Source organism: Limanda limanda, chromosome 16, assembly GCF_963576545.1.
Source record: "Limanda limanda chromosome 16, fLimLim1.1, whole genome shotgun sequence".
NCBI classification, from domain to species: domain Eukaryota; kingdom Metazoa; phylum Chordata; class Actinopteri; order Pleuronectiformes; family Pleuronectidae; genus Limanda; species Limanda limanda.
In genome coordinates, this window is record NC_083651.1 from 13439708 (window position 1) to 13728065 (window position 288358).

At 42.0% G+C, this 288358-nt stretch overlaps 9 protein-coding genes across 12 annotated transcripts in view; 5 read left to right on the forward strand and 4 right to left on the reverse strand.

Annotated features, from left to right (window-relative positions):
* The first annotated feature begins 12999 nt into the window (after positions 1-12999).
* ankrd10b (ankyrin repeat domain 10b) lies at positions 13000-28223 on the forward strand. The gene is made up of 6 exons (XM_061088731.1): positions 13000-13340; positions 14173-14325; positions 15758-15849; positions 24796-25049; positions 25513-25614; positions 27611-28223. Exons 1-6 carry the CDS (start codon positions 13143-13145, stop codon positions 27826-27828), a joined length of 1017 nt encoding a protein of 338 aa, XP_060944714.1. The 5' UTR covers positions 13000-13142; the 3' UTR covers positions 27829-28223.
* A 1319-nt stretch (positions 28224-29542) lies between these two features.
* Positions 29543-34335, forward strand: ube2al (ubiquitin conjugating enzyme E2 A, like). Its single transcript, XM_061088257.1, has 6 exons — positions 29543-29855; positions 31272-31352; positions 31480-31505; positions 32404-32493; positions 32575-32663; positions 33549-34335. Exons 1-6 carry the CDS (start codon positions 29812-29814, stop codon positions 33675-33677), a joined length of 459 nt encoding a protein of 152 aa, XP_060944240.1. The 5' UTR covers positions 29543-29811; the 3' UTR covers positions 33678-34335.
* A 119-nt stretch (positions 34336-34454) lies between these two features.
* ing1 (inhibitor of growth family, member 1) lies at positions 34455-38408 on the reverse strand. The gene is made up of 4 exons (XM_061088668.1): positions 38322-38408; positions 36911-37081; positions 35817-35965; positions 34455-35381 (listed from the first exon to the last, which is right to left on the reverse strand). Exons 2-4 carry the CDS (start codon positions 37047-37049, stop codon positions 34746-34748), a joined length of 924 nt encoding a protein of 307 aa, XP_060944651.1. The 5' UTR covers positions 37050-37081; positions 38322-38408; the 3' UTR covers positions 34455-34745.
* Positions 38409-38808: 400 nt separating this feature from the next.
* naxd (NAD(P)HX dehydratase) lies at positions 38809-47611 on the reverse strand. Of its 3 annotated transcripts, none has more exons than XM_061088493.1 (11): positions 47195-47611; positions 45273-45406; positions 43109-43259; positions 42968-43013; positions 42778-42866; positions 41947-42055; positions 41067-41117; positions 40839-40943; positions 40617-40737; positions 40345-40468; positions 38809-39316 (listed from the first exon to the last, which is right to left on the reverse strand). In XM_061088493.1, exons 2-11 carry the CDS (start codon positions 45325-45327, stop codon positions 39166-39168), a joined length of 1002 nt encoding a protein of 333 aa, XP_060944476.1. In that variant the 5' UTR covers positions 45328-45406; positions 47195-47611; the 3' UTR covers positions 38809-39165. The 3 variants fall into 3 exon arrangements, with proteins under 3 accessions (XP_060944476.1, XP_060944474.1, XP_060944475.1); XM_061088491.1 differs by lacking the exons at positions 45273-45406; positions 47195-47611 and adding exons at positions 43477-43959; positions 44078-44970; XM_061088492.1 differs by lacking the exons at positions 45273-45406; positions 47195-47611 and adding an exon at positions 45140-45266.
* rab20 (RAB20, member RAS oncogene family) lies at positions 47193-51993 on the forward strand. Its single transcript, XM_061088494.1, has 2 exons — positions 47193-47597; positions 50835-51993. The coding sequence occupies exons 1-2, from the start codon at positions 47408-47410 to the stop codon at positions 51425-51427; spliced, it is 783 nt and encodes a 260-aa protein (XP_060944477.1). The 5' UTR covers positions 47193-47407; the 3' UTR covers positions 51428-51993.
* A 396-nt stretch (positions 51994-52389) lies between these two features.
* On the reverse strand, positions 52390-107912 carry col4a2 (collagen, type IV, alpha 2). Of its 2 annotated transcripts, XM_061088495.1 has the most exons (48): positions 107742-107912; positions 107408-107507; positions 107262-107313; positions 85900-85980; positions 68593-68727; positions 68455-68499; positions 68236-68352; positions 68082-68150; positions 67914-67949; positions 67779-67832; positions 67654-67689; positions 67476-67517; positions 66444-66521; positions 66258-66302; positions 66103-66144; positions 65973-66008; positions 65836-65880; positions 64758-64821; positions 63976-64089; positions 63740-63889; positions 63542-63613; positions 63309-63460; positions 63108-63180; positions 62843-62949; positions 62520-62703; positions 62067-62111; positions 61699-61773; positions 61508-61606; positions 61165-61386; positions 60868-61029; positions 60594-60764; positions 60332-60475; positions 60087-60212; positions 59811-59992; positions 59492-59555; positions 59308-59382; positions 59108-59215; positions 58870-58977; positions 58698-58769; positions 58099-58224; positions 57883-57999; positions 57470-57631; positions 56954-57052; positions 56708-56854; positions 56503-56619; positions 55903-56094; positions 54405-54691; positions 52390-53622 (listed from the first exon to the last, which is right to left on the reverse strand). In XM_061088495.1, exons 2-48 carry the CDS (start codon positions 107443-107445, stop codon positions 53368-53370), a joined length of 5022 nt encoding a protein of 1673 aa, XP_060944478.1. In that variant the 5' UTR covers positions 107446-107507; positions 107742-107912; the 3' UTR covers positions 52390-53367. The 2 variants fall into 2 exon arrangements, with proteins under 2 accessions (XP_060944478.1, XP_060944479.1); XM_061088496.1 differs by lacking the exon at positions 62067-62111.
* Positions 107913-108042: 130 nt separating this feature from the next.
* On the forward strand, positions 108043-145754 carry col4a1 (collagen, type IV, alpha 1). Its single transcript, XM_061088497.1, has 52 exons — positions 108043-108244; positions 125941-125994; positions 128388-128477; positions 128616-128660; positions 128782-128826; positions 129024-129086; positions 129187-129240; positions 129544-129570; positions 129676-129750; positions 129855-129917; positions 130092-130127; positions 130233-130271; positions 130389-130481; positions 130605-130640; positions 130754-130813; positions 131055-131090; positions 131198-131242; positions 131329-131361; positions 132330-132390; positions 132512-132547; positions 132637-132783; positions 132902-132985; positions 133133-133216; positions 133378-133448; positions 133585-133776; positions 134087-134255; positions 134403-134495; positions 134713-134817; positions 134954-135051; positions 135274-135424; positions 135532-135645; positions 135771-135938; positions 136634-136723; positions 136819-136971; positions 137375-137473; positions 137650-137739; positions 137896-138035; positions 139055-139181; positions 139301-139381; positions 140007-140105; positions 140549-140599; positions 140684-140869; positions 141032-141165; positions 141290-141362; positions 141480-141551; positions 141859-141987; positions 142117-142215; positions 142290-142502; positions 142637-142814; positions 142921-143035; positions 143671-143843; positions 144096-145754. Exons 1-52 carry the CDS (start codon positions 108173-108175, stop codon positions 144175-144177), a joined length of 4923 nt encoding a protein of 1640 aa, XP_060944480.1. The 5' UTR covers positions 108043-108172; the 3' UTR covers positions 144178-145754.
* Positions 145755-169477: 23723 nt separating this feature from the next.
* Positions 169478-184213, forward strand: irs2b (insulin receptor substrate 2b). The gene is made up of 2 exons (XM_061088623.1): positions 169478-173034; positions 181319-184213. The coding sequence occupies exons 1-2, from the start codon at positions 169674-169676 to the stop codon at positions 181321-181323; spliced, it is 3366 nt and encodes a 1121-aa protein (XP_060944606.1). The 5' UTR covers positions 169478-169673; the 3' UTR covers positions 181324-184213.
* Positions 184214-211700: 27487 nt separating this feature from the next.
* Positions 211701-288358, reverse strand: part of myo16 (myosin XVI) — a 77611-nt gene continuing 953 nt past the window's right edge. The window contains exons 2-35 of the mRNA XM_061088879.1: positions 284005-284274; positions 274381-274451; positions 273842-273985; positions 268054-268162; positions 265890-266014; positions 265583-265708; positions 262359-262434; positions 260268-260418; positions 259951-260101; positions 259671-259781; positions 257368-257433; positions 256024-256151; positions 254190-254295; positions 252831-252948; positions 251334-251481; positions 250589-250706; positions 248482-248599; positions 247757-247828; positions 246029-246170; positions 245400-245472; positions 240415-240567; positions 239627-239827; positions 238768-238843; positions 237645-237841; positions 236519-236599; positions 234282-234487; positions 227404-227506; positions 226484-226580; positions 226110-226383; positions 223738-224120; positions 222365-223621; positions 219892-220044; positions 218652-218737; positions 211701-211892 (exon numbers count right to left, since the gene is read on the reverse strand). Of these exons, the coding sequence (XP_060944862.1) occupies positions 211722-211892; positions 218652-218737; positions 219892-220044; positions 222365-223621; positions 223738-224120; positions 226110-226383; positions 226484-226580; positions 227404-227506; positions 234282-234487; positions 236519-236599; positions 237645-237841; positions 238768-238843; positions 239627-239827; positions 240415-240567; positions 245400-245472; positions 246029-246170; positions 247757-247828; positions 248482-248599; positions 250589-250706; positions 251334-251481; positions 252831-252948; positions 254190-254295; positions 256024-256151; positions 257368-257433; positions 259671-259781; positions 259951-260101; positions 260268-260418; positions 262359-262434; positions 265583-265708; positions 265890-266014; positions 268054-268162; positions 273842-273985; positions 274381-274451; positions 284005-284274 (5861 nt within the window). The 3' untranslated portion in view covers positions 211701-211721. The remainder of the gene's footprint in view (positions 211893-218651; positions 218738-219891; positions 220045-222364; positions 223622-223737; positions 224121-226109; positions 226384-226483; positions 226581-227403; positions 227507-234281; positions 234488-236518; positions 236600-237644; positions 237842-238767; positions 238844-239626; positions 239828-240414; positions 240568-245399; positions 245473-246028; positions 246171-247756; positions 247829-248481; positions 248600-250588; positions 250707-251333; positions 251482-252830; positions 252949-254189; positions 254296-256023; positions 256152-257367; positions 257434-259670; positions 259782-259950; positions 260102-260267; positions 260419-262358; positions 262435-265582; positions 265709-265889; positions 266015-268053; positions 268163-273841; positions 273986-274380; positions 274452-284004; positions 284275-288358) is intronic.

Genomic DNA, 288358 nt, shown 5'->3' on the forward strand with positions numbered 1-288358 from the left:
GCTCGACTCCAAATAAGCACAAAACTCTCTTCCATGCTCTTCATGATAAACACGTGATTAAAGGGGATGTGACTGATTTCATCCATAAATTATTCTCCTTTTGGCACCAGCTACGACAGACATATGACGTCAGCCTCATCGTCAGCAGTCTATGCTGCTCTCTAGGAAAGTTTCTCCTTTTCATGTTATCCATGCCTCCCACACTATGAGTCAAGTATCATTACCTCAGCGTGATACTGTGTATAATTAACATGAGGTGCATGGTGACATTGCTGCCGACCTTAATGATGTTCTGGATTTATAAAAGATGAAGGAGTGACAGTATAAATATCTTGGTCGTGCATGTTGGTGGGTGGATGAACACCTCATAGCATCAGTTTTTTTCCAGCTGGCGTCAGCAGGACATCTTCTTCTCTTCCCCCTCATCATCGTTTTTGGTTCGATCAAATCAGTTTCTTAATATTCCTCTGCCACAATATAATTAATTCAACCTATCGTCCATCACGTCAGGCCTCTTCTTTCATGGATATGAGAGTCACTGTCCCTGCTCTCCTCCTTTTCTCTCTCCCCCATCCCTCCACCCTCCTCCTCCTCCTCCGTGTGGCAGCGAGCAGCGAGCAGACTGCTTGGTCAAAGAGACGTATGGGCAATGATGTCAGCAGCCTGCGTCAAAGTCTCAGGGGCACGTTTACAATCTTCTTAACCGTACTGAGCCTTCCATCGAGATCACTGCACACTAATCAAATCTGAACTGCTCGCAGGGTCTTTGTGCATATCTACGTCAATTTCCTCCTCCAGCTCAACCCCTCAATTCATAGAGAGGCAGACTCTGCACATGTGTGGCGCCTTTGTGCTAAATAGACGCAAGCACACATATGCTCGAGACATGTGGGGAGAAAATAGCGTGTAACCTTGAAATGCCTCCTTTTCTTCTTGGTTGATCAGTGGAAGTGATTGAGGTGCATCAATCCATCATAGTTGACCCGGTGAGTGGTGGCTTTTGCTGAGAAAGAAAGAAAACCCTCCCAGTAACAGTTTTTATTTAACTGCAGAAGAGAGCAGGTCTTCAGCTCAATGTTTAGGATCCACTTTGTTGACTGCAGGCCACAGATAGTGTCCGGTTGTTGTGCTGCTCGTGTTGAGCTTCCAGCGACTGAGTCAGATGTTCTGTGGTTTGCATTTGTGCATGACTGTACCATAAATTGTCATAAACACGACATGTGCTCAGGTTTGTTTTCAGAGTTGGTAAAGACAAAGGGTGGAGTGGAACGAATCAACAAGGTCGTTAAACCAGAGGTCACTTTATGGTTCAGATGTAAAAAAGCCACATTTTCCTCATCAAGGATGTTTATAAGACAGGGTTTAATATGTATTTACCCAAATCACATCACTCTCAATCTATTACATCCAGCACATGGACTCTTTTTGTATTTACAGCACACAGGAATGTGTAGACGGGATTAAAGCAACAGGGAAGTCTGTTCCAGCTTTGTGATAATAAACCAAGAGGTGGTGGGTTTATACTAGATTTCCTTATTCATGTATCCTATATGTAGATCTATATGAACGGATTCAGGACGGAAGATGATGATTCTCACTTGTATTTAGGCTTTTGTGGCATCATAAATTCCATGTTCGTATGCAGATAGCTGTTATAGAGATTAACCAAGTTGTCTGGAGCCTAAACACCACGTGACTCCCAAATTCAACCCCATTTCCACTTCTCATGTCACTGGTGAGTCCTTGAACAATATACGGTGAACAGAAGATGGAGTCTTGGCCCAGATGTCCACTTTCTTCGCTCCAAAATATTGGTCATAGCCCCCAAGAAACTAGTGTGTCCGAAAATGGGCTCCGAAATTGAGTCAAGAATTTTAATTAAAATAAACTGTGTTTGTGTGCGCTAGTCTGACCTGCTGACGAGGAGCCTGTTGCTCAGGAGGTTATCCTCAAACGAACAGAAGGTCGGCGGTTCGTTCCCAGTCTCCCACATTCCGCATGCCGAAGTGATCTTGGGCAAGATACTAAACCCCAAGATTGCCCCTGGGATGACAGTGTGTGAGTGATGTTAGATAGAGTGCACATAGAGCCACTGTATGTACGTGTGTGTGATGGGTTAATGGCCAAACTGTACTGTAAAGTGCTTTGAGTGTTCATTAGGACTATATCAAAAACTATATAAACACAGAGCATTTACATGACAGGTCCAGAACAAAAGCTGAAGGATCAACACAATTATCCGTTTAGTAAAGTTGTCTGGAAAACACAACTGTCACAAATGTTTACATATTTCACCGGACGGATGCAAGATCTGACGAAATAGCTGGGAAATTCAAGTCTAACAAATTACATAGCAACCCATCCATTCATTGTCAGGATGGACCAAAATTAATGTCTGACTGAAACGGTCATCCCCTAGAGCCATAGATATTTAATGAGTCAGGATTATTCTGTGAAACTTTTGAACCCTCCTTTAAAAAAACAGAATATATTATAAAACTGCTTTCACAGGCAGAATATTGCTCCTCATGAGAAATAAACCGGACCAGTGAGTTCTGTCCCTAATTGAGCTGCTGCCATGTGTAGGTACAGCCGAGTGAATACAGTGACTCTTCACAAATTATCTCAAGCTTATGTGTCCCCAGTAGCCGCCACTGGCATCATTACAGACAGATGAGGGTCTATTACTGTTTTCCACTCAGGTCGTCAATGGGCTTTCAGCGGCTGCTCGGGCTCGACTGTGACATCCAGCAGGCTCAGCAACACTGCAGAAGTAGGTTGTTGGGGAGAGGCAGGCAGAGTGAGGTAACCCATTAACTGGTTAGCGCTGTCAGAGGGGCTGTGACCACACAAACAGAGCAATTGTGCTGCATTTGCGTCAGACAGCAGCTGTGGTTCATCCCTTCCCCCTGCATTACTACGACAGTCTGCCAGACGAGCATGCACGACTGGGAAAGAAAAACACTGCAAGGGACCATATGTTTGCGTTTGCGGACAAGCCGATACACTCCACATTAAACACACACACAACACACAGACACACTAATTAGACTAAAGTGGTTGCCCATGGTCTTTCCACTCAGGTGACAGAGAGAGATGCATACACATGCATACATAAAGCTTTCATAAGCCATGACATCGGCTATAATCTTCCTTGGCATTTAGTGCATGAGGGCTGTGCGATTATAACAGGTGTCATGTCTTGTTAAAGACTGGATTATTCTGGCTTTCACCAGCATGTGTATTACAGCGAACGCAAGTGTGCACGAGGGTGTGAAATCACTCGGCTGCTCATAAATGGCGTTTGTTGTTTTAATTGGGGGGTGTGAGGTGTGACGTCTGCTGTTTGACATTTCATCTCCCCTCTGCAGAAACTGGAGCAGAAAAAATTAAAAGGAGAACTGAAAGAAAACTGAGGGTACTGAAGCAGCACGGGGTTAAAGGTTTCAGTAGGAAAATAAATCACCAGGAGAAAGAAGAGAAAGAGAAAGAAGGAAGAAAAGTGGTCTGAACCAACTGTACTTCACACTTCTCTCATTACCATTGTTTTCTTTTCCTCTCATTGACATCAAAGTAGACTAATGTAATAGGAGACAATATATAGAACACGTTTTTTTCAGCTGTGCCAGTCATTGATGTGTGAAAGGGTGTGTGTGTGTGCGGTGTGTGTGTGTTTGTGTGGTGTGTGTGTGTGTGTGTGTGTGGTGTGTGTGTGTGCCCCAACTAACTGGGTCAAACACTGGATGTAGCTCTACAGTATGGTAACAGCATTGTGTACCGTTGTAGCTCAGTAAATGTGAGCACTCAATGTTACATAAAGTTTACACAGCACATTTTTAGTCACACAAAATTAAGAGGATTTGGACTGGAAAACGACATGAGGTGTTGGTGGTGCTTTATGAAGAAAGGTGGTGAAAAGAACAGAACAAATGCACTAGTCTGCCCCTCGGTAGTTTTCAACTTTCCCAACCCCTATATGTGTTTGTTCCTATTGAAGATGTAAATAATGAAAATTCTGAAACAAAGATTTTAAAGATTTTAAATTGAAATTGATTCGTGCATTACTTTCAGTTCTATATTATAATATATTTGATGCACAAGAAAGTATCTACAGCCAAATAAGTGGCTCATAATAAGTGACAGTGGCCATGTTTATTATAGTGAAGAAGCAATATCAGCAGATGAGGGTGATTATGTTGTTTAGCAGCTCTGGAAAACAGTTAAAGTCTATGGCACAGAGGGAGAAGACTTAAGACTAACACCATTCTTTTAATTTAATGAGATTTAATGACAGTGAGGAAGGTAGATGATATCTGAATTCAATACAACATTTTATTATTAGTTATTATTATTATAATTTGTTTATTTTTTTTTACAAAAAGAAAATTGTTTACCAATATAGAAATAATTCAGTTATCAACAGATAATTGATTAAGTTTGCTCAAATTAAATTAATCAAGTTATATTAGCACAACTGAAAAATGTATTTATTTCTACCTAATGTACCCAACTTAATTTTTTGTGGTAATAAAAGTTGGTTAACAATTCAAAAAGTTAATGTATAATAAAATTGACACAAAATGTTCTGCTCACATCAGTTTCTAGGTCAAATAAATCAACTAAATTTGACATTGCAGCAGAGGTTTTGCAACATAACATTTGCTGATGAGGATATTTCATATTATATAGAGTTGTGGAACACTAAATGATTTATTTGTATGGGTCACCTTGTATAATGTAGAGTGTAACAATATGACAGAAACACTTTTCAGGGACAGAAAATGTCACCTTTTGCAGATTGTTAAGCCCTATGAGGCAAATTGTGATTTGGGAATATGGGCTATAAAAATAAAAATGACTTGATGGATTTATTGATAAAGCGATCCATCCAGCACTTCCAAAGCAAAAGGGGTAACTGCAAACGGACTCCTGATAGACAAAGGAAGGAAGACAACAGGTGTTAATTCTAATCTCCGCGTAAGAGCCAGCTCCTGGCGTCAGAAGCAGCTGATGTCACCTCCAAAGCCGCCCCCCAACCAATGCATCACTGCTGAACCCGATGATCGCCTTACTTCTCCTGGGAGAACACCTCACTGAGTGCATAGTGACTAATGAACTCCTCCCAAAGGTACATCTCTGCAGTCCTGGTGTCTTTTTTTGTCACAGGCGGAGACAGGTGCAGGGCCTGATGTGTTGTAACCTGATGAACCAGAATGCTTCAGTGGCCCCAGGTGATCCACAGTCTATTGTAGACTCATGTTCTGACTAAACATTCATAGCTAAACATATAGAACACGGAACAATGCATTGCAGCTTGATGCAGCGTGATGAGTACTTTGAACAGATGGTGTTACAGTGGGTGTGTGTGTGTGTCCGTGCAACAATAGCATCAGAGAGAAGAAGAATTACTCAGATGCTTTCCGTACATTAGGTAAATTTGGCTCCAACACATGCAGCTCTGAGATAAGGCCGAAAATTAATCTGTCAGCCACAGTGATTGAGGAGGATCTCACATTCCTGCACTAGTATATGTGAAAATAAAAACAGTCGAATAATCATGTGGGAGATATAACATGATATTCTGTATAATGTCTATATAATCCTTAAGGGAAGATATGAGGCTCGTTCATTATATTTTATGATATAATCTTTTTTTATCATCTGAGTTGCGCCCGCTGGCTCGTAATAGGTTCACTGGAGTTGTGTTGACTGCACTGAATCAACAGTCACTATCAAGTTTAATCAACTAACCACCAACTATTCTCACTGACGTCAAATTTTAGTATATATTAATTCTAATGATATGTAATAAAACAGGCATGTACATTGAGTCCGCCAAGCAGCACTCTGGGGATGGAGCCAAAAAAAACTCCACTTGAACAAACATCAGTGTCATAAGAACTACATGAACTGACAGAAACCATCTTCGACAAGAATGTGTTTAATGTGACTTTTTAGTTCGGCCCATGTTCCATCCACTAACATGGAGGATGCAGTCCATTCTGTAGAAGACTGTTAGATTAAACAACAAGTACTAAAAGGTAAGTTAGGTTGAGGAAACTCTCTTGAGTCACTGTATTTTACGTCTTCCTTTGTCTTTAATGGTGAAGTTCTTTTGTTACGACTTTTCTAGAATTTCCTAATGTTAACAGTTGGCCATTCCCTCCCCGACAAATACGGGACTATCAATTCTCAATTTGACTAAAGCATTGAAACAGTATTTACACAAGCACATCCTCTTTGTAACATGATGCATAGTTATCAAGAGTGAATTGTGGGAACAGTTCAGTCAGGTACTGATAGAAAGTCCGGCCCTGATACTTTCAGTTCTTACAATAGAGACAAACAACTCTTGGTCATTTCACAAATTACACAAAAAAAGGTCAAATTCACATTAATGTTCTGATTTTTATATATGTGGTCTCTGAATATGTCCTTTATTGGATGTATTGTTGAAATAATAATAATAATAATAATAGTCATAATTTGTTGGTGTGCTTAAATGCTTATCTGACAGCATCAGTGTAAATAATGTTAGGACATGATGCAGTTGTTCAAATGTAGCCTCCCATTTAACCCAAAAGGTGGAACATTTAACTCTGAGCTTGTTCAGTGGAGTGTAAATGCTTTTAATGTTGACGTGTGAAACACTGGTCAGACTTAAGGCTTCTGGGAAAGGAATTACAACAGGAGCTGGCAGTGGTCTCCTAAGCAGGAGTTTTACCTTTGACCCAGATAAAGAAAGGCAGGAAGAAAGAAGGAAATTAAGCTGCTCTGGTACTTGTGTAGTGAGGAACTGAGTGAGAAGTCGCTTTCTTCCAGTGTGTGTTGGAAAAATAAACACATAAAGACTTACATGCTGAAATCACAATATCTTTAATAAGATAGTGACATTTTTTAATTTGTTGACAGAAGAGCTTTAATTTTGCCATCATGGTTGCATACAAGCACATACAAATGGATATAAGTTACTGACAAAAGGAGAACCACAGAAAAATGTATGGTAATTATTGTTTATTTCATTATAACTGTTTATAGAGATTTGCCAAAGATAAACCAAAGAATGGGTTGAAAAAGCAAAAATAAACAGAAAGCTGTAATACAATAATTCAAATTAGCTCAGGATTTTATCATGACTCAGACAAACAAAAAGCAATCACTTACAATTCTAATTAATACTTACAGTAAATGGGTGTGGAAAATGTCTTTGTTGATCTGTACAGTTTCCTACTGTGACCAAAAGGACATTAAATTAATTTCAGTACTTCTAATAGAATATTAGAAAAAAGGGGCTCAAAATAATCATTAATTTAATTCTCTAATATTTCTGCAGAATTGTAATTATATGTTTTAATGAGTTACAATTGACACCATCTTAAACTTTTTATGGTTTACCTAAGGGGCTTGTCGGCTCGTCTAATAGTATCATAAATGTCTTATCAATAACTTTACAGTGTCATAATCAGAGGAGTTGGAAATCAACATCTGACAATAACACCAACTTCAGGGTTACAGTGACACAGTTATCTTAAAGTCCTGGTCACATTAACAAGTGGCACAGTGGACTTAAATCATGCTTTACAAAATAATAAGTTCTTTCTGGCATAAAGACTGAACGTTGCACGTACTTGTTCATTCTGAACATATTTTAGCTAGAACACTAATTCATGATTTCCTATATATGACAGGTAGAGGCCCAGAAACAAATACATCAGCAAATTCTAATAAAGTGGCTGTTTTTAGGAAATTTTCATCAATTATAACTGAGACACTAAGCAACCTGCGTTTTTGTGTTACTAAATATTAATGTTGGTTTGACATGTCACTTGTGTTTTAAAGTAATTCAAGTTTATACAACAGTTAAAGTTTATTTTGTATCGTGTTTTTGCTAATATTTAATTATATTCTGCTTTAGTTGCTAATATTACAACAGTTGAAGATGCCGTAGTGCAGTTTAGTGCACATGCGAGGCTATATATTATTGACCACATGGATATCGCTGAGGAGCCAGTTTTTGACTGTGACACTGTGATACATGAAACATGCAAAGTGCAACAGGCAGAGTGAATGGAACAATTGGTTTGTACGGATAGTTTGGCTATGTGTGTCACCAAGTCGGTAATGGGCCGAGCTAAGGTGTCTTGATAAAAGTTTAGCTGGAACCTTTTCAAATAAACCCTCTCAAGTTTTTCGCCGACTCCTGTTGAAGTGTGTTTAACATTTGGTTTTCACAACAAGGCCAGAAGTATTTCTCTTGGACACGAGTCAAACTTAGTAATCACTCTGCAGGCTTACATTAAGTGGCCTATTGAAATGTGGAACAAGGTAAAAAGGCCACTACATCAATACCGCCAATATTTCCTATGATTCTAGAGATTAAATGTCTTATTTCTGTCTTAAGTCTGCTTGAAAATCTGATGCTGCCTTACAACGTCCTCCTTTGACCTTAAAAGGAGTGAGCGTAGGTCTCAAGTAGCGTGGTGGATGCTCAATTAAATGTCATAAACCAATTTAAGTAACTCGTAAACACACGAGTACAGCACATTACCATGAGGTTGAGAGCGTCGTAGAACTCTGTGTGCGGTTTTGTCCATGTTTGTGTGTGAGGGTGGGAGAGAGGGTTCAGCCAAATCATCTCACTCACTTCCATTTAAGTCTGACGTCCATAACCCACCAATCCCCCTTCTGTTTACCAAAGTGATACCTAACACCTTTGCGTCATTCCTCTTTCGTGTGTGTGGAGTTGAGTCAGTGCTGTGTTATCAGACAAAAGCAAACAATCCTTTGAAACGTGCAAACTGAAGACTGGGGAGACGGTTTCGACAAACGGGAGCCTGTCAATTAAATGACACAAAGGGGCAGGGATAAGTAACTGAGCTGAGCTTGAATGAAGAGTTTCAGGTCAGTGACGCCGAGCTGGGCAAACAGACTGCAGTCAAGTGGGGTATCGACCCAGGCTGATAAGGTATCAGCGGACATTCCTGTGCAGAGGTGTTTAGTCAGAGCCACCTACAGACATCAGGACACATGACTTGGCAACACTCAACAGAACCGAGTATGATTCACCCACTAAGAGGCTTCAATTCATTGTTTTTTCACACACACACACGTTTGTACTTCTTAAGGAAACTCATCTACATAAGACATTCGCTAGCCCCTTAACTCTAACCCTAACCCCTAACCCTAAACTTTAGCATCCAAACTAAATGCCTAATCCCAACCCTAATACCAGGTCTTAACCCTCAAACAGCCCATTGAAAAAAGTGAAGACCAGACAAAATGTCCTCAGTATGTAGGATCTTTGCTTAAAATGGTCCTCACAAAGATACAAGTACAGGAACTTATATGTGCTATTTCATTATACTATCAATAGGTTGTGCGTTTTCCGGAAAAAAATATTTCGTTCTCGAAACAATGTGAAATAGGCTGTGTCCCAATTCAGGGGCCACACAGTGCCGATAAAGCTCCTTTGTGCAGCTGCACTTATTGCAGCTCAGCCACATGCATGGCTAGCTTGTTAGCTTCATCACCAGAACACATTGAAACCTGGGATAGGTGAGCCCGAGAAGGATCCAGCTCTTGGATCTGTTGTTGTAGAGACATATTTGGAAGTATACAGCTCCTGAATTTGAAAACATTTATAGTGACTAGAAAATAGTTTTGGACTCTTTGGCTTTCCATCCCCTCAGAGGCAAACACCTTTTAGATCATAGACAAACAATAAACAATAAAAACCTGAACGCAATCACCATATTGGACTGGACAAGATAAGAATTGACTGTAAATTTAAAAAAGTACATAGGGGAGCTGCAGTTTTCCTGTATAAAAAGGTTTCCATAATGTTTACATTTCTGAGTCGATTTTAGTGACTTTTTGTCATATACAGAGTTTTCTGATCTTTGTGGAGCACAAAGAAAATATTATCTTCAGTTATTTAGAATCTGGATTGTTAAGATGTAATGGCTGCTCTGCATTAGGCTGCATGATATGAAATACTGACATGGTGGAAAACATTTCATTGTCATGGAAGGAATACCAGCATAACCACTTCCCCATTCTGAGCCTGATTTAGTCAGACGTGTCAAAAAATGGCTTCCTTGGCAGAGTATGATAACCTGAACATTTTCTATCATACCTTAGTCTCCAACTGAAATGATGCAATATAGTTGCATCATGGGTAATATATGCACCAGTAATGTATGACAACAAAGGAGAAAGCAGTAGGGGAAAAGTACATTTCTGATTCTTCTGCATCACTTTTGATTCTTTTCTTTTAAACGGTTCAACATTTGTCTGGTAAAAGGAGAGGTATAATAAAAACGGTGGAAAACGACATGGAGCATAATTTCCAACATTTTGGTGCCAAAGGAAAACCTGATAGAAGACTTAAGTCAACAGTAGATTTACACTGTGCACCCTTTCCTATTTTCCTTTATTTCCAGTGTTTCTTTATCTCTTTTAATATACTCCTTGTTAAATTGCAGGATTTTAACACAGTGTGACTTCTTCAGTGTGGCAATACATTCCATATTCTGTTCTATATTTGGAGCATCAGTTCACCCGCCCATGCTCATTTAAGTGTGTGTTTTAACTGTGTGTGTGAGTTACACACAGTATTTGTGCATAAGGAATAAGGACAGTCGGGAGAAGGGAGGGGTGCACTTGCTGTGAACTGGTTCCCTGCTGCTTAAAACATATCATGCTTGCATTGTGCTGCTTCATACTAATTAGTGTCCGAGTCCATTAATACTGACCCATGTCACTGATTGTGGGGAGGTGAAGGAGATGACTCGGGGGAAACTGGGTAATGGAGTGCCTCCCACAGAATGCTCAATGGTTTGCCGGTGAAGTGGAGCGTGATATCATCACAGTGATATCGGTATGACGCACCTCTCTGAGGTTCATTAACATTCTCTTCACTCCAGAGCTTTTCTCATAATAGAAACCGGCTCTGCAGTGCAGGCACAGGTTGACCTGGTTGCTGAAAATGGACGTGTGGTTCATTGGATGGAACAAACAGAGAAGGATGGAAAAAAACTTTCCAACACTGTTTCTGAATACATCAGATACTTCCACTCATTACGTACAACGACCCAAATTCTGTACTTAGGAGCAATTTCGAGAGTATTTCAATTTGCAATTCACCACTGCAATTCAGGGTGCAGTTCTAAAGATATACTATAATGAAAAAAAACAATAAAATGTTTCTCCAGTGCTGGATAATTACATCTTCTTTTTATGTTTGAAACCCGATTATGATGAAAACAGGTAAATTAAAACTAAATAAAACTGCAAACATAGCGTAAGATATGGATGTGAGACTGCACCTGGACTGACCCACAGACAGTGATATGAAATTAAATGACGTGATATCAACCCATAACCAGTTACTTCTGGCTCAGGAGGGAAATCACCGGCGACCCCCTGCGGTCAATATCTCCCCCTAGTGTACATAAATAACAATTTAACACAAAACAGGCACAGCTAGTAAATGCTTTGTAATTTTCAAATAGCATGTGCATTGTTATAGTAGGTTTTTTTCCTGCAAACCGTATGATGAATGATAGTTATACCATTAATATGAAAATAGTGGGTAAACGACAAGCAGATATTATTTGGTGTCACTGCTTGCGTCAATCTGTGTCAGAGCCTGTGTGCCAATATTTTTATTTACGTCTATGGTCAGAGCTTGTGTTTGACCAGTTCTTGTTGTATACTCCCATCCTGTGGTAAAAAGAAACATTACATTAGGAACCTACAAATTACGTGTTTCTCATCAATTAAAGAGGCTTATTTCCTTAAACATTCAAAGATTACTCACATTTTTATGACAAGCATTAATCAATACTCTGTGTGATTCAAACCGCTGATAAAAATTCTCTTTTCTGGTCACCGAGAGGAATCTGATTGTAGAAGGGAGACATGTCAATGGACTATGATGTTAAAGTTATGAGTTACTAGAGCTGTGATGTTTTATCAAATCTAAAATTACAGTGAGATGTTTTACAACAGGGAAAAGTTGATATTGAAAGAAAGAAATATAACATTCGGGGGTTATGGTTAGTACTCACAGGTGCATCTCTACTGTTAGTGAAGAAACATGGCAGAAATAATAATCCTATTGTGGCCAGAATACATATTAAACATAGGTGAGCAAAAATGGGATTTTTTAAAATACAACAAATATGGGTCATTCCTGGAACATGTGTTGTTAGGAGGAGGAGGAGGAGGAGGAGGAGAGCAAATCCAGTCCCGAGTTTCAAATCCAGTCCGGTGTGATGAATCCAGTACTGACTGTCAAACCCAGTCCGGAGTGTCAAATCCAGTCCTGACTGTTAAATCCAGTCCGGAGTGTGAAACCCCTTCCTGAGTGTTAAATCCAGTCCTGAGTGTTAAATCCAGTCCGGAGTGTGAAACCCAGTCCGGAGTGTCAAACCCAGTCCTGACTGTTAAATCCAGTCCTGACTGTCAAACCCAGTCCTGACTGTTAAATCCAGTCCGGAGTGTGAAACCCAGTCCTGACTGTCAAACCCAGTCCTGACTGTTAAATCCAGTCCGGAGTGTGAAACCCAGTCCTGAGTGTTAAATCCAGTCCTGACTGTTAAATCCAGTCCTGACTGTTAAATCCAGTCCGGAGTGTGAAACCCAGTCCTGACTGTTAAATCCAGTCCGGAGTGTGAAACCCAGTCCTGACTGTTAAATCCAGTCCTGACTGTCAAACCCAGTCCTGACTGTCAAACCCAGCCCTGACTGTTAAATCCAGTCCGAAGTGTGAAACCCAGTCCTGACTGTTAAATCCAGTCCTGACTGTTAAATCCAGCCCTGACTGTTAAATCCAGTCCTGACTGTTAAATCCAGTCCTGACTGTCAAACCCAGTCCCGAGTGTCAAATCCAGGCCGGAGTTTGTTGCTCTCTCTGGGTATCTCAAGTTTCACTCCGGCGTGTGCTCTGCCTCCTCTGCTTTGTGTTGTCAGGCAGAAAGTCTGCACACACACACACTCACATCACAGCCATACAGCAGGCAGGGTGGCCCTGATACATACACACACTCACACACACACACACCCACACTCACACTCCACCATCCACGGCAACAATCCTCTTCTCGTCCCGTCGTCTCTTCACCCCGCGGTCCTCCAACATGTCGGCGGCGGTGGAGTCCGGCTTCTCCAGCGAGGAGGTGCTGAACAGCCGCTTCCCTCTGCACCGGGCGTGCAGGGATGGAGACGTCGGCGCCTTGTGCTCCCTGCTCCAGTGCACCTCCAACCCGGCGGACCTCGGCGTGGAGGACAGCTTCTACGGCTGGACGCCCGTACACTGGGCCGCTCACTTCGGGAAGGTAGGTCGGGTTCTGCCCTTTGTTCTAATGGACGTCGCCGGGGAACGGTCCACTATGAGCGGGGGAGCTCTCTGCGACATGAGCCTGGTCTCGGCCATTTCCTGATGTTAAGTGTTTGCTGATGAGACCGAGCAGCAGCAGCAGCCATGGTTTTCTGGAGGAAGACAATGGACCATCAGCACGAGCACTTCGCTTTCACATTTAAAACAACACAAATCATCGTGTTTTAGGCTCCCAGGGTCAGCTAGGTCAAATACTATTATGAGCGGGAAAATCCTAAAGATCAACTTAATGGCCGTTAGATGAGACGATAACAATGAAATTACAACGTCACGGGAAAAATCTTAAATGTGCGAGTGAACTTAGAATTAACCTTAGGATAGTTAAAAAAAACTAGTGGGAACAAAGCTGGAGTAATTACTTTTATATGCGTGTGTGAGCTTTTTATAGAAAAACATGGCGGACAAAAAAAAGTCCCTTTGATCCTAACTTCAAACGGTAATAACACGTTTGTAACGAACTGTTTATGCACCTCAGCTCAACACGCTCGGAGACTTGTTGTAAGATTAGTTATTACACTGACTACTCTCTGGAAAAAGGGCAGGGCTGTACTCTGCAGGAATTGGATCGATGCCTAAAGCAATATAAGAGCGAGGCAGGCACACTGAGTGTAATGTTGCATTTGTGCGTGTTAGAAAGACACTTTGCTTGACTTGTCTCTACCCGCCCAGTGTCACGTCTCCTTCTATAACCATTTACTGGGATCCCTGCAAACATGCTGTAATGTGTCTGACTTCCTCATTCATTCATTCTTCCCCATGTCTCCCCACAGCTGGAGTGTGTGATGCGTCTGGTCCAGGTGGGATGTGGTGTGAACTCGATGACCTCCAGGTTTGCACAGACGCCCACTCACATTGCTGCATTTGGGGGCCACCCTAAGTGTGTGTTATGGCTTCTGCAAGCTGGTGCAGACATTAACAGACAGGTAAGACCTCAGGCGCAAACTCAACACATGTTCTGCACACTTAGGAGCAGGTTTCAGACACACATCGAACTCTTGGACTCTTTCCCAGTTGCTTCCCAGGGATGTTTTGCTAAACTTTTCCTCCCTGCCCCCGTAGTAAAAGGGTCCAGGAAATGTCAGGCTGTGGGAGAGAGCAGCAAGATGCAAAACTGGAAAAACAATGCAAATATCTCAGGATGAAAAAGATGTGTAATACACGTAAGACGCAGGCGAAGGCGTCAAGCTTCAAGGGTTTTTAATGATGCAGGCTGATGTTGATGTGTGAAGAAAAACATGGGATTTCTGCAGCAAAATGTATCCGTCATGTGTGCACCACCCTCGGCTGAACGTTTCAGACATTTTCCTGTTGTTGTGGGTGAGCTTCACCCAGAAAATATCTGAATTGCTGTAAGGAAAACCCTGGATAATGTCCTGACCCTATTATCTGGAGTTCATGTGTGAAAAGTTTCATACACCAGAGAATTTCATAGTTCAGGCTGGTGCTTTCAAAATTACTCAGCAAGTCAAGAAACTTCATAGGAATTTCCTTTGTTGACATTTCCCAGAGAGACTTGTGTAAACATGATCTTTTTCGTAGTTTTCTGACTAATCTGTGATGAAAACGGCAATAAACAGAACAAACTTTACCAATAAATCACTTTTACATCAAAAACGGAGCAAAATCTCGACTGTACCCTGGCAGTGGCCCAAATGCTGGAGGGAAAAGAGCAGAGCTGTGTGTGAGGCTGAGCTCACGCTGATCCCATCAAAGAGGATCATTCTAACTCGAGGTCATGATCCTTAGCATGTATTGTTAAAACTTGGTTCCCCACTTGACCTATATTACGATTGTGTGTGTCAGCTCGACTGCCCTTGCTTGTGACGTCATTGCCTCCTCATGTATTTTCATGCTCAGGCTCTGGGGTTGTTTTTTATGCTGCTCTGCACCGCTGAGAGAAATCAGATTAGTAGGTCACAATGACATAACATGTTGTCGTCACTGTGAAACACATTGCCAGGGATTTGGCTTTGAATTTGCTCAGCATATGTTGAAACACCTGGTGAAATTCTAGGATTTCCCTCTATTGGATTTATGATATTTCGACCTGGCTGTTGGGACAGAGATGTGTGTGGGAGCACAAAGCACAGGCCATATTGCTTTGTGGTTGGATACAGCCTTCTTAGTGTGTGCTTTGTTCTCTCCCTCCCTTCCATCCCTCCCCTTCATCTGCACTAATGTGTAACTGTAAAAGTGCGTGGGTGGTGGTGGAGTCTCTGAGAAGTTCCGCCTGTGTTACACCCTGTCATCGCTCATGGTGTTTATTTTTTAATGACTATGGAAACTGAAAAAACTTCTTCATACTCATAGTCTTAGTGTTGTTGTGTGTAACTGCAGTCTTTTGTCGCCACTCAGGACTATGTGGGCGAGACGCCCATCCACAAGGCTGCTCGTGCGGGCAGTCTGGAGTGCATCAACGCTCTCTTGACTCAGGGAGCGAAAGCTGAGTAAGTCCAGCGATGGGTCCTTTGCCCACATTTGTTTTTCTTCTGTACTGTCCAACTACTTAGTTAACACCTTTACAAGGGATCACCACCAAACTCAAATCACGCTAGTTACAAAAATTAAATGATGGATTTATATGCAGCTTCTAACTGTTGTTAATAAGTCTGTGAATTACCTTTTACAGGAGTGAGCTAACTTGTACACAAAGTGAAAAAGTTTAAATATATAAATAAACTTAACATTTTTTATGCCATGGCTGTCTCACTCACTCAGCCAGAAAGAAGCTGCTTTTATAAATGGTAAATTAACCTTAAGTACATTAAAGCTGTTTGCAATACATAATTGTAAGTGACACATTTTTTAGAACAAGCACACTGTTCTTTTCCGGTGGTAAAATTTGACACTGGAAAATGTCAACTAAAATCAACATTTATTTTGCATAGCATTGTGTGAAAGGCACAGTTACACAGATGAAATGTTAAATTACGTATAGGGTGTGATAGAAACCAGTAATGGCTTATATGAAAACCACACCCAAATACAACAAATAAATAAATACAAATTCTTCAGTATAGGTTGTAGATTGATATAAAAGAGTATATTGGACATGAAATAATATCCCATCAGTGCAAGTAATTAACTGATGGAAGTGCATTTCATTAAATAGTTGATTTTGTGACATTTTGTTGCAGAACGGTAAACTGTTGATAAAAGACTAAATAAACAGTGTTTATCGTTCAGCCCCTTCAGCTCAGAGCAGTCGAATCATAACATGTGTTTTTAAATAGTAAAATAATTGATGGTGCTCCCTTGAAAATGTGACAGATTCAGTTATTCCTTCAAATTGTTGTTTATCATTGCAACAATTCACATTAAGTTGCCCTCCGTGTGTAATAATGTTAACAATCAAACTGAGTTCATAGAGAATTACTAAGTTCCTTTTCATTTACACTCATTAAACGCCTTTTAAATGTCCTTTGTAATCTGAGGAAGGGCTGTGTTATGATAAAGTTTAATAATTAACTTGGCTCGGCGCCTTGGATCTTTACTGGCGCCTGTAAATTCAGCCCGATTATTACTAAGACATGAGGACAACTTAATGTTAAAGTTGATAAACTCTTTTTAGACTTGTAGATCATTTTGCATGATCTTTGTTAAATCAAGAGTGTGATTTCCTTTGTTAAAGTTTGTTTTGGTTATTGTCTTAAATAAAGAGCCTGACTAGATGACCAAATGCACATTGCCTCCTTTTTTTATATAACCTTCTACCACCAGAAAGAAAAAGTGATATTTCTGTTGCACAGAATGAAACTGTATTTATTTCACATTGGACATAGCTAGAGAACTGCAAGATCAGCTAATTCTTACCCTTTTCAACAAATAATGTGAGATAAATATAAGTAAATATGGACTTTCAGATAATAAGCAAAGATAACTAAGAAAAATTACTTTAACCGACCTAGACCATCTTGTTATCAGTGGTACTTTTAGTTTTTGGATGAATAGTTTGCCTCGGTAGTAATGCTCAGCCACACCTTTACAATTGGCAACTGCTTTTGTGCTTTGTCCGGATGGGAAAAGATTTTGATGCTGTCGGTGCAACTGAGGCATGAGCAAAGGCATTACAGACACGACTCGTCTTTCCTGTTTCCTAAATTTAGATCCAAGAACTGCAGGGATGTGAAACAAATATATAATTATTAATCCCCAAAGGCCACACAAGTCAGTCAAGTCAATGAACTAAGCACTTAATTTTTAACCTTTTCAGAATGAACTATTATATAAACATTACATCTTTACTGCTTTATACTAATACTCAAGCATTGTTTAATTAATACATTTTGGTTTTCGCCAGATTACAAAGTGTTTTTTAAATGCAGTAATGGTGAGATATTAAAAGATACAGCATATTTAAAGATATATATATATATATATAACAGCTCTGAAGGTTGATCAACCAGTTTTTCCTTCTCGCATTACTTGCAGTTTCATTTTTTACAACAAGCTTTATACCTTTTCTGTCTGATCTCATTCAAGTAGAGAAAGTCAAAACAAGCAGGGTGATTACAGATGCCAAGTTTATTGTGAGTAGCTTTTGTTAGTTTTTGTCATCATCAGCCAAATGGTCAATATGTTGTCAAATACATCAGTCTTCCAGATATTGTCATTGAAAAAAACAACATTAATGCCAGTGTGAAGTAATGGCTTCATGTCGGTATGAAGAGGAAAAAGCATTTGTATTTGATGATAATAAATCAAATCTCAGAATAGTATAGTTTACTGTTGGCCTATGGTTACCTCTGGCATTCAAGAAAGAATGCAGCCAAAGCTAACACACCTTTAAAAGGTTGTTGAGACGAGTATAATCTCTTCCTCATTGTTTCAGGGAACACATGTCCCACAGACGCTACATAGAAATCAAAGAATGCTAAATATATATGTAATGAACAAAGGATGAGCCTGAAGGCTGAGTCAGTCGAGTCAAACTTTAACAGGGTGATTTGCCTTGTACTTCTAGTATAAAAGTTTATTTTCCCCAGCATATGAACTCCCTGGTTGCTTTGACTTTCAAATTTACTGCAATGCTTTTTGCAGACATCTTTTTGTAATTACTTACAAAAAAAACGTTCATATGGACATCATGTAATGTGCATTTGGTTATCAGCTGATGAGTGATATTTATGATAAAAATGATATGTGATTTTCTTTCCCCTGCAGATTACAGATAATGTATTTAGTTTAGTTTATCATTAAGAAAGGTTTTTTTGTTGTTACACAGAAATAGTGGAGCTCAACTGGGAAGGAAACTATGAAACACAAGTTGAGGCTCATGACAGAACAAACTATCAACCTGGCTTAAAAATGCAATAGGTGTCAAAGGTCTGTTAATGATGTTGGATATATTAAAAACTACTCAAATTTTTTAAATCATCCAAAAGCCTATAGAAACACAATGTTCTTTGTGTTTTTTTGCCTAATAAAATAAAATTAATATAAAAAACAAGAAATTAATATAGATTCAATTTGGAGACTCAATATTATATTGATTGTGTGCAGATTCAGGTTTTCATGGTAAAAATACTGTATTCAATGAAAAAAGTTAAGATTTAAAAAAAAAAAATTCATACTAAATTTACATTTAAAATAATTATAAAAAAACTGTGAGGTTGATACAGCAATATTTTCACATAGGTCATAATCCTACGAACAGGACCATTACTTTCGTATATAACATTGCAATTTTTAGTAGTTACATACAAGACTAATGAGAAACCTTAGTTTGTAATTGATAACTACCTGAGACGAGTTTACCTTTCCACCTTTTACCACCCATTTTTAATTGCCGTAACATCTCAGCAGAGCAACAATAAGCATAATAATCTACTGTTTGTATTGGCTTCATTAATATTTTGCATTTTCCTGGCCAGTCAGTAAAACCTGGATCAGGTTGTGTCCTTTTTAAAGTTGACATTAACATTTTACTGGACACATAAGATCTTTGTCTCTGCCACTGCAAAAATCAATGACATGAAAAAACGATGAGCAATCTTTGGTGGAAACTGTTTACATTTCTAAAGCTATGAAAGAGCTAAGTCTCCTTCTGGCAAATTCTTAAGCTCTGCTTGTAATGTTAGTGAATGCATTCTGGCTCACACTGTGGCTGAGTCACAGACAAAAAAATACAATACTTATTCGGTATCCAAAATTTCTGAATAAATATGTCCATTTATAATTCTACAGCTATTAAATGTCAAATATTTGTTTTCTTTAATGAAACTCTAGTGTCAACATTATTAGTCATGTTTTCAAATTGAAATCATATAACCTATATAACTTATGTCTCCAAATAAAACAGTGGTGTTACAATTTATATTGCTGCACACAGATTGGAATGCAGTATCAAATGTAGCGATATAAACTTAGCACGAGTAATATTCAAGTCCTTGTTATCACTTGAATTCTTCTGCTCATGGTTCAGCTCGTTGATTCCCTTTGTGAGGATTCTTGAGTATAGAGCTATCTCCTATACTCTAATTGCCTTGTGCCACCACATGCCTGCTAGTATCTTCTGTTTCCTTGGAATTTGAGGATGCTTTGCCACCGGGACTCCTCCGGTTCTTCTACGAATCATCATAGCGGGTGGAAGAAAAAAAGAAGAAGCCAAGACGAAGGAGAAAATCTAACTATTTTGATTCATCTCTAATTTATTAGGCGGAACAACAAGTCGACCGTCTCTCACCATCTGCCTCTGCCACTGATTCAATGGACTCAGTTGGCCGAACATGTGTAGAAAAACTCACTGTGGATTCATTTGATTTTCCAAGGATCTGATACCTCATCTTTTAGGAACATTTGAATGTATTTCATCATCTAACGAAATTTCAGTGACAGAATTGTTGAACATCTTTCAAAATGAATAAGTGGTGTCGTGGTTGGAGACTTTTTTCTTGAGTGGACCATAATCCTCATTTCCTATGGCCCAACCATCTTCTTGCACTCTTCCACTGCAGAGACCTGGTTCTGGACTGAGAAATGAATCTTGTTCAGTGGCAATAATAGAATAGTCTCCTCATCCCCATGTGATGCTCATCCTTCTCCTATTAGATAGAGTCCAGCTTTCCATTGGGACAAGTATTTCACATCTGCATTATCTTTAGCTGGATGAGACTGGAACTCAACTTGTGGTCTTCCCCGGCCTTGTCTCATTTGCCCTCTTATCCTTTCTCCATTTAGTCTAAGTGACACAAAATCCTCATGCTGGAAAATCAACGAAAGTCAACGTTTCTGGTTCTTGTGTCTAAACTAAAATAAAATCTTTAACAGACCTTAAAGAAATCTTTCCCTCAAACAGAGAAATCTTAAAATCCATTTGAGACAATGGGACAAAAAAAAGCCTAACTTTATCGTGTGATTTGAAAATAATATCTAATAATATAATATAAATTTGAAAATTATATTTAAACAAAGCTCTTATAATTTAGTTTTCAACCATAGATCTCACTTCATAAGCCATCGCTTCCTAGATGGAATCAAACAATTGTGGATATTAGAATCATTACCTATTTCTTGAACTCCACCAAATATCCACATTTGGTCACAACAAAATGAAAAAATTCTACATATTTGTCATGAGCCTCGGAGTGTAAAGGTGGCGCTCTAGAGAGCCAGCAGCAGGTAGGACAGTGTTTAGAGGCTGCCGGTGATGAGAGTAGTGCAGACACAGAGGCTCAGGGCAGCTGAGTGAGATGGGTTAGATTTGCATAGCAGCATGAACTGAACTATTAACTGTTTAATGCTAACACTCATCCTGTTGCAATGGTTATTCACTGTCATTTCACTGTACCAAGTATTTTTTACTTTCTACTTAGAAATGTTTTGTTTTGTATGTCACAGTATTTATTAACCCTATACAGTATCATAGTTTGTTTTCACATCTAATCTTTGTCACCTTGACAATAAGTTACGAAAAAAGTTTTCTACACTGCTAACAGAAACAGAACCGTACGTCTTAATGTTTTGCAGCCATTGAATTGGAAATGACTTGGATTTTTCAAGTAATCCTAGAAAGGGGGAGAATAGACACTGCTGAGTCTGCCCCGTTCCCTGGGATAGCCGCACTGTTGTGGCATTGAGTGTTCTCACTATCGCTTCCTATCTACACACTGGCAAACTGTTGAGGTATTTCTTGCGGTGATTGGTTTTAATGCTAGGTTTTTTTATGAATCAAAACTGAAGTTTTAGACCTGCATGCTTTGCTTATTATTCATAATTGTTCCTGTATCTAGTGTTTTTTATTTTAGTTTTTACTTTATGATTTGTTTTTTATTTTGTGAACTAACCATAGGAGCCCTTTATATGGACAGGTTTAATCACGTGAGTCCCATATCAACATGTAGCATGATAATAGGCTGCCTCTGGAAGGTTAGACGATAGCTAGAGAAGATACATAATGTGTGCATAGGAAGGAAAAGCAAAGCATACCAGGCATTTACAAAGAATTAACGCTTCCTTTAAAAATAATTTAATCTGGATTAAATGGTGTTATTCACAGTTATCCATATTATTGGATCAATTTCTACCGTAGATGTCAGGTCTCACTAAAGGAATATATAATGTAATTTTTGCCATTGATTTTTTTTCTTTTGTAGTTATAATAAAGGGGATTGATGCATTTAAATAATGTAAAGGTCTTCAAGTTATTAAAGCTAAAGGACGGGGGAGAAAAAGTGAGTTGTGAAGAGGTAAATTAACAAAATATTATTGGAATTCAGTGTGCAGACTAAAATGGAGATTATGGAGAAATTTGGGGATTTACAGAAGAAATGTACTGAGCCAAAAGAGAGATTTACAACTGTGGGATCTGTAAGCATTATTTTCCCCACAGATAATGATTTGTCAGTGATTTAAGGTGGTTCAGACACTCATGGACATTTTTAAGTCTTAATTCAGATTGTCCAGTTTGACTCTTTTGGAGTCCAAAATGTTTGAAAACCATTATGACTGCAATAAGAGTCTGAGTTTCTACAATGGCTAACTTCAATTTAGGTGACATATTTTATTTACTAAAATGGAGGAAGGTGGTCTTTAATAGTCATTTTCAATATAAAATTCTCAAGTGTTGCAAAACGATGAGATTAAATATTAGTGACAGCAATGGGAAGGTTGTGGCTTTGTTCCAAGGTCAACCGACATGTTGATGCTGCTTGTTTTACCACTGTAATTGCTGTGGACAACATGCACAACAATCCTCATTTAATCAAAGAAATTATTTTAAGTAATGTATCCGCTCAAATAATGATAAAATACTGAAGCAAATCCTATTTCTATAATCCTATCCTATAATCCTATAAACTATTTTTTGCCTATGATAACGTTTTTATTTATTATTTCCTTTCTAGAGCGAGAAATTTGTGTTACTAAATTGTTGACCTGACCAAAGATTTAAAAGTAGCTGATGACATTTAAAAGGAGAATTTATATTCCTTGAAGTGAGACCAATTCATCTACCTTTTCACATACTGGTTCTCGGTATAAATGTTATTTCTTGGAAAAAACAATCCCTTGGAAGCGTTAATTTTGAAGGGGACGGGTAATGTGCAACAAGTTATTGTGTGATTATCTTTTTACTTTTGTTGCTTTTCATTTAAATCTTCAAATCTTTATGAAATGTTTTTCATGTGCACTAGTTTTTGAAATGTTTCCTTTTTGCACAATTGTTTAGAGAAAAAAATAAGAGAAAGAACTAAATCTCAGCAAAATGAATGATCAAACAGCAGCAGTGCATCTGAACAGAACTGTCTCATTGTGTGGACGTCAATGTACATGGCTTCAGCAACTTAAAAGAAAATATTTCAATAAAATACAACAGAATAAATCAGGACCCACCAAGTATGGCAATTTATTCACTGCAGGTTGGTATTACTTATCCACTAGTGTATTTTTATATTCAAACATTATTATGACGTAAGGACAAGTTTAAATAATTTTCTTCACATTTTTTTTTTTTTAAAGTAGAAGCTTGGACATGGGCCAAGAGTCCCACTTCGTCAACAAAGACCTGGCTGTTTGCTTTGAGAGCTCATTTTGCACTGTGATGACATCTAGGCTCAGAACAAGCAAAGCATTGTTTTGTAACTGACCAATTGAGAGAAGTCTCATCATTGAGCTTAACAGGAATCTATTGGTTGTGGGATATTTTCCCCTCAAACACTGACAAGCAGATTTCCCAACAGCAACAACAAAGTGTTTTTATCCAACACTTTATTTACTAAATAACTACAGTAATATATAAATTAATATGATTATTCTCATGTAGTTTTAGCTGCATTGATATGACTAATAATTGGTTTTATTATCCAGTGGAGTTCCTTCCATACTGTTGTAACATGTACAGGTCTGAACAATGAAAACCGATGACACTGCATTGTTCGCTCATTCATTATTGCACAAAATTCACCTATTCCTGCTGCAACTGGATACGATTAACACAACTGTGTCTGCTCAGCCTCTAATTAGAGTTATGGATGGTTGCACACCGTCTCTTATCATTTCATTGTCTTCTTCATTTATCTTGAATCAAGATGAAGACTGTGTCTTGGGAGTTGCATCTTCTTTCGAGACACATCTGGATTTCTGATGCTTGAAGTTGTCAGTCAGTTCTGTCTTCATGCTGTATAATAACCACCAACTCTGTGGTGCTTCTTCTGTAGACACAAGTGTGTTTCATGCTGGCTTCCTTCGGATCAAGAACATCTGGATCTTGTACTTGTTTGGAAGAGTTCAACAATCTTGCCGTGCTGTGTCACGTCACTCTTTCACAGATACATGTTATATTGGAGTGTAACCCTTTCATCCATTGTCTTTGTACACATCGTACAGTCATATGCACAAGTGATCTTGCTCTCTTTGTGCAGTACAAATTTGGTGAATGTCAAAACCATTACCTGGAACTTCGATGCAGAAATTCTTTGACAGTATCACTGTTGGAAATCTGAGAGGACCGTGAACTTCAACTCCAAATCCCCAATGTTCTTGTCTTTCTTGAGCTCTTTGCATCATCTAGAGACTCAATCTTCTTTGGATGAAATCATCCTCTCCGTGTTGTTGTGTCAGGTTAAAATTAACAGGTGCACCTACAGATGTCTTAGTCATGTCCTTTTGCAGCAGACGACTCCCCAATCCTTTGGAAAGAGTAGTTCTTTGGAAGATCCAAATGATCCAAAAGGGATCAGTCGTCATCTCTCTCACGAAGATGACGAAGAGGATGTGAGGTGGTAGAGCAGCACAGGCTATTTATATACATCTGTATGTCTGTTCATTTGTGAATGTTTGCTTTATGAGTCTGTATGTGTGTGTGTGATTGGATGTGTCTTGTTTTGTTTGTTTTTGATTTGTGTGAATCAACCGTACAGTGCGAGATTCTAACACTCCCTCTTCCCGTTGTGCAGTGTGAGGAATGCCAGTGGGCTGACCGCTGCCGACCTGGCCCACGCCCAGGGATTCCAGGAGTGTGCGGAGATTCTCTCCAATGCCCAGAACTTCCAACAAAACATGGTTCTGTCCCAAAACGGGACTATTCTGAACGGCATGAGCCAGAATGGTGGCCACGTCCAGGGCCGCAGCTTCTTGAATGGCGTCCCCAACCGAAAGAGGTCATTCGATGGCATGGAAGCAAACCCAGGGAAGAAGGCAAGACCTAACGGTGGGTCACTAAGCCAATCAAATGTCTGTTTATTTATTTTTCAAATTTTATGTCTTTGAAAGCAAAGTAATAGAAGTATGTTGATGCTTAATCATTCACCGGGGATGGTTTAAAATGTATTTTTATGCAGCCTTTATGTAGACTTAAAAGTAAATTAGAAGTATGAGAGTACGAAACTTTGCTTAACACAGTCCAGGTAGACCACGATTGTTCTATTATCGCTGTACTCTCTTTTCTCTCTAAATAAGTATTACTTATTTTAGGATTAGAAATTGAGTGTAAAGTGCAGTATTTTTATTTCTAACGTAAGCAAATGGATGCAGGAAGGTCAATAGTTGGATTTAAAGCCGTTGTGACCTACCTTTTCAGCAGACTTGCTGATTTTTTTTTTTGCATGTTTCAAGAAGTAAAGTTCTTTTCAAATATGTAACATATCTTTATTTTATACTTCTCTTTCTCTTAGGTATGAGCATGACACCAGAGATGCTGAATGGGAGCAGGCCACTAGGTGGGGCTGGAGAGACCCAGATGGAGAGCATGGAGCTGATGGCAACTGTAACCTCAGGTGGGCCGGGACCCTTTGCTTTTGGGCTGAATGGGTTTGCACCTCTAGGGCCGGGACCCATGGATCAGTGTGTGGGCCAGAGGGGACTGGACATGATGATCCCCGCAACTAAAGAGCTGGAGGTCATCACCGTGGCACCAATGCAGACCCCGTGTCGCTGCACCAACTCCTATGCCTACCTGTAGAGGGCATGTGTGTCCATTCACACATTTTAATGCTCCTGAGAGTTCAGGGTGTCTTTTTGATTTCGCTTAGCATTTCTTTTTATTATATATGAATAATGGAAAACCTTTGTTTTGATTTGGTGTTAAACTACATTTTAAAGATGTATAGCTGTCTGTGCTGTATTTTCTACTACTCTGTGTACCTGACTATACTTGGATCGTTGAAAGTATTAAGATTTTTTTGTTTCACGGTTCATACTTAATGCATCTATCCAGTTATACAGATAATTGTGTGATAATTTTTTTTTAGATTTAGAATAAAAAGACAAGTTTTGTTTTGCACAATAGCCTCCTAGATATTACAGAGAAATTTGCATTCCCTCGACACAGTTGAATCCTCTGTGAAAATGTAGGTCATATTGGATTTACAGAAAGAATAACTCTTTGTTGTTGCTTCTCAAATTGTGCATTGTTCCATTGCACTGTAGGAAAAGGGGCTAAATAGGAAAAAATAATTTTCCGTGCAGTTCTGTTAAAAGAGATGGCCTCAAAAGAGCTCCATTAATACATACATAAAATCTAATACCTACATGTTGAGTTGAAGGTTTTCTGTTCCTTTTCCCCCTGCTGAGTTCAATTGTTCTAATATTCTTGATTTGCAAATAACGTTTTGATTGAATACATCTACATGAACAACGATGTGTGCCTCTGCACTCTTTTAATGTACACTGGGGAATGTCTCCTGATGTAAACTGCCACCATGTATTAGCTGATGCCGTTTTATATTCCAGAATTACCTTATGCCAAAGCATATCCCAACATGAATGTAGCCTGTAAACTTTAAATTATTCACTGTGCAGCTTTTTTTTTGTAGTTTGTCGATGTCATGTACTAAGAGATTGTCGTCCATTCATCCTGGCTATGTGCTTTATCGATCCTAAAGAGTGATGTAAGTTTACTGTGTGCGTTTTAGCAACGTTTTTTTTAAGGAGCTAGCAGGGCTTGCACATGTGTTATATTATACATATGTTATATTATATTAATGATAATACCCAGTCTGATTTTGAAACAGATTTTTGGCCATTTTACAATCAGTAGTTGCGATTAAATAGTTCTGCTCAAGAAAAAAATTTGCATGGATTTCTAAACTTTGCAAAAAGCCTTATTTCTTGGGATGTATAGAATAGTTAGAACAGTAAACTACTGTATGTTATTTTCAACTTTTATAGCAAGGGAATTTCTTTCTGTATTTTGTAGTACTTCGCAACGTTCAAAGTGGTGTCTGATCATTTTTGTTTAACGTGCCAGGTTTGAGTGTATAGTTGAATTCGCTTGGAGCATTCAGTGCTTAGTGGTGCGCAGATTAAGCTTTGTACTTGATTGTATGAAATTATTAAATGTTGATCAATTTTATAAATGTGACTGTGGTCGGCCTTTTGTTTTCTTGATGTGTTCTCATGCATCTGTGATGTCATGAAAATAATGTGTTTTAATATAAATCCCCTTGCTTGGTTGTGGAAGATTTTCTTAACTTAAATATATTTGTGGATAAAGATCTAAGTCACTGTGTCATACAGTACTAACAATGCTGAAGCATACTCTAAAGATAAGAATGTGACCCATTTAGAACCAGTTCTCCAGTCAATACTTATATGACTTAACACTCTAGTGTGTTGAAATCTGGCCAATAATGGACCTTTATAGTTGTGCAAAACAAGATCAATCCACAAGTATCTTTTGGCTGCTCCTGCTCCAATATTGTCTTCACAGAAGCAGGAATATGGTCACAAGTTAATTCTTATGTGCCTTTTGACAATTTGTCTCATTTTCAGTGGCAGGTGAAGGACCCTGCGTGGATCTTTACTCAAACGGTCACAATGCACTGCAGCCTCCTCTGGGATTTGACGTGGCAGCAGCGATCCTCTACAGTGACTCGCCTGAGATCAACAGCTCCGCAGGCAGCCTGGTGGAGCACCTGAAGTCAGTTAAAGTACAGCAGCTGTATGACCAAGTCTTCTTCAGCACCATGCTCCTACACCCTGGATCATAAAGAACGAAGGAACTAGCTGGCTGTCCTTTTGTTGCTTGAATGTCATGTCAGCTTAAACAAGAATTAATTTGCCTTAAAAGCCAGAGTGGTCCGTTATTAATTGATGCATTTATTTTTTGTTGTTGTAAAGGGCAGGCCCGTTGTGCATGAATCTGAAATGTGTAAGTGATGAGGTTGATTAACAAGTGGATTGTTGTTTTTGTAGTTTTTTAAAGTTTAATTAAACTGTAAATAGCCATTTTCTGTTTTACACTTAAGTTGTTATCTGAAGTTTAAACCAATGCCAGGTCTCCTGATTCGGCCTCCACTAGAAGTGGGGTGATCCCTTTCTTTATTAACAGAAACAAATGCATCCCATGCTACTCATTGATAATAAAAAAACGGTTTACATTTTTTTTTTAAACTTCCTCATTCTTCATTTCATCTATGTCTCATATATCGTATCTCGCCAGTGATCCATTCTAGGGCAGAGTTGTTTGTCTCCTTCAGGTCTGTATTCAAATGGGACCCAGTGGTGGGATGTGGTGCAACAGTCCATCCACAGGGAAACTGAGCATCGGTGTTGAATCCCCCACTTTTGTAGATTGTCTCCGGTTTTGTCTACTTTCTCCCCTGCTCTGTGTAGTGTTGTCCAGTTCTTTCTGCTGAGGGTAGTCTACTGGAGTGACCATTCAATTTCATATGTGGACCAGTCAAAAATATTGTATGCTTGTTTTTTCAACCGCTCCACATTTACAGGTAACTTAAAGGGATAGTTACCCGGAAAATGAAAATTCACTCATTATCTACTCACCACTACGCCTATGGAGGAGTGAATGAAGTGTTTGAGTCCACAAAACATAAAATTTTGGAGTTTCAGGAGTAAACAGCGTTGCAGCCAAATCCAATAGATTGAAGTAAATGGTGATCACTTCTTAAAACGTAAAAAAAAAAACAGAAACAAACTACAGAAAACGCTCCGAGCCCAGACATTCATATTCAGTTCGAAACAGCGTCATTTAAACCATGTTTTTAGCCCAAATGTCATCTGGTGTGACTTAGATGACACCACAGGAACTGCATGGAGGCCTTTTATGTTTTGTTTGTTTTATTCTGTTTGAAAAGGGAAGACCAACTGGGGTGGGGGGTGGGATAATGTTATGTATGTTTTCTACTTGTTGGTTTGTTTGTTTGTATGTTTTGTTTATTTGGTAAAAAAAAAACAAAAAAAAACATGCATTTATTTGCAAAGGTCATGTAACATGATATGATATGTTTCAATAAACAGATTTATAAAAAAAAAAAAAAAAAAAGTGGTCACCACTTACTTTAATTGTATTGGATTTTACTGCAACGTTGTGCTCTGTTTCTATCTCTATCTATCTATAATATATCACCTCTATATATGTTATTGGCCCCATAGGGTAGAAAACAGGTATGTTCTCTCACTGGGCTCCACTGGTTTCCACACTGGTTTGTCTCGCAGCCTGTTTGTCTCCAGTGATCTGACTCCCCCTCTGCAGGGGCGCAGCTGCTGTGGCTGAACCCAGCTGTCAATCACCTGTCACCGGGTTCGACCTTCATCTCTGCGCTGCTGCACAAACACCACGTCACTGTGACCACGCCCCGCGACACACGACACCGTCAACCGGGAGGAGGGGAGAGGGATACCGGAAATTACAAAACAATATAATACATTCGTGTATCTAACTTGTGCGTGATTGAATACAATTTTTTAATAGTTTTTCTCATCTGAACAACGAGCTTGCGTGGTAGTCCTATACGTAATTTTTTTGTAAAACGTGGCACTTCTGGACCTCCCCCTTCCTTTCATGACATGGTATGGTCCGGTAAACCTAGCTGGGCTAACCAGAGATTCAGGATAATCCAGAGAAACAGTTTGGCCGCTGAGGAAGGAAAAGCAAACAAATAACACGTAATCCTTTAAAAAGACAAACGGCCGACGGACCGGTGTTGTCACCACATTTAGTCACAAGTTAGATCATGTCCACCCCGGCCAGGAGGAGACTTATGAGAGATTTTAAACGGTGAGTCGATGCTGAGAAATTACCCCGATGTTGTTTCTCTAGCTATGATTGGCCAAAAAAAAGAGCACAGCTAGCATTAGCTTAGCTCGGCACAGCTAGCCAGTATGTATGTTGATTTAACTTTGTGTTGGCCAACTCGCCGGACCGCACAACCAAACACACTCTGAGCGTGAACACTGCGTTGTTATCGTGTGTGTTTTCACGAACCTGAAACATTTAGGTGAAACAGCGTTAATCTGCGAGTAGCGCTTCGCCCGAAGCTAAAGGCTAAGGTTGCTAACAGGAAGCTAGTAGCCACTGTTTTCGACTGCTTCACACCAGCTTGGGTTTGAATGTCCGTGACAAGCGACCGATCGGCCACATTATCCCTGGTCAGGACACATTTAATGCTACTTGTCTGATGTTCATGTAACACAACATCACTTTTTGATGGTGAAAGATGCGAAAGAGCATCGAATTCAGCTAGAAATGAGAAATTAACACGGTCTTCACTCATGTTAGCAAGCCAAAGTTTGGTATTTATTATGAAACAAAGTTGCAATATCATTAAGTATTATCATCATATCTCGTATTACCAATTGTGTTGACTGTGAGAAATAAATTGCCACAATAGAAGCAGTAAATACTGTACCATATGGTGTTTTTGTGAGCAAATGTTTATTACCACATATTTTCTGAGTTCAGCCTTAAATACACCTTGTCCATTAAAAAGGAAGTTAGCTTTATACTAAAAATCAAACCACATGGTGTATCTCAATGAGGAAATACATTTCTCTTTATCTAAATGTAGATTAAGCTGAATACTTTTAGGTGTTTTCACTTCGTTAGTGTCAGATTCCACAGTAGTTTGGCTGGACTCTTACCTGCAGGAATTTGGAGAGCAGCCGTTTACTGTAGACAAGACCTCGGAATGTGGAAAATGATTGTTATTTAGAACAGAACTAAAAAAGAGACAAGTGACAGTCATGAGTACGCAGATAGGTTTTTACAGTATGTTGCAAAGGGTTTAAGTGATGCAACTGTTCAATATGATGAGAGCCTTGACTTCTCTCTTATTAATACCCAATATGTCAGTGTTTATTGTTGTAGAAGGTAGCTCATAAAAACAGTACTGTTCCTGTAATCGGATGATGGTCAGGTACAAGTTTATAATGACATAAATGTACAACACATCTCCAATCACAAAACTATAAAGATATTAAGTCAAAGATATTAAGAACATTTAATCTGAAAAAATGGCATAACCAAGGAGTGAAAGTAACCATAATTCTAATTCTGTCCTTATCATTTCATTAAGTCCACTGCCTCTGTGACCAGCCATGTAAGGGAGGTTGAGTTTATACAGGCTTAAGGAATATAGTTTATCATAATTAAACTTAGAGCTCCTGTTATAATGGTTTGTTTATTGTTACAAAGATTACAAGAGGATCCTCCAGCTGGTGTTAGTGGTACTCCATCTGAAAACAACATCATGGCGTGGAATGCAGTCATTTTTGGGTAAGACATTGAAACACAGCCTTCATAATCAGGTCATATTAATCATGTCTAATGACTAATGCAAATAAAACAAGTGTGTGTGTGTGACACATTGAATTAATGTGTTTATTTTCCCTCTACCCAACAGCCCTGAAGGAACTCCCTTTGAGGATGGTGAGTAGTTCAATGCAGTGAGACATAGCTGGCTAATTTAAAATGATGAAGTGTGTGACACAGTGGGAGAAAGTGAACGTATTTCCTGGAACTTAAATTCCAGAGGCACAACTGTGAGGTTGTAATTCATTTTTTTTATGTGTACTTGTTATAAGTGCCACTCAACCCAAATCTAATTTTGTTACATCGTAAAAATTACCATAAAATGTGAATGATAGGAACGACATTTCGATTCCTCCTTGTCGCAGTCAAAACTGGAGGCATATTGTTTTCGGGTTGTCCGTCCTTTAATCTCAATCTTGTGAAAGTAGATTTCATGAGTGTCTCAAAGGAAGAATTACTTTTAGATCAAATCTGGGATTTGATCTTCCTGCACGCAAAATGTTAGACTTTTTTCCTGATGTGTTTAAATACGTGTCTCATAAACTCTCAAGCGAATTAAACAAACAAAAAGTAAACTTCAAGCTCTGTACATGTTCTAATAGCTTCTGAATAGAGGTGTTGGTTATTGTTAGAGTCTAAAATGAGCGCGGGGGAGTGAGGAAGGAGGACATGCAGCCGAGTGATGCATAGTGGAATATAGTGGAAACGCGTCAGTTTGTGAATGCACGTATCAACAGAATAACCCACTTGAGCAAAATTAGGTTGGTTAAAAGCTATAAATGTCGGTTTTGATACATTTTTGGATTAATCTCCCAGCTCTACTTTGACTATATACATTCTTCTTCTTAATGAGACATGGACATAAATTGTAACTCAACAGAAACTGTCCATGGGTTTTACTCAGGTTCCGACAAGTCCCTCCTCCGACGCACCTTTTCTGCTTCGAAAGATTATTTTCTTTCTCCTGAACCAAATAAATAAGTTTAATTGTTCTTGTCTTTTGTCAATGTCTCAGGTACATTTAAACTAATTGTAGAGTTCACGGAAGAATACCCCAACAAACCCCCCACAGTACGATTTGTGTCAAAGATGTTTCATCCAAATGGTAAGAATCTTTACTCATGTACTGGCACATTAATGTTCTAGTGTTATTTTCTGGGTAGTTTCTAACAGTTTTTATCCTCAGTCTATGCAGATGGAAGTATATGTTTGGACATCCTACAGAATCGTTGGAGTCCCACCTATGATGTTTCTTCTATTCTTACATCTATCCAGGTAAGAAGTGTCATTATGCCTTATTTCTGTTTTATAAACAAAAGGAATACAAATATGTTTTATACTTTTAAATAATGTGAAACTGAGTATCTGTCATTAGTGTCGTTTTCAGGGTTCTTATTTTTCTACATATAGATGAATCAGTTGAGCTTTAAAAAGGATTCAAACCCTAATTGCTTGGGTGACAATTCCGAGCTTGACCCATTCAAGCACCGTGACCTGCTTAGTATGAAGACTCTGTGGTTCTTTATAATGCCTAAACAGATTTTTGTGAACGCTTTCATTGATAAAAATACATTTGTTGCCAAAGAAAGACATTGCAGTAAGATTTTACATTAGTTGCTAACACAAGATACATGTCCCTTGTGTTTCAAGTACAAGTAAATATAACATCACCTAGAAGAAACATGAAAGCTGTTAGTCATAAATAGACTGTGATTGATAGTGGTGCACTTCAGCCTCTAGTGGCCAGAATTTATACTACAGAAACACAATAATATATCTTGGCTCTTTTTCTCAAATCACTCAGAAAAACTCCACACCACACTTTCCTACACATTTTAAATCTATGAATTTGAGAGGCTGGCATTTTTCTTTTGTTGTAATAAAAAAAAGCAGCAATAAACAATCTTTGTGACTGTACTATGGTTGTAGTAATAATAGTGATATAGTAAGCATTTGTTGAACATTTTTGGAAAAAACCTTCAGAGTTGAACTTTGAACAGAAATTCGATAGTCACCGATATCTGGTGTAAAGCGTCACCACAGAGCTGTTATTGCTCAATGAACCTGAAGATATGACTTGTGTGACAAATATGTCGATGCAAGTTTGGATGTTTTCCCCTGAAAAGCTCTCACTTTCAGGGTTTATCTTCTCATCCTCAGTCTCTGCTTGATGAACCAAATCCCAACAGTCCGGCCAACAGCCAGGCAGCTCAGCTCTACCAGGAGAACAAGCGGGAGTACGAGAAGCGTGTGTCTGCCATTGTAGAACAAAGCTGGAGAGACAGTTGACCTGACAATCCTGATAGCTGCTCTCTCCATTGTAAAGCTGTGTGTGCTACAATTTTTAGTGGAGTACCTCTTAATTTCTGGTCCCCTCAATCTTTCTGATTTAAAGCTTTTATGCACTTTACCTTCAACCTCCCTTCATAGAATGTTTTTGCGTTTTCTTATCCACCAGGAGGGATTTCTTTTTTCTATTCTCTCCCCCTTTTCTAGTCCATCAGGGGAGATGTGCTGAATCTTGCCTTGATGTTTTGTCAATATGGACTTGTGAGCCTTTACCCAAAAATTCTGGTGTGTTCCAACATGCTGTAGTAACTTGTGACTAATTATGTGAAACATCTGAGGGTGTCATCGGTCTTTTGTTGTGCCCCTGATCTGTTTGTGTTCACAAGACTCCAGTGTGACCCCCCCCCCCCCCCTCCACACCTTTCCTCGGGAGAACGAGCAGCCTGAGTGTTACGGACTACGACGAAATCAGACATCTTAATACCGTGTATTTTGCTGTGTTGTGAACTCTGTTACATGCATGACAGTGAGTGTATTCACGTTCCTGTTCAGTACTCATGTATATAAGGAAACCTGCAATTATGTACAGATTTTGCACTGGTTGTCTCCCATGTCATTTTTTTCAGCACTTGTAAATAAAAAGGCAATTTCATCCTTATGTGCTAAGTTGTTTTTATTTTTTTGCAATTAAATGTGACCTAAAAGAGTCCAAGTGTAGGGAGTAGTGAGTTTATCAGATTCACTTTATCCTGAGAAATGTGGAAGAGCATGACATACTTATTTGTTTTGAAGTCTTTTATTGGTTAGTTGAGTATATATAATGGAGTGGGGTAAGTGGAAACAAGGGGTTGGTTACAAACATGCAGTTGTACTGTACTGTGGCAATTCTTTACAGAATTTAGAGAGAGCAATCATGTTTCTCAGCTATGCAGCAGCTACAAAAATAACTATGTACAAGACCCCCCCCCCCCTGTCAATGTTCAAACAGTGTTAACAGTAAATGGAAACCAAGACGAGACATAAAATAAAATTTAACGTGGCAGTGTTCGTAGGGCCGGGCAGAACGAGCTACCTGTTGTATGCCCTCTCCTTTTTGGCCCGTTCTAAGGCCTTGTCCATGGTCTTCTCATTCTCACCTCTACACTTAGGGCAGTACCACTTTCCCTTGGGCTTATGATGGAGCCCGACGCAGGAGAAGTGAAACCACTCAATGGGACATTCGTCGTTGTCACAACCGATCATTTCGCCGTAGGACACCTGCTCACACAGGCAGTACGTGGGCTCATCTGGATCAATGGGCAGGTCTGGAGGCGACACTTCTCTCTCAGACTTTCCTTTTGACCGTTTCTTCTTCTTGTTGGAGGATGTTTTGGCGCGTTTTTCCCGAGACGCCCCCGCTCCCGCCTCTTCGGCGTGCTCCACACCCCCGTAGCTTTCGCGAGTTTCTCCATTTTTCTGGCGCCTCGAGCGTTTCCCTCCAGATTTGTCCACACTACCAGAGCTCGGTGTCACTTCCTCGCGCTTCTTGTCGAGGTGGCCGGGTTTGCCCGGAGTGATGGCGGCTGATGAAGTGGGCGTCATGGCTGCTGCCGTGGTTGTCATGACTGTTGCTGTGGGAACGTGGCTCTCGGGGACTTCTTGAGAGGAGACGAGAAGCTCAGAGTGCCAGTCGATTTGTCGTGTGCGGTTTTCCACCAACTCCACCTGAAACAAAGCACGGTTAGGTTTTATTGCGAATGTCTATCTTTTGATTTTACACAACATAGCTTAATGCCTATTTGTGTAAAGTAGAATAAGGTTTATAGTAGGTCAAACCCAGTTTGAGGATATAACCATAACCACTTCTTTGGGAGATAAAAAGAAGTTGGAAGTCAAAATAAAATGAAAAATGTAACAATTTATTGCAAGCATTTCACATTTAATAGACAAATCTCATTTCAACTTCACAGAGGAGAAGGATGAATTACGGAATTTTATTTCTGATAAGTTTTAGTGTGTATCTGAAAGTGGATTCAGTGTTCAGTATTCCCTAATGATGATTTTCAGTTAAATACAAATGGGATAAATACAAAACAATACTATTCAAATAAAAACAAAAAATGTCTCTGCTGAAGAAGCTGCAGGAAATTGCTTACTCACCATCTGACCAGCAATCTGGATCTTTTCATCTCCGAGCTCCTGACTTCGGATCAGTGCCCTCTGAATCGATAACTGAAGCTTGCGCCTCTGAACCGAGTCGGATTCCCTGCGGTACCGTTCGTAAGCATCATCGAGCTCCTTCAGAACATCTGCCAGGAAAGATGGCGGGAGAAGAAATACTTGAGTTTAAGCATTAGCATAAAAGGTAAAAACACGAATACGGTCCTGTAGCCTATTCCTTGACATAATGGTTTCATTTGCTGATAACCTATTGTGATGAATGAATGGTGCTTTGATACAGCCTGATACCACAGCGCTGCAGTAAATACTACTTGATTGAAATTTTGCTTTCGATATATATTATTAATGTTGTTATGGTAAGCACGTGCGAATTTGCATTGTAGTACCGAGAGCAATTGTTTAGCATTAATAAACAATTCATGTAAAATTGTGATGCACATCTTCACAGGGAACAGATCCCATTGCATTACATTACATGTTGAACACCCACAAACATTCTCTAAGCTACTGTGGGATTCTTTGAAATCAGCAGGAAGTATTTTCTTCTATGATAAGTACCCAGTTAAAGGGATAGTTAACCCAAAAATAAAAATTGACTATCTACTCACCACTATGCCGATAGAGGGGTGGGTGAAGAGCTTGAGTCCAGAGAACACTTTCAGAGTCTCAGGATTAAACGGTGTTAGAGCCAAATCCAATATAATAAAAGTAAATGAAACAAAGTTCTTTCCATCATGTTTTTAGCCTAAATGTCCGCTGTGAGCCACAGATGAATGTGAAGGCAGATGAAATCCAAGGACATTTAGGCTAAAAAACATGATGTAAATGACTTTGTTTCGAGTGTAGTTGAATGTCAGGGTTTTTTTACATATTAGATTTGGCTGCAACACTGTTTACCCCTGAAACTCCAAAAATGTTTTGTGGACTCAAACACTTCACCAGCGCCTCCAGCTGCATACCGGTGAGTAGATACTGAGTGACTCCCTTAAAACACCTATGTTTGAGGCTGTTGCTACGTTACAGTTTAATATTTAGTATTTGGTGTACTGTGATCCTCTGTGTGACTTCTTTACCTTGATACCTGGCATCGATCTCCTTCATGAGCGACACACTCCTCTGCAGGTCAAAGGGAAGCGATTCCACCAGGTCCAGATACTCCTCAACATAATTCACAACAACGTGGCCTGGGTCACCATTGGTCGGATTCAACATTGCGGATCCCCAGGACTCTCGGACACATGCACCTGTTCAAACAGAAATGGTTATTAAAATGTGTGCTGTCCACGTAAAGGCACCCTGCAAACTTTTTCACAAATGTGTATTTTCTTTGCAACTTCAACTTAATACCCTTGTGTCTTCAAGACTTCATTTGTCATGTGTACATACAGCTGCTGCTGGAACAGGCTCCCTCCAAAAATTCCCAACAATATTTAGGGGGAAAAAAAGAATTAAAAAAACTAAAATAAATGAATGAACTAAAGTAATAAAATATGCAATTAAATATAAAATAGAAGGTAGGCAATTCATAAGATAGAATGTAAGTCATACTGCGGTGCATCTCCTGTTTGTGACAGGGCTCACACAGATGCTTTTGCAGTTATCTGAGATCAGTCTGGAACAAACTGTGTGTGGTGAAGCTGTGAAAGTCTGAGGGAGCAAGTGTTCTGCAGTCAGCCATCCTGTGCGTGTAATGATAATAATAATCTACCGATACAACAGAGTGCAAAGCTAGTTCGAGCAGAATTTAAATTAACAGCAAGTGATGAATGAGCTCGGAGAAGACAGCGGAGCTACTAGCTTCACAGTTAGCTAGCTACATTTCCCGGTTCGCTGTAGCGTTAAGGCGGATGCGGATGAAGCACAACCCGACATGCTAACGTGAAGAAACCACACAAACAGCCCCGGTGCTCAGCTTCATGTTCCCATCACTGAGAGCCTATAGCAGCGGGGAGCTCCATTACTCATTATCACCGATGCTAACTGAGGCTAACGCAGCCCGTAGAGTTTACGTGTACGTCAAGTCAACGCCAGCCAACTTTCTCCTCTGTGCGAGTTTGAGATTTAAACCTTGATTTACTATCTTAATCCAGTTGTGTTGTGTTGGCGGACAACGTTAGCGAAGAGTTAACACAAGCAACACACAGATTTGACAAAGATTTACGAACACTCACATTTGAAAACGACTCCACAACCGCTTCGTTCACACACACAACGTAAACAACCACACACAACTTAAATCCACCCGCTAATGTTACACACACACACACAACACAACACGCGAGCTGGAATCATTTTAAATACTGTAATGAGCTTTAAGACTCTTATCTCTGCCATGTTTACTACAAAGTGACTGCTAGCCAAATTAGCGTATGCTAGCCGTTGACATATAAAAAACGACCACACTATTAAAACGCGACAAAAACAAACACTCAAACACGCCACACTCGCGTAGTTGTTGAAAAAGCGACCCACGTAAGAACTCACCGGTTTGTCTTTAAGTGTTTTGTCCTGCAGCTTCTCCGTCGCTGACGTGATCACCGAACACTGCGTGATGCTCCTCTCGTTGCTAGCGCTAGCTCGTGTGTGTGTGTGTGTGTGTGTGTATGTGTGTGTGTGTGATGCTAGCCCCACAGCGGCTAATGTTAGCTGTTGGCTGAAGTGCCTGAACAAATATCCATCAGTGCTAATGTAGACGGCTACAATAGATCCACGCTGAATGAATTCACGAATTAATGAAACAACAAATGCTCCTCCTGATCTCTTTAAGTGAATTTCAAACTGTTATTTTTAGGATCATTGTTGTTACAGAATTATCTCCGCTTTACCCCTAACGAGACTTCCCTCTGGTTTCATAGTGACAAGTGCTTCTTTGAGTCAACATCGCCACCGTGAGGTAACAACAACGAACTGTTATACTGTAGATTGTGTTGAAAACATTTGTTAAAAAAAAAGAGCCACTCAAAACACACACTATAATTTATTATTTATTTCAAAGTTCAAACAGGTTTCTGGGTTTCTCTGTGTCTTTGATGGGCATGTTTGGTGAATGCATTAATAATTCTACGTGGCGGACGGAAGAGACGTTGTTGGTTTGTTTATTTCCTGTAATTAATGAACTTCTTTCAACAAGTGAGTGTGTTGTATTTCCAGCGCTGTGTTTTAAAGGAGACAGTCCACGCCTGTGTGATTCTCATTCAAATTCAACTAGATGAGAACATCCAGTCCACCCAAAGGCTCTACCACCAGTTTCTACTACCAAAGCAAAACTGTGAATGGATCTTCAGCGTTTTAACAAGTTTGACAGGATAAACATTGACATTGATTGTTTTCAGCTTTCAAATAACTTTTTAAAAGCCGGGCCAATCTCCGGGATCATGTCCGAGGTGGTGGTGGATCTGCCGTGGCGCTGGAATGCTTGACTGTTGCACTGCCTGGTGAGTGAACAGGCTCCGAATGCTGCAACCACTGAAGGATTCATACTGCAGGAAGACAAAAATGATGGTTTAACTTAACATAAAACAACACAAATATGGAAAATGTATTTAATTATACAATATGACAGAAAGCATGTTTGCATGTTTCGGCCGCCAACTCTCGATTTGCAACTCAACAAGATTCCTAAGTGACAATAGGTTGGGGCCGGACTGAACTGGAGATTTCAGTTGTTTTTTCCAGTGTTTTTGAGGAATCATTTTATCTATAAATGTCAGAAAATTCTGACAGAGTTTTCCACGGGGACTTCTTCAAATGTTTTGTATTTCTTTAAGAAAAAAATAATAAATAAGGACAAGCATCATCCTAATTGTTTGGGCTTGAAAAATGTCCTTTATCAAAGTGTTGAAGATAAACTATTTTTGGATGAACAAATAAATAATGTTCGCAGTTGCAAAATGTTCGCAGTTGCAAAATACACAAAATATTATAAAGGATGATCAATGAAGTTTAAAGACGTAACAATTTGAGTTTCTTAATATAGCGAGTTGAGTGGAAACTAATGGATGCTGTGAAGGTATGTAGGAAACATAACATTTGGAAGTAGTTACCATACGTTTTTAGTTTGTTCAGATACAAGGTCATGTGCTGAAACATGTACAGGCACTGGTATGGGTCTTTAAATGTATTATATGCTACCATCAAAGGTCCAGTTTGTGAGATTCAGGTGAAAGGGATCTATTAGCAGAAATTGAATTTAAAATAATCATTTATGTTTCCACTAGTGCGGTTCATCTTAATTGTAGAAATTGTTGTTTTCTTTATCGCACAACAAGCCTTTTATATTTCATTTTTTAAATTTATGTCCTCTCTAGGGAGGCTGCCATGTTTTTTTACAGTTGTCCAAGCTGGACCAACGCAAAACCTTTAGAATTTTTATGACAGTTGTGTTTGGAAGGAGAGGGTGAGGTGAGGGGTGTTCAGCAGCAACATGCAACTTCACCGCTAGATTTCACTAGATTCTACACACTGAACTTTTAAAACACAGAGCACACACAGCCAAACAGGTGTTCACCTTTTGACCCCTCCAGTTGCAGCGGCAGCATGAGCCCAGTGTGCCAGCACTCCCATAGATCCAGACAGGAGGTCGCCCTGTCCACCACATCTTCTCCCACTGCCCTCAGCACTGCACCAGATCACTGAAAACAACAAGAGTCAACTTGAGATGACAAAAACAACAGTGTCTCAACACACGTCTAAGTAGAGATGGAAAATCTTAAGATCTGCTTGAGCAGTTAAAAGCTTGTCTGATGCGGTTGTGTTTGTACTGATGGGCTTGATACTAACCTTTACTGCCATCTGTGATGAGATCCTGTTCTCCTTTTAGCACCAGAGTGAGGTTGCCCATGGCTACACTGAGCTGCAAGGCGCTGCGTTGATGGTCACTACTGTCCATGGGTTCATGGTGCTGAGACAGCGACACACAGAAAGCCACACACACACATTAACATACAGAATCATGTTTTGATTGTCTGCTAGTGACCGACTGCACTCTGCTGACAGACCTACCAGTGCCTCATATAGTCGGGTGAACTCCATGAAGTTAGGTGTGAGGATACCCTTGGCGTACCCTTGAATAACAGATGGTTGCTGTGTAACAAGCCATAATCCATCCTGGTAAAAAAAACAAACACGAGACACACACACACACAAACACACACACACTCAGTGACTGCCTCCCATGAATCCAGTAAATCCCATCTGCTCAACAGCTGAAACATGATTTGATCAACTTACCGCATCGATGACTATCGGAATATCTCTCGCTTTAGACTTCTCTATCACCTCCTAAAAGTGTGAGAAAAAAATGTTATATCAAGCCCACAAACTGTTTTCCTTAAGCTTAACAAAATACTTATGTACAGATATACCCGAGTCACATTCCACAACAGACTGATGTGTCAAAGCTAAAAATGTCAGCAGCAGAGTTTGCGTGCTTCTTCCTCAGACATATGGAATCGTCATCTTTCTCCCATCCCTCTGACAATCCCGCACATCTACATAGTTAGCAAACATGTGTCAGTTATAAGTCACACTGCGTCATAACATGTTATATTTTGGTGTGCAGGTTAAAGTGATCACTGATTTCTCTAACAATCCTTAAGCAGTTATGTTTTCACCCCAGTTAATTTGTCAGTTGGTCAGTAGGATGATGCAAAAACTACTGAACTGAAATCCATGAAACCTGAGGAAAGGACGGGACATGAGCCAAGTAAGGACCCATTGTATTTTGGCTTGTCTCTCAAAAACGGGGAGGATGCAACAATTTTTTCAAATGCATCAATTTTTTTGGAACTTTTTTACTTAATAAATAATACACAATACAACAACATCAGAAATGTTTTGGGGACTGTTATCTGTGAGTGTGTGCAATTTGGGGAAGATCAACAAAAATCCGGTTTTAGCAAATGTGGTTTCATCATCCGCTAAGATAATGATTTTGTGATCTGCATTGTTTTGTTGGCATAGCTACCAGGGTTGATTGAAGATAAGGCTGCTTGGTGGAGGAATGTGCTCTACTACACGGCATTCAAGTTGAAGATATGTCATGTTACATGCACAAGTAGCTAAAAGGCTGTTTTGAGTGAAAAAGAAAGACTGAATATTTCCCACGTGCCTTAACAGTTTTCAGTAAAAAGTCTTCTCTCCCTAGACCTGGTCCCACCACAAGGCCATGTAGCCTCGGGAGCCATTTTTCAATCTCCTCCACTGCATTAGGACTGTCCCTTGATAGACACACACAAACACACACATATTAGTGGTGGTTGAAAGAAGACATTATTTTGTATTAACCTGGTTATGTACTTATTTCCAAGTTATTCACTTTCTGTCTTTCCTTTGTGTATAAATAACCTGCTTTTGTAAAAACAAACACTGATGGGTCAACGTTACTATGACAACTATTGTACATAATGCATTTTGCTGACTTTTAACAACAGTCATGAGGAATAAAGCCACTCCTGTCACTTTGTGATGACAATGCATGTAAACTGCACCGAGTGAGGACTCAACAGTCATATTGATTTTCACTACAAGGCGTTGAGTCATTTGAAAATAGAACTCATATTGAGAGTGTGTGACAGAAATGCAAACACAGTTCATACAGTAGGCATTGAGACCAAATTTGCCACTTGTTATGAACTTATGGTGAGAAAACACCATTATAAATCAGCAAAAGCCGACCTTTTACAGTATAATGATCCTCCTTATTCCTTACAACTGTTGTTATGACAAGTAATTCTTAATAACGGTTTAGAAAAACTCTGATGTGTTCCTGAAAGTAACTTCATGAGGAAATAGGCATTAGAAAAATAGTTACCACACTTTTATTTTTAACCAAAGTTTTAATTTCCTAAGTAATGGGACAGCACTGATGTAAAAACAAACAACAACACACTATTCCTTTTACTTATGATCATATTGTTGTCAGAAGTGATCCTTTACTCACAGAACAGGATGAACTATGAGCTCAGGGCTGTATGACTTGATTACAGTCGCAGCATCTTTGGTGCAGAACACATGAGACAAGTCGGCCCCCTGGAGACGAGAAAAAAATATTCAGTCACAGCATCAGAACCACACGATAACTTTAGACTCTGTAAAATATTCATGTCAAATCTGTATTTAAGACTATTTACCACTTTCAATGCAGAGATCGCTGCAAAATATGGGGCTCCAGTATAGCTTCAGGGGGTGAAGAGAAACAGTGTTGGGACAAATGTTCTATAACAAATGAGGGATGTTTCTATTGAGGAGGATTTGGTCTTTGTGTCACATACTCTTGGCATCCTCCAATGATCCCGATTCGTCCGGCTTGTCCCTTGTGCTTTTTGGACGTCAGTGGAGGGACTATACTCTTTACTAGGGCAAGGAGTTCATCCTCCATGCCGCTGTGTGAGGTAGACCCCAAGCCGTAGTAGCGTTCAAACACTGAGGACATAAACAGATTAAGAGTCAGCAGATAAGCGATGACAAAAGTTTGACACCAAAGACAATGAAAACAGAATTAAAACCGAACTAATGTACTGTAGATAAAGGATAAATGAACACGTAGCGTGACTGCTCCATCACTGAGTGCGCCTGCGATTTCAATTTCCTCTTCACACATTCCACCTCCCTGCTGCACACATGACACCAAAACCAATACCTAAGGCCTGGGGATCTGGTTCCAATAGTTGACTCTGTTGGCTGTAACAGTCTGTCTGGGGTAAAGGACGTCTGAGGTGACCCGATGGGCCACGTGCACACGACGGGGGGGCACCGGAGAACACAGGCGCACGGGCAGGGACGGAAGCTTTCTTGGAGGGAGTGCTTGCAGAGCCGGGCCTGGCGGAGGAGGAGGCGGAGGAGGAGGAGGAAGACGAGGAGGAGATGCTGGAGAACATCTGGCCGAGCATCTGGAGCATGTGCAGCTCCCTGGCGTGCTCGGCCTCTCTGCGGCGGTCCTCTGCCTGCAGTCGCTGCTCCTCCATGCGGTAGAAGTTGTCCTCGGCCTGGGCGCTCTGCTCCAGGAACTGCTCCATCAGTTTCTCCATTGGGAAGTTTGCACGCCTCTTCCTCTGCCTCTTGGGGGCTCTGGGTGGCATGTTAGTGGTCGACTGGGCGCTGTTGTGGGGTCTCACTGAGGTGCCTTAAGTAGAGAATGAGGGAGGGTGATTAGGTGATGCATCAGATAGTCGAGGTATAAATGATTCAAAACACACTGTCTGCACCCATGTAACGGAGAAGCAGAAGGAGGGATCACTTACTGTTATTTCCCAGTGTCACTTTAACTGGGATCGGGATGGGAATAGTTGGGTATTCCAGCTTCACTTCAGCGTCCGCAGGGTAAGGACACTCCCCTGTGCACTCGGAGTAAACATCCTGGCCGTCCTCTCCATCCTCCTCCAGGCCATCAACGGCCTCCTCTCCTCCCATCCCGCCGTCCATGAACTCCCGGGGGTCCAGAGCGGCCCGGTTGCTCAGGATGCCGTCCATGGCGTCGTAGAACTTGCAGATCTTGTGGTACTGGCCGTTGTTGCGCAGGTTGCCCTCCTTCGCCAGCAGGTACTGCCTCTTCAGGCTCTTGATGCGCACCCGGCATTGCTCCGGCGTCCTGTCGAACCCCATGGCCCCGAGCCGCCGGGAGACGTCGCGGTACACGAAGCTGTTCCGGAAGTTCCCGTCCAGCGCCGCCTGGATGTCCTGCTCCCCCCAGATGTTCAGCAGGGTCCTCGTCTCCACGTCCGACCACAGGAAGCCCCGCGTCGTGTTGGCTAGCATGGCGGAGCCCGGGAGTGATCACCGCCCGGGGACGGAGGTGTTGACACTGCGGATTATGACGGACGTCTGGATGTCGGTGCTTCGCCGCATCCAAGCCGCGGGGCGCTTCCGTCCCGAGCCCGGTCAGCACCGAGCCACCGGCCCGCTGCTCTTCTCCCGGAGACCAGACCCAGCTGACAACTTGTGAAGCATCACATCAACCTGCACACGTCCACTCTTTGTACGCCAGCGACCTATTCCTCTGCGTGGGTCCTTTTTACGACGTTAGCTAAATACGTCCGCACGGCACTCGGGGATATAAACTGACCGGGGATGGGCTTCCTGATCGCTGCCCGCTGCCTTCACCTCGGCTGGGTCGGTTTAGAAACTGACCTCTGATCAGTCCTGAGAGAGAGGGGGGGGGAACTTCACCTTTCTCCCCCGCCCATGCCCGGTGTCTGCGAGGTCCTAGAGACCCGCACCGACCCTCCACCAACATGTAGCTAACAGACGCTAAGCTAACTAGCTGTGGCATAAAATGTAGGCTCGCCCCCCCCCCCTGTGTTTACCTCTCCTGTTCAAACAGATGTATGTGGCGATAATGGACAGTGTGAGTGTGAGGAGGGTATAGGTGAACATCTGGATGTGTTGTGGCATGTTGTCATCTCTAGCTCCTCTTGCTCCTCTTCCTCCTCTTCTTACCTAACGTGGATCTGAGCCTCCCCGCTGACAGCTGCAGACACACGGCTCGGATCATGAGGCTCCGTGGGAAAGGAGGGAACTTATGGTGCCTTCAAAGCCTCCTCGGACACTCCACGATCCCACACTGTTGAGATCTGTCAACAAACGAGGAGCCAAACGGAAGTCGGTTAAAGCTGCAGTTCCTCTACTGGCCTCCACGTGTGCTGACTGCAACACAATGCAACACTCTTCCTTTTTTTTAACCCATTTATATTAGTAACATGAGACATACTCATACAAGTTACAAACACTGCGTTCTGTGCAGTCATTTTTTAAGACGCTTTTTTAGACAGATTTTTCTACGGCAGCCCCTGAAGACACACAAGATCTATCAATTTTTCTAACTTGTGCTCACGAGATAATTACCTAGTGGAAATAAGATATTTATCTTGTCAAAAATGTTTTTTTTCTTTTTACCACAGGACATGAACGCAGCACATGAGTTAATGAAGCCGGAACAGGCTTTAAAGCTTAGATCTAAAATCGAAAAAAAAGGTGCATAGAAAAGGCAGAATAAAAAATATAACGCCCCACATTAGTAATACTACTAATAATAATAATAATAATAATGTTGTCTTATATTTACGGAAGAGGATTAGGGCCACTGTGGAAAAAACAAGTGAGTTCTGAGTTTAAACACAGAATTCTGCCTTTTCTCTCAGAAATCTGACTTTAATCTCAGAATTCTGAGATTAAAGTCAGAATTCTGAGTTTAAACTAAGAACTCACTTGTTTTTTCCACAGTGGCCCTAATCCTCTTCCGTATTAATTGACATCAAACTCTCTAATAGAAAATCTTGTTTGACTCATTTAATTCCCTGTCCTGTAGATTTCCAAAGTCACATGAACTTTGATCTGTCATCACTAACGGTAAAGCCTACAGTCTATGGGTAAAGCTCGTGTATAAAAACAACACAAGCCTGATGTGACGAATCAGGCTAACTTGTTGAGTAAATATTGCCCTGAGTTTTGCCTTGCAGGTGCAAATAAAGTACTACATGAACAACATGACTCTAAAACTTGGCTGTAGACAAATGTTTCCTCCTTTATTGCACTTGGGAGACCAGTAAATAAGTAAAAGCATAAATATAACCATCTAAAATGGGGCAAGGACAAGAAGATTATATTTGAAGATGTGTTATCTCCAAAGTAGTATTGTCGTTCTCCTTTAGATACAGTAATTTTCAAGAATACAAACACTCATTTTCTGATCATTAACTTGATAATATCACTGGATAAATATAATCTTCACGCTATGCAGGTGGACCTCTCCTTTGGCTTGTTAAAAAAAATATCACAGTTTGCTCTTTGAATGCTTATGCTAGGTTGAGTTTTATTTTTTTTTTCCCCTGATTGTTGTTTATTTCTTTAAATTTTGTCTAAGTGTTTAAAGAAAATAAAGTTAGGTTAAGTCTTCTACATAGCACCTTTGTAGATCAGATGTCACAAAATAATTTAGAATCCAAAAAAAAGAAATATAAAGCAAATAAAGACATCAGCCTACTAATTCAACTAATGTCTGTCTGTGAAACATAAAAGACCCGCGAACCCTTAATCTCATCTAATCTCCCCCAGTAGTATAAAAATTAGAATAACATATTGATTACAATAAAAATATGTTGAACCGGTCACAAATGAACCTGCCTGCAAGACAACATTTAGGGAGATTTTATAGGGTGATCCGCAATGAAAACAAATGAAAGAGAGGGCAAATGGGAAACATGATATAAAAATTTGAATAACATATTGTTATGAATAAAATATGGAAGTAACTGTGGTGATGACCCTGCCTTCCACACAACACGTAGAAACTCCTTTACTTCCGCCTACCAGACAACACACGGGGGAAACTCCGTCCCTCGCCTCCTCGCCTGTTCACTTACTTCCTGTTTCACCTCAGTAACTTTTTGAAGTCCAGACAGAAGCAGCGGATCCGAGGAGTCAACACTGGAAATGGCGTCTGTCAGCGAAACTTGTGCGAAACGAGGACTACTCTTTACGAACTAGATCCGGACTCATTTCCCGAAGAGTCCCAGGAAAGCAGGAGCTCTGTCCCCGGCCCCCTGTGCCCGGCGCCCCGCAGCATCACCCGCACCATGCCCGAGGTGTCGAAGATGAAGAAGCCCGACGTGAAGGTGGTCCTCCTGGGGGACATGAACGTGGGGAAGACGTCGCTTCTCCACAGGTACACGGAGAGGAAGTTTAAAGACACCGTGAGCACCGTCGGAGGGGCGTTCTTCCTCAAGCAGTGGGGGCCCTACAACATCTCCATATGGGACACCGCCGGTAACGACCTCCCCTCTTCGTCTTTTCTCTCCCACATTCTGTTTTTTAACTCTTATCTGATTTTCCTCACCTGAAAAACGCGTGATCCCTCCACTTGAGGCAATCACTGGCATGTGACCGCTGCTCGGCTGCGTCATGAGAACCTGGGGCTCTGCTGCTGTTCTGTGGGTTATTTACTTTTAGTGACAACAACATAAAGTCCTGCTCGATGACAACTGTTCAGGTTAAAACATCACGAACACAACACGTGGATCGAGCTCACTGATGTCCAACAACCTTTAAAAACAACTTTAGATCTAATCTCTGAATCTGTGCACAGCCACACAACTCTTACAGCAACACCAGGTCACGTTAACTGATTGATTTTTGTTTATTTGGGAACAGATTCAAGTTTTAAACTCGCTGAAATTCAGACTTTTCCAGTGTAAAGGGATATTTAACTGCTAATAAGATACTTAACACAGTCTGCATTAGGTTTTACTGTTTCATATTTAGATTATTTGGGTAGAATTAATAATGGGAAGAATGTTACTGAGACATAGCAACGCTAGGTCACGTTAACTGATAGATTTTTGTTTATTTGGGAACAGATTCAAGTTTTAAACTCTCTGAAATCCAGGCTTTTCCGGTGTAAAGGGATATTTAACTGCTAATAAGATACTTAACACAGTCTGTATTAGGTTTTACTGTTTCATATTTAGATTATTTGGGTAGAATTAATAATGGGGCGAATGTTACTGAGACATAGCAACACTAGGTCACGTTAACTGATAGATTTTTGTTTATTTGGGAACAGATTCAAGTTTTAAACTCTCTGAAATCCAGGCTTTTCCAGTGTAAAGGGATATTTAACTGCTAATAAGATACTTAACACAGTCTGCATTAGGTTTTACTGTTTCATATTTAGATTATTTGGGTAGAATTAATAATGGGAAGAATGTTACTGAGACATAGCAACACTAGGTCACGTTAACTGATTGATTTTCGTTTATTTGGGAACAGATTCAAGTTTTAAACTCGTTGAATTTAGGCTTTTCCCGTGTAAAGTGATATTTAACTGTTAATAAGATACTTAAAACAGTCTGTATTAGGTTTAACTGGTTCATATTTAGATTATTTGGGTAGAATTAATAATGGGGCGAATGTTACTGAGACATGGGGCACTTCTGGCTTCATGTCAAGCTAAGTATAAAATGAAATCATATGTTTATCAATCAAATCAGATATACTTTATTCTGCTACAGCAGCTGCAGAACAATACATTGTGTAACATATAACAAAGGGATCAAAGACCTGTTTGTCAGTTGATCCAACACACGTCACTCATCAAGTCAATTCGATGTTAGTTTTAGTTTCACGTCACATTTAAATTGACAATTTTTCATTATCAGACTATCTGAGAATCTTTCTTTATAAACACGCCAGCTCTTAGCTTTAGAAATCTGTGATCAAAGTTTTGTCACAAGCACGTGAACTTGTGCTTCTTGTGAACTTCTGTCCTACGAACAACCCCGAGGACCACGAGAGCGCAGATGTTTTATGTTTCGTGTCCCAAGTAAACCACTTTTTGTCAGCTGTTACTGGAATAACTGTACATTACCGCTGACGAATAAAGCTTCTGACCGCTCTACATTCCAGTATTGTGTAACTATAAATCACTGTTACTCTTCTTAGGCAAATACACACATCACTGAAATGGTTGGTGAGCCGTAGAGATAAGGGAAACGCCGCCCTTGTCACCAGTGATTCACTTCCTGTCTCTGTTCCCTAACTTCAACAAAAACGAAGCTGTGACACAGGGTCGTATTAGAATCAGTCAGATGTTTGGCTTGTCATGTTGAAACCTGGTCATATGGAGCACAGTTCACATACATTAAAGCGTTTCACAGACCTAAAAACTGACTACCCTGTTCCTCTTAATGGTCACATGACAGGGTGATGACAGGAAACTTGACTCCGCCTTGCTCTAACCTGGCCTTTCCAAATTTATGTGCAATACTATACTTTCCCAGAGGCAGGAGAATGACGGAGTTAGGGTTACACAAATATGCAAAACCAAGTATCCTTCCACTGACTCTTTTTGCTCGGATGCATCCCAGGAGTTATTTTTGTCATTGGACAGAACATGAGTTGAAACCCAACAATCAAATTCATATTGGTATTCGTACAACATCTTCTCAAATATCAACATTGGATGGTTTTCTTGTCCATCATATATCATAGTGAACTCAGTATCTTCCTTCTTCTATCAAGGATTTTAAAAGATAACTTCAGGCATCATTTACAATTCTTTACAAATCAAAATGACGAATTGATTAGTTTAACAAACTATCTGGAGAGGAAAATATATAAATCACTGGTTGCAGCCTTGGATACTGTTTAATCTGAGCTGCCAGTTTATCAAGTGTATTCAGCTTTAACTAATATAGACGGATAGTCAGATATAGCAGACCTGCAATATATCCTGTCTTCATGAGGTTCTGTTTTTTGTCCGTTGGTGTGTTTGTTTGCCAGCTAGATTATGCACAAACTACTGAATAGATTTCCATGAAACTTGCTGCAAAGAGGGGACATGTGCCAAGAAATAACTCATTAAATTTTGTGAGCAGATCCGGACCAGTAGGCAGATACAGGATTTTGTATGTTCATTTCTTTAACATTGTGAAATATAGTGTTTTTTTGTTGTTGCTTTTTTTAAGCATATCACAGCTTTCCCAGGAAATAATGCACGGATTGAATTAAACCTGGAATATTTAGGGGACTGAAACAATCAGATTTACTGCAGGACTGTTGTATTGGCCTTTGCCTCACATGACATTTTAAGATGTCTTATCAGAGAAACATGGGTGTTTACTGATAACATCAACAATGGCTTTGATCAGTTTAAGTCTTAGTGAAAAATACCTGAAACTGAAGCAGCTAAATGGAAATCAGCTGTTTTTCCACCTGTGCTTTTCCTGCTGTGACATGTTCAAGTATCTTCTGTGAGAAAGTCAGATTAGACTCCATTAGATTGAGTTAAGCGTGCCTAATAAGCCAGTAACCAACAGATGCCCCCGGTGGAAATGTTTTCACACAATGTGGCCTTTCAGGGATCCTAAATATTTCAACAACAAAGGTTGTTTCTGTGCTCAAACTGCTGACTGGTTGCACAATCTGTCTCTGTGTCTTTTCTCCACTGCTCCTCTTGCAGTTATTGCTGTAATAACTATTTGTTTATGTGATTTTGTCTCACAGGTCGTGAACAGTTCCACGGGTTGGGCTCCATGTACTGCAGAGGTGCGTCAGCTGTCATCCTCACCTACGATGTCACCAACTGGCAAAGCTTGGCTGAGCTGGAGGAGCGCTTCCTGTCCCTGACCGACACCGCTAACCAGGACTGCATTTACGCCATAGTGGGCAACAAGGCTGACCTCACAGACCCTAAAGCCCACGACTCAATCGGAGTGTCGGAGGATCAAACCCAGTGTGAGGAGGGAAGGACAGAACCACAGATTCTGTCCTCGTGCCCGACACCCCCGGCCTCTCCTGAGTCCCTCTCCGGGCTGATCCTACACAAACAGGTCGCCCACGAGGACGCGGTGGCTTTCTATGGGAGAATACTGCGCTACAAGGGCCTGGAGGACAAGAGCAGCCTGCCTCCGGAGAAGATGTGCTTCGAGACGAGTGCCAAGACAGGCTACAATGTGGACGCATTGTTCGAGACACTGTTTGATCTGGTGCTGCCCTCCATCCTGAGGAAGAGAAACGAGAACCAGGAGTCTCCCACAGTGGACCTGGAGGTGTGCAGGGGGGCAGGCGGCAGGCGGGCCAGATCCACCTGCTGCTAGAATCTGCCTGGAAGAGGCGGAGAGGCGGCCACAAGCAGAGACTTGTTTTTAGCAAAAGACAATCAACACGTTGGTCTAAGCACCAAATACTTACTGTGATGGTACCAATGATTTGCCTTGATTAAGACCCAAACACTTACACACACAAACACACACACTGTGGTGCTATGAAGATGGTCCGAAAAGTTCAGTGTCCTGAGACATTTCCTTATTAAATATTGGAAATTAAAGCGTTTCCTCATCACTCTGTGCTTTTTGAAACCTTCCACACTAACGACTGAAACTGCACTTGTATCCCAAAGATGTGCCTGTGGGCAAATAATGCACATGAGTCAATCACTGCTATTTTTGATTAAAATTGAAATTTAACAGCACTAATTGTTAGTTTGGTGGCACATTTCACTGTTTTTGTTAGAGTTGAGCTGAAGGGGTTTATTGATAAATCACAAAGTCTTTTATTTACTGATCTTTATATTTTATAGCCACTTTTGGAACTTTTTCAATGAGTGTAAAAATCCCAGTTGAATTTTTACCTATGCTGTCGTAATAAAGATTTTTATTTTGCAGGTTGCCTGGTCTGTCAGATTTGGAATTTAGTATTCAGACACAAACTCTGTAAAATATACAAAATCCGCTGCTGAAATTACGTGTTTATACAAATACCAGCTGCGGCCCTAATCCTTATCGCCAAAGGCTCTCAAATCCCATTTTTCTAGGTCTATAGTGGCGTCATCTCTTTTTTTGTCCTGAGATCTTTGTGTTCCTCCAACTTTGCATCAGCTGCAAATCTTCCTGCTGTGTTCACAAATGCATCACTCTGATATTTTTCTAGGGAGCTGTCAGCTAAAATGTGTGGAGCAACTGACTCGGACATTTGCACTCTCACATAAATCTCCCCCCGGAAAATTTCTGTAAGTTATCAGGACTGAAAAGAAGCTTCCGTGAGTTAAGTGACACAGAAATATAACAAACAATATTTATTTTGTACAGTCAAATGAAATGAAATTCACATAATTAAATTGCAGTTAAAGCAAATGTCAGTATTTTCCATTCACATCAAACTGTTTATTTCCAAGTGAATGTAGATGAAGTGGAACATTTGACCTACTTTTCTAAATTGGGTGAAATACTAACAACCCCGGATCAGTGACCAGACTGAGGATTTGCTGCAGTCAGACCTTTGATCGAGGCTGTTTGCGTTCTGTTGGCAGCGGTTAAATAATTAGTAGATTTGTAAAGGATAAGGGAGTGTGGCATGAGTCATGTTAGATAAGGTATACATTTAAAACTCTTAGGGACCTGGGTCAAGTTGGTTCAGCTGGTTTAAATACAAAGAGAATCAGTGCGTTGTATGAACATTCGGTGCAAGAAAAATAAAAGCTGCAGGCTACTTTTGCAGTAGTTGGATAAAGTAAATGCATAAAACAAGTGCCGTATTATAAAAATAGGTTTTGTAAGAGCATGGGAATAAAGGCGGTGTAGTGAGACCTCAGATGACACTCATCATATGGCTGAGAAGCAGGGTCAGTGGTTTTATGGCGGGCCGTAGACCCTATAAACAATAAAAAACATCTAGATAAACTGAAGCAGTGCATACACACAGGCCTCTTGGGTTCAGCTGTACGGTGTCTGATCTGTGTCATAGTAGCTGAGGTAATAAGTTAAAACAGTAAGCACCAATCCACATTTTATATAAAATACGTCTCTCATAATGTTGTTGGCTTTGTAATGTGGCTTCTGATTTATCTACAGGGGGACATTTCACTCAAAGCTCAAGGAATCACACAGTCATTGTATATGGGAGCTCTATGGGAGAGAGTTTGCATTGATCTCAATTCGGTATTTCAGATCCCTCACTTTGGTTTTTGAATATCGTGGATAGAGAGATAACACAACACCACCGACGACGGATCAATTTCTTTTCGTTTCTGCGGATTCTCTCACAAGTTCTTCATGCAGACCTGGCAGCGGCTGATGCGTGACAGGAGCTGGCCTGCTTTCAGAGTCTCTGATGCTGGGTTAGCGTGGAACGACTGATCGATGGAGGTCAGCCAGAAGCTCTGCTTGTTCGCGAAGTAGTGGCACGTCCCTTTGGCTCCGTTACACTCGATGAACGGTGTCGTGCGGAAGTCCTCCAGGCAGGAGCCGGGCGATGACAAGGACTGACCTCCGCCCTCGTTTCCTGCTGCTGTGTGCTGTGGAGATAAAGGCGAGAGGGGGAGAGAGGAGAAGCCAAACGTTCAATAAATAACATGGGAAATAACAGAGATAACAGTGAGCTGATCTTACAAACAAGTATTCCCTCTTGCAATGAAAAACTGGAAAAGAGATTGGAGCTAAAACCAAGTGATTCAGACAGAGGGTGAACACAGGAGCTGCAGCAATGGCCAGTTTGAGGAAAGCAACGTTTGTTCTGAATATTAACACATGTAATCAATAAAATCCTAAACCTGAATATGAGCAGAATATGTCTCCATTAAAGTCAGTTCCACGTAGACGGACCTGCTGCCAGAAATACTTACTGGTGCATAGTGTGCAGAAAATAGTCTAATAATTACATAACTTGCATGATGTTTGTTAGACAGTGGTCAGATGTTCTGGGAAATTATTAAGCCTATTTTACAGAAATGTTAGTGAACAATTTTGAAGCTCTGTGTTTTCAGCAGGAGTTACGAGGTAAGGGTTTAAATAGAATTTTAATTGGGAAAAAATTGTTGAAAGTTTACAATCCAAAATATTTTTATTGAAAAAATGCAGAATATTGCCTTATCCTTAAACACCAATGATGACTTACCAAGACTTTAATACCCACATTGTAATTGAACTAAATTAGCGCCAATGTGCAACTGCTTTTACTTTTCCTAAGGTTAGAGTATCATGTTCTAATAATTGACATAACAGGATGATGGATGAATATTAAACTGCTGCACAAAGCATCTGATTATTCTTCTAACTCCAGAAAGAAGGCAGGACTCACCATGAGGTAGGAGTAGCCGATCCACAGGCTGCGCCAGCCGGCCGGACACTGTGGGATGGTGATGTCCTGGCTGTGGACCGCGATGGCAACTGACGGAGCTTCACACACCGAGCAGCGGCTGATGTAGGGTTTAATTTCTCCCTCTTCCACGGGCATCATGGGAAGAGGAGCCGTTGTCGACAGCCAGTAGGACTTATCATTTCTGCTGGCGTAGTAACAGAGGTCTCCAGGATTGCAGTAGAGGAAAGGCATGGTGCTGAAGCGTGGGAGGCAGGAGCCGGCCAAACCTGAAAAGGACCAATGGGCCAAATTATAGAGGTATGACAGGTATACACAAACTCAATTAATTTCATTCTTTTAATTAGTATATAAATAACACTTAATTGTATTCCTCCGCAAACCATTGAGGTTGTAGGAAATATGTTCACAATCTCCCATTCTGCTCTTGAGTTATGGTGTTAAACAAAAGTTTTTGATCACACTTATAATGTAAAAGTTGACCGTTGACCTTCTGGATATAAAAATGAATTTCATGTCACGTCAATATTTTATGCAAATAGACATTTGTGTGAAAGTTTATGCATTATAGTGTATTAATTCTTGAGTTACTGCGACAAATGTGTTCTGATAATGTTTGAATGCCCTTTGACCTTTGTGCCAAGCTGAATGACATTCCTGCAAGATGTTCCTGGGATGTTGAGATCGTTAGAATGGGATGGACGTAAGTAAGTGCAGCATATGTATGCAAGGCTGATCATGACACTATTTCAAGCGTGGCAGCATAAGAATAAGAAATTTATAATTGAAAAAAAAAAAAAATTTAGCAGATTTTAATCCTGGGACTATTTGAACATATATTGGGAATTCAAAAGTTTAAATTTTGCTTCACAGTGGCTTGTGTAACTTCTGCTCAACAGTGGACAATGTGCCAGAACTGACCTGAATTATGGGGGAACAGTAAATCATAACCAGACCTGCAGAAATTCTCTGAATGTACTGAGCTGAGTATTAAAGCATTTTATAACTTAACTTTTTATAACTATGACTTGTTGATGTTTTATCTCTTCCATCAGAATTAACTGCATCGTATAAAAAGTTCTGAAAACTAAAGTAAGTATGACATCTGCTGCTGATATTTTCCAGAGACAGAATGAAGAGCAGGCTTGTACTGGCTGGCATGCAAACTGTAATTAGATTTTGAGTTGGCGCTACTTGTAATGTGAAACATTTTCATGCCCTGAAACTAACTAATTAAATAACCACCAGCAGGACGAACTGATGAGGCCGACCGGTCTGGTATCTCTTCTGGTTCAATGGATCACAATGTCAGGGTCGTTTAATGTGGGGTACGCTCGCCTAAACAGTTAATGCATTCTGACAGGACTGCACTATAACACACTCACTGTGAATGACAACACAGGGTTTTATCCTTCCAGAACCCTGTTTGTACCTTGACGAATTTTGAAATGAAATCATTTTATTGTTCATCCCAACTTACCGAGGTCCTGATTGTGGGCTTTTTCCTGGCCCTCCAGGTACAGCAGACTGTAGCCGTTCCACAGTTTGGACATACCCACTGGACACATGGGCGTCTGATCTGACTGACTGTGCTTCACCAGTAAGTAGCCAACACTGACACTGCGGCCCGCCATGCCAGGTAACCCGGAGATCCCAGGGCTGCCACGGCGACCTGTTGGGGAATGAGGAGTTCAGAGGTGTTTTTCGCTGAGTGAACTTATCACCCTTAATAATAATATCCAATCCAAAAACTATTAAAAAACATATTTTTTATCTCAGATATTTGAAAATTTGAACATATCGTCATTGTAAGCTTTTTCCTTATCTGAAAGTAGCATGTAGCATCTCCAAAAACGTTATATAATAAAACATCTTGGCCTGGAAAATTCAAGTCATTAGCTCACTGCGAATCATTTTCCCTTCAGTGCTCAATGGTTCATTCCCTGAAACAACTCTCACAAAAAAATAACAACACAGCTCCCGTGGTGACTGGTTCGCTGCTTAATTCTTCACCTACTTTAAATCCTTTAATCCAGGCTTATCAACCTAATCCTAAAATGCCCCACAGCGTCAGACGCACCTTCCATGCCCTGCAGACCGGGGTGGCCCATGTGTCCGACCTCTCCACGGAATCCAGATGTTCCTGGTGTTCCACTGATCCCAGGCATGCCCTTCTGCCCAATGGGTCCCATGAAACCTGTAGAGGAAGCAGTGATGTGGATGTTGAGCAGGACAGTTCTCACTCAGAGATGCTCAACAGCAGATGTTTTATGAGAATAACTGACCTGAATCACCGGGAGGACCCTGTGGCCCTATTTCCCCTCTCACCCCCACCGGTCCATTGAAACCCTGTGGTCCTGCAGGGCCCCTCTCTCCTGGGACTCTGACGGGAAGTGGAGCAGGACCCTGGCTTCCTGGGTACCCACGGTAACCTGCAGCAGGGATGGATTGTGTTAAGACAAAGACCAAAGGGCACATTTGCTGGAGATACATGAAATCCATTGAGCAGTATACAGTAGTGCCTAATTTACCTGGTTCCCCAGTGTTTCCTTTTGGACCAACTGGTCCTCTTTCTCCCTTCACTCCAATATGACCAGGAACTCCCATCATCCCTTGCTCCCCTTTCACACCTGCAAAAAAGAAAGCACATCAAGACTTTGCAGAAAATATTTTATATTTCAATATTTGCAGGCTACTTGACTCTTGAATTGTAAAACATTGACACTGCAACTTATTGTCTGTAACCGTATTATAATTCTAATATTGTATATTATTATGTTTTATTAATTGTGAAAAATGTATTAGTAGGTTGTGTTTAATGTTAGCAGCCCTGTCTGTCGTGTACAATGAACTCAACAAAAACAAGTTCTGAGGTCTTAAGGTTTGCTAGAATGGCAAGAAACTCATAGGTAAACTGCAAAAAAACACACACTATATATATATATATATATATTATTATACTGATTTTTGATTTCGTCATATCATATGACATCCAAATGGCAAAGACTATAATGTATTTCAGAAAATTTTTAATATTTCATCCATACCTTTCTTCCCAGAAACACCATTAGGCCCCCTGAATCCAACTGAACCTTGATATCCTTTGGATCCTTTTAAACCATTAACTCCAGGATACCCATTATTTCCTTGTATACCCTTTTCTCCAGGGGGAGCGTCCACGCCGGGTAATCCTCTTGGTCCAGGGAAACCTGAGAAACAATTAATTTAGTTTTGATAAATTCACATAAAATGACCAAGATCTATTATGCAGATTCAGCAAACAAATATTATATTATATATTGAATCACAATGATGAAACTAATTATGACCACATGCAGGAAAATATAAAAATTCTCTGCAGCAAAAACAGAAAAACGGATGTGCACCGATGTACCAAAGTCATCACTAGTCAGTTGGATTGACGTTTCCTTTGACAACAGATTCCTGTTCATCTTATTACCTGGGAATCCTTCACGTCCTATAAAACCAGGGTCCCCACTCTCTCCTGGCCCTTCTGGGATCCCATCTGGTCCAATGGGGCCCCGGAATCCTGGTGGCCCAGGATGACCCTGGTCCCCTGAACAAATGAAACAAGGGATGGTTCCAAGTCTCAAAGTGGTCCAAGCACATTGCAGCATACATTATGAAACTGGGGGGAAGCAGAGAAGGGGCTGACCTAGAGTTCCCTGGAAGCCTTTCAAACCCGCAGTTCCTGGAAAGCCCGGCTGGCTGTTAGGGTCACCGCTCTCTCCCTTTGCTCCTTTGATTCCGGGCTCACCAGCTGGTCCAACGATATCCAGACCTAATACAAGTATCAACAGAAGACTACAGATGAGGTGTACGATGGGCTTCTCCTTTACTGCGGACGTGGGGCTTTTTAATTCACAAAAAAACCTATATAAAACACTTAAGGAAAAGAAAATCAAAAAAAGCTCAACATGTTTCCTTTAAAGTATTTCGCGATAAAACGTAATACTCATAACAAAAAAATGCAACAGTCAAAGTTAAATAAATGTAGGTAATATCAGTTTACATCTCACAAATTCAGCTAATTTGTTACGTCAAGACTTCATAGGTGTATTTTGATCAGACTTGACTGACAGTGAAGAAATCTCTCACTGGAAATAACTAAAACAATTGTGTGTTCATATTGAACCTGGTTACAGAGCTTCTTTGTCCTTTCACTTGTAAGCAATCGATATGAAAGTAGTATTTTGAACTTAAAAGTTTATTCTAGTAATGATAAATACACAAAGAGCTTGTTTTGATAAATACCTGGTGTTCCTGGGATCCCCTTCTGTCCTTTCAGTCCATGTAATCCATACAGGCCCTTCAGGCCAACAAAACCTGCACACGTTTGCACAGATCAGATGGTGGAATATGGTGGAGCGACAGGTATTTAGTTTTAAGGAAAAAGAAAGACTGAGCACCCATCTGATGCTGTTACCTTTGTTGCCTGGAAACCCAGGAAAACCCGGGCCGCCATGTTCTCCAGGAATTCCAGGAAAGCCTTTTTGACCCTGGTTACCAGGAGTTCCCTTCTGCCCATCTGAGCCTGCAAGAAAACAAAATGCACATGGGTCAGAGTGATTACAGTGGAATTCTGCTTCAATGCATACCATATAATTACCACGATATATCTAAAAGGAAATGTGCATAATACAGGAGTGCATAAAATCTCTTACCTCCTTGTCCTGATATTCCTGGAACACCTGAATAGCCCTTTCTCCCTTCAATACCATCAAAACCAGGAACCCCTCTGTCCCCAGTGTATCCAATCAGTCCTTTTTGGCCTGTAAGGAGTGTATCAAATATTAAATATGAGAATGCAATCAGGTGCTGATCAACAACAGAGGAGAAGTAATTAAGCTGCATGAGAATGTACCGAGAACTCCTGGGAAGCCATCCTCTCCTCTCAGTCCGGTGGGTCCTGGAAGGTCTATATGAAGACCCTTAGCACCTGTAATAGTGTATAAACATTTACTAACACTTCAAATATTTTTGTCCCAGTGATTTTAAAATTGAAAGCTAAATCCCAGATGGAGTAGAGTTTAAAATTGAGGTTGTACCTTTGACCCCTTTCCTGCCTTCTTCTCCTGTTGCACCATAGGCACCAGGACTTCCTTTAATTCCCTGAAAAGGAATACACGAATATGGAATAAAACATCATGACAAACGTGTCAATACATCACTTTACCTGAGATGCGGTGGGGAAAGATTTTGAAACGAATGAGATATGCTGAAAGTTTTATTCTCTAGTATGGGTCCAAAAACACTGCATCATATATTTTTCACATTTAACTCATTCATTGATTTTACAACTCCCCCCAGAGCCACAGGAAATATTTAGTGAACTTGCATGCATTTTCTCAGCATTGTTCTGCTCACCCTGTTTCCCGACATTCCTTGAAAACCAGAAATTCCTCGATTCCCAGTCGGACCTGGCATTCCCTTTATCCCAGGGAGCCCCTGTGCACCTGGATCTCCGTAGTATCCTTTCTCATTGCTGGGATCTCCAGGTAAACCATGAGTTCCCCCGCTGCCAGGGAAACCGTGAAAACCCTTAAGACCTGGAGGACAGAGTAAGATGTAAGGAAGAGAACCCTGGGATGACAGAGATGCTGAGAAGGAAGGAGTTGCTGATGTCAGACTGTAGCTCCGCACCTCTTGGCCCGATGAAACCTTGATTTCCTCGATGTCCGCGGTCTCCCTTGACACCTTTCATGTCAACAATCATCTTGGCAGGGATCTGAGGCTTATCCCCTGATGGACCACTCACACCACGTTCACCTGGCACACGATGGTGAGGAAGACAGAGATACTAAGTTTATATGAGGGTCTCAACAGAACTCAGCAGACTAATACTTTTCTTCAATTACAAATATTATGAAATTAAATTTCAGTCTCACCCTTCAGTCCACTTTGACCTGACACTCCTTTTAGGCCGACTTGGCCTGGCACTCCAGGTTCTCCTTGAAGCCCCCCGAAGCCCTTCACCCCGGTATAACCCCTGCTCCCCTCGAAGCCTGCCATGCCGGTAGATCCTTTATAACCTGGGAAAGAAAAGGACAACAAGTAAAAACTAAGCATAAAAATCTTCATGATATTTGATTTTCAATATTACTCGACGTGGTAATGTCTAGATTATCAAATCAAATATGAGGAACAAACCCTTCATTCCTGGGACTCCTGGGCGTCCATCTGCACCTGGCTCTCCAGGATTACCAGATGGGCCATACTCTCCAAGGACACCGTCATCACCGTACCCCCCAGGCATTCCTTTTAATCCGATGGGACCTGTAGGGCCTGATTCTCCTTCACTTCCCCTCTCTCCAGTGAAACCTGAGCAGGATGATGAACCAAAAGGACACACGGAAAAGATGGTGAGAGGTGAACAGGAGCATTTCTGAGAGAGGGTACTGTGCAGTTGCCATCTTTGCCTCACCTGGCTGTCCAGTAGCACCACGAGGCCCAGGTAGACCTGCTTGCCCAGGGTCACCGGGGTAGCCATACTTTCCAGCAGGCCCAGGCCTCCCTTGCTCCCCCTGCAGTCCTCTAGGTCCACTCTCTCCTTTGAACCCAATCATTCCAGGCATGCCCCCCATTCCTGGTTTGAATGGAAGAACAAGAACATGACACAACAGCTCTCAAATCCTTAACTATCCCACAATTACTGAAGGTAAGGCAATAAGTCACTAATACAGGTAAGTGAAATAAACTGTTGAGTTTGAACATCACTAACCTGGATATCCGGGATCTCCTTGATTCCCAGTCTCGCCCTTTATTCCTTGAAGCCCAGGCAGCCCAGAATCACCCTGGCCTCCAGTTGAAGCCCCGAAGATCTCTCCATGAAAACCCTTCTCACCTTGTGCCCCGTGTCGCCCGGACATACCGGGGGAACCAGGGAAACCAGGTGAACCTTTGCTGCCAGGAAATCCCTGGTCACCACGTGGGCCGGCAAAACCTTTAATGGAAAACCATTAAAACGAAAGTAAACAATCAGGATGAAGGATAAAATTCAAGTCAAAGTTCAGATGTTATTCTCTCTATCCAATGATTGGCCAGTGTCTTCTGTCCTTCCGTACCTGGTGGTCCAGTACGGCCACCTACGCCTTGCTCTCCTGTTTCTCCTTTCTCTCCATGAACTCCAAGTATACCCCTTGGTCCTTTTTGGCCTTGTAGACCTGGTTCACAAAACATAAAAAATGGCATAAAAAAATGATTCATAGATATTCAAATGCAGAAAATACAGAACAATATTTTGTTGTTGAGTTACCTTGGTAACCTGGTAATCCAGTGGGCCCTGGAAGTCCAGGCTGCCCAGGAGGTCCTGGAAGTGCATTACAAGGACCTGAAAATAAAATAACAGAAACAGAGTCTTCAGGGCAACATCTTGGTAAAAGTGACTGATTATGTGTGACTGTTTTATATAAAACTATTATGATGGTTGTCTGCTGCCCAGCGTGGGTTGTTTTTCAGAACATGATATTATCATTACATTAGCTTGTATGTCAACACACTCAATCTCAAATTGTTAACAATTAAATCATCAGGCACACAAGTCAAATAATAAAAAGGCAAAGCTGTTATCAGAGAGCTGTTAAAAAGGAAGCAATAAGGTGAAAACCTTATTAGACCAGCTACCTGTTACATCCACCTGTCCTCCATCTTCTGTCGGACTACAGCTGCCTTTCAGTTGCAAAAGAGAGAGAATGAAAGAGAGAGGCATTCGGAACCAGAGTTAATCAAAAGCACAAGCATTATCTCAAACAAGCTCAGCTGCAGCTGGTTTGAAGGATGCAGCCCCTGCATCAGGAGACAACAGGGGGCGGAGAGAGAGAAGTCAATTAAATGGCAACATGTCCTCCTCATGCTTCCTCCTTTTTTTGATCACAAGCCATTAATGGTCATTGGCATTTCACTGCTTTGCATCGTATTACAAAAGAGAGAACTTGTAGACAGTCATCGTAAAATCAAATATTTAGATTGAAAACAGTTAAAAATTACTGTAAAGTGGTAAAAGCCTTGAAGGAGAAAATATGGAACATGTTTAAGACTTGATGAAAAGGAAGAAGGCAGCGGTCAGCTGACTCTTACCTGGGATGCCAGGTGTTCCAGGAACTCCAGGATAGCCTGCAAGACCGTCATCACCAGGTAAACCACGCTGGCCTTTGAGGGCCCCAAGGACGGCACCTGGCTCTCCCCTCGGTCCAGCTACACCTGGTTCACCAGGTTGACCCAGGAAACCTTTCTCTCCACGTTGTCCCCAGGGACCTTCTCCCTGTTCACATGAACCAGTTATACTTTGTCTATGACTGACTCTGACCCTATGCACATAATAAGGCAATTGATAATGATTTTAAATATGATGAGTATGCTTGATGTGACACTGTCATTACTATCATGACTGATGGACTCACCGTAGGACCTCGGCTACCTGGCAAACCAGGGAAACCATTTAGGCCTGGAACACCTTGTGCTCCCGGCTCACCGTCTCTTCCTGGGTCCCCCAGATCTCCAGGATATCCTGCGTAGATCAAACACAAATACACAAAGATATATATAATCCATACAATTCTGCATCAACACACGTACATACAGTAGACACACACATAACAGGTTACTTTATTCTGACCCACTAGAGCCTTGGTGCTGATCTGAAATGAAATAACATATAGGCTGCACCTTTCTGTGTGGCCACATTTGCTTTTCCTTTTTGGCCTTTTGGCCCTGGTTCCCCATTGAACCCACTAGCGCCCTGTAAGACATCATATTAAAGAGTGAGGGAACAAACAAGAATGTTAAATTAACAATGGAAAATAATTATGAGGATATGTGATTTTTATATTCTTTTTTAAAATATAGTTTTCATGATTTGTCTCTTACGTTGGACCCATCCTCGCCCTGCGGTCCTGGGTCTCCTGAATCCCCCTCCTGACCAAACTCTCCCGTCATCCCAGGATCCCCTCGAACCCCAGCAGGGCCAGGTGGTCCCGATGGAGAGTTTACAACACTGCACTCACATTCTCCATGCTCACCTACAGGGACCATCAGATATTATCAATATTTCATCATGATATGAACAATCATCATTAGTTAGGAGAGTATGGTTACAGCACCTTTCCCTCCTTTATAGCCTGCGTTGCCGGGCCTTCCTCTCCCGCCTGGAGCCCCCTTAAAGACCTCAGCCCCTGGAATCAAACAGAAATAAAGTTAAATCAATTTCAGGAAAAAAGGAGAAAACAGCAAGAGATCAAATATATATAAAATGTACTATGAGAGTATCAACACAAATGCATAGTAAACCACTCTCTCACATGTTTGTGTGGGTCCTGGAGAGCCCATGGACCCTGAGCGCCCCTTGGCCCCTGGGGGTCCTCCACTGACTGCCGGGCTCCCTGGTTCCCCATCTGGGCCCTTCTCTCCTTGTTCCCCCTTTATGCCAAATGGCCCGAAAAAGTCCCACACTGAGAGAAAAAAATGGAAGAAGGTTCAGTGGATTGTGTGGATCAAAGTGTGGAGGAATCTCTTTGTTTAGCTTTAGCTGACTGACCTTGTTGTTGTGTGTCAGAGGCAGGACGTCCTGGGGGTCCGGGGGAGCCTTGATCTCCTACTGGGCCCCTCTCTCCATGTGGACCCTGCTCACCTAGGGGACCCGGAGGTCCAGCTTTTTGAATCAAAGCAAATGGAATAAATATTTGTTAACTGCAACAAGTAACATCAACTGCATGAATCCATTCTTTAACACATAGGTCTCTATCAGATTATAGATGAAAGTTTATAAAGGGTTTCTAAACCAATGTAGCTTTATTTAAGGATACTGTAATAACAATACCAACAAAAATAATAATAACTGTTGTGGTTATTATAATATCAGATTTCTTCTCCTCATCTGTCACTAGATTTCTCTGAAAAAGACCCTTGATTTATACCAAAAGCAATAACTTTGAAGTCATACATTTCTTTTTTCACTTCATCCAGCTGCCCCCACTGCACCACCTGGTCTGCATGCTGTCAGGTGACGCCCCTGCAGGACAAGATGCTTTATTGTTCCTCAGGATCACTTAGTCTCTGCTATGAATTTGAATAACCTTCATCCGGTCCATATTTATCTTGAGCACCTGACTCGCTGTGGTCGGTCACAGCTGAACCTCAGTAATACCCCAAATTTCCCTCCCAGAGTTTCACTTCATGTCAGCAACAACTTTGTCAAAATAGCTTTTAACACTTTCAGACTGTGTGTGTGTGTGTGTGTGTGTGTGTGTGTGTGTGTGTGTGTTTCTGTCTGTTTCCTCTTTTCTGTTGGCTCATTGTTTTTTGTATTAATCCACGTACCTGCTGGAGACCAAGGCCATAAGGATCCAGATGAGATCAGTTCTCCTGGTTCACCTCGGACTCCCTGAGGCACAAAGTTAACGTCAGTGTCATTATACTGTGTGTGAGCACAAAGGTGAGATGTGGACACAGTGTTTGAAATTTACCAACAAACATATCCTGTTGCTGCAAAGTGTCGAATAACTATCCCGTTTTTCCTTTTTTAATCTCTGTGTATTGTTATTTCACTTCTTCAAGGTATGTTTTACTGGATTCACTGTAAACATTTTATTGGCTATTCTACAATTTAAAGCAAAGTATTATAGGTTTGATAAATATTTGATGACACAGCAGGAGCTGTTACTGACATCTAGTGGTGGATAAAAAACTTTATTTTTATTTAGACATAAATTATTGTGACAGAATCACATATATACTCAACAGGTGCTTCTTCCAAAACTTGTTGTGATAATAGTGAAATATTCAAACGGCACGCACGATGTTGCAACCTCATCTTTACATTGGAATATGTTTGGTATCTTGTACGTCATTAAACACAAACATTAGACATCTGTGAAAATTTAAAATTCTCAGATAGATCTTAAAATAAACGTATGTAGGTTTTAACAATGCAACCATGAATTTTTAATACCGTCCAGTTACTCAAGTAAAAATTACTCTACGAGTAACAGTCCTGCATTAAGCCTTAAGTATCAAGAGTTAATTACGTTTAATTCGGAAAAAATGGCCAGGTACAAAACTGGATTATTATCACTGATGCATTAATGTAGAAGTAGCATTTTACTGTTGTAGCTGGTTGAGGTGGAGGTAACTGTTACTTATTCATATCGTTTATAGGTAGTTTGATTTGTATTCACATGATTTATAATTGAATGGTAAACGAAGAGGAAAGTTACATGAAACTGTACAGTGGAAATATCTCAGATTTGTACAGTGAAGCACTTGTGTAAATGTACTTAGTTACATTGTCTTTCAATGATAATCCAAATACTATTTTAAATGCACTTATTTTTCTCATCAAGTTGGAAAAAGGTTTGAGACGTAATATCCAGGAATCACAATCAGTTGCTTTTCTCACCTTATATCCATCTCTGCCTCTTGGTCCTGCATCACCAGAATCCCCCTGTACCAGAGTTTTCATTCATCAGGTTATAAAATGAAATTTTATTCAAATTTGATGATAGAATAATAATAAAATCTTTCACGCAGACATACCCTTAGTCCAGGTCTGCCATCAGTGCCAGGTTGACCCTGGAGCAGCATTAAAAAACAGCATTAACAGAACGTAACATGTGGATGGAAGACTGAGTTTTGCTGAAATGTGAAGAAATTCAAGTTTGCTGACCCGTGATCCAGGGAATCCCAGTACACCCGTTTCTCCTTGGTTCTGAGATCAAACCAAAAAGCAACGTCAGTGCCATGGTGACGTGTGAATCTATTTGTGTACGTGAGTATGAATACATATAAATGGGTAAAATCGCCAATGAGCCGATGACATACCACATCTCCGCTTTCTCCTTTCAGACCTTTTTCTCCAGGATTTCCCTACAATAAAGACAGTTTAGTGTTTTTGTGGAACATCACTGTTTGCGTCACTTCAATCTATAATTGTTATTTCAGGGACGCATTTCAGTGTGGTTATAGCAGGGTAATGACTAAAGCAGCACATGTTGCTGATGGACAGACCTTGACTCCATAGTAGTCGGTGGGCTCAGAATAAGGATGAGTGGAGTTCCCTTGCTCACCCGGAGGTCCAATGTCCCCCTGTGGTGGGAAATAGGAATTGCCACAAAAGTCAGCCAACTCAGAGAGAAACAAATCATCATTGGCCAACAAGTATTAATCTCAAGTAAAAAAAACTCTTGTTAAAACCCTACTGGTAGAGTTACAGAACTATAGTAGGTAATCTGCAGAAAGATGTCTACTGTGAACGACTTATTATCATAAATCATATTACTAGATTGTAAATACTGAGGCAGCAGCCGCATTCGGGGAACTTAAGGGAACGTGACATGATGAGAAGGGCAGAAAAGACCTACAAAGTAATTTGGGATGTCTCCGATTGAAGATTTTTTTCGGATAGTATTGGATACTGACATTTTTAGAAGGGAAATATCTTTAGTGATACTCAACAGGGACATTACATTTTTGCGGGGGGCATACAGTTTGGTACAGATCCGGATATGGGGCAAGTCCAGGATTATATTTTTACCACTTTCTTTAACATTACAAGATATGGTGTTTTTCAACATTTAGGATAATTCATGGATCCCGATGAAACGAATCACACATGTTTAGGGGACTGATATTTATGAGTGTGTGCAATTTGGTGCAGATTCAAATCAATATAACTTTGGATCTAGTTAATTTAAATTAAAAAGACTTTTAAATGCCACTGTAGTTTAGTAATTTGTTTCAGTGGTGAAGATGGTTGGAAAACAACGACTTCATCTTTAACAGTGTGATGTATTTCATGAGCTTATGAGTTTTTGTAAAATTGATCATAATTAGTGTGGTTAAATGTAAAATGTATTAGAAGTTGCATTAAATGGAAGTAATGCATAAGATCATAGAAAATTGTACTTAAGTGCAGTATTGAGTAAAAGTACTTTCTTGCGATGAACTGCTGAAAGTCTTATGAATGACTTCATGTTGTTTTCATGTAACCAGTGACTGATCAGACATTAGTGCTGCATTTGTACAAACATGGCCACTCACATGGTCTCCTCTGATTCCTTTAAACACTTTGGTCATAGTGCCCTGCTCAGAAAAACAAAAACACAAGTGAGGTTGTCTTCTTACTTTTGCTACAGTTCACTCACTCCATGCAGTGTTTACCGAGTCATGCAACAAGTTGGAATTTTGTTGTATCATATTTACGTAGTTGTTACGTTACCTTTGGTCCACGTGGACCTGGAGACCCTGGGGGACCCTTTCAGAAGACAAACAACAGGATCCTAATAAGCACTTAATATCATAATAGATAAGGCTTCACAATCTAAACAAATGCACAAGTTTCACCTTTGGTCCTGGGAAGCCTCTGTTGCCCTCCCATCCTGGCTTTCCCGAAGGCCCCTGACAAAAACCACATGAAAGTCAAATGGGAGAAGTTGCAATGTACGTTTTAGATAATTCATTGGATTGAACTTGTCTTACAAATATTCCGTGCATCCCTGGTGTTCCGTGATCTCCCTGCGGATGGACGATTAAAGAGTTACGATGTAAGCAACATCTGTACGACTTTGCAGCCATGTAAAGGTATAAATGCAATTTTATGGAGCCAGGTGTCCTTCAGTAGTAGAGTAATATGTGGTGTGAACTCACCCTGAAACGCTGCATGTACACACTCAGCTCCAGAGAGTCTCCCTTCTCTCCCTTCCTGCCTGATTGTCCCTTGGAGATGAAGAGCAACGGTCAGGAAGTCAAACTCTATGTGTTATACACGTCACCATCTAGAAAGGGTTAGATTTGCACTTACAGGAAAACCAGGTGAGCCATCATAACCAGGTATTCCCGATAAACCTGAGTCTCCCTTTGTCCCGTTGCAACCGTCTGCTCCCGGCCTCCCTCTGGGCCCAGCTTGTCCTGGGTGTCCCTGCAGCGAACATCAAATCAAAACAGTCACATCCAGCCGGATAAATGAGAAAATACAACGAACATGACTCTGCTTTCATCCAGACTGGTTTGATGGACTTACAGGTATGCCATCGCTTCCAGAAAACCCAGGAACGCCGGTTTGTCCCTGTGGAGCAACACAAATCAAGCCTTTAAAACAAGTTTTCATTGTAGTATATTTTTAATTATTATTCTAAAAAAAGAGACAATGATATTTTACCACGCTTCCTTTAGGACCTATGATGCCACTACGGCCACTGTCGCCTTTGTGGCCCTTCTGTCCCTGGATGCCATATTCACCTGGTCTTCCATGAGGCCCTTGTGGACCCTGGGGACCAACAGGCCCAGGGTGACCCTGATGTTGGGAGGTTAACAAAAAGAGATGATTAACTTCATTTCAAAGAAATAATATTTTAATAAAGTATCACCCTCTTTACATTGACTAATATATTAATTTGATGTTAATCTGAATGAATAGTTTAATCAATTAATCAATTGCATTATAATTGTTTCTCTATCAACAATATCATGAGTGTTGTTTGACAAAAGCCAGAATGACAGTGTAGAGATCTCTGGAAAGAAAACAATGTTAACTTACCTTTTGATGAATTAGAAGATTTGAAAATAGGAATAGTGTTGATTGAGGGTTTAGAAGCAAAGCATCACAACAATGCAACAAAATAAATGCATTCATTCATTTTACACGTTTTCATGGATTGCGTTCCTGTGATTTTCTGTTTCCGTCACAAGGAGGAGACAAACCCTTTTCTTTTTCTCTACATCAGCGCTCCTCGCTCTCTACAGCCACCCAGTGGTCACTTGCTATACTTGCAAGTGCTACATGTGATAAAAGCTGCCACGAGCTTCAGAGGTAAAAGTCGAGAAGCATCTAAACTCCACAAAATACATTTTCATTGTCACTGGACTGACTTTGAACTTGTTTGTTTTAAACTTTTCAGAAAGAAAACCAGAAAAAATTAAAATTCTTGCAGACAATTATAATATTTATGTTTAAACCAAGACCCACACAGACCATTTACCAGATAGAACAGTAAGAATGTAGTAACAAGCAAAAAAGAGTGTGAGTGTGAAGAGCTTAGAAATGTCTGTTTGAGAGAAGGAAAACAGGTAATTTAAACCCACTGACGCACAGATTCTCAGTTTGTGTTGCTGTCATTCATGTGGCCGGGGGGGCGATACTCGAGGGGCAGAAAGCAGATAAGGGTTGGTGAGGAGGAAACAGAATATGGACAGAGCTGACAAGGGGTTGAAAAAAAAACGTGAGGATAAAGATACTATGGGAATTTGGTGTGTTTTCATGGTCTGAGGGTTGATGGGGTCAAATAGTGATGACCTTCGAGGTTTGGGGGCCTGACGATGTTCCTGTGAGAACCAACAAACACAGCAAGGTTATACGTCCCCAGACAGAGATGCTCTCTGGGCTCGAGCCAAAGGGTCCCAAAGGAATTAATAAAACTGCAGGGAGCCTAAACAATGTCAAATAACAATTCAAACAATCTCACAGACAAATTATGATGCAGATAGTGTGAGATAAATACAAATGATGAGTTTGCACTTAGGCAGCTGGTGCGTCCCGTGTGTGTGTGAATGTGCGTTTTGGGCCAATAAGCCACCCATATATCTTATTAACAGGAGGTGTGTGTTGTGTCTGTGCAGCTGCTGCCTATAGACCCGACAACAGACACACACCAGTCCTGTGAAAACACCTCAAACGCCACATTAACAACGTTGTATAGTCTGTGTGTGTTTTTGTACATTTAGAAATTTAAACAACTAGATAGGTGGATTAGATGCTCACACGTGCTGTGATAACATAAATATATTTGTATAGTGTCAAATCATAATATACATTATCTCAAGGCACTTAACATAGAAGGTCAAGACCTTAAAAATGACTGAGAAACACAACAGTTCCCACAATGAGCAGCACTTTGGTGACTGTTAAGAGAAAAAACTTATCAACTGGAAGAAACCTCTGACAGAACCAGACTTAGTGTGGGCCGCCATCTGTCTCGAGCAATATATCTTGCCCATAATGGAGATGGTATCACCACACTGGCTATAGTCATTTACCATTAATAAAAAGAAGAAAAAACACAACTTAATATGTTTACATAAGGCAGGAATAACATCACAATCTCGATTTATTCACAATATTTTCAAGGATTTCCAGTATGACAGAGCTTTAAAGCCACCTGAGATGAAACTGTAGTTGAGCTCTGAGCAGCTGCACTGAGCCGTTCTTCAGCTAAATGCTAATGATAACAAAAAGACACGTGAGGTAAGGTCAAGTATCTGCCCAAACAAATCGTTCTCATTGAAAGGATAATAATCAAGTGGACTCACTTTTTAAAAGACAAATGGTTCTGTCAAATGAATAGTTTTATAATAATTCACATGGAGAGAGAAGCTAAATATACAGTGATAGAGGAGAGGAGCGAGCTGGAGTGATGTTTTTTCAATAGAAAAAGCTGTGTGTGTGTGTGTGTGTGTGTGTGTGTGTGTGTGTGTGTGTGTGTGTGTTAACTCCATAAGAGATCCTTGTCTCGAGCACTTCATGGTTCAGTATGTACAACTGCTGACTTTCTGCATGGCTTGAACACGGGGTCTGACAAATACCAGGCTCCTTATCTAGCTGATAAATGGGGGACATGTTTCAAAGTGGATACTGGTCAAAGAAAACATGCTGGATCTGAACTGTAAACGCTGAAATCGTAAAGATAGATTCTTAAAGATAGACACCTTTGGATTCCATAAAGTTCATGCAGGCATACAGCTGTAATACTGTTGTTCCTTTACAACTCATCATTTCCTTTTTTCCTCTATTCTCCCCTGAGCCTGTCCTCCCCTCACTTTAATGAACAGTCCTCCGCAGCTTCACTTCCTACTTCCCTTCATACTCCCGTCTCTTATCTGCTCAAACTACTTCCACACAGCATTTCCTTGCCCTCCATAAACTCCTCCGAGAATATCCAGAGTTCAGTGCATGTCTGAAAGCAGATTTATTGTGACATAGCAGTGGGTGGACGAGAGCATAAACCATGAGATTCAGAACCTGACATCTAGATGATTGGAAGTTGAATGATCTTCAAACAAACACGATTCAGAGTCACTTAAAGGAAACTGCTTACACATACATGCACGTCTGTTCAGGTCTGAGTTCTTCTCTGGGAGTCTTCGAGACCGGTCATGACTTTACCAGGTTATGAAGCTCAGACATGTGCTTCCCTCTGGCTTAATTCTGTAACTGTATCTGTCTGGGCTCTTTATTTTTCTTCCCGTCCCAGTCGGCTCACGTCACAGCTTCAGCCTCATGTCTCGTGAGCTCGGTAATGGCGAGCGGTGAGCCGTCAATCAGCAGTCGCATCTACTAAAGTCACCGGGGCAGGAGGAGGAAGTGAGGGGGGCAGAGGCTAGAAGATCACAGCTGACCGGGCTTCTCCACAAGTTCAGCTTCTGGCTTCAGCCTTGGTTATGCAGGTCATGAAGTCAAGCCAATTTTAGACTCTGAATATACAAGAGAAAGTGGATTTTTAAAAATAGAAAAACCAGCACTCTGAAAACTGGTGTCTGCTTTTTAGCTGATCACTTCTCACCTCATCTAAGGTCTTTTAAACACTTCAAACACATGCATGCACACACACTCACAGACAGACACACACACACACACACAAGGTGTCGTATGATGAGAAGCTGACATGGCGAAAATGTTGCCTGTTTTTCACGGCAGGTGAATGTAAGATCTTAAAAACTATAGATACTGTCTTTCCTAAATATTCCTTCTATCATATATCTTACACGTCATCGACAACACGATCCAGCTGTAGGAATGTGTGCGGAGAATGTTGGACATTAATTTTGACATGGGAGATTCCAGTGTGGAGAAAGCTGGTGCCCATCAGCCGGCTGAGGTTCACAGTTTATTTCAACCAGAATCTTGAAAGTAAACAATATCCGGAGAGGTTGACATCTTACAACTGAATGTTAAAACCCAGAGGTTCAGGTTTTATATATTAGGTAATGTTGAACAAACAAGATTAACGGGTCAGTTCACCTGAATAGACCAGAAAATATATTTTTTCACACAATTTGCTCTTTTTGTGTGGCCTTTCAGCTATTTTCTTATAAAATGGGATTTAGTTTGTAGTGCTCACGGCAATGAAGGACATTTTCTAAATAAAAAATGAATTTTATCAATATGTTAAGCAGTTTGTTATATAAGTTTTCAGCATAGAACAGTTTCAATCAAAATCTAAATTAATCTAAAACAAACACATGCCAATGCAGTTTCCATTCAGCATTATCCTAACATTAACCTGACCAAGAGTCCTAGTGACATCTCACCCTTATCAAGACATCTCTGAGAAAATCCCAGCTTGTCACGACATAAAATGCAGAAAGCAAATTCCTCTCATTGTGTGAACGTGGGGGTGTGTTTGCATTTCTCATTCCTAAATAACAGATCTATTAAAAGTTCCCCCTGTCTGACGCCATAAATTTGATCAGACCGTCCCTTGGGTAAACGGATTTGGGAACGACCCACTAAGAACAGGATGGGAACACGCAGCCCAGCGCGCAAACCTCTGACCTCAGAGTGGAATAAAATAAATCAATAAACAACTGGCCGGAAGCCTCCTCCATTATTCCATCTCTCTGCCAAAAACAAAAAAATATAGATGACATGTTGACTCTTAAACGGAAACAGATACAGATTAAAACTTTGATTCAAAGGTGAGAGGTCAACGGAAGAAGGTTGAATGATGAATATTAGGAAAATATCAGTGTTGGCTGCAGCCATAACAGTGGAATCATAAATAAAAGAACAAAACCTAGTTGTGTTTTTCATGGATATTCAACCCTGTATTTACTCTGTTGCAAACAAAGCATATTCCTTCTGTTCCCCATGTCGTTCCCTTCCAGGAGTTGTATATACCGCATCTCCTCAGAAATAACACAGAATCTAAACACAAAGCGTTGCGATGATATAGGACCAATGCTATGTGGTGTGTACTTTAACCTTTGATGTCATCAGTTGGGGACAGGGAGCTGAGAGTGCCCCCCCCACAGAGACACCTGAGTGCTTTTAAACAACACTCATCATGTCATGTATACTCGTTCTAATAAACTTGTTCTTCTGGTGAGTGTCTGTGAGCTGCCTGCTGCAGGAATGACGACAGAGTGACGACTGTAACTGAAGAGTATTTACAGTAAAAATCAATCTTCATATACCAAAGCCCCTTTCAACTATAAAACACTACATAAAATAACTAGAATTAGCACCGTGTGGTTGTATACCTACAACAACCAGTGAAGTTCAGAGGTCACTGTAACCTTTCACCAACAAAATATAACCAGACTTGAGATATAATGCTCATGAAGCCAAAATCCGTTGACCCGTCACCGCCAAAATCGTATCAGTTAATCCGTGAGTCTAAATAGACATGTTTACCAAATATGAAAAGCCTCTCTCAAGGTGTTCTTAAGGAAACCTGTACACAAGGCAAACGAGATTTGCGAGAACACAGTGAACTTGACCTTTGAGCAGTTCTTCCTTGAGACACCTGAATGTTTTAAGTTTAAAGGAATTCCCTGGAGGAATTTCATGAGATATCACCTTCACAAGAATGGAAAAGACGGATGAACAGACAAGCCTCCAGCCACTTGCTGACGCAGACACTTAGGTGTGAAAATGTTTTCTAATAAAACTGTTGTAAAATGTTTTAAAAACTGATTTAAATTGGGCAATAAAAGAATTTACCAACCATAAAACTGTTTAATTTCTAAGACACTACATAAAAGCCAATTACTACTCTGAATTTCTCCATTGTAGTTGAATGGAGGGAAGGAAGCAAAGTAGAAAAGAACAAATGAAGGAAGGAAAAGTTGGTGTAGAAAGGGGATGTAAGAGAGGAAGTGTTACAGAATGATTTAAGAAAGGAGGAAAGGGATAAAACAAAGAGAATGAATGAACCCGAGGAAAGAAAGAAGAGAGGAAGGAACCTAGATAAGAAGGATATGAAGTAGGATATAAAGGAAACAAGGATTGGAAAAGAAGGGGCCAGGAAGGAGAATTGCAGCACATAAACACTAAATATCGCTTCCTAACTCCCACATCAGGCCTCAGACTCTTCGGTGGATTGGGTCCCACTGCTCTGCGACCCTGCTCAAATATTTTTCTTGGACACATTTCTCTTGGACTCATTTCCTGAGGATCTGCATCCGAAGCCCCGAGGGAGAAACAGAGAATCAGCTCCCCTGGATGGGTAGGGGCAATAAGGGGTTAGGGTAAAGCACTGAGAGGGTCCTCAACTGGAAGCCCCTGAGGAGGAATCAGGCAGACCAAATAAACATGTGCAGATGATGTTTAGATATCTATTAGAGTGTGTTTAGATCTCCTGGCTGTGGTCAGGGAGGTCAACTTTCTGGATGGAAGAAAATGTCCTGCTTCTAAAAATCCTAGATGGTGAGTCCGTACAGGCAACAGGTGGTACAGGAAGTTATGAAAAACTGTCTCTGTTGCCATGGAAACAAACCTCAAGGCCTTATTCTTTTGAAACATCACTTGAACTTATTCTCAGCTGCACAATGACAAAGTCCTCTGACTCATCTGCTTAAAATGGCTCACAGAGAAAGAAATGGAGATGAAGAACGGGGATAAAAGCAGATGACGTTCAGACAAAGTGATTTGTTTGTCCCCTCGCTTTGTTTCTCCTGGAGATCTTTGTTTAAACGCTCACCGCACAGTGGTTTGTCCCAGTTTACATCAGCATTAATGTGTTTAGGCTCTGAAGTCATTTCTGCATGCACGTGTTGTTTCCTACCGAGCACGTGCAGACGTATGTGCCAGAGATCCGATGGTATTTTGGACCAGAGCGTGGGGGCCTGATAATGACCAGTGGTTAGACTGATGTGTGTGTGAGAGAGAGAGAGAGAGTGTGTGTGTCTTGAGGGTGTGTGTTGAGGATCTGGACTCGAGGGGGGATCCCAGGCTGAGAACAGAACAGCTTGCACCTCCAGCTATCCCACAGGTCTCGGGGGTCCGACACCTGTGCTATTGCCTCATGGCGGAGGAACGAGGCGTCTCATGTCTGTGGTCCAAGCACATGTGTGTGTCTAAACAGGTCACAGCTGCAGCTTGCGTGTGTGTGTGTGTGTGTGTGTGTGTGTGATAAAGAGCAAGACGTGCCTCAAGATCCCAAACGAGGTGTCGCCCTCACCTCAGAGACCAGCCACCTGTGAGCTCGGGTCGGGTGTCGGCGTGAGTCTGAGCGTATGTCTGTGTGTAATGAGCTCCATCATGGGCGTGCGGCCTCTAATATAATCCCACTGTTACATTTATCACTGCGTTATAATGACATTACACTTTCCATACAGTGGATCGCCCAGAGCGCTGTGTGTCTTTGTGTTTATAAAGGCCCACAGAGGAAAACTCCATTTCCTAAACAAACTGTTCTCGGACATTGAACATCACACCCCAGGGCACAGAAATATGTGCAGTAAAAGATATATGGTGTGAAACTGTTTGAGCGGACGCAGCAATGGGCAGAGGTGAGAATGTTGTGTTTTTGTATTTTACATTAGGATTTGTTAGTTTGACCCAAAGATGGTTTCACTGATCAAAATGACCTTGAAAACATTATGATCACTAATTGTCAGCAAATAGAACAATAATAACTTTAGTGGTGAAATAGTTCATATCCCGAGTTTTTAGCAGGTAATCAATCTTGCAGCCCATTGGCTATATTGTCTGATGTAGAATAGCCTTTGAGGGCAACGTCCAGTATTTTGGGGCTTCTGGTGTTGACAGCAGATTTACACTCTCTAGAAACTGATACTTTTATCGCACAAGTCCCAAAACAGTAACTGTGATTTTAGGTCCAGAAAACCATTTGGCTAATCTGTATTAACAAATATCTGAAAAGGCAGATAAGTGATGCATTTCAGTTAATGTGGTCTGCCTCTTTTAGTCTCCACATAAACAGTTTATCAGTTGTTTCCAGGAGACTGGTAAAAAATACCCTGAACTCATCAGCTTGAAATGCTCCTGATCTCAACCAAATCCCATGGTCGCCCATTCATTTGTTGTTTCTATATTTATGTCTCGATCGACACTGTTAACCCTGCAGCGATGTAGTTTACATTCATGACTTAAATGACAAACTTGCCAACATTGCTCTTTACAACCTTTTCTTTTATAAATGGTTTTTAAAAATAATAAAACAACACACAGCAATGGGGAAAACCGATGTTTGGAAAGTGAGAGTGAAATACCCAGCTGTGACATTGGTGCTCCTTGCCATGGACTTCAGCCAGTCACATTAGTGTCAGGGATACCCATAATCCTCAAGGTCTGTTTCTGCACCCTCTAACCCATCCAGCTGGCCCCGGCCCATGGTCCAATTTTTGCCTATCTGGAAGACATTTTTCCACATGGCGATGCAGCACCCACTGTCCCTCCAGCTGCAATACACATTCCTTGATCGCTTGCAAGGGAGCAAATCAGGGCAAAGGTCCAAGCATGTGTATGGTTTACTGAGCAAATGAATGAGTTGATTATCTAGAGTACATAAATTACATCAAGTTGGTATTCCTAATTTGAGTAAGCAGCAGATGGTGTCAGTTGGGGATGGTGTTTTACCAAATTTCGTCTCTGCTCCTGAGAAAACACTTCTGCACTGGAAACATGTCTTCCATATAAGTGGAATAAAAATGGGAGGATTTAAAGGAGATCTAATTGTTTCCTCTGCAGCCGGCCCCCCCGATGTAGATTTCACAACGAGGCCTGATGGGGAACACATGCCGTTGCTGTGGTGACCCAAAGCTCTGGTCACATTTTTCCCACTCTAAGGATCGTCTTTGTGGAGCAGAACATTTCCTGAGAGCAGCTTACAAATCAAATCCGAACGTCCCAGAGGAGGAACAGCGTGAACACCTTATTTACCCAATTTTCCTATTGTGAGAATACAGATGAGACACATATGATGGATATGGAAAACATGGTGTTTGTGTTTGACCTGATGAAACGGTTCCAGCTTGTTTCTTTAAAGGGTGTTATCAGCCATATTTCTCTGTGACCAAAATGTGACAAAGTGTGGTTAAGTTCAGAGAGCCATGGGGCAACAATGTAACCAGCATGTGGCAGAGAGAAAATTTGCCCTCACGCCATGTTCTCTGCCTGACGTTAACAGTCAGGCTGCAGATGATAACAACAAGGCAAGTGTCTACGGCCAAAATACACACAAGGTCGACTGAAGAACTTGGTTGTCATCATCAGTTGTCCTGCTGTCAGATAGACAACATGATGATGACAGTGTCAAAGGGACCAAATGGCATTCTGGGATATCTAATGAAATAATCATAATCAAGATTTCCTCTTGTTTTCACTCTCATTGTCGAATAGATTCAATTCTCTTTAAGAGGACGACTTAAGATGTTTTTAAACAAATACCTAGTATAATTTCAAGTGTCAAGTATAAAATACACACCGTGTGGCGCAGGAGGAAGAGCGGTTTGAGGTTCGATGCCTGTCTCATTCCAAATGTCCATGGACAGGGTAATGAAGCCCAGAGCTTGGTTCCACAGCACATCAACACAGAGGCTGTATTACTCCTGAATGTTTTTTTTTATTTAATAAAACATGTAACCCCAACAAAAGCTTTTGTTGGCTAATAAAATGCCTCCCTGGCCTTTGAAATATCACATATAACTGGATTACATTACTACGTTAAGCTTATCAGCCAGACATGCTGACATTTGTAGATTATGTTTCAGCAGACGAAGAGGATGTAACCCAGTCGTCTTTGGTCTTGTGCCGACTGAATGAAAAGATGCAAACCCTCAAACTGTTGAGTAACACTTCTGTTACAGAGCCACACAATCCAAGAAATCCAAAACTTGACAGACCTGCTATTCCTAGCTAACTTTGCCAAGCTACGATTATTTGAGAAAATGATTAATATTCTGAAGCACTTTACAATTACTTCATCTTTAGTTAGAGCACATTACTTTTGTGTGCATGTTACCCAGTGTTTGTGTGTGTGTGTGTGTGTGTGTGTTCCAATCGTGTATTTTAAAAGAGATGCTCTTTTGTCCACACCAACAATAGTCCTCTTGTTCCCAAACCGCAACCATCGTCTTAAAATGTGAGAGCGAGCCATTTAAATAGGCTCTTAAAGTCAGACCACAGATGGGTGCCGGACGGAGGGTCAAACCACACTTTCACTGTTATGGAAAAAAAGAGTGAGGGATGGAGTAAAGAATTTCTTTCTAATCGAGGCAGATGAAAATGTCAGTGGAGAAATATGATGTGATCTTAGCATTCAGTTTTCTGAGTAAAGCGAAGCTGCACTGTAGAGTAAGTTTGATAGTTTGTTGACTTTTAAGCAAGGTTTCTTTCTCACATAAGAAACAGAAATTGTAAACTGAAATAATCAAAACCTTTATGCTGGTTGAAAATGTGGAAATGTTACTGCCTGTGATGAAATAACAGCAAATTATCACCTACTCTGCAGATCTATCCTCTGTGAATTGTGGTTTTTCATCATGTTTCTCTCCTCTCACTATTTTCACTCATGTTGTCTCCAGATGCAGTCGGCAGCTGTTTTCAGCAAAAACCAACTCGATAAACTCCAACACAGCCCCAATCGGCAGCCAGACAGATTCTGTGGCTGGTTGATGGAGCATTTAACAGCTGAAGAGCCAGATATTTTTCTCAGGAACTGGTGGATACCAAAGCAGAGCTAAAAGGAACGGGTTCAGAAACATGACTCAGAATAAATGTTAATGTTACTGTGTGTCAGCTGGATGTGTGAATACATATAACTGCTTGTGAACAGATTCTCCAAACAACTTTACGATACTTAAATGGTAGATATATTGATTATTTTTGCATGAGGTAACAGTTTATCAATCTTGTAAAAATCGTGAAATTGTTTAAAACCTAATTTTAAAGCGACACTATGCAACTTTACAGAGCAACAGTGCCCTATGCAGCCATTTGAAGTGGTTTTCATGTAAAAAGACAAGAGTCTATGAATGTGTTGAGACCTCTAAGTATTTTTAATCGATCTAGAGTTCAGCATCACTCTTGAACTTGCTGGACCTGATTCTGTCCATTCAAGCTGTTACTATTGGTCAGTTGAACACTTCTCACAGGAGATCGGACCTGCTCAGCAAAGTTACAGAGCGGAAATGAAAGTGGCACCATTCTCTCTTATCCAGGTCAGTGTGTAATTCAAGGGGAAAAAGTTGCATAGTGTTGCTTTTGCTTGCTGTTTTTAGAACAATTTTAACTCTTCAAAAGTTCTTTGCACCGTTGTCCAAAATTTATTTTTGGGATTATGGTGCTTATTATTTCTTTGCTCATTGATCTGTGTGTTCAGTAAGCAGATAGTTCTGAGAAGTGAAGCCAAACAAACCACATGAGGAATGTGTGAGGTGTGAACATTTAACAGGCTATTAAAGACTTTCACCCAAGCTTGACTTTTCTGTCTTTAACCATAACTTTTAACAGGTTCACACAGTGGCTGAGACCTCTTTAAAACCTCTGACCTGTAGCAACAGCCACCAATGATGCTTCTCTCCATCTTGTGTGTGTTACTGTATATCATCATCACTGGGCTGCGTTAACACACACAAACAGCTGCTGAGAGTCTGTTTGTCTAAGCTCCTCTCCAGACATATCCTACTGCTCCACAGCTTTAATTTTCACACAGGACAAAGCCAGCTCATGATCCCTGCTGAATTCCTCTTTCCAACAACCTAATGAAAGACAATCCTTCTGGCTGAGAGCTTTAGTGAAAGCAGCAGGGTTGTAACCTCCCACCCTCCCGTACACTCACACTCAGGTGCACCATCTTTTTTTATTCTAAAGTTTTACTCCACAGTTGGTAGTTGTTCCTTGACAGACCCAGTCAAGGTCGGGGTCAGGGTGGAGCTCAGGTTTGCATGTTTTGAGATGAGGGACTTATAGCTGTCATTATAAATCATTTATCACTGACATGTGAAGCTACAACAAGCCCCTAATGCAAACTGACATGCCATGATATGGAACAAATCAGATCAAAAACATATCAGTCCTCCTCTGCTGTCAGACTCAAACGCTCTATATGAGGAGATGAACCATGACTGGCCGCTGACGGAGAGGCCGCTTTAATCAGAGGAGCGCAACCTGATTTAAGGTCAAGAGTTATAGAGAGTTTATTTAATACACACAGTTGGGCACATTGAGACAGTTTCCAGAGGGTAAGGAGGGGCCATGATGTCGGTTTCACATGCATATCACTACTGTCAGTTGAGAAACTCACCAGGGACAAACGGAAAATTCCTGCTTTTCCACGGACTCTTGCAGTGGAACTTTCCTGTTTAAAATGGACTGTTTACTTGACCTGTGGTGATGCTGGTTGCAGCTTTCTTTTTGAAACTGTATAAGTGGCCTGCAGTAATTGAGCTGGGGCGAGTAATGACTGATTGCAGGACTCATCTGCTGAAACTGCACCACCACCGCACAAAGAGCTGTTAGCTACGTGTTTATTCAAAAGTTGAGTAAAGCTTCCGAGCACTGGTCACCTATTTATTCAAATTGTATTAATATTGAACGTATCGTGTGTACAAATCACACTTAACTCAACATTTCCTTGGGCACTTAACCATACACATTTTAAGTCTGAAGCCGATAAGATGATCTGTTTTTTAGCTATATGAGACACATACAAACAGATGGAGAGATTTATGGAAATATTCGATGGATGTCACATATTTGCGAGTTTTAGGATTTGCTTTGAAAAGGTTTAATACATGGAGGGGTTGTAAAATGTTCTCACTGGGAAGAGGTCAAGGTCGTGCAAGCACAGTAAAAACTAAAAAAAAACACAGATACAGAGTTTACATCCTTCAGTGCAAACACCATATATTCAACTCTTTGATCTCTTTGATGAACGTACGGCATTCCGCTCTGTGCCGCTATCCTGTCCTTGAGCAGACAGGAAAGTACATTACATTACAGTCATGGGTACTGGATTCAGAATGTAGGTATGTCTGGCTTGTTTTTCATGGAACAAGGAAATCTTTGCCATTTATGGCTTCGGCCAAACACAGACGATCTTGTTCCCACAAAAACAGGGACTGTCTATATTAAAAAAAGATCAGTGGAGCGTCATTGTGTTCGGCTTCCTGAGACGTGTGTCACTTCCTGCTCTTCATCAGCTGTCGCAGCTTTTCCCAGGGTGGAAAAGACCAGCATATCTCCATCTGCACAGTGTCTGCGATGGTGATTAAAATCGTCACTTTCGCACACACATCCACATTATCTTTCTCCCCCGAACACATCATCTGTCTCTCAATGCGTTGCTATCTCTGCATGTCCAATCTGTGGGACAGTGAGCTCATGCGGGTGGACGCTTCTGTTCGTTTATCCAAAAGTTTCTATTTCTCAGTACGACCCGGGCGCCACTCCCCGTTTCTGAGAACAGACGACAGAGAGACTCGCGGCAACAAAAGACAGCATTGATCTCCTAAACATGTTTTCTGGTGAGGACGTGGGGAAGCTTGTGTTCAGTTTCTCGTGCTCTCATTGATTTTTCATGCTTAAGTCGGCTATTTTTACAGCACCTGAGATCATCCTCTCTATATTTGACCGCTCTGCAGTTTCTTCGTAAAGGAGCCAACACTATTGTGCGATTGCAACTCTGCCCTTTCCCTTCAGCTATAAATGGCACTTTTGTGAAATATGCTTCAGATGCTTTGTATGCCTAATTGATTTAGTCGTTATTCAATTTCAACTTGATTGTTCTGCCTTTTTATTTCCAATCTGAGGAGTCCAGTCCACCAATAATGCAGGAGAACAATGAGGACTTTATGAAATATGCTGTTGGCTGCTTGATTTTTTTTCTGTGCGCCTTCTCTCTCAGGGGCAGTGGGTGGTAGGGCCAGCGAGTCGACTTGCCAAATCTCTGCCCTCCCTCCAAAGCAGAAAACCAGTGGAATTTACATATTTAGCCTCCGACAAACAATCCAATTCATTCTTCCTGTCTCTCTCACGCTCTCTCCGTCTGTCTCTGTCATTTGAATCCACTCTAAGTCTCTCTGTCTGTATCATGATGCCTGTTCTACCACATGAAGTCCAGCATTCATTCACAAAGTACCTTGTGTGACCCTCTGTCCACCGAGACATAATTCATGTTCCTTTCCATCATGTATTACATTTTCATCTTGCATGTAAAAAACCTCTTTGGCAATAAATTATTTTGTGGCCACTGGGCGGGCAACATGACGAGCCGTAAACACAACACTGACATCTTAGCCCCTTTTAAAGTTATAGAGAATAAGTCGTTTATTCACACATCCAGCAGACACAAAGCAACAGTAGCTCATGTTTATTACCCCTTAAATGAATGGAAGACCAATGTTCATGCAAATTTTTGCCGGTTTTTGGTCTCCATCAACCAAAGAGGGAGATATTTGGCCCTAGAAATGTCAAGTGTCCTTGATTCTCAATCCAATACAAGATGAACGTTCACTTGGAGTCATGTTTCTGGCCATATCATGAATGGAAGTCCGATGTTAACGCTCATTTCAAGCCTGTCGGTGTCCGCCACCCACCAAGGGAAATATCTGGCTCTATGTTCACCAGCGACCCACTAACTTTGTCTATTTGAGCTGTTTACCAAAAACCTGAATGAATTCCAAATGAAAAACGATGGCCCTGATTGTCTATTGGCTGTTTGGTACTAAACCGTCTGCGTACAGGAGATTTTCGGGGAAATACTGAGCTCATCACAACAGGAAACATCGTTCAAATAGTGGTTTGATTAATTTCAGCTTTTAAAAATACTGATTCCAACTGGACTTCTCCCATTTCCCACTGGTGGACATGCTGGTGATTTTGCGCCAACAACTGAATCCTACAACCTCACAGAGCAGCCAAACCAAGATGCTGACATGACCACAGCCACCCATTAACAACCATCACCTAATCTCCACAGCTGCAAGCCCCAGCAGATCCAGGCAGCTGCGAAGGATCAGTTTGATCCGTCCAGGGAGGAGTTTGTCGTCCTGACTCTCCTCTGGGGGGAAGAGATTTGGACGGACCGGAGACAGTCAAGAAGCAAGAGAGACGGAGGGATGACCACATCTGTGATAAAAGCCATCTTGGTTTCCATTGCATTAACAAACAAGCACATCTGTTGGGTAATGCATTTGAGGGGGGGGGGGGGGGGGGGGGGGGGGGTTGGATGCAATGCAATACATCATAAACCACAACTTATGCACATTACACAAAGACAAATGTATATTTTCTGGATTCTTGGAAAGTCTTATCTATTAGTTAGAAATATAGCAATGTGTAGTGGGAGAGAAATGTGTGTATAATTCATCTTTTCCACAACAGATATTTCCAAACCACTTTGGATTGCCTCGCTGTTGAACTGTGCTACATAAATAAACTTGCATTGGATGTGTAGCAAAGTTTTAACTATGACCAGAGTCATTTTGTAATTTTAGCTCTTTTTGTCATAGATAAACCACAAGTGATGTCGAGGTCTGACTGCCAAATAAAAAGCTCTTCACTCTCTCCTCACAGTCATTATCACTTCTTCACTGAACTATCAAAACTCTTTCCCTCACATCTGGTTAGTGCAGAGAAAGAGGAAGAGAGAGGTGGTTCGCTGCCCCTGTCGTCGGACCTTTGTGTCCTTCAGATGTGGAATGTGGAACTTCCTCTCTCCGTGCCTCATTGTGGGGTTTCCTGTGCCCATAGCAGGCGTGCAAGTCAAAGGTCAGACTACTGTAAAGATGATCGGGGGAATTCTTGTTGCGTGCCAAAAGTACAGTTGTTAGACCAATCCCGTATTCACCTCACTATTTTCTTTTAGAGAACGGTTCCCTCAGGAGCCGTTCTTCTGGTCGGCGAGACATTTCTGAGAGAACATTTCAGTCCTTTACCACACCCCACAGATTCAACTGAGATGTTAATAGTTCCTATGTGCAGTTTTTTAAAGTGTTAACAGAAACAGAGGAAATAGGTCAAATCTGCGGTGGAACATTTGTCTTTAAAACATACAATAGGTTAAACTAAATGTTCTGTATATATACACTACATATAAATATGTCACTGTGGTTTTATTCACAGAAGATTAAGTGACTAATGATGACTTTATAATGAAATTCAGTTCTCTTCTTCAGCATGTACGTATTTAATATTTATATTTACATAAACATAGTTTATTTGCATATGTTCTATATGCACACAAAGACAAAGGATGTGTATTTGCAACATTTACATGTAAATTACCAGGTGTTGTTTTTGAAAACGAACTGTTGGCAGATAAAATCAGCAAATATGAGCTTTTTACAGACATGTCGGCATTGGCATTTATTTTTGCTCATATGAAAAAAAAATTGCTGAATGAATGACACTGAAAAGATCTGCATTTATGTTTAAATTGTATGTATAAAATATATGGTATTTCTTTATTTGGAGTTATATATATTTGTTTGTAGTTATTTGTGGTTCTTTCTTTTTCTAATAAGGTTTATGGTTAAACTGTAAACTATCAAGCCTCAAGCTGTCTCCCGAAATCCAAATCAGTCTGTTTTTAATAAAAACACAAATATGATTAATAACAATTGCTGCCTGATTCTTAAAATAACAAAACTTTAAGTGTGAGGAACCTGAGTCCAGCTATTAGAACGCTATCACACGATCTCCACAGCACATGTGAGGCCAAAGCAGTTTTATTCATTCAGAACCTCAGTCCCTCACTCAACATTTGCTATCTCTATCGTGTTTAGTCTACGTCTCTGTCCAATATAAAAACCCTTCGGCATCACGTCCGTCTCTTTTTTCTGTCCGTCATTGCTCTGGCTGATGTGTCTCCCACACTCCACACACTCCCTCCACTGGGGCCTCCTCTTTCACTGAGGTTAATGGTTTGAACCTCATCACTTTAGCTGTAGCATTGTCTGATAAGGGTTTCAGAATAATGAGTCTCGGCAGCAGTCTTCCACGTGGCTGAATGCCCACTTCGGTGTCATAAATTCCCATTACCCAACATGTTTATAGTTCATTGTTGTGATGCTTTGGTTTTCCACGAAAGGGCCTTGATAAGATATGATGCTTCTATGAGTTGTGTTGGTAACAGAGACAATGCTCCCATGAGGCACAGATCATTACGTTCATTCTGATAAAGTGGATGTTAAACAACATCCACTTAGTATCAGCTTTAGCCAATCTGGAGTAATAAATGCTATAAATCAAAGCAGCTTGGCTGCTCTCATTGGGTTTAAAGGATGATCCTTTCAGAGAAATTTGGAAAAAATCTCCATGTTATTGATATTAATACAGTTTTCAGGCGGTTTTAGGAAGCATCATGTGTGATCATGGCCTTTTTTGGTATATTCCAGAGAGAAAACCAAGAGCTGGTTGACACAGAGGAAGAGAGAAGGAGAGAGAAATAGAGCGGCACGTTTACGATGCTTGTTAGATCAGTAGTTGGAGTTTAGGACTTACCCTGGCACCCTTCTCTGGGAAACATTTACAATCTCCGCTGCAGTCTCTTCCTCCGCAGGGGCCGCTGTGCTTCTTCCCACCCTGTCACACACAAAACACACAACACGGAGGTCAGGGATAGACTATGAGAGGTCAGAGTACAAAGGTCAAACATACTCAAAACTGTAAAGCAGCAAAACATTTTTCTGTCTGCTTCATTTGCATAAACACAAGGGCAGCTATGCATCCATATTGTGTTGCTTGCCTTCCTTTTGATGCATTACATGACTCACAGTGTGGATTAAATTGTTGTGTAGGTGTGACCGCCTGTGTTTGTTTACAATGTGGTTTGTGACACGTGCATGCAGTGCTGTTGCACAAGTGTTGATAGTTGTTGCTGTCCTGTCTGCGCACTTGAGTAAATTGGTCCAGTGTGCAGAGAGGATGTTAGGATGCTTCTCCAGTGACTCATGATGGACATCCAGACATAATGGACAGCCATGAAAGTCCTATTCATCAGAGAGGCTGTGTCCCGCCACTGGACGGCCACAATTTGTCTTTGGATGTCTGCATACCAACTCAAACCACCCACTATCACAGGCTGATCTGTGCTAGAAATGACACGAGCACACACACACACACACACACACACACACACACACACACACACACACACACACAAGCACCCGATGAGATCAGCGTGGACACGACTCGATAAAAGAGACCGGGGGGGCCAGCGGGATTTCCCAACCCACAGGTCAGAGGTGTCCTGAGCCCGCTGAGATATCTGGAGACGTTCATGACGACAGAATGGAGCCTTTGAGAACCTTTGCTTATATGTTGTGTTTTAGTGTAAAATACCTTGTAAAATTCAAAGTGAAAAGAATTCGCTTTACTTCCTTTGCATGAGCACATTTCTTACTCATCAGAGGCAAAGGCAAAATAGTTTGAAACCTTAGCAAAACTGTACGAACTCCTGAAAATGTCAGGAGTATTGTGTGTGGAGTTTGCCTTTCTAAGAATGTTCTTGAATCTCAATATTTTTCTAAGTTGACATCTTAGTCTGTATCTCCACCCAGAGATATTCTTCCACTTTGGCCTGTGAGAAACATCACCAACACGACCATCGGCTCGCTGGGAATTTTCCAGCTGTATTCACACATGGGCTCAGTCTGACATTTCCTGGAAAATGTCCGGAGTTCAGTGCATATGTGAAAGCAGTTTACATTGCATGCTGAGAGCCACATCTTCACCTCCACTGCTGCAAAACATCAAGACTTTAGCTCTAATGTGTTGCTGGAATCAATGAATCACTGATCCAAATGTTCTTTTAATGGATGTGTGGGTTAATCAGTGACTAACCCTGCAGCACTGTTCCCATTTAAATGCCTGGCTGGAAAACAAAGCTTAATGATAGTTGAATTATTCCACTGAACTTTTCCCTGCTGTGAATACAGACGTAACACTAACAAATTTAGCATTTGACTCCCAAGTTACGGTATAAAAGGCTTTTCAGTGGCTTTGACTTAGCTTATTAGTACAGTGTGAGTAAAACTGTCTATACAGACATGAGGAGACGCTCCGTGTTGCTGATGTCTCTGTGTCGGCCCACGTCATCCACCCACACAGCCATACCATAGCCTGCTTAGGCAGCACATGCCTCGATACCCTCCCTTCTCCCTTGTCAAGAAAATGGACACATTATGCCCACGATGGTAACAGAGTGGCTGATAAAGAATCAGAAGATTTTCTCCCTCCTCATTTTGACAGCAGATCCCAGCGCCCCCGAAGACAAAGGCCACATTGAGACCCTCCTCACACACAAAGACCGTCTTTTAATGTGCAGACGTCGTCCTTTAATGATCCCCTATCGCCTCAACAAAAAGACTCTCTTCGCCGCCATTATGGAATGCACAAGGCTGCATTTCTTTGCTAACTATCGGTGGATCTGTGGGGTTCCTTTCAAACTGCTGTTGGATCTAGTTAAGACAAGCTGTGATGAGTTCAGTTTTCAGCCTGAAATACGATGTCGACAGACTCACTCTGTCCACAAACAATATTCTTCTTTCATGTCCCTAATGTTCCCAGCCCAAGCACCGTCTCCGTGAACACCTTGGCAACGTTTTATCCTCTGGAGTGGATGAAAAATTCACGAGATGACCTTTCTCTACAGTGAGATGGAAATCCAGAACACGGACAATAGACGGCGTCATCTCCGAAAAGACCTACAAAGGAACAGCTCCCCATAAAGGCTTTGACACATCGTGGAGCAATGCACCATCAATTCAACTTTCAACCGTTTACAGGTTGGAAATAGCTGGTGGCTGTTTCAGCAGACAATAGGATTGTCCGGCAGCATCCTGTTTTCTCCACCCGACGACATAATAACACACTGGAAAGTCATTGGATGATAATGTGGGGGTGCATTTTCAATGAAGCACTGAACAATACAAAAATGTATGTTTTAATGGAAAAAGATGAAGTTCAAAAACGTTTTGCCCATAGTCCACCGACCATTTTCTATTCCCTGTCTTTCTCAGGGGGCTTTCTCATTGGTCCCTCTTCACTAATACACAAATGAGGGAACCACTAATTCACCATCCTGTATGATCGCAGACTTCAACTACACGTCTTATATCCGACAACTTCACCAAATTTCCATGCAGATTATCAGACTGACAAAAGAGGATAAAAAAATTATAAATAAAACTCCCATGTTGGTATCGCTAGGGCGCTATACCCATATGGATGACACAAAACAAAGCAGTACCATCAGAAACCATGGGGGCGCACCACTGTTCACAACAGTTCAAGCGAGACAATCATAGGACACAAGGAGGAAAAAGAAGAATAGGTTGATTTGCTGGTGCAGGTTATAAAGCAGATCCACAACAAGACAAACTAACTTTTGCTAAACTGCCTTGTTGGGTCTGAGAAAACCGAACAACAGAGACAGTTCAGATTAAAGAAAAAGGTCAGAGGGGCCTTTTTAACCAGGTTCTGTATCAGATCAAAACTACAGGCCCAGAAGCTGTAACATGTAGAAAGAATGACATGAATCCAGACCACCCAGCACCACAGCAGGGGGTCATAAATCCATTACCATAAATCTGACACCTATAAGCTGTAGTGAGAGAGGTCAGGCTCCCAGTCTCAGTAGAGAATTATCAGGCTATTGCTATTTGTCTTGTAGTAAATGGTGATTTCGTCTTGAAAGCCCTTGAGCTGCAATGTTTCCCATTTTTATAAAAAAAAACATTAATATCTCCTTTCTTTATTCTAGACAGAATTTGAGAGTGTAATAAGCAACCTCCTTTATCTTTGACATGAGGGCTGTCAAACAATACTTTGACATGAAACACTGCCCATACGCACAGAGCAGTTCCTGGGATCTGGTTTGTTGTGATCATTCATCCAGGGCCTCTCGTTTACAGAACAACCCTTCAGTGTTGATCATCTTTTATGTCCTATGAACCGCTGTCAGTGGCACAGATGTAAACACGCTTTCGGCACAGATTCATATCCATACATCAGCCTGTGCATCTGGGTACATCGCTCAGACCAAACACACGTGACAGCGCAATAAAACATTTTATAACGGTTGAGGAAAATAGGTTGAGTCTGTCAAAGTTACAACATGCTGTTTTCCTCTCAGAGCCAACAGGGCCATCCCCTGAGGGAAACTAATATAGTCCTCTGCCATATGTGTTTGGAATAAGAAATAAAGAAGGACGACATGACAGCACCCCAAAAGTGAAGCCAAAGTGACTAAATTGCCCCCTTGTGGCTGGCTGCAGTATAGGTCATTAATCTCACCACCTCCAGATAAATGAATGGGACAAGGAACAAATTAAAGTGATATATGTCCAAGTGTTAATTTGTCTGATAAGTTTAGTTTTTAGTGGGAGGAGGTGGAGACGCGTTGTCCATCTTTATTCACAGTCTATCTTCTACTTTTTCTGTTTTCTGTTGGGCAGCAATTTGCATTAAGGTGCATTACCACAATCAAATCAATTATACAGTCTATGTTCCGTGTGCAGGCTATATCACATCTTTAATATTCACCCATCTGTCATTACCTGTTTTTGAAAGTGCTTCCTTGAATAACTAATTAAACACTGACACACTGCTGTATGAAAATGAACTGTATATCCTTGCCATGCTACAGTGGTCAGATTAATGACTGCCTGACCGAGCAATGTTGTTTTTGTTTCCTCCCTGCTCCTTATGGATGAGATGGAGCTTCACTCTGAATGTGCACCGACTCCTTCAATGTAATGTACAGTGAATGAAATAAAAGCAGCTGGGTCAACAGCGACTCTTTCTCACGCTCAGCTTCTCACTCTCCCTCCTCCTTCCTGCCGACACACACATTAACAAATCATCGTGATCAATGCTATTAAAATGAAATACGGAGGGTTTATTTGGATTTGCGAAGCAGGTGATACAGTGAGCGTTGGATTTCAATTACATTTCTAATCTGTAAAGAAAGAGTGGCGACAGATGCTGTTACAAGCCATCAGTCAGCACTATGGAATGAGACATAATGGAGTTAAACACATAGCTTTCCCCTCATCTATTACTTTATTATTGTCTATGAATGTGAGGATTAGTTTGGACGAGAGTTTCAAGCTTCTACCAGGAGTCTTATAAAGGTTAAATGGAGGCAGTGGCACAGAGTCTCATATAATAAGTGATTTACTAATAAGTTTAACGACATATATACGTATTGTGTCAATAGGTTTACTGCAGTTTATCTGGTGTCATGTGAAAAGTGGTTTAACTGTTGACTTGTGTTATTTTTGACTTATGTTATGTTTGACCTACGCCATCATTTTATAGGATATGAGCCTCTCCCATAGATATAATGTAACACCTCTGCCAAGGCCCTTAAATCAAATCAAGCAGCACCAAATTGCGCAAACCCATAAATATCCGTCCCCTAAATGTGCCTGTTTTCCATCAAAATCCATGAATCATTCTCTGTGAAATCAGGGGAAATATCCATAAGATCACAATGCTAAAGAAGGTTATAAGAAAATGCTGGATCTGTCCCTGAGGCCAGATCCACATCAAACTTGAATTTGTTGATCCATGTGCCTTCATTCCACCAAGTTTCATGGAAACCAATTCAGTATATTAAGCATAATCCTGCTAAAAAACAAACAAAAAACATGGACAGGGGTGAAAACATAACCTCTTTAACTAGACGCAAAGCGAAAAGCTTTTGATAGGCGTCTTCCCCTCCCTTATAGATTCTTAAATTATAATTGCCCATTTTTATCTTCATCTTACTCCCCAGTCTTTTATAGTGTACCACCATCGTACCATAGTATATTCTCAGATGTGATGATCGTCGGTTTGTGTGATTTGTCTGTGGTCAGCTTGAGTCACCATAGTATTGTTTTTCTTTTTGTGAACACTTTACAGTTGTTTTACCATAGACATAACCACTTCCTGTCAATGTCAAGCAGCCAAAACCAACATCGACCAGACAAAAACACACGACAAACGCAGACCAAACAAACTGAAGGCAAATTATAAATACAGTTCCAGAGGAATAATTTCAGCTACGACTGAAAGAGGCACATTGGGCTCTGGCCTCCAGCTGGAGACATAAAAAACAGAGGCTTACAGGAGGATTATGGTAAATTAGAGGAATCAGGGAACCCACATAATGACGACTACAATGATAATCCCTGCATGCTCCAATAGTACAAATGTCACTTTAAGACAAATGGGGGGAGAGAAATTGATTTAGAAAAAATCTCAAAAATGTAGGTTAATGGAGTACTGCACAAACCACCCATTAATGGAATTCAGAAAATGCATTGTGAAGCCTCTCCCCTGTGAAATGAAACAGAAAACAAGGCAGAAAACATTCACGTGCGTGCACACTCACACACACACACACACACACACACACACACACACACACACACACACACACACACACACACACACACACACACACACACATGCAGAAGCAGGAGGAGACAGATGTGAGTCCTTGGTGTTGACACATATTTGTACATTCCACATCTCCCCCTGCAAATCATTCACCAAAAATCCAATGATACCAAAAAGATTCCTTACTTATTTCACTAAAAACAAAACTTTATATAATTGTATTATTTGGATTTGCTTCTCAAACATTCACAGATCCAACTTGTTGCCACAGACAGATCCACGTAACACAGATCCCTCTGAGGCTCAGGTGATGGAAATGACAAACTGCCACTTTGCGCCGGTTTCTCAGTTTTCACACATGAAACGGCAAAGTGGAGCGTAACCAGTGTTTGTGAGGGACCCCTCCTGTGTTTGAGGTATCACATGAGCCGAGATCACAGACTATCACAGGACAGCATGCGTTTGATCTGAGGCTGGTGGTGACACAGTTGTTTCCCTTCACTCACTCTCTCAATGAGGAGAGAGATGGCTGCTGTTATAACGGTAATGAAGACTCTTGAGACGATGAGACAGAAACTAAATCCCACTACAAGAAAACCTTAAGTGGTTAATCTATGGGCTGTTTGTCAGGGGCTGTTACTCATCCTGAATGAAAGATTTGACCTGCGGCCTTCGCACTGACCCAGAGGAATGTCTGATCCCACTATTCAATCTGAGGGGGACCGTCTCCCTTCTGCAGTTTCTAGTCAGGAATAGTGGATCCTCAGAGAAGTGCCACCAAACTAACCCTCACCCAACACTCTTATTATCCTGCCTAGTGAGTTATCATAGCTTGGACAGAAGGAAATGAACCATCTTTCCATCATTAACTTCTGCGTCTTTCAGCCACAATTTTCCTCCATCTCCGCTCCCAAGCAGCAATCAAACGATGTCCAGTCAACACTGGTGTAACTAGCTTCCCTCCTGCACTGGTTAGTGTTTATGTGTTTGAACATGACCCACCATGACAGGAGAAGCCTTTAAAGGGACTCTTACCTTTGTTGCATTTTTACACTTTTTTTGGATAAGGTTAAATTGGTATTAATAAGGTAATGACACTCTATAATGCAAGACAGACCCACCAGGAGTAAAAACAAACAATTATTTCACTCTCATAATATTTAGTGAAAACTTCAACCAATAAAATTCTTCGGACCAACGGACCTTATTGGCCGACAGACCTGTCTGTTTGCTGCATGGACATGCAGGTTTTCCGTCTGCTTCTTGTGGCGCATTCGGGCCCGCGTCATCAAGGCAATGTATATAACTTACCGGTGCTTCTGAATCCGAATCCATTGCTTTGGTAAACAAAAACTCACGTGCGTGCGCGGAGGCAGTAGGTTGTAAGTGTAAATAAAGTTTCTTCAAAAAAACACCGCGGATGGGAACGAGGGGGTGGGGCATTGGAGGAAGGCGGGATGATTTGAATGTGCTGTAATTCTCAAATGCAACAAAGGTAAGAGTCCCTTTAAGCAGGTTAACCCATGTTTGAAAAAACCTGCACAAAGGTTATTCAGAGCTACATTAAAAATTCTCACATGAATGCAATAAAGGAATTCAGTTACTTAAAACTAACTGTATACCTAACTACTAAGATAGTTATTCAAAAACAAAGCCACTTTCAAGCCCAAGTTTGGCATTTTTGTCCAAACCCATCTTGTCTGATTGCAGCCATTGGTCAGTACTATCTGTCAATCTGAAGGTATCAGCGCCCGTGGCTACATCATCAACTTTACTCTAAATGCGAATGAAGTTCACTGATGTTATAAATCAAGTGAGAAATACAACTATTTTCCCATTGGCTTAGATAGAAATTGATTTCTTTTGAGAGAACACAGGTTTGAGGTTGAACTGAAGTGAGAATACGATATGTAGTATTTTCTTCGGGAACATTACAAAAATGTAGTTAGAAATGTGTTGTAATAAATTATCCAGGAAGAGAAACTACCAAGGTTACAGCTGCTCTTGTTCACACTAATGATGTGCACGTCAAAAAGAATGTACAAAACTTGCTGAATGGGAAACACCTGGCCCCTTTCAACGAGATCTCTGAGAAGGGTTTCTCTACGTATGTGATGGAAATAGACGGAAATATAACTTGATGCACATCTGTGTTATGTCTCACTGACAGGTCAAGAGCAATTCAATACTGGGTGTGCGATACTCCCTTTGCCAGCTGAGAAGCATCCCTGGGAAGGACTCACTGTAACCTGGGAGCCAGAGTTCAGGTCTAAATCATGAGATAACTTCACAAGGAAGGTTTTTATCCATGCTAGCGGTGTGGCTCCATGCACGGGAACGTCCTCTGTTCAGTCAACCACTTTGTTCCTGACTATATATTTCAACATATTTAAAAGGATTGCCAAGAAATCTGATACAGACATTTAAGTTCCCTTCAAAAAGACCCCCCACATGTCATTACATAGATTTTTACCAAATACCTGCAAAGCCAACATGATCTTCATTAGCGTCACTTATATGCTTACTTTTTGTACTTTATTTTAAATATGAGGATGCTAACATGCAACACGAAGAAAGAGAACATGGTAATCACTGTACCTAATAGGGGTTGGCAGGTCTTGGGGATGTTGGATGGCTATGTGAGTGTGTAATGTGATCTAGTCCCGATCTGAAAGCTACTGTACCTTTCCCTCCAGTTCCACGCAATTCGGTTATAGTAATCGACAGTCTTAAGTGAACAATTTGGCACGGGACATACGTCATCACTGTAAGGGTTTCCACTGTACTAGAAGTTTGTTGGGAGGTGGAGGCGGATGTATTGCTTAGAAACCATGCCAACATAAAGGACTAGTGGAAGTAATGATTACACATCTCTTTTCATCAAAAGCATTAATGCATGTAGAAGACTTCAGCACACTGTTTGTTTTCTCAATAAATATGTTGTTGTTTATCGAAAATTCTATTACGTTGGTCATAAACCTCTACTTGTTTGCATTAAATCAGAATTTACAAAGACAAAGATCATGATTTTACAGACATTTCATTTCTTTTCACAAAAGTGCTCAAAACACTTGATGTTGTCTGACAGACTCTAAGCCCTGATGCTGCAGTTTGAGTCCTGTTCATTGTTTGTACTTTTTGTTTGAGAACATCTTGAATTATGTCACCACACTGTTGGCATCCTCCATGTAGCCTCTGTGAATTCAGGACAAAATGAGGGGGAATTTGGGTGAAACCTTTCTTGTTTTGTTGGATATAAAAGAGTAAAGTAGCTTGTCTAAATGACCCCAGTGACTTTGTGTGGGAAGTTACAAACATTAAATCATAGATGAAGATGAGGACTGAAAGGAGTTGGTGACCACATCATGCTGGTGCTTGTTGCTGTCTGGCTGCGTGACTTACATGTGGGTTATAGGAAATGTTATCCTCACAATGTAAGTCTGAAAATCTGCTGTTGCAAAGCATCTGGGAGCATTCCCTCATCGCCGAATACAAAAAAAAGCCTGATCTCCACTGAAGAGATTTCAATTCATATGTTAATTTGATGAATGCAAATTATGTCGGTACTAAATTTATCAGCGTAATAAGTACCTGTTATTCAAAAATTGTCTAGTTGCTTAAAAGGTAGGGCAGCATCCAAACAGGGGTTCGTACTTCTTGAGCAGCTTTGCCTTCCGGCAATAGTGCGACATAGTATTGCTGCAAATAATCAGTTTACAACTCTTTAACAAACAAAACGGTCAAACACAAACATACAGACACACACGCAGAAGAAAAACATCAAACAAATCCCTGGCATTGGTGCAGTTATTGAGCCATGTGTGAGTGTAGAAACAAATGTCCCAAAGGCCTCCATTAAGGTGATAAGGGAAATTCTCATGGCAGCCAAATGGATTCTACAGATTCTACGCGTGATAAACAGTAATTCTTGTCTGCACCATTGCTTCTTTACACCTCATTCTGCTTCCTGCCACACTACCATCAACTTCCTGTTCCAGAGTTAAAGGGCTGAGGTCATAGCGGCCATTCATTTAACACCCAGAGACGAATATGTTCATATAGCGTGAAAATCAAAAGAAAAACAGACAAAGAGGAGAGAGAAAGAAAAGAAGAGAAGGAGGAGTGAGTGAAAAAACTGCGAGACTAAACACATGACGTTGTGATTCTGTGCGTCGGTGTAGAGCAGCTGTAGAAACCAACTTAACACTGTAAGTAATATCTTGTAATTTACAGCAAAAAAAATTATTGACACAGGAATTAGAGAAGTCATGAGCTGATGAGGGACATTACAAGGTCAATCTGAACATATTAATGGATCATTATCAGTTAAATGAAACCAATGTAATCCTTTGCTTCATAAATATACCAATGTTGATTAGTGTGTATTGCATATCGCACTTTTCTAGTCTTCAGTTCAGTATCTTGGCCAAGGACACTTGGGAAACATGGGATGGGAGAGACTGGGATCAACCCTGTGGTTGGTGGACAATCCGCTCTACCTCCTGAGCCTGCTGGTGTTGTATATACATCATTATACACGCACATATTTTCAAAGGAAATCTTTTACTGCTCACACAACGACTCCAGTTCTTGGACTGAAAGGAGCAGCATAAAAACGTTGGTTGGATTTGTGAGGTGGTACCTTACAATTTACATTATATCCAGCTGCTTTTCTATATTAAATCTGGCTTTGTCACGCCTTCTTTTAACAAGGCTCATCTTTTTATTCACAGACTGCACCTCTAGCATTTCAGGAGTCATGGACTATATTTGGATTATGCCTTTATACACCACATTAAAAATGTTCACTGTGCCAATGTTTGGTGTCTTTTTCCAGCACAATGTTGCCTGTACGACCAGACTTTCCATTCCTGAGAGCTACTTGATTGGAATTTAAAAAAACAGTATTTAAAGTAAATAACTATTTTAACTCCATTGTTATTTCATTATGGATATGAAATAACAATGTGTGCTAAAAATAGGCTTTACAATTCAGAATAAAGCAGGGGGAGTACAGACAGACCAGGAGAGACGGGGGACAGGGTCACTCTGCAGAGAGCAGGACATGACTCTGAGGGAGAACATGAACTCGAGCAGAGGGACCTGGAAGAAGCAGGACGAAGCAGAGACTCCCACCTTATCCTCTGGTTCAGCTCCAGTGTAAACAAAGCTCCGGTTTCTGCCCCAGGCCTGACACAGCTGGACCTTCCTCCTCCTTAAACCGGCCTCAGGTCACCAAGAGACTTGACTCCATTTCCCAGAGGGCCGCGCTCCTATTGAGGTCTTCCTGCTACAGAGTGAACTAAATGAAGCTGCTCTGGTCTTTGGTGCCAAAGGGTCGACTTGTCAGATCTGTTAATGGTGATCACTTCTGCTCACCTCTTCGATCAATGACATCCAGATGTGAGAGCACGTTCAATAACACACGGGCACCTGAAGATACATCTGTTTGTTTTCTGTGCATGACAAGACAACCTCCTCACATGGAATTCACATATGAGAAACATCATCCAGAATCAGAGATGAGATAGAAGCTTTAACTTAATTAGTCGGGTACATAAAGTTCCACAAACTAAATGGTTTGGATGGCAGGATAATGTGGGATAATTCGTCCTAAAATGGAAAATGATTGTGTGAGCCAAATTCAATCGCAACCCATTTCATAGTTTTAAAGAATTTTCACTCAAATTCACAAACATAAACGCATTCATGAAGCGAGAGGAAAAGTCAGGAGCCAAAGTGATTGAAATAGTTTTCATACATAAACTCCATAAAATGTCTGGAAAATGAGGTCCGGACATTGACAGGACTTTCCCACTTGAAGAACACAGAAGGACATTATCTGTGTCCGATGCGTTCAAAACAAACGGAATAAATATCTGGAACGTTCCGACGAGCTGAAGCGTCTGAGTAGAGCCAGAATATGACGCTGCGGAATTCACATGTTTTTGTTTACACCACATCAACACCTCTTTTCGCTAAAAGCTCTCGAATCTTGTTTTCTCTTCAGGTTGACATCTTTGTCTGTGTTTTCTACACGTATGATGCTTCTTTTTCTTTTCTTTTCTGTTTTGCATCTGTTGGGTGTTAGAAACATCATTGACACGCCCACTCCTGCTGTATTCTCAAATGGGCTAATATTACACAAAGGTGCAGGAAAAGTTTGCAGCAGCTGACTCGGACATTTGTGTTCTCATTTACAGTCCCTCTGGTTTTACTAAAAGCAGCTTAAGCTTGTTACTCTGGGCACTGTCTGTGGACATAGATTCGGAGGCAATCTATCAAATACTTTCTGAGATGATTCAGTCTGGACCAAAGTAGTTGCAGGCAGACAAGCAAACGTTGCCATGTATGGCGTCACACCACTATTACAGCTAAAACAGGAGGGGGGGAGAAACATCAGCTGCAGGATGAGCAAGAGTGAGATGAGTTGGACACAGTTTTGTTATCTTGAAGTGTGCATTTAACTTTGTTAACATTTTTCCCATCACAAGAAATTATTCACTTTAATCAATTAGAGCACAGCTGGGATGGGAGTGAATGGTCCCAGTCTCCCAGCAGGGAGATCAGTGAGCGGCCCTCAGCAGGCACCTGTCGAACCAAACAGCTCAGAGCCCGGAGTGATGCTGTGAGAAAGGAGCATGTACGGTCTTTAGGCAAACACAGCTGACACAATCCTTCCACATGAGCTCACTGGGAAGACTCACCTCGACTGAGGACAGACAGACGCACATGTCCGAGGGCCGCGCGGGGGGGGAGGCGAGGGGGGACAAATGGGGAGAGAGCTGAAACGTGAAGGAGACAAGCTGAGGGAGGACAGACTCTCTGCCGGGCGTCCCTTTCACAGATAGATGGAGAGAGAGCGAGGGGACAGAAGACAGGGCAGACACAGACCGGGGGCAGAACCAGGCTATAAAAGGAAGTGAGAGACTGAACCCTCGGATGACTGGGAGGACGGAGCCTTTGGAATTCTTTCAGCTCAGCATGATGGGACCCCTGTGTGTCCCACCATTAATCACTGTAAGACGGATAGAGGGCAAAGGACAAGGGCGGATATATATTTATAAATATACAGTAAATGGGGGATTTTCCAAAGACAACTTCTAGAATGAACTTCACTTCCGAACTCAATTCCAAGTCAAATAAAAGTCAGATCAAACTGATGGAGTTTACAAATGCAGGTTACATCGACACAAACCAGAGCGGTGATGACACGTCTTAATATGTTTAAGTGAATGTCAAAGATTGTACATTTTGCAGACTCAATTCAAAAGGGGACACAATATTTTGTTGGAGGGGAAGAAAAGTGTCCTTCCATCTTAGAGTTATCCCAACAGATGACAGCAATACAGGACATATGTAGGCCTATGTGTACAGTGTAGGTGCTCTATGTGCAGACCATAGACTAAATGATGCATCTCCACTTTCTCTAACTATCCAGAAATGAAGCCAAAATATCTCATAAGAACGCTGCCATGTGAAGCCATAGTCTGCACATGGGGGGTTGGAGCACAGTAGCGAGGTCCTGCGCTCGACCATTAGTGGGTCACGTCTGTCAATCATGAAGTTTCACCCTATCTTCATACCACCAAATAAGTAATTAAAGCCAAACTTACTCACCCACTAACATGGAGGAGATGGTAGTTATGACCTATACTGCAGCCTGCCACCAGGGGGGCGATCAAGACACTTTGGGTTCACTTTTGGAGAGCTGTCATGCCATCTATGTTTATATATATATATATATATATGGTAAACACAGAACATACTGCAGGCACATAAGTAAGGAGGTTAAGAGGCAGCTAAATAGAAGTTTACATCATTTTGTTTATAGACAAGTAACTTAGACCCTCAAACATGCAGTAAATGTTGTATATACACATTCAACAGAAATTACAAAGGCAGAATTGCTCTTAGGTCTATCTTATAAAAGTCTTGATGTCAATTAGCTCTTAACAACCTCACAAACAAAAACTCGAATGAGCAAGCAAGCAAATCTGCCACCAAGCACTGACAGAACCTGCACCAGAGGATATATAAAGTATAAAGTGTTTAAAGATGTTAATACGTCTGTTTGTATACATACAGTAACGATATGCACTTCTCAGAAATAAGTACAAGTCAGAGAGTTTGTGAGTCTGCTCTTTTACTGTAGCCTGTGTTGAACCAGGGAAGAGGCTCATGGTGTGTGACCACAGGCTGTCACACATGACTGGGAATGAAAATGAAGCATGAACTGATTATCCACGGAATCAAACCACTTTCCTGCTGCCCTTTCTCCTGAACTTTTACATACTTTCTCATCATTATAACATAAGAATAATACAAATGCATAACTCAAACGTCTTTATGCCAGGCAGCCAAGAGGAGGGGTGGGGAAAGAATCTGCTGAACAAGCTGACAGTGTGCAGTGCTTTAGTAATGGGATGGAAGGCGGCACATTGATGTAAAGAACATGGAGCCATGTTCAGAAACGGGATCAAGCAATGAGGACAACACTGCACCAGGTTATATCAAATGTACAATGACATGAACGTAACTAACCTATTTTGCAGAAAAAACATAGATGGTGAAACCCAATCGATTTATTTCTTGGCCAATAAAAGTTGGCAGATATGAGTCTTTCGCAGATGTATTGGTATTGATGTTTATGTTATGAAAAGATAAGGCCTTGTCTACAGTACTGCATATTTTCTTTAAGGATTTTGTTCTCCTGCGAAAAGTCTATGGCCACCATTGTTCTTGGTGCCTCTGGCACATGCTCATTACAATATTAAGCTGTGATGTCATCATTTCCCAAATGCTTTGTTTTACATGTATGTGGGCAAATGTTCCAGGGGCGAACCTCCACCTACTGCTCACCTCCTGCTCACCTCCTGCTCACCTCCTGCTCACCTCAACTCAGCTTGATCGATTGGGTGAATTGAAGCAAGGCTTCGTGTGGAGTTTGTTGAGCTTTGACCTGCGATATTCACTTCACATTTGCTAATGTGTGACGGTGCCCTAAGAGTGGGCAGGGTGTGGTTCTGCAGGATATGTTAACATTTTATGTAAAAAAAAAAGAAGAAAAAAGTCTACTTTCATGACTCATGTTCTATATATAGGTGGTTGTATTTGCATTTTTATTTTGATTATAGCTATATATAATAATGTTTATGGCCGATCTATATATATTGGACAATTTTTACTCCATAAAGTCGTTAGTGGCCCCCAAAGATCCTTATTGGCCCAAGTGGTTTATCCCACATACTGTACACAAGTGTGTGAACACTTTGAGGAATGTCCAGAGCACATTTTAAACAGGTAGTGAATTTTAAGTGATAGTAAAATTTTATAAATGTCATGCTACAGAAGAATTTGTCACATTAGACAAATAAAACAGCCATACAGATCAGCCTTACACATCACATACTCTCCCCCTGGCCTGTCTGGTGTGGCTGCTGTAACGTATGAGCAGACCTGGGTTCACACAGTGAACATACATCCCAGTCACAGTCTCTGGAGGAGTCTAACTATGTGGGGTCCGGCCGGGCTGTAAAGCAACTCCTGACACATTTAACTCCACCCCGTTTCCTTTTTCCTGTTTAGAGAGCTTCTCTGGATAACCTATTTTCTCTTCACACAATTCTGCTCACAGGATGTTTCCCATAAAGTCAAACTTCGCTGAGTCCAGAGATAAACACAGCCCCCCCACACTCTGTGCGTGCAGCAGAACGAGATCATTAGGCACGCGCTCACACGTCCTGCTGTTGGTAGGGGGGCAAAATTGGCCGACTAATTGAAGACACCTGTCAGGGTCTGCAAGAAACACCCCAACAAATCTCTCACAATATTTCCAGAGGTATCATAATGCTCTGATTTCAACAGGTCTTGTTTAAACTGGGATTTCTGTGCCAGTGGGACAAACATCCGAGCTCACCAGGCCTTTCCTCACAGTTACAATGAAGAATCAAAGACTAATAAAATAATCAACACCAAAAATCTCCAAAAAAAAGGAGGAAAGAAAAGGAAAAGCAAAGCAAAGAACACACACACACACACACACACATAAAGTACATGTGAGCAGCTGTGCACATTACACAGACGTAACGCAGAACAAATGCAGGGAGGTCAGAGGGGTGACGGCAACACCTCAGTGGAAAGTGCATGGCTCTCTTAATCACCATACACACACACACACACACACACACACACACACACACACACACACACACACACACACACACACACACACACACACACACACACACACACACACGCAGGGAAGCCCCACACGTAGGCTTCTCATCCGGGCCTGTGGTTTCCTGCAGCCGTGCACAATGGGGCTCTTCCCCTGATTGTTACAGCCGCGCGATCTCGATATCACAGCCACCATTTTGGCAGGGGATGTGCTCGCCATTTTTCTGCCCCTTATCACCGGCAGACATCTCCCCCCCCCCCCCGCCCCGGACACACGCCTTCCTCCCCCCATAAAACAATCACATTTGAGCGCTCGGTCACGTGTCTGCTTTCCATTCGGTGACCCCCACCACCCGCCGCTCGTCCACATCTGAAAAAGCAGGCTCGTGAGGGCAGGGTTTCCCAAGTAAACCGCACCACGCATCTTCTTACACCTTTTAGTGTGAACTGCATTTCCATCCCTGTTCTCTTGTGGATATTAGGGAAAACTGGAGTGTGTTTGACCTTGTGGAATACAACACCAGAAAGGCACATGCAGCAGCAGAAACATTTATCACAATCATCCACGGAGCTGAAAAAGAGGGTAATTTGTAAAGCAGACGTTGCTGCAGAGCTGCTTCCAGATAAAGTCGGGATGTGAAGCCAAAAACGTGTCATCCCCGGCCGCGCACGAAACTCCCACAACTCACGCATCCGCCGCATCATCCCCTCATTCCATCGCGCTCGCACACATCTTGAAATATATTCTCAGACAGGAGAATCAAAGGCCCTCAAAGGGTCCTTTACGAAACATCCTGTTAACATTTCTGCCTCAAGAGCCTTCCTTCCTCCGCCAGCGGACACTGATGAATGGTATTTGTGTGCGTGTGCGTAGAGGGGGGGGGTGTACCTACATCCATGTGCAGAGTAATGCTTTTGCCATCATGTGCCACAGGGTTTATTTTCCTCACAAAAGTTTGATACTATATCTCAAAGCAGGACATACAGAAAACAGGATGATCTGCTGAGTCGTAAAAAACTGTCCTGTGATGTGTCACAGTGGAGTCGAACGAGCTATGACTGGTAAATGTGACGTTGTTAGTTTCGTGGTGTTGCACTGGGTTGTACTGTAAGAGATGGAGATAAAAATTAAAATAAACTATCTAGGACATTTTGAACAAGAAGTTTGTAGAATTAAAGTAGGAAAGAAAAGTTGAAATCCTGAACTGGAACACGCATTGAGCCTTTAGTAGATCAACTGGTTTTAGTATCAGTAATATTGCGAATTTGATAATCACTTATCGCCAAGCAGAGGTCTAAAATATTTGGTGTCTCATAGGTGAGAATTTTGATTTAACATTACAGGAGTGCACTAAAACCTTGAATGAATGACATACGTACGTCCTCGACACCTTTGTGGGCTGCATCTACGAGTACTTGACTTTGTTTGGTTTGTACATGGGCTAATGTATGACATCAGCATGTTTTGTTTGAATGGAGACAATGGATGAACCGACTCACTTTGTAACTGTTATATTATTATCGTTTCCGAGCAAAATTAACTTCCTTGTTGTTTAATCGTTGGAAGAGAAGACCACAAGCAATCAAACGAGCCACTTCTGCTTCATTTAACTCTTCTATTCTAACTTTCTAAATTCTAATGTCTCAAGTTCCTGCAACTGATCAATGCTCTCCACCGAAATGTTTTCACACCGCAAACCATTAACTGTTCGGTTTGATCGGGAGTGAGAAACCTCTCACACCTGTTATTTAGGTTCAGACTTAACTAGCACGTCCGAGGGTCCAAACAAAACAAGGTAGGTGTGAAAACGCCCTTCAATATGTTCACACTGGACTCTGGGAAAAGGTCAGGAGACATGTAGCTAATTTGGAGTAAATCGATTAAAATATTAGGTAGATTTGATAGATTGTTGGATGCAGCCGCACCCCTCATAACCCCAACAACATCAGAAAGATGCTATATGGGATCCAGGATGTTCTGAAGGAGCGGTGACAATCCTGCCACCTTAGAGAGGAAAGACTGAACCAAAGTTCAAACAGGGGTAGCGTCAGTCCGTCTTCTTCAAGGTAATAATCGTGTCGCACTCGCTTGTTCACATAAAGAGTCATGAAAAGTCGGGTCCGAATTAAAAAGTTAAGGATTTGAAAATGACCTGAAAAATCTGTGTGTTGGGAGAAGGTTTCAGATGCTGTTCGATGATCCTTGAAGCAATGAGGCCTCTAAGGTGTTGCCCTCTTCCTGTTGAAGGGTCAAACAGCATTAGAACCCCCCCCCTCCTGACTTTTCAGACAATTGGACGGTCATGTCGCGAGTGGTCAACTGTGTGAAAGTGAGAAAGTAATAAAACTTTGACCCAACATGACAGGGCTGAGTCCTACTCCCTTGGACGTTAAAATCTGGAAAACAACTAAATTGAATCCCACATACAGAATATCTTGAGAATCACATTTTCAATGATCAGGGGGAATTCCAAATGTAAGAAAATCACGCGGAGTGAGATGGTGGGAAAGAGTTGAGCAGCACAGAGGCGGGGGTCTGCTTCAAAGAAGTAAATCATTCCCGAGGGTTTGATTTGGGTTTGATATTAAACAGAAACAGACACGGCGAAGATTGAGAAAGTCTGTGTCAGATGGGAAACCTCATACAGTGACACTGGATCTGTTACCACTTCCTGCAGCATTTTACATGTCAAATCAGGCCTCTAACCAGCTCAGAATCCTCCAGCTCACGACTCAAACTTGTTTTTCTTTCAACAACATCTTTAACGCAGACACAGGGAGATATTTCTCTGAAAGTCAGATGCTGTTTTTTACGTCACATTCAGAAACTGAAGCTGTCTTGTTTTTTGTAAAAACACTGTGAGCCATTTCTTCACTGGAGAGTTAATTTGCCTGCACTTAGCACATGGATGCTGCCCAAACTAAAATTTGCCTCCAGCCTCCGAGTGTCACCACCTTGGAGCGAAGCTGCACAATTAACAGAGGAGCCGAGCCCGGTCACACGCTTTTAATCGAGCGAAATCTGATAAAGCGAGACACAACGGAGCCTTTTCATCACACCCGATAAATAACTTTTCATCTGACAGTCTTGTGTATGATATTAAATTTCGGACTGAGTCACTGAACATCTGACATCCAGCACAAGCTGCAACTTACCAAAAAACTAAACATAACACAGTGTGCAGAGTCAGTGTCACATGAGTGTTTGGTCTCCTAATAGGAGACGAAAACAAACTCACAACAACCATTTCCAGTTTGTTGCAGTCGAACATCATCATCATCTAATGGAACATCTGTCAAAACGTTTGTGACGACTTGTGGGACTAAGGTAAAATCCAGGAGGAGGCTTTTTACACATGTAGGCGTATAAAAACAACATCTCCATTTACATGAGTAGGAGGGTCATTTCCAAAGTGGGAACAGTGAAGTGTAAAGTCAGCAAACACAGAGCTGCTCCGCTGATAATGAATCTGTATTTTGTCCAACAACAGGATGTGCACCATGGGTCCAAACCCCCAAAGACTTTCCACACTCAGGGCTTGATCTACTAAGATCCCAAATAATTGCATTATAACAGATTGCACGTTGGGTTGGTGGGAGCGTTTTGCAGGTGATCTACTAAGAATTATTGCGTAAATGATAACAGATGCAAACATGGTAGAGGCAGTAGTATTTAAAGACGTGTTTTGCGTGTGTTACTGGTTTCCGGCATGGAGCATTAGGGAGAGAAAAGCGGAATTTAAGGAGAAGAGGAGAGGAGGAGAATCCTTGGATAGGTCTGGATTATTTTTGCTTGTGTTAATCCAAACATGCTAACACGAGCAGAGAAAACATTTATTCTGCACGCAATCCTCAGTGTAGACCGTTAGTAGATCAGGCCCTAAGTGCCTGTACATTTTCAATTAGCTCACGAAAACAAATATCACGAAAAGTTCAACTTGGCTGAGGTTCATTCTGAATCTGTGACACAAACATTCACAATCTTGAACAGGACGACAGAACTATGATATCCCACCAAATGAACCTCAATGAACCGACTGAGCCCATGAGCCAATAGAGCAGGATTATTTACAAGCAGCGAACGACCAGGTGCTTTGATGACGTCTCTATGACACAAGTGGCCTGAAACCACAGGAATACAAACATCATTTAAAGAACAATAACAATACGGAGAGATGACACAACTCAGGAACTTCTGCTGGTAAAGGCCGATGATGAAATCTTCAGACTCAAGTCAAGGACTGGCATTAATCAGTTGTTTATAATGCAAACAAAACACAGCGATTGCATCATGTCCTCTAGCCAAGTGCCAAACCTCAGCAATACCAAATTTACAGTAAAGAAAAGGTCTGAACTTAGCCTTGAGCTAAAAACCATGGATACAGGACAGTTGGACTTGAAAATGTTCCGGTCATTTGGGATATTTCAGACTGACCGACACATGGAGATAAAACGTTACAAGCACAGAGACGATGACAACTGTAAACTCAAACAGATCATCATGTCCACTGAGGTCATGACCTCACCTCTCCACTCAACCCCTGTCAGGTCAATTGGTCGAGAAAAGCACAACATGAAGCCAACGACGTCACATAACTGTTTATTACCTCAGGCAAGAGGTTATGCTTTCACCTGCGTCTGTCTGTTTGTTTGTTTGTTCGTTTGTTGAGGCATAAACAGCCCTGAAATAATTTAAACCCATTGCGTTTCCATGTGGATCTGGTTAAAGTTGCAGAGCTATGAACTTTTTTATCACTCTTCCCAACACTATGAGTCATTTTCGGAGAGTTTAGTCAGTTTCTCATGAAATAATGTGGATATTGATGGGAAGCGACAGACACATTTTTCGTGTTGAGTCTATGACGCGATGTTCAAATCCACTTAATAAACCAGAAGTGTTTGTTCTCTAGGAATGTGCTCTAGTGCTGTTTTAGCTCATTTTGCAACACACAAAACATTGGGAAAGTGCTAATTTCAAACAGAAACATTGCAACATGCTTCATTTCTCAAGAAACTGCTGCTCTGAGTATGACTGCGATGATCTACCAGAATGCCAAGCCAAGAAAAAACCCTCCTACTGAAGGAACTCCCCAAACAGACACTCCCACAATCAGCAGGTCTGCATGTGTGTGTGTGTGTTAATGTGTGTGTTAATGTGTGCGTTAATGTGTGCGCAAAGCAGCTCCAAGACAACCAAATTATCCAAAAGTTTCGTTTTCAATCCACACGTTAATTGTCAACAGGTTTTTTACGCACAAATAAAACTCAAAACAAAGTGGGGAGAGGAAACTTACCGCGTTCGCTCCTGAGAGCAGGATGGCGCAGAAGAGGCACAGAAGCAGCAGCCTGGAATCAATGGAAAGGACATGATCAATAATGCTTATCAGTAGATCCTGATCGGTTTATGCTGTTCAGTGAAGTGTGCTCGTATTTTGTGTACCTCAGGTTCTTCGGTCCTCCGGTGTGTTGTTCCTGCATGGTTCCTTTTACGCGCACCGCAAACGTTAGTCCCACGCCGCGTAATTCTTCTACAGCATGACCTGAGGCACAACAACACCCCCAATGTCACCAATACAACTGAATCATGAGCCCACACGTCTGAACTGCGTTATTAGAGTATAATAAATATAAATAATTTATATATAAATATACATTTTTTCTTATTAAGAAGTTTTTCGACACCTGCCTCGCATGGATCCACCCTCAGTTAACACGCACATGAAAAGGTGATCAAACAGTAATTTCGTATCATCTTAATAAAACGCATTACTTACAGTCACCCCAGTCGAAATCTCAAGGGGAAGAGATGCGCGGGCTCCCGGACTGAAAACCTCCAGGTGACCGGATCAACCGTGGCACCACAAAAAAAAAGCCAACGCTTCTCAAATATTATCACAAAATCAGGCAAAGTGTGCAGCGTAGTCCCTGAACGTTACCGAGAGAAGTCAGAGTGTTTGTATCTGCAGGGTCGGGTCTCTTTGCATGAGGGTGAGGGTGGTCGTTTTTTTGGGAGGGGGGTGTGGTGCTGCACCAACAAGCCACCAAGTTGCACTGATCAGAACCTCACATCGTCTCGGACTAACATGCAGCCAAACGTGCTGCCTGAGCTCCGACGATAAGCCCCAGACTCCACAGGAGAGAGAGGACCAGAAGCGGTCACCAGGCGGTGGTTAGTGGGCACTCGGCACCGTTACGCACCGTCAACATGCTGCGACCGTCCGGCGTCCTGTTCCTGCTGGCGGCTTTCTGCTGCAGCGTGGACCCGACACAGGCTGAGGTGAGTGGACCAAGGTCTTCAGATAGTTTCAGGTTGTTTTATTGTGGAAAAAAAGTTAACATTTAAACTTTAACTAACTTTAAAACTTGGTTGAAGATTCTTCTAGTCTGTCCTCATGCGTAACAAGTCCTTCACGTGTGTTTGCTGCCAACTCTAATATATATTCCAGTTTATTTTATTATATTTGTGATGGTGCCTAGTGACCAAACATGTGTTTTAGCATCACTCAGAGAAAACTCTTTATTCCAGATGTTTAAAGTTTTGAATTTATTATTGTGTGTGTGTGTGCGTGTATGTGTGTGTGTGTGTTTCTGTGGGGAGGGGGGTATTCCTTTTCACTGTGGTTGAGCTCTGTCATGTTGCTCTGAAAACTTTAGAGTTGAGCCTCTTCTCAGTTCAGCCTCTTTCACTTCTGCTAGAGAGGAGCAGAGGGAGACACACAGAGAAGGGAGAGGGTGGGGCCGAGAGCTCACAGTAGCTGGTGTGTGTGTGTGAGTGTGTGTCTGTGTGTGTGTGTGTGTGTGTGTGTGTGTGTGTGTGTATGACACAGGAATGGTGAGGTGTGTGTGGTTAATCACTGGTATGTTTAGATAATTGAGTTTAATTCAAAACGTTTCATGAATGTTTCCCCTTAGAATAGACACAAACTGGCTTGCTTTCACTGTACAGACAGAATACTATTTCTAAACTACTATTTAGAAATCAAGGATCCAGAAGAAGTTTACTGTTCACATTTCAAAGAATGTCCACTTCTGATTCAGTCTGAGAAAAGTGGAAAGAATATCAACCTCTCTGTCACTAAAATACGACTTAATTATTAATGATAATGAAAATCGGATGCTGTTGTGGGAGTAATGATGAAACGGACATTTGTAATACTGGTTAGCTTGATTAGGATTCATTAGTTTTTCAGTCACATATAGGCCTGTGCCGATCCTCTAGTTTCTGTTTCAATACAATTTCCTGTTTCTCAACCAGCTCGTTGACGATTTGAAGCATCAGTCTGAGACCTCTTCATCCACTGAGATTCTTCAAGTCAAAGCCTTCAGGTTCTTTAATTCTCTTTAGTGAGCAGTGACAATGTAGATCTGTGAACATGTCAGAGTTAGCTGCAGAGTGACAGTAAAATCCTACCACTTTATTGAGTCGCCCTGTCCGGTTGGTGAAGGTGTCTGTGACAAGTACAGGTAACTGCGAACTTTGACCCAGGATGTGAGGGAAACAGAGGCAGCTGCCCAGATAGGCTCAGAGAAAGATTATCTTCATCCTTCCGATTAGATGTGGTGAATTAACAGCTCACAGCAACTTAATTCATTGTTAGGGTAGTTAGTGCTCATTGGGATAACTCAGCTATATTTGAATATGTTACCTGAACGTCACTGTTACCCAAATCTTGTTGAAAGATCTTAGTTAAAGTGGAGAAAAAAAGCTTCAGTCCCAAGTCTCACCTGACAACTGAAACAATTTAGAGACTCAACAAAGTGTACGATCCTGAATGTTGAGATTCAGCCTTGTTGGACGTTCTGTAGAGATGTACTGAAGTGTTCAGATTCCTCTGAGCAGCTCGTCGTTGCATGTGGGGCTTTATTCTAAAAGTGTGGGTGGAGTTTCCAGTGGAAACATCTCTTGCACCAGAGTCTCTCACACTGGAGCAAACATCACTGTGCTCTATGAAGTGTGAAGACAGGGAGGGTTCATCATTTTGTACTATTGCACTATGTGTGATGTTTCAGAGAAAAGAAACACCTCACTAGGGACCCTGAGTTTCTCCATCTAAAGGATATATTTTTGGCTGCGATGGGTTCTAACTGCTAGATGTCGTCATCAAGCGCCAACAAAAAAACGTATGGAGAAACAGATTCAGGATAATGGCTGCACGTGTCGACTCAAGAATGAGATCTATACAAGTGGCTTCGAGTTCCCTTTCCCCAGATGTTTTATCTCCAAAACAATCATTATTCACTTCATTGCTCACAATGATCTCCGCCCTTGTGAGCTTTGATTCAGGGATGTGGGTGCATGGAGGTGGATGATCCAACATATCAGGTTAAACAAAGCAACAACTTTCCTCCATCCTGGATTTCGAAACAGAAACACGAGACAGACACAGGACATCTGGACTGAGGAGACCAGAGGGGGTGTATATCTGGAGAACATCTCATCACGAAAATGATGGAAATGTTGAAATCTTACTTACAAACACACAAACAAAAAGCAAATGGACAGGGGATGAAAATGGAACTTTCTTGACACAGAAACATTTGAGTATTTCAACACACTAAAATGACAGAAACCATCTTTGAGAGGAAATAACTTGACATTAGACTTTTTAGTTTGGCCCGTGTCCCGTGCACTAACATGGTGGATTTATTAATTCCAGTATTTGCCTCATGTTTCCCATCCCCCCATGGGAGGTGCTGAACAGGACGTCTGAGAACCTGTCTGGAGCTTTCATCCGTCCAAAGCGGCACAGTCACGCCCTCATCACTTACATCCAGAGCAGTGACACAGATATATCATTGGCTGAAATTCAATCGTATTTGAAGCTTTATTTAATATCTCCTTGCTTGTCTGACCTGCTCATTCATACATTTGAAGCTGGGATCCGAGATGAATGTTTAGATCATGTCCCTGTGTTTATGTATTCTCTATCTCTGTGTACACAGAGATGTGATGTTGATGGAGTATCGCAACCTCCTGTTTGGGTTCCTTCATAATCAGTGGAGCCTAACAAGGGTCAGGAGTGAATACACAGTATAAACAACTCACGGTCCAACCATAATTCATGCGACCCAACTGTGATATCCAAAGTGTAGAACGGGTCAGGACAACTTTATTTAAGGACGAAGCAACATGTTAATATTCACGTAGAACTTTGCTCCTGATTTTTTTCCTCCTCATCATTTGAGCCTGAGGGAGTTTCTCCACTGTTTGGAGTTGTTCTCCCTTGACGGCAATTTAATCTGGTCAGAGTGAGTCATCTGTAATTCTTAGAGGAACATGAGGAGGAGGAGGAGGAGGAGGAGGAAGAAGGTCAGATTAGCAGATTCCTGGAGTGAGAGTTTGTGTGTGGGATGTTGGACAAATGGTTTGGGAGAGGCGGTCACTGGTGGGAGAGAAGAACCTCTCCGTGCTGCCAGGTTCCTGCTACCGGCTTGGCCATGCTGTTCCAGGACGGGATGAACCCCCCAGGGAGGATGAGCGCAACTCCGAGAGCCCTTAATCCTCATTCGCCCCGAGGAATGTGTGTGTATTGTTGGTTGAAAGCTGAGAATCATGATGGAGACTTGGCCCTGTTGGTGCTGCGGCCCAAAGTGCAGACAAGGCCTGTTGTTTGGTCTAGGCCTGATCCTGTTGTCCACGACCTCTTCCCTGACACCTCCCACAGAGACAACAGCTGACCCTGTCACTCTGTCGCTGGCCACCAACCAAGCGGGCACCCTGGGAAGACACAACCTGCCCTGACCCCTGGTCCCCAGGCCCGTAAAAATGCCTACATTTGGAAGAGATGGGATTGTGTGCGTCTCTGTATTTTGACAGGCATCTCTTAAGTCTTCTCTGACCTTGATACTCAAGTGGTGTGGCAGGTATGCCCCCCTTTCCTCCTGTGTGTGTTTTCACTGTGTGTGCCAAGTAAGGAGAGGATTAAATGCTTATTAAACACGGTAAAGCCCCTCTCAGATTCCCTGTGGCCCAAGCATCATTTCATTCAGAATTGCGTTACACTTCCTGTTTCTTAAACATCAAACCCCCTTTTTTCCCACCAAAAAGCTTTCACTCCGTAATTAACCCGAGTGTTACCCTCGATATCGGTTTCTCCCCGGGGGTGTAGTGTTATGGAAGAAAGTGCGATTTGGCCATTTAACTGTGAAATTGGTGAGTCATAAATGTCACTTGCGGGTTTGGACAGAGAGATGGTGTAATAGATACGTCTCTCTTACGCGGAGGTGGGAGGTGGGGAGTGATGGAGATGGGAGGCTGCGCTAGAGGGGAGATGATGAGGGGGAGGTGATGAGGTTAGGAACCCCAGAAGTGGAAGAATGTGTGTCGGAGCCAGAGATGACACCCCGTAACAAATCTTTAAGTCTCAAGCTCTGGTCCTGGACCGTGTACTTCCACCCGCTGCTGCCACGGAGGATAATGAAGACAGTGATGATGGTGTCATTGGATTAACAGCTTTTATTGGGCCTGTAAAGTGAAGAGTAAAGTTCTGGCTTTGTTTCCCTCAGCTGTTCTCTGTTAGTTGTAAAAGCTTTTTAAAAGAACACGTGCGATACTTCTTGAATCGTATTTCGGCAACGTTTCCACGGAATGCTTGATTGGTTTACTGAAACCCTCTTATATATTATATTTGAGTTCTGTGGTTATTTTGTGTGTCTGTGTTTGTGTGACTTGTGTTAAGATAAGTTGATAAATTGCTGGATTCAGAGATCTGGAGAAGATGAAGGTTTCAGTTAGTCTCTTATGAAAACAATTCACTACATACATAAGTCTTTACAGTTGAGCCTTTCTCTAAATCTTTGGTTATTTTTCTTAAAGCTAAACCTGGAAATTGTCCTCAACCAATCAGGTTTGATCTATGTGTGACGACATAAGCTTCTCCAAACATATGGGGTTCCCTGGCTCTCAACAGGTTTAAAGTGGAATTCTGGTTTCTTTCACCCTGGTCCCTATGTCTCTGTAACTGCAGATTGTCTGTACTCCTCTTACCTAAGATTGAGTTTTTGTATACGTTGTTTTATGAATGTGGGTGTGTGACTGAATGACGCTTGAAAAAACCTTTGGAATTGGTCCAGTTGATCCATGACCCAGTGATAGTGGCTCCAATTTGATCTTATGGGGAAACTATAAACAACGATAAAATACACTTTAAAAGACTCAAGTTGTTATTCTGGAACTTTGCTAAGAGTTTGGCAACATCACACACATCTCGCTCCAAGTTGAGAAATACTGGAGTTCCCGTTTAATATGACATAAACACAGCAGAGAGCAAGGTCTTTAAATGTGGCCTCACTCGGAATCCCAGATTTTAGGATAAACTTCCTCTGGTTGTAAATAACAAGCATTCTCACATCACAAGACAAGATCAGAAAAATAAGGCCTCACATGCTACACATCTGGTAATATGTCCCTACAATCGCTTATATGATCTTCGGTCACACATATTTATCTCAGTGAAGATGAGCTGATAAGGAGAGAGAGTAAAGGAGAAGGTGGGTTTATGTGTGGAGAGGGTGACTGATGGCTTTAGTGATGGCAGATTGAGCCACGCGGAATGCAGGGAATGATCTTAGATATGAGCCGGTCTAAAGTTTCATATATGTCCAATTAAAAGGTGAATGTGTCATATGTGGTGTCTTTTGGCTTCAGATGAAAGGAGACTATTCCGTTTTCTCTCAGGTAACCATGACGGTGATGTCTTAACTAAAGTAGTCTGGTTTATAACCTTCTTCTTCATCTCACCTCAGCTATAGAGTAATTTTTTAATTTCTACCAGACATGGCAGGACTGGACTGTTATTGCACTCAATTAACAGCGGAGGTGGAATAATAGAAATAGCAGGAAGTGAGTCCGACCCCAGTGAGACTTTGGTCCATTAAATTATGTCCCGTCTGTAAATATTGGTTATTTTTCTTCAAGCTAAACCAGGAAACTGTTTATTCTCATCTCATCCGATCAATGGTTAAAGGGGAAATTCTTAAATTTCCCACCTGGACTCGATGTTCATCTCACTGCTGATCCTCCTTATTACTCTTCATCAACCTGACCTAGAGTTACTTTTTAATTTGTAACAGACATGGTTGTACTGGAGTGTTATTGCACAAAATGAACAGCGGAGGTGGACTGATAGAAAAAGCAGATAGTGAGTCAGACCTTGCTGTAATTCAGAGGAGCTGAGAGTGCCTGTGCATCCAAACCTGGACCCTTGATCCACTTTCCAGGAGGAACAGATGCTTTATTCATCTCCTCCTGTGTTGCTCTTTATTCGGCTACGCTCTGTTCACTCGCAGCACTATGACAATTGTTCATTTACGAAGCTGTTCTTTTACTTCATTCCCAAGTAATAAAGAATAAGTCCTAATCAGATAAGTTTGAGTAGGAACTAAGCTGCGCCGGTCACGTGATGCGACTCACACCAGGAGACGAGGAAATCATTCAATGCATAGCGGGGTCTATAGGGGTAGATTATGTTATTTCCAGCTGATACTCTGTTGTCAGCGTCTCTAAAGCCTCAGGGCGGTGAAACACGTTAGTTACAGTCACTCTATATGTTCAGACGGTAGTAATGGCGGTGTTGGAGATAAGGCCTGATGTGGAAACAGGAGAACAATAGAGGGCAGCTCTGTCCATTGCATATAAGCTTAAGTGTGTGTGCTCTGTTAATGGGGCTAAAGGGTTCAATTATCCATTAGTTTGCTTGGAAGTGAAAGGCTGGGCTAAGAGCTGTCTTACTCTGGTCCCTGGGATTTCTCACATTCATTCTTAATAGAGCCTATATGGATTGTGGAGGCCAATACTGATATTGAGGAGTAAAACATTTCCAATACCGATCCGCTTATATATTTGACACCATATGCCACACACCCATAGATATTAATCCCCTTGACAAATGCAAATCTCGCAATATTAATCAAAATGAAAAAGTCCTGCGTATGCCCCCTGATCTTGATCAACACCTTTTCCCTGATTGATACGGCATCCTTCAACCAAGTTTTGTGGGAATCTGGTTTGTAACTTTTACATAATCCTGCTTACAAGCATGAAAATCCACCAAACAAATAAATGGACCGTAGTTAAACTATAGGGTTAAGAACTATATATAGAAAGAATTCTAAAATACAACCAATATAGAGCTTGGAATAAGAAAATGAACGATTTTTAATGCAAATATTTTCTGTGTTGTTTCTTTAGCTAAATAAAAGCTTTCATATTGGCAGAGATTCACAACGACACCAATAATATGTCTCAAGCTGTAATCTTTTCAAGCTGTGATGATATGAATAATAGGGGTATTCCTTCTTTGAGTCAACAACATCATCGTATGTGCAGCGTACATACATGGAAAAGCCTTCGTTCAAACATGCACACACACTCTCTGGATATGTAAACTCCCAGAAGACTAGTGTCACCTCATATAACAGTGATGGTCTTTATGTCAATGTCAGACTCACATACCAGGTGCTTCCATGTAACGTGTGAATGTTAGAGACGGAGGTAAAAAAAAAAAAAAAGTCTTCTCTGAGTTTGCGTGAGAGAATTCCAGGTTGGACATATTCGGTTGGTGCTCGTGTCACAGAGGTCACTGCTTGTCTTCACGTGCTGACGTTATTCCCAGATACCAGAGCACTCTTGAGAGAGACGCGAAGGCTGACCCAACCCCTTCTTGTCTTTGTGAGCATAAAAGGCAAGGAAGAGGCCTTCCTCCTCGCAGAAAGAATGGCTTCCTCTGTCCCACATCCTGTGGCACAGTGCAGCATATTCACAGAGGAGCCACGGGCAGCGGTGAAGCACTTAGAGCTCTGCAGCCGCACAAGTGAGCTCAGCTGGCTCTTTCTCAGAGAAAACAAAACGTCTTCCGTCTCTCTGTTTCCACCAGCCGCTGATTTTCTCTCTCTCTCTGGCCCAATACCTGATTGGTTCTCCGAGAAAAAGTATTTTTACTGTCATATTTGATTCCTAAGCCAAAAACCACGGCAGCTGCAAACAAGAGAAAGAAGGGCAGAGGTATTGGGAGCTTTGGATTTGACGTTTGTGTTTATTCGTCGAACTCGGACCGATCCTGTTCCTGTGGGATTGTTGAGGAATGTTTTTCTTTTTCCACTGTTTGTTCACTGTTTCACTGTTTTTATATTGTAGAACAATAACCTCCCAGACCACTGATGTGTGGGCAAGTTAACAGAGTTTCAGCACACAAATCAAAAAGGCCCACAATAAACTGCTGCAGTGAGATTAATCTTACAGCACCAGATTCGTCTTGTTAGATTTTCAGTTTTGCACATCTTCTTCATTTTAGAGCTAAAAAAGTGTGTTTCATCCTGAGCACTGAGCTTCAGAATGAGACATGTGCAGGTCTGTTTGCGCTGTAATTGGAGCCGTAAAGTTCCATCTAAGACCAAGAGATTAGCGGGAATCAGGCTTAATTTGTTAACATGGTGACATTTTGTCCACCCACATGAATGCTGAGGAAGAGCCGAGTTATCAAGATGACCCCTAAATTGAAAGCTCTGTTTGAAGGTCTAAATCCCCTCTAATGGCCTGTACAGAGGTCACAGGTCAACAGGACGAGCCAGCGGGGGTCATGTAACCGGGGATGCTGACAGACTGGTTGATCAAGACAGGTCACGGACCTCTGTAATCTTTGGCAGGGGTGTTGTATAGGATCATTTAGAGGCAATGTGATGTGGAATTTGCTTGATTGCAGTTGAGTGAAGGTTGGCCAGTTTACTTCTGTTGAACGGTTGTCCACAAAACTCGTTGGATGGATCCACTATGGGTCAGAGATGAATCGGTGGAGTTTAGGTTCAAATCCAAATCAGGGGGCGGATTGAGGAGTTGTTTTTCTTTTCTACATTTTCACAGAATTGCCAGAAATCCTTCTTGGGTTCTGATTAAATAAAATCTGATACATTTGCTGAACATATCTATGAATTTGTGAAATGTGGTGCAGCTTGATTGACTTCAAGGGGACTGTGCGGCGTGTCTTCTGTAGGCGACAGTGAGCGATCAGCAGTTTTCCTCCGTCAGACTGGACTTGCTCCGCCGGCAACTTGAAGCTCAGCCAGTTATAACACAGTGCCAACCAGCAGGTCCTGAGAAACTCTTTAAAACACTTTTCCCATTTCCTGAGTTAATTTTACGTGTGAGAATTCCTGAGTGGACTGTTAACATCTCGCCGCACATGCCTGTGCAATGTTCCTGGCCCCTGTCGCATGTCTGCTGACATGTTGAGCAACTCCTGCGGTCCCAGTGGACGAGCCGTGTGTTCGCTGGTGTGTCAACAGATGGACAGCAGAATGACTGTAGGCTCATGTTCATGTTTGATCCCAGTGAGGGAAACCTTAGGCGTAGACCTGCATCATGTTGATTGTGGATGATGTATCTGATGCAGTGATTCTTACAAACTTTCCTACTTTGAGCCCCAGGACACATTAACCTGGTCATGCATGAGCACACTGGTGACTGATTAGTGCATTTGTTCATTCTGTGTGTATGTGTATTTGTGTGTGTGTGTGTGTGTGTGTGTGTGTGTGTGTGTGTGTGTGTGTGTGTGTGTGTGTGTGTGTGTGTGTGTGTGTGTGTGTGTGTGTGTGTGTGTGTGTGTTCTCATACTCCCACTCACTTCACATATATTTTCTTACAATCTTAGATTTTCTCAGGGATAAAAAAAAGTGTAGGTTCTGCCTCCATGAATCCCACTAGGATTTTCTCAGTGTCTGGTTTTCATTTTTATGTTTGTGTTTATATCCATTGCATGTGTGTGTGTGCATGTGTACAGCTCTCAGCCGATGCATCTGCTTTTGGTTACAGAAACCCTAAATTATTTCTATTTGGCAAATGAATACCTGCTGCCTGCAGCTAGAACAGAACATGTTTTACATCACGTTGGTCTCAGCAAATAAGTGCTACAGGACTCCTTAAATAAAGGAAACACTAAACACATCCCTGTGTTATTGTAAAATGTATATATAATACATCAGCAGGTATAGAGGGCTTTGAATCTGGCCTTGGGTTCCTCTGGAGACCTCATGTGAAACCACACTACTTTGTGTCCTCTGGATGTTTTTGGCATTTGTTAATGGAAAAGTTCAAAATTTTGGGAAATTACAGGAATAAGCTTTTTTGCCTTGAGTTAAAGGAGAAGAGAGATCATATTTTTCTAATATGAAACTTCTGCAGGCTAACTTAACTTACCACAAAAACTGGAAAACTGTTACACTTTGATGGAAGGCAGGAGTCTTCTATAAATTAATAAAATATCTGTGTTAAACATGACTTGAATGCATTGAAAGGAAGAGAATGTGAAATATATTTATAGCTCACAGGAGTCCTTAATATGAAAACTGGGTTTGGCTTATTTCGGAATCTGAAACACGCTGCCTCACATCGTGCTGTTCCAGTTTGTGCACGTGCCGCTCATTCTCACACAGACACACACTCATGCTTGTTTACAGAGCAAGTTGCACCAGGATCCTCGTTTTCCAAGTAAGGCAGTCTGACCAGAAATATTCTCCTGTCCTCCTCCACCTCCGTTCTTTCATCCCAGCCTCTCAGGACCAGAGAAGGCCAGGAATGTCAGAGCAGTTCCACCCCGCTCATTCTCAATACAATTATCTCTCCTCCTCCACTTATCTTTCATCATTTCTTTTTTTATATGCTTATGTCTCTCTCCTGTTTCAGTCTGTAGCCGAGAACTGTTGACAGCATTGCGGTCAGTAGCACCTGATTAAAGGAAAGGGAAAAGCTCAAATAAATATTCACAGAGACACTGACTTATGACCTTATTCCATTTATATTTCAATGAGCATATGAATTGTGTAGGTTTGTGCGTTACCTTGTTTGTGCACATGTGCTTGTATTTATGCTGCTGCTGGTTTATCTGCTACAGGACAATGTGTTGCTGTATCTCCATGTGCTTTGTAACTGTCTCTTTTATTGCTGCTTAATGAGCCAAGTGAGATCACTGTGACGTTTATGGAGTAAAACTATCCTGATTGTCTCCATATGGAAGTTGTGATCTGTGCTGTGTCTCTATGAAGTGACTTGCACGAGTTTAAACGTCCACGGTGATGTGATCAATTGACTGGAACGGAGCAGGATCCAGTTTGATGGCTCCTAATGTGGGTGCTGTAGATACGGCCTTGAAACATTACCTATCTGTGCAGGAAATGAGATTGACTTTAAAGGGGCACAGAAGCATGTGAAGTGTTTGACTCCCCTTGTTCACTGCAACTTGTCAATGAGGCTCACTCAATCTACACATGAATCCAGATGTTGATGGGAAAGTTCGGGGATGTGATCCATTCAGCGGAGTTGCACAGTGTTTACTGACGGGACACGAAAGCACAGTATCTCATCAGACGTCACAGAGAGAAACTAAATCAGCCAACTTAAATCAATACAATAGAAGACTGCTCAAAGCACAGAAGACAACAGTAAACACAAAGTAAAGTGAGGCAACAATTTGGTTGAATTGTGTACAGGGATATAATGACTCAGACTCTCAGACAGTTCTGAGATTTTTTTGATGAAAAGTCCAACGAGAAATCCAGGCAGCACATTTACCAATTATCTTCCCAGCTTTGTGGCTCAATATAAAACAATGTGCTGGCACTTGTTGGTGTAAAAGCCTGACTTCTGGAAATCAGAGTCAATTTCTTTTTCCATTTAGGGTCAGAAATAAAAGATTTTTGGCTTTATTAAACAAAGACAGGAAACGGGATCAGAGAGTAGGGGGAGACATGCAGTAAATTAACATAAAGTAACGTTTAACATCTGATTTGTATTGTGATCGGAGAGCGAGAAGGAACAGAACCGAGACAGAAACAAAAACTCTTCCAGTGTCAGTTTGCACATGTTGGTATCATTGGGAAAATAATTTATAACCTATTCTTTAACCACATAGATAAATTCAGATGTACTGATGAGAAGAAGCAATAATTTAACCATTCTTGATTAAAATGTTTAAAAACGACTCGACCTATGTTATATATTCTAGAGACTTTTGTACCGACATTATCCAAAATGTTTCCAAACCCAAAGGAATCCCCAAATTTATTCAAGGTAATAGAACGTTTTATTTTGGTCGTTTTTTTACTGCGTCACACTCTCGGCCTCAAACAAGCTTCGACAAAGGAATAACACACTGTCTGCCAGTTAGCCTGTCGGATGTATTTTCTGTTAGCATCTGTACTTGATACATTAAATCATCTGTTAAAAGGATTTGTGCCTCAGTCGCATTGGGGAGATTTTCATCCCATGATCCCACACTGCTTCATCAAACTAGGTCATGTCTTATTGTTTCGATTGGGAGACTTAGCTGAAGTAACATATTGTACCTTTAACAAAACTCCAAAATACAAACTCCAAAACTACAAACAACAAGATGTTGGCATTTCACTCTGTAAAATCCATTATCAATGTGGAAGGAAGGAACCTCCTCCACTTCCCCACCGCTGAAAAGATAAAACCGGGAGAAAACTCTCCAACAAAATCCTTTTCTCTGGCGATGTAGATTTTCACACTATTTTGTAAAACCTTCTGCTTTGTTTTCTGATGTCAGCAAATGTTCCTCTGCTCTGATTCCTGATTAGAGTCACAACTTTGACTCATGACTGTAGTTAAAGATGTACAGAAGCCCTGAGAGACCAATTAAAGTGGGGGGTTATTTCGTCTTGTTCTTGCTCTTGTTCTTGTTCTTTTTCTTCTTGTTGTTGTTCTTCTTCTCTTCTCCTCCTTCAGGATAATTTCACTGTCACCTGACTTCCTAAAGCTTTTCTGACTGAACGCCTCACGTTGTTTGTTTGTTTTCCAATTAGGACACAATCCAGTTAGTACATAAAAAAACAGCATTTTTGCAATTCCACAGCTTGATCCCATGATTCTTTTGTGATAGCCGTTGTGTTGTCTTAAGGCTTTTATTGGCTATTATTCAACTGTGTGTATGGACTATGAATATACATGTGCAAAATGCGGAGAGGGATGTGAATGAACAAATCCTCCCACACTCACCACAGGGATTTATGAGATACTGGCTCAGCAGCGGTGGGAGGTTATGGCAGGAATGCGATGTCGTTCTGAGAAAAGGTCTGCAGATGACATTGAGCAGATGTTTGTGTGATCCTCATTTTCCCTAAACACAGAAGGAAAACCCAGTGAAACACCTACAGCTGTACATGTTCAGTAAATGTGGAGCACTACAGCTAAGGTGACATATCTGCCCCTGTGTGGTAGCAATCGGTACTGCTGCAATTCTATTAGTGAAACCTGTGGTCAAAATGTGTGTATGTGTGTTTCACGCAAGGGAACACAATTGAGGAGACACTGAAGTACCCTTGTCATGTTTAGAGATTGGCTGGAACACATGAGGAGTGGATTTGCCCACTTTGCCAAGAAGAACAGATGCAGTGAGTCATGCAGCCACAGAAAGCTGAAGAGCAAACTGAGACTTTATTCTGCAGGCTGCAAAGAAAGAGACCCCCTGTTGGTTTGGGAAAAAACAGTTTCCTTGATAACAGCTAAAAAAATGTGCAAATTACTCTTTTCTCCTTTCCCCTCAATTGTTCAGCCTTTATGCAAAATGTAGTTAAGATGCCTCACGTCTGTAACAGGATGTTTCATGAGAAAAGCGAGGTCAGGAATGCACTTTGATTCTGCATGGTTACAGATATGGGGCTGAATTGATTGGTTGTAGAAAAGTTATTTAGCACGAAGGCCTGAGTCATTAACTGATCAGAGCCCAGAGAGCGGACCAACACTGAATCAGCATTGAATCAATGTAAATGCATCAACCAGATTATCACTGAATCAATGTTGAAATTTAGGGTTTATTTTATATCAGGTTTGCACCCTGAAGAGGATTTCAAAGACAAAAAGTGTTTCAGAAACAATTTACCAATCCTATCTTTAGGCCATCATGAACAAGGAATCCTAAATGTGCTCAGAAAATGATCATTTGAACGTTGACATTTCTGTGACAATTGGGCAAAGTGTATCTGCTTTAAAGGTTCAGTGTGTAGAAAATAGTGACATCTAGTGGTGAAGTTTCATGTTGCAGCTGAATACCTCACTTCACCCCCCCTTCAGAACATGAAAGAGAACCTGTGATAGCCTTCAGTTGTCATAAAAACTCTAAAGGGGTTCTGGGCTACCGATGTAAATATAAAGTATTTAAATATAAAGGGTCCATTTTGGGGTAAAGAAAAATAACAATTGTTTAATTTAAATGAAACACACTAGTGAGCACATCACAAGGATTATTTAATAAAAAATTTCTGCCAATAAATCCCTTTCTCATAAATCTTACACACTGGATCTTTAAGGATGGATGCGTGATATCATTGAAAGCTCAATAACTAACATAGAAAATTAACTTTGTTGTGATCAGTATTATTGTATTTATTCTATTTCTCTCCCATGATGTGAAGTCAGTGACTAAATGTGGAAATCAGACAGATTTATAATGCCAGATCTTATCTAAACTATTCTGTAACAGGTTAAACATGCCTCAGCCATGATGATGCTGCCATTGCTATATGGCTCGTATGTGGATCCAGTTATGTTACCGCTATACACTCAGCCTGGGTTTACATAAAAAGTGTAAAAAGATCTCTTCCTCTGCGTCGAGCTCTGTAATCTCGAGAGCAAACATTACTCATCACTTCCTCTCTCCTGAGCTCTTCTCACAGCCGGACTCACGTATCCAACTACGTCAGACATATCAAGCAAGTGTTGTTTAAACATGGAGCCTTTTGGGATGAGGCTTCAACTGAAGTAACCATAGAAACCTCGGCCACAGCACACAGCGCTCACATACTGTATCAGTCTATGAGGGCCTGCGAACGGCCTCTGTGTGCCACAGCCTTTTTGCGTTTCTCTGTCATCTCCAGCCTCTGTAAATAACTACAAACACATTGTACACACACGCATGATAAGGCACTTTTTTTGCACAGTGCCCAGTGGATTTAATGCATTGCATCATCTTGGTTTTTCACAGATTGTTGAAATCCAGACCTGCAATCCGGGCCTATAAGCACACATCCGGAGACACATCAGGCCACAGAGGTTTACTGGCTCTGGTTCAGTTTCTTCAGAGCTCAGTGACTCACCAGCCACTGTATATTCACAGCGGACGCACACACTCATCACTGCAGAGCCTCAAGGGTTCTGCTCTCTCTGTTTGCTCTGCGGACGATCACACTGTTTGGGCTGAGTCACATCATCTTCATCTATTTATTTTCTCACAGTCTGGATCCAGGAAAATCCCACGTGTGCACAGCCTGTATACTGGGCTGGTAACGAACCACAGAGTACAATACTCCCCTACAAATATAGAAGGATAGTTTAAAACATTACCTGCATAAAATCTCAAAGATTTCAGATGTACTTTTTGGGCATACTATACCAATGAGGTAAATATATATTTTAAGTAAAGTATATATCAGTAAAGTGTACAAAGCTTTAATTAAGGATGAAATGACTCAGGTTTTTCTCTCCCGATGAGGCCTTAATAGACTGTATAGCTTGTGGTATAGGAAGATAGTGATGTCCCTCATCAAGCTATATACCCGAGGATCTGTATGATAAGCTCCTCTTAAGATGCCTCTGTCCTGCAGAGAGCTCAGATACCAAATCGGGCAGTCATCCGCTTCATGGCTTCAAGACTCATTAGCAAGACGCTCTTTTTGTGCAGATGACAGTCGGGTCTTTGTTCCATCGCTCCCATCTGGTGTTTGGGTTTGAGACGGTGCATAACCGGGCGACATCAAAGCAGTGGCACTTTGATCTATCTGCAGATTCCGGCGCTGTGTTTGTAGATCCAGCGGCAGACACCACAGGGTATAGTGGCGTGTCATCACCAGCGCACACAGCATCGTTCCGTCTCATTTTGAGGCTGCATGGCCACCGGCATGAAGGAATGTCTGCTCTGTCCAGTTGTGTCTTAAACAGCAGACAAGGATAGTAAAAACAAAAAAAGGTAGACAGACACAGATCGACAGGTGAATGAGGGACCACTTCATTGAGAGCAGCTGGGATTTACTTTAGTGGTGATGACAATATGCGAACATGGTCACTCATTGTTTTGACGTGCCTTAACTGCCTCAGGGATTTGGCAAAAAGAAATCACGACAATCCAGCACCAGGAGCTCTTCTCTCTGTGAGCCTGCAGGTTTGTTGTAATAAAACACACATGGGCTTAATCGTCGGAATCCATACTCCTCCTCTGCTGTTTGTCTTGCGACACTAATCTGATCCGAAGCAGGTGTTCCTCCAGTTTTCCTGAGAAAACAATTAAGGAAACCAGAGGTGCAGAAGTGAGATGGAGTGACGCGTGAGAGAGCAGGAATGGGAAATTACATAGTGTGCGTCAGGCCACATGTGCGTAATTCAGTGCAAATAGAGGAGAACAAGTGCGGTGGGACAGGGTGTGGGCAGCTGGGCCCCCCGATCCTGAGAGAAGTGCGTTTTACCGAGGTTTCCCATGGTCTTAGGTCCACATATTGATTCAGTTATCAGGTAGGTTGCAGCGGATTGTGTCTAACAAGGAAAACATGGGATGTGTTTGGAGGGGATAATAAGTTATGGGACATAGATATGAGATATAAGGTTTAAACGGTTTTGCACAGATCAAGATGAATCGTAACGGCGCCATTTACCGTGAGATCGTGAGAGACGGGCAGAGAGAAATATTTGTGGGCGGAGGAGGAGCTCTGCATTCTCTGCCCAAGTCTGCAAGAGCCCTTCCAAAGCCCTGACAGCATCTTGGCCGGACGCCGTGCACGTGAGTTGAGCAACAGCTGGAGGATGGAGGGGAGAAGGAGGAGAGGAGCAATGAAAGAAAGAGCCAAGGCAATTGAGGCCAGTTCCCAGGCTCCAGCCCCTGGAGACCCCAGAGGAGAGGAAACAGGCGGAGGGGTATAGGGGCGGAGGGGAGCTAAAAGGGCCAAAGCAGCTGTGGTGATGTTCTTCTGTCTGAAAATCCTGCTTCAAAGTTAATCAAAAGGTCCCTTGATAGGGTTTAATAGTAACTTGATCACAGGATATAAAGACTTTCTTTGTTTCCAACAGTATCATCCGTGAAATTAAAGCCACATAGCTAATATAGTGATATTATCAATGGATAAAATGACATAAGTGCATGTGAACATGGTCCGTGTAGTGGAACCAAAGATGATTATCACCCAAATCCACATTTCTCTTTACTTCTAATTTGTTTTTAAGCTTCTTCCATCAGCATCATTTTCAGACAGCTGATATCTGTTCTCGGCAAACTAAACCTGCTACGTTGGCAACAATTGGTGATGCAGTGACATCTAGTGATGAATTATATATTGCAACTAGTGGAATAATGTGCTTACCTCACATTCCTCAGTTAAGCAAACAGAGAAACTGAGAGATGAGATGTGAGAGGCCCTCTCTAGAGCCAGTGTTTGGTCTGTCTGTTCTAGGCCACTGTAGAAACATGCAGGTGCAACATACAGGACTTATTATATTCCATATACCACTTTTCCACTGTTTACATGTCTACAGCTTGTTTCTGCTGCCACCAAGTGGCCAAAAACACAGGTTAATGCACGTTTAAGGTGCAGGTGTACGGTGCAGCTGAGGCGGAGAACTCGTGAATCATCCTTTGACATTTCACTGTCTCTCGTTTAAAAATGATCATCTGTGGCACAGATCAGTGGAAGACTTGCACGACCCAGCCAGGCTTGCATGAGAACACTGCAGGAGTCCGTCATGCTGAGAGTTACAGTGTCAGTGGAATATCTCTGAACCGTCTGACAGGCTAAGACCCTAACATGCTATAAAAGAATGACAGGATTGCAGCACATTATTTCACATCTGCTGGATGACACCCAGTGACCCTCACACAGTGCTTGTTATAGGGCCCAGCTCTCTTTTCAAACACACTGATGCTCTTCCTCTTTTCTTCGTGCAAGTGATGGATCATTTATTTGTATGTCTCTCCTCTTCCTCAGGGTTGTGGGACATCATGTGGGAAATGTGACTGCAGCGGCGTGAAAGGAGCAAAGGTGAGATTTATTTTTCCTGATTTAATTTCACTTTTCACTTTTTTTTTATAATAGCCCAATAGTTCAGTAGGTGTATTAACTGATTCTGAGTCCAAGCTTTGTAGGCTCACATGAGGCTGCAGCAGCTGTCACGATGGTCGCTATGTGGGGACTAATGGGGTCTGATTTTGGAGCTGGGTCTGGACGAGGCTCAGTCACAGAACAGGGACCGGGACAAGATCAAAGATCAGTCTGAATTAGAGCATGTCCGCAAACACAGCTGGGCTGACGGCTCCGTTCCCATCAGATAGAGGGAAACTCTCAGATAAAGATGAAAAAGTGGAGGATACACAAACCACAAACTGGCTGCGAGCCCTCGGGCTGTCAGCACTCCACCATGACTTTTAATCACTAAACATAACATATCTACATTGTTTTTGCGTGTGTTGTCTGATTGGCCACAACCTGATATAATTTGTTCCTGGGTGTCAGGACGTTAGTTGGTGTCCCCAAACCATTAAAATACACTAGTGTGCCACATTATACTGGGTATTATGTTCCCATAATACCCAGTGTAGGAACATAGGCACTGTAGGTTACTGTGAGTCAGTCCTACGCCCACTTTCTTACTGCCAGTGAATCAAATCCTCATGAATTCACTATTTACTCCTGTTTGAGACAAAATACTGAGCTCTTAATAAAATTCTACTTTATATCTGTGACCGATTTTGAAAGAATGTGGCTTCAGCTGGAATGAATGGGGCTAGTGCCAAGTGCCACATAGAGGGTAGATATTTCATTATTGTCAAGTATTTTGAGACTCGAATGACATTGTTGGTTTTAGTCTTTTAATGGAAATTTGTTGATACTCTAATAATTGATAAATTATATTTCTGTTAATAAAAGGCATAAAAACCTCTCTCACTCTTAAGCAGAGGTTCCCAGAGTGAAGCCCCAGCGTATTGATTGCCCCCTGGTGGCTGACTGTAGTAAAGGTCATAAACCTACCTTCTCCTCCTCCTACTGTTATTGGATGGGACAAAGCTAAAAAGTCAAAGTACACATAAAACACATTTTTCTCAAAGATGGTTTCTGTCAATTGAGTTTATTACACTGATGTAACTACACATCTTTATTTCAACATTAAGTTTCATGATTGGTTGAGCCCATGTATCGACAGGACCTCGCTACTGCGCAGACTCTGACTCCAAATGCCCAAGATGGCATAGTTTGTATCCAGGATATTTTGGTTTCATTTATGGATAGTGGGAGGAAGAGGAGACACATCATTCATCTTTATCTGTAGTCTACGGGACGACCACTAGGAATACATTTTTATCAGAACAGGAACCAGGAAAGACCAGAAAGTATCTCAGGCTCACAGAATAATGTTCTGTTTAAACTGGTGACAGCTAGTTGATATGATGTAACACGTAATGTGGGGTCACAAGATTCCTTCGTTTGAATTTGTCACAGGTGAATAATGTTAGGAACCACTGCTTTAAAGCTGTTGCAACATGTCCAATTATTTAGTATTTTGCTGTTTGTGTGTAATCTGTATGAACGGCTCAGTAGACGAATGCAGGGCCCTAAACTTAGGGCCACAGTCTTGCCTTTTGTGGCTCATTCTTAAAGCAACAGTAACTCACCTAAAAACAACAAAAACAACAATACATCTGTGTTCAGTTGAGCTCAGTCAATCCACTGTTGTCCCAAAGTACCATTGTGTTTTCTAACTTGCTGCAAGGCTCCAAAGCAGCTTCTCCCCAAACTCCCCTGTGAGTTTTATGCCTTATGATGTCACTTCCTGGAGTTTCATAACATAGGGTTGCCATGGTAACCCCGTAACAATTCCTAGGGTAAAAAAAACATCATATTTTCTCCACTAAGAGTAATCAGATGTGTTGTGGTATAGAGCTAAAAAAAAATCCAGAACGACTAATGGAGAGCTTGTGAAGCAATGCCTCCATCTAGTGGCAGGTAATGGAAATATAATCATTTCATTCTGGTTTCGTTTAAGGTCACCGTGAAGGTCACAGTGGGAGATTTGTTTTCACCAGTTTCTATGTTTATTGTTTTCAAATCATTAAAGTAAACTGCATTGCACACTAGAGATATACGAGTCTTTATAATTAATCAAAATATAGAGATGTCCATTTTAAAGTAAGAAATATTTATGTTGAAACATTAAGTTTTTATTATATATTTACAGGAATTAAGTGACATTTTGTAAGTTATTGGGTAAGTATTTCAAACTGGGTGAAATACATAGACCTTCAAATAATTTGATAATAATAATTTGTCTTGAAATCTATTTTAAGAACTATTTTAACATTGTTGGATTAAAATGTTCCTTCTTATATAAAACAAGTATGGTCTTTTGTATCATTAACCTAAAAATCTGTGTGTCACAGGGTGAGCGGGGATTTCCTGGTCTTCAAGGTAATATGGGATTTCCTGGGATGCAGGGCCCTGAGGGGCCTCCAGGAGCAATGGGTCCCGCGGTGAGTACACACTCACAAACTTACTCATTAAAATGAATAACCAGAAGTACTATTGAATCTGTAATGAACTGGTCCGATGTCTTGTTTTGATCATTTCTGTGGATTTTGGTGATCATGGGGTCATCTGTCTCTTCTTAGGGAGGTTTGGGGGAACCAGGGGCTTCTGGAATGAAAGGAGTGAGGGTAAGTAACAAATGTTAGGATATGATGGGAATTTAATCATATGCACTATTTTTGTATTGCTCATGTTTGGGTTGTTGTATTATCCGGAGACAGTGATGTTGATAGGTTTTTGACGTTACAGGGTCCTCCTGGTCTGCACGGTTTCCCAGGAAACCCAGGACTACCAGTAAGTTACTTTAACCCCCCCGTTGCCTATCATCCAATCACCATCTAAACAGTTACACCCTCAAAATAACACAATTTAGGTCATTTTATGTGGCAAATGTGCAGAATTCAGTGTTTGTAGCGGCTCAGAATCGTCAGGAAGCTGCAAAAATTCTGTCAGTGAGTAGCTGCTGATTATTTGTTCTCTCCGACTCTCAGGGCATCAATGGAAACGATGGCCCACCAGGTTCATCAGGTATCCCAGGTTGCAATGGGACTAAAGTAAGCCATTTCTAAAAAGGTTTTAAAATCAGATTTGCTTCCCCAGGTTTTGTGTCCATCCCTGATGTTTAACCCTTCTGACTGTGTGTGTGTGTTTCAGGGAGGAAGAGGACTGGATGGCACCTCTGGTTTTCCTGGTCTTCAAGGACCTCCGGTAAACAAGTTCCGCTCCCATGACAACCACCTCAATAACCAGCTCACATTCAGTTACTGCTACAACAAGTTACAGTGAAATAAAAAAAATCCAGAAAGACTACTTTGTTTTAACCGCCACTGGGAATATATTTGTACATTTGAAAAAAGTTGGCTTGTGTTAAACATAAAAACTGTAAGATTGTAATTTAATTTCAATATAAGCTAGAAATAACTTAACTGATCAGTAACTTGCAATAGAAATATTCATCCTCACAGTATATGCAACATATATTCATCTCTTTCCTTCATCCCCGTTCCTCAGGGCATCCCAGGATTTCCTGGAATGAAGGTCAGTTGTTTTGTCTTATTATATAAATTTGTTTGTCTTAGACTAAAAGTATGAACCAATCTTCCAATGTGATGAGACACGTGTTCTTTATTTTGCCTCTGACAGGGTGATGCTGGTGGTGTGATAGGGATTGTTCCCCTGAAAGGAGACAGAGGATTCCCTGGCAACCCTGGATTACCTGTACGTTGTGTGTTTGTGTGCGTGCATGAGTGTGTCCACTCTTGTGTTTTTGTATTTACACAGAGACGATTTAATTCAAGGTTCTTTCCAAATATCTTTCTCAGGGATCGATCGGACCTTCTGGACCCACCGGACCTCCAGGACCTCGCGGCTACCAAGGACCCAAAGTAAGTTTCTCCCACCGTGATGAGCAGTTTATCGTCCTACACAGTCTGTAATGACTTTCTATGAGTCAAAGCATCTGGAAATATTAGAAAAAAAACTTAAATTTAAAAAAATCTCTGTAGATAATCACATTTTATGACAGTTTGTTTGACTGACTGGATATCTGTGTTTCACAGGGTGATCTAGGCCCCCCAGGCCCATCTGGAGAGAAGGTATGAGACATCCTACATACAATACATTTTTTAATTTATAAAACAATGTCTTGAGCATCCAACTCAAACGACATTGTAACAGTTCCTTTTTTAACTTCCCTGCAGGGTGACAAGCTGGCTTTTGTGAGTGAAAAAGGAGAAAAGGTGCGGATTTTATTTTTCATACACTCTTTCTTACAATAAGAGAAGAAAAACTTCATTAAGAAAAGGTCTTGTGGTCTCATCTTAATTCTGTTGCTTATTGTTGCCGTCTCTCTGCAGGGTGACCAAGGATTTCGGGGCCCCCCCGGTCCCCCAGGACCTCCATCTCAGTCAGTGGAAGGACACACCACAGTCTACGTACCTGGACATGCGGTACTCTCTCAGCTCTTTATAAACTAAAAAGAAAATTTACAAACCAATCACTAAATATCAGTTTATAAAGATATTAATATTGTTGGTTATTCCCTGAATGTGTTTGTGTTTTTATTCCTGCAGGGAGATAGAGGGCCTCAAGGAGACAAAGGAGAGAAAGTTAGTATTTTGCATTTCAACCGATGAGGTGTCTGACTGATATTACTGTGCACACAGTCTCTTTCTTATCTTTAATCGCTCTACTTCTTCTAAGCGCTTGATTTATTTTGCAGGGCATCTGCGTCCCTCATCTCAGTGGTTTTAAAGGTGAACCTGGACCACCTGGACCCAGAGTAAGTGACAAAAATATGTACCTTTAGAAAAAGTTCCTTACAATATAATAAAGATGAGCTCAGTGTTTGTCATCAGTGATTTTATGGAGATTGATTAAAGAAGGGAAAGTAACTTTTTCTTTTAATTGTGCGTCATTGCAAACTTGTGTCAATAATTGTCTCAATTTGGGATCAAAAAAGTGTGTCTAACTATGCATCTACTACAACATTAATCATTGTAAATCTGTTTCTGTGACTTTAGGGTAAACCTGGTAAAGATGGAGATTATGGGCTAAAGGTAAATAAAATAACTTATAGTGTTATCCAACTACTCTACTGTCCAACTGTTGGTTTCTTTATTATTATACATTTTTAAAAGCTAAAGTGATACAAATATTCACACAGGGAGAAAAAGGATTTCCAGGAGGTTCCGGATACACTGGTTCCCAGGTAAAATTATTAGTATTTGTTTTAACTTCTTATTACATTTAAATATCTGTAGAGTTAAACAATTAAAAATCCCTTTTTTTTTTCAGGGTGAAAAAGGAGAACGAGGACCACCAGGTTTTGTAAGTGATCTCACCCCTTCCTCTTTTCTGAAAACAAAACTAGAACTGGTTACAAAGAGGATCAGGTCTAAAAACTACCAGCAGATGTCAGCACATATTAATTTAGTTACAACTGATTTACTGACTTTACTATTGTGTAACATCTTCTACGGACAGAGAAAACAACATTGAATCACATCACTTGAGTGAAAACTTGAGGAGGATTTTGCTCACAGTAAAATTCACTACATCAGCATATACATTACATATGATGGGTTCAGAATTTCTCTTGACAAATTATATCTAATATGGATATTATTGGGCAAAATGCTTGATCAAATTAACATAAGAAAATGATTCTGACCTCTCTGTTAACTCGTTGTATTCTTAGACGTAATCTCATGCCAGAGAAAAAGCAGAGGTTTGGCACAATAAGCAATTTTTAATAGAAGTAGGGAATTAACTGGAAGGGATCATTTTACAAAAGAAAATGCTACTGTAGCGAATGTGGGCTCCAGAATTAAAGAAGCTTGAGCTACAACGGAAACTTTCACCGATCAGTCACAACATCTAAACTCCTATTTGCCAGTACGCTACATGGTGATGTAATGTTTGCATATGGTTAATAATGCAACACATTCATACACTGAGTGTGATCAGAGACACAACAGATTTACAGTCCAGTGTTAATTTATTTCTGGATTTCAAAACGTAAAAGCAGCACAGTTCTAACTTGTTTCCCTTAAAATGGATAATGGCAAAACCCATTCTATATAATCACTGAGTTACATGATTTTATCCCAGAGAGTTATATTAATTCAATATAATATATAATATAATTTGCACCAGAACAAAAGTAACGGTAACATTATGTGGAGAACAATTATGCAGTCAACTGATCCGAGTTCAGGTAGATCAGTGAAGTGAGATTTAAACATCTTTAAACAAAAATGTACATCAATGTTTAATCTATATAATTATGATTTCAGGGTAACGGTGCCCCTGGCCCTCCTGGTCCGCATGGTCGCCCTGGGTTACAAGGAGAAAAAGGTAAAATTAGGTCTCAGTAAGCCGTCATATGTTAAACTATATGTGGACTTGCATTAACACCATCGTTGGATCCCACAATAACGCTGTTTCCTTCACTTTTGGCTTTCCTCTTAATCTACAGGTTTCTCTGGGCCTCAGGGAGAAGCAGGTCAACCAGGTAAAATAGCACAGTCTACTCAATGTAATACACATGGCACATGCTAATCTGAATACCACACTAACGCTGGCTCTCTGCTTGTACCTTAGGTCGAACCATCGAAGGGCCTCGAGGAGAGAGGGGTCAAAAGGGAGACGTGGGTGACAAAGGAGAGAAGGGTATAGAAGGAGAGTCTCTGGTTGGTCCCCCAGGACAACCAGGTCTCTCAGGCCCCCCTGGACCACCCGGACTGCCAAGTATGTCTCATCGTACCACAAGCATTTTAATATTTGAAACCACGTGGATGCCTCCATTAAATGTAGACTTATTTGATGTGTTTGTGTGTTGTGACTGTGCTATGACATGGACGCACAGATAATTCGAGTAAATGTGACATCCCAAGAGGTGCTCCTGGCCCAGCTGGACCTTTAGGGTTACAAGGGGAAGTTGGACAAAAAGGTAAGAAAAAACACAATTGCCGCTGATTAACAAACCTGATTATGGACACATTGACAACAGTCGCATGGACCAGGGTCTTTCAGCGGACCAAAATGTGCAGTCTACTATGACGATACTTGATCAACACATGAGTTTCTGTGCCATCAGGTGACCAAGGAGATACCTGTGTTCAGTGTCAGGCTTCCGGCCCACCTGGATTACCTGGTCCCCAGGGGCCTAAGGGAGGGCATGGTAAGTGAAACTGATACATTCAGTTGACGTAGCCTAAAAGTCAGGGCACTCAGAATTTGTAGCTTGCCTTTTAAATATCTGAGTGTTTGAAAATGTTCTACAACCATTTCACTTCTGTCTTATTCTTCCTCTTTTTCATTTCATCCATCTTCATCTGGCAGGACCACCCGGTCTAGTTGGAAGCAAAGGAGAAAAGGGTCAGTCAGGCACTCCCGGACAACAGGGGCGATCTGTGAGTGAAACGATATCTACAACACTTCACATGACGTCCAAGCTAAATGTTTCACTGAAGAAACTTGAGAACGTCAAAGATATCAGAATATGTCGCTCATATTTTTCTTCAGTACACATTCTTTTGACCTGTGCAGGGTACTATAGGTTATCCTGGGCTGCGCGGAGATCCTGGTGCTGTTGGTGAGCCTGGCGACATTTCCTTAGCTCCTGGTCTGAAGGGAGAAAAGGGTCTTCCTGGTTTTGCTGGTTCACAGGGGCAGCCAGGAGGGAATGGACTGTCAGGGATAGACGGCCTCCCGGGTGTACCTGGCCTCAAAGGAGAACCTGTAAGTTTGTGTTTGTGGTTTAAGTGAGTAATTACTCAGGATATTCGGACAACATGAGCATCCCTAGTGATAACTGATAACTCTAAAAAGGACCAACAAAACCAAACAAAAAAACAGGTGAACAAACTTTTAGACATCAACTCTACACCACTTTTAAACAACTAGCTGTTTTGGTTGTGACATCCACTACTTTCACACACAACTTTTCATAAGAACATTAAGTTAGTTAGTTAACAACCTCTTGGTGAACATAAAGGAGATCAAGAGCAAATCTAGATCAGACCTCCCCTTTCTCTAATTTCGCTTTCAGGCGAAAGAGGGCGTTAAGGGTGAGCGAGGATTTGATGGGGACCCTGGTCGTATTGGAACCCCAGGAGCAAGAGGTCCTCCTGGTCTTCCAGGCATCGGGCAACCAGGAGAGGCTGGAGAGAATGGCAGTCCAGGGAGACCAGGAATTTCTGGAGCTCCTGGAGGACAAGGTATGTGTTCGATATGCACATACTATAAAAAGATAGAGTGAAAGAGAACTCATATTAGACTGTATGTCAACATTGCACATGAAACACAAATACACACACAGCTACTACAAATGGGTTAATTATTAAAGCACACTTTGCATCCCCCAGGTGCAAAAGGGGAGCCAGGTGTGGGTGTGAGCTCTCCAGGACCTCAGGGAGTAACTGGACCACGAGGAGAAACTGGCAGACCTGGAGGTCAAGGTGAGCAACACTATATATTTGTAGTTATACTCAGTTAAAAATCTGAGGATAAGTCAGTGAACTAAATCTTGACTTTGTTAAGGCCAATATCATTTTAACTGTGATGGAGGAGCAGAGTGTGTTTACGAAAATCCCAAAAAATCATGCTTAGATATTTGTAACGATTGATGGCAGTAAGTCCTGTTTACTGTTAAACATTAAATATTGTTGGTTGCAGGGGACAGAGGTTTGACGGGAGATGCAGGGTTGCCAGGTTTCCCTGGACCGAAAGGTGAACAAGGGCCCTATGGAATCGGTTTTCCAGGGCCATCAGGTCCAAAAGGTTCGTTATTCCATGTTATCGCCATTCATCACTTCATGCATCGCAAACATTTCATACACTCATAAAATGTAAACAATCTGTACATGATACAGAAAAGGTACATGCAGGAAATGGAAATGTATATCTATGATCCTAGGAATCAGTGGAATTCCAGGAGCTTCAGGATTACCAGGAGAGCCAGGAAGACCAGGACAGGAAGGTTTCAGTGGACAACCTGGTTCAGCTGGACAAAAAGTGGGCAGTTATTGTTTTGTTGCATGTTTTTATTCAATAATTGTTTACAATATTTTACCATGGAAAATGTGTTACTTCAGAACAAATACATCAGCCGTACAGTTTTATCTTTGTACATTTACATTAAAATTCAGCCACTAAAAGACTAAAATGGCAATGTCAAAGACACCATGGCCAGAGATGGTGATGATGCAAGGCAGTAATTGTTTGTACACCTTGCAGGGTGAACCAGGGCGGGGTCTTCCTGGTCCAAAAGGTTCACAGGGCCTTCCGGGAAGTCCTGGTTTCCCGGGGGAGAAGGGTGGCATTGGACTACATGGTATTCCTGGGCAAGAAGGGCAGACGGGACCTCCTGGACCTCAGGGAATCACAGGTACTGTATGCTGTGAAGCCTTGTTTGATATTGTTGGTACTGCAGATTTAAAAGGCCTATCTCCAGTACCAAGCACTATATTATCTTCCTTTGGTCTCTAAAATTAGGTGACTCGGGACCCCCCGGATCTTCTGGATTCGTTGGCTTACCAGGTGAACCAGGAAAAGGCTCACCTGGAACGCCTGGAACACAGGGACAACCTGGAGTGCCCGGACCACACGGTGAGCACAAACATAAAAACAAACAAAATGTCTGTCTTTCAGGCTGTGAAATTATTGATTTTCTTTATCTGACTGTCAGTTTGTGTTATGCAAATCCCTAAAACATATTTATATTTATTGAACAGGTGGCGTAGGTGTAAAGGGAGATAGAGGCTACCCTGGACCTCCTGGTCTGGACATGCCGGGACTTCAGGGAGACAAGGGAGCCTCCGGATTCCCAGGACCCTCGGGCTCCAAAGGACTGCCAGGGCGACCAGGATTACCAGGCAGGGAGGGGCTGATAGGAAGCCAAGGTGAGAAGGACAAACGGCAAACACATACACAAGAAAAGAAGAAAACAAAATTTTTTGAGTGATTTGCAATCTTAACTGTCAGTGTTTCTTTTTTCTATTTTGTCTAATTAAATATATAAAATCAAATCAGCATAATTAACATTTCTTGAGCATTCAATTATTCAGCAGTCATTTCATCAATCTAGTGTCAGTTTTAGTTTTTAAAACCGGGAAACGATACTGAAATCTTTTCAATGCATTTACTTTGCTCTGCTTGTGATCAGTGTTGAACCATTGTTAGTAAAGCTTTGTAGTTCCTGCACATGTTTCACATTACAAACTTTCAAAGTAAGGGTGGTATTATGTCCTTTGACCTGTTTGCAGGCTTTTATTGTGAAACGTCTGTGCAGAGGGTTTAAGCATCAGAAATTTTAAATAGAACAAAAGCATAGCAAAGTATTGAGAATAATTTATTGAAGAAGAGAAGTTTTATTGTTATTGTCAATTTCCTTTTTTTAATACATACATCACTCTCACCACTAAGTGGCAGTAAAATATATTGTTGAGTGTTGAACTCACCATTCAGTTGGACATGAAAAAAAGGAAGAGTTGACTTTTAGGTGAAAAAACACTCCTGAGGAGGCTGTATTGTTTTTTTCATGTTTGATTATTTAAATTGATGGTAATAAATAACCATGTGTCTTTTCCGTTGTTAGGTTCTAAGGGTGAAATGGGGGTCATTGGGACCCCGGGAATACAGGGATTTCCTGGAAAGTCTGGTACACCTGGATCTCCTGGTCTGAGAGGTGAGGAAGACCAAATGTCTAAGTCCTGGAGTGAAAGTGATTGTTTTTTTTTCTCAGATTTATCAGCTAAAATATTGTTTTCTTCTTCATCTCAGGTGATCCTGGTATCACTGGACCAAGAGGTAGTAGTGGACAGTCTGGACCTAAAGGAGAAAGGGGAGAGCCAGGTCTTCAGGGACCTCCAGGGAACATGACCGAAGTTGACATGGAGCACATGAAGGGAGAGAAGGGAGACCTCGGAGACTTTGGTACAAAAATAAATACTGGCCTTTAGATTTATGCAAGTACATCATCATAGAGATGAAGATGGCAAATTAGGGATGAGCGAGTACACCATTATCTGTATCTGTTCAACAAACTAAATTATCTGTATCTGTACTCTGAAGGAGCAGGACTTCAACCAGAAGTTGGTATTTTTATTGTTTATTTAGAACATCCTTAGCCTTAGAATTGAGCTTCAGATCAATGTTTTTTAAAACAAGAGTAAGAGAACAATTCCTAACAAGTTTTTTATAAATTTCAGTGAATACACATCAAAAAGTATTAAGTAAAGTGCAGGTTTTCATAAACATACTCAACTCTAAGTTCAATGGTTCATTCTGTTTATTTATATATTTTTTTAGTTTAAGTAACAACATATTTTTCCATCAGGTAACCCTGGTGTCACCGGAGACAAGGGCCACCGTGGCATGCCTGGAGACTCTGGTATGCCAGGCAAAGATGGAGAGGCTGGATTACCTGGACAACCAGGTGACCTTTGTGACCACATGCAAAAAAACTTATATTTAAACTGTGTCGACTTCATATCTCTTCACCCTACTCATTTGATTTTAATCCTACTTATTTTGATAAATTCTTCCTTCATTCTCCCCAAATTGAATTAATTAAAAAAATATGAATCTTTCAATTTCAATGATATGTCTTAGGTGAAAAAGGAGACTCTGGTTTTCCTGGCCAGCCTGGCGGTATGGGACAACCTGGACAGAAGGGCAGTGTAGGAGAGATGGGAATACCAGGTAAAACCAAGATTAATATGAAATATATCTCTCATGTGTATTGTACTAAAGCTAAAGTTGACAATTAATTTGTATGAAACATTATGTTGAATGCAAGTTTAATGTAACTCATTATAAATGGCTGCATGTTGTTGACTTGTGTGTGTGTTTGTGCAGGTGTGTTGGGTCCAAAAGGTACTAAAGGAGACTTTGGCACGACGGGACATCCTGGATTCAGAGGCGCTGATGGACTGAAAGGAGACAGAGGAGCAGCTGGTGATCCAGGTATTGGGCTCCCGGGACTTCCAGGAGAAAAGGTAATACCCCCTGTCTATAAGATAATTATTAGTTATAGTAAAAACGCCAAGAATTTGTACTTAGATACGATTTCCATATAGCTTTCAGTAAGTAACATCAAACATCCTCAAATTTCACATCATTACGAAGGGTGTTTTTAAGTTATAGTCTCTTCTCCTTAAAAGTTCAATTTGATTCAGTATTTGTCAAACATATGTGAATGTACAGGCTTCATGTTTATAACTTTTTTGGGAAACCGACACAGAAAAGTCTCCACTACAAGTATCCACTGAAAATTCAATCAAACTGAACATACTGAAAATAGACCGTTATTAGGAGAATATAAATTTTGCCCAACAGGGACGGAGCAGGAAACGTAATAATTCCCGATTTACTGTCTTTGCTCTTTCGACATAGGGCAGGACAGTATTGCCCAAAACCATATCAATAATCATTGTGATCAATGATGCATCATACAATTTTGAAGTTTACACTTTAAAAAGTTAAAAAGTAAAAGGTTAAAGCTCTTCTTCATGAGCAAACATTGAAGAACACTTGATAAATTAACAATTATTTCTTACTTATCCTCACTGTGCTCGCACAATGCATAAATATCAAGACAGAATTCACCAAAGACTGTTACATTGGTACACTAATTGATTGCACTACGCGGTTTGCACGCTTACAAACCCTTTAAGGAGTTGTGTGGTTACCAAGGTAACAAGGGCACTGGGGGTGGTTAAAAGCAGATGTTTTGGTGACGCCCGGAAGTTCTCTGTAGCGTAAAATGTTTGTGAAATAAAACACACAAAACAAGAGATCTCCGTACTAATTCATTCCCTCGACACCTACAATATTGATATTAATAATAAGCTTTTGTCAAATTGAAATTGAAGAGAAGTATGATGTGATAGTTGTTGATAGTCTTTTATTATTTATAATTATTTATAAGGCCCAGTGCTATTTCAACATCTACTGCTGACTTGTTCCACTTGACAATCATCAGTCTTTACTCAGCATTCCTCCTATCCCTTCACAGGGTCTGTCGGGTCAGCCAGGATTTCCAGGATCACCAGGAGACAAGGGTCAGCAGGGTTATGAGGGTATGCCCGGCAAACCAGGACTGCAAGGCTCCAAAGGAGAAAACGGAAGCATCGGGTACCCAGGTCGGATTTCCCTCTGTCACATTCATCCTGTTTGTCTACAAGCAGAGCTATAGATATTATAATCATACGTCATGTGGTTCTCATAGTAGTGTGTGTATGTGTGTGTGTGTGTTGTACAGGTCAGCAAGGTAGACCAGGAGAGAAGGGTACCCCTGGGCTCCCTGGGTCAGCAGGAGAGCCCGGTCGTGAAGGCCGTCCCGGTACGTAATTAATTAGCTCGTCAGACAACTGCTCACAATTTAGCCACAGCAAAGATTCAATTAATGTGTTCAAGGCTTTATATAACGTGAGCTTCCCAGTGTTAACCTTGAGAGATACGTTTTTATTAAATGTCCAGTGTGTAAGATTTAGGTCAAAAGGATCTATTGGCTGACATTAAATATAAAAAATATAAAATAATCCTAGTGATGTATTCACGTGTGTTTCATCTTAATTTAGCAATGTGCCCTTTATACTCAAATACTCATAAATGTTCATCAGGAGCGGTTTCTATGACAACACAAGGCTATCACAGGTTCTCTTTCATGTTGGGTAGTGGAGGGTGAGGTGAGGGGCATTCAGCTGCAACATGCAACTTCACCACTAGATGGCCCTAAATTCTACACACTGAACCTTTAAGATAAATTGCTAGAAACTAAACTAATCAGTGAGATATAAGGACATCTTAGAAAGACTTTTAGAATAGAGGTTAAGAGAAACTTTGAAGATCATCTGCCATGTTTTCCCAGATTTCAAGTCATATAACTGTCCTAAGGAAAGGCCTAATGTTGTGCCTGTGTCAGCCCAACACACATTGACAGTTTGTGTGTGAATGTTCTCCTCCAGGTGAAGGCGGCTTGCAGGGACCCCCCGGTGCTCCTGGCGAGAAGGGAGAGCACGGAGTGGATGGCATCCCAGGATCCTCAGGGGAGAGAGGAGAGCCAGGTTAGTGTAGGAGGAAGTACATTGCATGACTGAATTGTTGAATTTTTTTCTCATGATGTTCTTTTATTGTTTTCATTATTGTTCTTTTATCTATTTTGTTTTATTGGATTTCTGATGATGATCTCACGTTTCATCACTTTGCAGTTGTATTTCATTTTGCGAAGCCCCTTTTAGGTTGCGATAGAAACCCTTAAATTAAATCCTCTCAAAGATAAACACATCACACAAATTTTAAGAATTTTATTTATTTTCTGACTGTGTTTTGGAATAAAATACTGGAGGACAAAAAGGGTTTAGAAATTTGTCGAACACTACCCGTAGGCTTAAATATTTGATGATATGAGTAACTTGGGCAGCTCTTGCACCTGTAGACACCATCACAACATCACACGACATCACAAAAAACTGCCTGTAATATATATTTTTTTATTTATCTTCTGCAGGGTTCCCTGGCCGAGGTTTCCCTGGGCCATCTGGAGATTTTGGTGGCAAAGGTAAGAGTCCTGATCCGATAACTCATCCATCACTGGAGCTTAACAGAGTTTCATTATGTGACCCTCTTCTCTTTCCTTTTCCAGGTGACAAAGGTGGTCCTGGCTTCCCTGGTACTCCAGGTCACGCTGGAGTCCCTGGTATCAAAGGTGATAAGGGACTTTCAGGATCACAGGGACCACATGGTGAGACAGGAGAGAGGGGACTCCCAGGTATCTCTCTCGAGGGCCCCAAGGGAGTTAGGGGAGAGCCAGGACAACCTGGAGAAGCAGGTATTTGCGGAATACTTGACATGCTAATAAACTGCATTACATTTGAGCCTGCTTCCCAAGTATACACAAGTTAAATGTCAGAAAACATAGCTGCCGTCACAATTGCATAAAAATATATTTTTTTTAATATCTCCTCATCATCTGAATGTCTTTATCACACAGGATCCCCAGGATCACCGGGACCTGGTGGTGTGCCAGGCAGAGATGGACCAAAGGGAGAGAGAGGAAATCAGGGTCTCTCTGGTTACCAGGGAGAGACAGGAACGAAGGGTGACCCCGGACTTACTGGAATTCCTGTAGGTCACAAGGCGTTTTTTTTACTATACTTATCATTCAAGGTGCTTTCTGATGAGAGATAGCTGATATATGCGCAGTAAGATCATCTTTAATGCTGCAGAGATTGACACATGTCTCTTACAGGGACAAGCTGGACTCCCAGGTATCGATGGACAGAAAGGAGAGATGGGACTACATGGTGTCCCAGGGTTCCCAGGTGACTATATACAGTGTGATATAGTGTGTGTGTATAACTTACAGTATTTCTTCAAGGGTGAGTGTCAATTGTGATAATTAACAGATAAAACACACTCAATGTTTAAATTAACTCTAGGTGTAAAGGGGAACTTCGGGGAACTTGGATTCAAAGGAGAGTTTGGAGACAGAGGATTCACTGGAGAAAAAGGTAATTCAGTTTGTTTATATTCAAAATGTGTAAACCAATTGATATCTACATGTTGTACTGTATAATTATCAAACTTTTATCAATAAATGATTGCGTGAATTTTTTTTTCTTCATATTTAATTATTCTAATAAAATGCACTGACTAGATAAACACAAAACTAACATGATGTAATGTTTTCAATGTCCTGTAAGCATTCATGTTCTTTGGTGTTTGAAGTGTTTGAATAGATTGCTGGTGTTTGACCACAAGAGTAAAGGATGTTGCTAAAGTTGAAGATAACAAGAGGGTTGATGTTGTATATTTCAGGTAGTGAAGGCCCCCCCGGTCCCCCTGGGCCCCACGCCTTCGTCAAAGGAGACATTGGCTTCCCAGGAATTCAAGGTCACCCAGGACCACAGGGGCCATCCGGGTTCCCTGGACAGAAAGGACTGCAAGGTGACTTTTTGATTTCAAACATGGCCCTTCATATAATCTCCCTGTGATCCAACTGTTTTTTGTTTTTTTTCACCTGTGCTCCACATCCAGTTTTCTAATCGCTTCCTCATGCTCGTTATTTCCTCTCAGGTATGACAGGTATTGCTGGACCGAAAGGGGAAGACGGCCTTCCTGGGTACCACGGTCAGCCTGGAGCCAAAGGAGAGCTTGGTCTGTCAGGGCCACAAGGTGAGAGAGGCTTGCATGGATAAAGATGTTGATTTGTTGTTCTTTACAACTTATTAATTACTCAATATCTTTAGGACCCAGGGGATATCCGGGCCCCCCAGGACCCGACGGTGTTCCAGGTCAAGTGGGTCAACCTGGCCCCTCCTCCATGGAGCATGGGTTCCTGGTAACCCGTCACAGCCAATCGGTGGAGGTGCCATATTGTCCTCAGGGAACATCGCTCATATATGATGGCTACTCCTTGCTCTACGTACAAGGCAATGAGCGGTCTCATGGACAGGACTTAGGTAAGAAACATAACATAAAATGACAGGAAAATTTAAAAAAGGCACAGACACAAGATTAAAATGATCTACGATGCACAAAGGGGGAGTTTTGTGAGGTAATTTATCTTTCTCATGGTGCCATGTTTTTATTGTAGGTACGGCAGGCAGCTGTTTAAGAAAGTTCAGCCCCATGCCCTTCCTGTTCTGTAACATCAACAACGTGTGCAACTTTGCCTCACGTAACGACTACTCCTACTGGCTCACGTCCCCCGAGCCCATGCCCATGACCATGGCTCCTATCACGGGTGAAGGCATCAAACCCTTCATCAGCAGGTACTTTCATATTTTATTCCCCACTGCTCTGTGCAAGATTTGTTCAATACCTGTGTGAAACTCAACATAAATTACTGTGTGTGTGTGTCTGTGTGTGTGTATACAGGTGTTCTGTGTGTGAGGCTCCAGCCATGGTGATAGCAGTTCACAGTCAGTCCATCATGATCCCTCAGTGCCCTCATGGCTGGGACTCTCTGTGGATTGGCTACTCCTTTGTCATGGTAAGACTCCCAGGATAAGGTCTGAGTGCAAGTAAACTATTTGCAGTGGTTGGTTGTAACAAAGTACTTTTACTTAGTGACTGTACTTAAGTACAATTTTCATGTATCTGTACTTAATTTAAATATATTTCTTATTAGGTACTCTTCACCTTTACTCCACTATGAGCAAATGTCTGATATATATATGCAAATATACAAGTTCATATTGTTTTTTATCTTCTTAAAAGTAGTTTACAACACAAGGGGAATTGATTCAATGATCCAATCAGAGCAGGCAGGATACATTTGACCCCGCCTCCTGTAACGGAAACACCTGAAATGGATTCGGAACAGAGACTCAGCTATAATGATGTAGCAGACTGATTGACTGATAGTTTAAATATATTTAAAAGCAACAACTTACTAAGTTGAAAAGCCCCCTAGTATTTATTTCAGGAAATTTCAGAGAAACTTGAATGAAAGGTTTTACCATTTACAGCAAATAATTCCTATACAGTTAGATTTGGCAGAAAAAGCTCTTAAAGAAAAAGAAAGAGGACAAAATCCAATCTAGACTCAATCCGACTGATCTCTTTCAAATTGAGTCATAGAAAAAGATGTCCTGCTGACGTTTTTTATTGTGTATGTTTGTGTAGCACACCAGCGCCGGTGCTGAGGGCTCAGGTCAGGCTCTGGCCTCTCCAGGCTCCTGTCTGGAGGAGTTCCGCAGCGCTCCGTTCATCGAGTGTCACGGTCGCGGAACCTGCAACTACTATGCCAACTCCTACAGCTTCTGGCTCGCCACCATCGAAGACAACGAGATGTTTACGTAAGGCAGAGACACTCACACCCAGACATTGTAACCAATAATGTAAAGGTAGAAGCTGATTTTCAATTTCGCATCTACTGCTTGACCAAACAACTTCATTTCTTGGACACCCTCAAAGTTTGAGGTTGAGCAGACGAGTGGTTGTTGAGGAAATCGAAATACAAAGAGACAGATATTCCTCAATTATATATCGAGAGGAACTTTGCAGTACAGGATGGAGCTCTGATGTTTCTCTCTCTTCCTCTTTTCCAGGAAACCCGTCCCGACGACGTTGAAAGCAGGCAGCCTCAGAACCCACATCAGCCGCTGTCAGGTGTGCATGAAGAGGACATAAGCTCCCCCCAGGCCCGAAGTCCTCCATCCTGATGTGCGAGTGACACAGCGTACACCGATGTTCCTCAACTTCCTGTTTTGAAAGGATGGTGCTACTTCCCTGCGTGTGTGAGACGAGAGAGGGACGGAGACGTGGTTTGCAGAAATCCAGAGATCAAACTTTTTGCAAACCAGAACACAGAGACCTGAGCGGCCTTTTGCTCCATGCAGAAAAAACTAACATGATCACAATGCTTCTTTAAAGAATGGCGCCCAGTTTACCACTGCACTGAGTACATGCCCACTAAACTGGTAAATGAGTGTTCATTTGGAAAGGGTTGTTAGTGTAAGTCAGGTGCTATTGAATCGTACTTATCTGCCTTATTCCAGTTTGTTCCTCTTAAAGTTTCCTTCACTACAAGTGCCATAGCGTTCAAAGATATAGCTGCATTCATATTATAGATTTTCACACCTTATAACTAATGTAAAGGATGGGACTCACCACTGGTTACTGAAGCTCTAAATCACAACGTGTTGCCCCCACAGACACTTCAATCACAATCACCCTGTTGTAAATATGATGCATTCCTTTCTAACATAGTTCAACATACTCTCCTCAGGTTATTATTGAATTACTTTGTGTGCTATTAGCTCCATTTTTATTTATAAGATTTATGAGAATATATCTGAGTGTATCTGAGAGTATCTGAGATTTCATTGATCCGAAAAAAACGTGCTTCTGACATCCGACAACCGGCGCCTTACTAACTTACAAAACAGCACTGAAATAGCATTAGCAGGTGTGTGTGTGTCGAACGTGTATAGGCATGAGTGTGATTGAGCTGCTTGGAAGTGAAGCGTGTGTTTGCATATACAGCTAATTGTTTCAAAAGCAATGAAATAGACCAAAAAAATTGAAAATGACCTTTTCTCTGTCAGAACATTGTATGTAACAGCTGTGTGTTTAAGAATTACTCCTCCCACATTAAATGAACCAAATCTTTCTGATCTCCGATCCCAAAGAAATGCACATGTATATATATATACACAGAATACTTACACATAACACGCTTTTCTGCTCATGTACTTGACTGTTCCCGTTTGTGAATGACTATTTCTATCCCTGTTGAATTTTATGCAGAAATTATTTTTGATGAGTAGGAAAGGCTTTTCATGTCACGGCTGTACATTCAAGTTAAAGTCGTACAGATGAGGAGGATTGTATTTATAAGTGTCTCTGCAGGCTCGCGTGTTTTAAAAAGGTCTTAACATAGGTTTGTGTTTTGTCGACAGTGTCTTGCGAGAACTTAGTTTCTGTGTCCCCTATTCAGAGCAACTGACAAGATGCAAAGTTTTCTACTGGTGAAGTAATTACCCTACACTGACCATAACCTGTCTATATTTGTTGTGCTTGTTTATGATAAAAGGCTCCATGAAGTACTAATCACAGTATCAGCATGTTTGGCCGTCATAAAACAAACAGTGGGGATGATCTTCATATAAAACACAACCAAACACACATCATCAACGTTTTATATCTTCCGGATCTCATACTGTGTAATTCCTGCAATAAAGTGATTTGTAGAATAATTGTATTAATTCATTCGCCAAATGTGTTTTCCTTTTTTTTTTTTCATTTTGCTCCGTGGTTTCCACTGTTTGCTTGTTTTTCAGCAGGATTAGGTGAAAAACTACAGAAAAAAATTCCAATAAACTTGGTTGAAGGTTTTGGCATGGGCCAAAAAAGAACCCATTGAATTTTGGGTTTATTCATAAAAAATAATAATTTTGGAGTGATATTTTTTTTCCATGGAATGAATTTAATTAAATTGGTGCACACAAAACTGTTTGCCAAACAGGAAGGAAGGATGCAGCACAGGTCAGGAAAGAATCCATTAATTCTTGGATTTAATCTTTCTTTAACAGTACAAGGACGTCTTTCAACATTTCCCTTCATTTCTCAGAGGATATAGTTCATGAATCTTGATGATGAAAGTCTGACATGTTCTGGGTGCTGATAGATATGACTGTTTGCCGTATGGTTGTATGGGACTGTTGTGCCTCCGTGGAGGTATGTGCTGTTTAGTGCCCTTCTAGTTTTACTGGGTCTGTAAATATGAAGGTTTCCCTAAAAGTACCTAGAAATGGCCACCAGAGGGCAGCACAAGCACGATTAGTAAATAAGTTGCTGACTGTTCATGGTGTCACGGCTTTCCATCTGGCTGATTCACCAGCCCACAGTGTTTATGTCTTTTACCGTCACTGGCCATTATTTCTCTAAAACACAGCGCGAGCCGAACCTGGATCTACCTTGAACTCAAGCCTCTGCACCAACACTTCCTCAGGGCAATGCAGCCGCTGCCTCAGCACTTCTGCTGGGACGGTGGCCAACAAACCCGTTCACCCCATGAAAACATAAACAGATCGATACACTCCGCAGAGGAACAGATAACCCCTCCTTTCATCTCCACTCTCGTCTTTCATCTATTACCGGAATCCTATCCGTTGTTTCCTCTCTTGTCATTCGACGGGGAAACATGGGCCTTAACCCCTCACTATCTTCATAAACACGCCTAACAAGGCCTTGACCTCCGACCGGCCCGTGGTCGGTCGGAGGTCACTCAGGTCGGAGAAACACAGCATGGTGCACCACACTAGAAAGGTCAAGTGGTCAAATGACAGAAACAACTGAGAGCAAAGGCCTAATGACCACGATCAAGACCATTGTTGCAAGACTTACTGTAGGTGTCTGCACTTATGAAAAGGTTATTTTCACCGATAAGTGGTCAAATGTAACTCAAGAGACAATAGACACATTTATTTTCAAATCCAAATCAGTATTACACATTGTTTCTGTCAAGATGTGATTAAAAATGCTTCTAGATTTTGTTGAAGTAGGATTTAGTCGTCATTGTAAATAACTGCTTATTAAGGTATCAATCAATGCGATTATTAGGATTGAAATATTGATTTATACATTTTATGCAGTCTATTTTACTTAGCAGTAAAAATATGTCAGTTAAAAGGAACAGATAAGCCAATACGCTGTTGGAAAGAAAATTAAGAAAAGTGACTGTTATAGTCAGTAAAGTAGTTCATTTAAAAACGATTTAAAACATGGAATCATTCAACCATGAAATGTACTGCACGCTGTACGCTCAACAAACGTATGTATTTTTTTATGGTGAATATAGAGTGGCAGTCAGAGGAGTGCCAACCTTCACCTAGGTCGAACAATGCAACACATGATGTTTTATTATTATATTAGAAAAGTAAAAGTAAAGCGGTCTGATAATCTCATTGATTTGTTTGTCATAAAATATTGTTTAAAAAAATGAAAAATAATACCTGGATCCGACCCTTCATCCACATCCATGCCAAACTTTGATAGGTTCTTCTCAGGCACAGGCTTTATCACTTCACCCAAGTTTTGTGGAACTGGTTCGGTATATTTTGCAAAACTTCTCCTGTTTGAGCAGTTCTGAAAGTTTTAAAGATTCGTAAAACATTATTTTTTGAATCCAGATTATATCAACTACACACGAGTCAAAAATCTATCTTTCATAGATTTTAATTAAAGTGTTAAGTGTTTTCTGAATTCCTCTGTGTTGATCCAAATTGTCATGATGTCATTTTCAGCTCATGTTTAATCCTCACACCAAGTTTCGTTAAAACAGTTTAGCCATTTTTGTGTTATCCTGCTGACAACAAACAAACAAACAAACAAAAAGACAGAGCTGAAAGCACAACCGCCGTGGACGGATGAAATAGAATGTCATTTATAATACAGACATGACATCTGAAGCACATAAATCACTGGAATTCACATGCAAATAAACACATCAATGCCAGGTGTTAGGGTCAGCGCTCAGCCTTGCTCAGGGGCTTTAGAGTTCAAAACCTTAACCTCATTTAAGTGTTTTAATCTATCGGTTGTTTGCCGATACTGCTAAGTTGAGACCCGAGTTAGGGGGGGGATCACCTTCAGAGAGCTGGGATTTACGCTGGTAAAACTTCACTGCAATAATCTGCCCGGGAAGTTGCAAGTGGACAAAGGTAAATAATCGACTGAAGGGGATTTGAACACATAATAATAAAACTGAATTTAAATGAGTAATGACTGTTTTTTTTTCGCTCATACAACGTTGAAATCAAAAGAAAAAAACACCTGCATTTTAAAACACTGGCCTTGCCTCCTACATGCACTAAATTAGAATATGTCATTCCTACAATTTACTGCGTGTTTTCCAGAACATGTTTACGATACAGTTTGGGAATGTGTCAGGAGGTAAGTGTGACCTTTCTCCTCAATGGATCAAGCGCAGAGGTCACCACCTACACCCCCCCCCCCCCTCGACCTGAGCTCTGCCTAATACAGATTAGCTTGCAACACTGCACGCAACCCAAAACGCAACAGAAGCCATGCAGAGCGAACACACAAACAAACAGGCTCACGAATGTGCACAAGTCCGCACACACACAAAGTAAAAATGGACAGTTTTTGGGAAGTGCAATTTAAAGCCGGGTAGGACAACACCTCCACCAATCACATTGTTTACTGGTAAGCTGAAAGTTGCCAGTAAGAACTCTGTCTTTAGTTGGATTTAAGTGGCTTTAGTGTATAAGTCCTTTTACTACAGCTGCTATTAAACTTAACTATTACATTTTAATAGGTTGGACAGCATTTGTATTAGTTATGTTTCTAGTTTTTTTATATTTGGTGTTTTGGTGTATTTTAAAGTCCCGCACAGCTTCCCAGTTGTCGTTAGCTATTCTGGCAGGTTAAAAACAACACACATATTTGAAATTCAAAGTCAGTTGGATGGTGAGTGAAATGTTTTCCTGGTAAAGATTGTGTAGAGTCACTAACCCTAATAAAAAGTTGTGAGGAAGATGTTGCAGTTTGTACACATTCAAACAGTCGTCTTTAATGTATTTAAACTTTATCCCTGCAGCCAATCAGCTTTTCCCATTCTCTGCCTTTTGGAAACAGACAATCTGTTTTTTCCTGTACGTTGGTGAATGCTGTAATCCTGTGTGTCAGTCTGTCGAACTTAACGAAGTGATGGTCAGTTTGCAGTGAATGTTTCTCATTGAGATAGATGGGGATCGACATGACCACGTCTTGAGGCGTCTGATCAGGTAACTATATAGAATAGAATTTAGAATTTAGAAGAGCTAATACTATCATCACCTTTCCCCCTATTTTTATTGCATAAAACAACGAATTAAACCCAAACATACCAGGACAAAAAGAGAGAAACAATCTTTGAGAACAACGCAGAGTATATAATGTCCCATCCACTAACATGGAGGAGGAAGGACATTTAAGACAATAAAACTGTCCTACGTTTGTGTTAACTGTTTATGTTCCTAGCTTCGGTATTTCAAACACAGATGATTTTAGCCCGTCAGCAGAGTTTGGCTCTGATCTGATCGTGATCTCAGCAGGATCATTGCTCCGATGTGCTCGGATGAAGCCAAACATGGTGCTTCCTCCATCCTCCTCATCTGCCTCCTCTTCCTCCTCAGAAATTTCAAGTCAATGCACAGTGTCCACTCAAAAATATGGAAATAGCAAAGGCAGCGCATGAATGAGAGGAGAACAGAACGCCTCCGCAAGCCGAGCGGAGGAGTAAAAAGGATGAGTGGACGTCACAGTAACAGAGAGTGCGTGGGTGAGAGGGGAAGAGTGGGAGTGCGTCTGTGGGAGGACATGTCAGTGTAGCTCTCAATCTGTCTTTACTCTTTGTTCCTCTCAATTAAATAATTGAAATTGTTGTAAAGATCTCTCCATACGTCTCTCACTGTCATCGTCTTAATTCATGCGAAAAATACATAGGTGCGGGCTCAAGTCGGCAGATGGTGGGCTTAGCTTGAAACAGGAAGAGACTGCTATTCTGTCCAAAGAGAGCAAAATCTGCCTGGCACCACCGTCAGAGCTCTTAAATATACATGTTGTATCTTGTTTGTTTAATCTTTACAAATGTGAAAGTGTAAAACGGTCATGTTGGGTATTTACGGGGATTTTAGCAGGGACTTCCAGAAATAACTGCTGAATCTCCCTGTTATGCTCTTGACCTAAGGTTAAGTTAGGCTAAGCAGTTAATGCAGTAGATGTACCTTCTCGTTTAACACTCAATGAGTGTATTTCTGAAACAGTCTAACTTTTGTTTCTGGGTTCAGATTCAGGGGGAAGTGAAACACTAAGGACGGCCGCTCTGTGGCATAGTGACTGGCAGTGAGCACAGGACGGTCTGTTTGGCCCTTCTGGACCGTCAGTGTGATCAGATGGTTGGCAGTCGTGGATCGTTCAAGTCTCGGCCTGGGAACAGAGAGCGAACATGGGACGTGATGTTTGTGGAAGTCAGACAAAAAATGGGAACCATGGAAACACCGTCCTTGGAGACAAATCTGCTAGATGGAAGAAAGTAGGTAAAAAAATGAGCTGAGTGAAGCTCCTGAAATGCTGGTTATTAGTCCGACAGATACTTCCGTACCATTGTGATGTCAGGTGTGATCATTCGCCCAACATTTGCATAATGCAACAAAAAAAAGCCAGGCAAAGCAAGAGCAGAGGCCAACATTCCCTCTGTGCACTTGACCAATCACAACAGAGTTGGCCGGCTGGTCAATCAGGGGGGACTGGGCTTTACATGTGGTGGAAATGCACATTGACTTTGGTTGCCACTTGTCAATAAACCTAACAAAAAAGAAGAAAGAACAGAGTGTTACAGCAGACAGAGGCTGATAAGAGGACCTTCAGCAATGGACAGTATGAGAAAAGTGATTTGTTCTCTGAACATTAGAGCATGTAAACCCTTTCAAGTAACATCCCAGATTATGGACCTGAATATGAACATCATGTCTCCTTCACTTATTTAATTTGAGTTGACTAATATTTGTAAAAATATACAGTAGTTTATTTATCTGCACACTTGATGCACTTCTTTGCCATGACTCTGGATGTATGTATGTTTTATTGGTTGTAAATTTAAGTGTTGAACTAAGGAAAACAAGGTCCACTCTGTAAGGTCCAGTCTTCACACCAACAAGGAGTGGTGAGTACTGATCTTTCAGAGTAGGAGGGGAGGACTGTGGGTGTTGGTGTATCAGCAGCAATGGGTGTGAAGAACTTTTCCTGAACCAGATACGTCAATAAAGAACAGACGTGATTCGTTGAAAAGGATTTGTATCGTTGTGCATGCGGATCAACATGGCGACTGAGACACTTCGCCCATGACCGACCGATGTTTCCGTCATCATGACCCAAAGTGATGACAACACTGTCTTGAGCTACATGCTCTTGTCACATCATGATTTAAATTACCCACTAATGATTTTTAAACTATGTGTTGAGACAAAATGTACAATTGATTATGCATGACACTGCCATCTGTCTTAATGTCACTTCTTCGTGTTAAAGGTTGGGGGGGGGGCGCTCTTGGCTCAATGCACAGTGTTCGCTGTAGGTGTTTTAACGACAACATCGCAACTTACGTTTCAATTTCCTGGACAGACGAGCCTGCAGCAGCGTATCGTACTTAGTAAATAACCTTTTACCGTGTTTCATGCTAAATTACCTCAGTTAATATTGCGAGCTTGATGCAGGAATCTCTTAACAACTTGGCTGCTTCATTTACATGCCGGGTGAAGTCATCACTTACCTCAAGCACCATTAACAAATGTGCTCCTACTAAAAGATGTCCAATTACGACAAATTAAAAGGCCATTCAGGCTGAGGCTCCATCAGCTTACTAACACTGACAATCTTCAACCACTCAGTGGAACGTTCAAAATAGACTGAACTAAACTAATTGTTTTATAAAATGCAACCTTTAGAGGAGAGGGTCAAACAAAACCATTGGATATTTGATTTCACTTTTATACACTGCATCACAGGCTGCACTGAATCTCTCAGCCAAAGGTTGTATATAAAGATGGATCACATGACTGCTCCCCAAAAGTGAGGCCAAATCATTTTTACCACCCCCTGGTGTCTGGCTGCAGAATAGCTCATTAACCACACCACCTCCAAAAAATCACACATTTACTCCATATTTCTCAAAGATCGTTTTTGTCATTCATGGTTATTCTCCAACTGATTGGTTTGATTTTTCAGCTTATTTTGGTTTTAATTAGCAATTGGATGCTACAAAAACTGAAAAAGCTGAAACATCATGATTGACAGCTGAGACCGACTCACGAATGGCGGGACTTCGTGTCTCCACCTTGACCACTACTGTGCACATTGTAGCTCCAAATGACATTAGAAGTGCAAGATGGCAACAGGAACTCTCTGAGCAAGTGTGCTTAATGGGCTGCAGCATCCCCTACTGGTGAAGAGCTATAACTGTAGGGTAAAAAAATTTAACCAAATATTACCCGTGCAATGTATTTAATACGACGCCCTGGATGGTGGAGACGTGTCATCCATCTTTGTATACTGTACAGTTTATGGTCACCCAACATTATCTGCCCTGCCCTGTTTGTGTTGTGCACACCGTGTTTAGCCGATTACATTGTCTGCGATGTTGTTTGCTCTTTCAGAAAGCTGCATTGTTGATTTTCCCAGCAGGTGCTGAATTATTGAGCAAAGCCATCATCACACCAGCAGACCAAGTATTTACAGTACTATTAGGGTTGTTGTGGTGTTAATGGACACTTCCAAAAGCTTTTCTGAAGGCCGGAGTAAAGGCCAATTTATGCCTCTCCGTTATTTCTATTACGGACAGATAAGACCGCCCTATCCGTCGTGAAACGTCCTCTCCGAGCGCCTCCGACAGCTTTTCGTACACGTCTAATTTTTCTAACTATCCGTCTTCATTTTGGAGACCCGACGGACCGCTCTTGGCTGTGATTGGTCCGCGAACGACATCATTTCCGTATGACGTCATTTCCGTATTTCCGGACCTCAAACTTTCTGTTTACTTGTAGCAACAAACACGAACACAACTATGATTCTACGATTAATGTGACGTGTGTTAAGCCAGCTGAGTTGTCCGGCTGACGGTGGCTCGTTAGAGCACTGAGGGCATGTGTGCACGGTCACATACGGTTATAACGAGCTTTCAAAACGGCGCTAGCAGGCTAGGCTAGCGGGCTAGGCTAGCCACCATGCTAACTGCGGTGGTAACAGTGCAAGAACCCGCCGTCACGACTTTAATTCCACTTCTATCATGACACTGTTTCTATAATACCGTCAGGTTAGAAGCAAACACTGGGTAGTAGTTAGTGCCGGGAGTCCCTGCTGACTGTGTGTGGAAGCTGGGGGGGAGCTAGGTCCGGGTAGCTTCTAGCTACATGTAGCCTCAAGCAGATTCAAGCTGTGGAATCAGCAACACAGTTCGGAAACAAGACCGGGGAACCGCTGCGCTAAGAAACGATTACATCAGCATCTTGACACGCTGGGTGTCACTTTATTTAGTTCTGTTAGTTGCCATGGTTCAGTGTGTGGGACAAGCTAACATGTCAACAGAGACACGTGGACTTCTTCTTCCCAAATGGGGTAGGCTTCTCTGAGCTCGTCTTCCGTTGCGCCACCTATGGGTTTGGCGGGGAATGGTTTTTAGACGGATAGTCGTCAGAGAAGTAAAAATCAAAAAGACACTTTGTCTCCCGCTGAGACCTCTCCGAGAAACGGATACGTAGAAGTATATAAGAGCCTTAACACCTGCATCAACAAAAACACACTCACGTGCGCACCCGCTTGCAGACAGAAATGTTGTCACAGATTTGTTGCGAGGGGGGGGGGGGGGGGGGCTGTACTCTCATGGGACTCAGTTGTTTTTCAACAGTGGTCGGGCGCACGTCAGAAAATGTGCTTACACCATGGCAACACATGCTGGCTCAACAGTATTATGGAACGTAGCTGTCCTTCAGCCTCTCAGGAGACTTCAGATTAAACACACAATCACATGCAGGAGCCCTGTGGCGACAACATGTGTGAAGGATGTAACAGACCCCTGAAGACTTCATCTTTCCTGGGTTTATTTTCTGTGTGTGCATGCATGTGTGTTTCTGACCTTTTTATGTTTGTCTGGCATGGGTCTTTTCCATCACCATGGATAATGAGGGCAAAGCTATAAAGAGGCCGGTAACTGCCATCCCCTCCAGAGAGATAAGGGACGCCTTTGACCTTTCACTGAGCTCTGTGGAAACTTCCATGTTTGCAGCCTCCCCCTGCTCCTCCATCAGCTGACAAACTGTTACATAAGGCAACATGGTGGCAACAATATGGCCACTATGTGCTTTGCTCACTGACCTGGTCACCCTTACCATTTCACTTTCCCACATGCACACAGATCCTAAAAGTAGGCCTTGTAAATACCCCTGATGGCTACATGCATGATACATTGCTGAAAGACCGAGGTTAAAGCTACAAGCTTCAGGCCAAACAGCCTAATGAAGAGCAAACATAAGAAAAAGAGTATCATTGTTGTATTACTCTCATAGACTCTGTATAACGATTGACGACATATCATCTTGATCGCCCCCTAATGGCTGCCTGCAGTATAAATCATAAGGGACATAGGTTGAACTAAAAAGTCAGCCAACTACATTTTTCTCAAAAATGGTTCATGTCATTTTAGATACACAGATGTTTCTTCATGGGTTCATTTGTCTTTTTCTTCTACAATTTAATTATTATTGACGCTATAAAAACAACTAAGACTGACTTGTGATTGGTTGCGGGCATTTATCGGTGGGACCTTAATGCTGCCGCTGTTCATCAAGATCACTACTGCACAGACGCTGGCTCCGAATGGCATCATCAGTGCAAGATGGCTGAACCTCCAGGATATTTTTGGCTTCATTTTTGAACAACAGGAGGATATGGAGGTGTCGTCCATCTTTATATACAGTCTGTTTAGAGCTTTTCAGCCATTCAAAGGTTTTATAGTTCTTGCACCAAACGTGCTTGGATGCTTCCTTTATAAAAAAGTCTGTGTATTCTGTAATGGGATGGTTTTGGAAGTGATGCTATGATTATTTTCCAAGCTAATCTGTGACTAAGGCTTTGAATGGTTGAATAAATTATTCATTTAATATTTCTTCTTGCAATTTATCCTCTCCTCGTGCTGTCGTGTGACCATTTCTGCCCTTTTGATTTTGTCTCTGTTCATGTCCTTTGTCTCATGTCTTCTGCGCTCTGCACTACTTTAGTTCAAGCTCGTAATAACGTTCTTATCTTAATCGTCTTTTAATTTTTCTTCTTTATAGACGGAGGTGTGGAGGGGATGTCTGACGCTTTCATTTTAATCGGAGGATCAAATTCATTTATGCAGCAGGTTTAATGCAATTAATGCATGTGAGGCCTTGTGACTGGCCGGGAGCTTTTCCAGACTGAAACTTCCCAAACGATCTGAATTGATGCTGACAGAGCCATGCTGTGCCTGGTCTACATTTATTAAAGGTTGACAGTGTGTAACTAAAGAAAAGGCATTGCTGCTGATGGAGAAGAGTGAAAGCGTGAAAGACGGCAGTAAATCCTTCCATTTCAACGCTGTCACACATGAAGGCTCTGATCGTTTCTTGCATATCAAAGCTCCTCCCACACAGTATCGCTGTCAAGGCCCATCTCAGGAGGCCGCAACCTGCAGGACCACCATTACTCACATCCCAAATGCCTACAGATGCAAATATATATCTAATGACTTTCTCCTATATATCCTTTCAATACTATATATATAATCTATTCTGTACACAAGAGCAGCCATGCGTAAACCTGCTGCCTCTTCTCGACACTGTTTTCCCACACAAAGCTTTTTCCATTTCTGCTGTTGGTCTTCTGATTATTCTTGGGGTGGAATTTAAGTCATATAAAGTATTTAAACATCCCCCTATCGCTTTAATACACTATATGTGCATTTACCGTATGCATTTACCACCCACATACATGAACTTTTCCACTTGAACGTAATATTTGTACCTAGATATTCATTAACGAGGCCTCACTCTTGCCATCTTGTCGAAACCACATTAAACGGAGAATGGAACGAATAAAATGTGTGTATGTAAATGTATTTAAATGAAGAGCTGTGCTGCAGCGTCAGACACACTGGCAGTGTTGTGGTGGCTGCAGGAAGAAAACCTGGATGCCACGGCCCGTAGGTTCCCTGCCCCCCTCGAGTAGAACCCTCTGACTTCATCTCATTATTCCATGCATTCTCTTAATTCTCTTACAAAATCATTACGACTGAAATGTAGAATTGTGCTTAATATATGCACAATAAGGCCTCGTCTGAATCAATTGTGTTAATCTTAATTAAACAATGGATTCGCTATTGAGTAAATGATCAAGATCTTAATGCTTCTCTTTTGTCTGTACCTATAGCCCCCGTACTGCAGAATGTATAATGTTCTTAATAAGGAAAAAAATGTCATCATTAGCCCAGTCGTCTTTTTCACAAGTTTGATTTAGACTTTTCAAAGGCCTACACACTTTCATGTAGAAGACAGTGTCTTTACAGGATAAAGCTGCACATATTATTGTCCTTTTCATAAAAATCAAATGAAAAGATCTAAACCAACGATGCATTAATGTGTCTGTAAGCACTTTCCTGTACCTCGTCTGTGACTTCAGACTCCATCCCTGGTTGTTCCAACCAAAGATGAAAAAGAAAATAGGTCACAAATTTGCAGTTTGATTTTTATGTATAAAAATATCAAAAAACTCAAAATAAATTGCAGTGCCCATTTTCACCATAACAAAAGAACACATCAAGCTGCACAATGACATGACTGACTGCTGGTCTTTTATTGAACAATGCACCACTTTGTTCCAGATTGAGATAGGCAAGCATTGGATGGATTGTCATGAAATTGTAAAAACACTGACGTCTGTGGTTCTGAACGATAAATCATGTATCTCGACAACCAAGGGATATATTGCCATATTTTTTTAATAGACATTTATGATATCCTCACGATGACTTGAAACAACTTTAGTGATTCACATTTCAACTAGAGTCATAAATTGGTCAAAACATTTTATTTGTCAATTTTGTTGGTTAACACCCACAAAACTCAAATCTGTGTCAGATTACCTTGGTGTTGAGTTAGATAAAATAAAATAAAGGCTCCTTTTACCAGTAGTTTATTATAGTTTACCTTTGTGTTGGGAATCAGAGCAGGATGTGAGCGGCCGACTTGTAAAATGGATCCATGTGTCTCATCCGTTGTCTGGTTTTGCCGGTCAAAGTCCGCGCCTCAGTCCAAAAAGCTTTGGATGGCATTCAACTGGCTTATTGCTGTAGCCCTGACAGCTGCACACCACGCATCAGATAGTCTGTATAAAAATAAGATGCAGCCGCTGTGGTTCTTGTTTAACAGCACCGTGGTGGGTAGGTGAAAGTTTCTAATGTTTGAGCTCTCTGAAAAAACTTTTATCTGTGGAGAGGGGGCTAGTCTGCTGATTAGAGCTGGAGCCGATGCCAATCCCTGACTACTGGATCCTGTGACCTGAGATTTTGAATACTGATTGTCCCCTTTCACGCGCAAAACAAAAATTCAGATGTTAATAGTTGTTAAATTTGTTTTAGGTTTTTTTTTTAAATAGGCTTAAGCTGGATACATTGTAAACACCTGCTAAACTTCACAGAGCCAAAAGCATAACTGGAACTCTGTCTTTATAAACAATGAGATATAAGTTATATCATGGTCAGGGTTAGGTGAGCTGACAACAGTTTTCGTGTTTTGAGTTTGAATGAATGATTTGTTGGTTTTAGATTTATATTTTCATTGTTTCAGTGTCTGTAGGTGGATTCATTCAGATTTAGGTGCATTGAGCTGCGTATAGATGTTTTGTAGCTTTTTTTGTGATTCAGGATGCAGACGGTTGTAGTTGTCTGTCCCGCAGGGGGTGTCCAGTGCCTGAGGAGGATATTTCCTGTGTAGCTCTGGCAATCGGTCCACCTCCTCACATCCTCCTGTTCCTGCGGTTGCAAAAACCACTCTATTACTCCTCTTCCCACACAGGCAGCCTGTGACTGATGAATGCACAGGCTGACAGTTTACCCTACTACACCATGTATGTGATCTTCACCCACCACCAGCTCTAACACGTTGAGATAAATATGTTGCTGTATCTCACAGCCTGTGTGAAGATAACCCACAATAAACGGCTTCATTCTCAAAGCGGCGAGTCTGTTTTCAAGCCAACCGGTGTGATTCACTGTAAAAGAGGAAGACGGACGCGGATCATTCTGAAATGTTAAATATTTAACAGCTGCAGGCCTTCGAGCAATAGAGGGGAAGGTAAAGAGGAGAGGGGGAAGGAGGGCTGAGAGATGGGGGAGGAGGAATGAAAGTGAGAAATATGAGCGAAAAGAGGGTAGAATGATATAAAACTCCAGCCTTCTAATTTCAATGTAGACCTCATTACATATTCATGTGACAGCGCAGCCATTATGTGCATGTGAGAGTCTGTGTGTGTACTGTGCAGCCAGTGATGATACATATTACCTATCACTTCCACTTTAATTGCAAGAGATGGGGCACTCATATCAATAATTCTAATGATACCTAAAAGCAAATTCTCATTTTTCAAATGATTTGCTTGAATGTGCTCTCTGGAGTGTTAGATGAATGTATTTATGTAGGCTATGTAACTGCGTCTAGAATATGCTATTATGACTGATTCGTTCATTAGCAAAGCCTCTGTGGTAACATGGATTTATACATATCTGTGTATGTGGCTGTGTATGCTGTGTGTGTTTGCGCGTGCATGTGTCCATGTGGGCCCCTCTGTCTCCATATAGATTTTCATTACAACCCCTATCAGCGTCCAATTTATTAGATATCGCGTTGAACTTGTAGCATGTTTCTCTTCAAAGAAATTTGATTATGGTGCAAATTATGTGTGCATTTGAGCGGCACTCGACAAATTATTTATAATAATTTGAAGTTTATCTACCCTGACTAATAACATTTAATGACATTCCAAAACAAGAATGATTCCTCTCGGAACAAAGTCTAGGAGAGTGCAGGACTCCGCCAAGGCCCTGCAGTCGCCTTTAGAGACCACACTGAAATCCATAGATCCAGATTTTTCTTGCGATATGCACCAAATTGCACACACTCATATACATCAGTCCTCAAAATTGGCCTTCTTTATTTAAAAAAATAAGATAAAATCCATTAATTATTCCCTGGGAAAATGGTGAAAATGTCTAAAGAGCCCTATTTCGCAATGTTAAAAAACGAGAACGGAACGAGAGCTTCCTTGGGTCGTGTTCCACTCCTCCACAGAACTCAAGGTAATCAGTTCAGTAGTTTCAGTATTCCTGCTAGTCAAACAGAATGACACTGGGACAGAGCCCATACCGACGCCAAGGCCAAACAGTCCTTGAAATTCAATCAAGCTGCACCAAATTACACACACTCATAGATTTCATTCCCCTGATCAGGCCCAATTCCATCGTAACCCATGTGCTATTCACAGGGAAATTAATGAAAATGTGAAAGAAACATCCTGTATCACTGAAAAGAAAGTCCTGGATCTGCTCCTTTGTCCGGATTTGTTCCAAAAGTGAATGGGTTCTTTTTTTGTCCAAGTCACTTCCTTTCACCGAGTTCTGAGATTCAGTAGTTGACAAACAAACCAACAGACCAACAGACCAACCAACAGACAAAACATAACATAACTGCATAGCCAGCAAAAGTTTTAACCTTCGTTGCCATTGTGTATTCAGCGCTGATGAATGAGAAAATGCACTTAATTATAGGTGATAATAAAAAATTAATTTATAGATAAAAAAAACATATGATTATATCTCACCAATGTAACTACACCTGACATGCAATGATGGATAAGAAAGTTAAGTATAATTAAAATTCATTAATTTCAGCAATGGGAGTTTGCCATATGTGTTGTTTATTAGTTTCAGGTGAAATCAGTTAAACTTTAATGGGGACATCGGTGATGGGGTTGACATTAATGGGAGTTTACAGTAAAATGATGCATATGTAATGAGGAAGTAATTAAAAACATATATTGGATAAGCCAATAAACTATTGATGGCACCATAAGAAAACAAATAAAAACAAGAGCTAATTTTATATTAACACTCAAACAACCATCCTGCACTCTATCGTCATAATAAATTTGAAGTTTATATTATGAGAGGTAATTAAAACATTTGAGAGGGTGATTTTCTTTTTGTTGGGGGAAACCCTGTTCGAGTGTCACCCCCTCATTTGTGGCAAAAAGTAATCAACGTCTAATTTAAACACTTGATTGGCTAATTACACTACATGCATAATTTAACTCTGTGACCTCCCTCGCTCTCTTCCTCTCTTCATTAGAACATGTGAGACACACATACACACACACGCACACACACACACACAAACACACACCAAACCTACTAGTTTTACCACCACTTTCCGGACTATGCAGATCGAATGTAGAGCCCTATTTCTCCTAATTTTAAGATAAACAAAAAAACAAAAAAGGTCTTTATTTAAGATACTTTCTCTTTATATGAATGTGATGAAATTATATTTTAGAATTTTTCACGAAGGGACTTGCAACGGTAGCCTTCAGCCTTCAGCAGTCTTTCTGAGGCACCTGGTACTATCGTTAAAAAACTTGACCTTTAACATCATGTGATCCCGACAGCTGAGATCATCCTCAACCAGTAGTTATGTTTAACCCAGCACATTGTCATTGTGTCTTTTTTAAGCAAGCTGTGCTGGTCTTACAGGATCAGACATATGCTATTTGTATATTTTCAAAATCATCCTCTGACACAGCACTTGAATTCGGCCTCTGCCTGGCTGTTACGAGAAGCATCTGCTCAAGCACATATTCCACGTACAACAGCATGAGAACTTTTCAAAGTTCTTCATTTTATTATGCTTTGTGTCTGGCAGATATATGGAAAGTGATATGGTCAGAAGTGGAAAGAAAGGTATCTTTTATGCTATGTTCCTTGCTGTCGTCAGTGTTGAACCATATTCGCTGAGTCCTTGGGCGTTGTGTCCTACACATTCAAATTGTTTTCTACAGCCAGTTAAAGTGGATTATAATCATAGTGTGTCCCAAGGGAGCATCAGTAACTGGATTGTTACTGCTTCCCTGCCCTCGTTCCATATTATCCATGGGAAACTGGGACAATTACTGCTAAAGAGAAAAAAACTGCACGCCATTCAGGAAGAGAAGGTGTTGGTTGGGATTGTGTGTTTGTTGTGGAGTTGTTGAGATGGAGATTTTTTTGTATGCGTCAAAGTTGAATGGGTGGTCCTCAACTGTTGAAATATGCTCACATTCATGCTTCTGAAGAGCAGCACTGATGAAAAATGAAACCATGGATTTCCTCTCTTAGACCGACAACAAGGTGGAACTGTCACTGACAGTTAGTTGAGTTGTGACTGAAAACAACCATCATCGTTTCAAAAACCAACTCCGATTCAGCCTGAGCAGCTACTGGAGCCACTTCAGACCCTTTTTAAACACACCTTTAAAGACATTGTGGTTTACCTTTAGGTTAAATACAGATTTGTCCTTGTTTGATGTGATCTGCTAAAACTGGTTCTAAGGGACTAAAGTCGACACTGTGTGTGTGTTTCTTGTTTTAGTGGCCTCTTTAAGACCTTTTACAGCATTAACACTGACCTCGTCAGGACCAGTAGACCTCATGGGGACCAAAGCTCAGTCCTAATGAGGCAATGAGGTTTGATCAGGCTGTTCAAAATGAATGGAGGTCAATGCAAAGTCCTAATAAGGATATATGTACAAACTATGTGTGTGTGTGTGTGTGTGTGTGGGTGTGTGTGTGTCTGTGTGTCTGTGTGTCTGTGTGTGTGTGTGTGTTTGTGTGTGTTTGTGTGTGCCTGTGTGTGTGCCTGTGTGTGTGTGTGTGTGTCCACAGTATGAATGTGTGAACTTGTTGGTGTGAGAGACGGGATGTTTTTCAGAGAAGAGAACAGAACATTAGATCAGTGGATCAGCTGATTCTAAGTCACAGCATGAAAACACACAAACACACATGAGTGGGTAACTTCCTACACACTCCCACTCGGATCAGTTGTGTTTGTTTTTTTTCTCCTGTAAGTACTGTACACGCCACCTACATTCCTCTAATCTTTCTTCCTCTAATCTATGTGTGGACTGGGACTGACCCCAAGGAAAAAGCATCTACAAACTGATTTGTCATGATCCTGCAATGGGCAAAAAATATCACAGCCCCGATCCAAACACTGCCCACAATTTCCTCCACTACGAATAAAAATATCAGCAATCTCACTTCCGTCATGGAATCTGTATTTCGGACTCAGATGTTCAAATAGAGACCAAAACAAATGTCATTTAAAAGTTGATTATATATTATTTCTCTATGATCACAGACACATAAGAGTGATTTTTATTCACACTTTTTTCCCAGTCATGTTCCCCCCTTTTTTGATTGAAGCAGAGATGGGGCCTCATGTATCACTGTCATTTATATCTAACCATGTGACTCCAGATAAGGCATAATTATGACAAATGACTGATGACGGTATTATAGAGCCTGAATATCACATGGGTTCATATCCGTTTAATCAAAGCTACAGGGAGCTAAGACTTCAGCTGGCAGGCTGCTGTTATAACCCTCTGTGTGGCCAGGAGAGTAATTTGTTGGGGAGGAAAAATGCTCATGAATAAATATGTTGTCTATGTATGTCTTCAACCTACATAAACATATTATCATTGGTTTCTCCCATGGCCACATACGCATGCTGCGACCGTGTCTGACTGATATGTCTCCTGTCCCTTCTAATGAGCTTATCAAATAAATATCTGTCTCAGTGACCTGTGAAATGAGAAAACCCGAGTCGTTCTCTGTACAATGGATTCCTAAAAGGGGTTGGTAATAATGTGAGGAGATAAGCCGGGGATCCTCTGAAAGAGTCGGATTTTCATGGCACAGAAAGGTCTGAGCCAAATGTTATGGGTAAAAATGAGAAGCTGCACAGGGCAACAAACAACACGCAAACCCATGCAAAGCCGTTACTACACAATGTAGCTGAGGCCTTGAGCACAACATCACAAACAGCTATAATTGACTTTCTGAGACCGTTCCACAACAACTGTCCCCAACTTGCAGATTAATCAAAAAAGATATATTAAGTCCATGCCAATGAGTTGGTTAACTGAAGTAATCAAAACTATAATCACTTATGCTGTGGGTCAATAGAGGCGCGGGCGACCGTGTCCAATAACACGAGGATCTCCATTGGCACATGCCGTCTTTCCTTCAGGTCAGCCAGGTGATCAATCAGCACGAAAATTTACCAGAAGAGAAATGTCAATTTTTCCTCGGCTGTATTGATCAGGGAATTGAGTCAATTATGGGCGACAACCTGAGATTGAATGGAGCAATCTATATCGTATGTGCTCAAGAGCACGGAAAACAGCTTTCATTACCATTTACTGGTTACAATATTGGATTAAGGAAATTACAGGGGTGGGAGGGAACAGATGTTTAAAGAAAAAATAAATGAGGTGAGCCTAAATGGTGACCATGTTGCCTCCTTGTAATAATGCAATGAAGTTCTCCTGTCAAATTTTAAATGGAAAGCATTAAACATATTGAACGTTTCCTTTTCTACAGACTTGGTTTACATATTTGACGAAGGAACAAAATCAGAAATTAACACCAAATATTGATTGATCTCAAATTTCGAAATAATTCATGTTCAATTTGTTAAAGGCACTCCGTGAACAAATACGTATTTATGCACTGACAAAAACATACACATTATGGTTCCCCCACATATCGACATAGTGACTTTTTGAGGGGAGTAATAACCCAAAAAAATAAATTACAGTCCGTGAGACACTTTAACAACGAACAAACCATTTAAGAAAACGTATTGGATGTACTTAGGATCAATAAACCGGCATCCATTCTTTTTTTTTTTTGTTTCTTTAACACGGCGACACATTTTCGTTGATTTCACTGATCCATTGATAATGCAGATTGAAATGAAGCTTCACAGGGTGAATGACGAGTGCTTTAGATTTGGCGGAGGTAATCGCTCTCCAAATTCCCTTCTATTTTTTCTTTTTCTTCTCTTTTTTTCTGTCTCAGTTATTTTTAACATGAGATGTCTGAACTGTCTCCCAAAATCCATTTTCCCCATAAAAACAAGATGAGAATCCTCATATCAGTATCACAACACTACGTCTCTTCTTTTCAATGTATAAACCTTTATTTTTTTTATTCTAGCCTCTGATTTATTTTGGCTTAAGAGGGGTTTATTGTTATCTAATTTCTTTACACCCTATTGTCTCGGTTGGGAAAGCCTAATTAACTGAGTTGGAAAATATCATATTTTTTAAGTCTATTAATACCCTGTTGTGTCCTGGATCCTGAACTGAACATTAGGGTCATCTGACTTGAGTTATCCATCATTGGAACAAAGGTTAACAGATCCAATTCGGTCTGTGACCTAACAGAAAACATAAAAATATCCTCGGACACCAGATAATAAATAACAAAAACATCAAAACATCACCAGCACAACAATATGAATCACACACCCCGGGCTACGGCTGTAATCTGTTTTGTCGTTGACTAATGAGATGAGGCAGCGGCTGGGTGACGAGTACGTGTCATGTTTGGATGCCAACAATCCATGTTGATGCTGTTCATTTGACGGCCTTATGAGGCAGCGAGCGGGGTATGACTGGACCTAATCTTTACCCCCCCCTGCTCCGGCTCATCCTTAATCTTATCTCATCAGATTGGCTTTTCTAATCTGCTTTATGAAAGCTTATGAAACGAATCGTTGCGCACAGTGACAGTGCAGTGGGTGACTGTGAGACATTATGTGCTTGTGACTCAGCAAATGGGGCAACAGGGGGTGTTTATATTTGAAGGCCAGCCCGAACGGACTAAATGAGATTAAGTCCTCAACGCTACGGGCTTCGTGAAAGTTAAAGACAATCAAGTCGACTTTGTTTTAACCCTGTTTAGTTGTTTTCTTGGACTGTGAGTGAAAAGAAAATCCAGAGATTGAGAAAAGGCCTATTTGTCTCGAAGAGGATGCCCCCTTAAAGTCACAGCCCTCTCCATCTGGACATAAATAAACCTATAAAGACCTAATGGGTTCATACCAGGAGATTATGAGAGGGCCAATCTAAAGCCTTGTAAATCAGGTTCGGTTGGCCCTTTAATTAACTTGTAAATTAATGCACCATGCGTTGTAAATTGGAGGGTGATAAATAATCATGTTGTTACCTGAGAAAAGGGCAAGGACATATCACACAAGTAACCAGATTGGGTTTGCAGGCAGCACACTTTAAGGGACAATCGCCCACCTTATTGGTATTTTATAGACAGCTGATTTGCATTTCTTATGCTTCATGGGTTATGCAAAAAGAAACCGTCACTCCCTCTGCCCTTGCTTTTCACTCCACACTACCCCCACTCAGTTTTCCGGTTATCTTGCCAGTGTCAGGTCATGGCATTATAAAAATGCGGTTCGTCATGGACATTTTCCGAAAGGCACAGATTACTCATAGTTTATCAGAGGTTTGAGCAAAACTGTTGGCCAAGTGTTGGCCTACTTATTTAAAGCAGTGCACCCACAATACAGCAAGTCTGCAGTGGCTGTTATATCAGATTATTAAAGGTCAGGTCTCAGCCTGCGTTCGTCATGTAGGAAACCTAATATACAAACTGAGGGAACCCTTCCTATCCTAGAGGGAGATATCAGAGCCAAGGGGCTTTAGGCAGCCAACTTTGCTACATCTATTTATACCAGTATGCATCCATAGCACTTTAGGCATGGCAGAGGTAAACGGACGGCAGCTCAAATAATGAGATAGGACACAGCACCAGACATGGAAATATGCATCCCTATACCCTTGGAGCCAATCGCTTCATTTAAATGTTGTTTGAGGTATGGATCGCAAAGGGGGCTGCTGCTTGATTTCTTTTTCCGATGGCGGCAGTCATCAAATCATTGCTTCAGGTGGCATAATTGACCTGCACAGGGGCACGGTAATTGACCTTGCCGCCGAGAGACAAGATGGTGTTGTGCTGAGCCAGCACTGTGGGATGTGAAAGGAAATGGGGATACAGGGAGGTGGTGGTGAAGGTGCATATGTGTGTGTGTGTGTCTTCACCATCTTCTCATCATGGGACATGCGACAATTAAAAAAGTGGCACTATAGCAAGGAGCTGATTATTGACAGGTAATGTATGAGTGTCAATGTAAATGTGATAGGTGTGATTTCACTGGAGTGCCCCACTATAGCCCTGGTGGTCTCAGCAGGCCGGTGCTCAGAGACACAACACATCTTCTCCACCCCCATTCCAGATGCTCACGCGGCGTCTTTCCTTCCCCAGGTGATCAACACACCGGCACAGGGCATCATTAGCCAATATCAGACCCGAACTCCGGAGAATGTCCGCAGAATTTGGTCCAGACTTTCCCCCGGAGGTTGCCTTTCACACATAAAGAAATACTGTGAATTATGCTATTTTTTAATCCTACATTTGGATATTTTAAAAGACATTATTGGTATTGTTTAAAGATATTAGGCTCAACATAACTGAATAACTCTTTTGTGGTGTTTTATTGTGTTATTGTTTTTTCTTTTAATTGCCCGGTGTAACAGGCCATAGTATACCCCCAGGCTAGATTATACCCCGGGTGTATTATGGCCTAGGCCAATTAATACCCCTCAGGCCAGATTATACCCCCATGATATCAATAGTGTTGAATGATATACACAAGAATTACTACATTTTTCAACATTTTATTGGGGATTCAGCTTTGTCAGATAAATTAAGGGAGAAAGCTGACTAACTTAAATCTTAAAACTTTAAAACATAGACTTTTATAACCTCAACCAGAAAAACTGATAACAACATCAAAACATCCACAAAGATCAAAACACTTCTCAGTAGTGTTACACATTAAATATAATAAATTAACTTTGTCTGAAGAACTATTTACATTCCGCTCCTTAGCATCATATCAAGCCTAGATTTTGAAGATTCAAATGCTTTGATAGCACAATACAACTACTATGCCTACTTGACCTTAGAGCTAAATCAACCACATATCCACCATATATAGTTTGGCCTAGGCCAGTTTATCCCCCTGGTTTTGTTTGGGCGGGGGTTCATTTGGCCTGTTACACCGGAACCAAATTGCCTTGTGGCTGAATGAAGTTGTATTGTCTTTTAATATTTCTGTTCTTCTTGTTCTCTACTCTGCTCAGCCTGATCTTGTGAGGGAGGCACCGTGGTGACATTATTGGTATTTTTTAAAAGATATGTTAGGCTCAACATAACTGAATAACTCTTTTGTGGTGTTTTATTGTGTTATTGTTTTTTCTTTTAATTGCCCAGAACCAAATTGCCTTGTGGATAAATGAAGTTGTATTGTCTTTTAATATTTCTGTTCTTCTTGTTCTACTCTGCTCAGCCTGATCTTGTGAGGGAGGCAGCGTGGTGCCTCTGTCCTGCCGGATGAGGAGCATGGATCTCGTCCCCTCAGGTCACAGACACACACTATTGGCTGTGCGCTCGCATCACCACCACCTCACCGCGGTACCCAGCTGGCTGCAGCATTTCATCATTACGCACATCACCAGCATTGACGCATCCAGATCACGAGAATTTTTTTTACGTCATCAGGATCACTGATATTTATTTATATAATACAACCATATATGGGTCACTCGTCTGTTTCCCCTCTCTGAAAGAGGGGCGTTTTTTTTGGGAGGATGACGCTTTGACCTGCTGTAACCTTAAACACTTTGGACACATGCTTTCGATATCCTCCGTTTAATTCAATCCCTCGCAAGGCGTGCACATGTATTTGTGAATGGAGGACAGATAAGGAGACGGAGCGGCCAGAACCGGACTCCGCTCAGCTCCGGGCGAATATGAATAAAGCAGAAGCGTTATGCAATAATAAAACCAGCCCGGTGTGTGAGTCTTTGTCTGCTTGTTTATCGCGAACACATGGGGACACATGGAGGGACAAGGGAGAGAACGGTGAACGCGTACAACCGGTTGGGTGAATATAAGATTCCAGTGAAGCCGTGTGTACTGGTGCTTGTTTACCAGCTGGAGAGAGAGAGAAAGAGAGAGAGAGAGAGAGAGAGAGAGAGAGAGAGAGAGAGAGAGAGAGAGAGCGAGAGAGAGACTGTAATGACTCCCTCTCCAGTCACGTTGAAATAACAGGGGGCGGCGCAAAAACAACACGGACAGATAAGGGCAGTGAGAATAGACACAATAACACAGAATGAGACTTTTGTCAATATGTTTATTCATTATGCTGCAGGTCACTGTGTGTTGTTTCAAGTCAGTTCAAGTTTGGTTTTTTAGTATGTAGGTTTCAACAGGGTCAACGACGAAAAGGGTTTGGACGAACAGACTCAGCAAAAATAGTGATTCCATGTAGGAAAATACAAATAATGACAATAATAACACAATTTAAAATGATAAATCAAAATTGTGAGAATTCAAATGTAAAACATATGTGACAAGTGGAAATAGAAGTTGTTACAAATTGCATCTGAATGACACAGATATAGTCTTTATAGGTCAGGGAAGTTTTCTTTAGGCCCAAACAAAAAACAAATAAGTAGAGCCAACTTTTGTTTGTTATTATTTGTAGTACTTTTTCTATTAGGCACTGGTTCAGCATTTCACGCCATATACACAGTATATATGGATAGATAGATTGATAGAATAATAAACAGACGATACTTTATTGATCCAGAGGGAAATGTAGGGCCTACACAAATAAATAAAATCCAACAGGGCTAATTTTGACAAATATGAAAAGCCAAAGTGATATGGCTGAAACCACAGTAAACAGGTTATACAACACATTGTCAGAGGTAATTGCACATGGGCTGGGACAGTGGGATAATGACGCAGATGACGTCTTTATGGGTCAAGAACCTTTTTTTTTTCTCATACACAAATAGAAAAAATATCCTCGCAAAAGCCAAGTAAGTGCTGGATCATTCACAGGAGCGCAGCTGCTATAAATAAAGCGTCAGTGCTGACTGGCTACGCGCAAAAGAGTCGGAAGAGGGCAGAGTGATAGTAGGAGGGCTCGCTCTCTCTCTCCCTCCCTCCCTCCCTCCTTTGAACCTGAGCCATCTCACTCCAGCATTCATGCCGTTTCCACCAATAGGCCCAATGAGCTGACTGCGCACCACCCACTATCCGTGTGTGTGTGTAGTTTTTTTTTTTTTTCTCCTCCTCCTCCATTCCCCTTCTGTTTTTTCTGAGCAGAGCTGGATGTGTAGACCGTCACATGTTGTTCGCCCTCCTCCTCCTCTTCCTCCTCCTCCTCTTCCTCCTCCTCCTCCTCAGTCCGGACACCGGGAGACATGTGTTATTTATCGCTCAGCTGTGCCACGGGACGCGCGGCTCTGGAAACTCCGGAGGATTAAAAACAAAAACAACAACCGGCTGATCGAGCGGCTTCTCCGGCTCCTGGAGGAACGAGCAGCGGCGGCTCTCCAGTGTCTGATCGCCGGGGACGGAAGAGATGGCGAGTCCGCCTCCCGCCGGGGAGCAGCAGCAGCAGCAGCCGGGGGGGAGTAGCAGCGACGTGAGGAAGAGCGGGTACCTGAAGAAGCAGAAGCACGGACACAAGCGCTTCTTCGTGCTGAAGGAGCCGAGCGGCGGCGTGCCGGCGCGGCTGGAGTACTACGAGAGCGAGAAGAAATGGAGGAACAAGTCCGCGGCGAAGCGAGTGATCCCGCTCGACTGCTGCCTGAACGTGAACAAGCGAGCCGACGCCAAGCACCGGTTCCTCATCGCCCTCTACACCCGGGACGAGTACTTCGCGGTGGCGGCGGAGAGCGAGCCGGAGCAGGAGAGCTGGTACCGGCTGCTGGCGGACCTCATGGCCGAGGGGAAGGTCCACGACGGCTCCACGTCCGACTCCGCGTCCTCGCTGGTCGGCTTCGACGAGGAGAGCTACGGGGTGATCACGCCGGTGGCCGCCGCCTATAAGGAGGTCTGGCAGGTGGTCCTGAAGTCCAAGGGCCTGGGGCAGAGCCGGAACCTGACCGGCGTGTACCGGCTGTGTCTCTCCAGCCGGACCATCGGCTTCGTCAAGCTCAACTCGGAGGTCGCCTCGGTGGTCCTGCAGCTGATGAACATCCGGCGCTGCGGCCACTCGGACAGCTTCTTCTTCATGGAGGTGGGCCGGTCCGCGGCCACGGGCCCCGGGGAGCTGTGGATGCAGGCGGACGACTCCGTGGTGGCGCAGAACATCCATGAGACCATCCTGGAGGCCATGAAGGCCATGAAGGAGATGTCCGAGTTCCGGCCGCGCAGCAAGAGCCAGTCGTCCGGCACGAACCCGATCTCCGTGCCCACCCGGCGGCACCTGAACCACCTGCCCCCCAGCCAGACCGGCCTCACCCGCCGCTCCCGCACCGACAGCATGGCCGCGATCTCTCCGGTGAGCAAGTTCTCCTCCTGCCGGATCCGCACGGCCAGCGAGGGCGACAACACCATGACCCGCCCCATGTCGGTGACCGGCAGCCCGCTGAGCCCGGGGGTCCACCGGACCCTCCTGAGCAGGTCCCACACCATCACAGCCCACCCGTGCAGGACCTTTGAGTCCTCCTCCCTCCAACACAGTAAGTCCATGTCGATGCCCCTGCCCCACTCCCACTCCCACCCCATGGGCGCCCCCAGCCTGGTGAGCCTGACCTCCTGCCAGGACCCCGGGGCTCCTCGGCCCTCCAGCTGCAGCGCCTCCTTCTCCGGCTCCCCCAGTGATGCTGGGTTCATATCCTGTGAGGAGTACGGCTCCAGCCCTGCGGACGGACGGGACCCCAAGCTGTCCCTCACCCTTCGCAGCAACACTCCAGAGTCCCTCCGAGCAGAGACCCCCCCCTCCCGGGATGGCAGCGAGCTGGGTGGCTACATGGTGATGGAGAGGCAACATCTGAACGGTTACCGTCGGTTACCGGAGCTGGAAAAGGCTTACAGGAAGCGCACCTACTCCCTCACCACCCCCCGGCGGCAGAGGGCCCCCCCACAGGTATCTTCGACCTCCCTGGACGAGTACACGCTCATGAGGGCGTCGTACACCAGCGGTCACCCGGCGTCCCGCAGGTGTCACACCGCCTCCCCCAATGGGACGTTTCCCGAGGACTACAGGGACGTCCAGATCGGATCTAACGGCGTTCAAGCCGACAGTGGTTATATGCCAATGACCCCAGGTGTGGCCCCCCAGACACCGAGGTCCAAGGACGATCCCTACATGCCAATGAGCCCCATGTGTGTTTCTGCTCCGAAGCAGATCATCAACCCCCGGTCCCACTCCTCCTCAGCAGGGCTGGTCCCGCACACAGACTCCCCCGGTAGTGTCTCTCTGGAGGACAGTGGTTACATGCGCATGTGGTGCGGAACCAAGATGTCCATGGAGAGCTCTGACGGAAAGCTCACGAACGGAGAGTACTTGAATATGTCTCCTGTTGACCCTCTCGTGTCTTTTACACCCCCGGACTACATCCTGAGTCCGTCCGGAGGAGAACCCAACCCCCAGCAACTTCACCGACAGCCTTATTTTTACAGCTCTCTACCACGCTCGCTTAAAGGCCCGTTGCCGCGCAATGGGTCCACGGACACAGACCAGTATGTGGTGATGAGCTTACAGAGACAGCGGATCGAAGAGGAGTCCAACTATTGTCCTCTCTCGCCGGGAGACGGTGTGGCCAGCAGCTGTGCAGGGACGCCGGGCTCAGTGTCCTCGGCTGTCTCGCCTCTCAGGCTGGCTCGGGTGGACGGAGGCATGCAACAGCGGAGCAGGGCGTGTCGACCCACCCGCCTGGCCCTGGAATCCCTCAGAACGTTACCGTGTATGAGTGAACACCCGCTTCCCTCCGAGCCGCGCAGCCCTGGAGAATACATCAACATAGACTTTAATAGTGCAGCCCATAATAACCCTCAGGCATCCACCGTGTCAGAGAGCTCCTCGGTGGGTTTAATGTCAGGAAAGAGGGAATCCCTACCACTATCAGACTGTACCAATGTTGAGGTCACTTCCCCAGGTCACCTTGGCTCACACAAAGCCCCGGGTTCCCCCCCGCCAGGGTGCCTCAACCACACGCCTGAAGCCTTGACGTGTCCTCTGGTGAACAAACAGCAGGGCCGGCAGGGAGGAGGGGAGGAGGAGAAGGAAAAAGGCAAAGGGGGACAGGCAGAGGAGAGGGGGATGGTAGAGGAGTATCCTCTCCAACAGCAGGTGAGTCTGGTGTGTCAGCCTCCATCAGTCAAGGATGACTACACTGAGATGACGTTCAGTGCTCCCGCCCCTCTCCCCGACGCCGCTCCCCTCCCGACCAGCCCGACTTCCTGTGTCCAGAGACTCAACCTGGGGGGCAGCACTGTGGACGGCGTGCCCCATGTCCCGGAGGACTCATTCCTCATAGGAGGTCCTTCATTATCTGTCTCTCTTGTGGATCCACACAGGGGGGCCAAAGTGATCCGGGCGGACCCCCAGGGTCGCCGGCGGCACAGCTCTGAGACCTTCTCCTCCACCACCACTGTCACACCGGTGTGCCCATCCTTCGCTCACGACACCAAACGCCACAGCTCGGCCTCGGTGGAGAACGTCTCCCGGACTGTTCAGAGCTCCGAGGCTCCCGACGAGGACTGTGGCAACAACAGCCCCATGTGCAGAGAGATGTCAGCCGGGTATCAGAATGGACTTAACTACATTGCCTTAAACTTGATGGAGGGGAACTTTGGAGGATGCAGGTTAGGGGGGGGCTGTGACGGCCTCCTGAGCTTCAAGACGGCGTGCGGCTGCAAGGGAGCCATGACCGGTTTCAACAGTAGCCCCTACGCAAGCATGGGCTTCAAGGAGACGGCTACTGCTGTGAAAGGTGAGTTTCACACAGGTCACACTCACCCATTCACTCTGTGGCTTTTCATTCATGAAGGGAGTGATGTCAGAGCTTGAGTACACAAGAGATCCACGTCATGGGCTCGGTTTACTCTTCACTGATAGGCTGTTAGAGGCTTTCCATTCCAAAGTTAAGAGTTTGTTAAATAAGCAAATATATGCTTAAACGAAGGGCTTCAATTTTTGTGTCTGCATGTTTAAAACCAAGTGGATTTAATCCACTGACTGCTATCACTCTTTTGTTTTTCGTCCCTGCTTTTAAACGTAGCAAAAACACCCCTGACTAATGATAACCTGAAGTTCTATGTAATCGGTTGTTGTTCTTTTCATTTTCAGTAACAGTGATTACACGCTGATAAATGTTGTGCAATATGATAGCTGTTTTCAGTCTGTAAACACAGGCTCCAGGAGCGTGGGGGAGGGAACTGGCTCTGCACACTGCTGCTGGGTGGAGGCTGTGATGTTTAGATAGCATTAGTCATTTACTCGTCACACCCATGACACATGGACAAATATTGAAGCTCTGCAATGCTGAGGACTTTTTGCCTGGTTCTTGATCTGTGTGGAGCTGCACAGAGATATAGAGGAGGCAGAGCTGGAAACTGAGCATGGTTCCTATAAATAAATAAGAGCTTATAATTAGAAAGTTTAGTTGAATTTAAATAAATTTGCTCTTTCAATTCAGAATAGACTTATTTCAATTGGATGTTGTCTTCCAACTAATAAAATATAAAATTAAAAACTTTGGCTATGACTTTTTGTCATATCTTATTCGGTCTGGCCTGATGCTGCTGTTATCTCTGTGTGAATGGTCTGTTTCCCTCAATGAGAGATTTCAAAAATGCCACATCAACATTTCAAAAAAACATCTAATCCTAGTGAGTCAGTGTTGTGGTTGTGAGCTCCTTATGACTTGATGTCTTTGTGGGAAAGAACGGTTGCCTTCAAAATATTACATTTCACCTCATTTAGTTTCCGTAGCATCATCAGGGGCTTTTCATGCACCTCTAAGAGCCGGGGATTATTTACCAAGATAGATGACCTGACTGGGGGCATGTCAGAAGTTGCTGTTGTTTGAAAAGAAAACACACTGTGTCGGGATCGTGATCGTGAGTCAGAAGGAGTCTGTGTTCCTGATGGTGAAACACAAGAGTTTAATTGCCGTTTGTGGTTTCACAACCGAGTTTGTCTCGCTTTGTCTCTTGTCTCTGTCGGCTCTCGTGCTGCGAGCGCAGCCAGTGTGGGGCTGGGTGGAAGTCATCAGGTTCCCCGGAAAAACAAGTGAGTCAGTTGTTTATCAGTTGTCAGGTACTGGGTTTCAGGACTGGAATGTGGGCAGTGTGCAAAGGTTGCTGGGAGAGGTGAATGCTCACTTGTTTTTCTAACCTGGTGGGATGGAGTCAGAGGGGGGATGGGAGGATATTCTTGTTTTCCCCACTTTGAGCAACTTCATAAACATGCAAATGTAACAGTTTTACACAGGAGTAGATTTGAATAATGGTAATATGTCACAATTCTTCTTTAAAATGTCTAAAAACGACCAGACCTGTTTTAGATTTTGATTGACTTTTGTTCTTACATTATACAAAATGTTTCCAACAATGTTCAAAACCCAGAGAAATCCCCAATTTCATACAAGGTAATTCCATCATAACCTCTGGCTTTGCCCATCTCTGGTTTAACTCCCAGAACAAATGAGGTATGACGAAGAAAAGAACACAACTAGCTAGAGAGACAGTCGGTTGTTTTTACATTCCACTGATGGTCTTGGTCACTCCTAATGCATCACAATTATTTATTGCCCTTGGCTGTGTAACTCATCCATAGTTGCATCAGGTAGATTTTCATCAGCATCTCCCATAATCCCCCACTGCTTCATGACATCATCAAAATATGTCTTTTGTTGTTGTCTTGGTTGAGAGCCCCCTAGGGACTGAAGGTACTTATTGCAGCCCCTAAACTAGGCACACACACACACACACACACACACACACATTGTGAACCCTCACATCTGCTTAGAGCCTCCCATTTATTGGGAAGTCATCAGTTTATTTCATCCTGGTCTCAGGACACCAGATATTGAATTTTGACCCTCAGTGGAGACATTGGTCCAAGCCTGTGAAAGCGAAGGAGGAGCAAAGAGGGATCTGAAGGAACAATTGTGATGGATGGAGGGGTGGAAAGACTTGTTTTGTTTTTCCATGTCCAACAAAATAGACAATCAGGCTTTTGGCTGAAGGGAGGGAGGGAGGGAGGGAGTGAAGGGGAGGAAGGAAGGAAGGAGTAAGAAAGAAAAGACATAGAGATCAGTATTGTTCCGGTAAGTGTTGATCTTTGCTGCTGTGTATTGGTTAAGCAACCTCTTCCACACAAATGTCTTTGTATATATATATATTTATATATTAATTATAATAATTATAGTGAACCACTCCACTCCGATTAGTGAGTTAGTGAGTGTGTCCAGGGCAGCCAGTCATTGAGACTGACATCAAAATACAAAAACATGAAAACACGTTTACTACAAGATGACCGGCTTCACCGCATTCTCTTGTTATCGCTGAAGGAGCCACGGTTCATATCCCCTCTGCTCTATATCATCCTGAGAACAGGTAGAGTAGGAAAACAAATCACTTGTCCTCATTTAGCCCTGCAGTGTAAGGAGGGGGGGGAGGCTTCACAACTCGACTAACATGCAAATATGTTAGAAGCAGGTCCTACCTGTCTGTTTACGGAGGTTTCTGTCACAGTGAGGAATGCTCCACACCGTTAGCTGGCAGGTCGCACCATAGATATATATAAAGAGTAGATGTCTCCGGTGTTGCCGGCCAGAGGTTGCTCTTTCACCCATGACATTGTGTTGGTAGTGGTAAATAACCATAACTTGCTCCATTTTCAACCGATTTTTTAATGGTTTGGTTTGTTATAAACGTCAGAGATGTAGATATGACACTGCATACATATGAATAATTATGTTATTTTCTAAAAATGTAATAATTTATGCAGTGTCATAACTACATCTCTGACGTTGATGACAAACCAGACCCTTTCAAAATCGAGCAAGTTATGGTTATTTACCACTACCAACACAATGTTACGGGTGAGCGAGCAGCCTCTGGCAAGATGGCCGCCATGTGGTGACGTCCGGCTCCGTCGGACGAGACATCTAGTCTTTATATATATCTATGGGTCGCACTGCCGTTGTTGTTTGGGTTTTCGGCCCTGGCGTTACGAGCAGGGGAGAGAGAGAGAGGGGGGGGGGGCAGGACCAGAGGAGTTGGGGGTTGTTTAGCTTTCAGTGCACGCTCTCTGGCCCTGCCGCCAATGTCAGTTTCTTGACCTTTGAACCCGCACTGTGTGTGTGTTTTGAGAGGCTCTTCGGAGAGATAGAGACATTTCCAGGAAGCCCCACACCCCCCACTCCGTTATGGTGGAGAGAAAGGGAGGCGTGTTTCGAGTGTGTGTGCTATTTTTTACAACTTTTTACACACTTGTGTTTGAAGCTGTTCTTATCTCACCTCTCCTTTTTAGAATACAGTTGCGTTGACGCTTCTTTTCCTCGTCTATAAAAAAGCTTCTTTATCATCATCATTTCATCTTCTTTTTTCCACTTGTGTCCTCACTGATCTTATGTTTTGGCTCCGGCTGGAAATGATCCTGCTCGGGCGGGGAAGGGGGGGCGAGCGAGGGAGAACTGACTCACACTCTCCATTTTTGGGCTCAGACCGCACCCCCCCTCCAAGCACCACTCAGACACTAACACACACACACACACACACACACACACACTAACACAGACACACACATTATTTCAATTTAGTCTGTGAGTCTTCGTCTCCCGTCTCGTCTTCTTCTTCTCCCGTGTGCGCACGCAGCCGCCAGCAGATGGTGGGGGGGGGGGGTAGTGGGGTAGTGGGGTCAGGGGTTTTGCACCTGCCCTGCCAAGCAGTGCTCACTGGCCATACAGAGGAGAGTGACAATACGCTAATGACTGGCCACCATCTGCCACAACAACAACCAGGAAAAGGTGGGGGTGTGGCCAAGCAGTTTCAAGGAGCCTTGCACCAACCCCCCTAGTTTCTCCTCCTCCTCCTCCTCTCTCCAGGCATTGGTTTCTTTTTTTCAGAAATCATGTGATTCAGCCCCCACCTCCGGATACACACAAACACACACACACACACACACGCCCCTCTACGCACACAAACACACAGGCGCATTGGAGCTGTGTGTTTTTCCTGTTATTATCTGACCTCAGCAGACCGGTTCTGATTGGCTTTTCACACCAGAGGCCATAGAGGATTTCCTAACAGTGCATTAAACAATTAGCTAATAATATCTGATCAGAGCTACTAACAAGACTCTCTCCTCTTCCTGCTTGATTTATCTCACACCACCAAGCAAGATAACAGCCAACTGCTGTGAACTATTGATATCGAGTCCTATTTGAAAAAATTTGACAAGCTTTCTGTCTGTAGTTTTTAATGCTGTTTGTTGTGTTTTGATATAATTAAAAATTTAGCGTCTTTGATTTTTAGTTCTTCTCTGGGAAATAACATTAAATAAAAGTAAATCACAGATAATAAACAATCGGTCGTGAACAATGATACTGAGTTGTTAACCTAGAAATGTCCTGTTATGCTGAGTTCATGAGCTAGTTGGAAAGTCTGAAATTTTAATATCAGTAGCCATCTGCATTGTTCTTATTGCGCACTGTAGAAACTGCAGTTTAATAGTTAATTACAACACTGAAGGAACCAGTTTTCAGGAAGATTTGACTCTATAAACAATCATGTGTAGGAACCTTTTATTCTCTGTCCTAACCTGTCCCGTACACGCCTCCCCTGCAGACGTGCATACGCAGCACTCCTGGCCAATTGATTCATAACTCTTTGAGCAAAGTAGGGCGGGATGTTCCAGCGCCACATCAAAACAAAGTTAACCTAGCGTATCCTCAATTTAGCTTGGAGGTAAGAGGGATTACATTCACTTCAGGATTAGACATTGTTGAGTAGCTTGTTTTTCCAGAGGTAGAGGAAGAGATAGAGCGTCTGTGTGTGTTTCATGAGTGCGCAGGTCACACAGTACTCACACACTCACACACTCACACACTCACACACTCACACTGAGTAAGTTCTGCCTATTGTAGTGGTGATAGGTGGATTTATTCATAAACAGAGCAGCTCATCTTAAACTCTCCTGAAGTCTTTGCATGGGGCTTTATTATTGATTCTCCATACAGGGTTCTAAGAGTTACAGTTATGTAATCAAGTACAACATTATCAAAATAATGGAATGCTATAATTTTGTATGCATGTATTTATATGTGTACTTTTAGAACCATAATCAGGAGCTCCTTCCGACAAGGAGGTAATTGTTAAAGTAATTTCTATCACGAAAAACATCTATAGTTCCACATGGTCAGCTATGAAAGTTGGCTCATTTATCTCTCTTTAATAACTGAATATATTTGCATATTGGATAGAATAAACAACACATTTGAATATATCAACCTGGACTGTGGGAAACTTTGTTTTTGTCATTTTATCGACCAAATGATTCAACATGAAAATATGATTGAAGATTCGTGAATAATGAAAATGACTGTCTATGGTCTTGACTGGTGATTTTTTTTTAAATAAGACTTGATTTAAAAACACAGAGATGATTTGGAATATGTAACAATGAGTCAGCAGGAGAACAGGGTTACTGGTGCTGGTTGTTGTTGTTCTGTTGGCCAGACAGGGGTGTTTGAGGTCAGAGGTGAGGAGTCAGTCTGTTTGTTTGGTGGAGCTGCTGTAGATCAGGGAGGAGCCAGCAGGGCAGGAATGTAAACAGCATTTTTGAGCCTGCTCATCTCTGCCTATGTGTCATCGGAAAACCAGCTCAACATCAGCTTTGTTGTTCGCATGAAGCTCCGTTTCAAGCTTCTGTATGATTAAAAACAAAAAACAAAGTTACTCCTTCCGTTTGTGCTGAGGCTGTATACAAATACATTTGGACAAGTTCGCCTACAACCCGTTAACTTAGCTCTGCCACAGTGTGAAACTACTCAAGCAGGCGATGCATCAACAGACCCGGGCGCTTGTTTACACTGACTCCGAAGCACTGGAGAGGAGGCTTCTAATGCATGTGTGTGTCCTAGCCGTGAATGGAGCACGGCTAAATTTAGCATGTGAGAACTAAATAAATAATGAACAGAGCCTGTGTGTGTGTGTGTGTGTTTTTAAGAGAGAGAGTGTGTGAGTGTCAGTCAGAGGGGCACAGACATGGCTGGGCAGGGGTAGAGGGAAATGCATATGTGCTCACAAAAAAGAGGAGGGGCACAGGAGCCATTGAGTTCATTCCCCCCAGCAGACTTCTGTCCCCCCTGTCTCTCAGTAACATCCCCCAATCCCCCCCCCCCCTCCAAAAAAAACTCTGCCCGCCCACCCACACTTTTCTCCGCTCGGCATGTGAGTCAGTAGCAGCGTGTGTGTGTGTGTGTGTGTGTGTGGCGAGTCCCTGCATGTCACATTGCCCGAGTGCACCATCGTTCATAGGCCGATCGTAATGTTTCACAGAGTTAACGTTCGCGTCTCCACCTGGTTGCTGATCTGAGCTGTTGGTGATTCAGCGTTCCTTCCCGGTAGATCTCAGTCATTCCCACCCGAGTGTCGGCGGACTCGCCCGGCCCCCTCCAGAAAAAGAAAAAAAAAACACACACATGCACACACATTCGGATTGTTGCGAACCGCCGGTCCCATGACCTCACCGCATTCCCGTTCTCCTATGTCAGGTTGATTCCGTTACTGTGGTTTTTCCAGCCTTTCCCCACAGCAGTGGTTCTGTTTGTTTCGGTCCCTGACACCCATGGCTGTGAGGGGACAGAGCCCACCCACCCCAGGCGTCCTCAGGAGTGAAATCAATTAGTACCTCTGCCATGGAGGTTATGTTTTCACCCCCGTCTGTTTGCTTGTGAGTTTGAACATGTGTGCCCTTGGTGGAAGGATGCACATGTGAAATTGAGTGAAGCTTCATTGGCTTTAAGGGAACTCTTGGCAGAGGTTTGCGCTCTACTGACTGCTGTTCAAGTTTTAGTTTCTAAATGAACTCTCTTTACGTCACTAGGTCTGTATTTTTGCATTCCTGAGCATCTGTAGAAATGCTTCAGCCTCTGTGATCTGAGCCGTTTTCTAAAGTTTCAGTCGTCAATAGAGCCTGCGTCGATAAAGCGTAGAGCTTCAAAATCTGATTTTCATTTACAGCGAGAATGTATAGGGCAGAGGGAGAGAGAGAGAGAGAGAGAGAGAGAGAACAGACGTGCGTGTGTGTTTACGGTGGGAGTAGCTGAGGAGGGGGGGGGAAACACTGAGGACTGAAAGAAAGGTTTGTTTTAGAGAATAACGATCACATCCAGCTTTGTGAAAACAGCTCTTGTTCACGGCTGGGGAAGAGGGAGAGGAGACGGAAGAAATGCAGCCGGGGAGAAGGGCTCTGTGTGTGAGTGTGTGTGTGTGAGTGTGTGTTTGTGTGTGTGTGTCAGACAAGACTTCCGCTCCCATTCGATAGCTCTGCATGCAGATGAAACTCACAAACAAGTCCACAGGGGAAAGGGTCAGGGCAGTTTTCCGCTATAGGAGAAAAAGCTCTCGAGTTTATAGTAGGTGAAAATACACAGCTTCGGTGTGTGGGAGTAAATCTTTGTTTATTTTCTCTAGTTGATATGCAATGAGGTTTACTATTGTGTACGTGTGTTGTGTTGGTGTGTGGGAGTGTTGTTACTGTCTCTTCTGCTGTACTTTGTGGCGGCCCTGTGTCAGCTGCACAGTGCTAAATGCCACTCGCTTTTTTCCGCGATCGTGAAAGCACCTGCCACTTCAGTGTCTACCAGCTGAGGAACACACACACACACACACGTAGACACACATCTAACACACACACACACACACACACACACACACACACACACACACACACACACACACACACACACACACACACACACACACACACACACACACACACACACACACACACACACATGCAGGCCCCTAGAGCACTGCTTCCTTACTTGGTAACAGAGTGGGGGTATCCGTTTGACCTCCTCTTTCATTCTAATGCTTTGACCTATGTAATGAAACACATATACTATATATACTATTCTATATACAGACTTAAATTCAGTTTCTGACGGTAGTATCCATTGGAGAAATTCCATTACATGCAGGTTGTGTCTGTAGCCACAGGACAAAAAAAACTCACTCCTTTTTTTTTTCTTCTTCTTTCAGAATGAAGGTTGATGGATCCCCTCCCCCCCCGACTCCCTCCCTGTCCTGTGAATGTCGGATTTGGCTGCAGCCGACTGACGAGGTCACCACCACGACAGTTGGACCATGCGCTGCAGCTGATGTCCTTTGACCTCTTCGCTGCCTTCAAGGTTCACAGGGACTGCCATCACCATGGAAACATGGACACTTGACCCTTGCCCCAAATCTTCCCTCCGCTTCTCTTGGCACCAAAACATTCAGGCGCCATCGCTGCTGTAGTACTAGATTACTTTTAAAGAGAAAATGACAAGAACTTAAATGGACTACTAACTCTAACCATAGATTGGTAACTATTTATCTATTTATCTCTGTACGTAGGCCTGCAAAAATGATTCTGCAGTCAAATGTTTATGTTAATTGTTGTTATTACCATTCTCACACTTTCAACTGGCTTCCCTTTGGCTTCAGCCAATCGTCGCCAGAAAATCTCACCTGAAAACCTGTGAACCAAACCTGGAGAGCACGTGCGCACACACACAAGGAACCTTACATGCATACAGAGCACATGTATTTATCTATTTATCTATCATGTCTGTATGCTGTAAATGAAATGTGTGTGTCAATTTTTATACAGATTGTACTACAAAAGAGGTGGCATTTATGAACATATTTAAAATCAGAGTAAACATTTGCTTAAAAAAAACTAAAAAACCCTACCTCAGCAAAAACCAGGTTGGTACCAATTCTCACAGTAGAAATATATATATAAAATATTTATTTTTTGGAGGTGAATGTTTTTTTTAGAAATCACCAATCCAAAGCCTTACTCTAACCATCAGCCCTCGTATGATGGACCTTTTTTTTTAGTTTGGACCTATGAAACACGCAGTATATCAAAGATTTACTTCTTAGAGACTGAATGTGCATCAGAGCAGAGTGAGAGAGAGAGACGGCCTCTCCGAGAGCTCCTCTCCCCACACACATCTATGACAATATAATGTATAAAAAAAATCCATAGTAATATATTTATCAATATGCCTGAGATGGAGGATTTATACACACTAAAAGAATACTTACAGTGGAACTCTTGACACTGCATTGCAGCTCTGTGGCCTGTCTGAGCCCAATGCCCTGTCCACACAAATACGGATATTTTGCAAAACAAACTTTTCCCTCTACGTTTTAGCCACTCGTCCACACGCAAATGACTTTTCAAGTCAATAAAACAAACATTTTTTTACAAACGTCTTCCAAAGTGCATGTTTATGTGTATTGGTGTGTGCATGTAAAATGTTTGATGACATCACAGCTTACCTGGCGCACACCCATTTTGTTTTGTTTAATGCGCATGCACCAGAAACGGCAACATCAATGGCAGCTATATAACAGTTTTGCCTACCGTTGGTTAGCACTGCCGCTTGTTATTAAAAGTTTGCAGCAAAATTTAGCATCACCGAACCGGCATTCACAGGGTTTTCTCTTACGAGACGAATCGTGAATGTAGACTCTATCGCCACCTACTGGCCCGGCATGCTTGTGTGAGCATTTGAGCATTTTGCGTTCAAGTCTGGGCGGGCGTTTGGATGGAGATTTGTTTTCTTCTTTTCTTTAAATGGAGGGGGAAATATCTGTTAAAAATAAAATATCTGCAGTCGTGTAGACGAGGGCCAAGTCTCAGCATCTTTATAGACTTTACCAACTCACTGTTCACTTGTGATATCCTGCACAGCCTGCAGGAAGAGTTTGACCTGTCAAGACAAGGGACGGGCACATGAATGTTTGAAGTTATTTGTACGGAGTAACTGGACAGCCCAGTATTGTACATTTTCTCACCTGATGCCTCGCTGTGGGCGTCTTGTCACACCACACCAGACAACACTGAGCAATGTGGCGGACGCCGGACGCAGTCGGTCCAACCAGCCGCTCCATAGCTCCAACTCACAGCCTCCACTGCATGGTCTTGCACTTACAAACTTTCAAGATTGTAACACAAGACACGTTGAATGTAGTACACGCTGTGATCCAAGCTCGGGAACACACGACCCAAACAAAACACCACAGCATCTGCGACAACAGTAGTGAAACATGCGGAGGTAGAGAACGGAGACTGTACCACAGACACAAGCCGAATGAAAAGAGACAAACCAGGGGAAGTATCTTATTATTTATCTGAATTCACTGGTACCTAACCTTTGCTTCTATACTGTAAATAACGCAATGTTACAGAGAATTACATCCAAGCAAACTCTGCAAGACTTTGAGAGATGTTAAGTTAAATAACTTATGTTGTTTGTACTGTATATAGTATGTTTTTGAGTGAAATTTCTGATACAACAAAAGCACTAATTAAGTTATATGCTAAATAGTATGGTTTGGCTTTGATTTTCTCTTTTTTAAACTGTCATGGGATAATCTTGTGAAATGGATGCCACTATGAGGACATTTTCTAATGCTGTAATTCTGAAAACATAAAGATTTTAAGAGAAATCATTAATACTTGACATAGTTAATTCTTGCTACCACGGTACAACACAAATGGCATATATGCAATATTTACACTTTTAAAAATTAGTTTACAAAGATGTACCAAATGTATAAATACTGTTAATAATGTTTGTTAAAACCTTAAATCAGACTTTTGCTGTTTGTACATATTTTTTTCTTCAAATTTGAAATGGAAACTTTGTTTGTTTTTTGAGCAGTGTTTTTTGCATTTGGATAATATTTCAAGTTTTTATTCAGCACTTAAAGTTACAATATGGGCCCCGGCTTATCCTGCTGTGTCTTTCATTGTAAATATTTCATATCTTGCATATTGTGACGCTACTAAGAGATGATAATTTAAACAGTTCATTGCTTTAGATTGTATTGATTCTTTATAGACACATGCAATAAATAATGCTGTTATTTAAGAGAGCCATTCTCCTCTGTTTTCTTTCTCCTCCTCGCACACACATCACAGACAAGCAGGAGCTTCTCATCTCTCATTTGAATGGATGCTCACTGGAGCAGCTGCTCTGGTTCAGATTCCTCCCTTTCATTAGGTATCCTCCAATTAGCAATGACAGAAGGGAGGAGAGGACATATCTTGAATCTTCCATTTCTTTTATTGTTTGATAAACCTTCTCCCCATTGAGAAGGCATGAATCCAGAATTGGGTGTAGGCCTAAACTAGCATTGCCTCCAGCATTAACATTGTTATTGTTTTTTCTCTGCCTGCCTCCCAGTCCCCACCCCCAGCCAATAGTAATTAGACCGGCGTGTTGAAACAGCCCGTCGAACTGGGAGGGAATAAATAACACTGTGATAGGATTATGATTTTGCCCCCTTAGCCATATGCTGTCAGATTATTCGTTCTCACAGCCCTGCTAATTAAAATGGTAATTAATGCTGAGAGATAGGTCTAATTGTCCTGGCATGGGTGATGGTGTGTGTTTAGGATGGGAGGAGGGGTCGTGTGTGTGTGTGTGTGTGTGTGTGTGTGTATCTGTGGGTCTGTGTGTGTGTGTGTGTGCTGGACGAGGGACACGACATGCTTGTACTTAAACCTTAAGTGCGGCATGTGAGTGGTAAAGTGGTGGAGAACAGCTGGAAAGAAGAAGGGGCGGGCTGCAGAGAAATGTGCAGGTTAGACTGACGGAAGAAGGGCAGGGGGTGCAGCCTGGAGGCAGAGCTCTTCCATTAGGCACATTTGTCCCTAGCAGCATATGTAGGAGCTAGGAGGCTAATGAGAGAGCAAAGTGTGACAGTGTCTGCAAACCAAATATCATCCATCACTGCTCCTCCGCTCATCGCTCCGGTTCAGCCTCTGACACGTCTCGCTCCTAAAGTTTAATTAAAGACGAGACTCGGAGAGGGGGACAGAGTGTCAGCGGCGGAACACGGAGTCCGGATCTGTCTGATATTAGATATTATGTAATGCTCTTGGTGGCTGGTAGGAAAACCGAGACACAAAACTGTCAAAACAAAGAAACCTGAGCACAAAGACCCCGTTCAGATCTGGAATTACTATTCTACTGAGTGGTCAGCACATGTCTGAGCGAACCACGAGTGGACAGACCTTAGGACGCAGTGTGGACAGACGTGTCGCCTTAACGCTGACCCCTTGTGACAATGATCCACTCAAGATAACCCCGTGCAAATCACTCTTACAGTAATCGAATGGAAAACCAGTGAATTCGTTTTTGAGGGTTTTGTTGTGCAACACCGGATACGACATCATGAGCAACGTAAAAAAAATAACCAATTGCCCCAAGGAGTCATCGGCCTTATTGACAGAGACCTGCACGAGCTCTGCAGGAAATTCCAGAAAAGCTGGGTTTATGTGTGTGTTAGTGTGTGCGCTTTAAAAAGCAAACATGCTCTCTGGCCATTTGTTGGTGTCTCCCACAACAACCCGTTTTAACGCATCACTGCATTAAAGTGCACGTGTCCATTACAGAGCAGAGGGAGGTTTACGACAGCAGCCCCTGAGGACACAACACACACACAAAACAGGAAGCACAAGGACAACACACCCAAAAAATCCAGACACGCAACCAATGTGAAAACACATACAAAAAACAACTGCTATACCAGAAGTCGTCCAGGACACTGAGGAAGGGATGGATAAACTGCTACTGACTATTTCAGGATCAAAAAGCATTTGTTTAAACATGGAGTTTAGTAAAAGATGTGTTTCTTATCTGATCTGAAATATATATTTAAAATATAGGGACGGGAATCATTGGTCGACCCTTTGTAGGGGACCAGTCCAGAGATTTCACCACATTTATCCTGCATCTGTCAACATGTATGGGACAGCCCAACTATTTGCTAATGTGCAGAATGAAACCGGTTCATCCCCCTGTGATCAGAGGCCAACTGTTCCAGTGAGTCTGTCTGCAGAGTCCGTTCTGCTGCATCTATATCCAGCTTCCCAGATATTTCCCACAGATCCAACGAGTAGGAATGCAAACCCATCGGCATGCAGGCATGTTTTCACCATATGTGTATAAACTGTGTACTGCAAGGGAGGGAAAGTGTGTGTCTGTGTGTGTGTGTGTAACAGAGCAGTGACCATCTATTGAATTAGCACTTCCTATTTGTATATGTGACTACAGTGACTATCAACACCTTATCTCTCTATCTCCTCTCTCTCTCTCTCTCTCTCTCTCTCTCTCTCTCTCTCTCTCTCTCTCTCTCTCTCTCTCTCTCTCTCTCTCTCTCTCTCTCTCTCTCTCTCTCTTTCTCTCCATCACACACATACAGGACACTTTGAGCACCGTGAGGTAATACACTCTCGTCAGTGTTGCATAATGCGCCTGCACAGAACTGCAGTAAACAAGGGTTAACTTCCTCTTTCCAGTGAAACGTGAGAAGGCAGAAACTGTCTCTTCCCATCCACTTTTACACACAAACACACACACACATGCACGCAAGATCACACAAACAAAAACACTGTGTGAACCTCTGTCAGGGCTGCGTTCAAATAAACTAACCACACCAGAGGGTGCATTTAAAGCAGGAATATACATCTCTATATATAGGAGAGAGGAAGTAGAAGGATGGGAGGAATCAGGAATCCAAGTTTGAAGCTAAAAGTGGCGGTTTTCCAGGCTGTTAGGAAAACTCTTTCCTCTCTAACCACTGAAAGTAGGATTCTTAAAAAATGAGTCAGTATGGTCGCCCTAGTTGGGTCTGACCCAACATGTATTTTACAGGAATGTGTGTGTGGTCCAGGTATAACTCATGTTGTGGGGACCCACAACTATTGACACACGTGTACTATGAGGACTTTTCTTCCCTCCATGCATGAGTGTGTATGTATCAGGAGTGTATATGCATATGAGTGTTCGGCCTATTAAACCGACATTCCAGGTAGTGTTCTCACGCTTCTGGTGCATCTCCTGTTTCTCACGCTGGTTGGCCACACACACACACACACACACACACACACACACACACACACACACACACACACACACAGACACACACACACACACACACACACACACACACACACACACACACACACACACACACACACACACACACACAGACACACACACACACACACACACAGACACACACACACACACAGTACTCCGCCTCTTTACTTGGCCACCAGGTGAACAAAAACCCACCTCACACACACACACACCCTTTCCTGTCTCTGATGACAGAGAAGCTACCAAAACAAAGGCAGAAGGGTCACACACACACACACACACACACACACACACACATGTAAGAGGGGTGGGGAGACAAAGGCCGCGCGGAGGGGAGGTGGAGGTGAGATGTGGGAATGTGCAGGAACCGACGGGATGAGCTCACTCTCTCTCTCACGGCCCAGCCCCTGCCCACCTTGCGTGAGTGACTCATACTCGGCAGGTGTGTGTGCAGCTGCAGGTCAGCGCAGGGTGTGTCCTCGTTACACGACTGAGGAACATGTTTCCTCAAGCACAAGTGGAGCCATTCATCACACCAGCGTTCCAACGGCTTCCCTTCGCTGTTACCGCTCTCACCAGCGAGTCCGAACCTTTGGCTGCTGTCTGGACTTACTCCTGAAATTATCCCGCCCACCCCCCCTTAGGTGTATACACTCAAGTCAGAGAGAGGTCATGTGAGAATACAGCAGGAGAAATGATCCAGAGTGAGTTTCTTGAACACATGACAGATGCAAAACTCAACAAAACTTAAAGAATACAAATATCGCAGGGTGAAAAAAGAGGAGAAATACACGTAGAGGATGTCTGGTGAAGATGTCAACTTGGAGAGATGAGATTCAAGAACCTTTGGTGATGATAACCAACACCGGTGTCGATGTGCTGTAAACAAAAACATGTACCCCATGCTCCACATCAGACAACCCCCCCCTTATGCACACGTTCCTGTTGTTGTGAACGCATCTCTAGCCCAATCTCCTGCTGCGTTCTCCATATGTGGAAAGCAATCTCCGGGAAATGGCCGCTCTCAATTTCCCCGACATTTTCCACAGTTCATTGAACCTATAGCTGCTGTCTGGACATACTCCTGAAATTCTCCCGCCCGCACCCCCCCTTGGGGTATATACACTCGAGTCAGAGAGAGGTCATGTGAGAATACAGCAAGAAAATGTCAGGAGAAATTATCCAGAGTGACTTTCTTTAACACATGACAGATGCAAAACTCAACAAAACGAAAAGAATACAAATATCTCAGGATGAAAAAAAAAAGGAGAAATACACGAAGAGGATGCTGGTGAAGATGTCAACATTGGAAATATGACATTCAAGAACCTTTGGTGATGATAACCAACACCGGTGTCGATGTGCTGTAAACAAAAACATGTTCCTGTTGTTGTGAACGCATCTTCTAGCCCAATCTCCTGCTGCGTTCTCCATATGTGGAATGCAATCTCCGGGAAATGTCCGCTCTCCATTTTCCCCGACATCTTCCAAAGTTCATGTCTGAAAAAGGGCGTACGTGCGGATCGGCCACAGAAAGATGGCCGTTTCTGATTCCAAAAACAGAAGGCCTGAAGAGCGTGTGGTGTAAGCATGGCAAATTTGGAAAACCCTTGAGTATGCAGCGCTTTGAAAGTAACCACATCCCCCTGGAGAGAGCAGGGTGAGGGTTCCTTTTTTTGGAGCGGGCCCCCACTACACGTCCTGTGTTCCCCTCCCTGCCTTCGCCTCAGAGTGATGGATGTGGCCGGTGGAGACGGCACACGACCTGCAGTCAGCACACGGCCAAAAGCTCCTTAGAAGGAAACGCCATCTGCTCCTTCAGCTGCTGAGTGTCAATGACGAGTGGGTGTGTGTTTCATTTTTCAAAACGGGTTTGTATGTTGGATTAATGATGATGACACGTTAACCCAGAGGTTTGGATTTGGTGAAATTAATTGTCACTCTATCGCCTGAGGCAAATATGAACGCATTGCTCTCATTGGGTCAACTGATGTTTCTTTTTTAAGAAGATTTCCCAATGTGTTGGAGCATTCACGTTACCCAAAAGAAATACATTCAGTCATCTGCCAACAATTTACTCTCGGCACAAGGTCGACATTGATGAAATTCCTCTTTTATGATATTGTGGTTATTCCAGCAATTCCAATACATTTTTTCCTTGGAGTGGTGGAGGATTCTGATCTGGAGCATGGCAAGGACATCACAAATTACACAAATGCTTGTGGTACACATCTCCAAGACTTCAGGGAACAAAAAAAATATTTTGTCTTCGGTAACATGAGAGTTGATCATACAATAAACGTACAACCCGAGCTGTCTACATTCAAGCACGTGGAGAAATTGAACTTGTTTATGCATTTATTTGTCAGATTCCTCTTGAAATATTACATTTGTATAAGCCTCAACCTGATACCAATGATATTAAGGCCTCCTGTAGCCATTTTACTGTGATAAAAGATGTGATAACTCACGATTTAAATAATGGTTTCAATTTAGAAAATGCATGCGTCTTCAATCTTATTGGCAAAAGTCAATGCATGGCCTCACTATATAACATCAGATACTGACTTCATGGCACACACACACACACACAAACACACACACACACACACACACACACACACACACACACACACACACACAAACACACAAGGTCGTCAGTTAAAAGCGTTGAAACCTTTTGAGAAGCACAAACTGAAGCAGCTCATGTTATGTTGAATGAAGACGTGTGCGTCTGCAGCATAAAGGTTTCGCTGCTTATCTACGTAAATGTCAGAATAATAAATGTATTCATACAGAAAATGAGCCAATACATCTTTAGACATGAATTTTTAATTTACAACACAAGCATCTCTTAGTTCCTCTATATCCCTCCTCTCTCTCTCTCTCTCTTTATGTATATTTATTACTTTCTCTCCGTAACCTGCTCTTCATATTCATCTGTCATCTTTAGTGAGGACCACACATGCTTCACTTCTTCTAATCTCAGTGTCACCTTCATCTACATTCACCTTTATTTCTGATAATGCTCTGAAGTCTCATGGCTCACGTCTTATCTCGGGCCGGCTCTCTGTGACGCACATCAGAGCTCAGCAAGGACGAACACGCTTTCTATTCAATTTCCCTCTTGGCGTCAAACTCACAGAGGTCCCACGCTGTTTTTAAAACGTTTCCATGCTGTAGAATGGTGAATGCTCTATATTTATAAAGTGCTTTTCTAGTCTTGATTGCACTCGAAGCGCTTCGCAGTTTGCCATTCACCCTCACGCTCTACCGCTCATCCACAGCCGCCATCATGGAGGATGATGGAGAGGAAGAGCGACGGACAGGAAACGAGCGCTGACGGACAACGCTGCCGCTGTTTTGCATTTACATTAACACCGTTTACATATTTAACATCTCGGGTCACAAAAGCCATATTCAGACGGTGCACTGACCCCGAGATGAGGTCATTTGCGTCTGTGAGAAATACTCATTGAAAAGTACCAGCGATAAACATGAGGTGGAGCCTGCAGAGGAGTGATGGGGGGGGATGGGGACGTCTCATTTGGGAATGACCACATTATTATATGAATGATGGAGGCCGGCAGTGGTGAAGGGAGGATAAATAAATAATTAGGGAAACACACGGCTGAACAATACGAGGCCTCCTCTTCTTTTTCCAGGCAAAAAAAGAGGCCGGTTAAATCATTCATAAAACAGAGGCATTGATTGATTCGCCCACTCGTGAGTATTCATCTCTCTGACAACGATCACAAAATGGGGATGGAGATACAAAAGGTTTCCCTGTTTGGCTTCTCTCGTATCAGTCGGATCTCACAGCAGGTTTTTTTTTCACCGAACGCTCTGGAGAGACTGACACCGCCTGGAAGTGGGCCATCAGTTTCCTTCAATCACCCCCGATGTGGCGAGCCGCTGACAGGCGTCCACAGCCGAGTGATACCCCCCCCCACCACCCCCACCCCCCCGAACGCTAATAAACAAACACACAGCCTCCCTCGGAGTCCCCCAGGTGGTCTCAGTCAACACATTGAATGGAGCGTCACTCAATGATGGATAAAAAGAAAGACCGTCCGCCCATTGCTCATCTTCTCCTCCCCTTGCCCCCCCCCCCCCCCCCCAGCCATCCTCTCCTCCAACCGCTGCACCCTTTGATCCACTTTTTCTCGTTTAGCTTCGGTGTCATCCATCTTGGGTGTTCCTGCTCCGCTCCGAGCTCCAGACGGGCCGAGGCGCTCAGGACGCCATCCCTCAGCCCGGCTTTCTCTGTTGGGAACAAATGGGTCCCTGAGCGCCCCTGGTGAAAGATGAGCCTGTTAAAACACACGACCATTTTCTTTATCTTTTTTTTATTTTTGTTAATAATTCCTGTTTCTCTGACGTGTGCGCTCTCACACATGTGAGATACATCTAGATACATCATACACTAGCTCCTGTTTTCCATACAAATGCCTCTGCTCCTTATTAAGGGATTTGTCAGAGATGTAGTGAGATGTTCCTCATACTGGTTCCATCCAAGGTATGTACACATCTACACAAAGTTCAAACTGTTTCAAGCAGGACCTTATTGCTGTTAAGTAAAATATGTGTCATGTCCGAGTTCTCCGTCAATATGACAATCACAATAATTAGACTCCAGAAATGTTGTACGACTTTATGTTCAATTGTTGTTTTATGTTTTATGTACAGTGCACCAACCACACCATGGCAATTTCCTGTATGTGCAAATAGAATTCTGATTCTGATTAATGTCTTTGGAATTGATTTTACACAGTAGACAGTGTTTTTATATGAAAATGGAGATGTGACATATGTACATTTCATTTTCTCTGAATTAAATGAGGTATAATTTTTTAAAAATGCTTATAATCAGTCCTCCACTGTCTCAACCTTGGCCATGTCTCACTCTATATTTGTGCATACTGTCTGTTCATGACAGAAAACACAGAGTACAGTTCTGAGAAATGTTTTGAGCTTTGAAAACAGAGTGTGACAGACAGTTGAAGAACTTATGAGAAATAAACAATGCAATAAAAGTGACAGTGTTTCTGTGTGAGTGTTCCAGGGCCCGACTCAGTGGCTACTGACCTCATAGTTGACGCATGTTTACATTTTTGTCTTAACATAGTGTAGTGTGCTGTAGAAATTCTGCATGTATGAACATTCTGCACCTGCTTGAGAAGAAAACTATGAGGTCTGTTGCAAGTTGAACTCCAACGAACCCCATAATGTGAAGGTCATTAAAAAAAAAAGAAAAAATATTTATATATATATATACTTTTCACACTAATGATTCATCTGATGAAATTCTGTCCCCAAGACACAGACCCATTCTGCACAAATAAAGGAGCCTTCAGCTGCTTTACATTTTCTGATTATTTTCAAGTAAATCTAATTTTATCTTGAGAAATGATGTCAAATAATGTGAATGACATATTTTCTCCTTAGAATTTTTCCAGAGCTTCTCTCGTAATTCGATTCATTGGACATTAACTTAAGGCAGGATTCCTTTTCACCAGATAAGTCTTCCTCTCGCAGTCACCCTCACACCACATTAGCTGTTATCTTTTAGAAGGTGAAAGCTGAACAATTGTTCCTTTTTTAGGTCATTTAAAACGTTGTTATCCCGGCCACCGCGTAACCACTTTCCTCAAAGTACTTTATTATTATTTGCAATATCAACGTCTGCTTTATCTTGTAGGTCAAACCGGGAGTTGTAGATAAGATTTGTGATTTCTCTTTTTTTCATCAGTAATCAGATTGGACTCCTTACAGAAAGTCGAGAGGTTCTTTGAGTGCAACCGCTACAAATGCCTTCGGGGGGAGGAGGGTCTGAAAGCGCTCGCTCCTTCCACTATATTTGTACGAGTAATGCATCCCCCCCCTAATGCTGCAGGCCCAATGAAGCACAGGTACATTAAAACAGACAGAGGCTGGCAGGGGCGAGGTTCAGACTAGCAGACCAATAACAGGCCGGAGTTATGCAAGCGTTGGCCCGACCCGAGCTCGGAGCATCATAACAGCTTTAATGAAAACCAGAGACAGAGAGAGCATCGGCCAATGAAAACCAGCGAAGCTCCCCAACAACACCGAGGACAGTTCACTACTCTCCACTTTACTCGTGAACGGCCCTATTTTCCTTTTGGCCACTTTCCTCCCTTTTAAATCTTTTTTTCCCCCCTCCATGCTTGCGTCACTCTGTTTTCTCTTTGCTCTCCCCTCTCTCTTTTCGTCTCACTCGCTTTCTCTCCTCGAGCGCGATAGGTTTTTCTCCCTTTGAGCGCTAGCAGGGCAACAACACATTCCTGTCCACATTCCAGCCTCAGGAAAAACAGTGTCCGGAACATAATAAAAGGCCAAGCACGTCATTTGTTTTTAAACCCACTTTGCTCGCTGGAACAAAGCTGGGGCTGAGGGCAGGATCGGGCAAAAAATGTGTTTGCGCGTAAGAGAAAGAGAGAGTGAGTAAGGATGTGTTTGTGTTTACGAGGATGTGCATTTGCTTTTTCTCTCCGTGGTAACGAGAGAGTGATGAGCTTATACTCTCCCACCACACGGCCTCCACCTGAAACCCAAACGTGCAGAGGAGTCTCACTCCGATCGGCTTATATCATATATCATATCTTTCCTATCATTCCTCTCCTCCTCCCACTGTTATTGGCATTCTCTCCAACTTGTCTCGTTTGTCTTCCGTGCTCCAGATCCCTTCGAAATCCCCGGGTACCCTGTGACCTTGTCTGGACTGTACCTGCACTCTCAGGTCTCTGCTGCCGCACAAACACACAAAGACGGACAGACACGCACATGGCTGCACACACAGTAATTAGCACCGGACAGCTGATAAGAGGAGCCGGACATTTTGGCGCTGTCCCAGTCGGCGCTTGTTTGTTGTGGAGACGGCCTTTCATGTGTGTGCGCGTGCACTTTGATAATTATCCATGCAAACAGCAGTCTCCCTCACAGAGGCGGCAGGTTGAAGGTCAGGCCAGTCTGAGCTGTGGTGTATCCTGGTGCTCAGTGAACCTCTTGACCTCTACATCCTGCACCCGGAAAAATATCACTTTCACTCCCCGGCCTCTCATCACTCTGAGCGGGACCACAATTGATTTTGGTGGACAAGCCCCAGTTTTGACATTTCCCATCATCATCCCATCATTTTCGTCTTTTTAATCCATCCAGCCCTCCCAGCTCCTCCATTTCTCCACATCTTCAGGTCACAGAAGTAACGGATACTCAGAGCTTCCGACCGACCAATCCAGTGCCCTGCTGACCTCATCCTGTTCTCCTCGGTGTCCGGCTGCCAGCCCCATCAGTAGCTCAGGAAGCTAATAATCTCCTTCCTGTATCTGACACAGGCCGTGGCAGCCGGCGGAGTAATGCCGCGCGAGTGTACGCGTACGCACGAGCACAATGATTATTCAGCCATAACGGAAGTCATAAAGACTTCCGCTGATCGCTATCAGTGTAGACAGAGGGAGTGGAGAGATAATACAGCCACGGGGTGTGTGTGAAACACTGGAGCCGAGCTGCTCTGACACCCAAACAGAGCTGCTGCCGGAGAGGGCGGGAGATTCTACAAACCACTTGCATTATTTCTAAATGTCACTGAATGCCAGGCGGTGTCAGTTGAACGATGTGGTTGTGCCACACTGATATAAAAGTATGTTTTACAGTTGCATGACAGAGATGTGTTTCAATGACAGCATCACCCTGACAGACGAGTTTTATTCACTGGAAATATGTTCTTGTGCACTGCTGCCGTTAAGCTACCGAATAGTTTGAGGTTAGAGGATTAAAGACTTGATGCAGAGATGGAGCATTTTGCAATGTCTTCTGGGAAACTGGTGTCGTGGAAATTTATCATGAGATTTGAAATAATGAGATTCTCAGACCGGAGTTGCCTTAGATTTTTAATTATTAGCTCTGCAGAGGGATACACATCCAGCAACATGGCTCAGAGTGCAACAACAAGAAGTTAAAAAGGAAGGAATCAAACCTAGCACACAGTTGCACAAATAAAGGTCAACAAGAGGTGGAAGACATTGATGTTGTATCAGCTAAGTGCACAGAAAACAGTCAAAACATTCTTCACAGTAGTAAGACATTGATCAGTGAAATTTTCCATTACACTGGTTTAAAATGTGATGGTGTTGAGTCTCATTGTACATATGCTACGTGACATATGTAACATACCGAAAGTTCCATATGAGATTCAGCCAATTTGAGATGAGCATAAAAACCTATGAAACTCTGTTGCTTTAAATTGACTCTAATTAATGGCAAAGTGTAAAAATGTTATAATGTCATGGTCTGTTTTCAATTGTGCCCATTTGTTCTTCTGTTTTTGAGTAAAAATCTATAAATTAGTTGCAAATGATTTATCTGTGTTATAAGAGCTAGACAGAAGTATTTATATCGCAACCACTCAAAGTGCTTTACAGTACAAGTTGTATTCACCCATTCATTCATAAGGTATTTTTAAATGCGCTTTTTTTCCCTTATCAACCACCATTCACACACTGTCGTCCCATCCTTCTTGCCCATGGACACTTTGGAATTCTGAGGTGCCCGGAATCGAACCACCAACCTTCTGATGAGTGGATGATCCTCTCACGCTCCTGAGTCACAGCTGCCCACGTGTGCAGGGTTGTTTGGCCTTGGCGGAGCGCCAGGTTCAACTGAGAACCTTCAAATAGTCAAACCCTGTAAAATTTCAAAATCAACAAAGAATTCATCCAATTTAACTCCACACCCTTTTGTAATATATTCCTCTGATTTTCATATATGATCAATGACCTACATGTTCTTTCATTATGTTAAAGTCTATTTTGAGCTATTATTATTATATATACTGTTGCTGCTGCCATTATTACTATATACTGCTATTATATTGGTATAATTACTATCATATATAAATATATATTATGTTATAATATATACTATATATACTGTACTATTTTTATATACTGTGTAACAATAACATTACCATCATATCATCAGTACTATTACCATCATCTTGCCACTGCACCTTATCTATCTATTTATCTTGTGTTTCAGTTTTTATTCTTTCTACCTCAATATTTTGTATTGTATTTTATTGTATTCAAATATACCGGCTGCTATGACAACTTAATTTCCCTTCGGGGATGAATAAAGTAATCTATCTATCTATCTCTCTATCTCTCTATCTATCTATCTATCTATCTATCTATCTATCTATCTATCTATCTATCTATCTATCTATCTATCTATCTATCTATCTATCTATCTATCTATCTATCTATCTATCTATCTATCTATCTATCTATCTATCTATCTATCTATCTATCTATCTATCTATCTATCTATCTATCTATCTATCTATCTATCTATCTATCTATCTATCTATCTATCTATCTATCTATCTATCTATCTATCTATCTATCTATCTATCTATCTATCTATCTATCTATCTATCTATCTATCTATCTATCTATCTATCTATCTATCTATCTATCTATCTATCTATCTATCTATCTATCTATCTATCTATCTATCTATCTATCTATCTATCTATCTATCTATCTATCTATCTATCTATCTATCTATCAATCTATCTATCTATTACACTTACTCTAAACCTGCTTCTGCACAAAAGATCATTAATCCGCAGCTCTTTGATCTGTGACAAAAATTATTCTTGTTATAATAACGTTTGCTTTACAAGTAAAGCGCCTGAAGGCTCATAACTTAAACTGTTTGCTCGAGAAAAATATGGAGAAAAACAAAGTGCTGGCAACAGCAACAGTTTTTTGTTACTCTGGTCTGTCTCTCAACCAGTTTTTCCTTCTCCACTTTATTCTATTACCCTATGTTGGCTTATGAAAATGGTCTGTGTGCCCAGTCTGACGCATGCATGATGTAAACAAGTGCGATTTCACTGAACAATGATCATCAGTGAGAAATTGAATACGCATCATTTTATAAACTCGCGCTTTCAGAAAATGACTTAGCCTTTTTTTAATACACTCATGACCAGAACAACATCCGTTATCTCCCTGAAATCAGCTGTGAAGCCGACTCGGTGGTAACGGCGAGCTCGGGGTCAGTCTCCATGTCCGATCGTATAAGTGATCTCACAGAGATGTCCCACACAGGAAACATCAGGAGGCCAGAGTTTAACAACCCACCAATAAACCAGCAGTTCTAACAACCTGCTTTTATATGACCCAATATCACACGAGCACTCTGTGAGGACCTCAGGGAGCAATAACCTGTGTCATTAATGACCGCTGCTTATCCTTCCTCTTGACCTGGACATCTCCAGTAAAAGACTAGGAGACGAGAAGGCAGCGGGGGGGGGCATTTTCCCAACATTCGAGCCTCTACAAACAAATTCATATCTTAGTCACAGGAACAGCACGATAATGAGCCAAATGTCGCGAGGCAGCTTCATCACTTTGTTTTTCGTTAACTCCACCAGGGACGTTGTGTTTTTCGTGGAGCTTTGTTTGTTTTTCTGTTTTGCATAATAACTACTGGATGGATTATCATGAGTCTTGGTGGAAGGATGTGATGTCTGTCAGGAAAGCATCCATATACTTCTGGATTCTTTTCACTGTCTTTAACGTTGCAAGATTCAACATTTTCATCGATTTATCTGAATTGAAAAATTTATAAATGAAAGCAATCTGGCATATTATATTTTGGTGCACACAGGATTTTTTTTAACCCTTTATTTGACTGTTTTTATGAATCATGATTTATTTACAAATAAATAATTGATCTCTATCAGAACACTTCAGTTTTTCATTTATATTTATTTCTACAAAAGGAACTAGACAGTCGTGTGGAGGCCTTGGCAGAACTTTGTTTTGTCGCAAACACAAGCGATTTCAGGAAAGTTAATAGATTCATTCCTGTCTCTCTCTCTCTTTCCGAGTGTGTCGCTCTGTCGCTCTCTCCTCTCCTGCCTCACGCCACTTCCTCTTTTCTTTGTCGTGGTCTTGATGTTGTAATCCACACCTGGACGGGCGCCAAGCGTGTCGACACCTGCTCCAGGCCGCCGGAGAAAAACAAGACTGAACAACAAAGAACAAATCCTTCTCCCCCTCTGACCTTTCACTCCGGCTCTCGGTGTCTCCCTCTCTGTTTTTCTGTGTTTCTCTCTCTCTCTCTCTCTCTCTCTCTCTCTCTCTCTCTCTCTCTCTCTCTCTCTCTCTCTCTCTCTCTCTCTCTCTCTCGTTGTGGCTCTGAATGGCTCATGTGACTTCCTTCCTGTTGTTTTGACCCCGGGGTCGCGCTGCCTCGGGGGGTCAGTGTATCCTGCCATTTGCTTATTAAACACAATCTGAAAATCTAAGTCTCTATTAGCTCGCTCTCTCTCCCTCTAAACCACACACAGACACACAGACACACAGAGACACACACACACACACACACACACGAGGGGGCGCCCCCCAGCTGAATCTAATTGAACTTTAGAGGAACTCAATGACCAAGTTCTCCTCCTCTTTATGGTGCTCTCCTCCGGGTGACCTTTCAGGCGGTGGAGGACGACAGACAGTAGGGGGGGCCTCTTGTTATGGCTAACTCCAAAAAAAGCACAGAACTGTTTTAGGTCCAAACACTGGATGTTGTGTCAAGAGATGAATATTAACAGCAGACAGACAAACGCTAGCTGCACGCCCAGCTTCCCACTGCTCTTCAATCGCAGCATCGGTTGTCAGGGGCGACCGTGACTCGTCTTTGAAATGGGTGAAAGGTTACGAGGTGAAAGCAAACTTTACGATCCAGGTCACCTCTTGAAATATCCCTCGAGATTTTAACACGAGTTATCAGAGGTCCTGCTATCTCTCCCTTTCCCCCCCCCCCCCCCCACACACAGCAGCAGGCTTCTGTTCCTATCTCACAGCGTTCACACACTTTGCCAATTCAGAACAAGCGTCAGAGGGGCCACAGTGGATCCAGAGCGTTGCCACGGTTACGGATAAGGCTGTGCGTTATCACTCTCTTCAGCTATGGAAAGCACATGACCGTGAACCGCGGCACAATCGGTTCGTGTGTGTGTTTGCGCACGTGTGTTTCACCATGGACGCTTGTCCGTGTGCGTACGAGAGGACACACACGCAGACGTGGAAACATGGCGGCGTCTGCGTGATCAGAATTCTTGAGGAAAAATGAAAAGGCGGACATTCACTGAACGAGAATCACAAATCGCTGAACTTCATCCCTGAGCTCATGTTCTGTAAAGTAATCTTTAAGTGTATATGAAAAGCAGCTCTTCACTTATCAAAAATGTTCCCGTCGTGAATGGCCCGGTATTTGCTCTGAGGGTGGAACACTCTGTCTTGCTCTATGTTTAATCTTCCTGCGTGTGTGTGTGTGTGTGCGTCTGTTGTAAATGCTTCACTCCGTGTACCTCAGATGACTGAGAGAAAGAGCTGTTCTCCACGCTGCTCTGACAGCTCTGCAGAATGCCGGGTGCTAAGCAGTCTAAATTAGATCCACTTTGGCTGCATAACGTCCTGTTCCCGGCCCTGGGAACGACGAGCCCCCTGGCTCCGTGTCAAACACACGCTGGAGAGCTGCTCAACACCTCATCCCAAGAGAGCAAGGTGACCTACTGGTGTCATGTCAGCCGTTTGGGCAGCGAGAGGAGTTGAGAGTAGTAGTACTTTCTCTGTGAGAAAGCAGAGGGTGTGTGTTACCACTGCTGATCAGGAAGCAGGCGTTAAAGGAGACATATGCCCATTTTACCACAGTTGATATGGTTCCTTGGGGTCTTAATGAAATGTCTGTAACATATTTTGGTCAAAATACCACAAGGATCATTTAAAACAGCAGCCTTTTGACCCTGTCTAAAACAGCCCTCCTCAGCCCTCCTCCCTCCTTCACGAGATACAAGCGCCCAGATTTTTAGCTATCCATTACCTCAGTAGAAATATGGCTACTGGAGACGAAGATACAATCTTGCAACCATATCGTTTTGAACCAGAGTCAGGTGGGCCGAAGCCTGGCTCCGAGCTAACCGGGCCAGTGGAGCCGGGCCGTGTAGCGAGCCTATGACGTCAATTCTGGTCGTAATCCCTTTCGACGCCATCTAGCGTATCGTTTCTGACACAACAACAAATCGCTGGAGTTGTTTTTTTTCCAGAGTTTTTGGGACGGTACACATGCTACATACCCAAATGGTGTAGAAGCACTACAAAAGTGGAATTTTCATAATATATTCCCTTTAAAGACAAAATCGGACAAACGGTGGATTAGTTCCTTTCAGCGACGAGTAACTGCTGAGGTCACTGATCTGTAGAAGCTTCAGGCTTTCAAACACGTCTGTCTGTTATGTTAATGTTCTGCAACAGCTTTTTCGCAAACATCACAAGACCTTGATGACCAAGTAAAGAGAGCGTTAAGGATTTACAACAATGGTGTTATTGCCATTTCCTGGAAATTGAAGGATCATTCCTGTAACCCCTTCATCATCACCTGCCTCCCCCACCCTGTTGCAGCGGCCCTGCCTCAATCCTCAACATGGACTTGTTGGGCATCTGTGTGAAAAACAGGAACAGAATAGCTAATGTGACGTTAGCATTTGCACAGTTCAGCTTTTCTAACTGTCATGATCCCTTTACTTCTCTTTTGTGTTGTAAACATTAACCAATAACATGATGGTGCCATCTTTACCACGAGACGCTCAGCGGCCACAAAACAAACGCACAACACCCAAACAGGTTTGTCACAAGGCCACGACTGAGCTTTTGAGCGCTTTAGTTTGGACATTTTTGATTTCCACTGTCAGCCGTCGGCACAGCGGAACAGCGGTTAGCACCTGGCTTTTTAAAAATGTTCAAAGCATCTGCTCCTCCCAAAATCCAAAATTGAAGTCAAAGTATCCATCCTGTACATGTGGTGCCAGATTCTGCACAGTAGTGACCGTGGGATGGAGGTGAGTTTTTTCCCGGTTGCTCGACTTTCTCCCACATTCCAGAGACAGGTAGCTCAGGTCAGCTGGTGCCTCGAGGTGCGAGCGTGAACGGTTGTTTGCTTGAGTCGCCTCCAGGTGATAGACTGGCTCCCACGCATTATCAGCCAGATTTGGCTCCAGCTCCCCCCCTCGCAAACCCTCAAAAGGATAAGCGGTGTAGATAATAGATGGATGAATATACAGTGTCTCCCCTTTTCACACGTAAACCACAACCATGCTGAGAGTGTGTGCACACACACACACACACACGTCTTTGTGTGCTTTTCAGGTGTCAACACTTAATTTTCATGACAGACAATAAATGCAGACGGGCTGTTGAAGACTCCGAAAAGGTAAATTAGAACGGAGCCAGCAGCTCACTGTGGTCCCATTCAAGTTCTCTTTCAGCCATGAAGAGGAGCCAGCCATGCTAATGAAATTACTTATAGCTCTTAAGCAGGGCAATTATGAGCTTTAATTAGCTCTTGAATGGCTGATTGGATAGTTAACTAATGCTTGATTAAAAATGCTACAGCGCTGACTGTCATTTACAGTCGGGGGAGGGGGAGGGGGAGAGGGGGGAGGTCTATAGGCACGATGGGAACTTGGATTATTTCATAGAAACACATTATGCGTTCATGTGGGATCAAACAAAAAAATGGTCCGGGCATCTTCCTCCCTACATTTCTCACTTTATCTTCACCAGATGTTCGGGGTATAAATGGTCGGGGGGTTTTCTCTAATCTGTCATTTTACCGCTGTCAGCTGAGACAAATGAAGGAAGGGGGCTCGGCCACCGCACAGGGGGGAGGGGGGGGGGACGACAAAGCACAGAAACATCTGACATTTTCCCTCTTGACCGAGCTGCCGATGCGTTTTGCACACGCGTGGAATTTTGCACCGCATTTAAACGTGTCTCTTTTCTGAATTTGCATACTGCTCAATTCATCACATGTCTAAACGTGTGGCGTGCGAGTGGCGGGTATGCAACCCCCCGCTGGGCGCACTTTACAGGAATCCCCCCCCCCCCTGCTGCTTGTTGGAGGCGGCGTGGGTTGTTAATGTAAATATGACACACGGCAAAGACAGGCCCTAGGAGAGACGACTCAGCGGAGAGAAACAGCATTGCAGCACAATGGTTACGCCACGCTGAAAGGGGCCTCCCGTTGCCATGGAAACCATAGAGGTTATCGACATAATTCCCTGGTTCCACGGGAATCCCTCCGTTGCAATGTTTCATGAATTTCCTCAACGCATCAGTGGTGGAGAAACGGACCCACAAAGCACGTTTTGTTACACAAACTGTTCTAATGTTAAACACATGACAGCAGGTGTTCAATTGGGCGCTGAGGTCAAATTTCTGTGGATTCCCTTTTCAATTTGTGAAATATGCACTAAATGAGTGTGTAGCCACATTAATTACAGCTAATTGTTCCCCTATGAGTCCTCCTGAGCACCGCGCCCGACACACAGCTATGTGTTAACGTGCGTGTCTGTGTCTATACGGACACAAAAGTGTGTCTGTGTCTGTGTGACTTCGTCAGCAGCACAGCGCTCTGCTAATTGCCGTGTTAATTAGTTTTATCATCAGAGACAGTTTGACAATCTGCTGATTGCTGAGGAAAAAAAAAGCAGAAGGGACGCCGGATGATTTCGGGGGTGGCTGCCTCTGTTCGGGGGGGGCAGACAGGATTCATCTTCTGTGACTGATCTGCCGTCAGTGATTTATCACTTTGTTTTCCTTTCCTAAAGCGTCAGTGATTCTACATCAAGACGCAGATACCACGAGAGTTCGCTGGAGGCTGATGGAGTTCAGATTTGGGAATTTGCACACACTGCTTACCTCACTATGAGGGTTAATGAGAACAGTATAATACTAACACTCACTTTCCTTTTAGCTCCGTTTTTGGTCTCCACCAACTCTTAACAGAAAAATTTGCAGCTGAAGCTAATTTACACACTGTTTTTTACTGGTTAGTTGCTAAACTTCAGAGATTTCGTAGAGCTGCTTTCAGAAATGCACCAAACTATAAACATTTTCCTGAAATTTAGCAGAGGGCCGGCATGTGAGAATGCAAATGTCAGTTGCTTTAGATAGAGTTTAAGGTTTATTTTCTGCCAGCCCTCTAATTAGACATTAGGAAAATGTCAGAGTGTGCCCGAGTGAGAATAGAGCAGGAGAGTGTCAATGACATTTCAAACAAATGCAAATCTGAAAAGAATACTACAAATATCTCAGGACAGAAAAGAGGAGTCCTACACAATGAAGACCCAGAGGAAGATGTCAACTTGGTAATGAGATAAGAATCAACGCCGGTGTTGACATAATGTAAACAAAAACATGTGTACCGAGACAGAACCCTGATGCCCCCCCTTGCCTCCCTGCTTCCTTCTTCACAGGAGAAAGGAGATCTCCGGAAAATGTCCTGACCCAATTTAACCAACAACAGGCCACAAGATACTAAAATGCTCTTTACAGATGAGGAGCTGTTGTGTTGTATATCATTCACTGAAGGTTTTCAACTACGAGTCGTGATCCATTGTTGATCTAAAACATTAATAAAGGCAGCGGTGTAGTTGTGCACATACCGTGTGTGTGTGTGTGTGTGTGTGTGTGTTTGTTGAGCGAGTGTCTCCTCCTGTGCGACTCGGTGTCTTATCTGATGTTTCTAGGGCTGATCTGATGCGACGGATGTGTCTGAGGAGACAGAGCTCAGAGTCTTTAATTGAAATTTGAGACAGTGTTGAGATGATGTTATTGATTTTTCCCGCTGACAGCGAGCACGCTGTGTGGAAGTCTGCGCCGCTGTGAGAGACGAGTGAAGAGGAAACGACGGCCAGGGTCAGAGCAGGATAGAGAAAACCGGACGGAGGGAGGAGGGAGAGCAGAGAGCAGGAAGGGGAGAGGAGGGGATTACGAGGTTAGGGCGAGGAGTAAAGTGGGGGCTGAAACGTGGACATTATGGGGCCTTTAACGGCTTGAAGAAGAGCTGCCATCCTTCGTGTGTTACAAGTATAACCCTAAACCTTTGGCTATCATAAAGCTGGTGCAGGCCCAGAGCTGGAGGAGCAACCCTTCCAGCCTCGGCCTCTTCTTTACAGCATCGATCAGACGGGAGCATGTCAGTCCCCAGGCTGTTTATAAACAACATAAACCTACAAACCCTCCAACCACAGCCCAGGTAATCAATAGAGGTGGGAATTGTGTTTACTCCCGTGGTTCATGGCCTTTAAATGTCTCACATGGAGGGAAATCTTACAGCCTTTCATTTGCCTCCTCTCTCACAAACAAACACAAAGACAAACAGTACAGTAAGTCAGTGTCTTTGTTGGATGTGTAGAGGGGGTTTGTCGACCAAAACAACGACTGGGGATCGATACCCGGCCTCCTGCCGCTCATCATCTGTAACACATGCAATGGTTTCCTCTCCCTCAACATCCCAGCAGCAAACATTCAGTGGTTTAGAGGAACAACAATCATCTGGTCAGCGCCATCATGAGGGGATGCAAACATTTTGGAAACAGTATCTTTGTTTATCTGAACACTGTAAATGGGAGAACCATTACAAAAAAAAAACTAACCCTCATTGTTGTGTTTAATGAGCATTACAGGAGAGGATTCACTGTACAGGCTGAAATTATGAAAAACAAATTCAATCAAAATCAAAGTAAAAGAGTGTTTGTGGGATAAAGAGTCCTTTTTGATACTTAGGGCCTAAACTACAAGGGTTCAAAATATATATTTTATATATATTAGATTAAGTATACAGATTAAAGATGAGGATTTTGTATGTGTATCTGTGCAGTTTGTGTAAAAGAGGATACACCATTAACAGTTTTTTCCCTAGTGCTGTAATGTTATTTTAATGTATAATATATATGTGTGATATAATAGTATAGGATCCTAATGAAAAAAATCTGTCATATTTAAAAGGACTGATGTGTGTGTGTGTGCAATTTGTTGCAGCTTGATAGAAGCTAATGAAGTGAGTAAACGTGAATGTTGTTCTACAAATTAGTTTACAATTAGGCTAAGTAGGAAGTTGGTCATTTATTCTCATCATTAGAAAACTATCATTATGGTTTTTATCTGAAATGATTATCATGAGTGGGCGGCAGGGAGGGAGAGATCTGAAAAGTGTAACCAAACCCTTCTGGAAAAGAGATTAACATGTGAAAAAAAATAATAAGGGTGTATGTAATTTTTTTAATATGGATTTCCACCCCTTACAACGACTGCATTGCAAGATAAGCATTTCTTCAGCATGTATTTCATGGGTCGAATTTATTTTAACTAGTTAGCATTGATGGCGCCAAACCCCAAACAGTCTGTAGATGAAAATCTCTAAATCACCTCCATCATGGTGCAGTGGATTCTGCCCAGTGTACAGACATAATCAAAAACCACCGAGATTTTTCTAGCGACGACATTGTCGTTTACTCAAAACACTCATACACAAGCAGTGATGCCGTAAAGTCACATGAGAAAGTTGATCTTGCGCCATATCTCCGCAGCACTAAAAAGGTTAATGTGGTTATTTAATGACTTTCATAATAAAACCCACATCGCAGAAAAGAAATGAGCGAGGTCCAGACCTCAGCAACCTCATAAAAGACTACAGGGGCGATGCCGACTGAAGACAATCAGGGGAAACAGAAGATATACGGCCGAGGTGACCACATCCAGTGGCCCAGACGAGAGGCTGAGAGGAAGGGGCTGTGTGTTTGATTAAGGGCTTATTGGTTTAGCATCAGGGGCGGTTTGGTCCAAATTACCTCTTGGCCATTTACCCCCTCTGTGTAATGGTGGACCTTTTCAACCTGGAATAGATGACAACATGGCCCCGCTGCCACTTCCAGAGCGGCGGGGATAAATTAACAGTTGTTCGCGGTGACCTGAACAACAAACAACAGCCACATCTCTTCTGCCTCGTCATTATTTTCCATTAGGCAAACAACAAAACAGCTAATAATCAACACAGATTATCAGTTGTTGTTCCTACTTTTCTTGATATTCCAATCTATCATATTTATTACTCGCTGAACACCACAACTACCTCAGGCTGATGTTGCATCTAACCTTCCCAGATATCATTTATACATACATTTCTTCCTTCCTTCAACTATGTGTCTCTGTATATAGTAAATTCATATTCTTTTTTATCTTATCTCAATGTCAAGAGTGTCGAGTCGTATAAAGCATTTAACTTAAATACAAAATTAAATTAGAATTTCATTGACTCTATCCAGTTTTTTAAATTCAGAGAATATAGATCCCGGCTGTTTAACACAACACGTTGACCTCCATTATTCCCAAGATTCTGAGGTGCAGAGATAAAAACATATCATTTATAACAAGCTGGTAAAATAAACATGTTTATTGACAACTAGTGGTGAAGTTGCATATTGCAGCTGAATACCCCTGACCTCACCCTCCCCTTCCAAACATGACAGAGATGCTCAGACATCCTTCAGTTGTCATAGAAACGCAAAAGGTGCTTTAGCTTGTCTGTGTGATAACTGTAAAAAACATGGCGGCCTCCGCTCCCGATGTACATATGAAGTATTTACATATAAAGGGCCCATGTGAGAGTGAGTACATGACATTACAATATTCGTTTAACACATGAACAAAACTAACACAATGGGTCCCTGGGTTCTAAAAGGTAATGTTGGGAATTAAGTTCCCAACCGTCACCCACTAAATCTCTCAAACTGATAGAACAGAAGAATTGGACTTAATGCAAGGAAAGTGGGAGTCACAGAGAGGTGGCAGGTGTAAATAGAACTGGGGGAATGTCAAAGTCTAAGGATAATTAAAACCAACAACACAAACCCAGAGAGACAACTGGAGGTGTTGACCCTCTGACAGCAAACAACCAAATGAACAAGGAAGTCAAACCTCCTGATGTACCTCCGAGCCAGAGAGGTCCCAGGTGCATCCCATTGCTCCTGGTTAGCTGGGGAACCTGTGAGCTGGATTCTGATCTCCATGTGATCTCCATGTGATCTCCATGGCCATTACAGTGGCAGTTTTTGGAAAAGCTTCACTTTGGAGGGAGACAAACTCTGTTTCAGTTTGAGTAGAACGTGAAGGAGGCAGGACATGACGAATAAAGTCTGCTGCAGGAATCAAATGTGTTTGGTCACAGCACATCACTACCAGTATTTATCTTGAACACCTCTCGAGTCTTCTTGTTGACATCTTCGTCAGCTCCTTCTAGTCTTTTGTCTTTTGGAAATATACCTAAATCTCCACATACTAAGATAAATTATGGAAAATTTATTTCAAGTTTATTTAAGTTCAAGTTTTTTATAACTTAACTAAACTTACTAGGACTTGGTTGAGTCAAAATATATCAAACAGGTGCCTGCTGCAGTTTAACATAAACTTGAGCAACAGAGCAGATACAGATTCGAAGAGTTCATTTCCTGCTCCTCTGCTGCTCTGCTCCTGGGTTACTAAACACACCGGGTAGAGAATGAATCAGCACTCTCCCACACTCGAGGATTCCTTGGAATTACCACAGTGGATTATTCATGTGGGAAGATACAGTTGGGTTGTTGAGTTGGCGGAGCTGCTGCTTGTCTTGACCTGATTGTGAACAGAAAACCACCGCAGGTTAAAATTCCTGGAAGTGCAGCCTGTCGCTCTGGGAAATGTCACCGCTCATCATTCATCGTTTTGTCACTGCAAACATGTTCAACCTTTTTAAGGGGTTGGTTCACATGAAACATCTCCCACCTCGAGTGTTTAGAGTTTTCCTTTATCCTGAAAGTGATGCACACATTTAAAATTCAACAGCAGTATCTCTTTCAAACCAGGAGAAGAAGTGAACTAGTGAACTGAGGTTATCAGCCAAACTTTTAATCATATACTTGTTCAGCTCCACTGATCATGGAACAGTCAGAATCTTGTTTGCAGCAGAAACTTGCACAGAGATACAATCTTTGTTAGTCAATATGTTTTCCTTTCTTTTCTCCCTGGTGCCTGCATTACCCACAATGCAACTTGGACCACCAACTAGAGCAGTTAAGTTGTTGATTTGGGTGAAAACCTATATACAGTCTATGGTAAAAATTAGCAGCAGGTAGCCAAAGCACCTAGATCACCACCTGGTGATGGAATACGAGATTGGTTATAAATCCTGCCTCCTCCATGTTAACAGCTAGTTCTCATCACATTGCTGTTGTCACATTTTGTTATTTTTGATGAGGTAAAAATTTGTGTGAAGCATCATGAGTGACAGCTGAGACTCACTTGTGATTGGTCAAGTGTGTGTATTGGACCACCCCCTCATCGCCACTTTGCAGACACATTTTTGGATACTGGGATAAAATATGAGGCCTTATGGTCTGTTACCTTGACCAGTTAGGTTGTTACCGTGCTGTGTCGATCTGATATGTAATAAAATAAAACTGATAAGGTCCATTTTGCATATGAAAGGATAAGAAAATATATTTTAAAAGCTGCTCCAAGCGTGTAGACACACACACACACACACACACACACTGGCATTGACACAATTGTGCTTTATTGCTGTACAGGTACAGTTCTTATAAAACATTGGGAACGTAATAATTATGAAATATCACATAGAATCTTTTTCTTTCCACAAACACGTATGTATGCAGGTTTAAAACATATAAACCGTATGTTATGTACAATAAAAAACAAAAACAAAAACAAACACACACTATGAAAGGCAGTGAGATACTGCTTCTCTGGACGACTACACATGGACTGGGGAACCACAGAATGGCCGCGGTGCTCCGGCTGTAGCACCACACAGCGGATCTGAGTCCTAACCGACAGAGATGACTGGCAGTAATCTGGCTGCCGGGGGTTTGACAGGAGGTTGGTCACAAGAGGTCGGATGTGATGGAGGAGATACGAGCGTGGAGCGGTGGGAGGAGACGACGGGAACAGCCAGTGATTCACAGTGCAGGGGGAAGCAGTTCTTCACATTAGACAGCCTGTTTTTTATATAAATCCCTTTAGCATGAGCATGTTTTACTGGGCTGGGTCCAGCACCTGGCCATGCAAGGTAAACAGTAATGAGACGCTTTAAAAGACAATAAAAACTCTCCTCATCACATGTCAGTAAACTGTCAAATGTTCCCAGATGAAAACCAGAAGCCTGATAATGACGGACAGATACAGAAGCTTCTTCCCTGGCACTGGTGACGTCGACTGGCTTGATCCTAGTTCCTGTCGGTCGTGTCTAATGAGTTTAAGTCCATGTGTGAAAATGTCCGACACAGCCTCTGCAGCACATGCAGCCCCAGTCGTGTGAATCATGGAGCAACTCAATACCTCATCATCCTTAACTTAATTGTTTTTTAAATCAAACCAAGTGCATACACAACTTTTTGAAGATAATAATCACATCAAGCAGTCAGGTCCACTTGTCAGATACAGGCGCATGTTCCAGTAATAAGTTACACAGGGTCTTATTGATGTGCGCAGGCAGAGAAATTAAAATGCACATTCATACATTCAGCCAGCCAGTCGAAAAAAAAGTGTGATTCTCCGTCTGTGTTGTGGACGTCGGTGGTCTCTCTCTCTTTCCTCTCGAAGATTCGTGCGCCTTCGCACATCGACAGCTGCCGAAGATCGATCCTGTGATGGCGCTGCTAATTTGTGAGGCCGAATCAATCAGACACATCGCGGGTGATCAGTGGGAATGAGAAATCCATCAGAGCTATTGATACTCTGCGGCTCTAACAATCCCGAACCGATCTGCAAATATCAGCCACCCTGTCGAGACACGCCCAGCCCATTACCGGAGTCAACACCACACCACGTAAACACTGTGCAATAAAAACATCCATATACAATGAAAACATCTGCCTTGCGTCAAAGGAACAGAACAACAGGGTCAGGAGGGGGCAACAAATAATATTAAATAGAGTATAAAGGATTTCATAGCCATAGACAATCATCATTCTGAAAAAAAGATATTCACATTTTAAAATAAACCTCTTCTCTTTACCTTAGTCATTGCATCGAACCCAAGACATTCTTACATCCCAGTTTCACCATCGTACAAAGTATCATCTCATCCTCGTCCTTCACTTCAATCTCTGTGCTTTCCTGCCATAGTAAAAAGCTACAACAAACGCCACTAGTCACAGTTTACATAGCAGTTACCATGGAAACACCCGTAGAGCCGGTTTGATCCATTAGGGAGGTGGTGGTGGGGGGGGGCAGGAGCTCAGAGGAGTGGGTCAGTTCGTTGGGGTCAAGTGTGGAAAGGTTGAGAGAGGACACAGAGGGTGGGGGGGGTGTCGACCCACCCGCGCCAAGGGGGGGGCGGGGCCTGTACAATGATCCAGTTTGTCTGTGCGTGAGTTCCTGAGCACAGTCTCCTGAACAACACCGGTCACAGTGGACTGCTCAGGTGCTGATGAGACACGAGATTTGACTTGCTACTTTTCAAGTGCAGACTTTCTTCTGTCCCGTCTTTTCAACATTTAAATTGTTTCTACTCAGAAACTGTCGTCACTGAATACCTGTGATTTGGTCATTTATGTCAGTCTGTACATATAAGAGGGCAACTGTACACATCAGGTTTTAAATTACTTGTTATTTTAGACATATCTTTCATAAGTTGTGTCACTTTGGCACAAAGTTTCATGTTCACAACATGAACTATATACCTCACTGCTTAACTTTTGTTATTTTACCTTTAGGTGTTTATGAAGGATCCATTCTCATAGAAAGGTAAGTGCTGTTGTTTGCACTTTGTTCCTCAAAGGCTGGTGGTAACAATGGGGAGGAGAAGTGCACCTTGGGATATCACTGAGGTTACCCTGACCCCTGGTCACACGTTGCCAGGGCTGTAGTCATCACTCCGAGCCCAGAGGCTAAGTGAGATCTGTGTACCTGAAAACGGTCCCGTGTCGAAGAAACTACTCTGATGCTAAGAACCGGAAGAGCCCGATGGTGTCGGTTGAGTTGTAAACGTTAGAGAGGTCTGACACTCAGGGGGTGCACACACACACATCATGGGACTATCACACAGCAGCATGTCAAGTATAATCAGCACCATGTTTTTGGGTGAAGCTCCTTCATGTGCAGCAGTGAATCATGACTGAAGATATAGAATAATTCATGTGTGATCACAGAAACGCTGCTGCTCTGCTCTTAAATCCATCGAAGGACATCATAGGTTTTACCTCAGAAGACCTGAGGTAAATAATATCATCTGTATAATTTTTGTTTGTTAGTATCACAAAATAACCCCAAGCTCCCAGTGAACCTCTACCGTGTGTGCGCTCCACTCATTTCTCATGGATTGCACCTCTCAGTGTCACATAGTGCTGAGCTTCTATTACATAGGTTGGGGCGTTCTCCACAGTCAAGGTCACAGGCGGAGAGGCGGGACCTTCAGCCCAGAGACTCGGCTCATGCTTTGGGGCTCGGAGCTTCAGCCCAGCCCCTGGGTGTTCAGGTTACTTGGTCCACATAAAAAAAAAAAAAAAAAAAAAAATGACGTAAAGAGCACGTGCGAGGGAGGTTGAAGAGAAACAGACACAGCCTCCGTCATGGAGAGGCCTTCCTATTGGTCCAGAGCAGCGTGGGGGGCAGGGGCGGGGACTGAGGTGGGCGATGCTTCCAGTTGCCCCGCCCCTCACACTGCCCTCGCCGCCATCGCAGGAGCTCTCCCAGGGCCGAGCTGTCATTGCCATTGGACAAACGGAGCCTCTGGAACACCTGGAGAGGATGGAGGAACAAATCAGGTTTACAGGCAAATCAAACACAGAGAAAAGTCTTTTCTACTGAATGGACAGATGAGCAGATGACAAGCTGAAATGACCAGGCAGTGACGGGAGGTAGCAAAGGAAAGAGAGAGTGCATGAGAAGCAGCGGTTTTAGAACAGAAAAGGGTTACGTCCCTGTCACTGTGACACTCTGCTACACGCAGATGAGAGAAATGTCAAGTTTCATCTCCTAAACATGTCTCCATTAGGAGATTAGAGACCCCATGTGGAGCCAGAGGAACAGGACACTCTTCTCTGATTCATCATCTTGAGAGCGTCAGTGATCAGGAGCTGAATTTCTCTTCTTAAAGTGGGACATTTTTCCTCATGAATCATCCTAATGAACAACACAGAGATGAATCTGGGGCGGGCGCCGAGCCATCTCACGAGACCGGAGATACAACAGGAAGCACGGGGGGGGGGGGGGGAATCCCGTCTTTGACTGACAGCCTTAACGGCGCCTCATTACCATATTCTATCTCTGGAGCCCGCGTAGTGTACATCAGCTGCAAGACCGTCTTTTGAATTACAGCTGGGACCCTCTGAGCGACTCTCCCACTTTCTCACTCACACACACACACACACACACACACACACACACACACACAAACGCACGCACACAATAGTCTGTGCAGAGCGCATCATCCATCATCTGCCAGTCAATACCCAGGTAAATCAATCAGAAGGAAACTGCAATCTCCCTCAGTCGGTAATACCAGCAACAGGATGGGGCGCTGATGATCCAGATCAGATTAGGTGCTGGAGGTTATAATGGTGGCAGGTGATGGCCTGTTAAAGGGAAAAAACTGTTCCCTCATGGTCGTAGATGAGATTTAAAGGATGAGGCAGACATTATTCCACCGTGTACCCGGTTTTTTACTACTGTCAACAAATCCCATGAAACTAGCAAAAGGGAAAAACGCTTTCTGACTGCCCAACCCTCTCACCCTAGCTGGTTCCTTCTAGAGGTGTAAATCTGGAAAACTTGCTCACAAATACTGCCTGTAGTTTATTTTTAAAGGCTCAATACTCTCACAAAACACCTGCACCTTGGTATACATTCAGTGCATAGTGAGAATTTATGGATTTATTTGGGATTGACTAACAATCAACTAGAAAAAAATGGCCACATATCTGTTTGAAGTGTCTAGAAAATTTGGTCCAGACATTTTCCAGACATTCTCAAAAGCTCTCAAATCTCTGTTTTTTTCTCTTCAAGTTGAATGTTTCGTCTGCGTCTTCTACGCGTATGGCAATTATTTTTCATCCTGATATATTTGTTTTTGTCTTTTTCCACTAATGCATCTTTCATGTGTTAGAGACGTCACCAACACACACACAACTCAGTCACTCAGGATTTTGACATCTTCCTGGAGCTCAGAGAAAACAAGTGGATCAGACTTTGACTATATCGCCAGTATCTGTTATTTGGATCTTTTAATTTCCCCCACATCTTTTAATGGGAACTGTTGCCAAGAAGAAAAATTTAGAAAATATACACACACCAGCCATAACAGTTAAACCACTGACCAGTTTTAACGCTGGGCCCCTATCTTCCATATTTCATGTTTATTGGAGTTTCAGTGGCACATACAGTATAATGCAACTTTTCCACACATACTGTACATTTGGGTCAAACACACACACAAACTCACACCCCCACACACTAACACACAAACACACACTCTCTCAGATTGACTGCCTGCACAAGCACAATACTCAGCAACCTAATCCATAATTTACACCTCCCTGCCAGGCTATTCTCTGCTCTGGCGCCAGCCTGGAACACCAGCTACTGGAAGAGTAGGAACACCATGTCCTTCTACAACACGTGACTTTACATGGTCACATGGACAAACACACACACACATGAACACACACACACACACACACACACACACACACACACACACACACACACACACACACACACACACACACACACACACACACACACACACACTGTATAGGGTTGGCTTTTGACCATATAATGTACCTTACAGTTATATAATTTAAACAGAGAATGGAGACTATAGGGAACTATCACATTTTATGTCCTCCGGCCTAATTTATTTGAATCGGACCACTATATCGACAGTGGAGGAATGCAAAGGAGTTTGCCAGTGAAAACACAGGTTTGTCTGATAGAAATCTGAGCCAATGTAATGTCCTCCAGCACGGTGTTGTATGTGCTGGACACTTACATAAGTGCAAGTGTAAACTCCTGGAAGGTTATTTACAGAGTTTTTTGTAGGACTAACTCAAAATGGATTTCCTGACAGTATTTTTTGTCTCATTGGTACCTGAAAAAAAAACTCCAAACCGATGCAGTCTCTTCTATATTATTAACACTTGACTGCCTTTAAGATCTTGTGTTTCAAAACTAATGGATGATTTGAAATAAAGTAAGATTGCAGTAGCGTAAATATACGATTTTCTGACTGAGGCCGATCAAGGACGCTCCCTTCCTCTGTTGAAACATCCTCTGACCTCTGGAATTGTGGGCAAGAGGGTGGGGGCCAATATCTGAAGCCACATGTACATGTTAATGAATTGGTAATGTTATGGTAATAATATGATAATGTAAGACGTCTAGTGGTCATTTAAAACTGTCACTCACAGACCGGGTTTCCTGAGGCCAGAGTACAACGGTAGCCACTCAGAACACACACTCTCACACACACACACTCGCACACACACTGTACATACACAAACACACCCTGTATATATAAATCTAAACATGTAAATTCACATTTGTCAGGCTGCAATGTTTTCAAACTTTCTGTTTAATCTCACCCAGTGACATGAAAACATAACATTGCTTCCGATAAACTTAGCTTTCATTATTATCACAAGAAGAGAAGGAGAAGGTTGTTCGGACATGTTGCAGTGCTTCTTTTAAATCAGTGAAAACAAAGCATCACTGAACATCCTGTTTCTCAAGAATAATCTTGCTCGTGTTATTGGATCAGACAAGCGAGTGCAATGGGCAGAACAAGAGAGAGACTGCAGGGAGGGAGAGATGTTGGTGCTCACTGATGACTTCTCTTTGTCAGATCCTTTCCTGGAAATTTCACCGGACAGGTGACTCTGGGATTTCAGAGAAACTCGCACGGTACATTTACTCACAAATATGATCAACCCTGGCTAACACAGGGGATTAATGCTCCATTTTCCGAGGAACAAATGTTTGGCACAGAGCTTCTGCTATTTTAAACTTTATAACATCTGCTTAGACATCATCTGAAGAATATCAATATCTGCATCATCAAAGCATTTAGCAGCCAGTTTAGCCCTTATGTGATTAGTTGAGACTGCTGTTTTTGATTACTAACTTCAGGAACAAAAACAAACCAGCCCATTCATTCCTAACTGAATTATCCTCCCCCTTCCACTTCCTTCATCCTTTCCTTTTTATTTATCCCATTAGATCTGATAATCCTGCATAAACACAGCCTGGAATGCATTTAATTGAAAGGTATTCTGGTTCACAGTTGTTCTCATCTCTTGATTGAACATATGATAACGGAAATAATGAATGAAGTAAGGATCCAAGATTAAAGTGTCTCCATGTTTCCAATTGTACACAGAGGGCAACCGTTTCTCTGCTTACTTCAAGGAGATAATGTCAGACACAAATGGATGAAGATCATGTGATCACTGCAACACTCGGTAAAATGTATCACCACCAGTGGTGCAAAAAAAAAAGAGTCTGAGAAAGGAATATAAAGGGTTTCATGTGATGGATTCAGCAACATAAAATGCCAGCAGATGAACAAGTACCGATAAAAACTGCAGCTCTGCTTTGTTGAAGACACTCAGGTATTTGTTAGCGGTAAATCCACGAGTATCAATGTTGGAGTTAGCATATGCTAATACAAAAACAGTCTTGAAGGAAACAAGGATACATATTGTCCGCTACAAGATGCATTTACCTAACGATGATCAACCCCAATTGATTCTCTCTGATTGTTTGTATAATTCAACATGTAAGATGCTCACTGTCTCACTGCTGTCTGAAATGTAGAAAAGCTGTATATAATATGTATATAAAAACGTACCATCCGAAAACCATATTTACTACATAAAGCTGATACTCACAGCATGGAGCAAAACTGAAAATAGATTTTAATTCGGTGTCAAATAAATAATTACACTGTACATGCTGATGTCCTCAAATGAGAAGGCGAGATTGCAGGAATACTGATGCAGAGAGTCTTGCTGAACCTAAGAGCTGCAGTTTCTTTCCAAAAATAAAAGGTAAAAAAAAAAGGAGTGGGAGGTTGGAAAGTGATTCCGTGTCGCTGATTCTAGGATGAGCCTTTTTTTGCTGCCCGTCTCTGACAAAGGACAACGAGCACAATATACAAGGGGAGCAGGTAAAGCTGGGATGATGTCCTGCAAAAGCAGTGCTTTTCAAAGGGTTTTCCTCCTAAGACCCATGTTTTCAGAAGATTTGATTTTTTTTTTTGGGCACAAATCCGTTCAATCCAATGTAATCATTAACAAGACACTCTTTTTAGTCTACAGGAGGTAAATCTTAACCAAAAATTGACTTTGGGTCAACTAAGCCAAAACCTTTGAGGCAGTTTTTAAGATCATTACTGCCGTGATCCCACACTGGATCTATGAAAAACACTGCTGTTAAGGGTGGAGGCGTGACATACACTCACCACATCTCTACATGTGAACGGGGACTCCTGTGAACCCCCCATGCCCCCCCTCGCTGTTTTAGAGGGCAGCCCCGGCACCGAACGGAGAAAAGTTGAGATGTCCCCTCTGGAAGATAAAGGGAGGGAGTGAGAGGAACAGCCAAGGCCATTAGAATCAGAGGGAAAGAGAGAAAGAGAGAGATACCTGGGCACAAGAGAATGGCCCAATACTTCATATATTCTGAGAAATAAAGTTTCCACTAGAATTACCAGCCTGCAGTTGTATGTCTTTACTCACCAGTGCAGTTTCAGTTCTCCTGACATAATGCTTTCACAGTAATATGAGGTCAATGTGACATTTGACAACTGCAATTTAATCAGTTCATCTTTCAATACAGTGGAAAACTGAGCAAACTTTGAAGAATGTATTGAGATATCACGTTCAAGAGGACAAAAAGAGTTTGTGAGGCCAACGTGACTTCGACCTGTCATCTTTGATCTCCAAATCCAATCAGTTCATCCTTATGTCCAACTGAATATTTGTTCAAAATTTGAAGATATGTCCTTGAGTTGTTGTATTTTAAGACCAAACACATGATTTGAAAGGTCAGAGTGACCTCGAAAATTTTTTTGTAAAGTCACAGCGACCTTGACCTTGTCTAAATTATATCCTTGTATCACTTCATCCTTGAAAATATTAACCAAATTTGAAGAAATATCCTCAAGGTGTTCTTCAGATGTTTCATTCAAAAGAATGGAACAGACAAAAGGAAATACAGATGGATAACCCAAAAACAGTCCATCCAGTTCATATTCTTTAATATTAGAATGGACCTGATTCTTTTTTATAGACGGCAGCCTTAAACAACCTGTGCTGACACTTCATTATTACATCTCACACTCATGGACGAGCGTTGAATAGATGCATTAAGTGAGTTCACCCCAGCTGTGGGAGCAGCAGCACAACACTCAGTCGACCTGAGGATTGTGTACACGGTGTGCCTTCACATCTCTAGTGGTGCCGTCTTGTGAACGATGTGTCCTGAGCTGCTCCCAAAGTGGCACACTACGTACTTTGCTCATTCTTGTGTTTCATGCACTGCTGGCAGTGAAACTCTATCACTGAGCCGAATCTCAATCAGTTTCCATGAGGCTGAGCGTTCTTTTGAGAGCAACATGAATTAATGTAACAGCAATCAGGTTTATTGTTCAGGAGAGCGTTCACAAAGTGAATTAAGAGTGTTTCTAAGAATGCTGTGGCTCTTGAGTTATATTTGATTTATATTAATCTTAAAGGGCAAGTGTAGACATTCTTCGGTTGGATGTTAGATTATTAAGATAACAGAAAGCAGATCAAAAGAGATTTGAGTCTGGTCTTTGTGGATAAAAGATCTTATTGAGATATGTTCCTGCCTGAGGTGAAGGTACAGCACATGACAATTGTCATAAGAGCTTCCTGTCTTTCATTTCCTGACTGGTTCTCCCTGGGGATGTCTGCTATGCTACATCCAACTTGCGAGTGTGATTAGGCTGATAAGGCCAATGTAAGGCCCTTGCAAAAGGCTCTTTTGGTTGATTCTACTGTTTTCAATAATGAAGCTGTGCGTGTGTGTGTTCCTGCTTGAGAGAGAGAAAGAGAGAGAGAGAGAGAGAGAGAGAGCGTGTGTGTGTGTGTGTGTGTGTGTGTGTGTGTGCACATACATACAAGACAGTAAATTCAACCCTGTAACGGTACACCTCTCTGCAAAGCTGGAGAAAGCTCACATGTCATGAGTGATACGTGTTGTTCAATGGGAGACACTTTCCGGTCCACTCCAAATGTCAAGAAACCCAAAACAATATACAGGCTTGATGTGGTTGTGCTGTAATTGTGTTTGTGCGGTTGGAAGTGTGTAAGCATGTGCAAGTATACGCCACTCTCATTTGAAATTTTAAACAGACGGTCCCAGGGTAACATACGGGTTTAGAATATAGGGCTACAAATAGAAAAAGTAAGGCTCTCTGTTGCCATCAACATAAAACATCTGACACATGCTAAGTCCCCACCCTTGTGTGTTTACCTGAGTGTGATGGCTGTCCATGCGTCTGTGCATGGAGCTGGAGTTGGAGGAGTTTAACTTGCTGTGACTCTCATCCTCCAGCGACCCTGAACACAATATCAAAAGGACGCTATGAAGCAAAGGCATCTGACTGGAAGTCCTCCCACACACTGACAGGTACAGACTGAAGGACACCTCACTATTAAAACACACAAACGCTTGGCAGGGGAGGTTGACATTCTTTCCTCACACGGAAGGAGAATCTCTGAGTGTTTAAAGAATATTTGAATCACTCTCTAGCTGCAGATGAAGAACTCATGGTCATCTTTTTTTATGTCTGTAGTCCCTCTACCTTACTTCACACGTCACTTAATTTCTTTGTGGAATTTGTCTCTCAGTCTTTGTAACCCTTTCCTTTTTTAATTGAATCATTTAATTTAAGTCCTTATGTGACTTAGCTGGAGTGTGAACAGTGCTGTAGCTGGAAGGGCCTTCATAATATGCGGCAGCACAATGTTTTGCAATAGAAAACCAGAGCTCTAAAAAGAGTGCAGATAATAGATAATATTAAATTTCACTTAAAGTCAATAATAAGTAGTTCTTTATGACATTACGCAAAATAAGCTCTACTATGTTTATATTTAAGTTAATTCAAAAAACTCACCGACTACTGCACCAATGTTTGCGGTAATAAAAAGGAACCCTCAGACGGACTAACCAGGAAACTTAGCATTTATATTTTTTTATACATAGTATGTTATATTTGTCTCTATACATTTGGGAGGTAGAAATCCTGGGTCTGGTTTTTTTTCCAAGATTTTTGTGAGTTTCTCAGGCAATAATTTAGATATCTTTATGAAGAAGTGCCAATATCTATGAACAGGTAAAATTTTGTATGAATCCAGATTAGGATCCAGATGTATCTGATGTAAATACATGTATATGCAAAATGTTGATAAAGTACCCAATCAGACTTGGCGGAGGTGGTGAAACTGTAGTCTCAGCACATGAGGCAGACCCATCAATTATAGCCAGGCTTATCTCTTTGATTACTGAGGCTCAGCTGTACATTGTAGGATTTTGGAGTAATTTAAGTATACATTCAATCTAGACATGATATTCTCTTTGTCTATTTAATGTCTACTATTTAAAATATCTCTTCTTCATCCTTGATCTCAGTATTGACCATGACAATATAGAAAGTCTTTGCTATGAAATATTGTGACACTGTGTTGTTAATATGCAAATCCTGCGCTGTTACCGTTTGAAATCTGGTTGCCGTTTTCCAAGGGGGCGGAGCTTGAGGAGTGGGGATGGTGGTTGTTGGCGTTCTTGTCCTGTAGCAGCAGGGATGGCGAGTTGGGGGCGGAGCCACATTCTTCCCTCCCTGGCAGATTTATATTAGAATTGAATCCTGGGAAAATAACCAGAAGAAAAACACACTACAAGTCAGTGCATAGTATTTACAATCCACGTAAGACATTAGATTCCATCATGCAGAGTCATTAGAGAACTTGTGGGTTCAGCATATCCCCAAAAATCCGAGGAAACTTCTTGCTGTAGCTGATAATATTGATACCAAGTTTGCTTAAATATTACAATTTAATAACAAGCATTTTCTTCTTACTCCCACTCCTTCCTTGTACATTTATCTTAGTGTTTTACAAATGTGTTCATTCAGCTTTGTCTGGTTGGGAAGGTGATTCCACATGACCTGCCTCTGCCCCTGCTTCTGCACGTCAGGGCTCACATGCTCTCACACACTGAATGAGTAAAGGACTGTTGCTACATACGGTATGTGTGTGGGAGTGTGAATGGGAATTCGTCAGCTGCTGTCCCACGCATGAATGTGTGCCTCTTGGTCCTCCACGGTCACAAGATAAGTCTAAATATAAACGTAGCAAATCGTAGTTTAGGTCCGGCGGGGTAGGTGTGTGAATAATAGGGACAAAAGTCCAGGTAGAGAAACAGAGCTGATGTGAGGGTCACATGTTTGTGAGTCACAGTGAGTATTTGTGAAATTATGACATAAGTGAGACAGGATTTGACTTTTATTAAATTTTCTATGTTGTCGCTGAGGCATGAGATGTCTTGTGACAGTGATTTCCTAACGCCCGCCCTGTCAAGACCTCCTGCCCTCTTCCCCTGGCATTCCTGTGGTTTTCTCATTCCCCGTGGGTGGAGGAGGAAGGATAGGCAGCTGCTCTTCACAGAGATGTCTGGGATAGCAACTGTAACCCCTGGCCACTCCCACAGCGTCAGGTATCACACTCAGTCATTTAACGGCCGAGAGGGAACGGAAGTAGGCCATCCTGTTAAGCCCATCGGCATCCCTGTGTGCTCTGATCTAAGCGGACCGCCTTAGCTTTGGCCACTCAAAATACCCCAGCTCCAGGTTCCCGTGTCACACATGCTGTTTCCGTGACGCCAGCGCTTTCCCTGCGCAGGTCCAGGTGCAGATGAAGAGTCAAGTGCAAGATGTCATGTGAGGCATTTGTGTCAGCATGTGCACTTGCTTTCATACCGTCTCATATAAGGAGTTCAGCTACCTGCCCTTTGAACTTGTACAATTATAGAAGTATGACACAACTGTCTCTCAGACAAACCACGCAGCTCCACAACAACAAGCCTCGGGGGAAGATGACTGATTACTGACAACTGGAGCTAATACTTTCACTTGTTTGTACTTTTTCGCAAACAAGTCTGCCAGATAATTGTCCAGGATGTTTTGTTAGTTGTTACCGAGCAGTCACACTCCCTTCAGCAGAACATGAGTGAGCTGTTGAATATTTGATGCTCATCCTCATCATGCTGCTGCTCATGTATTATTTACCCGGCCACAACTAATACACTTGAAGGAAACAGAGACTCAGAAAGGGACAACACAGTTTCTACCTTCTCTGACGCCTGTACTTTCTCAAAACGACTTTCAATGGGAAATTCACTGCCGTAATAACAACACAAGAGTAGTTTCTTGAAGGTTTGAAACCTCTGACCTGAGGAGTCACCGATTTCACCATATGAGACAAATACGTTTGCCCTCCTTTTGCAAAGGTCAACCTTTACATCAGTGTCACAGAGTCTGTATGTGCTCTGCATTTTTTGCACCATCTACAACACAGCTGCATCATTGCTACAGTGCAGTGTGATGATAAGCCGATTTGCTAAAATGATAGAATTCAGTTGCAGCAGCCAAAGGGCACTGCACCGGAGACGGTAACAAATCGGCTGCCTCAAAGGGACCAGAGAGGGTGGCTGGTAACAACACCTGAATTAATGTGGGGCGTTTCCAATGTAGAGAGGGGGGATTTATGGGGAAGGCTTTTGGATGCTGGTTCATCTGAGTTCATGTGAGGACATGTGTTACGGACCCACACACAAATACAAGGAGTTATTACTTACCTACAGTACAGGCCTGCACTCCTCCCGTTGTACTGAAGGTTATCACTCGCTACCCAATAAATCATCTGGCACAGACAAAACTGAGAATCTGATCATGAAATCATCAGAGTAGATGAAACACATAACAGACACATGAACTTCTGCCCAAACAGGTTCACACATTTGTTTGTGGTTTGGTTTGATCTGACTCAGATTATCCCAACTGTGGGTCAACCATTAACCAATGAATATAAAGCTTATTTTAGATTCTATAAATACTCTATGTTAATGTCCTTTAATCTTCTGTGTTTAAGATGTGTGTAACTGTGTGTTTATGAGCATTACTGACAGACCTCCATCTCTCTTTTTCCGGCCAGATGTGGACTTCCTCAGTAGGGTGCGTCCGGAGCTGAACAGGGTGTTGAGTTCATCCAGGGGACTGGTCAGGGGTCTGCCATTGGCTGGGTTGAACAGCAGTGGAGAGGAGGAGCACGAGTGCGCTCTCCGAGGCTCGGGACGAGACATCTTCACTGGGGAGTAGGGGGGCGGCTTCCCCAGGGGTTCCCCCACTGCCCTTTGTGAAGACGTTTTGGCAGAGTCCGAGCCCCCAGTGACAGATGCTGCCCGTGTCAGAGACAGGAAGTTGGACTCAGGGGGGAAGGGGAAGTGTGAAGGGGGTCTGTAGGGAGGAGGGAGTGCACTGGGCGGAGGAGGTGGAGGTGGAGGGGTGAGTGGAGGTGTACACTTCTTCTCTGGCATGAGGACAGTGAGGCTGGGGGAGGAGTCAGCCCTCTGGCGGGCATACTGAGGAGACAGAGGGCTGTCTGGGCCAGTAGCGTAGTTCAGGTTTGTCTCAAACACTGGCAGCTTTTTGACCTCCAGTGGGGTGAGGGGTGACTCGTCTGAAGCAGGGGAACAGGTGACGGGGGAAGGGGGGAACACCAGGAGAGGTGGGCGGTGCGGCAGCAAGTTGGGAAAGGGAGCGGGGATGTCACAGCTGCCATCCTTGCCATGTTGACCTTTGTTAGCTCCACTGCTAGATGTGCTGTGTGAGTAAGCTATGTCCATGGAGGCAGCCAGGCCTCCTGCCACACGTTTAGTCTCCCCACTCTGAGGAGGAGATGTCACTAATCCCACCAAGCCCAAGCCTAGAGCCTCCAGTTTCGCTGCCTTGGTAATCACAGTGGCAGGAGGTCCACCATCTTCATGAGGGAAATACTTCATCTCCTCGTAGACGGCTTCTGAGTCGGACGCCTGCTCTGGACTGTCAGGCGGCTCCTGGAGGCTCCGAGCCCGTGGCTGGGAGCCCACCATTTCTATGTACACGTCCTCCTCATCATGGCCCTGGAACAGGCTCAGTGCCACCCCTTGTGGAGCATCGATGGAGGCTGCTCTCTGCATGAAACCCCCAAACCCTCCAAATCCACCGCCACGGGACAGCAAGGCCAGCTTTACATCAGCAGGACGCAGCTGGCTGAGTCTGGGCGCTACGGCGTTGATATCTTCGTACGAGCCCGTCAGCTTAGTGTTGGGACTGCGCTTTGGTTTGGGGGGCGGCACCTTCCTCATGGTGGTGTAGTCATCACTGTGGGGGCGGGGCTTAGACGAGGCTGGGGAAATTAGGAAAAAAAATCAATTTAATACCGAGAGAAAGCAGCAGCAGTAGCACCGTGGTTGACAAAACACCATCTGTCATATTGTCTAAAGACCAGAGGAGGTGATATACCTGCAGGGTCTGTGGGGGACAGCTGGGACTTAGGGGGGCTTCCAGCTGGTGAACAGTAGCCCTCTGGAGTGTGGCACTCTTTAGCTGCCATCGTCAACCCAGCACTAACTGCTTCATAAGATGCACTCAGACGTGTGTTGGGGTCCCTCTTTGGTTTGGGAGGAGGTTGCTTCCGAGGAGATGAGAGACTCCCCCCGCCTGCCCCATCCTCATTGGCATGAGTGACCTGCTGCAGGACTGGTTTGATGGGTGGACTGGCATTGGAAGGGACCATAATCTCCATGGCGAGGGGGATGGGTACTGAGCTGGACCGAAAGTGGCGAATGACTCGACCGCCCCCGTTGATGAGGCCCTCGTGGACTTTCCCACCTTTCTCAACAACCCTAAAAATGGGTATAAGAAATAACAGGATTCATGTTTAAATGAAACATTTTGAATTTATAATGTGAAACCATTTATATCGTCTCCATAATTTGTGCATGATTCCAGATTCTTCCAATGTAGATATATTCTCTAATTCAGTTAAATACATTGTTTCCTCAGCAGTATACTCAATATAAAAATATGAGATAAGGAGGCCAATTGGAGAGTAAAGACCATAGAGATTATGCTTCAAATCAAATCTCTTGGCAGTAATTTGATAACAGTTTGATATTTCCTTCACTAATCTGAGTGAGCCATCTGTCGGTTCCATGATTGCAGGCAGGAAGTGGCTGAGCATGTGTGCAGGTGACAGGGGGAGGCATTTTAAAAACCTGCTGAGAACTTAGCTGAGATTGTGTGCATGTGAGTGCATTTGTATGTTAGTGTGCGGAAGTGTTTATGTGACAATGAATCCCATCTATAATACAGCTACTATAATGCCTCTCTGTGTCTGCAGCCTGAAACCCCTGCTCCAGGCCTCCCTGCCCACCTGTCTCCCGTCCCAGTAGCAGATGTTACATGCAAGGACACAAAGAGGATACAGAAATCATGTGAGTGTATGTTTCTTTTTATCTTTTAGAACGTATTGCTTTGACCCAATGTTAACCCTTGGTTTAAGTTTCAAAATATATCAAAATGTATTTAAAAATGTCTTGCTGTTGCAGTGTGATGCCTTTACACATTTTCATGTTCCAATTGTGGCCATTGCTAAATCAAAATAAATGAACAGTTGTACTTCTTTTCCTCTGTATTGGTTTATATTTGCATGTATTTCAGCACATTTATAGCTTCAAATTATTTTTCAGATTATGCTCTATAGGGAAAAACCTGTATTTTTGAAGATTTGTGGCATGAAATCTTTGAAAATTAAACAAAGCATACACTTTTTTTCCATTTTGTTAAAAAGCCTTGAGATATTAGCACAATAGTCACCACTCACCATCAACCTGATGTAAAAGTCAGAATTAAAACAGTGGCAACAAGCAAAACAAATGACATTGCCTCCTCTGCCGAGATGGAAAGGTACTTTTAAAATTAAAGAAAACAGCTATTATACAAAAAGCATAGAAAGCCTAAAATACAACATATTTAAAGGTTTATTATTTTTTTAAAGCCGGAAAGTGACTGTTCATTTAGCATTTCCTCTAAAGAGTTTCTTATTGAACCCCTTCCTGCTCTTCCCTCTTCTCCAGGCTTGATATGTTATATCAGAATGAGGTGAGGAGGAGATAAGGATAGCGTTCCAAAGGTGCAACACAACACTAATACAATCTGATAACGCAGATCATTATCTGGCTATCCATCATGAAACTCGCAATTAAAAGCCTACCGTGCACAGGGATACAGTGACATCATTAATCAAGAAAACACACGCCACGCAGGCACACACATAAATAACAACACACTTTTACAGACAATCATTTTCCCTGTCGTGGAGTCATAAATCCTGGTAACTGCGGATAGTTTGTTATTGTGCAGGCTAAATGATGCTGCAGTCACAATGAGTTCATCCCATTTAGTATTATAAATTACATTGTAGAGATTGATAAAAGCCTTATTTGAGAGTGACCACAGTATTGATTGGCTGCATTAGTGTGAAGTAACCGGTAGCAAGTGTATCCTCCGGACACAATAACATTTAACATAAAAAGGAATAACTGCTCATCAATTAGCCAACCATTAGCTATTCTGCTTATCCTTTGAGAGCTGTGGGGGGCTCAGCTGAGATCTTTGGGCGAGAGGCGGGACTATACCCAGGACAGGGCACCATTGTATAACATATAAGACAAACAAAACATAAAGTCTCATTAAACCTAGCCCCAATATGCATGTCTGTGAACTGTGTTAGGAAGTAACCCCTGAACCTCCCCTCCACTCATCTACATGACTCTAATATTCCAATAAGTGAATGAAGGTGCGTAAATTGTGAAGGTGTTTGCGTATTTTACCTCCTAACAGGCTGATCCTCTTCCATACCCACTGGCTCCGGCCTCTCACCGAGTGGTGGGCTGTTGCCAATGGTATTGCGAAGGCTGTTGCTGTGGCAGCGCAAACGGTCGCTCTCTCGTGCAATGTCGGATGCATTTTGAATGACCAGCTGGTCATAGGTTCGCAGCCCCATGTCCTCTGCCCCCTGCAGGAAACGCTGCACACTGCTCTCGTCTTTCTGCTGCAAGGACAGCATGCGATGGACCTGCTGCCTGGCCAGCCAGCCACGCGCCACTGAAACACAACAAGGAGATCAAGTTAGAGACATCAGAGGTGTCAGAGACATGGATATTTGGACATCTTGGTTGTTGGTTTATTATTTTGGTATAATTACCTCGCTGACAGGTGATGATCTTTTTACGAAGCTGGTAGCAGCGATCGTTAAGCTGGTCTGCCTGCCAGTATCTGAGAAAGACTTTACTGCTGCCCATCTACACACACACACACACACAGACACACAACCAAAATAAGTATTCAATCAAATATATTCGCGAAAGTACCGTAACACACCACACTGCCATTCATGATTATTCTCTGGGAGAAGCCAGCAGACCCTGGGAGGCTTGTTTTCTGTTGGAAACCTCAGAAGAATGTGAGTTACAAAGAGTGTGACTTGTGATGAAGCAGTGGTAATAGGTGGGTGTGAAGGGTGGGCAGGGTGTGGGGTTTGTTTGTTGATACTGCATTCACTTTCTGAATCTAGGGAGGATTTGGGGGATGCCAAGGTCACTCTACACCAGATACACAGCACTGTGTGGGGGTAACATACTTCCACAGACAGACACTATTCAAGTCAACACACTCTACTCGCATGTGTGGTGTGTGCCTGTGTGTGTGTTTAAAGCAGGGCTGGATGAAGAGGTGGCTATAGAGCATTGTTGGAAGAGTGTGTATTTGTTCGAGGCAGGAGCTGATGTGACCTGTAGGGTCACACTCTCAGACACAACAGCAGTCTGGCAGACAGGACAGAGAGGGGGTGGAGGGATCCATGCTACTCCCTGTGTGTGTGTGTCTGTGTGTGTGTGTGAGCAGAATTATGATGAGGTGGGACAGCTGGAACGAGCTGTCAAAGATTCCATGGGATCTTTCAAACAGAGGGTCAGGGATTAAGTAATTTGGCAAATCTTTTGTTGTTGATGGAGGCTTGAAAAGACACAGGACACAAGACATAAACAGACACACACATACACGCAAGCAAGCAAGCATGAACGCAAGCATGACCGCATGCACACACGCATGCACACACACACCTACCTGCCATCCCTGGAGTTTGGACTGTTGCAGAACTGAGCGACATTTCTCCTCTGGTGACAGTTTCTTCTTGTCTGCCAAAGCTGGGATCACAAGGTCTTTATATCTACAACAAATAAAAACAGAGAACATCAGAGCTGCAACAGATCTCACGGGGCCAAATCTAAAAACTTTGACGAGACAAGGTGACACCGCCTCTTTTCAGAAACAATGGGTTCAAAGGTCAGTGGGGTCATACAGCAGCTCAGCCGAACAGCATCTGTTCCTATTGGAGCTGCCCTGGGCAACCGTTGCTGTGAATGGTCAGCTGGATGGAGACAGTGGTTTGTTTGTGACTTGGATAAAATAAATATAAAAACTAAATATTCTCCATTTTATAAACTGTTACTTCCAAAGTGCAGTTATGAGTCCTGTTCTTTTTGGATGACTTGAACAACACACAGTTTTTTTTACATTAAAACATAATAGCACAAAAGAAGAACAAGGAAAGAGTTGAACTTTTGTAGAATTTTTTAAATAATTAAAACGTAAAAACATCCTTTTCTCATTTAAAGACAGTACAATGGGGGTTAAAAACAAAATACGTAACTGGCTGCAAACAGCCACCAGTGAGTATTCTCTATGTTTGTAATGAAACTTGGTGAGTGTGTTATACATATTCCATCCATTCTGAATGAACATGAATGAACATATCCCTGATAATATGAGTTATGATTTTTAAGTTATTCATTTAAACTACCCCAACCCTAACCTTAAGATGAAGGTGGAATCACAAGCCATACGGTAAATACAACAGAATCTTCAAATATGTTGACTCATCATGGGACAAAACAAAACAATAATGCTGGCTTTCTGATATTCCCAATAAGTCCCAATACACCATGACACTGTGACAGTGACAGGACCCTAAACCTGAGCAGAGCAGAATTCAGCCAGTGTTCATTTCATTATACACACACACCTGTGCTTTTATTGCTGTAGCAAGCTAAATGTCTAATGTGAAAAATGCCTCTTCAATATTAATTGGGAAGCTGTGGCTCAGGAGATGGAGAGAGTTGTCCACTAATCACAGGATTGGGATTTCAATACACAGTACACAGAACACTCACATAGCAGAGCCGGTGTTGAGAACAGTATCCTTGTCTCGAGAGCATGAAAGTCTCTACAAGGTTTAATGCCGAATCCCGCCTCCATACCGACAACAGTGGTTCAGCAAGTGCAGCACTCAGCTCTACAATGAGGGAATGGTGCAAAACACTTTGTTGGAGATCTTTCATGTTGTGCGAAAATCATTTTGTATCACTATGTCACTGTGGAGGGACAAATTAGACTATGGAGGGCCACTACAGTCAATGATAATTTATGGGAAACACTAAGGTGACATTACGAAGAAGTCCCAAAGAAGGCAGAAAAGGATGTCAGGCACAGTTCAAAATAGACTATAGGCGTGACCTATAGCTAATGTAAATCTGTAAATAATTCATGATTATAAGGTGTCATATTGTAGTCATGCATTAAGTTTTAATAAGCGTTCAACTTGAAATTTATTGATGGATATGTAAGAGTGAACAATGTATCTGTACTTATAATAAAAAACAATAAAAAATAATAAACCAACAAATCCCCCAAACGTCAAGTGCTCAGTGAATTTGATCAGTTAGTGCTGTATCTCTTTTGTTAGCAATGACGGGTAGAGCCAGCTGATAACGTCCCACATCTGATGATACTAACCTAACCAGCAGATGGCTTGGGGCATAAACCACCTGTATATGTCAATGATGAGTAAGTGAGTACGGCTGAATGTGGGATGTATTTGATTTGCAGGAGAGGGGTCTGTCTGAACTCTCCCTAACCCTCTCTCTGTATGGTAATACCAGCCCTGCAGACAACACACGCTGTCCCCCTGAGCCCATAAAACACAAAGGAACTCTGTAAACCCATGACCTTCCCTATGAGGATATGAAAACCATCGATGGTCCCTGCTTTTACAAGACCCAGGGGGGCTTCACGTGGAGTCAGAGAAGTGAAATAACCCTTTCGATAAGAGTAGAAATGGGGTCCTGCAGGGCGCTAACGGACTTCCCTGGGACCAAAGGGCCATCACTGACCACTGTCATTGAGCTCCATTAAGGGGATAAAGGCAAGGTAGAAGACAACTAGAAATTAAACAACTCATTTCGTCTGTGACGCTATTCTTATCCATCTGACAAACTTTTTGTTGCCATATCTTCAAAGAATATTGGCTTCGTTCAGTCATGGGTTATCCCTTCAAGGGGTCAGACTGAAATGATGGATATCCCTCTGTCTGTAACTTAATAGCCTGCAAATGTGTGTGTTAATACATCAGAGGAAGGAGATGATGAAGACCAACTTGAAAATAGCCATTTAGGAAATATGACCTATATGCTTGGGAGTTTGATGACAGGCAGCTGTGGCTGAGGAGTAGAGCAGTTGTCCTCCAACCAGGATGTCGGTGGCCGAAGTGTCCTTAAGGCAAGATGCTGAACCCGGAAAGGCCCCTTATAGATGTTGAATGCACAAATTGGAAGTCCCTTTGGATAAAAGCGTCAGCTAAAATGACATTTAATGACATGTTCTATGAATACAGATGCTTCGCGCAGCCAATTTCTAACAATAGACGTGGAATTGAGGGAAGCAACGCACATGGAGGCCTGGGATGAACAGAAACAAGGTTCAAGTGGGAGCGTTTGACCTTACACATTGCTAGAAAATAAACCTGGCCACAAAACACATAGTGTATCATAAAAGACAAATAAAAACAACAGTAAAATAGATTTCCTCGTAAATCATTCTGGTTACCAGGACACTAATGTAATTCGCTGCAGGCGGCCTCTGTGACTTAGCGAAGTGGTCTGCATGGTTCCAGAGTGCATGTGTGTATTTGTGTGTGCACACTACTGTGTTTGTGTTCATGAGAATATATAGCAACCTCGAGATTAATGGCTGATTTATTGGCCTGTCAATTTGATTAGAGAAGGGACGGGGCCTGTTTTAAAAAGAGTGACAAACGGAAAGAGATGAAGGGGATAAGAAACAGAACAAAATGAAGATAGTGTGTGTGTAATTGAGAGAAACAGGCAGAGAAAAAAGGGAATGATATTGACGTTAAAGAAGAGGGTCAGTAAGAAAAAAAAAAGAAAATATTGGGTTTGGAGGAAAGAATAGAGATGAAAGAATCCTAAGAAAATGGCGGTTTAGCATAGACAGCATGTGAGAAATCAAGTGAGAGAGTTCTGTGAGGACAGCAGTGTAGTCCACCCCCGCTCTGCTGCAGCTCGCTTCTCTGGGTTCATTCATTGGTCTGTTTTGAGACCCGAGCAGGAAAAAGAGAAAGATATGAATGGCAGTTGGGCTGAGCTGACTGGTGTCTTTGTGAGTGGCGGCCACTTAAATTAAGCCCGGCCTTAATGTGTGAACAGTACAAAAGGGAATGACGTCAGACACACAAAGATCCATTTGTATGAACACTTTGTATGATTCATTTTTCAGTAATAAACATGATAATAGTTTGAAATTCTGTAATAAAATTGCAGTTGCCAGTCCCAATAACATCATGTTACTTCAATGTTTTTAGGATTCGCTTTGTTTGCTGTTTTACGACGGGGTAGACCAGAGTATTAATATCTGTTTCATCTTTATTACCTAAGTCGACACACTGCACTGGGTCCTATTAGCTCGGTGCAAGGGCTGAAAGAAATAACTTGACAAGTTGTGTCAAGCTCTGTTGAGAGTTAAAACCCTGTGGCTTTATTGGGAGAATGTGACCTCGTGAGCACTGTGTGCTGTCAGCGGGCCTAAGCTAGCTGTTGATGGTTAGTAAATATGCAAAAAATTGTCTGACTGCTTGTTAAAAGAGAACAGCTCCATTTCTACAGTTAAATTCAATTTTTGAGACGAGAGACCTCGGAGTCATCTCTGTCCCCTCTCCACTCCACACACAGCTGCCATGAAGGAAAACATCAAAGAGGCCCTCGTGGTGGGGTTTAGGGATCCATCCACTGCACCAGCTGGAGCAGGTTTCTGCTTTGTTTTTAAAAATGATGGCTCCCTCTGCCCATATACTAAACACTGACCTCTATCTATTATCACCAAACTGTTGCCTTCAGATTCGAACACCTCTAGACTGCTACCATTTCTTCCATTTCAAATCAACCTCTGATATAAAAAGAGGGACAATAGAAATGTGTAACCGGAGTACAGGAAGCCAGCCTGCAATCTCAGACAAGAGTGATGTTGAAACCGAAATAATCTGAACCTTCTGTGTGTCTGAAAATAATCACAGACTATTGACCTCACATGCTCTGGTTTAAGCCCAGTCCAGCAACAGTGCAGTTTCCCTTTTGTGTCAAGCAGCTGCCTCTTGTGATGCTCAGTTATCTGCTGGTCAAACCCGTTGCTCACACACAGATTATCACACAGCACATGGCCGCCTAAAACATATATGACAGCCACTCACAGACTTACACATACACATGCTCCGACACAGAAATGGTTGTCAAAAAACAGCATTCACTAAAGCCTCAACAGGAATCTTTCAATCACAGCTTGAACAATGAGTGATGGTTCTACAATCTATTGGATTCATTTCAGCATTTGACATGGGCCTACTTCTCCTGATTCAATACTCAGGTTTTCCCACATGAAAACCTATTATGTGAGCATCTCTTTCACTTTTTGAGCGAGTTTGAGCAAAAAGATAAATAAAAATGTACGTGTGGTTTGCACCTTCTATTAACTGTACACACAACTACCATCTGCACAATATTCTGTACAGGTCTTGGGTCGCATCCTTTCCTTCTTTACTATAAATCCCTTTAAATGTACAATGTGTGTTCATTGGCTGACAAAATACTTAGTTTGATGATGTCACAAAGAAGCGTGGGATCAGTTGTCGTTCCAATTGCCATTATAAATCTACCTCAATTGACTCAGCTGCAGATCATGGATGAGCCAACATATTAAAGTTTTATTTACGTTACTCAGCAAAAAGCAATGAATAGTCGTGATCCATTAAGACCGACCAATAACAACAGAGGAATAAATCAAAATCAAACTGTCTAACTGGCTAGCAGTGTGTTTTGCCTTTGTCAAGCTGTTTGCCTCTGAAGTTATCGCAATTACAAGGTGACCAAAACGAAACACATCCTGTTACCTAAATATTATAAATTATATTGGGACCACGGATCTGACCAGAAGCCTTTCAGTTTGTCGAAAATGAGAGTTCGAGCCATAGCTTTTTGAATACCTTAGGATTAAAAATCTTTATTAAGTCTTATTTAATTTTGACAATTAAGACAAACCTAGCTGCTTAATGCGCCGTATTAGTGATAATAACAAGAGGGATTTTGTTTCATCCTGTTTTCTCTTAATTAAAAATTAGGTCATGAGATGCCTGGATGCTGGGGCTTTTGTGTGTGTGTGTGTGTGTGTGTGTGTGTGTGTGTGTGTGTGTGTGTGTGTGTGTTTGATGTGAAGATGTTTACAGCAGAGTAGTGGAAACTTTGTCCTCTCTTATTATCTGGAGGAATGTTTGTGTTAATCCCTTTATCCTCAAAAACAGAGAGAGGGGCTGAGAGAGAGAGAGAGAGAGAGAGAGAGAGAGAGAGAGAGAGAGAGAGAGAGAGAAATAAATCCTCTCCGTATTCCAAAGTTTCTCAGAATCAGAAGACCAAGAGACAAACTGTGGGGCAATCTGAAAGTGAGGGATCTCTGCTTCTTATCCAAGAAGGGGGGGGGGGGGTCTAGGAGTTAATTAACTGCAGGACAGGGAAAGCCAGGAACATGGTATAAGAGGTATGAAAGCAATGATGGTGGTTGAGTGTGGGACAAAGTGACCTCACACATAACCGACTGAGTGATGTGTGTCGGCCTGACACAGGAAATGTTATGGTGACATTCATCAGCTGCAGTGCATCCCCGTGAAACAAAAAAACAAGCCATTTGAGGTTAAATTGTACTTCTAGCAATGAGGTTGCTGTGACTTGTCATTGTTAATGTGTCAGCCTGCATGTGAGTGTGTTATCCTCCATAGCATATGTCCCTCTACTCATTTAAAGATGTCGAGAAGGGGCATCAGTTTCCTGCTCAAACCTTTATATAAACCATTGGTCAAAGGATATTGAAGACATTGATGTTTTTCAAATATTGTTTAAGATTTACATTAATCCATTTTTCAAATCATATACTAAATAAACAATTGAAAAATTGAAAAACCAGGAGTTGCAAGATACAATGAACCAAATATGATCAAAATCCTCGATTCAGCAACCGATCAAGTTCTTCTTACAATGGAAGTTCCCACAAATCTGCTAAACTTTTAGATTGGAATGCTTTGACCATCTGTAAAGTTCACTCCAAATCAGTTCCATAGTGGTTTACCTCCACAGACTGAGCTTGTCTTCAATAATGTGAAGCCACCATTTATTTCTTTTCCTCTAAGGTTTTAGGATATGTCTGTTAAAGGTAGAGTTATCGATTCAATATTATCAAATTATCCCGTTTTCTTTGGTCAAATTCAGCAAATATTTTCTCAGGCTCACGAGCAGTTAATTCTGTGTGTGCAATCAAATACAATGCGGGTGTTTCTCCACAGCCCTTACTCCATAAATGGGCTCGGACCAGGTTGTGCTTATGCTTAAAGGAAACATGATTTTTATATTTTTGGTGACATTTTGGGGGCATTTAACCTCTAACCTTTTCAAATGTTGAAATATTTTTGACCAGGAGTTTATAAAATGACAGAGATCAAATTGTCTGTGAGTGTGACATCAATGAGAAAGAACGAGAGGAATGAACAGTAGAAAGAACTGCGAATTGACTTCTGCAGCCTTTTTAATCATACAACTTGCTCTGGCACTGACCTGCTGAGGAAGCCTGGGAAGGACAAGCGGACGGGGTATCCATAACGGATCATGCGCACCATCTCAAGCACCCCAATGTACTGCAGCTGGGTGGACACATGGAGGCTGTCAAAACTGTCTGGCTGACTGCAGGCGTTGGGGCGGACACACTCCACAAAGTGAGGCGTGCAAGCCTGCAGTTTGCTGATCACCTCTGACAGCGAGTTCTGAAAAAGGGAAAAGGAGAGAGGATACAGTCGAAGGCACCAGTAAACTTCACAATCAGAAAACAGAATGAAGAGCTTGCCCTGGTCAACAATATTTATTAGTGTTTGGGTTGGGAGAGCACTGTGACTGTTCTTGTGCAGTAAGTGAGTGAAAGGGAGGAGCACTCCCCGGCTCTTTCTTTTGATGTAGTAACTTGATTTGCGAGCCACAGCGATTGGAGTGAAATCACGCATCTTTTGTGACAAAGTGTTTCTCGCCTGGAAGGGAACACAAAGAGCTTTTTGCCGTTCTTAAGAGTGTGTGAGAGTGAGGGAGGTTTTCGTCAAGCCCTGAATTAAAATATGCCCCATTCAAGGTCACACACCTGGCATGTACAGGCGGTTTGGATGATCTGATCACAAGCAGACAGCCCTATGTGCATCACTTCCCACCTGTTATTAGAAAACATCTCCACGCCTCTCCAGTGACCACTTGTGATCGGATTTTACTTTACCATATGCAAATCAACAAGTGCATTACTTATGAGACCATTCTAAAGTCAAATATATAGGTGTGTGTGTGTTAGTACATTGCGTGTACAGCTATTCCTGTTTTCTTACAGTCATTAGGCTATACCAGTTTTGTCTACATGATACTGTTTTTATAATGATGATAGTATTTTCTTTTTATGAATGACTTGAAGGCTACAGGCTTGTAGGCACTGTTGTTTTTAGAGTGTTCAAATATTTTTAGGGGATTGTGTGTTGAAGTAAATTGAATATATTGTGCAATTTTAGTTTTTTTGACGTGCTAAAGAAATGGGTATCGAGAATTGTATTGGTATCAACTAGAACATGTTTGGTATCGGGACATCCCTGTAGGCAGAGCTGTCCACTTGTTATCGGATCAGCCCTAAACATCCACAGACCCACATGCCAACATGCCAACAAGTCAACACTTACATCTGTGTTTTTGCCACTTCTCAACCTGACGTCAGTCTGCAGTCTGTCTACCCTTAGGTACAATGATTACACCTCATCCCTCATCTCTGAACGTCACTACCAGCATTCACATTCCCTCCAAACATGCGCACACAAATGCGTGTGCATGGCACACAGTGGTTGTTGTTCATTGTTCATTCATTCATGTGGCGGGTTTCATGTTCGGCTTGATACAACATCATTTTTCAGCCCACTTTCTCCTTTCCTGCCATTCCCTGAGGGACTCATCGACCACAAGCCCACAACTCTGATTGTGCAACACACTGGCTTCTTTCAGACCGAAGGTACTGCCTCTCGGAGCACATTTCAGCCTCCTTGCGTCACCAGCAGACACTGAACCGCTCTTCTCGAACTAATTGTTATTGTTGCTTCACAAAGTTGTAAAATCCCAGTACTCTACATTTAGCAGGTCTTGTAGTTGTCCTGTTAAAACAGCTGTATTCTGTTTATGAGTAAGACTAATGTTCAGTGTTATGAGGAGTAATGTGAAGGGGTGGGTATGCAAGCATGCCGCACCAACACGGATTGCTTAACATGAGGACAAAATTCACACATCTTCAGTTTGAGGTGCACTACGTGAGAAATTCAGTAAAAATATAACATAAAAAATCCCCATTAATGAACAGGCTGGTTTCATGTGATTTGCATCAGTAAAACGAGCAATTAAAATTTTCTTTTGACTAACATCTACTTAATCGTTGTTGTACATGTGGTACAGTACCAATTAGCAGATGCTTAAACAAAGACTAGCTCTATTGCTCTGAGCAGTAATTAATTAAATAAGTATAAGACAGAAAAGAAAACTTGGTTCTCCAGACAATTGGTCAGTTGAAGGCTTGTTCAGTTGCAGCTATTTTTAACATATTTTTTATTTTTTAGTATATGCTTAATGGATATCATATGTAGCACTGGGAAAAAGTCAGTGCAATGTCGTCAGGTCACTAATTTATTCGACAAAGAGACAACCAGATGTACAACTGCTGGTAACTTAGTGTCCCATCACCTGACCTGAACTGTGGGAGAAGACGTGTATGAAAGAACGGTTCTTACCCTCAGCTGGACGGCCACTGTGATTGGCCCACATCGCTCCAGCCTCTGGAGGAAGGAGCTTGAGCCTTTCTTCTTTAAGACCTGACAATGGAAGTAGATAATAGGAAGAAAAAATATAATGTGCATCTTACTACAAGTTTCATGTGAAGATCATAAAACTAGTCTGTGTGCTGTTATTTGGGGGACTTTTTTCTTTTTCAAATATCTCAGGACAGATGCTAATCTCCATGCTGCACAGGTTATTAATTCCCATAAGCTATAATTGTGATATTGGACTATATAAATAAAATTGACTTGATTTATACCATCTCATTGCCTTATGTTACTGTAATAGGTGCAGGGGCAGAACAAAAAGGTGAAAGAGGTATATGTATTTTGGAGATGTCTATTGAGTAGGTCAGGAACGATACTAGTCTAAATCCACGGTTCGGCTCAGACCTCAAAATATTTTTGTGAGAGGGGGTGTCGTGGGTGAGTAACAAAAAGCATGGGTGGGATTTTATAAACATCAACATTTGGAACAGTAGAGACAAAAACACTAAAGAACTGGACTTGAATTCACATAAAACTTACATTAAAGGAGATCAAATATATGGAGAGGCTCAGAGATGGGAAGGATAGACTAACGGAGACTCAACATATAATCAACATGATGATGTTACCAGCTTTTCTGATTAAACGTCATGAGAGAAGGGAACAATGACACTGGTGCTCTTATTGTTTGCATGTGTCTGCATGCTTGTGTATTTTCTATTTCTCCGATTCCCAAAAGTGAATATATAGCAAAGTAGTGGGAAGTATCTAAAATTAGACTGTTTTTTTTCTCCCCAGAATACTATCCCTGCTTTTTCCACTCATCGGCATAATAGTCAGTTTCCAGTTGAAACAGAAATATACTTTGTGATTGTGTCACTTTCAGAAAGACTTTGTTCCCTGAAGCAATTCCCCAACTTTTACCCTAGTTTTAAATGGCAGTGAGCAAGTATGAGACTCAAAAATGATAACAAATATATATATATATGATAAAATATAAGTCTTGATGCTCTTGTATTCCATGTAGCCACAGGGACAGATTAACAAATCAGTGTAGCACCAGGCTCATTACACTGTGAGCAGTAAACTGTACCTTGGTAAGGTCATGGTACCGCCGAGGCTGCTGGGGGACAGAGTTGGCAGTGAAAAGGGAGGCTGATGGCATCCTGTGGAGCAACAGGGCAGCTTTAGGCCCCCTCAGTCCCATGCGGCCCAGAGAGGCTGGCACCAGCGACCCGGTCTGAGTCAGTTTGGACTGGAAGAGCTGCTGCAATAACACACTCTCACTAGCTGCCGGGCACAAAGCACATAGAGAGAGGAAAATAAGGGAGGCAAATACAAGCGAGAAGAGGCAACAGCATTGGTGGAAATAAGGGGGTGGAGGAGAGAAAAAGGACAGATGGGATGAAGAGAGAGACAAGGAAAGACAGAAAGAAAGAAAGACAGAAAGTAAGAAAGAGGAGGAAGGGAAGAGGCTGGCGGGACATATAAAGTTAAGCACCACATAAACAATCAGTCAGGCAACGAGAGGGGGTGGACTACGCCACTCGACAACACGTGGACTGGTCCACAACAACAATGAGCTCATTCAGAAAGGCAAACAACATGTGTGTGAATGTGGGCGTGTGAAAGGCATGCTGAGGAAGAGAGACAGAGAGAGAGAAAGAGAGGAGGAAAGGATGAGAGGTAGGCGTACTGAGCAAGTAAAACAAACATAAGTTGGACACATTTAAGGACTTAATTACACACAGCTCGAAGAACAACTGTCTATTAATTTAAAGCAATCATCTGCACCATCTGAATATTGACTTAAACTCAAAGTAGGAAGGAGGGGATGGAGGAGTGGATGGATAAGAAGAAACCACATTGTGTGTCTCAGCGTGCACGGATGAAAGGCAGAGAGGCATCTCCCCAGTCAGACGGAGGGATAACGGCCAAGTGTGAGTGAAGGGCGAGCTTTGAGAAGATTAGCCTCATCATGGAAATTATTGCAATTTGGCTGCTGGACGCAAGACTCGCCTGGCAGTAACACAACGGCTGCCTGTGTCGCGCTAACCACAACACCCCACATCTGGCACCTTCTATAGACAATATATACACAGACACACAAAGAGTGGTTTTGTGTGTTGCTAGTTTGCACAAGAGTGCATCTTTGTGCTGGAGTGTGCTCTGACGCCACAATGTGCTTACATGTGTGTTATTAATTGGGTACTTACACTTCATCGTAAACAAGAGATTCTGAGGAAGGAGGTCTTTGTTTCTTGTGATTGATCCCGTGAGATCATATGAAATCTGGTGGAAAAACAGATTAATGGACATTCTCATTAAATACTCATGCAGTGCATTTACTCTTATATGGAACATAAAATATACCCATCAATTTATAATTTACACTAATCCATATCGTTGTGAAAGCACCAATTAGAATTTCTATCTACTGCAAGATGTGGTAGTTCAAAAATGTTTTGTGGAAAACGTCTACAATATCTTCTAGTAGGAGGGTTATTTGGTAGCAAAAACAGTTAATTGTGATATAGTTTGCATCTAAAGCCACTTTTCCACTGGTCATGAAACCTAATAACACCAGCTAACATCTGGCTTTTGTCTGCTATGAAGATGGATACAATCATCATTCACTCCTGGTGACTCAAACTCTGCAGCAGTTTTGAGTTTTTTAATCGGCTCCGGCTCCAATCAGCACCTATGGAAATCTGACACCTGGGGACGCGCGATAATTACGTCTTCTTCTTCTACTTTCATATGGCAGTCTAGACGCTGCACTTTTTCTATACAACGTCATGAAGTACATTGATCTTGTGGGCGTGTATGTGAATGCATAAATATCCATGAACCTTTGTGTGGGTATTGTACATCTTGGGAGGAATGTGGACAAATTTAGTTTTTTCTTTATATCGTGCAAAATGCAACACTGGCAAAACAGTGAGGTGAGAGAATTTTGAGTCGTGGTGGCTTTACCAGAAATAGAAAAACCTGCATATACTCGCTAATTTTGGTGTAAAAGACACATTGTATTGCCTATAACTACATACATGCATGAGTGTAACACAGACAGACCTGTCCAGCGTAGTGGCTGACAATGAAGGCCGGGCCCTGATCTTGAGGTGGGGGGTTTCCATTGCCATCCTTGGTGGTGAGAGAAAGGCCGTGAATGGGATTGGAGTCCAGCTGTGTGGAAAGCCTCTTATACAGGGTCTGCTCTACTGGCCGCGGGCTCTGGCTCTCCTCATCCAGCACACACAGAAGTCCCTGAGGTCTCTGGAAGAGGAACAAACAAATGCTCAAATGATAAATATGTCGTTCTCAGAATATTTTCATTGATACTTTTAGTGTCCCTCTGACATCAAACTGCCTCAGTCATATTAGTTAAAATGTTAAAATTGTTAAAAGCATCTTAACCACGAAAGGCCAGTTATAATGAAATTTGATTTATATTTTTATTTCTTACAAAACATCTTACTTTTTGCGTAACATCTGACTTCCAAATACAATTTCAAAGCATCTTAACCACAAAAGGCCAGTTATAATCCAATTTGATATATATTTTTATTTCTTACAAAACATCTTCATTTTTTCTTAACATCTGACTTCCAAATACAATTTCAATCAGGAAAAAAGGAAAAAGAGAAATTTGCTGAAAATATTCCCAGAAAAAGAGAAAAGAAAAGATTTAAAAAAGGCCCAAACTAAACCCTTTTTTATTAAGTGAGGGAATTTACTGTGAATTGAAGTTGCCCATGTGATTTGTAAACTTTTTTCAAAGCTCTGGGTGGAATCAAAATGTCAAGTTACATTGTTAAAGACCAGACTGGCCTGGACTGGTCCAAACCAGGAACATACAGTACCTGAAGAAAGAAGTCCAGAACGGCTGACTGGTTGCTGTGGGAGCATGGGGTCTCCATGGCGATGCCCTCCTGCAGACACTCAGCCTGCTCCTGCTGGAATAGCACCTCAGAGACGTACTGCCTCAGCCGCTCATTGGTCATGTTCACACACAGCTGGAATGCACATAACACACACTTAAGTCGCACGCACATCGACCTGTAAACACACTCTTCAATGTACACTGTGAAGTTCCTCAGGGACACGCGGCTGAATGTTTGTTTATAAAGCAAACAAACGCATGAATACCTTCTCAAACAGAACCTGCTGTGGCACCAACAGGGAAGTCAATGGGGCATAAATGGACTGCCTGACAACACACCTGACCCAGAAATCATGAGAACTGTTTACAGGGACATCTCCTGCATGGGGCCCACAGCAATAGGCGCCCCTCTGTACGGCTGTAGCCCACAATAACATGGAGCGTCTTCCTGCTGAGACATATGAACTCTTCCTCACCCGGCAGTCAACCAACCACAGCACAGGGAGGAGTCAATCAAATGGGGTTTTGTCTGATGTGTGTGCTTGTCACACTTGTGGTTTAGTGAGCTGAACCCTTTTTCAACCCAGGATCTCGTGCATGTTTCCTTTGTTCACTTTTCACATCTAAAATGAAAACAAGCATAACATCCTGGCTATTGAATGCCCTGCCAACCAATCAAGTTGAGTTTGAGGGAGTATCTGACATCGTATGTGTATAAATTATTATGGCCAAAATGTATGTTGCATAAAGATCAGTTCATCCTTGAGTCTAAGTGAACATTTGAACCAAGTTTAATGTCATGTGTGTTTGGACAGGTCACAGATACCTTGACCTTTGACCACTAAATTCTGAAGGTCATACTTGAGTTTATATGAATATTTGCACCAGATACAATATAATTGTTCTAAGGACAAAAAACCTGATAAATCATGCCATAAGACGTGAGGTCACATTGACCTTATATTGTAATCTTTTCCAACAAAATCAGTATTTCTGAAAGTCAGTGCAACATTTACACTGAATTTTAAGGGATTTCCTAAAGATTTGAGTGATATTTCATCCACGAGGTAAAAATGTGAGGTCATAGTGACCTTCACATGTGACCTTTGACCACCATGAATCAAATTTCATCAATGAGTCCAAGTATACCTTTGTTATAAATATGAAGAGGTTCCCCTAAGGTGTTTCTAGGATATTGGGTTTACAAGGACCCGGACATACAGACAGACAAACTGAAAACATAATGCCTCCAGCTGCAGCTGTCACATGGTGCAGATTCACCAAGCAAGACTTACAAGCCATATGGCAATAAATGAAGGAACAATAAAAATACTGATGCTGTATTCAATTGCATTGGTTAGCTTTAAGGTGACAATTACATGACTTTTTTGTTTTGGCGGTGATTGCCTCAGACCAGAACTACGACCTACATTTTGTCTCGTAGGCGGCTTGATTGAGAAGTGCTGATTTAGAGTTGTGCTGTTTTGTAATGCAGACGGCTATAGTCCTGTTTTCCTTTCATCAACGTTCGCCTATTCGTCGTCTTCAGGTTAGTCTAGTCCATTAAAGGCTCAGTCCCAGCAGGTGGTTGATTGAGTTAGCTCATTAGCAAAGTGCTGAGCAGATACAACACAGCCCTGACAAACACAGCTCTAATTAACAAGCACTAATGACCCTGATCATGCTGCGCATGTGGAGCGTGCCTGTCTATGTGTCTGCACGTGTGCGGATACATGTGTGTACAAACACGTCAGGACTTGTTTGTCACTTATGTCATATCTACTGTTAGAGGTCATCATGTTTGTTTATCCAGAGCTTACTCCTCCCGTTCTCTTCTCTTCTCCGTGGGTGGTGGCTAATGTGTGTGCTATGAGCAGGAGGATATATTAATAGGCAGCTCAGCAGCAACAACTGAGAAAATGTATGAGGGAGAAGAAGTGGGCACCGCAGCAGCCACCTGCCAGACATAGCTCCTCTGTTTTTGCTCATTTTGTTCAAACTCTTCTGTTCTCTCGTCTCTTCTCATACTTGCTCTCGCTCTCGTCGTGACCTGAAGAGAGGTTATGTAATCCATCACATCCATTTGGATTAGAGAACAGCCAGTGGTAGAGTAAGGCAGCTGACATTTAAGCGCCCGACACACACACACACACGCACAAACATCCTAGTCACAAACACTGGGAAAAGCTAAGACAAACACACAGCAGCTTTGACAAAGGCTGGGAAACGGAAAATAGGAGGCATGGAAGCTTTGAGTAGCAGGAACAAGTACTAAACTAACATCAAACTAACGTCAAATAACATCAAACAAACGTCAGATACCTCTTAGCCCTGAAGGAAGTCATCTATGATCTGACCAAACCTTGTAACGCAAACCAATGTGCATATAGACACAGTGACACAGACGTTAGACCCATGTGTCGTAGGTGTTGTCCTCATTTCTCTGCTCATCACACATAGATGAAGATGGTGTAAAAGAGCCACATTATCTACTGAATATTAGGGCTGCAACTAACGACTATTCTGATAGTCGATTAGTCACCGATTATTGAAACGATTAATCGACTAATCGGATTATGAATGACACAAATTCTCAATTGCTATTATTTAGCAAGCAGCTTTTAAATTTACCTTGAGGTTGTTCAAGGCATGTGATGACTGAAAATAAAGACAATAAAGATTGATACTTCATTAACAAAAATGTCTTTTAATAAACTTTGCTGCATATAAGGGTACTGTTGACACAAAAGCAAAGAAAAATCAAGTTTTTGTCCATTTAAAACCAAGGACAGGCAAAGTGTTAATAAAAAATATTAATTTAAATTTAAGTTTCCCTTTTTACTGTGAACCAAGAGCTGGTACTTAAAATAAATTAAAATTCAAGTATCCATTTTTCGTGTTAACAGAAAAGGACAGGGAAAATAACATTAATAAAAACATCAACAAACGAAACTACAGTCTTCTTCAGACTAAATCATTGTGATTAAAAAAAGACGTTTGTCAGGCAATAGGATAATATTTCACTTTTAAACTCGTTAAAAAAAAGTTTAAACCATATTTTTGTAATGGATGCTAGAATCCTGCGCGCAGGTATAAACGTGTAAATCGGCCTTAACATCTGACAGAGGCGAGTCCGCATCGTCTCCGTTACGATGTCACACGTGCCTCCTCCTCACACGCGCGTGTCCTGCTTCCATGGAGAGCAGGTCCGCCGCAACAAATACTGCAGGTAGATTTTTTCGAACTTTTTACTTCCTGGTGCGCGACGGCGCGCGGCAGCGGACGCCGATATAGGTCCATGTCAGCTACTTCCATCAGCACCTCCGGTAAAACGCCGTTTAGTTCCGCTGCGCGGCACGAGAAACACGCGCTATGACGTAACCAACGAATCATCGACTAGTAAATTTGTCGGCGACTATTTTGGTCATCGATTTTTGTCGACGACGTCGACTAATCGTTGCACCCCTACTGAATATACTTAGTAATCAGTGAAGGTTTGGTGCTCATGCCAGGCAATTAGCCTGGTCATCAGTGACCTACACAAAATGGTCAGCAACACTTCCTAATGATAACGCAGCATCACACATTTGGTGGCGATTGCTATGGCACAACCCAAGTGCCGGGGTCAAATGGGACAATTTTAAAGACATGAAATGAACATATCAAACAATTTGATGTGCAATGGGCATATCAAGTTTTTTTATTTTTTATTTATAGGTCAGTGAGTATTAACATTATTTCTTTCTATATACTACAATTTCCTTTTTTTTCACTTAATTAATTAAAGATAGCTAGGACTGTACTCAGGGGGGGGTTGTTGGATTGGGTGCGCGCGTGCTTTACCGCCGCTGCTACAGCTCCGTCGCAGGGGAAACACTGAAGCTATCTATCAAACTGAAAGGTGTCGTTTTGATTTGGCATTCACTCCAGCTTGCCAAAGATCATGTATCCACACATACAAGTACTTTAGCTATAATAGGTTTGGGATAAAGGTATTGTGCAAAAGGTGTCTGAATCATTTGACCAATCAGAAGCACGCAAGCACGTACACAGCGGTCGTACATTGGAATAGTCTATTAACAGTGGGTGCTTTATGAGCAAATGACTGATTTACAGTGATAACAGGTGAGCAGCATAGAGCTGCACACACTGTACTCAGAACATGATGCAATATAATTACACTGATATATTGACAACAAGCAGTGGTGACATGCTGCTCCGTTTGTACACGGTGTGCAGAGGCACACTTAATTAATTGCACAACAGGTACACAAACATACCAGAGGTGCAGAAGAGGACAAGTGATTAAATTCCCATTCCAAAAATCGATTTCTGTACATTAGACAAGATCATTGCCTCTCCTCACTTAATACAGTAGCTCTGCATTGTTCAGTCACATGTAGCTGCCACAGGATGCAATGGAGAAAGAAAAATACACAAACTTGTCTGATCTTTGCTGAATATACGATCTAATAATCTCTCCTAGAAGAAAGAGCCACTGGTGTGGTACTTTCATGTAACGTACAGAGAACTATTACACAATGGATTTTCTCGTGTTTTTAGACACTCACACACAGCTGTGTGTTACTCCATGTTGTCACACACAGGCAGTCATTGTATCAACTATCAGTTCAACCGAGGACATCTGAAAACCACGCCACAGACAGCCAGAGACCTCACCTCATTCATTACAATTATATACTTAAATTATTGGGCTAAAACAGACTGCGGCCCCAAATATTTTAACAATTTGATTACGATCTGTTTGAAAATTACAATAGCACATACTATTCATGGAGATATTTATAGGTCTGGATGGCCTTCCAGGCCAATTATATTATTCAAGGAATGTCATAAATGCATTAGGTTTTATTAGGAGAAATCAGTCAGCTTGGGGAAAACAGAAACACGTGCTCTCTTTGGGGGAAGGGGTGACCAATATCAATAAAAGTAAGCATGTCTCACCTGCTCAAATCCATTCCTCTGAAATTCTTCAAACCCAAATATGTCCAAGATCCCAATTTCCAGGGCAGGATCGCTGGAAGAAATAAATGGATAAAAAAGATATTTAGATGACACAACTTTTATTACATCACAACTTCGCTGCTTGCTTGTTTGTTTTATCGCATCAAGAATGATCATGCCCGAGTACAGTGTAGTGTGTGTTTGAGCATCTGAAGGAGATGTGCTATAACTTATGTGTTTATCACTTTCTATGGTTGGTGTGTAAACAAGGACAAACACATTCCAGAAGAAGTGGCTTGTTTTTTTTTGAAGATGAGATAAGACCTCCCAACATCAACAAAACCAAGGATCCTATGGCCTCCACCTGGGTGTGTGTGCGTGTTTGAGACCTCCACATAAACCTTGGTTGTGTCCTCCACCTCTGCACTGTTATTCCATTTCAGTGTACAAACTTATTTGTGTGTGTCATGCAATGTAAACTATTAGGAACCTCCACTCTAAATATATGTGTCAAGTTACAACATCAGTTTCGACACCACAAAAGCTCTGACTGAGTTAGTGCTTGTGTGTGATGACAGATAAACTTCATTAGTGGTGTTTGTGAAACACAACACACTCAAGAGTTTTACCCAATGTGGTCATTCTGTCCCTGAAGGTCGTGGTTGATACTGTTGACCAGATAGCTGAAGAGGCGTCCATAGATGGCCTTGGCAAGTTGGTCTCTGTACTGTTCTGACATCTCTACAGTGTGGCGGCGAGTGATCACATCACCTGACACAAAGAGGAGATAGGAACATAAAAGTGTTAGCATCTGACAATTTGTTTTTTTTAAGGTTTTTGATCATTTCCATTGCAGCCAAGTGTTGTTTTCTGCTGCAAAAGACATATTCTTGCTAAAGATTGTATGAGAGACTGAGAGCTTATCATATTTATTTTGTTATCTGCATCTATGTTGGTGATAGTTTCAGTTGAAAGCATGAAATATATTTCTGACATAATTTATAAATATCTCACAAGTCCACCAGAGAGCTCTGTTGTTTATATATTATGTGATGAAAAACAAAAAAAAAATATATATATACACACACACACAAACATACAAACATAGTCATTGCCAGATGCCGCACTCGAACCAGCATCTCAGACCAAACAAATGCTTCATGGGCCACACTTTACACCTCTCTACAGAAAGGTAGTGTCTATACAGTGTTCTGGGTGTTGCAAAACCCAGAACGCAGCGTCTAAACACACAACCAGAAGCCTAACTGATTAAATTGACCCTGTATATAGAAGAGACAACAAAAACCATTGCAGATAAATCAAAAACACAAAGGATCAGCCATGTCTTATTCTTGAGACGCTGTGATCCGTCACCATGTATTTTTAAAACAAATGTCGCGGCTGTGCTCGATGCTGCAGAGGACATAAACACTGAAAACTCCTGCTGTTGAACTCTAAACACTGTGGCTACACCTTATTTTTGTCTATAGGTTAGAGGAAATACTGGCCCAGTATTGGGAAAGTGCGTGTGTATAGAAGTGTTCCCTCCTCACCAAGGTTACGTTTACGCAGAAAGGCAGCTTATAAAACAGGTGACTGTCTGGTGTTTAGCTCATGCTGGTAAGCTGCCAAATACCGTAGTACTCCAAGGGAGAGAGAGCAGGAGGAGCTATGAAGAGGTAAACAAGACGAGATAATGTGATGCACACCTCCCTCCTCCTCCTCCTCCTCCTCCTCCTCACCTACACACTGAAGATATGGCCCCAGCTGTGTTCGGGTCACTGTCCCCTTTCCACAAGCTGTAGGTCAGAATGGATCCCAGAGTGCAGCACACTCTAAGCGATCACACACGGTGGCAAGCAGGTAGATAGCATTGCTAGCCACGTTAGCATTGCTGTGTTGTGCAGTTTTTAGCCCACAGACTTTATAAACACAACATGTAGCTGTGGTGTTTGTGGCTTAACAGCAACGTGGTGATAGGTGTGTTTATTTTGTTTTTTGTGCTCTGACAGGTGAAAATAAGGGTGTCCACCCAGCTGTCATGTTTACGTCAGTGCTAACCTGAGCAGGGGGGCATCTCGCTTTTCAGTTTGTGCTTGAACTGGATACCAACCTCCAAAAAACAGAAGCAGGGATCACAACACACACAGAGGGAGTGTTACTACATTCTCTCCTCAAGATGCTAATACTCTACTATATCTTTATGGCTGCGGTATTATTTGTTAAAAAACCTGGTGTATATACCCTTTAAGAGTCATCCTGATGATCTTGAAGTCTCTGATTATATTTCTCATTATGTCTTTGCAGTCAAAAACACAGGAAGGGCCAAGTGATGGTGGAAGCTGGTGAGGCCTTACCTTTAAAGTACTGGACATCAGATGTGAGGGCGGTGCTTAGGTCGTTGGAGGACACCTGCAACAATCCAGCAACTGTGGCGAGACAGACAAAGAGAGATAATGGCAGAGTAAATGACACTGACACGATGACAGGATGAAACCGAGCATCAGGGACGTGGTGCTGATGCCATCCCGGAACACAATCAGGTCTGTGCAGCTCTGACAGTGAAATCAGCTGAGTGCTACGACGGCTCACGCCTGTTTAATCTATCGGCAGAGCTGGAAGCAGTTAGTCATCAATGGATTTCTGAGCAGAGCCCATAAACAAGCAGCGGGAGGTGACAGCAACCCAGAAACCCCTTTGCTGATATCACTAGCCTCAACATCGCATCACCCTGACAACGCCTGGCTCTCTCCCGTTCGGGCGCTGATGTCATTTGTTTACCATCTCAGGAAAGGTCAGGGGTCAGAGGCTCCTCATGTGGTGGCTATAGAATTAAAGAGCCAGACAGAGAGAAATCACTGTCCCAATAGCGAAAGAGTGCATGGAGTGTTCTGTCCTCACCAAGGTTACGTTTTGGCAGAAAGGCAGCTTATAAAACAGGTGACTGTCTGGTATTTAGCTCATGCTGGTTAGCTGCCAAGCAGAGAAACAGCGAGAGGAGGAGCTATGAGGATGCACCCCTCCTCCCCACCACCTCCACTTAGACTGGAAATGTGGCCTCAGTTGTGACCAGGGCACTGACCTCTCTCCAACAGCTGCAGGTCAGAAGGGAAGGCTGTATCGGCTTCTGTCAATGCGGTGAAACGTATGTCCCCAATATGGAGCAGAGCGGAAAGCAGCGTAAACACTGAGTCAACCTCCTAACAGAGAGAAAGGGACACAGAGACAGAGAGAGAGGAGGACGTTAGAGTACAATAATAGCTTACTTTGGAAACTGGCAAAATTTTGGTGCAATTCATTTCAATTTTTTTTACCATTTAATATTTAATACCAATTTATACAATGGAATATTAAGGCCACTTAAAGATGAAAAAAAATAGATTTTGCAACGTGTGATGTTAAATCACAAAATTATTCTCGAAATCTCAGAATAAATTATCTTCATACGGCCCCTAATGCGCCTTTGGTACTTTGCACCACATGGCATTATTCAGATTCGTATTAATACCAACAGATCTAATGAGACCAAAAAACTAAATTCCACTTGAAAAAAACATAACTAAACTTTTCCTTGCATTACCGTGACCTTTTGACTTTATTTTGAACCAATTCCACATGGAAAATACTCATTTGAGAGTAAATGTGTGATTATCCTGAACTCAAAATAGTCCCAAGGAGATGAAGTTTACTATTGCCTTAATGGTGTTTTCTAAAAACCTACGCTGCCCAACTGTTATCGAACATTTCTTTAAAAATAGAAGAAATCCTATGTTTTTTAAGCCTATTTCCATTTTCAGTAGGAATAAATGGACATGGGACTGAGAGTGATAGACGACCGTAGTGATTGACTGACATAAGCATTGTTTGTTTGGAATTTTGATGGGATTACTTGACAATAACAGAAATAAAGAATAACCGGCATTATTGTTCCATGTAATACAAAATTCTAAATGAATGTGAATCTAACACTAGCACATCAACCCTCTTCCCTCCATTCACACTTCCCACTCTCCCTTCCTCTGTGCCCTTGAGTAAAGGACGCTTAATGGAATACCCCATTACCCACTGCTCTGAGAGGGGGATGTTTGAGTTTGCGGGTGTGTGTGTGTGCATGTGAGTGCATGTGAGTGTATGTGAGTGTATGTGAATATGTCTGCGTGTGCACTCTCTCAAGGCCGGATATTGGAGCTGATATCTGGGAGATAAACACAAGCATTAGTCTCTGTCTGACACTCTATCCAGAGATAGACCCCCCCCTTCCTGTTAGGGAGGAGAAGAAAGGAAACGAGGCAGAGAAAAGGAACGATAGGGAGCACTAATGACGATTGACCTTTGGGTCTGGACTGGGAGTCGTCCCCTGATGAGAGCTTAGACATAGACCAATGGGTGCCATTGTCATTGGGTCCACCACTTGCACTTCCACTCCCCCACTCCTTCTTCTGCCCCTTGGTCTCTCTCTCTCTCTCCCTCTCGCTCTTATAGAGTGGACGCTAGTGCCCTCTGATAATAACACCATCTACCACTCTACTCCTCTGTCCCTTGCTTGCCTGCGTGTATTGACTGCTGCTGGATTAAAAGGTGAGATAGTGGTCACTCACTGCTGACAGATGCTGACTGGAAATCTAAGAATAGAACCTGATAATGAGCTGGGAACAAAGCTGGTCGGGTATAGGACAGACTGTGCTATCCTGGCCCACTACATGCACACTATATGCACAAATCAGTGTCCTGTCCTCTGCATTTGGTCACTAATTTTAGAGGACCCTTATAGATAGTTATAACACATGATTAGTTACATCAGGATCTGAATTCCAAGAAATCCCCCTATCTGTGGCAACTAAGTTTTAAAAGAAGAAGCCTATCTCATTTTAAATGCTTCTTGTGTCTGACATGTTAGGACACAATGTAGTGTCCATTTTGTACCCTGCCATATCCATATCGTTTTGGAGGGTTTGATTACTGGGATTGTAACAGTTTGGCCATTACATTTGAAATATTTGACATTACAAATTGTCAAAAACGTACAAATTAAGAAGTTGTTTGTGCAGCAAAATATGGGGTGAAAACTCATCAGTGACAACATAATTGGATATCTCAGAATATCTTATTTTAACACTTAAATTATCCCAGTCCCAATAGTGTTTGAATAAAGATGCTCAACACAAGGTGTATGCAGTGCAAATTGATACCTGCTTGTTGAAGCCCAGGGCTCGCAGGGCTTGTATGACTGCTGCGAAGCGTTCCCTGCTCTGGGTCGAGGCTTTAGCTACTGGAGGGCTCTCCCCTGGAAATCCCCCACTAAGATACCTGAAGTAAAGACAGAAAGCTGAGGCAACAGGGACCAAGACTTCAAACAAATACAGAAGAAGCATGTGAGGCCTTGTGCTAAGGTGAGTTAAAAATGACGAGTGCACAGATTTGACAGAAGAGAACTACAACCAAAAGATTTATGATATATATTTGTGCAGGAATATATTTAGTCTCAGTCGTACTGTGGAGAGGAGAAGAATATTATTAATCTGCAGGACTAGATTACACAAACAGAGCAAAGATATACGGACACAGAATAGATTGGTATGATGCCAGAGGGTCTACTGCGCCTAAATAAGGACATAAACACACACAAGACACACAAGGCTGACCATTCATAGATGCATAAAGAGAAATTGATTAAAAAGTACATTGACTGTATGTGTGCATCCAATGTACCTTTCACACTCTCCTTGATGCTATCAAATATGAGGGTATTAAATTGGACTCTGGAGCTTCTGCTCATCATTTCAGAAGTGAGGTTTCTGATTATTTTTACAGTCCAAACACATGATTAAACTGAGGGGCTCCTGATGACAAAATGACCAGCTATAACCAATACACTCCTTTCATTAATGATTTTAGGAACTAGTGACATGCATGTGGCACCTGACAGCAACATACCTATGAGCCAGGACATTGTTGAGGTAAAGTGTGCTCTTCTCCTCAGGTGACAGGCCTTCAGCCATCAGATAGAAGATGTTGAAGTTGTGCTGGTTTGGAGCCGGTTGGACCAGACGAGACCTCTCCAACATGTACGTGTACACACGGGCTTTAACAATAAGAAGCAGACTTTAATAACAGAAGGTGCAAATACAAGTTTTCAGCAGTGTTAATTATAATTGTCAGCTCTGAACATTACATTTGTGTCCACTGTTCAACAGCAAGTGCTCGCTGATCAAATTCACTGAGGTAATTTAAGGTCAGCATGGTTGTAAAAATGGAACACTGGTACAAAACATAAGACTGTGCTTCCCCCTGTTGGTGAAAACAAAGCATTGCACCTAAAACTAAAACTACACTTTAACTCTATCTGAGCCTCAGTAACACTATGAATGTTTTATGGTTTATTTTCACAGCCACAGCACTATTATCATAAAGTTAGGGATCCTCAGTCATCTACAGAAACTGTGGACTTTCTGTAAATAAAAATCAAAACAAAACTAGGATGTAGTTTTGAGAATTAATTACAATGTTGGGACACATCAACTTTCCGTCCTTCTCTATGTCTCTCATGTGGAATAAAAATCATTCTAAAGTGGCTTCAGGGAGAATCTAGACTGCTTTACCTTTTGCACACTTTATTTTGTTGTTCATTGTACTACCAGATGGTTGAAAATGCCACTTTGATCATTTGCAAGTGAAGACATGTTTTTAGAAACTTACAAATCAGAATGAAAATAATAATTCAGACCCTTCATGCAGGACTTTGTAGATTTTCTTTTGGTAACATTAACAGTTTAAGGTATTTTAAGTATAATTCTTCAACTTTTGAACACCTGGTTTTGTGCAGGTTATCCCACTTTCCCTTGCACATTCTTTTATGGTGTCTGACCTGCCATCTTCAGGTCTCTCCTCAAATCTTGATCTATAGTGTGTAAATCTGGGATTTGGTTTGACCACTCAAGGACTGTCACACTTGTCCCAAAGCCACTCCTCCATGGTCTTGGCTTTAGCTTCATGTTGTTGTCATGCTGAACGGGAAAATGTTTCCTCAGGCTCAGGTCGTCGGCACATTTTGGCCTCATTCTTTCACTCATTTCTAACCAGTCTTGTTGTTTCCGCTGCTCAGAATTACCCGTTAGCATGATGCTGCAACCACCATGCTTCACCACAGAAATCGCTGGGTAATGAGGAGTTACATTTTTATCTCGTCGTACACCCGAGAATCTGTCTCCTACGACTCTCAAAGTCACTTGAATAGCGTTTGTAAAAAGAAATAAAAACATATATTTGATTTGGCATAACAGATTATTGAGTGTAAATTGATTGGCAATCGTATATACTTTAATCTAGAAACACTAAAATGTGCAATAAGTAAAGGATTCAGAGCACTTTCTGGTAAGCCACTGAACATGCTTGTAACTAGTTCACTGCTGCAGGGACAGAAATGTAGTTTACCTCTGAGCGGTGTCCTCCTCTTGTCACAGTATTGAATGGTCAACAACTTTATAAAGCGGCTTGAGCTGATGTTCCTCTGGGTTTTTGCATGACCAAAGGCCTCCAGAATACAGTTCACCTGTGTAGTATAACAAACCAAAATAAAACTTAACAGCGGTTATTACATCTTTTAGAACAGAATAGATATGTTCTCTGTTTTTATATTAATCAATTTATCTTTAGTATCTCTTAGAAAGGTTTCTAAAGATTGAAATACATTTGTTGTACTCCCATTCCACTTTTTACCACTAGATGTCAATATGCATCCATAATCTTGGTTCTCTGTGTTAATTCTGTCCCTGGATGATCAGAGAGCAAGCTGACCCAGATATCGAAGACATAACGATGACTTCATCAGAACACAGCACTTGTGTTTCCAGGCTATAAACTGCATTTTTACCCAACTGACAGCCTGAGTGCAGAGCAGGTGAATCATGTGTTAAGCTCCACCAATGAATGCAAGAAGAGGCAGTGACAAAAGTGCTGCCCTAGATTACAGATTCGTCTTTTCTTTCTTTCCGTTTTTCAGATACAGACAGAGGAAGGACACTAAACTCTAAGCCCTTTTTGTCTCTCCAAACATTTCATGCTTATTATCTATTCTAACAAAATGAATGTAGTCGTACTTTGTTGATCTTTGCACTCCAAAATCAATTCTATCACTATTGGCTGAAAGAAAGTAGAAAAAATGACCTTCCATCTAAGAATATCTCTGAACCTTTCGCAGCAGAGAAAATTGTTCTGTCATTAAGAGCCAGCATCACAGAGATAGATATTTATAATAAAACAATCAAACAGCAGAGTTGGTCTGAGTGTTCAAATTATGTCTATGACAAATAATCAGCTATTGAGCAGTAAGGAGAAGACCACAAGCGATAGCTCATAATGTGCTGTGCTAATCCATACCTCTATTGTTCCCTTACTACAGCAACAAGGAACAGCAGAGTGCTATCTGGCTTTTTTGTATAGCAGGGGTAACATGAGGGAATGAACAATAAGCACAAAACAGGATGTAAGATTCAGCCAGTGCCTCAGTTTGAAGAGCATAAAATAATTTCACTTGTTTCCCTCAGAGGATTCATTGTGTACCACATAGCATAGAAACAAAATTAATAAACAATACAATAACATTATTTTCTAGCAAAGTCAAAGTATAGAAACAAGGTCATAACAGCATAAAGGATTCAAAACTCGTTGCCCAGGACTCTGCAGTTACATCACATGTTCTTCATCCATATAAGCCACAAGGAAAACCCGACTGAAGACTGCTTAAAGTGTCAAATAGAAGAGTATCCTACACACAGACAGGTCCGGACTTACGTGTCTCATTCTGGGATCCAGTGCAAAGCCTTTGGTGTTGGAGCGGGCTGTCAGGTGTCTCACTATGTGTTTGCATGCCTCTGATTTTCCAGACCCACTTTCACCACTAAAGATACAAAGACATACAAATTTTATTTATATTTTAGGCATTGTTACAATTCTTAATACTGAAGTGTTAATACTGCTGAGATGAGAACAGTTAAGTTGTGCCATATTGTATAAAATAATATACGCATTTTGGGGGGCTATGCTGATATAAGGTCGTAAAATAATTCTGATATATATGGCAATAATTCCCGAAAATATTATTAGCAACCCTTATGCCAAGGAGTTTTAATTAAGTCAGATAACTTCAATTAAAATCATAAACGTTATTTCTTTTGCATAAAATGTGAACCTAAATTCAAATTTTTTCTGCATTGTTTATTTGTTTATTGGGTAAAATCAAAAGTTCTATATCAGGAAATATCTGGAAACATTCCGATACTGATATATTGATTGATATCATCGGCCAACCAATATACAGTTTGGCTCTAATCTGACTCCAAATGATATTAAAGAAAGAAATAAGAAGAAAGAAGAAAGAAGAAATAACCTAGTTTATATGTGGATACGTGCATTTCACTCAAAATAAAGACACATTTTATTAAAAGCATTAAAGGAAATCAAAAATCCTGCATCTTTGTGTGTTCTACTGCTGTGTGTGTCTCAGAAGAATAGGTGTGATGCTTTAGTCATCAGGGTGTTTCCTACATGTCACCTCAGTGACATGTTTCCACCCTCCTGACATCATGCCTTCAGAGACCCTTTAAACTAAACCTCCAATATGTTTCTCTTTGCAACACTCAAACTAACGTTTCTCGGTTGACCAGCAATTTCCGCACGCTGTTACTGCCACAAATGATCAGACACTGGAGGCCTGTTTTTAATTTGGCATGGAGTGGATATTAAACCTGGCATAGGGTAACTCTACAGTACACGCTCTGACACTTACCGCCCTGCAGAGAGCTGAGACCGGCATAGTAACACAAAGCAGATGGCTTCAGAAGGTCAGAAGCCCTTGCTAATGACGGCACTGTGCTGTGGTACCCTGTTTGTCTGTGAGTATGTGTGTTGCTATATCTCTTACTAATGGCCCTGCTGAGTGCGGAGTCTACAGGCCTTTTCACTGTCTTTTCATTTAACAGTTTTTATTAGATTTCAAGGGCATTTTGTTAGCGCACGAGCCTCTGGGGATCATGGCTGCTGATTGCCTCTTTACGTGCAGGAGCTTGTGTGTATGTGTGTGTGTGTGTGTGTGTGTGTGTGTGTGAGGAGACAGAGTTAAACAGAAAGCTTGAATGGAAGAGAAATAAGAAAAGGAGTGATAAGTGCAGTTGGGAAAGAATCAAAGAAAAAAGAGTGGGTGTACGTGCAAAAGCACTGTACAGTGTCCCTGAATGCCTGTATGTGTGTATGTGATTGTGTGTTTGAGTGAGATGGATAGCCTGTGGCCAGGGCACGTTAACTCTCTGCCAGATTGGTTATAACAACTCAGCAGGAATGTCACTGGAGAGCCGGAACGGGATTTAATTGCAATCAGGGAGTTGCTTCGGTCCAGCCAAGGACAAAGAGCAAGACGCTGTGATGCTCCGAGCAAACATTCATCTCCATGTGAACACCACACACGTCTGCAGCTCGGCTCAGAGTGGGAGCTATTAACCTCTAAGGAAGCGTCTAACACGTGTGTGGACAAACCAGGGGGCAAACTGAACTAGTTAACATTTTTGTCTCAGCATCCCAAAGCACAAAGGTCAGTGTTTGCGTGTTTGAGGAAGGGGGGGGCGGGGTGTACCTTAAGATGAAACACTGCGGGCGTCTCTCCTGCAACATCATGTGGTAAGCTCTCTCTGCTGAGGAGAAGATGTGGGGGGGCAAAGAGGAGCACAGACGACCTGTGGAGCTCAGGTACAACTGACTCACCTGAGAGAGAGAGAGTAGTAGACACAGTCAATTAAGACATTGGATTACAACCTTACGTAACACGGATACAAACATGGGCTGAGTAACAGACGATTAGGTTTCAGACAAACAGTGAAACCATGCTGCGTATCACTTTACATCCCTGTGTCCTGCTCTCTCACCAAGGAGTTTGATTTGCTTCCAAAATATTGCTTTTTAAAATAGTGAAACATATTATGCACAATGTATGCCTTAAATAAGGACAGTTAAATAAGGTATGAATAAGTCCCAGCAGAGACTGTTTATCATACTGAACTGTGAGATATCTGTGCTGTTAACACCTCTGTCTCTGACCAGGCCAACAGATGTGTACAAGTGAAGGAGGATGGGCTGTCGACCACCAGACCAGAGGGGGTGACAGACGGCCAGCAGATCACACACATGTTATGACATATGCCCTCCTGAGTCTGGCTCCTCCCTGCTCCTCCACACAGCCTCTCTCTCAGTTGGGTTTAGATGCCTGGAGTGAATCCAGACACATGCAGGAATAGGACAACCAATGGGGGGGGGGCTTGGCTTCAATGTGTCATGGCAATACAAGACATCTACTCCTCCATTCACCACCTTCTGGACCCAGATGGGCACACTCCAGACTGGCATTAGTTCTGCTATTTCAAACATGACAAACCTTCTATTTAAAATAATGTGAAACATGTTACACCACACTGTACAAGATGACCAATTTGTTTAAAGAACCAGTGCCTCTTAGTCATCAACTGTCTACCCTTGCTGTTGGAAGTGTTTAATATAATGCTGTTCATCTTCAGTGATCATGTTCTCTTCATAGAGGACAGGTAGCGTAATAAACTCTATGTGACTCTGAGCGCGAGTGTGTGTGTGTGTGTGTGTGTGTGTGTGTGTGTGTGTGTCTATCTAAACTGGATCCTTCTATTTCCTGGCTGATGCAGAGTCAGCCTTATGCTGTGTATCACTGACAGGAAAGCTGCATTATTTATCAACCACAGGGTCCATTTCATCTGTTCACATCCTGCTTATTATACAGCAAACACTCCTTGACAGTATGATTTTCCATGTACAATGCAAAACCTTTTACAGTGTAAAGCAGCATAATTTAGAAAGAAATACTTAAAACCTGCAAATTCAACATTAGGTTATCTCAGCACTGCATAATACTTTAAAGCTGTGTTAAGTAAAGGTAGTTAAAATACATGCTTACCAAAGTGGAATAGATGGGCAGCTCTTTATTTGGATTGACCAGCAGAAGGATGTGTCCAATGTACGTCTGCAAAAGAGCACAAAAACACACGAGTCGTCTTTAAGTCAGAAACTGTTGAAAATAAGAAGTTCAGCCAACATTATAAAACCTGTATCTTCTGGATGTGAGGTGAGGATAAACTCCTTTCCCATTTCCAGTAGAGGATTTTACCTCTCAGTTTTTTCCTCTGGTGCGTCAAAAATGCACCAAAAACTGAGAATCTCTCCCACCACACTGTCTCGCCAAATTAAAGCATTCACTTTGATCTCTGGTTTCCATGAATGCAGATCGGTACTGGATCTTAAAAGACCCATGCCTTCTGCTGAGTCATTTGCCCCAGAGTGAGTTTCGATTGGATCCATCCCCATTGCAGATAAAAGAGTTGAGTTTAATTTTGAACATTATTCGAAATGACAGAAGTACTGTCCCACTCTTTCCTTAGCATCAGTGGTGCTGCCCATCTCTATTGCCATCACAATGGTTTACATGCAGGTCGGGAAGGGACCTCAAGTGATAACCTCCGTAATGACCTTTTTCCTAAACAAACAACAGACCTGCCCTCCCACACAGACCTACAGGCACTTTAGATAAAAATAACCCACTCGCAATTTCTAACCCTTTCCATTAAACTGCTAACACTGTTTCTTACAAAGAGTCCTGGGGGCTATTTGAAAGCTAACACTGTCCCATGGGAAAGTGCAGGCGTTGCTAACATTCTGTAACATGCTGCTCTGTCCTTAGGCCCTGGCTCAAGGTTAATGAATTCCCTCTGCTTGCAGACACAAACAGAAATACTCCCAACTTTGCAACTATTTTGTTTTCTAACTTGGTAAACTTGGGTAACCTGGAAAGCCGCTTTTTCCCACACTAACTCTTTAATTTCATGACATGCTTGTCAGTAATCCAGCCTTCATCACTGTCGTCTCTCATATCCATCCCCAGTTTCTTGCTGCTCTCCTCGGGGGTTTCGTGGAGCACTGGTCCTTCTAGCCTGGCAGAAGGCAGCAGATCACTCATCAAAGCCACGTCCCTGACCACCATGCTGGGAACATATGGAGCGTTCACTGCCTTTGTCCACTCACCGTTTCTTTTCATTTACCGGATCTCTGCTTTGTTTACCTTTTTAATAAGTTGTTACAATATTGTACAATAGATATAGAAACAAGAACGATAAGAAGGGATAATATGAAGTAACTTGAGTCATGCCATCATCAGTTTAACTGGTTGTGTTTCCTTTTATCTTTGACATAAACAGAATGGAGTATAATGCATTACTTTGTCCTGTCCACCTGCATGACCAAGGAACCAGATCAGGCGTCCTTTTCTTTCATTTCACCACTTCTTCCAAAGGGACTTTACCTCAATATAAATAAATAAAATAAAGCTGAACTGTGGTTGTTTCTTTTTTTTCAACCACCAGTCTTCTTTCTTTTAATGTCCTCCCTTTGTGTGTGTCCCCTGCTGTGCCTAACCCGAATGTCTGTCGCCCATCTGGGTTTCACATAATAACAGTCTATTACTGCCTGTTCACAAAGGAGCTCACCGGATAGCTCCATATTGATCTAGTTCCAGTCTCTATGGAGTCTGAGTCCCGATGGAAAATTATGGGCCAGACCACAGTTTTAAAGGAAAGCAGAATATGCCAGGAATATAAAAATGACCAATTGTTTGAGCTGAAGGTATTTTTCTCCTGAATATCGGTATAGATTTATCTATAAAAGTGATCCAAAATGTATTGATTTCGCAATTGTTACCAGTCTAAGTATGAGCATCTAGGCGTATGTGTATATGAGTGTGAGTACATGTGTCTGCTCATGAAAAAACCTGGTGTGCAGACTAGGGATGGTAAGATTTACCGATTTGCATCATTGCACAAGAAAAAATGTTCACAATGACATTGGCCCAATAAAACAAATAAAAAACAATATACTTTTTAGAAGGAAGTCTTAACTTGGAATCAGTAAAATCTGATTCATATGAAAACATTGATCAAAAGGCCCTATGGCTTTATCATATAAAAATGTGACCATTAATATTGAGTCTTAAAATAATTGCATTCCTGTATTGTAATACATTTTCATGCAGGAGGAAGAGCTACAACTTACACTGTAATGTAACAAATCAAAAGTTTGGCGACACCTTTCCAAGGGAAATGGACGATTCGAATCCTGTGCATCCTTAAATTGCTCAACTGTTAAATGTGTAAGATTTTGTAAAAGTGGAACTGGAGAAAAGAACAGGAGAGAAGGACTGTAGGGTCTTACATAAATTTGATCGTTGCCGAAGCGCTTCTGCATCTCATAGAGAAGGCTGCTGTCAGTCAGCTCACTGAGGGACGCCAAGTCATCATTAGGGGCCGGAGGCATCAGCTTGACCTGAAGAAAATGCAATACAAACTTTAAAACGAACATTCCATGATAAAGTGACATAAACACAAACGTAAACAAAATGTGAAATTTCTTACTTCTATAACCAACCTGGCTTATCAGTGTTCTTGTTATCTAACTGTTTATTGTGATGCAGGAGCTGAGAGAAAGTAGGTACCTGTTCCAGTTTACTGCCTCCAGAGCTAAAGGGGCCATCTAGGCAATTATCCTGGGACTGCTGTCCGCACAGTGTTCCACCTGCCTCTCTGAACATGGCAGATTTTTCAAGCAGACTGTCCCGCTTAGAGATAGAGAGGCCCAAGGGGTTCCTATATATAAAGTGGATAGTCAAGGATTTGGGAAAACCAGCAGGTAGAAGGAAAGGAGGAAGGTTTGGGGCAAAGTTGTGAATGAGAGAAAAGGGAAAAAAACTTTAGTTGCAATCTGTGTCATCACCATAAAACATCACTTGTGCCTATGAAACTGTTAACCCACATGTTCTTGACAGGTGTGGTGAGGTCGTGTGATCCCCCATCGTAGCGTTGGTCTGTGGGGGGTAGAGGAGCGGAGGGGTCCTTCAGTCTCTGCAGCCAGCTCTCCTCTGCCTTAAGAAGCATGTCAGCTATAGGCTCTGATGCAGCGTTGCCTGTTGACGGGAAAACACAGTTTAGGCTCATCAGAGTACTATTTTAATTTGAAATAAGGCACAAGACATATAGAATATAGCCTAGTGGTTAAATTAATAAAACAAGATCATTATACTATGCTGTGAAACAACCAGGAACATTTGTCTGTTCTGTTGTCGTCTGCCATGTCAACACTCACACTCACAATACGTGTGGACGAGCCAGTGCTGGTGCAGAATGAGAACCCCACTGTTGATCAATCCATCTGTGCTTAAGAGGAAGGGGGGGTAAATATCCTCCCTGTCTGTAATGAGGTCTAACAGGACACCAGGGAGGGGAATGCCTTCATCCTGTCTTTTTATTTCCTGATGACTGACAACCCCCCAGACCCCCATCTCTTGCCTTGTCTTTCTTTCGTCATGTGGCTGCAGAAAGAGAGGGGTGTGTGGTTCCATTTGGAAAGGGGTGGTGTTGTGAGTCTCTAGGGGCTTGTCTTGCATCTTGTCTAAGCCTTCATGCTGGATGGGACTATTGATTAGGCTGGAGTGAGGCAGTCGGAGAAGTGTGATGAAGACATTGGGAGAACTGGTGGGAGGCAGCTATGATAGTATAGACGGATGCTCTCCATGACGCATCTCATCACTCACACACAATTACAGTGACAATCTATAGTGGCCTGGTTCTGTTAGGGCTTGAGACAAAGGGGATTTCCACCCCTGCTAGGTCCATGTATATTAATAGGAGGACGGAAATTGGGAAAGTAATTATCAAGATCATTAGACCATGGCATAACAGGTTTTACTTCTGCAATATTCTAATTACATTTAATAAAAATATGTTGATTTACCCTATCACACCCACAGAGAGAATACGCATTGTTCTGAGAAGCTGAGGGCAGATTGTTCTCTTTAGTAAACTTACATATAGAAATGCCATCTCACACTTAAAGGTCCCGTGTGTACTGCAGTGTTTCTCTTCAAAATTCAACCTTGGGGCTGTGGCAGAATAATTATTTTTCCTGTCCACTCAGAGTCTCCAATTTCAGAATTGTAGCCTAAACTAAAAACTAAACTTTTACAGCGGAAAATGTACTGGGACATTTATGTTCTCATATAAAGCCCCTCCTGAATTTTTTTTAGACTTGCGTGCATGTCGGAAAGCTTAGGAGTCACATTTTAGTCGCATCAGATTCCTTCAGAGTGAATAAAATATGTGTGGAAATCCTGCCACTTTCCATTTTCCTTTACAGATAGTCTTAAAGAGGGGGAAAAAAACTCCACTAATCCAAAAAAGTAGATAAAGAGATAAAAACGTTATCACTGCACAAGCGGCGATTGTTTTCCAGATGACAGATGTATGTTTGCTATTTGGATATCATTATTTATTCATGTCCTTCCTGATATTTGTTGTCTACCAGTCAAAACAGGAACCTCTTAATCAGACATCCGTAAACACACATCTCCTACCAAAATGAATTGTTGCAAATTAGCTTAATTTAGCCCTCCCCTGTTAGTCTTCTATGCTTTCATTATTAAAGAAAATACAACACACACTCTTGGCCGATGTGCTACCTTTATGCCCACTAGCAAATTAATCCCACCAGTCCCTTATGATCACTGCTAACACCCACATTTAGCAAGTGCACTTGTGTATACAGGCAAGAGCAAGGAGTGAATGTTTCCATTCATTAAGAAATTAGTTTTCTTTTGGAGATAAACTCAGATGTGCAGATAGGCTCATCAGAGACTGATTATGAGCCAGTCTCATTCACTGTGCACGCTGTGTGCATGGGTATGATTGTGAGTGTATGAGCTTGTTTCATAACACCAAAGTGATTATTAATGCATTTGCAAAGGCTCAGCTCAAGTCAAAATCCATCTTTGCTTCATTACTTCCTCATCGCTAAAACACCCTCTCTCGTTTCGGCTGCAATATTTGTGTGAGTGTGTGAATGTGTTACCTGAGGGCTTGTCTTGGTTGCAGTTCAACAGAGTCGGGTTCGCCCCGTGTCTCAGGAGCTGGCTAACGATGCTTGTCTGTAAGTGATGGAAGAAACATCCGCATCCATTTTTTTCAGATCCGAGGAAAAATTCAAACATTTCCAATGCACTATTAACCAACAACTAAAAACAGTTAACAGCAGAATGTTGATGTATTTTTGAATATCATTCTTTTTAAGGTCAGAGGAGTTAAGGTGGTTAAACCTGTATTTATTGCTACAGTGCAGATGTAGATACAGTATATGAGTGTAAGAGAGACTGTCAACCTGACCTAGAATCCCCACAGGAAGCAGATAACATATACAGTGTATGACAGACATGTAAGTGTTGCCCCAGACTGAGGAGATCCTTTAACAATGGGCCCATCTTCCATCAAACATCACAGTCAAAGACCCCTGTAGTCACCCAGTCTCATTTCTGCACACGGTGACATGTGATGTCTGTCACCCCTGTCTTCTATTGTTCTGTCTCAGTTTGTCCTGGTCTCACACAGGCTACATTCTGACTTTTGCTCCTTTCCCTCTCATTACTCCTTCATTTTCTCGTCTTTTTGCTCCGCCTCTTTCACCAACCCACTTCGCCTCTGTAGATTTAGAGATGTATTGAATCCAAGAAGTGTAGTGCACAGCGTGATTTGTGAGTATTGATTTGTGATGCGTTGACATATCTGAAGGGTCTTCTACATCATTTTTTGGTATAATGTAAGATTGATGATGGCATGACTCAGGAGTTATCTCAGCAGCTCAATAAATATTAATGCAACATTTCAAATGAATTTTGTTCGTTATGGGGAGTACTTCTACTTAAAGGTTTTTTGTAGCTTTGGAGGATATTTCTCAAGTCTTCATCACGTTATCTCAGATTATCATAGCTGGGAATTGTAGGTTCCAAAGACTATAAATCAGGTTCTCTTCTGTTTTAATACTACCGTTGAAATCCCCCAAAGTTTTGGGAAGTTCAACGAAGCAAATATCAATACTCTTTCTCATTAGCCACAGAGCTGGGCAATAAATCCCAAAATTATATCAAGATAAACATTTTCATATCATTCAATACCCACAATTATCACTATCAATTAAACTTTTCTTTATAAGCAGAGAATGACAGCTGATACACAGCAAAACATCTGATACAGATCGATGTGTGTTAACTCCTCACTTACATAATCTATAAGCATAATGGCATCAGATAGTGGACTTTAGTTACATTGCCATTGCTACAAATTATATTGTCATTATAAATGATACTGTTTTATTCCCAAGCTCTAAATCACAGTTCAAACAGTTCAGGAAGAAGCAGAGTTTCTTTGTTCCACAGTAAAGTGGTAAGACATCGTTTGCAGGACGGAGGACCTTGACACAGATTCAGCAGACTGGCTGACCCATACCGACAGCTGTTCACTCATGAGTCTACAGCATCTACTTCTACTGCCCCCTTTCAGCTGCACTCACACCCTATAAATACTGACACCACGTCAGTAGCACCACAAGATCTGAACTCTTTAATGAGTCAAAGTTTACGCGGGGACCAAGAAAAGGTCATCATAACACAGGGTTTGCTGGGGTCAAAGTGACCTCTCCTAACCAAAGTAGCTGAAGCTAATGTAGATTTGTTTTGGTAAGGAACTTTGCTATATTTCCTTTAACAATATTTGTCAGATGTGAAAACCTGGGATTAACATTAAAGTGCTTTAAAATAGGTTACTGTTATACTAATCTTGTGGTTGCTCTATTGCCACAGCTTCCATGTGTACCTTTACTCTCACTCTTTGAATTAATCCGATCCCTGAAGTGTTTAATTTGAACACCCGGTCACTTCTGTTTGAAAATCCAACACAGGACTATTTAAAAAGTCTTTCCTCAGGAGACCACATCTTAAAAACCACTAACTCAAACAAGGGAAGCCAAGAGCCGGGGTCTAACTTATCTCGAGAGCGAGGAGGGAAGCTTAATTAGCTGCAGTAATAGGGTCATACATCTTCTTAAAGGGTCAGCATAGTACGTGTGCCACGCTGCAGAAGGGGTCTTTGGGTTTAACATACCGACTAGTGTGCCAGTTGCCAGCCAACAGCTTGCTTCTGCCTCATAGCAACAAATGCATTGTAATTAATGGTACAAGAGATTTACTTGGCTGAATACATGTACGCATCTTGAACCCTTAATATCCTGTGTATGTGACGTGTCATTGTCAGAGTAGTTATATGGGAAGGGTGGCAGGAGGTGGGTGTTAGGAGGACTCGTGGAGTAGTTGGTATGCAGGAGGCAAAGCACTGGCACCAGTAAAGAGTCGATGGCTGTGGTGATTTAGCACTGCAAGGGAAACCTAATCGATTCTACAATCCTCTAAACTGCCACTCTTAAGTCAAATGCACTTACATATTATAGACACTCACACACATAAACACAAGAACACACACATACACACACAGTCACACACAGTCACACACACATATATACAGATTAATTGCACAGGCACAACGTCTGAAGAGCAAGCAAGGAGCCATGAGGAAGTTATAGTGCTGTCTGTTCTACTGATTGATTATCATACGATCTACTAATAACTGGATGAAGGGATTGTGTAAGGAAAAATAAAGAAAGCAACAGATTTGTATGAATCAAACAGAGATAGGCTGTGAGGTAAGATAATGGAATAAATCATGTTTAAACACATAAAAAGATGAATGAACCAAAGGGAGTAGAGAGAATGTCTCTAAATACCAAATGAATAAATTCCTCCTCTCGGCAGCCAAGCACACAGCCCAGAAATGTAATTAAATATCCAGTTGGGTCAGCAAGTTCTGAACGTGATCACTTCCCTTCCCTCATAGTTGGACGACTTCCAAACCACCCGCCCCCATCACTCCCAACAACTCACCTCCCCCCTTCTGGAAATCAATCTCCTTCCCTCTAAGAGAGACCATTACATAGCTCATCTAAAATGCTGTAACAAATGAATATGTAGTGCCGCCGTGTGCCAACAGTTGGACTATTTCAGATCAATGGGTCCAAAAAGAGCAGTTTATCAGAGTGTGTGCAGGATATCTTGGGGCAAGCTGCATTCCATCAATACTTTTCTCGTTATTTAACTAATGACTGCAATCACATTGGATCAATACAGCTAGATGAGTTGAAATGAGGGGTCTATGCATCATTAAAGCCTAAAAACATTCTGAGCTGTGATGTACCTGTCCATATTTAGCAGCCAGGTGAAGAGGGGTCCAAAAGTTGTCGTCAGCAGGATGAGGGTCCGCTCCACTCCCCAGCAACACAGACACCACCTCTCTGTAACCACTGGCACATGCTATGTGGAGCTGTAGAGAGAGAGAGAAAACACACATTTGTAAGGAAATGTAAGCAGGCACCCATCATTAATTGGTGATATATGCATATGTTGCATCTGGCCTGAAAGAGTCAAGAGAATAGAACAAACAGAAGACAGAAGGCGAGAGAGACAAACAAGGTCAACTGAGGAATACAGGAGACCTTACTCACCAGAGTGACCCCCTCTTCGTTGGGCTGGCTGAGGCTAGCGCCTGTGGCTACAAGCTGTCTAACATCAGACAACATGGTGCTGGGTCTCTGTGTCTTCATGGCATGCATAGAGGACACATCCACACCTATGAAACACAAACAGTTAGCATGCTAATGCTTCAATATGCCCTTAGTTGTTACACAGAAAAGAATAGTTAGAAAGTTTGGGTAATACTATGATACACTATGATATATATATATATACTCTAAATAAGTTAAAAGGCACTAATTAACATGTTATGTGTCATTTAATCATTTAGTCATTTAATCTGTACAAAACACGTCAAGTTGCTTTTTTGGCTGGGGGGCAAATAAACAGGAAAAAGCAAAAACCTTCCTAACATTACACACACCCTTTTAAAAGATTCTAATGACTAACTAGATAGATGACTTTCGCAAGAATACGTTACATTGAGGAACAAGGATACCCCAGATTCTACAGAGGTAGTGCAGTGTCCGTACAACACTAACTGATCTTTAACAGGAAACCCCATCATGCAAAATACCAAAGCAACGCACATGAAGTACGAAGCCATGGATCCGATGACACTTGAATAAAAATCAGAAGGTCATCCTACCCTCAAACAGAGTCCCAATCTCTAAAGGCCACTGTAGCTTTTCTTGTGGGCCGACAGAGATATTAAAGGGCATCTCAATCAAGAGCTATGCACTGCTCCACAGTCACATTAATACCATGGACCTGATTTCAGTTGCTGTAATTGATTATCAATCAATCTTTATTTCACTGGGATGAGCTCTGGGCCACTTACTAATGGGACTTTTCCAAATAGAGTGGTTGTATCAACTAATCAATACGTTTGTCTTTGCAAACACAACTGCCTTAGGGTTCCTGAGTATTTGAGACATAAGAATGTTATTCTCTTAGGTACCAATACATGTAAAAATCAAGTATTACATGAAACATAAGCCACCAAGCAACAGCACTGAGATTAAAAAAAGCTATTGCTCTTTCGCCTCCTCTTTCCCTGATGTAGAGACACATAGACAGCATGTCTTTCCCACAACCGCACAAATTTGATGGGGATAGAGAGCATGCAACCAAGTTGCTATAGCAACAGAGGTTGAGCAGGCCTGTGTGAGTAAGAGGCCCAGCGCGGAGGGGGTGGTATCAAGAAGAGTGAAGGTATGCAGGAGGATAAATATCACCACAGGGACTGGCACACCGAAGCAGAGAAAAGTCTCAAACAAATTATGTGGTTAGCATAAGAGTGTGTGTGTGTGTGTGTCTGTGTGTGTGTGTTTGTAGGGTGGTCCAAGCTATGATGAGTTATTGTCTGTAAAGGCTCGCATTTGTCATGTGATCCTGTGAAGCCCCATGTGTGGCCAAGCACAGATGGATGTGGACCCTCCATCATTCTCTGTATCTGTCTAGCATTGTCAGCACGATTCCAGTTACCTCCTTTCTGCTTGTCTCTCTTTATTTCTCTGACACATTTCCCAACCCTCCCTCTGTCATCCTATGTCTGTGCCTCTAACACTTTTGTCTCTGTGTGACTCCAACGCTCCTCTGCCTTTAACTCTGTTATTTGCGGCTCCCCCATTGACCTTCTTCCTCCTCTGTGGGCGACAAGTGCCCAGTTTGCAATCCACCATCATTTGGTTTGTGAGTGTCCTTCACTTTTACACACACACACGAAACACCTTCATTTTTACTGCAGAAATCACATTTTCAGTACTTTTTAAGCGTAGGCAATACAAAAAATATAAACTTTTACTCATTGCATTGATTTTACTCTCTCTGATAGGGGCATAATAACACTGAAATGAGCCAAAAAATGTCGATGTACCAGCATAGTGAAATTTGTCTTTAAATGTTTCTTCTTCCTTGCAAATATGAAACAAAAAACACTGCATTTATGTTTATGTCAATGCTAGTAGTGGCTAATGTAGATATTTGCCTTAAGCTAAGATGATGAGAGGGAGTTCCGGTAAACTCTTTTCCTCTTTTTCCATTTTCAAATGTTTTGTCTTCAAAATACACCAACTGATACTCGAGTGATACCGAGATAAAGATTGTTATGACCTGTAACCGGACTTTGAGATGTAAACTTGGCAGAGATCCACTTAAAAAGAGCTCATGATAAATATTTCAATTTTAATGTACCATTTTCCTCCAGGTGTTTTCTGAGGATGTAGCTGCTCTCTGTTCCCTCGGAGGTGTAGTCCAGAGGAATGTTTCCGTTGACGTCCTGCAGCATAACATTCACTCCAGTCTTCCAGACGCAGGGTGAAAAAAAAAGAAGCAGAGAAGACAAACGCAAACTGAGTTTTAGCCGGGCTCATTCATCAGACTTGAATCAATGATAAAGTAGAAATAATTATCTTGGCTTTCCAGAGACGCATCTCTAAGAGGATACATGGAGACATTAACAGACAATACATTGAAATAAATAACTCATTAAATAACTTCAGGGGGGGCAGTGACGAGCAATGGCGTTGGTAACCATTACCTGGGACCATTGGGGGGGGACTGCATGTGTGCATGTGACAAGATTAATGTGTATTTACTCAGCAAGGACCCTGCCAAAGCATGAGATAACATGGGGGGACCTTCCCTCGGGGTCCTTTAATGACTGTTACTCTGACTACAGAACAGTCATTGTTCACAATGGTTATGATTGATTGCTTCTCTCTGGGGGAACTCTACTGCAGTTATTATTTCTTACAGAGCTTTAGCCGCAGAGCAGAATTGTGTTCATTTACTGATGTGGACTTTATCCTGTCCTTCTCATTTTTATCATCAGGCAATAAAAGTAACCTACATCCTTTAAAGGGGCAATTGTCAGCATCCAGCTGTAAATCGCATCTTGTTGTTTGACTAAACCATAAAAAACAAGCCGGGGTAACGATCGTAGCTGGACCAAGTCTGATAACATGGACAGAAGACTCTAAGTGAGGATCCTTATTGAATATTTACAGCTAATAGAATTCCAACGACCCAGTTGCAGTGCGGCAAAGAGATTTATGGCCGAGTCCTTAGGCAGCCTGAGAGCGAAGGGGTATGGAAAGCGGAAAAAAGGGAAGGAAAATGGGTTAAAATGCCAGGAGGGAGCCAGTTGAGGGATCAACACGAAAGTGGTTAACCTCAGTGCTCGAAAAACCAATCAGCAACACCACAAGGACACTGAGCCGCAAAAACCTCAAAGCAACCTTACACTGTTTGATGCAGTGGACGAGGCAACTGGATTTTGTTTTTCACTTCCACAATATGTTTTGCACATATTCAGAGGAAATATTTTATAGCCAAGAAATGCCAAGCAATTAAGGCGTGATGAAGGCAGCATACAATGCTGTCAATTTGAGTTATCAGGGAATCTTTTCTGTTGAGGTTTGCAGTTTCATTGTGCGACCATCTGCGTCTCGTCTAGAGCCGATTTCCCTCACTTACAAGGGTTTATTGGGGGTTAACAAAGAGAATTAATTAACATTAACAACTATCTGCAGCTGCTTTGTGAATATTCATGAGAAAACTGAAGACCTTATCGCAATGTGGAGCACGGCTTGAGGAGCAAGAGGAGAGGTGATGAGTGAGTCGGAGAGAGACAGCATAACATTATACCTCCTCTGCCTATCACCCCACACACACACACACACACTCCAACCTTGAATCCTCTCTGTACAACTCCTGCCAAATTTGAACCACCATTTAAGCACTTTTGATTTGTGCTTCACCCCCGAATCAAATCACCTCATAAACCTGAAGGCTCCTCTCAGGGTGCATCTGCTAATGTGAGAGCTTTTGTGCGTGCGTGTGTGTCGTGGGATAGATGTGTGCCAACCCAGACGATTCACTTCAAGGTCCAGTAAAAGTCAATAGGAGTCTGGCTGGATACAGTTGATCAGCTGACTGAAACATACATCCTGCTCTGTCACTCTCACCACTGACCAATTCCACTCGCAGCTGCACAAGAACCAGCTGGAAAAAACTCAAAATGTATTTATGGCCTCCAGAATCTCATTTTGCATTCCACCCTGGGATGTAATTTTGTGACAGCCTGATAGAAATAGATGTCATTATCCTCCAGTGACATTGTTGAACATAACAATCCACTGTGAAAATGTGCTAAATAAATGTCGAAATGTTATGCTTGCTCTCCTGAGCCTTGTTAAATACCATCTGACAATAACAGAAAACTGTGACTACAGAAATAATTAATTCAAGAGCTCCTTGCATGCCACACAAGGCTCCACCACCAACAGACAAGCATGAATTACGCCGAGGTAAGCATGATATGATGTGTAGGCAATTGATCAGGAGACATAAATCATGAGTGTGAGTTCACATGATAAGGGATGACAGATATAAACGAGTTGGTGCTGGATGCCAGCCATCCAGGATACAAGGGGGTTAACAAGTTGACTTCTGACCCAGACGCACTCTCCGCCACAATATGATGGATCCACTGTGGACGACCCAGAGATGGAAATCTGTTAACACCATGCTGCCAGTGGATCATAATGGCAATTCTTATATGCAGTGACGGCCACAGAATCAATAAAAACAACAAGCTGTGTGCGGAGAGCAGTCCCAGAGGCAGTTAGTGCTGAGCTGGACACCGTCATGGCACAGTGGACATGTACCCAACACAGAGAGTCCCCACACACATTTTTTAAAGATCAATTCTCCTTTTGATCTATTATATCTCAGATCATTTAACTTCCTGCAATCACATGTGTGTGAAGGTTCAAAATGACCTGATTTTACAGATACTGATACAGGACAATGTATTCATATCGTTTCAACAGATAAAGTGCAATTCTATAACATGTGCATCAACTTAAAAATCAGTAGTCTGTTAACAATACTTGCATTTCCTTTTCTGTATGAAAGTGTGTATTATTTGATGGTTGTTGTCTTTTTTCTGAATTGGTTTTATGCCTGTTTGTCGTTTATATTGATTACGATACTTGATATAGGGTAGGAATATATATATATATATTTATTTATTTATCTATTTATTTATTTATCAGGATATAAATGGCGTTTGGTAATAAAAGGTTATTACCAGACTATTGTCTTGTATTTCTTGCAGTAGTTGTATGTGTCTGTGAAAAATTAAAAAAATTGCATTTGCTGATAATATTTGGATCCATAAATTATTTTAAAAAGGCTGCACGTGTGTGAAACAGTTGCTTGTTTAACCATTATCATGTTTTAAGGAGCGAGGGCTACATTATCAGCAGATACACCACCCCCCACAAAAAAAAAATCTACTGGGATGAAGTGGAGTTCAGCGCTGCCAGGGGCTTGCTGGTAATCGTTTGACTTCAAACAACTCAGAGTTCAGAAGTTTTAAACTCATAATTTAAAAGAACGGAAAGTGGGTCAATCCTGCAACTACAAACCAAGACGTGTTGTAAACTTTACGAAGGAGCAGAACCTGTTTCCAGTCCATCACACTACATAAGTACATTTTCAGCTGCACAAGTTAGAAGTCATTATTTCCTCTGGCGCTACGCTATGTCCGGAAAAAAGAGGAAAGACAACCATCAGTTATTAAATAGTTGAAGTGCAGTAGTGGTTAACAATTTAAGAGATCAGAATTCTTCTTATCTTCTCCAAGAGTCCAGATATTCAACACTGTGTCAAAAACTCACTCTGGCATATACTGAAGCAAAATGAGGGCAAGTCTGTAAGTCACCCTAATCACTTACCACATGCTTTTGGGGATTTCACAAGAAATTAAATTGGAAAGAAATAATTGAGCCACTAGAATAAATAAGATCCTGTGGGCTGTGGTTTGAATAGAGGATAATTTCAGATATAACAGATGGAGATCATGAACCTCTAGTCATGTATCCTGATGCATGCACATGTATTAAATACTGGAAATGTAAATAGAGTTCCGTCTGGTTTTGTTTGATAATCACTAACTGTTTTCACACCCCAATTATATTAAACGGAGAGTGTACGGTTTTTGTGTAATTATTTACTAAGACTACACACCCTGTCATGTTGTTATTTTCTACAAGTGACAAGCCACTGTGTCTCTGCTCCTCCAGTTAATCCTGCCAGAGTCGCAGTGATGAATATTAACCACAGCTAGAGCTAGGAATAGGTTTAGGAATGGGTTTGGAAATGGACTGGGAATGAGAGTGTTTAGAAATGGCTTACTCGCTCTCCTGCTGTTTGGAGGCAGGAGATAAGAGAATTAACATTACTGCCAATCCGGACACAGCACGACAATGCACCCAGACTTCTCACCAGCCCCTCTACTTTCCCCACAAGATGAGCTTGGTAACATCTCTGTCAGCAGAAAACCACTCTGCTTCTCTGAGTAGGAACTGGAGACGGGAAATCAGGGAGGGAAAGCAGAGAGTGAGGGAAGGGGAAACAGAGTTAGAGATGGTGGAATAGGACATAATAGATTAGTATATATGTATGCAGGACTATTCCTTCCTGTGCCAATCAAAGATAAGGCTGCCACTCAAGCTGCTCTTGCGAGACCACTGTTCCATTTCTCATTAAAGCCTAAACCTGTTACCGTGTATTTAGAGGGAAGATCTCCCACTTAGCTCTGATAAGGGAGCAGCTTGAGAACAGAACAGAATGACTGTGGGCATTGGGGGGGTCTGTGGTGGAGATGGCTGTCAAAATTAATAAATAGAAGAAAAGAACCATTGCATCTCTATTGGAAATAAGTCATGACTGAAGCTATTTTTACCCTGGCAGACAAGAAGAGCCTTGGGCTCTCCTTTCAGAACCCATCGACCAAGCTGATTGGACCAGGAAAAGAAATACAAGTGTTTGTCATAACCAAAGGAAAAAACAACGCACAATTCTAGAAATTAAAGTTTTCTATTTTAATTGTCTGCTCTCCTCAAAACCAATGATGATATAGATGCCAGCACTAATATGTTATTGTATTAAAGGACATTCAAACTATCACAGTTAAAAAAATATGTTTTTTCTTAAAAACGTTATCTTGGGTCCTCACCCCCTGATCTCTTTCAACAGAGGTATGTTCTAGTTCTGTAGTGAACTCGAGGTAAAAGTTTGAAATAATCTTGATATGGATTTGTGGTCATATCGCCCAGCCCCAGTTTACTGCAAGAATTGCATTTGGCATATCTATATCACACCCTGCTCTACAAGCTGCAGTCTGCATGAATGTTTGGAGGAAATATTGCAAACTCTAAATGCACACAGTACATGGATCCACTAGTGACGTAGCCAGCACCGGCTGACAGATTCACTCTGCACCCCCTTTGCCTGGCAGCTCTTCAAACATATCCTTTCCTCACAGGAACATCTCTTTCCTGCCCTGCAGACAGGCAGCCGGCTGTCACCCAGGACCCAATCAACAGAACCAGACCGAGCAGGACTCGACCAAGCTCCAGACTGCCGTCAACCCTCCTTAGGTCTAATCAACACCAGCAGAGTGGACCCAGCCCACTGAGCGATTGGGTTGGATGTGCATACCCTCCCCTGCAGCTGGCCAGGCTCTCGTTATGGACCTAATCAGTAAAAGTGCAGCTCTTGTCAAGACGTTCTCCACAGAATGGGCTCTCTCTTTGATATCATGCAAATACCAACTATCTAAGCACTGTCATTTTCAGTGATTCAGCTGGGTCTGTAAGAGAAAAGCAAAGTCGCATTTTAGACCTTTAATAATCCAAAACCCGTCAGCAATGGAATATGCTCCACTTGGACAGAAAATTATGGATGACTAATGTGAATAGAGCCCCTGGTTCAAAGCTAATTCAAAATGTGAAGCTTGCATACCGAGCCGTTCCAAAACACTAATCCAAACACGCTTGGGATTCCAAGGATCAACAAGAAAATTAAACTAACCACATCCAAAAAGTACATTCATGCTACGACTTTGTGGTACAGTATTAGATTAGCCGCCCCAAAATACTGGATGCCCGTGTGTGCATGTGTTTCTCACCAGCAGTAGCAATAGTACGACATCCGCATGGTCACACACACACGCTACATGCAGGGCTGTCCACTGGTCCTCGTCCTGCAGGTTGACATTCAGGCCTCGATCAATCAGAAGCTCGGCCACGAAGACATTGTCGTGGCGAGCACACTGCAAAGGGAAAGGACAGTAGATTTCTTTAATATAAGTTTGCAGAAATATGTATTTTCCGATGCATTGCAAACAGTAAATAGCACACAGTGGTCCAATGCATAATAACAAATAAATGTGGAATTTATAATGTGCAGCAATTAAATTATCATATTCTTGTATTGGTACAGGGGTCCCTTGAGTGCACACATTTACAACATAAAGGCACAAAGAATGGTTAGTGGTATACCGCTGTGTGAGAAGAATGACAACCTCTCTCTTCTTGATATTACTCAGTTATTTGCAGCATAATGTCAACAAACTCTCAGCGCAAAGTAATATGTATCTTCTTTTTTTAGCATAAATACAGGAATTTCTTACATACAATGATCATTATCTGATGAGTTGTAACATACCAAGTGTAGCAAGGATCCCCCAGAAGAAATGGGACTGCTGGGATCAGCTCCTTCCTTCAGGAGACGCAACACTGCAAAGGAATAAACATCTGTATGTTAACACCTGCAGTATGTGAGAACAGACATGACACTAAGGCCACGAGAAACAGACACATACAAACAAGCATATATAGCACGCATACTGATCTGTGACACTCCCTGCCAAAACCAATATATGTGAAGTGTCCTTTAAATGTCCTTGATGCATCAGTGGAGCTAAGTGTTACTGAGGGTGTGTGTGTGTGTGTGTGTGTGTGTGCGCGTGTTAGCTCCTTGTTTCAGCAGCAGGTCACAAACCCTCTGGGTTACACAGATTCACATCACACCCTTTGAGCTCCAGTGAGCCACACAACCTGCTCACACACTGACACGGGTCTACTGAAGAAAACACAGAGTAATAAGCGATTCAAGATCACAGTGATTATACCAAACCACAGACAGATTGTTTAATACAACATGTATGAAAAATACAGCTGGAGACAGGGGGAGAAGGAGAAAGTGAGTGTACTGGAGTGTTTGACAGATAAATAGAGTGGGCTGGACAGAAGGAGGGAGGTGGGGTGCTATGGTGTGGACATATTCGATTTCGATAACAGCCTCACATGAATACTGACTAAACCCTGTATGACCATGTACAGAATAAAAACAACAACAATGTCACGCTATCCAACTAGAGACACACTCAAGCTTTTACCCAATGGCTCTGAGGATAGTAACCATGGCAATGTGCACGGTGATATTTTCCAATTAATGAACCCTGTTGATGACCCCCGAGAGGTAATTTCACTGAAAGGGTTATTATCTAAGCAGACATGCTTAAATAAGCACACACACACACACACACACACACACACACACACACACACACACACACACACACACACACACACACACACACACACACACACACACACACACAGAGGTATAACAAATCACAAATACTCACTAATTAAATCCAACAAAATCACAATATTGCCTCAGTGACTAGTATATATTCAAATGATCTTCTCTTTGACACAGTCCCAATAATAACTGAATGTTTGCGTCTCTATTTATGACTCAGGCTTCAGATGATAAACTGACCTCTCCCCACAGGCCAACTCCCAAACTCCCTGCTTCATGAGCACATACTCATGAGCATAATTTAATTTATTAGGAACACCAGGGTCGAACTTATCAGTTCTACAGCAGCTCAGCAATACACCTGACCTTTTAATATTCTGTTTTTGCTGAAACAGCACAAAAGCACTAGAAAAGCATAGCTAATGTACAAATTGACACCCATGCACTGACACCCCCCACATGTCCATTCACAACAGTAAAGAATATATTAAGCATGTAACTGATGTTTATTTCATCATTTGGTTATTTAAGGACATTAAACTATTTATCAAGAACATTTTTTTAATGCTTAAAGTTTTCTTAATGTCAGGATATATTTTTCAGGAGATATTCCTGTCAATACTGGCACAGTGAGAACTTGTGAGTTGAACAGCCAAAGGGGATCAAGTCACAAAGAAATTAATAAAACAGATTAAAATAGATTAAAGAAGACCTAACCAGCTAATGCTAATTATTTCAATTTGAGAAATTAATAAAAAAAGTCTATGCATTGATTTGTTAATTTTCTCTCAGTTGACTAATCCTTTAACCATCTTGGAAGTCCTGTGCGTGTTCCCGAATCCGACAGGCCCAACATACACTGTACACAGACTGTCTTTCCAGACCTCTAATGGCCTTCAGTGCTTAATGGTCTTTAAATGGTTGATGAGAAACAAACTGACCAACATTAGAGTCAATCAGCACAATTATCTCCCGACTCCTCAAAACACTGCGGGGGCTCAGGACTCTAAACCAACAATTAATGCACATATAATGCTTAAGTAGTTGCTAGGGAATAGAGCATGCTCTCGCCTTCTTGTCTACCAGACGGTATCTGTCAGGGCTGCTCATTACCTCCACTAAGGATATTTTCATTGCCAATTGTTTGTCTGTCTATTAGCAGGATTACACATAAATTACTGAACTGATCTCAATACAATTACGTGGAGGGTTGAAACAAGAGCCACAGAAACAAACACTCACTTTTTGGAGTACAGGACTTTTATTTTGTATCTTCTTTTAGAGAAAAGTATGGATAGTGTGATATAATTTGCCTATAAAAACAAACAAATCACTGTACGATTTGAAGTTTGGCAATTGCCAGCAGTGAGGATTTTTGAGTCTGTAAAAAACTGCCAATCTTTTACAGACAGTGTTAGTTGTATGGCATATTAATGACTGTGTCTAAATAGGGGCAAAAGGTCAAGAGCGATATATATTGACCCTCAGGCTGTAAAAAAAAGCAGTACGGCAGTATGAACAACAGGAATCAATACTACTGTTGTACCATTGGCAGTTGTATCAGGACCAGCCACTGTAAGCCACTGCATCAATTTAGTATTTGTTTTGGACCAGAAAACCAGAAATCTCCGGTATTAATACCAAACAACTTTCCTTTAAGTGATCTCTTCCAAGCTTGGATCTGCTTTCAGTAAATCCAATTGGTATTGCTTAAAGGGATTGTACCAACAGAGACAGACAGTCATGTCAGCATTAGAATGGATACAGATGGTTATCTTGACCTTAAGCTCTAAAGCGACTGGAAATGGCAAAATATACATTTAGTTATCCAGGTGATTTCAAGCTGTGCACATTCATTTTATTCAGTGGTGAAAAAGAGAAAGTAATATTATATAGCAAATGGGAAACGCCTTTACATTGGTTAAGGTGACTGTTCAGAGGTAGAAGGTTTAAAGAATGACCAAGTTTACCTGTGTTGTAATTTAGCTGAAAGGGAAAAGCAACCCTGGTCATCATAAAGATTTATATCCAGAAGGATTTACACAGGCACAGAAGAACAAATATATGTTTGTCCCACAGCAACCACAGTCGTTTGTCTTTATGGGAAATCTTTATATGTCAGTTTGTGTTTGATGGTATGCTGATCTCAAGCTGCGGTCGTGTGTGTGTTGGTATGTGTGTGTGGGCATACGTCTGCTTGTTCCGCCATCGTAAGGTCGATGGTAGGGAAAAGGAGAGTGGGCATGAGGCAAAGTCGGTTGTCATTTTGTGGAGAATTACAAAACAGCTGTTTGACACATATGTGGAGTTACCATGGCAACCAGCTAGGAACTGGTATAAAGAGTTGAAGAGGCAGATACAGAGAGGATGTGGGGAAATCCTAAATAGGGTTAATGCATGCTAAATGTTACCTGGACGCCCTACTGACGATGTATCCAGACAACCCCCCCCACCTCAACCCTTATGACGTGGTAAGCCCACAATTGTAAATGTTCTCAGACCTTATTTTACTTCCTTGCTATGCTAAGAAACAACATGACAAACCTCCACAGCAAGTCGTGCCAGTGACAACAAGACAATTCTTATTTGAACTTGAGCAGCTTGGAGTAGATATGATGCACACGCTGAAAGAGCATGTTCTTTAGATACGGCACTTTTCTTCACTCTCTTTTCGATTCTGCTCTTCTTTATCTTACAGGCCCATGATATTCCATGCATTTGATACAATCCCTGTAATGCAGCTTCCATAATATGCCACTTACAGATGAATTGCCAATTTTCTTCGTCTACCAACCACACATACTCTCCCCCTCTGTGCAGCATCAATCCTTGGCAGCCCCATATGAGATTCTGCGCAAATCCCTCAGCGTTATGAATGCCTCTGTCTCGATTGTCCTTATCACGCAGTCATAGCCACAAGAGGGACCGTCTTACCTCACTGCCCCATGTTTCTGAAATGAGCTTTGACATGTTTCCTGTGTTTCAATCCTGATGAAAATAAAGGTAGTGTACGGTTTTCCAATAATGTTTAACTCTAAATGCAGATTATCTTATGATGAGTTACATGGCACGGATCGGGAATCTCCAGTCTAGTTATTCAGTGACAAGATGATTTAATGTATTTCAAGTGTTAAAAGTCGATAAGTCAATGCCATAAATTTACAACAAATACCCCAGGGTGTAAATGCATTTTCACATTTCATGCCAAGCATTTCAAATGACTAATCGGCAACCACTATGATATTGGTGGTTCGCTGTTTAATCTCATCAGTGTTAATAGCCTCATGATAAAGACAAATAAATACACTTAGACAAAATTAGGTCCTCTCTATGCTTCCCTTTATTTGGAAATTAGTACTTGTGAAATCTCCTGAGCAGATTGAGCAAAGATTGTCTAGGAAAGTGCAATTGCTTATTTGTGATCAGTGGCGAGAAACACAACAGGGAGTCAAAACAAGTGTATGTGTTTTGATTAGTTCATGGGCTGATGATATTTAGGAAATAAGTGTCTATCTCAACACTCGAACAAAGAAGTAATAGAATGTTGACCTCTATAAGAACAATAGTGCACATAATACATTTTTCCAGAGGGGCTGTATATGTGAGAATTTATTTTCTGATCGAGACATTTTCCTACCAGTTTCTCAAAGGGATGGATTCAAAACTCGAGAAACAAACAAAAGGAAGACACATATTTCGGGATGAAAATGAACAAGGAAGATGCCGAACAGATGGCAACTTGAAAAAAAATGAGATTTTAGACTTTTGGGTGAAAAGGACCAAAACTTGTGTTGATGTGCTTTAAATAGAAATGCGTGATTTCCGCAATGGAATTTATACGTCATGTCCTGCCTCCCACATTTTCCTGTTTTTATGAACACATCTGACCTGCACAGTCTCCTGCTGCATTCTTCACATGCAGGAGGGCAAACTCAAGTCTGTCTGAAAAAGGCTTTATATTAACCTCTAAGCCTGAACCCCTAGCAACAATGATGAGTCATCCAGTGAACCAAAGGTTTAATATCAGGCGCCCAGATTAACCCCACTGCCAGTGAAAACTTTCAATATGCTGCCTGATGATGCAGTTGGCATAAAAGAGATCCCTGCTGTATTAAGCTGAAGGTTGTACGTTTTTAAAATTGGATTCCAGTGAAATCCCAACGTCCTTCTTTACCGACTCTGAGGGGCTAGACCCCGTTCTGTCAAAAATATGACAGGTGTTTGACATGAGCGTTTAGTCCCAGCACAGTCTACTGCAAAAAAAAAAGCAATGTATTCCACTAAGATCCACATTCATCTCTTCGTCCTTCTGTCCTCGTCTCTGTCTGCTTCACGTTTTACCATCTGGGGAGAAATATATATATATATATATATATATAGTATATAATCTCAGTGGCTAGTTTTAACAGAGTGACATCCACTGAACAAGACACTCGAGAGTTGGATCGATGAGATGTGGTGACGGCAGGCTGACTGATTATTATAAGACATGCAGCCTAATGTCTGCAGTTTCCTACTACAGCACTACTTCTCTGGGTGGTGCATTGATTTTCAGCTTCAGCTGCAGTGATGTCCTGCACATCCATCACAATTAAGAATGTGTGCGAAAAATCTGATTTCTTTTGACAAAACAACCTATTCAAGAAAAAAGAGAAAGATACATTTAAATGTATGTACTATTAAACTGCAAGAACATGTTTTTGCTTGAGATTGAGATAAATGAAATTGATCTAAATCTACTGTTTCATCATTAAAATATCGATCTGCGTTCAATACTGAGGACTGAGAAAGACTGAGAGCAGCAGTGCCCCGATTTAAGAGGTATTTAGGAGCTAGATTCCACTGGACAAAGGCTTGTTTAAAATTGCAGAGAATCGACTGGTACTTTTACTAAGCTTTGCTGCACTGATGTGGAGTCTGAATCAACACAAGAAATGTGGGGCGGCGCACACAGCATTCTGATATTTCTTCAGCTACTGTATAATTCAATTTTATGAACTGTGTCTGAAACCATGCTCCAAAACACCACTCGGGACTTAAAGCTATTACTGTTACCTCTGCTCGATTCACTCTCTCTGATTGGAGTCTGTGAGTCACTGACTGTGTTGTGCCTGCGGGAAGGATCTATGCACCCTGATCGATAATGGAAGGTAGGTATTCAGACAGCTCTTCATGCCTGCACATGCACATACAAGCGTACAGTTATTGTACAACATGTAATAATTACACTTTTCAGAATATTTCGGACATTATAAACCTCTGCATGCAGAAACATGTATGCTGGCACACACATACACCATACGCTCACATGGTACAAGCACAGGGGGAAAGTATTTGACCATTATTGCAGAGACCTCTACCATCAACACCAGAAATGTTTCTGGCTTGGTTTTGACATCCCCATTGAAGAGAAGTGGTTATGGTTTATTCGAATGATATTTAACATACAGACTGTGGTAAATAGAAAATCAGGGGAACAAATGGTGTTCTTGTTTTATATAATTTCCTTGTTTGTTGATATTGAAGACTTGATGTGAATGTAGGGAACTACAGCAGGATTCCTTCTCTGGTTAACATGAATGTCTTTCACAGCTTCCTTCTAAAGTTTGCAAAGATATTGACTCTCCAGGGCCGGTTGTCTAGCTTAAAATTATCTTGAGAAAATCATCACCATTGTAAATTTGAATCTTAAATTTTCCTACTTGCTGCTCACCTGTTTGCTCACCTCACCCAAGACTGTTTCTAATATTTTGTTTTACCAGGAATGATCATCTCAGTATAAACAGCTGACACCGAGATGTCAGATGTAATATCAATATTCTGTTGAAAATTGGTTTTAGGTTTCGCAGCTACAAGGACACCAGCTGCTGCCTTTCCATGGTGTCTGGCTTTGATGAAGTTATGATATTGGTTTGGGAAAACAATTTCACCAAATGTCAAAACGCAAGCGAGCCAGATGTTTGCATATGACCGATAGTGATGAAGATGCGAGATGAGGTATGGTGTGCTCCTATCCACCTATAGGCAGTGTACTGTAAAAACAAATTCACCTTCACCTTACAATATCTTCTCATTTTCAATTTCTTGTTATGTCCAGTTTTTTATTTATTCACTGTGTTCCCCCTTCTCCTCTTTTATTCACCCTAATTCACTTTATCTCATTGTTTCTTCTTATTTCCTGTAGAGGACAACTGATAAGAAAAATAACCTTTGTGATTATGTGTGTGTGTGTGTGTGTGTGTGTGTGTGTGTGTGTGTGTGTGTGTGTGTGTGTGTGTGTTTGTGTGTGTGTGTGTGTGTGTGCATTCCTGTACTTGTATATCCGTAGACCATTTTAAGCATAGACCCTACAGAGCAAAGACATTTTTGGAAAGTGAGGACATTTCTACCGGTCCTCACTTTTCTTTTCTGAGACTTGGTTTTAGGGTCAGCGTTAGGATAAGGTTTAGGTTTAGGTTTAGGTTAGGGCAAGGGTTAGGGAGTAAGTGTCGGACACTTGATTATTTGGTTGGGCTTAAGTTGAGTCATGCACAGTTCATTAAAGATGGCATGAATATTATGTTTTAACAGTTTAAGTCTCCATTTGCAATTAACCCTTGAAGTTGATAAAAATGAAGGTTAAACAATAATACTATGACTAGATACGAGTTTTCTGGAAGTCAAATCTGATATAGATATGATAAAACCACTGGCATCATACAAATGAAATCAACCATCGCATATTCTTAGAAATATTTCTGTTGCAGTCTGCTCTCTAGGCAAAACGACTCAGCTACTCTTGCAATGTCAATTCAACTTCCTTTTTCTTTTACTCTCATTCAACAGATTAACCCATATGCTCTGGGTGTAACATGTGCTTAAACACATTCTCTCTTCTCTTAAAATGCTTCTGTAGTTAGGGGATCCAGAAATGTTCGCACATTACTCTGGGGAGGGTCCTACCCTGAGGCGAATCTTATCACTCAGTACAAAAGAAGTAAAGAGCAAACTCAAGCAGCCATGGTGAGAAAAACTGTTATAACTCAGTGCACCAACACCACTGAGGAATACTCAAGAACCATCATCAAAAGGGATCAGAGTGGTTTGGACAGACCCCTAGGCCCCCACAAAGAGACATGCAGAAAGTAAGTCAGCAGAACAGGACAGGCCAACATGACATGAATAGCCCATAAAGCTGTCCCTTGACTCAAGGAGTCCGTTAGAAGTGAATCTGCCCCTCACACAGGGGATTCTGTGCATCAGCCTATTTCTTTTGTTTAATCTAGAGCCAGTTCTTGCCTTGAACACCATCAAAAGGTCAGAAGGCGTCAAAAAGCAAAGCATTGGTCTGGTGTCAGTTTAGGGGACATGGTAGAGATGGGGGGATAGGTAGACATTCGGCAGAGGGGTATCACATCTGATTCATTCCAAGCCAAGGAACCCTGGATTTAGTTTGGCTGTTGCATTGGAGCACCAGCTGCTTCCAGACCCCAGCTGAACCTCCTTGGCAGCCAGGGAGCAGAGATTAACACAGTGACCTGCAAAGACTGCTTGTATGACAGACACAGATGCACCAGACAGCTGGGTAAATGACTGACAAATGACTGGCATCGACCGAAAGTAAGACTGGCTGGAACGAATATCAGAGCCCTTTAGAGCAAAGTGTAAAGACCTCTTTTGGAATCATATGAGTTCATTGACTCTCTGATCCCATAAAAACAATCTGAAAATGTGTTTTAGTGGCAACAAGCTGCAGTCCTACTTAAACTAAAGGCCTGAGGCAAGATATAATTTACTGTTTGTCTAACACAAGCTCTCATTGTCCATTTGCCTGATAAATGTGCAAATGAGCACTGAACACAAATAGAAACCAACCCACGGAAACAAATCAACATTTTCAGGCACAAATACAAACACAGAAGGGCATACAATGATATTTCAGATGTTCACTAAAGGCAGTTAAATAACACAACTGCTGAAAATGAAATCAAAAGGAAAGTTCATCAAATCATATTTTTTATTGCTCTGCAGCATGTATTTGGACTGTTCATTTCTTCAGTCATCTGTATTTATAGAAACTAACAACCATTCATGTACACCAGTATTGGCAGGCGATTTGATTGAAACAAATGTTTGAATGGTTGAAAAAATGCCCAGTATTCATTGTTCCTGAGCTAATATTTCCACATGCTAATGTTTCAGTTGATGCATTTTATTTGTGCTTGGATTACGAATGTCAATATGCCCATGACTCTGTAAACAATGCAACATTAATCTTACAAACCAGCTGTTTTCCTAGCACAGCTACCACACAACCAAACAAGCAGCTATGTCATATGTGCTCTTGTTACTTTCACATGTTTATCTTTGGAGAATACTTCAGATACCCTTATCACTGCTGCTGAACTATGTAGAAAACAAAATGAACAGGCTGAGTATGCTCTCAACAGCAGACATTATCCTCGCTGCTGGGGTATTTTTATCTTTCAGATCTGTTTGTATCAGGATAAAAGCTCCACTGTGTTCTCCTCAGTCAAGTGGACGGCTTCCAGCAGAACACATTGTGTTACATGAAGTCAGCAGCACTGTTTAGGTCCAGCAAGTGCTCTCAGTGTGTGCATGTGCATTTGAGTGCGTGTGACTAGCAAGCAAAGAAAATCGAATAGCAAGTACTCCATCAAATGTTTACTGTCTACACATGAACACACACTGCTGCTTTTCACTTCACCACAGACACACTTGTATATGCATTTGCATACACACCTTCTTTGTCGTCATGGCGAATGATGGCATCCTGCAGGACATCGGTGGGGCTGAAGCGGACATGGTACTTCTTGCGGTGGGTGGACCATGATCGAACCTTGATTGCACCTTGCTGACGCTGAATGCTCTTTTCCCGCTCATAGTAGGCCCTTATTTGGTCACAGCGCATCCTCCTGACCAGCCGCTGGCGCTGGCCAATGGGGAGAGACTCCAGTAGACACTGGTCTATCTCCATGTTCTGACGAAAGACATTACATAGCTGGAAACAACCTAGTGAGACAGAGAGACAGATCAAGATACAATTATATAAACATATAATTAAATGGAAATGCAATATACAGTTTTCATGAATTGTTTGTTAGAATTCAAGACGTGGTGGCAGGTGTGGTGGTGGTGTAGAGCTAAAGGTCAGGCTGCAATTTTCAAACTCGCCCGAATCAGAGAGAAAACTTAGCAAGCCAAACCCAATAATCTGCTTTCGTGTCCGAATCTGACCTGAGCCCAATGCTTTGCCTGATAACAGACACGTACAGCCTTAAATTCACATCAATAGTGTAACCAACATGACCAAACCCAACCCGAACCTGATTATCATTTCCAAACTTTTGTCTGAAACCAGCTTAGGTCGGCTATCTCCACTCTATTGTGGCTGAATGAGTGTGGAAGACAAAGTAGTGAACAGTTCGATACTGCACTAATAACACAGACGCTGTCTCCTTCGCCTCCTGACAGATCTGTGTTTAAACATCTCTGTTGTTGTTCTGTGTGAATACATGTATGCTGACATGTCAGTTTGCGGTCTGCCCACTAGCATTTGAGCAATCGCTTAGCACGGTTGCTGTAAAGGAAACGTTTTGTGTCGGTTTAGCCCTGAGGTGATTTGAAAGAAGCAGTTTTGTGTTGTTTGTCTTATCCCAACAGAGTGTGGTGATTCTCCTGACTCTGCATAACACTGTCCGCCTCTCAGTGGAACTTTGCCAAACAATCAGGTCACCAGAGAGCTGCTGTCCATTGTCAAATCCATTGTTTATATAGTAGGTGTGCTCCGAATTCGATTTTCACATGCCATGAACTCTGGACATTTTCGTAAACATTTTCAGAGGAGCTGTATGTGAGAACACAGGCGCATTTATCAGTTTCTGCAGATATTTTATTTTGCTGAACTTTTCTTGCCAGCCCCCTCGTAAAATGTCCAGAAGGTTAAGGGAGCCCATGTGGGACTATAGCAGGAAAATGGCTTGAAAAGTTCATGAAAATGGCTTTAAATCACAGGCAGAAAACACTAAAAGAAAACATGACACAAGGTAGTTTAAAAGCAGGCATACATGCACCAGCCGAGGAATTCAGTGTGCATGTTATGAGTATGCAATCTTACATCGTTCGCATCATGAATTTGACAAATCCAGGTCACCAATATCCCAGAAGACAAGCTAAAGAATGTCTTATTTACAGAAACAACGTGGTTCTCTTTCTGACTCACCAACTCATCATGGCCCTGCTGTCTTCATATGTCATACATTATTTTGTCAAACTCAAGTTTGCTATTCTCTTTCTTTTGGGCCGACTATGTTTAAATTCTCTCAGTTTCTCTTTCAGTTTATCTCTCCAATTGATCTGTTTGAATGTGGCTCTCTTTGTCTCTGTCTATGTATTTCATCTCTCTTTCTGCTGTTAGGGTGATTGCGCACACAACTAACTGTTCTTCAGATGGAAAGAATTGTTAGTTGAACACCTTTGAAGTACTTTATGTTATAACCATGGTCCCCCATCCCCCTCTTTGTATTTCGCTCTACTTTATCATCTCTCTTCATGTTTTTGTCTGTTGTGACGTACATTAAGTGTTTGAACAGTGTTAACATACAGAAGGGAAAAAATAGCTCAACAATAAAGCTTGTCTTTACAGTCCTCCAACAGATATGAATGGACTGTTGTACTTTGTGTCTACTTTACATAGTATAAGGGCTGAGGTGTGTTTGGACTAGATTTTTATCTACCAGAAATAAAGACATCCAGGCAGGCTGCTGTGTTCTTTCTTTTTGATCTACTGTATATCGACACATTCATTAAAACACCTGCCCACTCCACCCTTCTTTTGTCACGCACACACACAAAAAACACACACCTCGGGCACAAAACAAAAATGCCATCTGCTCTGTTTAGATATGTTAAGGAGGTTCTTTTGTGTTCAGGTTCCAGATAGGAGGGGGGGGGGGTGTTATTATACAGTTCATGCCAGGTGTCTGCTGTATTCATTCTTGGAACTTGGCCGCAGGTTGGGCAGATACACACATACGCACATACAGTACACATACGAAAACAAAAACCTACTCAGCCCACTGCCTTCTCCAATATCATGCCACTCCATCTCTCCACCGTCCAGTTTACCCCTGTTATTGCCTCCTTTTGTGTTTCTACTCTAACATATTTCTACCCTTCACCATCTCTTTTCCTCAGCCTTTTATGATATTTGACTTGTAGTAGTTGTTGTGGTGTTTGGTCAGTTTGTAGACATTTGCTGTAAAGTGGATATAAGCGATATTAGCTTCAGGTTTTGCGTGACTGAAGCCATATTCACATTACAGCAGAGCAGTAAGGGTCTTTCACTGCGTGTTCTATTTTAGTTGGGAGGATCCTGCAATAAATTGCTCTAAACTTCCCTAAGTAAGTCAATCAAGTAAATCACTATGCTTCAAGAGACGAGAATAGTGTTTGTGTAACAGTAGCTGCAAAATTCATAAAAACAGTGGCCAATTATTGTCCTACATCAAGTCATTGATTAATCAACGTCTTATTTCAGCTCTAAACAGATCCCACACCGATGGAAAGATTTACCAATCTAAAAAAATATTATAGAGAAGGTAGATTTTATTCTGGTTGCCTCTCTATTTTTGGTTCCAAACAACTTGGTTCCAAACAACTCTCAGCAACAGTATAGGGAACTACAGTTGTTAGTTCAACCACACAAAACCTTCTCGGTTTGGCCACTTATATCCTTCACACTCTCTGTCACCCTCACACATCATCTATTAAGCATACATTCAAGGCTGCAGGAACATCAGCCCATAACGTCCCAGCATGTGGCAGATGTCACATGAAATGGCATATTGGTGCAGACTAGGGGTGTCACGATGCCAAAAATTCAGTAGTCGGTGCCAATACCAGTAAAATAACACGATTCTCGATGCCAATTTCGATACCACCGTAAAAAAAAAGTGCATTATTTGGATGTTGTTAATGTCATATACGGTAATTCAATGTGCTTGCGCTGCGCATATACTGAGGGTTATAAGGTAGTTGCGGTCGCATGTGAGTGACGCTTTGTTGTGAGACACGTTATGCATTAAATGATACATCTGCCTCACGCCGGGTTTACACCGGACGCTGAAGCGACGCCAAAGCGACTCGTAAGCGCAGCACCAAGCCTTAAATAACAGCTGGCTCCCATCCACTCCCATGCGCCGCTTCAGCTTCCGGTGTAAACAACCATGTGCCGGCGCGCTAAGGATTAGCACGGAGCGGCGGCGTTGCTTCCGTGTCCGGTGTAAACCCGGCGTCAAACGCAAAATACTTCCATACACAACTCTTTGTGCCTTTTTAATAAACAAGTCGAGGTGGGGCGAACGCTGCAGCCGCAGTTGCCGTCTTGGTTTTCAGAATGTAAACGTCGACTGGCTCAGCACCGATGCTAATGCTAAGTTGCTAACAGCTGCTGGCATCGAAGCTGACGGTGCCTACGGTACTTCAAAAACTTGGGCATCGGCATCGTTTTGTTATGTTAGTATCGAAAGGTATTGTAGGTATCGGTTCTCGTGACATCCCTAGTGCAGACATCACTCATATAAACGGCATTTCGTCAGTGGATATACGGTGCATATACGGTAACATTTAGTTAATAAATATTTTACAAAAAGGGATACTTGTGGAAACAACAGGCTCGGTGTGCTAAAAGAGTTACGTTAGTTGCACAGCTAAAAAAAAATCTGTGAATGATTTGTCACAGTCTGCTGTCCTCTGAGACAGCAGACTGTCAGACAGATATCATTCCTACTTCATTTAACAAAAGACAAATTCTAATGTTTGCACCAAAGGTACTTGGTGTGATTGAAAAATTGATGACATTTTTACAGTATGACATTCGGTCTGCACTGAATAGAAATACAGACATGACACTGACATATGCTGCTGTGCGATGTACAGCACTGCACAGAGACGGAATGTGAATGAGGATGGGAAAGGACAGTACAGGACAGCGTCTGATGGGAAATGGGGCTGCATGGATCTGAGGAGAGGAGGAGGTAGTGGAGAGAGGGATATAGAGAGACAGAATGATAGAGGGATAGAAAGAAGCAGCTTT

What these genes read in the sequence shown, in the direction of transcription:
- ankrd10b (XM_061088731.1), top strand. Translation starts at nt 13,143, where the DNA reads ATGTCGGCGGCGGTGGAGTCCGGCTTCTCCAGCGAGGAGGTGCTGAAC. An exon ending in ACTCAGGGAGCGAAAGCTGA is followed by an intron (nt 15,850 to 24,795) that starts GTAAGTCCAGCG and finishes CCCGTTGTGCAG; the next exon opens with TGTGAGGAATGCCAGTGGGC. An exon ending in GATGGCAACTGTAACCTCAG is followed by an intron (nt 25,615 to 27,610) that starts GTGGGCCGGGAC and finishes TCTCATTTTCAG; the next exon opens with TGGCAGGTGAAGGACCCTGC.
- naxd (XM_061088491.1), bottom strand. Translation starts at nt 44,591, where the DNA reads ATGCTAGCCAACACGACGCGGGGCTTCCTGTGGTCGGACGTGGAGACG. An exon ending in AGTGACACTGGGAAATAACA is followed by an intron (nt 43,960 to 44,077) that starts GTAAGTGATCCC and finishes TCTCTACTTAAG; the next exon opens with GCACCTCAGTGAGACCCCAC. An exon ending in CATCACAGATGGCAGTAAAG is followed by an intron (nt 40,469 to 40,616) that starts GTTAGTATCAAG and finishes TGTTGTTTTCAG; the next exon opens with TGATCTGGTGCAGTGCTGAG.
- ube2al (XM_061088257.1), top strand. Translation starts at nt 29,812, where the DNA reads ATGTCCACCCCGGCCAGGAGGAGACTTATGAGAGATTTTAAACG. An exon ending in TGGAATGCAGTCATTTTTGG is followed by an intron (nt 31,353 to 31,479) that starts GTAAGACATTGA and finishes TCTACCCAACAG; the next exon opens with CCCTGAAGGAACTCCCTTTG. An exon ending in AAAGATGTTTCATCCAAATG is followed by an intron (nt 32,494 to 32,574) that starts GTAAGAATCTTT and finishes TTTTATCCTCAG; the next exon opens with TCTATGCAGATGGAAGTATA.
- ing1 (XM_061088668.1), bottom strand. Translation starts at nt 37,049, where the DNA reads ATGTTGAATCCGACCAATGGTGACCCAGGCCACGTTGTTGTGAATTAT. An exon ending in GATCGATGCCAGGTATCAAG is followed by an intron (nt 35,966 to 36,910) that starts GTAAAGAAGTCA and finishes CTTTCCTGGCAG; the next exon opens with ATGTTCTGAAGGAGCTCGAT. An exon ending in TCCAGATTGCTGGTCAGATG is followed by an intron (nt 35,382 to 35,816) that starts GTGAGTAAGCAA and finishes GCTTTGTTTCAG; the next exon opens with GTGGAGTTGGTGGAAAACCG.
- irs2b (XM_061088623.1), top strand. Translation starts at nt 169,674, where the DNA reads ATGGCGAGTCCGCCTCCCGCCGGGGAGCAGCAGCAGCAGCAGCCGGGG.
- rab20 (XM_061088494.1), top strand. Translation starts at nt 47,408, where the DNA reads ATGCCCGAGGTGTCGAAGATGAAGAAGCCCGACGTGAAGGTGGTCCTC. An exon ending in CTCCATATGGGACACCGCCG is followed by an intron (nt 47,598 to 50,834) that starts GTAACGACCTCC and finishes TTTGTCTCACAG; the next exon opens with GTCGTGAACAGTTCCACGGG.
- col4a1 (XM_061088497.1), top strand. Translation starts at nt 108,173, where the DNA reads ATGCTGCGACCGTCCGGCGTCCTGTTCCTGCTGGCGGCTTTCTGCTGC. An exon ending in TGGAGTGCCCGGACCACACG is followed by an intron (nt 135,646 to 135,770) that starts GTGAGCACAAAC and finishes TTTATTGAACAG; the next exon opens with GTGGCGTAGGTGTAAAGGGA. An exon ending in TGGACAGAAAGGACTGCAAG is followed by an intron (nt 141,988 to 142,116) that starts GTGACTTTTTGA and finishes ATTTCCTCTCAG; the next exon opens with GTATGACAGGTATTGCTGGA.
- col4a2 (XM_061088495.1), bottom strand. Translation starts at nt 107,445, where the DNA reads ATGCAGGAACAACACACCGGAGGACCGAAGAACCTGAG. An exon ending in CTCTGACACACAACAACAAG is followed by an intron (nt 63,890 to 63,975) that starts GTCAGTCAGCTA and finishes TTTTTCTCTCAG; the next exon opens with TGTGGGACTTTTTCGGGCCA. An exon ending in AGGACGTGAAGGATTCCCAG is followed by an intron (nt 57,632 to 57,882) that starts GTAATAAGATGA and finishes ATTGTTTCTCAG; the next exon opens with GTTTCCCTGGACCAAGAGGA.